Source organism: Periplaneta americana, chromosome 13 (genome assembly GCF_040183065.1).
Source record: "Periplaneta americana isolate PAMFEO1 chromosome 13, P.americana_PAMFEO1_priV1, whole genome shotgun sequence".
Lineage (NCBI taxonomy): Eukaryota > Metazoa > Arthropoda > Insecta > Blattodea > Blattidae > Periplaneta > Periplaneta americana.
Window position 1 is genome coordinate 36,232,807 of NC_091129.1, and position 288,358 is coordinate 36,521,164.

The following is a 288,358-nucleotide window of genomic DNA, read 5'->3' on the forward strand; positions in this document are numbered from 1 at the left end:
CCTTGTCATAAGCTTGCTTCTGTTTCAAAAAATTAATTGCTTTCGAAAGAGGTGGACTGCAACAGTATCATGTTTAAGGCAATCGGATATAACTATAAAAGAGTCACATTTCTCATTGTAATTGTTCCTATGATAATTAATTAACGGATGTACCGTTGCCTGATTGTTGTTCCAATAGAAACCAGGTATTTAATCTTGAATAACGAAAGCATAATTTTCAGAGACGTCATAGTATCACTAGGAATTCCCAGTGCTTTAAGTTCATTTTTGTTTCTTCATAAAACATTTTTTGTTGCCTTGCAATAGATGAATGTTTTTTGAGAGCATCTAACTTTCCAATTAACACATTTATAAATTCATCTCTAGATCTTTCCAGGCTTTCTAATGTTGTTTTGTCTGTAGCTACCCACTGTTTACATGAAATTGAGTCTATCAAAGCTTCATCAAAAATAGGCAGTGATTGTGTTTCTAAATCTAATGTTCCGGGACACTCAGCACACTTATCAAAATAACATGACGGTTGTGGTGGACTGCAAATGATTCTTAGTAGGATTTTATAGGTAGGCATATTTCTCCACTTTTGGTTAGCTCTCGAAGTTTTGCATCATCTATCATTCTGCTTCTCAGTCCACTTTTTCCTTCCCCTCACGCCCAAGGAGGTTTCACGAGATACCGAATGACCTATAAATACAGCCCTGTTATTTGTGTTGCCTGAAGTACTGTAATACTGTAGGTGCTTGGGAAAGCAGATGTACAGTCCAAACCCCTGATGAGTCGGCAACTTCTGTGCATTTGGTGTGCAGCGGAACGATCTAGTCTAAAGTCGAAGGGCCCTATTCATAGACATCACGCTAGCCCATGCTACGAGCGTTCTAAACTATCCCCGGTTATAGCCAGATTACTTTTACGGGATTTAGAGACACCGATTAATCAGTGGTTACGTTAGTCGGCGTATTACCTTTGGAAAATGTTACACGATGCTGAAAATCCTACTCCGCATGTGATTCTGGATCGTTTCTTTTTATTTGTGAGGTTATTGGCAATATTAAACTACAATAAACTATTTGTTTTTTCTTTCTTTGTTAATAAAAGCAAGAAATATACATGGAAGCGTGCGGATAATTCGAATACACAAGAAAAAATGTCCAAAATGTAAGTACAAATGTTATAATATTATACGTAATATTTTTTAGGTTAGGCCTAGACGTAAATATTTTGAAATATTGGATTTCAAAGAATGAATTATTCTAATCCAGTATGTATATATATATATATATATATATATTTTAGTTGAAGAAATAACTGAAAACAACTGGTGGAGGATGCCCCCGAAATTGATGACGTAGGCCTACGAAACGACATGGAATGTTAACATATGTGGTATGTGTTTTTGGTTCTTATGGCATGTTTTTATAAGTAAAATATTACTTCATGGTAAATGTTTAATGTGGCTCTGGCATGATTATGTCACCAAGGCTGCATTGAACACTTTGTAATTATAACACAACGTAAATAATATATCGTGTAGGAATACAGCTGATAATGCCGGTAGTAAGAAAATGCAAGTTAGGCCTTCGCTCAGCTACCATAAATGCAGTTTGGATTAATAGTTAATATATCTTTGTAAATACGCATAGGGAACCAGGCCACACAAACATCTGATGTCAACCCACACAATTTATTATCAGTCATACCTTAACACAATATCTCGTGCACAAGAATTATCAAAAGTGAGACCTTATTTTAAAGGGCAGTAGGAACGCCTACAAGTTTCTGAGATATTCTGTTCTCTACTTCGTTAGAAGAAATAGCATTAATTGAGGTTAGAATTGTCTCCATAAGCATAATAAATTTGTAGGATTCAAATTGATGATCAGCTATAAAATTTCATTATCTTGTTTGTTTACAGAACGCCAGTAAGTGATTTAGAAAATAAATATCAAACTCATATTTATTACAGCACTGAAAAGACTTAAGTAAAACCTCATACGCCTATGTAATCTGTAGTTGTGGTGATATAAACATAGATTATCTGTTATTGTGTTACAATAGAAAGCCCTAAGAATATTGACAGGAGTGCATGAAAGATTTTTACACAATTTAGAAATCTTGACCTTAGGCTTTCTTTGAGTAGCCTACGTGATGTTTCATGTCAGAAATCAAAACATCAATAATATAATAATATGATTTATTAAATACACTGTGAACATAATATAATACAAGACACAAATTCGATTTCCATTTAACCTCTCTTAGTCTCAACTGTTATAAAAAGTTCACTATTTATGTATCACAGTCTTCGATGCATTGTCTAATTATCTTGAAGCTTTGATGGATCAAGAGGACATGTTTAGAACAGAATTAACAAAATTTCTTTATCTTCATTTCTACAAAATGATATGCAGTTTATGTTTTAAATACTTACTGTGTATTAATGAACATATTTTGGCTATCTGTTTAATTTACTTGTTCCACATCTCTAAGCTGCAATCTGATGTAGGGTCTATATAATACAGTAAGTGTTATGTTTACGTTTTCATTTAATATTGATACATGTTTATTTCAGGATGTCAGTATTGCACCATCATCATCAATCCCACGTATGTCGGCAATAAATCCTGTCTCCACACTCCCTGGTGAATGGGCGTTAACAGTCTCTACAGCACGGTAATCAATAGCAGGTAAGTTTAAAATCTCATTCATACCTAAGAATATTGCTAGGCCTATTTATGATTATTATATTATCAATCAATCTTCTTAATATATCCAACTGTTTACTGACAACATAAAGTTCACTATAGTTCACTGTAGTCTTTTCAGTTCTGGAATATCAAGTGGGATACATTTGAATCATAGTAGGCCTACATTTTGCAGACAGTCCACATAACGTAACTTAAAAAATTAAATTTTCTTGCATGTTTGGATCAGTGGATAATTTCAAACAATGCGATAAACATTCAAACTTAGGCAATTAAAAATGATTCACAATTTTGATAAGAAGTAGTGTCTTTCGTGTACAATAGTATGCAAAGGATTAACATTTTATTCGTCTTTCCATAGGATTCTGCTACAAAGTCATCGAGAATGACAGAGTATGAAGAAGAGGTGTTTCTTCTAAGCACGAAGCCCAAAAATGAAACGTGACGAGGAGTTCCATCAATTGCAGAAAACAAATTTTTATTAGAAATAGAATAGTATTAAAGGCAAAGTTAAAATTATTTGGGGCAAATGAAAAAACTAGAAATGTAGTAGTAGTAGTGGTAATGGTGGTGGTCTTAATGGTAATAGTAGCAGTAGGAGTGAAATGTTCTGAGATTCTTGTCTACTTCATTTCCTTGCGAGCTTCCCAGCAGTATATAGGAACTTGGATTTCTTTTGTCCAATCATTTCCTGGAGTTTGGTGTAGAGTAGTAACTATTCCTTGTTCATTATTTGTGTTGTTGCATGCTACAGTGTGATGAGTGTAACAAGTTTATTCGATGGAGATATACTGCTGGACAGGTGTGGCCGTTTCTAAGCTGAATGAGGCAACTGCATCAGATTGAGTACTATTAGTATTACTGTATGTTGGGCTCTAGTAGTGTTTTCAACTTTTTATTTTTACATTGTTGTTTAGTGAATTCTGTAGATATGTGTGTGTGAATTTTTATTATTTTATTGTCGGTTAAGAGTTTTGCTGATTTGTAGGACAGGCTACTTTTTATTTATATTTTATTTTTTGCTGGATTCATCATTCACCGAACATGTAGTTCCTGACTTCAAACATGTTTTCCAGTGCAGGTTTAAGTACTTACCTACAGGAATTTAGTTACACTTATTTGCTGGCAGGAGTAGAGAAACAAGTGCCTCAAATGCCTGTAACTATTCAATTAAGACATTAATAGAAGAGAATTTTAGTACTGAGTCTTTAATTTAGGTTTGGGAGTCTTTAATGTGTTGGAAAACTCCTACATGGGACACATGTCTTAAAGCAGTGACCGGCTTGTTTCGTGCTCTGTGACGTCATACCACGAAGCCGCCAAGCTCTTTGCTCGGGAAACTCTGCATACTGAGCACAGCGAGGAGAGAAGGTTCAACTGAACAGTGGTGGTACGGCGCCTATGCAATGACAGAGCGCGATCCATTCATCTGAGGTAGTATGGGAACAGCACAATTACAATACATTTGTACGAAAACAAAACTGTACATCCGTGATAAATCAGTGTAACAATATATTTTGGTTTGTAATCAAATTTAATATACTTATAATAATATGAAATTCATAATACAGCCCGCTGCAGAAGCGTTCGCATTATGCAAATGAGGCTCCAAAACTGCTATAAATAGTATACAAATATAGAAATAAATAATTTAAGCAGTACTACAACACTTTGTCTACTCGGAAACTTGAAAACAGTTCAAGTGTTTTAACAGACATTTTCCTACACAATATACAGATTGAACTATCTAGGCCTAACTTGGTGAGTAGTATGCAAAGTATATTTCAACTTTTGAAACACACCATCAATTTGTGTTACTACCGTGTCCAAGCTAAATGCTTTGTCGAAATCAAACTGTGTTATGGAGTATGGAGGAATGGCGAAGTGTTTGATTTGTGGCAAGCTGTTTCAGCATGTAAAGAAGTACAATATACAACGCCATTATTCTGTGCGCCACACAAATGATTATGACAAATATGGGGGAGAAGATCGGCAAGTACTAGTGCAGCAATCGAAAGATAAATTGTTAAGTGAAGCTAGGGAACACACTCTCAGTGAATCAATGGTAAGCTTAAGGCTTAAGATATAGGATTTCACTAGCCATTGCAAAGAATATGCGTTCTTTTAACAACGGGGAATTTGCCAAGAATGTTGCCATCATGTCCGCAGAGTAGTTATTCCCTAGCAAAATACAGGAATGTGATTCCATCAATTTATCTCCAAGAACTGTCGTATCATTGCTGCACTGACGCCACTGCGCTGGTGCGTGTTAACAGTAATACGACTCAACTGCTCGCTCTTCCTAGCTCTTGAGGCCTGACTGGCTCTTACGTCATAACTGCAGCTTCTGCCGGCCACTGTCTTAAAGTCAGAGTCGTGCAGATTTGTCCAAATCCACGGGCTTCCCCTTCGCCGACCGCAACGGGCTGAGCAGTGTCACGCGGAATTAGCCTGTGCCGTCATCCTGCATCACCGCACGGGTCGCGGCGGACTGCTTGTGGAGCGGTTTAGTGCGGTGGACTTGTTTGTATCAAAGCATGAGCTCAAGCTTCCGCTATCAGTTACTTATGAATTGAGTTGATGCGGGTTTGTGCTTGTATGTACGGTTCGATCAACGATCAGCTACTGTTTCAAACATTTGATTTCTGTTTTTCAAAATGAGTTCAAATAATGGTGCATCGCAAAGAAAATACAGTCTCTGTGAGGCTGCTATTGCACTATCAAAATTATTTGACAAAGAATATTATGCCAAAATATTACATCAAAGGTCTTTGATAAAAGATAGGATTTGGGGTATATTACACTACATGAAATCTTTTCAGAATATTTTATCAAACATGACCTAAAATTAGGAACAAATCTCTCCTAACACGTCTTGTTCCACAACAATGAACACGATTGTTAATACTAATATTTACGCGTTAAGTTTACGATTTGTTTACACTGTTATTTACGCGTTAAGTTTATAACACCATGAATAAATATCTGGTCAGGACTTAAACCATGGATTGTAAGACGTGATAAGAGAGGTATACATCTAAACTTATTGAATGAGCTACAATGAGAGGACTTGAAAAGTTATACAAATTATTATAAAATATTATTTACTTACAAATGACTTTTAACGAACCCGCAGGTTCATTGCCGCCCTACATAACCCCGCCATCGGTCCCTATCCTGTCCAAGATTAATCCAGTCTCTATCATCATATCCCACTTTCCTCAAATCCATTTTAATATTATCCTCCCATCTACGTCTCGGCCTCGCCAAAGATCTTTTTGCCTCCGGCCTCCCAACTAACACTCTATATGCATTTCTGGATTCGCCCTAATAATATTAATATTATATTATAAAAATTATTTATTTACATTTCATTTGCTTCATACTCCGATATCAGAATTTTTGTGGTAGCAACAATCTAGTTATATTTGCGTTCCGCCATATTTGTTTCAAGGTATAGAAATATTTTATCAAAGATAACAAGGTGCACTTACATTTAATATAAGATCTTTTATCAAAGGAACTTTTACAAAAGAAAACCCATTACACTGTCATATATTGTATAATATATATTTTATAAAAAGATCTTTGCAAAAAATATGATAGTGTAATAGCAGCCCGGAAAAACTTCATCACAGACACCGGCCGTGAAAGCATACTTTCTAAAATACAATCTCTCTAGATAAAAGTAGTGAAGGAGAAAATCGCTGCTAGAAAGTTTAAAAATACAAAATCAGATGAAAATTTCAAAAAGTACCATAGGGACAGTTTTTAAATCTGTGTTCGACAGCAGTGGAAAATATTTTAATTTTGTACTGTGTCCTGTATACTTATGCCACACGCCAAGCGCAAGCAGGAAAGGAGAAGAATGCAGTAAACTGGTGGTATGACGTCACCGCACTGCTCAGTGCGGTGGGCTAAGCTGGGCTGCGTAACCCAGCGTGATGGGCTACGAAGCGGCCGCGCCAAGCAGTGTTGGTCTTGGGTGGGCTGGGCTGCTTAATCATTAGGACTGACCGTGCTGCGCTGAGGGCCAGTCTGCAGGACTCTACTTAGTCTCTCCTGGAAGACTTGCACTCCGGATTTTTGCATCCTGAAAAAGCCATCGACCCCAGCCGGGCTTGAACCCGTAATCCTTGTGCCTAGAGGAAAGCACTTTACACCTAGGTTACTGCGGATGACTGTTGTTGAATTAGCTTTCCTTTTTTGTCAGAATATCAACTTTCTCCTTATCCTATAGATCACAGCACAGTATGCTGGAATTCATTGTAAAGCAACATTTTTGTTTAGATTCTTTAATATTCTGAAATGGTATTACATTTCTATTATTCCCTTGTCTTGGAATAACTGATTGCGTGTTAGAGCAGCTATAGCAGAGAAAAGTAATTGTTATAGAGATGTATTGCCTGTAAATCAGCATTATTGTGTATGATTAGCTTTCCAAGAGAAATATGAAAGAAGAGTTTACAGATTATTTTCACTAACGACCCTTCTGTATAAACTGAAGCCAATTCTGTTCTGAGTACCAAGTGTAGATTTTTTAAAATTTTTTACAGTAATTTCTTTCATTACTTCTTGACTTGAATTTTATCACTATTTTCATATGTTAGATTAAATATAGAATAGTTTCAGTGGTCAGATTCCAGTGAATATGGTGGGATACAAGCTTTTCTGCCTACTGTGGTAGACTATATTTTTCTTTAAGTTGTAGGAAACTTTCTGTATATTATAGCCTACGAGTATATCCTTCCTGATTCTTTAGATTGCAGTTTTAGTTTAAGTAACTGTTCCAATAATTTTTTGTGCAATGTTATTCTCCTTTGTTTTTAATATCACATTGCATTGGCCTATTGTTTGTAAGAGTTTGCATTGTTATCTTGGAATAGTTTTAACATACCCATGTGATTATTCTTAGATCTTGGTTTTTGACTTTTTGTAAATTATTTATATAATTTTATGGTGCTGTAATTAAAATTTCAGAGCATAATGTAGAATTGGTTTCACGTAAGATTTGTATGTTGTATTTAGTGTTGATCTGTAGAAACAAGTCTTTGAATGAACATTAATCTGTTTTGTGCTGATACCCAGGTTTTGTTTACATGAGTTTTGTAAGTTAATTTCTGACCGAGATAAATTCCTAAGTATTTTGGCTCGTTGGTTGGTTGGTTAGATAGGTGTTTTATATAATGGTGTTTGGATTTGTGGTGGGTTGTGTCTTAGGGTAAATATCTGGTAGCAGGATTTCACTGGGTTTAGAGTCGTTAAATTTTCTTTATAACACAGGGATAAAATCTTCTAAAGCTTTATTCACTTCTTGTGATAATTTTACTAGTAACACTTCCTTTTGCATGACACTCAACCACATTTTGGTAATTTGCGTCACTTATAACCAGAGATGAATGCGGTACGATATGTATTAACGTAGGAACGAGGAGGAATATCAGGATCTATACTTATTCCCTTAATATTGTTAATGTGTGTATATATATATATATATATATATATATATATATATATATATATATATATACGATTTCCTTCCTTTTGTAATGATGTTTGCTCATTCATGTATTGATGTACTTTGTTTGACTTTTCTCTCTTTATCCTCTGAATGTACATTGTACTTTGAAATAATGATGTTGTGTTGTATATTACAAAATGTGAATAAAATTATTAAGCAAAATTTTAACCCATAGCCATATATGAGTTATAATTTCATTTACAGTACCCAAATATTTGAAGAATACTATCCCTTTCTGTTGATGTACACTTGTGAAAGTTCTCTCTCAGCATTTTATGGGTATGTATGCCAATAATCTAAAAAAATATCATAAATTTATATATAGTAAATGATTACTTCTTTTCAAATTTTCTTCAAACCAAGAATGTAAAACTAGCGACCACATGGGGCTGATGTAAACCTGTCCTTTTAAAATAATTAGTTATTGTTGTTTGAAGAAAGCAATATGTTGTGTGGTTCATGATTCTATGTCTTCATCATGTCTCTGGGCTCTGCTCCGCTTTAGTTTTTTTTTTTTTTTTTTTTTTTTGATAAAGTATTCGTAGCTCAGTAAGTCATTCATACCCATTGGAAATGCAAAGTTCTACATTATATTCAATATGGTTTATTGTTATCTGAGAAAACTGCCTCGTGTAGTTAATTTCCAGATCAAATGTATTTTTAAATCGTGTTCAGTTCTTAATTACACATGAACACTTTTCATGTGATCGTGTAATACATAAAATGTGTTGTGTAAATGGTGACTATTTAGTGAGTTCTTCAGCTGATCAGAAGTGGTGACTGCTAATACCAGCAAAGTTATAGAATGTAACAAAAGCCAGTGTAAAAAAATTGCATATTAAGAGCAAAGTTTTTAATGATGAGTGTCTTATAAAATTTAGAGAAATCGATAAGGTAAAAACATTTTCAGGAAAATGCGTAGACCTAATTATACCAGAACAATTATAAAACTTAGAAAATTCAGTACACTAAAAAATGCTTAATAAGAGGAAAACATTGAGGAAAACTTTCCGATATTACATTTTCACCACTACAAAATGTATTGGCCTAATCAAATCAGAAAAATTGTAGAATTTAGAAAAATCAGTACGCTAATAACACTGGTTAACAATGATTTTGTTAAATTAATAATTTCGGGTGTTTCTTATGTATTGCCATCTGCTGATTCCAAAAATGAAGTCAGAAATTTTCCATCACCCAATATTTTTTTTTAACTTTTGAAAATAAATTTGTTCCTGTTAATTGGCATTAGTGGTGCATAACATGCTGATTAGAAGGCGTATTTTACATTTATATTTCATTACATTGTGTCAACAATTGACTTGTAACGTTGGGGATTGTTGCCTGTGAATTCACGAATAACAACAATGACATTTCCCTCACAAAACTGTGATTTTAAGGTAAATTTCTCAGATGAATAGAAGCTTTCTTTAAAGAAAGAAGCTAATCCTGTGCTCTCTTTCGTTGTCAATTGAATAATGATAGAAGTATATAATATCGTACCTAATAGTGCATTGTAAGGAGTAGTGTATAATGTATAAGAAACATGTCTTGAAAGTGTCTTAACTTCTGTTAAATGTGTTGTGAGCTAACTTTAAAATGGCAGAGGCCAAATTTTACTCCTCTAGTTAGAAGAGCTTATGACTGTCATTTTAACAACAAAATAGACCAGAACAAGACATGGGCCCCGAAAATCTGTTGTGCCAAATGTGTAACACTACTAACTGGCTGGTTAAAAGGATCCCGTCATATGCCTTTTGTTAGTTCCTATGATATGGCGCGAACCTAAGGATCATTTGACAGACTGCTACTTCTGCTTAACAAATACATCTGGAATAAATTCGAAGTCCGAACACTGTTAAATATCGATCTTTAGTTTCTGCAATTCGGCCGGTGCTTCATAGGCCAGTACTTCCCATACCAACTCCACCAGATGACATAACATTGACTGAAGTAGTTCAAAGTGTTCCTGATCTTCAAACTGAATTACAAAATGATCCAGATTTTGTAGAAGATGATACTATAAATGAACCTCACTTTCTAACACAGGAGAATTTAAGTGATTTGGTTCAGGATCTTGGTTTAAGTAAAAGCAAGGCAGAATTACTCGCCTCAAGATTGAAAGGCTGGAAGCTGCTGCAGGTAACACCAAAGTAAGTTTCTTTCTCCAACGGCAAAAGAAATATGAGCATTTGTTTTCTAAAGAGGAGGATCTAGTTTTCTGCAATGATGCTGAGAATTTGTTCGAGTCACTGGGTGTTGAGCATAAACCTGAGGATTGGCGTTTGTTCATAGACTCCTCTAAAACTGAAATGAGTGTTACTACATAATGGAAAACAAATCCATCCATTCCTTTAGCCCATGCAGTTGGTATGGAGGGCAATTATGAGAAGATGAAGCTCTTACTAACCACTATCAAGTGTGACAATTTTTCTTGGCAGATATGTGGGGATTTGAAAGTAATAGCTATCTTCCTTGGGTTACAGCTTAGCTATACTAAATTTTGCTACATCTTGTGCAAGTTGGATAGCAGAGTTAAAAGTAATCTTTATATAAAAAGAATTGCCCAAAGAGAGAATCACTTCAATCCAGGACAAGATACTGTTCTTCACCAACCACTTATAAGTTCTGAAAAAATCTTATTGCCTCCACTGCATATCAAATTAGGCTTCATTAATAATTTTGTGAACGCAATAGATCGTGATGGTAATCCATTTATCTTTCAGAAAAATAAGTTCCCAAGAATCAGTGAAGCTAAACTAAAAGAAGGAATATTTTGTTGACCTCAAATAAGGAAACTGAGGAAATATATGCAATTTGAAAACCAGTTAAATATGCAAGAAGCAGCTCCATGGGTGCATTTCAAAAATGTTGTCACAAACTTTTTAGGAAACTTCAGTTCTGAGAACTACAGAGAACTTGTCAGTGAGATTATAGAGAACTACAAGATCATGAGATGTAATATATCTTAAAAATACACTTCCTGCATCCCATCTCGATTTCTTCCCTGAAAACCTAAGGCTGTGAGCGACGAACACGGGGAGCATTTTTACCAAGACATCGTGGAAGTGCAAAGGCGCTACCAGGGTAAATGTTGTCCAAATATGTTGGTAGACTATTGTTGGATACTGAAAAGAGATGTTCCTCAAGCAAAGTACAGCCGGAAATATGCTTCACATACATTTTAGGCCAATAAATGCAACTTCAGCTAAGATATCGTTAATACTATAAAGTATAGAGACGAAAAATATTTTTCATATGATTACTCTAAAACCCTGGGTGATGGATAAGTTCTGTAAAATGATTTGAAATCTGCACAAAAAAGTTACTTAGAATCACCGATTGTTTCCCATTTAACAGACAAACTTTAAATTTTGTTGACCAGTGTAATATGTACTTAATAAGAGAAAAACATTGAGGAGAACTTTCTGCTATTACATTTTCATCACAACATAATTTATAGGCCTAAATTATATCAGCACAATTACAAAACAATTTAAAAAATGCTTAATAAAAGGAAAATATTGAGGAGAACTTTCTGATATTTTCATCACGATATAATGTATAGGTCTAATTATATCACAAGAATTACAAAACTCAGAGAAATAGTAGGTTAAAAAAAGCTTAGTAAAAGCAAAATTTTGAGGAGAACCTTCCGATATTAAATTTTCATCACGACATAATGTATAGGCCTAATTATATCAGAACAATTACAAAACTCAGAGAAAACAGTAGGCCAAAAAATGCTTAATAAAAGGAAAAAATTGAGGAGAACCTTCCGATATTAAATTTTCATTATGACATAATGTGTAGGCCTAATTATATCAGAACAACTACAAAATTCAGACAAAACAGTACGCTAAAAAATAACTTTATGAGAGGGAAATAGAGAAAAACCTTCCGATATTAAATTTTTATCACTACATGTAGCGTAATAACGGATTGTAGTTAGAAATTGCGTCTCAATTGAAATTGGTATCTGTGATCATCGTTTTCATATAGGTTAGGAAGCAGCAACACTATCAATCTCGCATTTTCCGTAGTGAATCAGGTAAGTTTATAAATTGAACTTCGTGAGACGTTCTAAATACATCAATTTTGTAAGGTATATTTTCCTCCTTCGTCTCATTTAACGAATTCGACGAAGAAAAGCCACGTTATAAACTTCATAGCGAGCCATGTTGCAGTGTTAGCTCACCTTTAAACTACCCTACTGGCGGAGGTTAAAATTTAGCCGGCCAAATCCTGCTTAACACGCGTACTATCGCTAACATTGGTTTATGAACACAAAAAACGTTAGTTCGCTGATCATCCACCGGAAGTAGCAATTTATCCCGCTCTGAGAATGTCTATGAATAGGGCCCGAATGACCTATAAATACACCCCTGTTAGTTGTAAGTACTGTAATACTGTAGGTGCTTCGGGAAAGCAGATTTACAGTCCAAACCCCTGATGAGTCGGCAATTTCTCTGCTTTTGGTGTGCAGCGGAACGATCTAGTCTAAAGACGAAAGCTTCGAATCACGGCATATGGAAAAACGTAGGCTAAATAAATAAAGTTATTTATTTTTGTGATTCCGCCGACTTAGCTCTGTGATAACGCATTTGCCTCCAGACTAGCCGGCGCGGGTTCCATTTCCGGCGGGTCAGAAAATTTCCTCTAAAATTTGTACCTCCGTACTAGGGAAGATGACAGCGTACCACTTTTTACTCCTAGACCAGCCGTCGGCAAATTTTAACGTAGGTGATGTTATATGAAACGCAGCCCGTCTTGCAAGACAAGCTGTGGTAGAAAGCAGTAGGCTGGGGTTAGGAGAGGACTGAACCTCGGCCGTATAGTCTGGAAATAATTAACCGAACTACGGTGAAATCTGGTTCTCCATCATAAGTTGCAATTTGTAATTGCTCAAATAAATGTGGATCCGTCAATCGGAAGCGCGCTTTACATTTTAACGGGTTTCATTTTTAAAAAAATTGCTCACATATATATTTATGTCGAGCCGAACATTGAAATAAACCTAGCACAAAATGATCTAAGGAGTATATATTTTGAATTGTAGTGAATTTTCGCGAAATTTTTTAATCTGAGCAATTTTTCCCCTCATTTAGGCTTCTTTGCAAAGTTTCAAAATTTTATAATAACAAAACATATTCGGCAACGCTCTTTCTTAATCAGTATTAATATTATGGAAAAGTACAAGTGACAATGGAGTTTTGTATAATGCCTCTTTATGGTGCTAATATGAAACCCTTTAAACGTATTAAATTTTCTTCCTGTGCACAAGAAAATAATTTCTCTTCCTATTCTTCTACAATTATTCGTTTTGATGCACTCTTTACGTTTTAAACAGACATGCTGATCGCCAGTTACAACTACTTGTCTATCCTGCAAAAGTCTGACATAAACTGCCGCTTGCCGACCGCTGCACTAGACTGTGCACCAATAAGTCTGGCTTAAATCCTAAATCTCTCCGCAGCGCATACGACGAAAAGGCTACTGTTGATAGTAATTCGTCCGTCGCACGGGGACGTTAAGTCTGGCGACCTTGATGCTAATCAACAGGAGTAGGCTACGTGCCTACGTGCCGTGCTATCTTCATGAGATTTTAGGAAATGTTTTTGGAATTTTAGATACATCTGTAGTCGCCATATAGGCTTAGCTTTACTGATAGAAATCTTAGCTGTTTGAGGCGAAATTTTGTTGAGCATTAAGAGTTACATTTTATACTATTTTAAAAATTGTATTGCAATAGGAATTTTAAAAATATGAAGACAAGATGTGATAACAAAAAAGAAAACGGAGACGCAATGGGTTCAGTATAGCTTCTGTTTGATTTATTATCATGCTAAGTGTCAATTATAAGTGCTAGATGACTTGTAAGAATTGTGACAGAAGATGGAACATGGCTCCACCATTTTGGACCGGAGACAGAGGCAGACAATGGAGTGGCATCATGCAAATTCACCAAAAAAAAATAGAAATTCAAAAGTACACCTTCGACAGGAAACGTTATGGCTACTGTGTTTTTCGATTGAGAAGGTCTCTTGCATGTGGACATCATGCCACACGGAACCACCATTAATTCTGACGGGCATGTTGCAACTCTCAAGAAACTTCAAGTTCGACTGAGTCGTGTTCGACGACATCGGGAGAAGCAGGATGTTCTGCTATTGCACGACAACGCACAGCCATATGTCAGTCACAAGACCACAGACCAGATCAGAAAATTCGGATAGACAACACTGCAAGATCCGCCTTACAGTCCTGAACTGGCACCGTGCGATTACCATCTCTTTGGTAAACTGAAGGATCCCTTCGCGGAACGAGGTTAGAAGATGACTCCCTTGTGCACGCTGCTAAAGAGTGGCTCAGACGTGTTGGTCGAGACTTTTACCGCGCTGGCCTACAGGCCCTCGTTCCTAGGTTACGTAAGGCAGTTGAAAGGGACGGGGATTATGTGGAAAAGTGACATTTTGTTCCTTAAGGATGCATCTACATTCTGTGAAAATAGCAAAGCTGTAGGATAAAAATATAATTTTTAAACAAACGTTATGCATTACTTTTGGAGTTACAATAATATAGGCTATAGTAAAGTCCTCAATAAAAGTGCCCTTTCACGGCAAAGAAGATCCCTTTCCAATTTCAATTTTTACTTTGATTTCATTCTTATTATGTGTTGATATGTATTTCTATGTTTTCTTGCTATGAATATTAGACGGAATTACTATGTTTGAAGTCTTGTGACAATAAATGAGAATTTCATTTCACTTTAATGAATTTTTCCACAATTCTTCTACCTCTCACGAAATTATCAATGCAATATCACGAAATTATCAAGGTTATCACGAAATAACCAACCTTTCAGCTTAAGTTGTAAAAGTGGTTTCTGGCACATATTCAAGAACGTATCCAATATTTTATGTCTCCAGATTTGTACAGCAAGTTATCGTCCTTTAGATGAAAAAATCGGAATAAGGATATATTTACACATTTGCATTTTAAATTAGTTTTCATGAAATTATCACGAAATTACCAATGTTTACCATACACAATTATAGTAACAATTTCTCAATGTATTCCCTAACTTCAATTATGTCATTTGTATCTTTGACATCAGCTGATAAACTATTATAATACGAGTATATCTTTATACAAAAAACCTTGCAAGTTCTAATTCTATTAAGATGGCGCACCGGAATACTTAAACTATTATTGTTACGAGTTCAGGCAAAGGATTTACTAATAAAGCTAATATTAAATAATGTATTTTGCATTATCTTTATGTTTCACAAGTTGGAGAGTTTACTGCTACCGTGATCTGGTGATCAGCATGCTGATTTCCAGATCTGGAGGTCCTAGGTTCGCTTCCTGTGCTCGGCTCTCGGTGAATTTTTCTTGAAGAAAAATTGCTTGGGTGTCTACAGTCTGGAAATTCGTATGAGTGTGCCGGGTTAATATTAACTAGCCAATCTTCAAAAATATAAAATACAATATATCAGGACTGTTACTGGGCAGTAACCTGGACCCTAGATCATAATAAAACAGATAGCTGATCTCATGTTAAAATCGGTAGCACTTTAAAGAGAACAACAGCCAGGATCGCCACCTGTCCGCCGTAAACGAACACGAGATGGCAGTACAGTCGCTAATGCAATTCAAGTGGGAGTTATGACGTGACTTATTATTTATTTATTTTTTTATTTTATTGGATTATTTTACGACGCTGTATCAACATCTAGGTTATTTAGCGTCTGAATGACATGAAGGTGATAATGCCGGTGAAATGAGTCCGGGGTCCAGCACCGAAAGTTACCCAACATTTGCTCGCATTGGGTTGAGGGAAACCCCGGAAAAAACCTCAACCAGGTAACTTTCCCCGACCGGGATTCGAACCCGGGCCACATGGTTTCGCGGCCAGACGCGCTGACAGTTACTCCACGGGTGTGGACGACTTCTTATGTAATAACTAGATGGCAGCGTAGTAAACCTGAAAAAGTTGTTACTGTGAAAACCTATAAGGCCGAGCAATCTGGGTATGATCTAGGCCTGAACAGAAGTTTTATTTATTTCTTTATTTATCCGTCTATTTCTTTCTTTATCCATATCTATCTATCTATCTATCTATCTATCCATCCATCCATCCATCCATCCATCCATCCATCCATCCATCCATCCATCCATCCATCCATCCATCCATCCATCCATCCATCCATCCATCCATCCATCCATCCATCCATCCATCCATCCATCCATCCATCCATCTATCTATCTATCTATCTATCTATCTATCTATCTATCTATCTATATGTCTGTCTGTCTGTCTATGTATCTAATTTATTTATTTGGTGGTGTCAATAAAGACATGTCATCACAAGTTCCAGGTCACAAGGACCCTTGCCTTAACAAGAATTGCTTAGTATAATATGATACGTAAATGAAGTGTGACCAGCTTCTCCATCAGAAACGGAGACTGGTAAGCTGGATATGTAGGTAAACTTTCAGAGTCAATGATTTTTGCAGAAAAGTTAGCATTACTTGATTGTTCACTGAATGCTATGTGTAATTATGGTTTAATAAGTGGATTAGGATGTGTTTGTAGTTTCTGAAGATAATTTTTACGTAAGTGCTCCACGTAGTCACTGAATAAAATGATTTCCAAGTCACTGTATAATTGTGCGTTGTTAATGTAAAAATCAGCATTCATTCATTCTTTCATTTAATTTATTCCATAGATCTTACATTGGCAATGAAGCTTTAAGATGTGGAACAAGTCAAAATTTTACAATATTACAATTAAAATTTTTACAAATGTTTACAGTTTTATAATTTAGTAATTTTCTACAATTTTGTGAAATTTTTTTACAATATTTTGGCGAGACGTACTGAGATGAGGTGAAATCCGAGGATTCGCCCAAATATTAGCCGGCATTTGCCGTTTGGTTGGGAAAACCTCGGAAAAACCCAGGTAATCAGATCAAAGGGGGGGTAATCAAATCAAAGGGGTTGATGCCGAGGACTCGCCATAGAACATCCGGCTTCAGTCCCACGGCTGTGCAAAACCTCGGAAGAAACCAAAGACCAAAGGGGGATTCAACCCAAGCCCGAACGCAGCTCCGGATCAGCAGAACAGCGAGTCTGCCGACTGAGCTACATCGATGGCTCTACTATAAGTATACAATACATAGCCAATCAGATTATTAAATTTACAAACGCAAACGATCATTCATCAGTTGAGCTATATGTATATTACAAAACAAGTGGATTAATTAAATTTAAGGCATAAACAATTCAACCGATACAGAAATTGATAATACATATCATGCAAACTACTTCAAATTACAAACACAAACAATTTATCAATAGAGCTATATAGATTACTATTCAATTTAAAGCATATACAATTCATCGGCCAAAACTATACAAATATATACAGTACAAAGTAAGCAGATTAATTTAATTTACAACCATACTTTCATTAAGCTATACAAATTTGTGTAATTAATATCAAGTATATTAATTCAATTTATAGTCAAACAATTCATCAGTTGAGCTATACAGACTACTATACAATTTACAGCATATACAATTCATCTGCACACAGCTCTTTGGATGGCATAGGTTTCTTGATGTGGCGGGGATGGGTTTGAGCCCAAATTTCTGACGACACAAGTTTCAGCATCACACTGTTGACAAGTAACTCCAACGTTTAGCAGAACCGTAAAGCACTAATATTTGCTATAGTCGTTAACAACAACAGAAAAGAAAGTATAGGGTCTAGACTTGAAACAGACTACTTTATTTTCCATATTTCATTGTTTAGTATGTATTTTAATTAATTTCCATATGTAATATAAAAAGTCCATATTATTTTAACTTTACCAATAGAATAACATTCCATCAACTTTTAAAAATGCATCTCAACAATAGAGTTTTAAACATTTGCAGTAATTCCTTTAAAATCAGAGTTATTTGAAAATGAACAATCCTCTCAACGATGGGAAAGCAAGTTAAGAAATTGTATTTTTTAATTTTGAGGTTTTTAACAGAAAACAGATGTGCAGCTCCACAGTTACATGCCAGTCACAATGCACATTTGTTCAGTTCTATTAGTCATTCTATAAAGACGGTAAATACGCCAAAAGTACCACATTCAACCGCTCTAAAAATTAAGAAGTTACATTTCAGAATTTAAAGATGATGGTTTTTCAACTGACAATAAATTATTATTTTGTAAATTTTCTCAGTGTGCATTATCGTCTACACAAAAGTTCCTGGTGCAACAACATATTCAAACCAGTAAACATCAGGCTAACAAACAACAAAATTCCAAGCAGAAACAAATGTTTTAATACGAGGCGCATCCAGAAAGTAAGTTTCCCGATTTTTTCCCCTTGAAAGTAAACGTAATTAGCAGTGTCAATTGCGCATGCGTAACAGATCTCTGACGTATCAATCATATGCCAGCCGGACAGGTCCCGCCTGGTGCCAGTAGCGTGGCAGCAGTGGTCCAAAATGGAAGCTCTTATTCCTTCACCCGCCGCCTGTTCTTTAATGCACAAAGCATTGCGCCAATTGAAATTCATCGGCAGCTCTGTCAGATCTATGGGCCGAAAATCATGAGTAAGCAGATGGTGCGTCGCTGGTGTAGGCAGTTTTCCGAAGGCCGTCAAAGTGTTCATGATGAAGAGCGCAGTGGGCGACCGTTCCTCATCAATGATGATTGTGTTGAGCTGGTGCGGCAGTGCATTATGGAGAACGGTCGCTTCACGATTACGGAGCTGAGCAGCCATTTGCTGCAGATATCGCGATCCTTGTTGCATGAGATTGTCACTAAGCACCTGCTGTTCAAAAAAGTGTGTGCCAGGTGGGTGCCGAAAAACCTGATACCCGAACACAAAATGCAACGTTTAGGAGCAGCACTGACATTTCCGCAACGGTATCACGATGACGGCGACGAGTTCCTCGACAGGATAGTCACGGGCGATGAGACTTGGATTTCGCACTTCACCCCGGAAACAAAGCAGCAGTCAATGCATTGGCGGCATAGTGGATCTCCGGTCAGGACGAAATTCAAATAGACGCTGTCGGTACGGAAAGTGATGTGCACGGTGTTCTGGGACAGGAAGGGCATTCTGCTCATTGACTTCCTTCCAAGAGGTGAAAGAGTGAACGCTGATCGTTACTGTGAAGCACTGCGAAAATTGCGACGTGCCATTCAAAACAAGAGGCGGTGAAATGCTTACTGCAGGTGTTGTGCTCCTCCATGACAATGCTCGTCCACATACGGCTCGGCGCACAGCAGCTGTTTTGACGGGATTTGGCTACACCCTACAGTCCTGATTTTGCTCCCAGCGATTTTCACGTTTTCTTGCACCGGGCAGATCTGAGGCGCACAGTGGACGAAATGGCTCAGAACCTGAATATCAGTAATGAATCTGCAGATTCAATAATCCACAACTGATTTAAGTACCATAAACTGTGCGCAAAGTGGGTGCCAAAATGGCTTACAAGTGAGCAGAGACAGTACTGAAAGAGACTAAGTTTGCAACATCTGATGCATTATGAACAGAAAGTGGAGGCTTTCTTCGAACATATTGTGACCGTGGAATGTAACATGGTACAACTACGAACCGCAAAACAAGCGACACATCATGCAGTGGAAGCACGGCACATCACCATGCCCAAAAAGATTCAGAAATTTCACAACCGCAGGCAAGGTGATGCTCATGCTGTTCTTTGAATCAGTGTGTCTATTGCTCTGCCACTTTATGGAGAGAGGAGAATCTGTTACCTCTGCTCGATACTCCGAAATTCTCCGTACTGAATTGCGTCGTGTCGTCAAAAACAAGCGACCTGGACGTTTGCGTGAAGTTGTCATTTTGTTACACGACAATGCGCGACCATACACAGTTCGGCACACCATGGACACCATTTGAGACCTGCACTGAGATGTACTCGAACATACTCCTTACAGCCCGGACTTGCACCTTGCGCCTTCCAGATTTTCAGCAAGCTCAGAAGTGACCTGGAAGGGCGCCGGTTTGCTACTCTTGGTGACGTGATTGAGGTGTTGCAGCAGTGATGCCACCAGCAGCCAAAAGACTTTTATGAACAAAGTATAAAAAATCTGGTGAGCAAGTGGGAAAAATGTCTGAACACTGCTGGAGATTATCTTGAGAAATAGTAAAATTCTGCGGAGAAAAACATTATTTTTCGTTTTCATTTTACTGACCCTCGTACTTGGGCCTGGGATAGCACTGTCATTATCATCTCTGTCCTTGCAATTCTTGTAGCTTCATCTTCAATAATTACTATCTATCTTTCCCTTGAAGGACATGGTGGAGGCATAGTGAACCCTAAGCTAAATTAGGGACCTATAACAAAAACAAAGTATTCTAACTAAACATTCCTTGCAATTACCATAATAAAACGAAGTGATTTGAGTGAAAGTAGAGATTTTTTAATTTCAAGATGAAGAAGAAAAAAGTATTATTTTTTACTAAATCTCAATCTCAGAGTTACAAAAATATTCATGTGACAGGAACAAAATTAATGAAAACCACAATTATTAAAATTGTAATATGAAACACCGGCACAGATACAAAAAAATTAAATGTATTTTAATGGATATAGTAAAAGTTTAAAGACTTCAGACAGAATAATACAAGGAAAGAATTTGTTGAAACAGACGATTTAAAACTATTACTTGGGTGACAAAAAAAATTGTCAGCCTTATGAATAACATTTTTGAAACTGCTCTTATAGTTGACACCCCTGTCAGCTTTTGGTACAGAACTTCCTATGGCCAGTAGATTTAAATACCAGGTTCTTGTAACGTTTCTGGAATAATATGAACAAGAAACTCATTTAAATGTGTTTTTTTTTATTTCACGAAAGCCTGACACATTGTGTCAGACACTGGAGCATCTGTAAAATTAAGAGTACCAATGGCTGACACCCCTGTGGCAGGTTGTTCTAACTTCATTTTCAAACAATCCATATTCTTACTATCTTCTGAATACAATTTTACATATTCAATATTAATAACAATTTAAAATTCCACATAAAATGGCATTTATGATTAAAATAATTGTATGTGCACGCTTACCGTTTTGATTAACAATAATGGCGATTCCGTGCAAAATGATACAACAGTCTACTTTATGCAGCATCCATCATGTTGAAATCAGGTGTATTCCCAGGAGATTATTGTGCGATGTTGCCAAGATAACAGGAAGTTAGAACAACTTCAGAAATTCTGTTTCTGACTACATATAATCTTATTACGATATATTGTGACTGAAAGTGTCAGGCTTTGGGTCAGTGTCAGGTTTCGGTGCAGTTACCTTACGTGAATTATGTTCTTTATTTAGTTTGATTAAATTGTACTAACATTTAAAATAGATAATCATATTTGTCTTATCATTTACTTCCATTATATTTTTTGTTTAGTTTGCTTACACTATACTATTATTTAACGTAGTAATTTTTTATAATTTTAAGTCAGTACTTAATTCCATATTTCATACATATTTAGTCCATATAAATCCGTTCATTGTTCATAAGTATGAAAATCACTATATGATCAAAATGAATGAATAAATAAACAAATACTCGTAAATACGTAAATAAATAAATAAATAATTAAATAAATAAATAAGGAGTAGCTAGCAAGCAAGCAAGCAAGGTAGGTAGGTAGTAGATAGGTAAGTAGATAGATAGACAGACACGGACGGACGGACGGACGGACGGACGGACGGACGGACGGACGGACGGACGGACGGACGGACGGACGGACGGACAGACAGACAGACAGACAGACAGACAGACAGACAGACAGACAGACAGACAGACAGACAGACAGACAGACAGACAGACAGACAGACAGACAGAGAGATAGATAGATAGATAGATAGATAGATAGATAGATAGATAGATAGATAGATAGATAGATAGATAGATAGATAGATAGATAGATAGATAGATAGATAGATAGATAGATAGATAGATAGATAGATAGATAGATAGATAGATAGATAGATAGATAGATAGATAGATAGATAGATAGATAGATAGATAGATAGATAGATAGATAGATAGATAGATAGATAGATAGATAGATAGATAGATAGATAGATAGATAGATAGATAGATAGATAGATAGATAGATAGATAGATAGATAGATAGATAGATAGATAGATAGATAGATAGATAGATAGATAGATAGATAGATAGATAGATAGATAGATAGATAGATAGATAGATAGATAGATAGATAGATAGATAGATAGATAGATAGATAGATAGATAGATAGATAGATAGATAGATAGATAGATAGATAGATAGATAGATAGATAGATAGATAGATAGATAGATAGATAGATAGATAGATAGATAGATAGATAGATAGATAGATAGATAGATAGATAGATAGATAGATAGATAGATAGATAGATAGATAGATAGATAGATAGATAGATAGATAGATAGATAGATAGATAGATAGATAGATAGATAGATAGATAGATAGATAGATAGATAGATAGATAGATAGATAGATAGATAGATAGATAGATAGATAGATAGATAGATAGATAGATAGATAGATAGATAGATAGATAGATAGATAGATAGATAGATAGATAGATAGATAGATAGATAGATAGATAGATAGATAGATAGATAGATAGATAGATAGATAGATAGATAGATAGATAGATAGATAGATAGATAGATAGATAGATAGATAGATAGATAGATAGATAGATAGATAGATAGATAGATAGATAGATAGATAGATAGATAGATAGATAGATAGATAGATAGATAGATAGATAGATAGATAGATAGATAGATAGATAGATAGATAGATAGATAGATAGATAGATAGATAGATAGATAGATAGATAGATAGATAGATAGATAGATAGATAGATAGATAGATAGATAGATAGATAGATAGATAGATAGATAGATAGATAGATAGATAGATAGATAGATAGATAGATAGATAGATAAACTTTATTATCAAAGGCATGAAAAATGCATAGGCATGGTAAAAAAACAGACATTAAAATATAAAAAATAGTCAATAGAAAATTATTTCATTATTTAATTTTTAAAAGGTCCACACGTGCTTCTTCTAAACTGTAAGGACACAATTATATTAACATCTTCTTGATGTATTTCCTAACTTTAATAATGTTACTTGTATCTTTGACATCAGCCGGTAAACTGTTATGTTTATACCAAAAATCTGATAAGTTCTAATTTTATTGAGGTGGTGTACCGTAATGCTTAAACTATTTTTGTTACGAGTTTCATAAGTATGAAAGTCACTGTTTTGTTCAAAATTAATAAATATATAAATGAACAAAAAATAATTAAATACTTACCTGGTTGGTATTCGAACGTGGAAAGTGGAGTCGATAATGTTGCAAGTTGAGATTAGTTATCTATTAGCGAAGAATTTAATGAGGTCGTCACAACCAAGTGCACATTTTCAAGAGAGATATATTTTAAATTAGTCAAATATGTAGGACATGGCAATGTATGAAAGTATCATGTTCCGATTACACTTCTTATCCATTAGTTGTCCCACAAATGATAAAGATAATTATTATAATTATTTAAACTTATGAACCAGTTTACGGACAAAGACCTACCCACATTATCTGCTCTTTGACGCAATAACCTGGGCCTTGAGATACTTCCAGATTTATATAAATACCACGTGGAACATGTCAACTCAAAGTTTTCTGGAAGATCTATAGCTCAGACGTAGACTACAATAAGTCATGTTTGGTAAGAAAAGTTGATTTCAGTTTCTGAATTCACATATTCGAAGTTATGGTATACAAACTTTTTCAATCAGTTGTGTAGAACATCGAAGATAAAAAAAATATATTAGGGGACTTTGGTTGCAGGATTAACGTGAAATAATGTGAGGTATTAGATTTTGTGTAAAAACAGCCCTGACTTGGCACTAAACTTAAACCTTTATCAAAACATAATTATAAAATTATTAGGGGACTTTGGTTGCAGGATTAACGTGAATTAATGTGAGGTATTAGACTGTGTTAAAACAGCTTGACTTGGCATTAAACTTAAACCTTTATCAAAACATTATTATAAAATTATTAGGGGGCTTTGGTTGCAGGATTAACGTGAAATAATGTGAGGTATTAGATTTTGTGTAAAAACAGCCCTGACTTGGCACTAAACTTAAACCTTTATCAAAACATAATTATAAAATTATTAGGGGACTTTGGTTGCAGGATTAACGTGAATTAATGTGAGGTATTAGACTGTGTTAAAACAGCTTGACTTGGCATTAAACTTAAACCTTTATGAAAACATTATTATAAAATTATTAGGGGGCTTTGGTTGCAGGATTAACGTGAATTAATGTGAGGTATTAGATTTAGTGTAAAAACAGCCCTGACTTGGCACTAAACTTAAACCTTTATCAAAACATAATTATAAAATTATTAGGGGACTTTGGTTGCAGGATTAACGTGAATTAATGTGAGGTATTAGACTGTGTTAAAACAGCTTGACTTGGCATTAAACTTAAACCTTTATGAAAACATTATTATAAAATTATTAGGGGGCTTTGGTTGCAGGATTAACGTGAAATAATATGAGGTATTAGATTTTGTGTAAAAACAGCCCTGACTTGGCACTAAACTTAAACCTTTATCAAAACATAATTATAAAATTATTAGGGGACTTTGGTTGCAGGATTAACGTGAATTAATGTGAGGTATTAGACTGTGTTAAAACAGCTTGACTTGGCATTAAACTTAAACCTTTATCAAAACATTATTATAAAATTATTAGGGGACTTTGGTTGCAGGATTAACGTGAATTAATGTGAGGTATTAGACTGTGTTAAAACAGCTTGACTTGGCATTAAACTTAAAATTTATCAAAACATTATTATAAAATTATTAGGGGGCTTTGGTTGCAGGATTAACGTGAAATAATGTGAGGTATTAGATTTAGTGTAAAAACAGCCCTGACTTGGCACTAAACTTAAACCTTTATCAAAACATTATTATAAAATTATTAGGGGGCTTTGGTTGCAGGATTAACGTGAAATAATGTGAGGTATTAGATTTTGTGTAAAAACAGCCCTGACTTGGCACTAAACTTAAATCTTTATCAAAACATTATTATAAAATTATTAGGGGGCTTTGGTTGCAGGATTAACGTGAAATAATGTGAGGTATTAGATTTTGTGTAAAAACAGCCCTGACTTGGCACTAAACTTAAACCTTTATCAAAATATTATTATAAAATTATTAGGGGACTTTGGTTGCAGGATTAACGTGAAATAATGTGAGGTAATTAGATTTTGTGTAAAAACAGCCCCGACTTGGCACTAAACTTAAACCTTTATCAAAATATTATTATAAAATTGTTAGGGGACTTTGGTTGCAGGATTAACGTGAATTAATGTGAGGTATTAGACTGTGTTAAAACAGCTTGACTTGGCATTAAACTTAAACCTTTATCAAAACATTATTATAAAATTATTAGGGGGCTTTGGTTGCAGGATTAACGTGAAATAATGTGAGGTATTAGATTTTGTGTAAAAACAGCCCTGACTTGGCACTAAACTTAAGCCTTTATCAAAACATAATTATAAAATTATTAGGGGACTTTGGTTGCAGGATTAACGTGAAATAATGTGAGGTATTAGATTTTGTGTAAAAACAGCCCTGACTTGGCACTAAACTTAAACCTTTATCAAAACATAATTATAAAATTATTAGGGGACTTTGGTTGCAGGATTAACGTGAATTAATGTGAGGTATTAGACTGTGTTAAAACAGCTTGACTTGGCATTAAACTTAAACCTTTATCAAAACATTATTATAAAATTATTAGGGGGCTTTGGTTGCAGGATTAACGTGAAATAATGTGAGGTATTAGATTTTGTGTAAAAACAGCCCTGACTTGGCACTAAACTTAAACCTTTATCAAAATATTATTATAAAATTATTAGGGGACTTTGGTTGCAGGATTAACGTGAAATAATGTGAGGTAATTAGATTTTGTGTAAAAACAGCCCCGACTTGGCACTAAACTTAAACCTTTATCAAAATATTATTATAAAATTGTTAGGGGACTTTGGTTGCAGGATTAACGTGAATTAATGTGAGGTATTAGACTGTGTTAAAACAGCTTGACTTGGCATTAAACTTAAACCTTTATCAAAACATTATTATAAAATTATTAGGGGGCTTTGGTTGCAGGATTAACGTGAAATAATGTAAGGTATTAGATTTAGTGTAAAAACAGCCCTGACTTGGCACTAAACTTAAACCTTTATCAAAATATTATTATAAAATTATTAGGGGACTTTGGTTGCAGGATTAACGTGAAATAATGTGAGGTATTAGATTTTGTGTAAAAACAGCCCTGACTTGGCACTAAACTTAAACCTTTATCAAAACATAATTATAAAATTATTAGGGGACTTTGGTTGCAGGATTAACGTGAATTAATGTGAGGTATTAGAATGTGTTAAAACAGCTTGACTTGGCATTAAACTTAAACCTTTATCAAAACATTAATATAAAATTATTAGGGGGCTTTTGCTTGCAGGATTAACGTGAATTAATAATGTGATATATTAGATTTTGTAATAAAACAGCTTGACTTGGCATTAAAATTAGTCCTTTGTGAAAACTTTATTATTTATTTACATAATCTATAGTACAGGGACATCATTTTATTTTACTAACATTTCTAATATTAACCTGGTTATACCTTTGGATCAACGATTAAGAACCGGAAACACCGTTTGCTACCCCCTTCCACGACTGGAGTTAGATGATACTGGAGTAATATACAAACAAATCACTTTACTAGGTATAGGAGGGAAAAAAATAGTTCGTCCATTTACGTAAACTAGGAAATATCGCGATTTTGAGTTTGATAATTTTCATTAGGTTTTTGTTTAATCAAAATATAGTAGAGTATTAACAATGAGTGTCTTTACTCACGAACTGAGCTTTCCATGCGAAAGTATTCATTATGCTGTGTATATTATACTGTCTACAGCACATTAGCGTATACACTATAGAGATGAAGTTAAATAGAAAAATAATCATGATATGGATATATATACACATTTTTTAAAATGGTGGCCGTTCATTTCCATACAGGCTTCAGTTCTAATGTGCATATGTACCTAATTCCAATTACCAGGTCCGTACTTCGTATCAGTAACTCATGTTGAAATAATTCTGTACCTTCTCTATAAAAGAGACCTGACGTCCTGTAAATTCAATCTTCACTTCTGCCCGATCCGAAACGATAAAATTACTCAGACATGCTATCTACTGTCCATCCAAGTGGTTACGTCGCAGCGTCGTAGAAAGGGAGGAGATCACGTGACAGTCAATTACTTAACGAGGCCCTTTTATTTAACTTATTTTAAACAATTGTATGGGTATAATATTACGTAGACGTCCAATTCCTAACAGAAATTAATGATCTCAGAAAAGAGCTAAGACAGCCTAGCTCCTAGCATTTACAGAGAGGCGAACAGAAGCAGGTGGGTGAAACCGGGAAGCGACGTAGGCAAATAGAAAATGATGCAATATTGAAAGTTCTTTCGTCACTGGAAAACGCGAACATATTTTTGGAACGTACTGTTTACTATGACCGTAAGGCTACTATGACTGTATATGCGGTCTTGGATCTGTGTGGAGGACGATTGAACTTCATTAGTAGAAGGGGTGGGAGTGAAGTACATTCAAAAACTTAGGTACAATAAAAACTGAAGTAAAAATAAAATGATGTCCGTCTATTTATGTTTTTCATGAGTTAGGCTACTTCTGTGAGTTGAGGAGGAGTGTGAATTGCTTGTACTTAAGATGTTCGTATGGTAGCTGAAGTCCATACAGGATGTGTCCATATTACGACCAAATACCATGTCCATGCAAGAATTAGATCGAGTTGTTCCTTGGTCGAGATCTGAAAGGACTCAACTTCAAAGGTATCTTTTATGAACTGATCCGGTTCTGGACTGTAATAATAATACACATTACACTACACAAACACACTCCCACAGGAAACAAAAAAGAGGCGCCAAGACTAGCAACGACCAGTTCTGAAGAAGACTAATAACAGACCGCAACATGTAAACCAGGTACGATAGAATTTAACACATGAAAGTCATATAATACATATTCCGAAGTGATACAGTGTTAAAAATTGTGTAAACAAAATGTATAATAATAATAATAATAATAATAATAATAATAATAATAATAATAATAATAATATTTATTTCCAGAAAAAATACAATACAAAGAAATTGTGAATTAACAAAATTGTAGCATTTCTCTGAAAGATGGAGTTTTCATGCACATGGGAAGATTGGATACATAATAAATTTGCATACATGTATTACTCGTACAATAACATGAGATCTAGAAATGATTAATTACTCACAACAAATTGTTTACTTAGGTATATTTTCAAATTTCAAACTCTTGGAAGTAAAGAGATGTGGGTACGTCTTTATTAATTTGTTATAAATTCTAGGGCCAATATCAGTACTATGATTGAAAGCAGTGCTCGTTAAACACTAGAGTTCAAACAAACGTATTGTATCCATGCCTTTGGTTTTGTGTTTGTGAGTATACGATTGGAAATATGTGTGATTTTTATGTATAATATTTAATACTGCGTTGATATAAATTTGATGTATTTTCAAGACTTTAGATATTAAAAACAATTTTTCGGTTGGATAATCAATAGGTTTGTTTCAGACAAAACAATATATATATATATATATATATATATATATATATATATATATAATTCTTGTCAGTAAGGAATGTACTGGATTAAGGTTAGTTTTTAAGTACTACTCCATCCTAATATTTCGTATTGGGTTATAGACTGAAATAAGGCAAGATAAATTGTACGTAATACATCCATTAGAAAGTAATTTAGTAACTGAACGAAGTAATATATCCATTCATTCATTTAGTGTTCTGCCCAAGAGCAGGTCTTTCACTGCAAACCCAGCATTCTCCAATATTTCCTATTTTCTGCCTTTCACTTTGTTTCCTCATATGAACCATAATATATCTTAAAGTCGTCTATCATCTGATATCTTCTTCTGCCCCGAACTCTTCTCCCGTTCACCATTCCTTCTAGTGCGTCCTTCAGTAGGCAGTTTCTTCTCAGCCAGTGACCCAACCAATTCCTTTGCCTCTTTCTGATCAGTTTCAGCATCATTCTTTCTTCACTCACTCTTTCCAACACAGCTTCATTTCTTATTCTGTCTGTCCACTTCACACGTTTAATTCTTCTCCATATCGACATTTCAAACGCTTCTATTCGTTTCTTTTCACTTCGTCGTAATGTCCATGTTTCTGCCCTATACAATGCTACACTCCACACAAAGCACTTCACTAATCTCTTTCTTAGTTCTTTTTCCAGAGGTCCACATAATTCTACGTAATTTGTTACAAAGGCAGTAGATTTGTTTGTCCCATTTCAGATGTTCATCATCAATGTTTCCTAAATATTTAATCTCTGAAGATTAATTTATAATTGGACAATTACAGCAAATTGAGGAACAACCGATATTGTGTAGTATAATGTTCAGGGAAAAATTAGGCAATTTTTAACATTTACTATAGTTAATGAAAAAGGAGTAACTGTAGTTTTAACATTATTAAGAGAAACAATATTCAAATCAAAACAAGTTCTTATTAATTCTATACCATTATTTGCTTTAAAATAAGTGTAGCGTCAAGTTTTTTTCCCCGAGACAATAATTGTGTATCATTTGAATTGGAATACAATACACTTTTGTGGTACTGTAAAATCAATTTTTAATAAATAATTAATGTATATCAAAAATAAAATATAACCAAGAACTGTACCCTGAGGGACACCTATTAATATTGCAAGGTTCAATAAGAAAATCAGCATTTCTTGCGATATGAATTCTATCGATCAGATAAGATTTTAGTAATTCTGAAGCTTTTCCTCTAATATATAACATTTTTAATTCTTCTATTATTATCTTCCTTATCCACTTTAAAATCACCCGCCAGTATGACTGGCCTTATAATCTCTTCTCGTCGAGAACTTAAAACGTCTTGTATCTGGGTACAAAATTACTAGATGGGAATTATTATATAAAAAGGAAATGTGAAGAGAATGATATCTTCATATAGTCTATACGACTGCTTCCGGTAGAAATTTAAATTTTTATATTTCTATTTTTATTGCATTTTTATGAACAGAAAGAAAAAAATTGCATGTCTATTTTAAACTTATTCTTTAATGTGCATTTTGACAATTTCATCTTACAGAATTATTCATGCAATTATGTGAGAATATGCCCTCAAAAGTTTATTCAATTATCTCTATTATTATCCGAGATATTTCGTATTAAACCCTAATAATCAACGGAGAAGTTTGAACACAGAGTAAAGTGACTGGAGTACAGCGGCTATTTAAAACTGGCAATTATTTCCTTCTTAACGACACTGATATTTCACTCAAAATAAGTTGAATACTATGAAGTTTTTTAGGGAAAAATAAAGAAAATTGTTCATTTTGACACATATTTTGTCATTCCTGTAAGTCATTCCCTTTAATACTGTAAATGAAATTAACTCTGAAAAAATGTTTGCCATTGTGATATTTCGTCAACTGAAAAAGTTAAAGAAATATTATTTTTTATTCTTATTTACCGATTCATTATATAATACGTTAAGGGTATACATGCACATACTTCTAGCGGTAATCGGGTATAATATACTGAACCACATTATGTAAAGAATTTTAGACGTGAAAGAACACTATGTTTTTGGGTTACATAATATTTCTAGGCTAGTTACGAGGAAGTCCATGCTTGTGGTGGTTGTCTATCATCCAGGCTTACTATAAAGCTGTTTGTACTGTAATAGGTAATCAAATAATTAAATATGTATCCAATCACAAACACATTTTTTATATATTTTCATATTAACACATGGAATTAAATACCTTATTAATTTTGTACTGTAATACGTTCCAATTTCGAACACGGCTTACATTTTTGTTCTCATAAAGAAGGTGGACTGCAACCTAAAGTCATTCAAAGTAATGTTTTTTTTTTAATTGGTAATTTTACGATGCTTTACCAACCGCTAAGTTTATCTAGCTTCTAAATTAGATAAAGGTGATAATGAGAGCGAAATGAGTCCAGGGTGCATCGCCAAAAATTACCCAGCATTTGCTCTTAATGAGTTAAGGGAAACCTCGGAAAAAATCTCAGTCAGGTAACTTATCCCACCCAGGATTTGAATCCGGGCTCGCTCGTTTTACAGTCAGGCATGCTAACCGTTTCTCCACAGCGGTGAACACAAAATAATGTTATAAAAATTGTCAAAATAAAAATAATGTTTTATAAATTAATGATGCATTCACTTCAAAACATCACGAAAAAAAAAATAAAAAAACTCACATTAGAAATTGTTACTGAAATAAAAGAAACGTGAAAAATAAAATAATATCTCAACTATTAACACAAGTTTCAATTTTCTTGAGAAGTCACAAGCTTCGCCTTACGAAAGAAAAACGTCACGTTGCGGTGCACGATCTTCGATAGGAGAACGAAGAGATAATTTATTGCGGAGTCTTTAGTACACAACAACAAACATGAGACTATGTGCAATACCATGATTTGTAAAACGTAGCCAATAGAGCTCCCTTGCACCGTTTACAAATTATTTTGCTATTCGTCACATTAAAAGAATATCGGCTAATTCAGGGTCTGTGTATACTGTTAGATGTTGGCGAGTGGGCTTCGGATTTCCATTCATTATCAAGTCTTAAAACTTTCATGCCTTCATGTACTATCACAGACAAAACAAACACAACGAAGCGAAAATAATGTAATAACATGAATACCAAACTGAATTCTACATTATGTTACATTTTAATTTTATTTTCAACTAATGTACTACAACTAATTTCTCAAATTTTCTTCACCTACGCTCATGTGTTTATCTGGAGCACGTCCAAGAACACAGAAAATGATTTTTTACGTCACAAGAAATGAAGGCGCATACTTAAGTGAAGACATTTGGGAAGAAGTGAGGTCGAATTGTAAGTCTTCCACATTTCCTCATGATCAAGAATTTAACATTTTTAAATTATGGTTTATTTAACGACGCTCGCAACTGCAAGGTATTATCAGCGTCGCCAGTGTGCCGGAATTTTGTTCCGCAGAAGTTCTTTTACATGCCAGTAAATCTACTGACATTAGGACTGAATCTTGACACATATAATGCTTTTGACTTTATTCTCTCAGGTATAATTTTAAGTGAAATCGATTTGAGTACTCCGACCGCGTGTTTTCTGTTTTCATTTCTCTTCCTCGAAACAATTTGAAAACCATCATTATTGACACACTCAGTCGGAGCTGTGACCTCATTTTGTCAAATTTTGTCATGTTAATAATAATACTTACTTACAAATGACTTTTTAGGAACCCGGAGGTTCATTACCACCCTCACATAAGCCCGTCATCGGTCCCTATTCTGTGCAAGATTAATTCAGTCTCTATCATCATAAACCACCTCCTTCAAATACATTTTAATATTATCCTCCCATCTACGTCTCGGACTTTCCAAAGGTTTTTTTCCCTCCGGTCTCCCAACTAACACTCTATATGCATTTCTGGATTCGCCCATATGTGCTACATGCCCTGCCAGTTTCAAACGTCTGGATGTAATGTTCCGAATTATGTCAGGTGAAGAATACAAAGCATACAGTTCTGCTTTGTGTAACTTTTTCCATTCTCCTGTAACTTCATCCCGCTTAGCCCCAAATATTTTCCTAAGCACATTATTCTCAAACACCCTTAATCTCTGTTCCTCTCTCAAAGTGAGAGTCCAAGTTTCACAACCATACACAACAACCGGTAATAACTGTTTTATAAATTCTAACTTTCAGATTTTTTGACAGCAGTCTAGATGACAAAAGCTCCTCAACCGAATAATAACACGCATTTCTTATATTTATTCTGAGTTTAATTTCCTCCCGAGTGGCATTTATATTTGTTACTGTTGCTCCAATATATTTCAATTTTTCCACCTCTTCGAAGGATAAATCTCCAATTTTTATATTTCCATTTCGTACAATATTCTCGTCACGAGACATAAGCATATATTTTGTCTTTTCAGGATTTACTTCCAAACCTTTCACTTTACTTGCTTCAAGTAAAATTTACGCGCTCTCCCTAATCGTTTGTGGATTTTCTCCTAACATATTCACGTCATCCGCATAGACAAGAAGCTGATGTAACCCGCTCAATTCCAAACCCTCTGTGTTATCCTAAACTTTCCTAATGGCATATTCTAGAGCGGAGTTAAAAAGTAAAGGTGATAGTGCATCTCCTTTCTTTAGCCCGCAGTGAATTGGAAAAGCATGAAACAGAAGCTGCCTATACGGACTCTGCTGTAAGTTTCATTGAGACACATTTCAATTAATTGAACTGGTTTCCTGGGAATAACAAATTCAATTAAAATGTTATATAAATCTTCTATCTTAACTGAGTCATATGCTTTTTTTAAATCTATGAATAACTGGTGTAGCCTACTGTAAACTTATACTCCCAGTTTTCTCCAATATCTGTCGAATACAAAAAATCTGATGAATGGTCGATCTATCACTCCTAAAACCACACTGATGATCCCCAATAATTTCGTCTACATACGGAGTTAATCTTCTCAAAAGAATATTGGACAAAATTTTGTACGACGTCAACAAAAGTGATATTCCTCGAAAGTTACTACAGTTAGTCTTGTCCTCTTCTTAAGAATAGGTACAAATATGGACTCCTTCCATTGTTCTGGTATAATTTCCTTTTCCTATATAGCAAGTAGAAGCTTATAAATTTCGCTACATAACGCGCTTCCACCCATTTATATTAATTCTGCTGGAATTTGATCGATACCTGTAGACTTCTACTTTTTCAGAATTTCCATTGCAATTTCGACTTCTGAAAGTATGGGTTCGGGTATAAATGGCTCAGCAATTTGTATTTCAATTTCGTCCCGATCATTTCTATTTGTCCTATGTACATTTAGTAGTTGTCCAAACTAGTTTTTCCATCTTTTTAGGACTGAATGAGAGTCTACAAGCAAGTCATCATTCTCATTCTTGATCACGATTACCCTTGCCTGATATCCATTCTTAAATTCCTTAATACCCTTATTAAATCTCGAATGTTTTTATTCTTACTATTTGTTTCTACCTCATTCAGTTTTTCCTTCAAGTAATCTCTCTTTTTATTCCTAAGTGTACGATTTGCTTCTCGTCTTTCATTGAAATAATTATCTCTATTCGCCTCAACTGGATCCTGTAAGAATTTCAATTTTGCCTGTTTCCTTCTTTCTGCTACCGTGCAACAATCTTCATCAAACCACGGTTTCTTTTTCTTAGTTTCATAATAACCTATGCTCTGCTCAGGTGCAATTTTGACGTTATCTCTGATATTTTCCCACACGCTATTAATAGCTAACTCTTTCTCAACTTCGTCGGAGCTTTCTAAAGTGGCAAACCTATTTGAAATTTCGACCTGATAATGTTGCTTAGTTTCCTCGTACTTTAATTTCAGGATATTGTATCTACTAATATTAACTTCTTGCTCTACTCACTTGGCTACTGATAGTCCTTCTCTCAATTCTCCAATTACCAAATAATGGTCAGAATTACAGTCTGCCCCCCCTGAAAGTTCGAATGTCTGCTATATTAATATGTCTTCTTTTATCTATCAAGATGTGATCTATTTGGTTGTGTGTCAATCCATCTGGAGAAGTCCAAGTATATTTATGTATATCTTTATGGGGAAATGTTGTACTTTTGACTATTGAATTTTTTATGTCGCAAAGTTGACTAATCTAACTGCATTGTCATTACTAGTTGCGTGCAGGCTCTCTTTTCCAATAGTTGGTTTAAAAATATCCTCCCGTCCTACTTTAGCATTGAAAGCCCCCAATAAAATTTTCATGTGATATCTACTGTAGATAAATGATCAAGAGTGTGTTCCAATTCCTCATAGAAGCTATCCTTTATATAGTCGTCTTTCTCTTCTGTAGAGGCGTGAGCATTTATAACGATGATATCGCACCATCTACCCTTAAGTACTAAATACGATAACCTGTCACTGATAAATTCGACCTTTTTTACTGCTGATTTAATTTTTTTATGAACAAAGAATCCTGTTCCGAATTGGTGATTATTGTTACTTTCCCCATAATACAACAAGTAATCTCCTATGTGTGATATGCCATTCCCATCTAATCTAACCTTTTGTACTCCCAGGAATCTATTCTACCCATATATCTAGCTAGTTCTTTTGCTACTAATGTTACCCCTCCTGTTCTATAAAGGCTAGTTACGTTCCAAGTCCCAAATCTCATAACCTTATCCCTTTGCTGTGGTCGTGCCAGAGAATCAGTCCCATTCCGAGGCATATTGTAAGGTTTCGTAACAAACTGTTTTTACGGTGATGGGTTGTTAGCCCTTCTCCCAACCCCAAGCTGGAGGTCTGTCCGTTATCGACTGTCCACGACTGCTTATTCAATATATTCGCAGCTACCCTCCATATCCGCAACCGGAGGACGCGCCATGCCGTGGTAATAGGGACCCACAATACACAGGTTAATAATAATAATAATAATAATAATAATAATAATAATAATAATAATAATATTCTTCAAAATTTAATATGGAAATATCAACCGAAAAAACCAAGGACATGGCCTTTTAGGAAGGGATTCAGTTCCATCCAAAATCATTATAAATGGCACATTAATAGAACGTGTGAATTCATTCAACTATTTAGGTTATAATCTATCATACATCACTGATGATGATATAGAGAACAAAATATCAAAATTTCTAAAAATTACTGGAACCATCAACAGTGTTTTCAAATCTTCCCAAGTACAAAGACATGCAAGGCTGAAAATCTACAAAACTCTCACACGACCAGTTTTGGCTTATGGCAGTGAAGCATGGACACTAAGAAAATGCGACGAAAGACGGCTAACAACTGCCGAAATGAGATTCATGCGAAAAACTGCTGGATACTCTCTTCTCGACCATCATCGGAACGTAGATATTCTGAAAGAATTAAAAAAATTGACTAACCATTATCTGCAGCAATATAGGCTCCAGTGGCAGACACATGTCAAGAGGAAGGATCCTCTATATGGCCCAGGCAGATTTTGTCGTATGTCCCAAGTGAGCGAAGAAATTTAGGAAGACCTAGGAAACGCTGGCAAGAGATCGTAAGAGATCCACTGGGGTCTAACACTTGAAGGCTGATGATGATTATGATGATAATAATAATAATAATAATAATAATAATAATAATAATAATAAATAGTGGAAATAGTGAAATGATGAAATAAGAGGAAATAAATTAATGAGCGAAGAAACAATTAAACAATTTCACTATTTCCACTCTTGATTATTAATGCCCATTATGCCTTGTTTTTGGTGTTATTATTCTATATATTAGTTTAGTTAGAATCACGGAATTCTTTTTATTCTTCCTTTCATTCTCTATAATTCATGTTACAACAGTTATGACATCGTCTGTTCCGTATTTATATTTCGCACCGACCTGACGGTCTCGATCAGTCAGACAGGCTAGCTGTTTGTAACGATCCCACAGTAGGTTTTCACGACTCTCCACTCTTCGAAACGCTGCGCTACAATTTTTGAAAATTAAGCCTATATTGTTTCCTTCAGAGTCTGCATTACCGCAAAAAAATGGCAAGGACATCTGTTAAGGAATGTGGAGGCCATCTCATGAAAAAGAAATCCAGCGGAGACTATTTTGACAAGTTTTGTGCTACAAGAATATATTTGGGAAGCGAATTACACATGTATGTTCACTTGCTTAAATCCACAAGATTATCTACAAGAAGCATTGCAAATCCATTCTGTATATTTAATGAAGGCTATCTCATTGAAGTATGCGAATATTCGCCTTTTCTATAGGTGTAAAAAATTGTGGACAGTGCTGGTTCAATAAGAAATGTTGCAAACACTGCATTATTCAAAAGGCAGTAAAATTAGTGTCGTAGTAATATCAACGTTTGGATATAGCTTAATAATGCTAATTTGTAATTCAGTAAATTTTAATTTGTAATTCAGTAAATACAAAAATATTCTTTGTGCTTAACTTCCATGATAAAATGACTAGCTTTCATTAATCAGGTAATCTTGTCGTACTTTAATTTTTATTATAATTGTAATTGTAAATTTAATATTAATTGTAACTTTATTCTTCATATTATAGCTGTAATCCCCTGGTAGAGGGGCAGAGAAGGTCTGACGGCCTTATCTCTACCAGGTTAAATGAATAAATGAATGAATGAATAAATGAATGAATGAATGAATGAATGAATAAATAAGTAAATAAATAAATAAGTAAATAAGTAAGCAAGTAAATGAATAAATAAATATCAAATAAAATACTAATGCTTCTACTAATTCCTAGTTTCAGCCAATGTGCCTATATTAAGTTGAATTTTTTTAAATCCTACTCGCAATAAAGTATTATTTCAAGGATTTAAACTTCAATCAGATTTCTATTTTAATTAAGAAATCAATAGAGGTACACTCTATTACAATTATTACTCTAATGATTTCATATGCTTATAAGTTTTAAATACTGAAATGAAATAATTAATTACCACAAAAAATACATATTAAAATATGTAGCGGACGAGTGATTCTTTTTCTTAAATGTTAAAATCGTCGTTGATTTTATGAGACCCCCTATGTGGCAGTGCACAACATAATTTTTCAGAAGGAAGAAAAAATTAATTAAAATTCAATGGGCCTGCATGCAATATATGAAGTAATTCGGTACAAAACGTTGGTGAATATAGCGAACATAAATGATATCATCGAGGATCAGTGAAGGCCTACTGATATTTACAGTAATTTATTTTTACTTACTCCTCGAAAATAAATTATTTTCTGTACTGTCACATAGGAGCAGTGGCGATTCCTCTATGAAGGCTATGAGGATGATCGTGCCTCTGAGGACAGAAAACACTTTAATTACTGATTTTGATTTTCAGAGCGTCCCGACGTATTAATTTCCTATAAGCTTCCACTTTCTGTCGTGAGTTGTCGCCACTGCACATCTCAGAAATAATTTCCGAGGAACCATCCAAATACCTTACAGCAAACGGTATTGCTAGCAGTGAAGTAAGCGGACAGGGGAGGGTGCGGAGGGCGGGGTACGGCTTTAGTTTAACCGCGTTTGCGGATATGACCGTGTATCCTAATACTATGACCCTTCTTTCTGGGTGGTGGAGACCCTGTCAGAGACTACAATAAGAATTTTTAAGTACCCTTGCAGCCTCCGTAAATGCATTTCGTTGGTCATTTTAAAAGAATAGAATAAACAAAATAATAAATAATTTAAAATGATATAATATGAAAAACAAAATGAATAAAAAACAAAATTACATAAAAATATATAAAACAATCTATAATAAATACAAGAATTAACAGGACTTTCAGCCGAAAGAAAATCTGAAGTTGTATTTGATCATTTAGAAGAATTTAACTGTAGCAAGGAATTAATTGCGCAAACGTAGGGCGAAACATCGGTAAATATCGGGCAGTGCAAAGGCTTAGGAGCCATCTTCACAACTGCTGTAAAAAGGGGAGGACAATCGAACTTCACTACTAATAAATTGCCAGTTCCAAAATGGTGAGTCAAAGACTAACATCTAGGCCTTATTTGTAATGGTTTTGGATGCTCTATTATTATTATTATTATTATTATTATTATTATTATTATTATTATTATTATTATTATTATTATTAGTAGTAGTAGTAGTAATGGTAGTAGTAGTAGTAGTAGTAGTAGTAGTAATAGAAGTAGTAGTAGTAGTAGTATTAATATTATATTATTATTAACATTAGTTTCTGTTTTGGTCATCAGTCATCAATCCCATATCCCACATACAAAAAATATCACGAGTCGCCACTGCATAGAAGGTTTTATAAAATCAACGACGAAATGCTTTGGTTTCTTTCACCCAGTCTTATTAAATAGTTTGTGTATTTTTAAATCCTGGTTTCCTCTTAAAAACAATTTCTCTGTATTCAATCGCGCAGCAGAGTGGCGTGTAATCTGTACTCGCACATCTCTTCCTCCCTTCCGTCACCTGGCACGCTTCCCCTCCCCTCATCTTCATTCACCTATTGCGCCAACTCCATATTCTTACTCCCTCTACGACTTCCAATAGCGGCGACCGTTTGCTGTAACGACGAAAAAACACACTATCGTGCGAAAACACATATTAAAATACTAACCGTACCCGTGCGCTCCGCTGCACCTGTTAGAAATAAATATAAAGTAATTACATAATTAAAATAGGACGTTTGATCCAGGGAACATTCGTGTTTGATAGAAGGATAAATCGTTTAATATATTACTTAATTTAAATTGTATTTAAATAATTAAAATGTGGTCATTTTGGTCCAGAGAGCAATCATTTGGTGCAATTCTTTAACATGTTTCTTAATTGTTATTACATGCAACCATAGTTTAATGAAGATTGACATATCATTTAGTTATAATGTGTATACTTTATATTACTTGCTACATGTTTCAGAAGTTACTGTAACAACATTGTAGAATTATGTCCATCTAGAGAAACTACACTTTCCAATGGTGAAATAATAATTAAACAATTAATTAGCTTCCGATATTACTTCATACAAACACAGAAACATTATCTGTAGGCTATGTTTAATAGCGTTCGATTGTTTTTGTCCAAGGCCCCTTATAGACGAAGTCATTTTTTTTATTTCAGTACTGCGCCTTAGATGGCGTTGTTATTGTAATTTTAAAACTCATTTATCTAATTAAATATCAGTCCTATCAAAATTTGGTATACAATAAAACTTATCGGAAATTATTTTAAAGGAACTTTTGTTATGTAGCATTTTTCATGAAAATTAATAATAAGGCAGATATTTCGATTTATTTAATTCAAGCCCCCTTATAACCCCCTTTTAAATAAAGTTTTTTTTGAATGCCATATAGCCTAAAATCTAAGTTACAACGAACTTAATTTATATTCCAATTTTCATATAAATCGGTTCAGCCATTATCGCGTGAAAAGGTAACAAACATCCAGACAGACATACAGACAGATATACAAACAAAAATTTAAAAAAAGCGATTTTCGGTTTCAGGATGGTTAATTATACATGTTAACACCAATTATTTTTGGAAAATCGAAAATTACCAGAAAAATTTTGGCTACAGATTTATTATTAGTATAGATTTGCACTATACTCCTATCAGCTTGTATATACAGAGTGATTCAGACCACCCGTAACAGTAATTTATTTCGGAAACTAGTGCATTAAAATTTTCGAGACAAAAATATTTAAGACAAAAGCACATGTGAACTTTCACTTGAGCTTGATTTCATCAATCAATCTTAACAGGAAGTAGGGTCAGTGGCGTATCACTTTAATATTTCAAATGGGAATAGTGGTCAAATACGGTATCATTTGATAGAGCTCTTCAAAACAAACAACTTTCATAGGAAACGTTTTTATTGATTCCTAAGCTTTCAATGAGAAAACGTACGAAAAGATAATGCCATTAATTCTGAGAAATGTTACGAGAAGAAAATGTAAACTAGATAAGTATATTTAATGTTGACATAGTACATACGCACAAATATCTGGCTGAGTGTAGATCTGGTGGCTGGCAGCAGTGTCGAGGGGTGTATACAAGTAAACTACCCTTTTCGTACGTTTTCTCATTGAAATAGTAGGAACTGATAAAAACGTTTCCTATGAAAATTGTTTGTTTTGAAGAGCTCTATCAAATGATAGCCTATTTGACCCCGACTCCCATTTGAAATTTTAAAGTGATACGCCACTGACACTACTTCCTGTTAAGATTGATTGATGAAATCAAGCTCAAGTAAAAATTCACATGTGCTTTAGTAATAATTATTTTTGTCTCCAAAATTTTAATGCACTAGTTTCCGAAATAAATTACTGTTACGGGTGGTCTGAATCACCCTGTATTAGAGCGAAAATAAATTTTAGGCCTATACAGAATTAATTTTCTTGAGATTTCTATATACGCACTGAACCGAAAACTAAAAAAAAAATAATAATAAATAAATAAACAGGTTAGAAAAATACGAAACATATGTATAAAAATTCTAAAACACAAACATAACACAATCTCAACACTCAAATGAATTTTAAAACACACACCCTTTCCGACACAACACTATTAAGCATAAACACACCCCCACCACTACCTACACATTCTCTCCAACACGACACACAGCAAGAAGAAGTCGAAAGAAAGCGCTAAACTTCACCCGAATGTAAAGAAGATCTAGAAATTTATATGAATAAAAACGCAAGTTGGAATACACAGATCACACACATAGGCTATGTAAAACAATTTATATGAAAATTAACACATTGAAAAATATCAGTAATTTCCTTGGATTGGCTCTTGAGAAGAATCTAGTACAGTCGCTTTAGATGCCTCATTTTGATTATTATGATACTCTTTTTACTGATCTAAACATGAAACTGACAGAAAGGCTACAGAGTATTCATATTGCACGTATTCGATTTATTTGGAACATCCGTTGATCTGACCGTATCTCAACTTCACTTAATACGCTGCCTTGCGTCTTTCTCTTCAATATTTTTTAGAAATCTCATCCTAGGTATTAGCTTCTTATTTTCAGAATTTGTCCTCATATTATGAAATATATTCTCGTTCATAACACATTATCACAGTTATTCCTAAATTTAGAACGTCCTTATAGTCTATATTTCACCGTTTCTGCAGCTCATCTCTGGAACTCTCTACAACAGCATATCAGAGACTGTTGGACATTATCAAGTTACAATATACAGAGTCAACCAGAACTCTAAGGAAATTTTCACAGGTTGTTCAAGGATGTTGGCTTAGTGTTTTGTCATGAGGAACCTATGGTCTGCGGTGAATTATTACTGAGTAATGTATTACTGATCTGTTTACTTGTAGCATGTCGTTTGGATGGTGGTAAGAGGGATTGTGATAGATTACAAGGAAAAATTTAAACGTAATCAACTAAGTTCTGAATTAGGGACTGTAATATCATAAACTGAAATACAGAACAATACAATAATCACATGAGTAATGAAACAAACTTTAGAACAAAACACACACTTGTTTGTTAAACACTTCAGTGTGCAGTACACTATATACTCGCCACTTCGTATATAGCAGGTATTCAAAATGTCGACCGCCATGATCTCTACAAACTGTACAGCGACGCACCGTAGACTACCGCATACGCTCTAGAATCTAAGGTGATTGGCGCACCTCTTCAGCCCCTGCGAGAATCCTTGCAACCAGATCCATTTCAGTGTCGATTGGAATCTATAGGTAACTTTCTGCGGGAGTGAGTTCATAATCACGATATAAATCGAAGCAGGTAGATAACTTTCTGCGGAAGTGAGTTCATAAACATCACGAGACAGAAGTAGATTAATTTCTGCGGGAATGAGTTCCTAAACATCACGAAACAGATACGACGCAGGTAGATTTTTTTCTACGGGAGTGAGTTCATAAGCATTACGAGAGAGATCGAAGCAGGCAGATAATTTTCTGCGGAAGTGTGTTCATAAATATCACGAGTCAGATTGAAGTAGGTAGATAACTTCCTACGGGAGTGAGTTCATAAACATCACGAGACAGATCAAAGTAGGCAGATAACTTTCTGCGAGAGTATGTTCATAAATATGATGAGACAGATCGAAGCAGGCAGATAACTTTCTGCGGGAGTGAGTTCATAAATATGACGAGTCAGATCGAAACGGATGACTTTATGCGGGAGTGAGTTCATAAACATCACGAGACAGATCGAAGTAGGTAGATAACTTTCTGCGGGAGTGAGTTCATAAACATCACGAGTGGGATCGATAATTTTGTACGGGAGTGGGTTTATAAACAACAAGGAACTGACCTCATGGTTACAAACTTGGATATTACCCTCGTTAGGACATTATTATTAGTGAAAATATTTATTCACAAAAACCACTAAAGCCATATAGTCCAACACCAACAGTATGATGGAAATTTTCAGTTTTTTGTTATAAGCAAAAATAACATTCGGAAAGACAGGAATGTATTTAAATGTACAGTTATGGATATGGAGGCGACATTCAATAGAATTTAAATTTGATGTAGACTGCTCTATCGTGAGAAAGCTGATGTTTATTATCTCTGGGTTTATTTACAATTAGGCTACAGTGTTCCTATTTGATTTGAGGAAACAAGTACGAATCGCCAGCCACAATACACAACTGGCAATTTGCAATCGACGATGGCTCTGATTGGCTGAAATTCAACGGCATTTTACGCGCCATTGTCGAATTGATGGTTGCGCGAAATAGTCAGTGAAAGAATACTGTTTCCAGGAAAATCAATGTTTTTTACTTTCCCATATTATGGGAAGTTTTGTTTTCAGCATTGGCTAAGTCGTTCGAGGTTATATATTGCATGAATACTGTATCACAATTTCTTCACAGGTGCGAGAGTATCACTGCTGATTTTGTTCTTGTCAAGTTTCTATCAAGATTTGGAAACTAAAGATGTAAAATGTGACATTGGAGCGCCTGCCATGGAAGGCTTCACTTACTACGAAGTACGTAAAACGCCAATGTAATTAATTTATCTCATTTAATGAACCTGAAACAAACAGTTTTAAAAGTATCCTCGGCTCAGGTAACTTTTTCCTGTAGATAGGCTTTATGTCCCCTATTATAAATATCCTCTTGTGTTCTCCGCTCAAAGAAAATTCGTGTTAAAAATGTCGGCAGGAAATGTCCTCGCATCAGTTTTTTTTTCGAGACAAAGAAGGTATAATAGTGTAATACTAACGTAGAACATGATAGAACTGTGATGGGAGCCTATTATTCTTCATTATTAACCGAGCTTCCAGAAAAATTGTGTAGGAACTTCGTGATAAAATTTAAAAAAATAATAACCAGTTCACAAGTCCCTCACTGAATTGCAGACAATTTATGAAGCTGACTTTGAATTGATTGATCAACCGCCATATTCCCCTCATTTAACCAGCTCAGTCCATCATTTACAGTAGCGTGCAAATTAATGAGAACATCCTCTTAGGGATGATTTTACCAACATGTTGCTAATCCATAATTAACTAATTGTAATTTAACGTAAATACGGAAACATATTATACAAATATAATTCGTTTGCATTTCACGAAACTAATTGGCATTTAAAATGAAGTCAATGAATTTAATTATCAATTACGTGACCACAGCTTTCGGAATCATAGCAAAATAGTAATTTCGAAGGCAATATGCATTGTTAATGTAAACACGACGATTATAGTGAGTTCATTTGTTATATTACGAGTATAAAATGACGTCATAAACAAAAGTAAACTCAGTAGTTACTTCTGAAACAAGTTCGTAAAAGTTATCTTTTAAGCATGAGTGTGAAGTTTCACTTCATTTCACAAACTTTACACTCGTCCAAAAAGATAACTTTACGAACGTGTGTCCTACAATGCTTTTTCTACTAAACCACAAATTCACATTAAAAATATTTCAAGTTCGAGAGGTTGTAAGATCTCAATGTGATGGCCATCTAAACTCAGAACAATTAAAATTAAAAACGAAGTATCTATGGAATGGCAGCCTGTTTTATTCATGTTCACGTATTCATGGCCGTTTACACCGGCTATATAATCAACAAAGCGGTTAGGAACAGTTGAATAATAAATCTTGTTATAATGAGTAGCTACTAGATGTAACTTCAGAATAATAAGGGCTAAAATGTAGATGGGTCAGTACATGTCAAAGCAACACACTTCTGAAACTTTTTCAACCCGATCCTCTGGTTTCAATGAAATTTTTGTCAGATATTGTTAATGTGAAGGAAAGTAAAATTGCAAAATATCTAAAGTGTAATGTAAATATTTTTGGAGTTATCAGTCCTTAAAAATGAGAAAAAAAAAACAGTAACATTTGGCTTAAGATATAAGAAAATGTTTTATAGCTATTCAACAGCTGAAGTTAAAGAAATTAACTTTGTCTTAGCTTAAGGCTTAAGAAATGATCTTTGGTTTTATGTAAAACCAAACATATAATGACTCTGAATGATTTTCAAGATCTGCAATGAACTATTAGCGGAGTTATTTTACATGAAAGGCCTATTTAACCTTCAGTGTTGTTATACATGACAGACGAAATAAAATTGTTAGCTAATAAATTAACATGTGAGGTAAACATTAAACGCTGCAGCTAAGTAAAAAACAAAATAGAAGGAAACAGGCTCCATGAATCGCTGCCTGAAGCATTAAAAAAATTACGCAAAGAATTATTTAGTATTACGGAAAGTGGATAATATAATCAATAAAACGTGGGATCTTGGACTGAAGAACGTAATGTTTATTTATTTTATAACATTACTTGCCTTCTATACAATCACGTTCACTTTGGTGAAGAGTAATATTATTCATAATGTAATTAGGTAACATAAGTCGTAGAAATAAATACAAAGAAAATGTTGACTGTTGAGCTAACACAAATCCAATAGACACAAATAAAAAAATATAATGCACTTTTTTACCCTATTTCAATATTAATAAAAGACTCTAGTATACTAATAATAATAATAATAATAATAATAATAATAATAATAATAATAATAATAATAATAATACTTATAGCTTTTAAGGAACCCGGAGGTTCATTGCCGCCCTCATATAAAGGCGTCATTGGTCCCTATCCTGAGCAAGTTTAATTCAGTCTCTACAATCACATCCCAATTCCCTCAAATACATTTTAATATTATCCTCCTATCTATGCTTCGGCCTTCCCAAAGGTCTTATTCTCTCCGGCCTCCCAACTAACACTCTATATATGCATTTCTGGATTCGCCTATACGTGCTACATGCCCTGCCTATCTCAAACGTCTGGATTTAATGTTCCTAATTATATTAGGTGAAGAATAAAATGCATGCAGTTCTGCGTTATGTAACTTTCTCCATTGGGTAACTTCCTCCCTCTTAGCCTCAAATATTTTCCCAAGCATCTTATTCTCAAACTTCCCTAGCATCTTATTCTCAAACAACCTTAACCTCTGTTCCTCTCTCAAAGTAAGAGTCCAAGTTTCACAGCCATATAGAAGAATCGGTAATATAATTGTTTTATAAATTCTTTCAGCTTCTTTTGAGAGCAGACTGGATGATAAAGGCTTCTCAACCGAATAATAAAACGCATTTCCCTTATTTATTCTGCGTTTAATTTTCTCCTGAGTGTCATTTATATTTGTTACTGTTGCTCCAAGACATTTGAAAATTCCACCTCTTCAAAGGATAAACTTTCAACTTTTATATTTCCATTTCGTAGAATATTCTGGTCACGAAACATAATAATATACTTTGTGTTTTCGGGATTTACTTTCAAACCTATCTCTTTACTTGCTTCAAGTAAAGAACGGAATTTAATGAATGACCCCTCATTTTGAAGCTTGGAATCCAAGGATATGCGGAAAAACAATAGATTTCAGTGAAATGTCAATTTTCCTACATGACTTTCCAATTTTCCAAAATCCACCTGTCGTCATTTTTGAGAGCTAATAGCTTTTCAGAAAAGACAGGCACACACTACAATAAACATGCAGGATTGCTGACATATTTACAGCTCAGATTCTCTGACATCATAATGCCAATATGTCGATCTTCATTTGTGTAAGATGGACTAAGCATGTTGACATAACGAAACGCAAGTGCGGGGTAAAGAGTGCCTAAGTATTGAAATTGATCACTAAAGTGCCAGATATTCCTGCAGCAACAATGGAGCTCGTATATGGATCTGTGGTTAGGTCATCTATGTTGTATGGGGCGGAAATTTGGGGTTGGGAAAATGCAGGAAAACTAAATAAGGTACAAACGGACTTCCTGAAACGAATACTTGGAATTGGCAGAAGCTAACTGCGGGTGCTAAAGGAGTTTGGACTTCAAAACGAAGTAATTCATATGAAAGTCAGGGTGATAAAATACTGGTTAAAAATCATATTTGGGGATAAGTCGCTTCTACGGTCGATTTGCTACAAAGTTCAACAAAGAGAGGGCTGGGAAAAGGGGTGGGTTTATAAACTGCAGAGAGGGCTGCATCATATAGGAATGGGGTGGGTGTGGGAGAAAGGAGAGAATAACAGGAGGAATGTATGGCGTAATGTGATGATGCGTTTAATTGATATCGAGAGGCTGCAATGTTCGGAAAAGTCCTCACTACATTTACAATCAGATCTCATGCTTAACTGGGAGAGGTGTGACTACATAAATTCTTGTAACAAAGACAGCAGAGCAAGTTTAGCGTGGCTAACATTGGGGGAATGGAAGGGTAATAACATTTTCAACGAAGAAGGGGAGCGTCTTTGTCCGCTTTGCAAAGAAAAGGATTCCTATAAGCATATTTTATTACTGTGCGTCGAATTGGAACATGTACGGAGAAAATATTTACCACCCTCGATGCTAAGTCAGAATAGGAGTTCGCTTGCATGTCTTACGTAGAACCAAGGACCCGGGTTCGATCCCCGACGCCGGAGCGAATTTTTCTCCTCAATATTAATTGTCAATATTACAGATATTCTGTAGGACAAATTAATAAATATATAATATTCACTAGAATGACTTTTCTTCAGTTTATATGATTTCGGATTGCTGTTCGTAGCCATTTTCAACACAATCATTAGTCACACAAGTTAATCCAGTAATATTTGGAAAATCAGTATTGTCGGAAGGAAGTGCAAAGATTACAATTCCTAAGGAATAACCAAAAGGCATTGGGTACTTACTGATAAAATAAGAGGCCTATAAGATTTTGTAGTCTCCGGTCAGCAAGATCTTTTAGCATGAAAAATAGTGATACTATCCCCTAAATTTCAAGACAGTCTACGAAACATGCAGCAGGTATGCCAATATGCTATTGTCTACTGTTCAAAAGCATGGCAAACCTGAAATTTTCTTAATTATCACCTGCAATCCGCAATGACCTGAAATAGCTACTGCTTTACTCACATATGAAAAAACCACTGATTTTCCTGATATTGTTACTTGCATTTTCACATTGAAACTCAAAGAACTAAAGATAGATGTGCTGAAGAAAAAAATATTTGGCATAAAGAACCATTAAGAGGGAAGTTTCTTGAAAGAGCTATTTTTGACAGGTTACACTTCATTGAGATATTACGTTTCTTTGAATGTTACATCTTCATTATTATGAAAGCAAATAACTTTCAAAATGTCTCCTAATCTTTCTGGAAAATAAATCTGAAAAAAATTTTATTTGAACCTTTACCTAATGAACTTCGTTTGCAGCATTTGCTGCACAAGCCACTGGTAAATAATAAAACGGTACCGGTAAATAAAACAATATAATTTGGATTAGAAACAATATATGATGTCTGCTCTCAAAAAAGCTGAAAGTTAGAACTTAAAAACAGTTATATTACTAGTTGTTCAGCATGGTTGGGAAACTTGGACTCTCACTTTGGGAGAGGAACAGAGGTTAAGGGTGTTCGAGAATAAGTATTAAACAAATACGATAAAGTAAATACAAATGAAACCGTATATAACTACCATTCTTAAGTAAATGCAATTAAAAATAGAAGTTAATAATTTACAGCTTAGTTTATTTTTCTTGAGAATTTCTTTAATTTTAAGTTTAAATTTCACCATATTTTTATTTAAAAGATCAAGATATGAGAAATGAAATTATTATATAGCTTTAAGCCGTGTTTGATACCAGCAGTCATTAAACTTTTCGACTCCGTAATGATTCTTTGGTATTATAATTATGTCAGTATGTATTGAAATTTTATCTTTTTTATTAAAAGACGTAATAATGTATTTTTGTATAACTGTTTCAACTTAAAATATTAAATTTCGAGTAGAAAAATTTAGTAACGTAATCAACAGATTTGTAGACATAGGTTATTTTGATTATTCTCTTGTGAAGTAATTCCTGTAGGCTATCTTTCTTATGGATTTAGGAACACTGCACCAAGCGACAATACCATAACGTAATATCGATTGCACCAAGTATAAATAAATTAATAAGTTAAAAAAAAACTAAGCTCTAACGGGGACTTAGGAATATAGTGTAATAGGTGTATGTATGATTCTACGTAATATAGTGCAAATGTTTGTGAATTTTAATACTGTGATTATAGTCAAGATGTATGGCATTGTGTGATTAATATCTATATTTTTGTTTCAGTTCACAAAAACCGAAAAACCGTTTAGGTTTACTACGTTGACAAACTCGAAAATATTTACCGACGGTATCTGCTACTTCGCCGACAATTTTTACTCGGATACTTTTAAAGCTGCTACAAGACCGTAAGTCAATTATACAGTGATAAGTAGAACAAATCATTTCATATCCAACTCTTATTACCACCCACCGGCCGGAATCTTAGCACTATTCTTTGAAGTTAAGTGAGTACGCAGTTTGTGCAATGAGTAAGCTTCGTGTTTCAGCTAACTCTGAGTTGGAATGAAGTTATCAATAGTTATTAGAGGAGAAAAATTCGCTCCGGCGCCGGGGATGAAACCCAGGTCCTCGGTTCTACGCACCAAGCGCTCTAACCACTAAGCTACGCCGAAGTTCAATTCACAGCACAGGATCAAATCGCCGCCTCTGGTAATTTTCCCACTGTGGTCTTATTCCATGTTCGACATATAGTATGTTGACACATGTTAAGTCAACTGCCATTATACAAGAAGCGCATTCAATTGAGTGACTTTGTGGCCGGGATTCCACATTATATGCACCTTGGGCGAAGAATCTACATAAAGTTTAATTTTCGGTCTTACAGAATTTATCTGTTATGGTAACAATAATTGTTAGAGGAGAAAAATTCGCTCCGGCGTCGGGGATAGAACCCGGGTCCCTGCTTCTACGTACCAAGCGCTCTAACCACTTAATATATGTCAACATATATGTCGAACATGGAATAAGGCAACAAAGGGAAAAACACTAGAGGAAGGGTATTCGATCCAGTGCTGTGGATTGAACTTCGGCGTAGCTCAGTGGTTAGAGCGCTTGGTACGTAGAATGAAGTTGCCTAATTCGAAGTATATGTGACGTTACAGGTACGTTCATAGATACTGTAAAATATTACGCAGCCTCTACCCTTTCGTTATAGTAAGTCAAAGTCGGGACACAGTCATAGTGAGTTATCAGTGCTGTTCTGTTCCAAGTTTTATTATTTAAATAAGTATTTTGTACCTCATTGTAGGTCCATTGCAAAGGTGAAATGCCTTAGGTAAGACGCTCAAGCGTGTAATGTTGCAAGGTAGAGTTGAAGAATCACTGTTAATATTGACAACATTAACTACAAATTGTGTAAAATAAACGTAAAAATGACAAAGCAGTGCATTAAAAGCCACTGCAATATCAAAAGACACAAAAAAACATGTTGAACGTAATCCAAAAGAACCAATATAAAAAAAAATCTGAAAATTACCTTCGCATGGATTCGTGATACATCCCGATTACTAAATCAAATAATTGACATTTTATGGAATTTTCAGAAAAGTACACAGAAAAATAGGGAGTGACATACACAATAACCTGGTGAAACACGAATAAGTATCAGATAATAGGAATATCTTGTATTATTCTTATGCACCATATGATTCTGAAACAAGTTTCTCGCGATATAAAATAATTTTAAGTGATATCTGCAGTCGTAACTCAGTCGGCTAAGGCGCTTGTCTGCCGATCCGGAGATGCACTCAGGCCCGGGTTCGATCCCCGTATGGACTGATTACCTGGTTGGGTTCTTTCCGAGGTTTTCCCCAAGCATAAGGCAAATGTCAGGTAATCTAAGGCGAATCCTCGGCCTCATCTCACCAAATATCATCTCGCTAGCACCAACTCCATCGACGCTAAATAACGTCGTAGTTGATACAGCGTCGTTAAATAACCGAGTAAAAAAATTCTGCAGAAAGATCAAGTTCCATAATTTCATGAATGAACATTAGGCCTATTATTCACTGAAGCGATCACGGCGGAAATGGAAATCACGTCTCTAACATGCATTCAGGGCCTATGTGTAATGTACTTGCTATCTAGCTCCATATTTGCCACACCTCATTTCAGTAGTTGATTAGAACTTTTTCAACAGTGCTCCACTATGTCGGAAGATGGCTGTACTCCATGAACGCGAGGGATGACCTGTTTATTTATATCTTTATCCGTTGCATTACCTGTGATCGGAGTACTATATACCCAATGTGTCTTTAACTTCAGTCTTTAGGTAGCTGGAATACTAAGCCTAGCAATGAGACAAATGACTTGACGAAAAGTAGTGGTGCGTGGCATTGTACTATTTCCACATGGACAACAACCACAGTACACACATAAAAGAATCATTTCAAGAGTAGGGCTGTCTTGTTTATTACAAAAAAAAATGAACATAATCTTTGCTGTGAACTTTTAAATTAAAATGATACTGTTCCACAGACACTACTCTTAATGAAATATTTAAGCTATTTATAAACTTAGTTTAAATTTAACACAAGAAAGTGATCACCATAAATATATATTTCTAAATATTTATGCCTAAATTACAACAATCTTTGATGTAAAATTTCAACTTAAAATGTTCCTGTATCGGAGGCTCTACTCTCAATAACATGTTTAAGACTGTATTACAATAGTATTTGATGTAAAACTTTAACTTAAAATATTACAGTATCAAAGGTAACTCTCTTAATTAAATGTTAAATCCATATTGCGATGAACTGTGTTGCAAAATTTTAACTTAAGACACCGGTACAACTGTAGTACAGGTACTGCCCTTCTGTACTAGTGGACTTACCAACAAAACATTCAAAGTATTTGGCCTGCACTATCATTTCATACAGATCTCTGCTAAATTCTTCCGCTGGTACTGAATTACTAGTTGAAGGTAGATCGTCAGACTCACTTCTTTGTATCAATTTCAAATGGCTTATATGTTTTTTAATTACAGTGCTGCCGTCTTTTAGAACAGATTATGTCAGTCTTACATAAATTACACACAATTATGTCGCCACTTACACAGACATAGTGTCTTCCGAATTCCTCTACCGATTTCTGTATTTTCTCACTTGTTTTAGGAACCTTTATTTCAACTAATAGTGCATAATACCATAAAATTGCTAAATTGAAGTATGCTGTACTTGTTTAGGAGTAAGGAATCTGTTTTAGAATCACCCTGTAGTGCGCGTTACTTGCATTTGTGAGCAGTGTGCCTACTGAAAGACATGTGACATAATGCACACCCAGTGCACGCTTAAATTCATTCCATTGTTGCTGAACTAAGAAAACTGAAGAAATTGCAGAGGCGAAGACTGAGGTAGTTCACATCGTACCCTAAACGTCAGAGGGCTACTTCAATACTGAAATCCGATAAGAAAAATATTCAGGTAAACAAACATTTGATGCGAAATGCCGCTGTGATACGTAACGTGATTTGTCTTATTATTTCTGCGCGGGAGCTCTCCACTTGCGTTCGGTACAGTCTGTTAACATGGACATTAGTTTCAGTTACTATGAAACATGTATAGAATTTTGTAACGCATTTTTATAATACCTTGTTGATGATTAGTCCGATTTTTCCACGCAAGAACGACGTGGAGATAAACAAACATTTGATAATAATTATTGTATGCAAATTGTGACCTATTACGTGCCACCGGCGTAGCTCAGTCGGCTAAGGCGCTTGTCTGCCGATTCGGAGTTCCGCTCGGGCAAGGGTTCGATCCCGCTTGGGCTGATTACCTAGTTGAATTTTTTCCGAGGTTTTTTCCTAACCGTAAGGCAAATGTCACGTAATCTATTATAAATCTTCGTCCTAATCTCGTCAAATGCCACCTCGCTATCACCAATCCTTCGACGCTAAAGTGACCCTTTACTCGAGACAGCCTCATTAAATAGCCAACTAAAAAGAATAATTGTATTACGCTGTCGTCTTAATGCGGTTCCCCTTTGCATTGTCCACCACGCTCGTATCCCCATGAATCCCCCTAATTACTCTAAATTAATTAATTAATAATTACTCTCTCCACTCTCTTCGTAATTGAGTCACCATAAAGCCAAATGGCGGGTCTGTAAATTGAGACGATTCAAAAAGGCTTATGACAACAATCACCTCCTACCTAATAGCCAAATTGGCAAGTCTCTTATATGAGACAACTCATCCTGCCTAAGGTATTCCGTGGTTTTCCTAAGGCGTAAGACAAATGTCGGGATGAGCCCTAAAAGAAATGGGCCACGGACCTATATGCCCTTCCCCTATATATTCCCCCTTTTTTTGTAAACGACGTATGCCTTAGTTCAGAACCTATAAATTGTCTATTAAATGTACGAGGTCACTCAATTAGTCGCAATTTGAACGGGCAGGGAACCTCTCAAATTGCAGATTTAGATTTCACGGCGCTTCTTCTGACGGCCTTCACTTGCCTTGTCATCGAACAACAGATGACAGAGTCTTCACGACTCCACTTGCACTGCGAAATGGCTAAGCCTCTTTCAATGTGCAAGATAACACCTGCCATCCTAACGGCAAACACCAGCCATCTCCTCCTCGCCCCGTCCCGTGATCACTTGATCACATTTCCGTCCCCCTCGTGTATGTGGTACCTAAGAGGTTACGTCCATTTTCGGTTTTCCCCTTCAAAATTTTCTAGAGCTCCTTCAGTGGAGCAGCGTAACCCGGAGTGAGACTAGTGGCCAACAGGCTTGGAGCTCACATATTTAGTTTCGTACAGCCCCCAACCCCTTGCAAGGACGCGTTTTGCGTACCTTTTATATTTGTCCTCCCAATTCTCCTCTCTTTTTCGATTTTTCGATTTCCTTATCCAACAAATGCTCTGAAGATGACCACAACACAGCGGTCGAAACGTCAGCCAATAACACCAAGACAACGCGGTAGAAGCCCTGAAGCTTATCCACACACCATGTACACCAGCCGCGGAAGCCTACGCGAACACATAATGCTATAATGTTATTACAGTAACATCTGAGTGCTCTCTGGACCAAATCATCGCATTTCAATTAATCAAATATAATTTAAATTAAGTAACATATTAAACGATTTATCCTTCTATCAAACACGAATGTTCCCTGGATCAAACGTCCTATTTTAATTATGAAATTACTTTATATTTATTTCTAACGGGTGCAGCGGAGCGCACTGGTACAGCTAGTTTAAAATACATATTGCAGTCCAGAAACATTATCTGAGGGCATTAATTTGTCAATTTAAGCACAGAAACTTAATCATAAACAAAAGCAAGAAAAATATTTTGAATTCAATATTTTCTAAAGGTAATAATAGAAAAAAAGGATTTCAGACAAGTATGGATGGCAGTACTCCCCATAACACCGCCTATGCAGCCAATTGCTTGTCTTTACGTCAGGATTATATCAATAGCGTGAAGATTAGTCTATTCATGAAAATCTGGAAATTTATATTTTGAACTTTCACCATAATTTTTATACGAAATTAAAACGAGAAAAGAAGTTCGAATATAGACACTACATTTGTTTCATTTGTTATTTTACGACGCTTCATTAACTGCTATGTTATGAACTGGAGCTGATAATGCCAGAGAAATGAGTCTAGAGTCCAACGGCGAAAGTTATACTCTTATTCGGTTGAGGAAAAACCCCGGAATAAACCTCAACCAGGTAACTTGCCCCAACCAGGATTTGAACGCGGGCCCGTTCGTAGAGATTAGATCCTGAAACCTTACATATAGGCCCACTTATCTGTGCTGTAACCTACTGACTAAAGTACGAGTTCTTACCGTTGGAGGAAACAACTTTTGAGTTTTCCTTGATTTTATATGACTGCAAATATATGTCACAAAATGATTGGGCATTTCAATTGTTTTATGTTTGTTCAGGAATAGCTTCGGCGAAAAACGGCGTCAGGAAGTGCTTGTTGGATTCAGAAAGACTTACTTCAAGAATGGTAAACTGATTATGGATTACAAGCCTACTCCCAAGATAAGTAAGAATACCAAATTATTACGAACCAAAGTGCAAAGGTCACCTTTATTCAACTTCATTTCTCCATTTGGAATCAATTATTATTATTATTATTATTATTATTATTATTATTATTATTATCCTTACATAACTATCATATAAACAATATATTAACTAACAGAAGAGATTGTACAAAGTGAGCCAAAAGAACGGGCATATTCAGATTCGTGTCTTTTGGGCTGCTGTCGGGTATTTTAGCTGTTACATGTAACTATCTATTTTTCGTTCGATAGCATTCCTTTATAATGGATGGTTGGACGGTTGAACAACGTGCTTTTGTTATTAAAGCATATTACAAAAATGATAGTTTCATTGCTACACAACGGTTATTTCGACGTCATTACAACATCTATCGCAATGATTCGATACCATCAGCCCATGCAATAAAAATCTGGATTCTGAACTTTGCAGTACCTGATTCTGCGTTAAAGATAAGCAAAAATCTGTACGTACCAAGGTAAACATCAACGTCGTAAGAGTTGCTATGATCCGTTGTCCCAAACGTTATGCCAGTCGTCATGCAATTATTTCTCTTGCTTGTCAAACGAATAATTCTTCATAAGAACTTATACATGTATCCATAAAGAATTCAAGTAGTGCAGACATTAAAAGATGCTGATAAAGTAAACAGCATGACTTTTTTTCAACAATTCTCGGATCTAAATGTTAACGAAGACGTTGTTCACAATATGCTGATGAGTGATGAAGCTTATTCTCATCTCTCTGCATACGTGAATAAACAAAACTTTCGATACTTTTCTTTTACCAAGAGTGTCACTGGTCACCAACTAACCTTTATGAAATGCATGAGGAACCATTACACAATGTCAAAGTCACATTTTGGTGTGCAACAGTGTCATTTGGAATCATTGGTCCTTATTTCTTTGAGGACGATAATGGCACATGTGTTACTGTAATATCACAGCGATATATCCGAATGATTAAAAAAAATTTGTCTCCACAAATTGCCAATAACCCTCTCATCAATAGAGACACGTGGTTTCAACAGGATGGTGCGACCAGTCACATGGCTAGACTTAGACTTGAAGAATGTCTGAAAGGAAATGAGTCCCACCTGTGGGATGTAGTGTTCAGAAAATAATTTCGTGAGGTAGAGGTAAATGCTATTGTGTATACTTTAAATGTAAAGTGAAAGTTTCGTTTCAAAGTAATCAGTGCAATAATTATTAAAGTTTTAAAACAGCCCGTTTTATTGGCTCACCTAGTATAAGAGACCTTGGCGTATTAATCGGCAATAATTTAAATTTTCACAACCACACTGAATAAGCTAAACCAGGGGTCGTCAGTACAGAGCACGCTGGGGCTAGCCTCTCTTATCCGCAGAAAACGCAGTGCACTATATTGCTCTCGTAGCTGCTAGCGGGTATGTTCTCTATCTCTCCTGTTGCACGACGGTGCACATGGGACGACACCGCGTATGCATTGCACATTTCAGCGAGTGCCGACGACCACTGGGCTAAACCATGCAATAAGAATGTTAGGAATAATATGTCGATTACTTATTCTTTTTCTAAATCTGATTGTTTTAATGCTATACTATACATTAGTGAGATCGAAATTCGAATATGCATCTGTAGTTTGGAACTCTATTACAACTACTGATTCAGTTCAATTAGGAAATATGCTAAGGAAATTTATACAATTATGTTCGTACAGATTTCTGCCTAATAACTTACGGTATAACTATTAGCTAAAATGTGAGTACTTGAAATGTCGAAGCTTGTATGTCAGACGTCAAGAACTCGATTACTTATACTTATGTAAAGTCCTTTAAGGTGACATTAACTGTGAATATTTCTTAAGCAGTGTCAATTTTCGTATTCCACGAAGGACATGAAACCTCGCAAACTTTTCCATTTTAGAAATTTTAAATATCTCTCTCCAGTCTCCAGACGCATTAAAAATACTAACTTGCATGGATGTGATTTCGATCCATTCAATGTATTGAAGTATTAGATCATGGCAATGTCATTTGCTTTCATATTATTTGTAAAAGTTTTCTACACAAAATTGTAATATATTCTGTAATATTTAACTTCTTACTATAAATTTAACTATATTGTTTGTTTAAATTAACTATTGCAAAACATGTTCTTATACTTTTTCTTGTCACTGTTATATAGTTAATTTGTATCATTATTGTTCATTTTATTATTGTATTAATTGTAACACTATCCTGGACTTTCATTGGCCAGCACATAAAAATAACGTGTTCTTCACAGACTATACTGACGTGACGTCATGTTTGGCGCATGTCGCAGGTACTTGCATCTTGTTTGTGCTGCAGTTTATTTCATGATGAAAGAGTGATGGAACGGAGAAAAATTCTCTCCGGCGCCGGGATTTGAACCTGGGTTTTCAGCTCTACGTGCTGATGCTTTATCCACTTAAAAAAAAATAAAAAATAAAAAATAATAAAAAAAATAAAAATAAAATAAAAAAATAAATAAATAAATAAATATGCAGTTTATTTGTTTTTACTGGCAGAGTTAACGTCTCAAAGCCTTCTCTTTCACCCAACCAGTATAAAATACATATCAAAGGTAAATAACAGCAATACAGAGAACAAAATAATAATAATAATAATAATAATAATAATAACAATAATAATGTCCACATCTGTAGAGTAACGGTTACAGCGCTGGCCGCGAAACCAGGCGGCACGGGTTCGATTCCCGGTCGGGGCAAATTACCTGGTTGAGGTTTTTTCCGGGGCTTTCCCTCAACGCAATATGAGCAAATCTGGGTAACGTTCGGTGCTGGACCCCGGATTCATTTTACCGTAATTATCACCTTCATCTCATTCAGACGCTAATAACGTAAGATGTTGATAAAGCGTCGTAAAATAACCTACTAAAATAATGATGATGATAACAATAATAATAATACTAATAATAATAATAATAATAATAATAATAATAATAATAGAGTAACGGTTAGCGCGTCTGGCCGCGAAACCATGTGGCCCTGGTGCGAGCGTCGTTGAATATAACAATGTGCGAATCGTTGCGTACACTCATGACGAAAAGAGATGCTGCATACGGAAAGTATCAAAGAGGAAAATGTAGTTCTGATGACGATAGCTCCTACGCAATCGGAGAAACCAGTCAATCAGAAACGCAAGATTTCGCCACGCTCACTCACTCGTCCAACCTTCTGTTAGTACAAAAGACCTATGGAAAAATACATATTCCATGGGATTAAGAGATCAGAAGCAGCAAGTACAGACCATTGACATTTCACTTACTAATCTAAATGAACACTTCACCACCCCACTTCCCGAATCTTTACAAAAGGATCAAACAAAGGAAGACATTCTATCTAATGCCCCGGCTACAATAGAAAGTTATTTTACTTTACATACATTACTGAAATTGACGTCAGAAAATCATTAAGACGACTGAAAACTAACGCACAAGGCATAGACGGTATCAACATATCACTGTTAAATAAAATAATTAACGTGATCTTGCCGACAGTGACCCATATATTTAATGCATCTCTCATAACTAGTACCTTTCATAAAATTTGGAAAATGGTACTAGCAACACCTTTACACAAGACGAAAACTCCAACCTCACCAAACGACTACAGACCTCTTAATTGATATTCTCCCCGCTCTCCAAAGCACTGGAATACATCGTACACCGACAATTGACAGACCACTTAAACATGTACAAACTTATCAATGAACACAATCTGGTTTCAGAACAGGACACAGTGCTACAACTGGCCTAATCAAAGTGACTGAAGACATGCGAGAAGAATGGACAGAGGCGAGGTGACCATATTAACTCTACTTGACTTCAGTAAAGCTTTCGACTCAGTTGATCTTGACTTGCTAGTTGAAATACTAAGAACGTTATACTTATCTGACAACTGCATTAATTGGATGGACTCCTATCTTCGTAATCGTCAATAATGTGTCTCAGTACAAAATCGGTTTTCCTCTTGGCGATAGCTATACGAAAGCAGGAATATCTAAGGTACCGTTCTTGGACCACTGATTTTCTCCATTTATACTAATGACGTGACTACAAACTTACACTGCTGCAAGTATCACATTTAAGCAGGTGACTTACAACCGACAAGACGAAATTGATGCAACTACTGGCAAACTTAATCATGACTTGAATCGAGTTTCTTCATGGTGGAATAAGTTCGGACTTCGGTTAAATGCTAGTAAGCCACAAGTTGTAAAAATTGGACATAAGAGACTACTGAACATAATGAACAGACTTGTCTCAATCATTACTGTTAATAATGCCTCTATTCCGTACCATTCTGTCGTCAGAAACCTCGGTATTTACTTAGACGAAAATTTAAATTGGGAATCCCAAATGAAGGAAATATCCAAGAGAGTATGCTATACCATGCATTCTCTTAACCCATTTAGAAACTTTCTGCTGCCAAAATCAAAACAGACTTTAGTGCAAACTATCGTATTACCACTGTTTGTTTATTGTGACGTAATACTTATCGTAACTCAACTTTCGAATAAGCTGCAGCGTGTACACAATATGAGTGTCAGATTAATCAGAAATGCTTGAAAATTTAAGCATATTATACCTTCGTTCAAATATTTATCCTGGCTGCGACTCAATAACCGTAGAAAACTTCATTCGCTGTCTCTTCTGTTTCGAGTTCTCCACACTTCTACTCCAAATTATCTGGGTACCCAGTTTAACTACTTACCCTCCAATCACAATCTAAACACCAGGTCACAGGAGAGCCAAATCCTAGCACTTGCTCCCCATAGAACATCCCACTATTCATCCTTTTCTACTGTCTCATTCCCCCGTGAATGGAATTCTCTACCTCAGAAGATTAGGGGCTGCCAGATAATAACCACTTTCAAGAAAAGGCTCAACAATTTCTTACGGACGTAGTCAAATTGAAGTTATAATTATAATAATGATCGAGTTTAATAATGTAATTATATTTAGGTATGGGTATTATTATTACACTATTTTACTGGTGTGTTGGGAAGATAAAACGAATTTTTATTGTATATTAATTATATATTGTATTGTATTATATTAATTATGTTTTGTTTATAGCAATGTAGTAATTTGTATAATACTGGCTGAGTTTAAGGGAAGGCCAAATAGCCTCAACTCTGCTAGTTAAATAATCCATTATTATTATTATTATTATTATTATTATTATTATTATTATTATTATTATTATTATGTCTTTATCTTACTCATCGTTATGAACCAATTAAACACAATTAATTCTTCGTGAATTTACTTTCGCTCAGATAGGTCTAAATCGATAAATAATTGTGACAGTTATGAAATAATACAGAATTCAATGCAATGTAAGGCTCAGAATTACAGTGTTTTCAACTCGTCCCCGGACTACGTTCATGGATAATATGCCGCGTTATACAACGCTTAAGGCCACAGCAGACACGCATACAGGTCAATTGATTTCTAGTTTGCAGTCCGATAAATTGATAAATCTCATTTAAAACACAAATGTGTGTTTATGAATTTTTAAAATAGCTCAGGACGGTGGTGCTTTGATATACCACCCTACAAGTCACACTATCACTAGAAAAATTATATATAAACTTAGAAACAATTCCAGGGACAGAAACTGCAAGCATCACAACAAACAAAACTTTTGCGTGTGAATAACAATCTCAGGAAAACGTGTTGGGAATGTGTGACGGATACCGCTCTGAACAACGTCTTTAACAGAGGTAGTGTTCAGTACCGGTATGAAAGTATAATTGAAGATCTCCCCGAAAAAAAAATGTAGTGTCAAATTATTGGAGTGTGTGATTTTGGTAGAAGAGGTAATTTTGAAGCATTTGTTTATGACAATAAATTCCTGCACTCAATAGGTAAATAAACTTTTGTTCTTGATTAGTCAAATTATTGTGCTAACAAATATGGGGTCTAGTTAATTTTAAAATAACGTTTTATTTAACGACGCTCGCAACTGCCGAGGTTATATCAGCGTTACCGGTGTGCCGGAATTTTGTCCCGCACACTTAAATGCCATCGACGTGGGACGCGATCGAACTCGCTAACTCATCGGCAACAAAGACTAGCAACCTACTGACTGCACCACCGAGGGCGACATGTCTAATGAAATATGTTCCTGAAATTATTTTCCTTTCTCCTCAAACATGAATTATAGTTTTGTTGGTTACATTCTTATTTGGGGAGCTCTTCAATTATGTGTATCCTATTATTAATTCAAGTTATAAGATTAAAAATATGCGGGAGGTTACGAATCAAGCCAACAAGTTGAATGCTCTATATCGCCTGTCCCGAAATTCGTGCTCACAGACTATATCGTGTCACTCCTGAATGAAAATAGAGATGAAAATGTCGGCAACAAAATTTTGTGCAAGAAATTTTTAACTGCACAATTCGGCAACACTGGAAAACATAGAATGTCTAAAGGCCCGGTCAAACACAACGCGGACGGGAGGATCGCAGTCCGCCACGGACTGAGGAAGTCAAACAGAACGCGGACAGTGCAGGACGAACCAGTGTGGAAACAATTGTCGCCAAGTGCAGCACTCATCGTATTTTATCTATTTGTTTCTAAATTTGTTTGAAATTGTACTTTTACTTTCTTTTTTCTCCTGCATTAATTAACATGTCCAGCAGCTCCTCAGATGAAGAAGAATTACTTCTTTTGTTCGCTTTGAGCCGTCCATCAAAGCGGAAAAGGAAAAAGAAGTGAGTGCATGAAATAAATGATAAAGAGAGAACTAGGCGAATTTCACAGACTGTAATGAACTGAATTCGTTTGAAGACCGTTTTTACCACTATTATGGAATGTCTAAACAACAGTTTGAGGAATTACATAGCCTTATAGAACCAAAAATATTGAAAGTGACAACAAACTGGAGGAGATCGATTGGAACGAAGGAAAGACTAGCGATCTGCTTGAGGTAAATAAAAGATTTTCATTTGTATTTTAAACTGTATTTAATATTAATCAACTGAAAAATAAGTATGAATATAGAAAGGAAAACACGACTCAGAAAACAGTATTATTTCGTAGACAAAATTACTATTGAGAAGTACTGTTATTTCCCTCTTGTGGTTTATTTACGAGCTGCAGTACGTCTTCGTACAAATCTTTTGCAGAAGAAACAATACTGGCAAAAGACCTAATGATATCGGAGGTGTGGTAGCTACCTCCAGGTCAGTATAATTAATTTCATTGGAAGGATTATGTATAATTAGGATTATCTGACCACGATGAGTTGGTTGAAAAAAAAGGAGACGATGAAGGTGGAGTCTGGATGCCGTGTATCATATAAATGAGCTTATTCCCGCACAAATTCAATTAATTTTTCTGTTTCATCGGCCATTTTCTACGAGATCTCCGCCGCGAACGCTGTGGAAAAACACAACTCCCTATCTGTCCGCCGCGAACCAGACTAGACCGCGGCGTTGGGCCGCGCGCTGTTTGACTAGGATGATGCATTCTAACGTAATGCAGAGTTCGCGGCGGACGGTCCGCCAAGTCCGCGCGGACAGTCCGCGTTCTGTTTGACCGGCCTTTAGTAATCCACTCTAATGTAATGTTTTTACCGTGTTTATCGCTCTAGCTAAAAGCCAATTAAATGACAAGAAATTGATAAACAATAATTTATTATGATTTTTTTGAAGAAGCATAATGAAACAGAGAAATAGTTCGTTCATTACAGGAAGAGAATTAAAAAAAAATGTACAAAAGATGAAAGCAGAGTGAAGGTTTGAATCATGAACATTTAGTTCTAAAGCAAGGTATGGATGGCTTCAGTTAGATCGCAGGAGTAACATCCATTTGCACAATACACTGTCGCCAGTTTGTGCACATAAACGGACAGATTGGAGGTAAAAATAAATTTTGGATTTTTTTTTTCATTTTACATTTGGTATTTTTGATTTGTCGTCTGTCGATATGAGAAGGGATTCAATCTAATTCGATTTGTAAATGTGTTTAACAGTAGGTTTCTTAAATGTTTAACAAGTTTCTCCCCCAGACTCTTACAGCAAATTTCATAAAATCTTCTTGAAACTTTTATAGTTTATTAGTCTTATACACACAATGATTCCAATGCCAACTTTGTTTTCAAAGTTAGTAATATCAGATTTACGACTTTTTAAATTTAAAATTTCTTTAGCGTTAAGAATGTCAAAATTCAAAATTAGATACTTATTTGTAATGAATCTTAGTATATAAAAGAATACCTGGAACTATTTACGTGACTTTCCAACATGTCCAAAGCATATCATATTCAGTCAAAATTGTCTTTCGAAATTGGGGGTCAATGTAGTCCTGTGTATGCGAAGACTGAAATGTTTTGGATTAATTGCAAGCAGGTAGTATTTCCAGAAAATAACTAAAATAATTTAAAAATGTATTTGTTATATAACTTTGTTAGATTCCTATCTAATTGCAACTAATATAGATGTAAGTAGTGTACTACTTGGTAATTTGCCTATTTCATCTTCATTTCAGATATCTTTACAGTCTTGAGTGGTAACTACACTGTACTAGCAACGGATAATTCCTTCTATTTAATACTGGGTGCTTGCCTTGAAAGCTTCGAAAAACGTGAGTAAATGAAACACAATTCCAAAGATGTGTACAAATAAACATTTGAGGGAGAACATGAGCTAAAAGATTCTTTGATGTACCATGAACACAGAAAATTCAGGAAGAATAGTATAATTGTAAACTTTCAATTCATTCATACATAGTGTCATTCATAGTTTTCTGTCCAAAGGCAGGGATTTAACCGCAAACCCTGCATTCTCCAATATTTCCTATTTTCTGCCTTCCTCTCTGTCTCCTCATATGATCCAATATTTCTTAATTTCGTCTATCATCTGATATTTTCTGCCCCGAATTCTTCTCCTCATCACCATTCCTTCCAGTGCATCCTTCAGTAGGCAGTTTCTTCTCAGCCAGTGACCCAACCAATTCCTTTTCCTCTTCCTGATCAGTTTCAGCATCATTCTTTCTTCCCCCATTTCTTTCCAACAGAGCTTCATTTCTTACTCTGTCCGGTCACTTCACACGTTCCATTCTTCTCCATATACACAATTAAAATGCTTCTAGTCGCTTATCTTCAATTCGTCGTGATGATCACTTTCTTCCCCCATACAATGCTACACTCAACACAAAGCACTTCACTAGTCTCTTTCTTATTTATTTTTCCAGAGGTCAGCAGAAGACGTTCCTTTGTCTATTAAAAGCTTCCTTTGCCATAGCTACTTTTCTTTTGACTTCTTGGCAGCAGCTCATGTTGCTGCTTACAGTACACCCCAAGTATTTGAAGCTGTCCACTTGCTCTACTGTCTCATTTAGAATTAGCAAGTTTACCCTCTTTATTTTTCCTCTATAAGCATGGTCTTGGTCTTGTTTCCATTTATCTTCATCCCATACTGCTCACAGCTGTCATTTAGCTCCAGTAGCAAATCTCTTAGTATTGTAACTTTAAAATTCAAAGCAATAATGTAGTTTTATTCATACAACAATAACTCTTCACTTTCTACAATTTAATTCTACTCCCGTCAACAATGGGATTTCCACTCCACACAGTAACAAAGTATTCGTTATTGTACTCCATAGACGACAATGACAATTTACTTGGATTATTGAGAACAACAATGAACTGTTAATTTTAACTAATGTTCACAAAGCACTATTTACAAATCAGAACTGTCAGTTCTCAGTTCACAGTTCGTTTGCCTTGGCTAGTTCTTCTAGCTCAGTCACTCAAGTTCTCAAACCACAGACCTTCAGAGACAGTCCACTGAACCTCGAACTCAGGTCCCCCAACTGCGGTCCACTGCGCTCGAACTCAAGTCTTCCAACTGCGTTGCTTCCGCCTAGACCCTCGGACAGTTGCGGACACACACTCAAGTCGAACTCCGGTCTGGCTTCACTGCTACACAAGACTGGCTGGCTTCCTGACCAAAAACTGAAAACTCCTCTCGAAGGCTTGTTTCCTTTTATTTGCTAGGCAACACTTCGCGTGCCTTCGATTTCTGGTCGTTTCCATCACTAGACGATTCGGTTTCGAGAATAATCTGTCACGCTACTGCTCCCCCCTCAACTTCGCGCAGCCGTTTCCTTTCTTCCCCTCTCGGCAAGCACCAGATGCGCGCGCAACCTTCCCCCGCCGCGTCGCCCATCTCCCGCACGATCGACACCCAGCTGTTACAGTATCATCTCCTCTTCTGCTAAGAACGCCATAACATCAGCAAATCTTATACAGTTTATTCTTCCTCGTACTGTCACCTCGCCCATGTTCTGAAAACAGTTCTTCATTAAATCCACGAGGTAGATATTGAACAGAACAGTTGATAAAGGGCAACCTTGTAGTACTCCTCTTACTATTTCACTTCCTTCTGACATTTCTTCTCATATCCTGACTTTGACTCGTTATTTCATGTAGAGGTTACTGAACAGACTCCTATCTTTCTAATTCACACTTATTTTCTTCAGGTCCCTCATAAGTTTAGGAAATACTATTTAATTTGAGTTCATTGCTATAATATTAATGATTACTGGCTCCTTGTAAGGAATTTTATGAAATTTCGTAACTTCATTGAATTTTCAAGAAAAACGTTAACCTACAACATTCCAAGGACGAGGTAGTAGTATCTTTTTTTTCCTACATAGCTCCAAGTGTCGCTTAACGTCGCTTAACGATACCTGAAAAGATAAGGTTCGCATAGTTGCGACTAAAAAGAGTTTCCTGCCTTTTTGAGTTTCTTAGTGTTAAAACTCGCCATTGATGTTTAGTGAAAGTGCTTGGGAGACGTCGTATTAACTGTTTGAGACAGATTTTTTTAAATTTGCACACATATCACTTTGCATATAAAGAGCCTCTTTACACACTTTCATCTCATTTGGTCCAACATTATATGAATTAATATTTTTGTAAATTTAAATGATATAACTTTTTTTAAATATAAAAATTGGAAATTTATCCTCAGAAAAATTCAAATATCTTGGAGCAACACTAACAAATATAAATGACAGTCGTGAGGAAATTAAACGCAGAATAAATATGGGAAATACGTGTTATTATTCGATTTAGAAGATTTTGTCATCTAGTCTGCTTTGAAAAAAACCTGAAAATCAGAATTTATCACACAATCATATTACTGGTTGTTCTATATGGTTGTGAAACTTGGGCTCTCAATTTGAGGGAGAAACAGAGGCTAAGAGTGTTCGAGAATAAGGTTCTTAGGAATATATTTGGGGCTAAGAGGGAAGCAGTTACAGGAAAATGGAAGAAGTTACACAAAGCAGAACTGCATGCATTGTATTCTTCACTTGACATAATTAGGAACATTAAATCCAGACGTTTGAGATGGGCAGGGTATGTAGTACGTATGGGCGAAGCCAGAAATGCATACAGAGTGTGAGTCCGAAGACCGGAGGAAAAGATACATTTGGGGAGACCAAGACGTAGATGGAAGGATAATATTAAAATGGATTTGATGGTAGAGAATGGATTAATCTTGCTGAGAATAGGGACCGATGGCGGGCTTATGTGAGGGCGGCAATGAACCTCTGGGTCCTCTAAAAGACATTTGTAAGTTGTAACAATACTATTTTGAATAAAACACGAACCATATTTGTCGTACAATAATAAAATTTGCTCCAACCTACTTTTAAAAATCTCTGAAACATAAATCGCTATTTCATTTTTCATTTTATCCCAAGTACTAAATTTAGTGGTGAACTAAAGATAGAATATCATACAAAATAATCACATCGCTCATATGAGAAATATAGTTGATACGTACTGTTGTCTGATGTTCAAGTAAGATGAAAAAAAAAATTTTTATTCAAATGTTATAATTTTGTATAATATAAGTGTGTCACTAACTTTGTCAAATGATTCTGAAAAGTGTATCTGAATTACATCTTATGTTGAAAGGTAACGCTTCACTTTGTAAAATTTTAAATTTTGCGAAATTTTCTCCCCAAAATTCGATGTATAGTTCCATAAAACTACACGAATTGATCCATCTTGTTTTCTATTTTGTGGTAATTTCCGTATGTTATTGCAACATATGCATTTAGTGTATTCAATTGTTCTATAATTTAGTTATTCATATAGCTATTTAAGTCTTATTGGCTACTTCTTCCTTCAATAAATCGGTAATGTTGCAGTTTATTTATTTCATATTCTTGTTCACTTTTCAGCTTTTATTAGAGTTCTCACTCGCGGTCGACATTTAGATGAACACAGAGAAAAAGATTTAAGAAAAGAACTGAAGAGTTTGGGATTCGACGAAAGTAAATTCATGCGCATCAACCGCACGATTTGTCCGTCTGTAAGTCATGATTAAATAAGCAGTGTTATAATACGCCTTGTGAAATAAAACAATGTGTATGACTGGAATATCGTTTTAATTTAATTTTCGATGTTCAATCCTATCCAAATTAAAGCGTCCTTGAATAACTCCGACCGCTATCCTGTTTATCCCTTTCTGCTTGCAAAATCTGAAGGTAGTACTAATGACAGACTACAGTCACTAATCGCGATTATCGACATAATCGCGATCAATGTTGTAGTTCGTCCACGTCTCGTTCGCGATCAGGAGATTAATCCAGATTGTCTGTAACTGGATAATAGTGCTGAGACCTGCCCAGTGGACGAATGTTAGATTTTAGTAGGCTAATCTTTGGTTGAATGGACTTGATATTTTGACGTCTTCTCTTATTTAGGAAGTCGTGATAGCTGTCGGTGTGAAATTTTGTTACTCCTTCCATTGTATTATACAGCATATGGCTGAGAAAAAAAGACGAAGTGAATCGTCAGAAAAAGACATTTTGATTATTATTAAAAGTGTGGGAGAAATTTAATGCAAATATGAGCAAACTAAAAATTAAATCTATGAACAAATGGCGAACAAATTATTTATATGTGAAGGGCAATAGAAGGCTGTTGAAAGAAGTTCCATTTCAATTAATTTTCCATTAAATGATTCCATTTTAAGGGCTATTAGCAATAAGGGGGAATGTCCACGTTTGTCAAAAATTGAGGTATTAGCACCATCCGTTTCTTTATTCGATGTACTTTGTTTCACTAACGTTTCCAAGTAATAAAGTGCACGGTTACAAATATAACAGGTCTTGTTGTTTTTCTACTTTTTTAAAAGAAGGGGGAATGTCCAAAGGTTTATACTGAAGAAGGAGGAATGTCCATTGATATACGATATGTTGTAAATGTTGCAATCTTGTAATTATAATTAAGCTAATTATTCTTTCCAGATGCTTCAACAATGTACACATTATTTTGTTTCGTTTAAATGACCGTGGAGTTTGGCTTAATATTTAAATGTGAGTTAGTTACACAGTATTACAGAGCTATTAAAGTTCAACGTAGAAGTTTGTGAAAAATGTCTTCCAGTAGTGAGGAAAGCCAGGCAAAATCTACACAGGCCAAGAAACGACCTAGACTGGGTAGATTAACTGATGTTAAAAAAACTCCTGGCTCAGAGCAATGAGACTGGTGAGGATTGCTAATGTGTAAGTTATAAGTGCTTTCAAGTTATACCGAAAGTTAACAGAGACCAGATTATTAAAAATTTCAACAAGTTAACACACAATGAACAAAATTGTATCTTAGTGGACTTATTACAGTAAACTCAATAAAATGCAGAAGACTTAGGAAACTTGAGGAAGATGCTATATTTCACGACAGTTCTTATGGTTACAAGGTATGGGTTAAGAGGGAGGATGCAGTGACTGAAGTACCTGTATGCAGCAAAGCTTTTGTGTCGGTGCATGGAATTACCAAGAAGAGGCGAGAAGTAATTCAGAGGTCCTTGAAAGAAGGAGTCTCACCCAAAGATCGCCGAGGTAGCCACAAAAACAGAAAAAATCGTCTAAGTGAGGATACGTTGAAAGCTGTGTGTTATCATATTTCGTCATATGAAGGGAGACAGAGTCATTATAGTTACCACAGGATTCCAAACGCATATATCTTCCAGAGGATTTGAATGTCACTAAGATGCATAATCACTTCAGAGAGCGGTATCCAAATCTGAATGTTTTTTATCAGAAGTTTATTGCAATATTTAATGAAAAATTTAACATAAAGTTCGGTTATCACAGAACTGACACCTGTAATGAATGTGATGAGTTTGTAACAGAAGTTGAATCTCTGAAGAAACAATTACTTAATGTTCCAGTGTCTGATAATGAACATAAATTAGTTGAGAAGAAAATACAGGATCTTACCACAGCCAACAGAATCCATAAATTGAAGGCCGATGTTTTCTATACAAGGAAAAGAGCAGCTCGAATAAACAGTGAAAAATGTTCGGAACGGGATGCAATAGATATGGACTATCAACAAAATTTGAATCTACCTAATGTTACGTCGAATGATGCATATTATCGCAGATAGCTTGGATTTTACAGTTTTAACATTCACGTTCTATCAACTAAAGAGTCATTTTTTATGCTTATGACGAAACCATTGCTAATAAAGGTGCAAATGAAGTATGTTCATTTTTGCATCACTTCATTATGTGCCATATGAATCAAAATGTTCGATATCTTGAGATTTTTGTGATTCAGATTGTGGCCAGAACAAGAATTGGACTGTTTTTAGACTAATGCATTACATTGTGCATCACACTCACAGATTGCACTCAGTCAAAATAACTTTCCTAATACATGGTCACTCGTACTTAGAGTACGATAAAAATTTTTGGCTAGTTAATCAGCATAAAAGAGCTGAACTGCCAGACGACTGGATTCAGGTACTACAATCAGTAAGACAAAAACCTTGCCCTTTCACAGTAACACAGGTGGACCAAAGCCTTGTTCGAAACTGGTCAGGATTTCTAGAGACGAAATATCTTCGCAAGTGTCCCATTCCAACACGACCAGTGAAGGAAATTGTTGCAGACCGATCACATCCTAGATTTCTGAAGTATAGGACCACCTACAATGGAGCATGGGAGGAGAGTGTAGTGAACACCCCTGGATCGCTACCACAAGTTGCTTCTTCACATTGCAGAGAGTTCATCTTACCAGAAAAAACATACAAAGGTAAGTGAAAATTTTTTATTGAAATAAAAACGAGAATAGTTATTGCAAACATTTCATGCTCTTAATATTTCGTTCTGTTCTTCTCTTTTTTAGGTCCATTACCAGTTTCAAAGGAGAAGTACAAGGATCTTCAACAACTCAAACAATTCTGTGGAGAGGAAGCAAGAGGATTCTATGAGAAATTGCCGAGAAAGGATTTATCGGTGTGAAAATGTGATATTAATTCTGTAGTGCTCGGGAAAAGTGGCACAAGTCAAAAATGTTAATTTTGCTTTAGAAGGAAAAAAACTGTCTTCACACTGGTTAATGTCAATTTGATTTTTTTCTATATGAATTATTCTAATGGGAGAAATACTTATGTCTCCTTTCCCAAGCGATCAGATGTTCTGTAAGTTGTCAATAAACTAATAAAAAAATTGTGGAAATTGACTTATACCACTTTTCCCAAGCATTGCAGAATTGATAAGAAAATTAATTTCATTCCATGCTAAGTATATATAGTTAATCTGATTTCTAACAATTAAACAATATTCACTCTTCAATAATGCAGTATATACGCACATTCCCCATTTTTAAATTAACAAAATGTGACTTTCGGTTCTATTTTTTATTTAACTAATAAGGAATGTGTATCAAGGCTATAATATACTGTTCCAGATATGTATATTTGATAAAGGTATAAGCTGAAAATAAATTCAAAAATAAAAACTCATTTTATAAAAAAGTACAAAAGATTTAAACTATAAAACCTTAATATCTCAAAAGCAATAAAAATGGACATTCCCCCTTTTTGCTAATAGCCCTTCATTTGTAGATTTTTAATTTGAGCCTCTATTGGGATGATAATTTATCGTTGAGGTTAGAGTTCATTTTAAAAACATATTTTAACACAAAATAATATAATTGTAATGACATGTATGAATATAATCATCCATGGTCATGGTATGAACTATATAGGTTATAAACTCTCTTTACAAAATAATGTAACTACTAATGGTACGTACAAGGATGGAAGTAAGGATGGAAGTTCGGACACCGAACCTATGAACTTAACTAGTCGCGTTTATACCGTTGCTGACAAGATTATACAAGCTGGCGCATAGCGCTTGAAATATGGGTCTAAATTGGTTCCCGTATAACGCCAATTAATTCCGCCGCTCGGAGCGCTGTTCGGTTCTGGATATTCGTAGCAGAACACTTAAATGACTTTGAGATTTGGGACATTTTAAAGAACTGGCGTTGCTTATTAAATGCTTCATACAATATTTTATAGTCAATAGACGTAATTTCAAAACTCCTACGTCTCAATTATATTAAAATATGTGGTTATCATTCTTGATATTAATAAACTGAAAAGCGCACAAATGTGCATAGTTTCAACCTTAGTTTGCATTTGCGTAGTCGCGTATTGATCTCAGTCTTTTCGTGCATAGTTCTATGTGGTAGCGTTCACACTTTACTACACAATTCACACACGCATGCTTGGATTGGGTCGTGATACGTCTTGTTGGTACAGATTAGGTGATGGAAGCCGTGGATTGCCAGTTTTGTCACGACGTGCCGCAGTTCGAAATTTGGGCTCGTCCAAGTTCGGTCTGTCATGGCTCCGGTGCCGTAGAACTCAGGCCATACTTCTTCTCTTTTCCTCTCCATGATCTCCATTTGGCTTCCAAAAGCCTTGGTGTATTGCAACAAATACCGAAGTTTGATGTCTTCTATTAGGAAAGGTTCTCTTGCTAGGATATATACCAATCGTGATCTAGTTGTTTTTGATAGTCCAAGTGCTCTTTTTAGATAGGTTGATTTTACCTTTTCTAATGCATTTAAGTTACTTTCTGTCAGATGATTCCATATAACCTCAATTCCGTAGCATATTATCGGCATGATTTTGGCCTTGAATATGTTTAGGTCTGTTTCTAGGCTGAGTTGTCGTATATTTTTTATGTCGTGCATTGCCATTACTGTTTGGGCTGTCCTCTCTGTCGCGTGTTTTGTGAAGCATTTGGCGGTTGGCTGCAATGTCATTCCGAGGTATTTAAAGTCTGGTGAGATTTTGATTTTTTGCCCTCTGATGCTGATTTCAGCAGCTGCGGGTGCTTTGCCCCCATTTCTAAATATCATCATTTCCGTCTTTGGTATGTTTATGTGCAACTCGTGTTTAGTGCACCATTCGTCTATTTTCCCTATTGTTTCCTGGAGCTTCTGTATGTCAGTTGATCCGACGACTATATCATCTACATATGCATAAATGTGTACGTCTTCTTCTTTCTCTAGGATACGTAGGACTTCTTCAGTGGCGAGGATGTACAGCATGGGACTCATTGGGTCTCCTGTAGAACTCCGTTCGATTGCGTTATAGGGTTTGAGGTGGACAGATTATCTGATATTGTTATTACGTTATATTTGAGGATTGACCTGATTATTCTTGTCCAGACGTTTTCTTTCCCTACTGTTTCTTCCAGTTTTTGAATTACTAGGTCCCTTTGTAGCAGGTCGAAAGCCTTGTTAAAATCTATGAAGACTGTGTAGAACATCAGTTTTTCTGTAGGCCTTCGTCGATGTTATTTAGTAGTAATTGTACTGCTGTCATTGTTGATCTTCCGGATCTGAAGCCCATTTGCGGTTCTGGGAGGTGACTGTCTATGCAGTCTTTTATTTTGTCTGGTATTATTTTTGAAAACATCTTGAACTGTGTATTCTCTAGGGCTATGCCTCTGTATTTGTTTGTATCCTTAGGATCTCCTTTCCCTTTATAGAGTACCTTTATTACCGAGTGTCTCCATTGGGTTGGGATTCTTCCGACTTCTAGGCACTTGCATGTGTGTTGGAGAAAGGCTGTTGTGTCTTTTATGTGTTCATTGTGTATGTTATCAGGTCCAGCTGCTTTCTTTTTCTTTAAGGTTTTTATAGCTTTCTTTATGTCTTCTTCTTGCAGGTGCTTCTCTGCATTATCTCCAATGGTTGTTTGGGGCTGCGTCTCTTCTTTGGGAGGGGTTTGTAGTCCTTGTTTGTTGAGTATCTTGCTGAAGTGGTCTTCCCATTCCTCCATGCCTATATTCTGTGTTTGAGCCTGCCTTCTTGGTCGTAGGGCAATGAACGGATCTTTAGTTGCTTTGTCAGCGTCTCTTTTTGCTTCCCTCTCTAGATATTCCTTTTTCTTTTCTTTTCTTCTATGTATAGTTGCCTTGAATCCTCGTCCTGAGAAATCTCTTCTTAACCTATGAAGCGTGCTTAGTACGATGTTTCTTTTATTATAGCATTCTGAATCAAACCATCTCTTCGCCTTCCTTGTTTCTTGGTTTGTTTGTATTGTTGCACTTTTGAGGAGCTCTTCTATTGCTCCTGTTGCTTCTTCCAGTTTCCCCTTTTCTATTTGTGTTTCTATTTGTATTATTTGTTCCTGCTTATTTTTTTATTTCCTCTCTATCTATTTTTCTTTGTGCGCTTTGCATGGTCTTTCTTAGGGGTGGGAGGCGGGAAAGTGTCGTCTTTAGTGCTATCTTCATTGGAATGTGTTTTCGTATGGGGGTGATGGAGTCGTTCCATATAGGGAGGATGTTTCCTTTTATTTCTCCTCTGATTAATGCAATGTCGATCGTGCTTTTTTCATTATGGCATATGTGGGTATTTGCGGATTGTTGAGTAGGGTGAACCCCTCTTCTTCTAATGTCCTGATTACTAGTTTTGTTTTATAGTTCCCGACATCAAGTCTACAATTGAGGTCGCCTGCAATAATGGCGGGTTTGTTGTTGACACATTGTTTGATAAGGGGTCTATCTCGTCAATTATTTCTACTGCGTTTGCATGCGGTTGGAAGTAGGCTGCAATTATGTTGATGTTTGATGCTACTACTAGCATGCTATTTTCTTGTCTGATGACTTGCTTGGTGGGGGTCATCATTCTTGATATTAAAATATATTACATATTATAAACTAAGGCACTACTTTCCTATTATTCAATTCATACAGCATACCTTTTCGGAAATAATTAAAGAAACTTGATATATTTTACACAAACACTATAGTCTACCCTTTTCACGTGTTTATTATTATTATTATTATTATTATTATTATTATATTATCATCATCATCATTATTATTATTAAGTTTCAGTGATTTAAGATATGTATTATCTTCCATTTCCCTCAATTCATAATTTAATCATTTGTAAGTGGGCCTAACATTTCACTTTCTTTAAAAAAATATATTGACGTTGAATTGTTACGACTTTTACTAGTGAACATGCAGTCACAATGCATGACAGTATAATTGTGCGATATTTTGAACACCTTGTAATGGTAAAATAAATATCTAATAGGCCTGCTGATTAATCTGTAGTGGATATTAACTGCAAATGCTGTAATATTTTAATGCGTGTAAACAATTTTTAAATTAGAAGTAAAAATTAAATTAAATTAGGAAGTTAGTCTCCAATATATGTGATTAGAAATGGTTTCCGCATTTGATAATTTCCAAAAACATAAACAAATATTTCAGGATTCTCAGGGAGATTTTTTTTTTTTTTAAGAATTTTGTCGCCTATGGGCACATGCGTATCTGCTCTCCCCGATTCCCATTTATCTTTTAGTAATGTGTGCATCTCGGTCCCCTGAGGTGTTTCTTGTTGTCACTCATGACATGTCAATTTAATGAAAGCATAAAAAAATCTTCGGTACACCATACGGTGATAGTTGTACCATATCACAAAGAATAATTGTAGTAATTATTATTTATTTATTACTCGTAATGTCGTAATAATAATAATTTGGTTTGGAGGATGTGGGGAGTACGTTACACTAAACTCGGCATGCTCAACATTAAAATCGCATTGCTGCGTATGTTGTACCCTAAATAATGCAAATCGCATTTGTCAATAGTCAGCAGTAATAATTAACCACTGTCGTAGAATATTTCGCTATTAGAAATGATTTTTAATCATAGTCTTTTCCTCCAAAGTATTCAATAACACTACCGATTGTCTTAAGACAAGAAAAGCTAAGAACTATATAATTTTAATGATAATGTCTGAAAGTGCAAGACACCGGTAGTTCACTTTCAGCAATTAAAACGAATTAGAGGGAACTAAATCTAAAGGAAAAACACGGAACTGTAAACAATCAACTTGCCAAAGTTAATGAACCAGATGAAGAATGTAGTTTGAAAGTAAACTTTTTAATTTACCAAATCCAGGCTTTCGGGAAACAAAATTGTAAATGCCATTAAATCACACTGAAAATCTGCATACTGTTATTTAACATGCCATCAATAAATCTCAAATAAAACAGTAATACCTATGCTTGGCATGTTTACAATCTTCGTACTCAATCAATAATGCAAAATTTATCAAAGAATTTTCACCATACACAATGCTTCGTAATGGAACTATTAATCATTGAATAAACTGCGAGGCGAACCTGGCGGCAGCAATTGTAATGATGCTTTGAGACCCAATCTTGATCATCCTATGCACCAGCTTGTATAATCTCGTAAGCAACGGTTTATACACATCGTGTTGTTTACATCAACTCAAGGTGGTTCGGGGACTTGTACAGAGCACTGCAGTTGTTGAATCAAAACATTGTTTGGTGTACTTAGGTGACTAAAACAAATAGACTGTAACACACATTTAAAAAAGTGGCTTGCCTCATTCTCTTGTTCGCAGAAGACGGTTATACATTTTAAATAAAAACAAATGGTGTACTTTAAATGTCACTATAGTAGAGTCGCCGTAGTTTCAGGCATGGCTCCGCCTACCACACTGTCGTTACAGGCTGGCACCATGTGCTTACATGGTTGCCGACTTTGCACGGAAGCCGTCGCGTCTTTTGTTTGGAACTCGAAAGCTGTTTGCTGACCTTATAACAGTAAATGTGACAATGCTGCAACTCCCTCCAATAACATAAAGTCACCAATAGCGAATCTCACGCAAGCATCAAGTCAGCTGACTCGCATCGATTACTGATTGGGTGCCGGAAACTACGGCGACTTCAGTATAATTTTGTTGCAATGTACGAGTACAACTCTATACATTCGTAAATGTCAACTTATAAACATGTTCGATTGTCACTAAAACAATGTTTATACTATAACAATATTCTTTCGATATCACACGATGTTAGTGGTGCGAATTTGAAATAGTTTGTATTTATTATAATGTTATGTATTATCTTGTGCCTCTCCACTATTTAATTCATATTGCACTTCACAGAATTACGTATATGCTGAATTTTTTTCAAGAACACTCTTCAGATTTAGTTTAACCCTTTTATTGTTACCAACAGATCATGGTATAAAATTTGAAGTTCTTTAACAGCACGAAGTAAGTATTGCGTACGCATGGCTGTTGAAGTCGGCAATTTCATAGACTTATACTTTTCAATGCAACGTTTGAAATGTGGATTCTCAAGTTTATAGAACGGAACATTAGCACAAATCAACAGGCACAAGGCACAATAAAAAGTCAACTGGTTCGAAGTCCAATCACTAACAATTTCAGAAGTTCGATGTGTCTGTTAGTATCACAATGTTTTTGTAAATTACGAAGCTCTTTAACTTTTATATCTAACTTACACACTTCGCACGACAATACTACATTTTCGTCCTTGACTAAAAAATAGTAATCTCCGAACACTTTAACAATCACAGGCAAAGTTACAGATTTTATTGACGGCATTTTAATACATCTTCACAATACCTTCACTATATCACATCTGAACCCCAGACGAAAGGTTTGTTTTGTAAATATAAAATAGCTATGCTACCTCGAATCAACATATGACAATGCAGTAAAGCAGACCATTCAAACAGCGTTTGAGGGCTAGAGCGCCCTGACGCTGTCCTATATCTGCCGAGGGCGGATCCCCACTCTTCTCTGTCGCTGCGGCTGTGGTGATGTACGAATGCATACGGTCATCAACTCTTCTCGTCTGTTCGATGATATTCTGCAGGTATTGCTGGGTTATGCGTTCCATCAGTCATTCATTTGTGTTTAACCTTTTTGAATAGGAATGAAGCGAAGTACGTCGACAGTCTGTTCAGGATTTAACCCCTCTCGTATCTTGTATCTTGTCTAATCTGACGACAACAATGTTCAATATTAAATATGCCATACCACGGTCGACTCTAGTAGAAGGTCTGAAAGCGGAAACTTGGCAACATGTGCATCAGGCATCAGTGTTCCAACGAGCGTGTGGTGTTCTATCCGATTTAAGCCTTGCTTTTGCGTATTGCAGAGTATTTACAATTTATACTGAGTTTTTCTTTTTAAGTTTTGGCATGAAATCAGCCAATTTCTAAAATGGTCCTCGAAAACATTTGAAACAGCAACCGATACAGAACCAGAAAGAAACCAAATGGTAGATGTATCGGTAGCTCCATTTTTTAGAGTTATCCAAGACCCTGATCTTTTAACTTTGAAACTGATACATCCAGACTTCTGAACATATTAGCTTATGCCTCTTTCAAGGTATCTTCAAAGTTACATTCCTCACTTTGTATTGATTTCTTTGGTAGGGATAGAAACCAACAATCAAGATAGGTATATGTTTACACTTTGAACCGAGGAGGACTTTACTCTTCCTTTAGATTTTGTACTTTTCATTGCAACAATTGCCTACTACAATGTAAATACGTTGATTTCAAACAGTGTTAATGAAGAAAACTGTGCAGAGTATGAAAATCAAAAGAAGTTGTTGAAGTTACTCTCAAAAACAGTCTTGTGTAGTAATGTTGGTTTTGTAAACGATGTATTCTCACGTGTGACGGAATAATTTAAACTTGCTGATAAAATACTTTCAGCCATTATGAACGTAGTTAAATAAAATACTTTCAGTCATTATGAACGTAGTTAAATAATTATATTCAAAGACAAGCAATGATGCTATAGCTGTCAGTAAACCAGTGTATGATAAGAGAACATTGCAGACATTTTAGAAAAAGATGTGAAAATGGAGGCCTAAATAGGATAAAATATATTTAATACAGTGCAGACGTCTCCAAAAGCCTACTCGCGAAGCCAGTACGTAATGAGCGCGCTCCACCTCACCCATCCCCACCTGTACTGTACTCAATGTTCATGCGCAAACGAAGAGCAGTGGCGGACTGCCATTATCATTGTGTTGGTCGGAGTGTTTCACAATGTCTTCTAATCGTGGACGTAGTACATTCAAGGATGAAGAGGAAGAGAAATATTTTTGTGTTAGTGGGAAGAATGTGAAGTGCTTAATTTTTCGAAAAATTTTAAGGGTGTGTTAAAATTCAACATGCGACGACACTACTCGACTCTTTACAAAGAATATCATACAATTACAGGCATGTTGGACATGTGAAAAGAATTTATTTTGGGGCTATCTGCATAACTTTTGGTTATACATAATAACCAGTAGCCTATATTACAAAACGTTTACACTCAGTTCCGCATGATAAACATATACTTTTTCGTATAATTTTAGGTGAAGTGCGTAGGCCTTCAAATATTTATATAAATATAAAATAAGAAAATACATACACAAATCACACACGTGTCCTCAGTCTTAAACAATAAAAGCTTCTTGCTAGCTATGTTCTAGCTTGGAATATTGGAAAATCAATGAAGCCCCTTACAGGAGCATCATTTGTAAAATCGTGCATACAGGACGTTACTAAAGTACTGTGTCCAGAACAAAGTCAAAGTTTAAGAAAATTAAATTGTTTCCAATTACAGTTCAGAGAAGGAATTTCAAGATCGTAAATGTAATTAAATCTAAAGTCGAAACCATAATTAACCAGTTTGTAGCTTACTCACTTGCATTGGACGAAAGCACAGATAGAAATGACAAAGCTCACCTAGCCATTTTCATCCGAGTTAATGAACATTTTACTTTGTCTGAATGTCTTCCAGATGTAATTACAAAATACAACTGGAGAAGATCTTTTCCAGGCACTGAAAGGCACTATCGAACAGAAGAGCTTGAATTTACAATGGCTTGTGTCAAAAGCAAAAGAAGGGGCTCCAGCTTCATATATGTCAAAATAATATACAAACGTATGATATTTCTTATTATTTTGATGTTATTATTTGTAAACATAAGCACACCGTTGCCGCGATACCCCACTGACCGCTCCCATCTGTTGAGGTACGAGTCACTTCCCCTTCTCTAGCCTTACAGCACACTGTGTTCGGCGGGCAGCATCGAAAGCACGAATGACGATACGCTTTTTGGAGACCTCAGATATAGTGTATAGTCCTGGCCTTGTAGGCCTAGGAATTGTACAGTAATTTATGTGTTGAGTATTGTATGTAATGTAATGGAATAATACTTTCGTAAACAATATAGAACTGTCGTATAGATGTTCAAAATAAGATAAAAATATCTAATAATAAAGACACGACTTTTTTGAAGATATATTTATGGTGTCTTTTTATAAATTAATATTATTTGATTTTGAAAAAAGTGGCCTAGCCTAACTGGATAGGTCCATTAATTCTGGCTGAAAATCAACATAGACCTAGGACCTAAATAAATTACAATGTAACAAAATGTTTTAATAATCATGCCTATGAATTGCACTTGTTTGAGTTTTGTACTTAATGTAATGGAATATTTTTCATAAATAATATAGAACTGTAGCATGTGGGAAATAATGAAGACACGACATACTTCTTTCGAATTTTTGTATTAAATTACTGTAATTTTTTTCAGAGATAACATTATTCAAGATTTTGAAAATATATATGAGGATTACTTTACTTTGTTGCAAATGTATATTTATGTCTATCTATAATCTGTAATGTATTATACTGACTTCTTGTACAACGTATGATTGACTTTTTAACGGTTTTCTTTTGATATTGACATTAAAACACTTTGGTTCTGTTAGCTAAGTATGACAGCAATATGACTGACAACAGCAGACGACAGAGTGTTGCCAAGTTGAGCCTTCTGGCCTACTAGAGTCGACCTTGGCCATAGCCTATCAATGTACGGGTAAAAACGTACAACACTAAGCGTCATTTTGAAGTTAAACATCTGATACACACGCTATTATCGGCGAAGAGAGGAAGACATTAATAACGAAACTAAAGGACGAAATGCAGTCTTGTTACGACGAGGTAAATATCATTTCAACTAATTAAGAACTCTAATGGCAATATAATTAAATTAATGGCTACAGTAAGTTTATTTTGAACAGTTGTCAACAATATATGGCAATTATTATAAAAACGTTTGTTAAACTCATAAAGGATTTTCTGTCCGTTTGACTAGGTATGTATTCTTTGTATAGTGGCAATGTCATTAAAAATTCATTATTCCCTTTTTTTCGCAGCACATTGAGTGAGCCAAGTTCCGAAAGAGCTGTTCATGCAAGCTATATTGTTGCCCTAAATATCGCCAAAAGTAGCCGGCCTTTTACGGATGGAATGTTTATTAAAGAGTGCATGATTTCAACTTCAGAGATATTGTGTTCTTTCTGGTGTCGTTATTTGAGTCAATTAGTCTCTCTCCACAAACAATCTGTCGCCGCGTGTAGGAACTTAGTGAACATTTTTATGACGTCCTTTTCTGTAAATGTTGAGCAGGCTCCGTCAAATTCCAAAGAGAATTGATAAGGCTTCAGTGTCACACAATTTTGAAAGACAGATATTACAATATTCCAGACGGCCTCGTTGCGTTTTATAAAAACTTGGAACAAAGAGAGTTTCCGCTAATCCACGCATTGACATGCAAGTTAATATTTGAAGAGTTCGCGGGAAAAACGATGAATGTCACATTTCTGTTAAGGATTAGATAATGATCTAATTGAGTCTATAACTGCAAGATGTAGTGCTGTTTCTATAGAAAATAAAGGAAAGGATTACTGTACTCGTGGTGATAATTCTCCTTTTTTAAATTTTTCATAAGAACAACATTAAATTTCGCAGTGATCCATTGAATTAGGTAATGACATCAACTTTAAGAAAACTGTGACATTCATCGTTTTTCCCGGGAACTCTTCATTTGTGGTTGACTATAAATACCTTTGCGAACACATATTATCAGTCATGAACCTGAAGAAGAGTAAAAATAGGTCATGTTTCTTCGAAGTTGCGTTGGAAGTAGTGTTACGCAGTCATTCTGCTCAAACAATTTTCCCTGATATAGCTGAAAAGGAAAGAAATCAAAGAAATGCCATTTGTCTTCCTAACTACAGAAAAAAAAGGACAACTTTATTTTGTTGTATTATTTTGTAATAGCCAATTATAATTCTTGAATTCTTCCTATGTGTCACAAAATGTGCCATCCATATATGTACAGTTGTCAAAAGAAAAAGTGGCAGCTCTCTTGAAGCAAAGTTTCCTTCGGGTATCTTCGCTATAATTCGGATACAGGCGATGTTACATGTTGTTGGACCACATTGCCTGATATCTATAGTTATAATTAAATTATTTTGTGTGTTACTCGATACCTAGCGTATTAGTAGCATTCCGGCCTCTTATTCCTGAGGTCCTGCGTTCGAATACCACCTCGTGCTTTTTATGTCCTTTTTTGTTTTGATTTTAAGAGAGAGAGAGAGAGAGAGACAAAATATACATAATTGCTCCTTTCTATTTTACGATTATTTCAGTAATTAACACAAGGTTCATTAATGTATTATGCCATGTCTTTATCATTATGACATTGTGGCTGCAAATGGAAAGAAAAAAGTATTTATTCTCAACAAAAATATCTTTCGTGGCATAAACAAAACAAACTTACTGGCGTCTGCCTTAGAACATTCAAACAATTAAGCGTTCAAAAAACAAACAAACAAACAAAAAGCCACGATTCAATATTTAGTCTATCATCCCCACATCTCGATCACATCTTGCAGTCGAGTGGGCATGGAATCGACTAGTCTTTGCAAATAGCGACTGTTCTTAGACATGGCATTCCAGGCATCCTGAATATACATACATAAGTGTTTTGCCTATGGGCAGGCCTTTCATTGCAAACCCAGCATTCTCCAATCTTTCCTATTTTCTGCCTTCCTCTTAGTCTCCGTATATGATCCACATATCCTAATGTCGTCTATTATTCTTTTCAACCAGAGACCCAACCAATTCCTTTCTCTTTTCTAATCTTCTTTCTCCGCCCACTTTTTCCAACACAACTTCATTTCTTATTCTATCTGTCCACTTTACACGCTCCGTTTTTCTCCACATCCACATTTCACATGCTTATGTTCGTTCCCCATACAATGCCACACTCCACACAAAGCACTTCACTAGTCTCTTCCTTGTTCTTTTTTCAGATGTCCGCAGAAGATGCTCCTTTTTCCATTAAAAGCTTCTTTTGTTCATATTTGCAGTTTTTCTTGGGAAGGATAGGCCTAAATGCTATAACTTGCCGTTGCTTTCCGCACACTACTGTCTCTTTCGCATCTTATTAGATCCCAGGGGGCCCAAGCGTTGCGATGAGGAGAGTGAATTTGACTAATTGGGCCCTCCGGACTTCAACCAAAATTCACCGCAAGGGTTAAATATTAGTTCTATCAGGATGTTTGACCCAATCAGGGACCTGGAAATCCCAATTAGCCTTTGCCCCCCGCATCCTGGACTAGCTTCTACAAATCATCAGAAAATCTTGCAGGAGGATTGAGCCAATTTTTCCGCAAATGTTTCCACACTTGTGCCCTATAGGTCAGTGGAAGAACATCGGAATTTAGATGTCAACGTCTCAGGTTCAATTCCTCGTCACTCCTTTTCATTTTATTGTAGTTCAAGATGGTATAATGTAATAATATAAAAAGAAAAACTAACACCAGTATTATGCAACTGTATTATTCCAAACCTAATATTAAATTTATGTTATTTATATCGCTAAAGAACGATAACCGAATATAAATTATAATTTGAATATTATTTATGTCGCTAAAGAACGATAACAATATAAATAACTTGAATATTATTTACACAGTATCACTAAAGAACGATAACAGAATATAAATTATAAATATAGGTTTGTGTAATTAATATATTATCTAATATATATTTATTTGAATAAAATAATCTATTTTATAAAGAAAAATGGTTATTTGTATTATAATAATTACTTACATAAAATACAGATTATTTATATCGCGGAAGAACAATAACAGACTAAATATATAACTTGAATATTATTTATAACGCTAAAGAATGAAAACAGAATACAAATGATAATTTGAATATTATTTATATCTCTAAGAACGTTAACAGAATATAAAAAATTATAACTTGAATATTATTTATATCGCTAAAAGAACGACAACAAAATATAAATTACTTGATATCGATAAAGAACGATAACAGAATGTAAATGATAATTTGAATATTATTTACTTCGCTATATAACGATTAAAAAATAAAATGAAAACTTGAAGGCCCGAACCCACAACCTTCGAATTATTAAGCAAGCACTCTACCGCTAGTCTACGAGACGCAGAAGTGAAATGCTCCCATAGTTGCGGAACGGCTTTTACAAGCACATGCATCGTGTAGTATCGCCGTGACCCGAAGTGGACTTAGAAAATATTTGCTGTTCACGAGTGCGGCCACTTCTTTTTTTTTATTTATTTATTTTTTTTGACAACTGTACATGCAAAGCCGGCATTTACTTGACTTATGTAGCAGAGTAAGCAAATCTCGTGAGGCAACATTATTGCGTTTACTCCAGATCAACAGAGTTTCATAAATTGTATACAGTAGTTATATTATTTTATATTCAACTGTCACTATGTTTAGGAAAGAGAACCTACCCCTTCCTCAGGGTTATATTTAGACAAAGTTAATAACTTCTCTATGCGACAGATTTTCATAACAGTAATATAACGGATAATCTTGGTAATTAAGACAAGAGTGAATGTTAAGCGCGTGAGTTAAAGCGAGCGCACCAATTTTCACAAGTGTTCATAATGAATATTGTATACATGTTACATACAACTTTATACTATTTTAGCATTAAACGTGTAAAAGCTATAATAAATTTACAAAATGTAATGTTATGACGTAGTAGAGACATGAGTACCGGATATGACGTAACAGGCCTATATGTCATGTTTGCGAATTAACCATTTCTAAGACAATGTTATTTTGATGTTGTTTTGAAGCTCTTTCTTACAGGCACAGTACGTTGTATAAAATTGTGTTGTGTAGATAGTGATGACGTCACAGAATACTAGTTATTAGATAACCTTTTCTGGCACCAGTACCAGAATTAGGTCAATTGTGCGCGATTTATAACATTATCCCAAGGGTCTTTTAATGCTAGGAGTGCATAAAAGTTTGTTTAGAATAAAATTACACGTAGCATACTGTCTTATTTTTGTGTGTAAATTCTTATTTTGTTTGAGCAAGATAAACTATCCCCTCTTACATGGTGTAAATAAACATAATAAATAACGTCACGTATACGTAAGATACTACTTAATAACAACAAATTTCTACTCTTATAAATTCAATATAACAATTTTAAAGCTTACTACATTTAACGCGGCTCAATTCTTTTGTTTGCCAGAAATATTTCTAAGCACTATTTTGTTTGTTTGTTTCTTTTTTTTTTTAAGAAACCCTGTGGTTTATGTTTTTAAACACAATTTCAGCAGTAATGCATCTTCTCAAGTTAAGAGTTTGAAGTCCTGAAAATAGCATTTTTTCAGCCCCATTTTTTTTTTTAGTGCCGCACCACACACCGAAAATCTGTTGATTTTAATTTAACATGCGCTCTCCTCAAATTTAGTGAAGAAATATAAATTTCGCCCATTTCAGCACCACAGTAAGCCAAAGGGATTTACTAACTAAATGCCCATAACGCTCATAGAGGGCCTTGCGTGAAAAACGTAGGACCTGAATTTAAAAAAGATACCTATTAAATCATTTTTAATAACTTTATTATGAAATAAATATAAACTAATTAGAAAGTACACTATCTCATATGTATTTAATAATCTGGAAAACATTAATTAGTTTGAGAATAAATGGAAATAAATCTCTAAGCTTCCTCTACGGCAGGAACGGCAATAGGCGCGCGTATGAACAAGTTGCGCATAGGAGTCAGTCATATGCTCGTACGCGCTCCACTGATGCCAAGCGCACCTGACGAGCGGAAGACTATTAAGCAAGGGTGTACATGGAAGAAGAGAAGCGTAAGTCTTCTACGTATGATATGCAAGAAGCACGTGATGTGCATGAAACACAATTTAAAACAACACTACCGGTATGTAAATGTGCAGCCTATGTGCTGTCCACGTTTGGTAGAACATATACTTGAGTTCTCTACAATGTAGCGCAGTGGTCGTCAGCACTCGCTGAAATGGGTTTTGGGTATAGAGAGCAGGGAAGCCTGCACGTCCGTGCATGCTTCGTGGGAGGGAGTGGGAGGAATCTGGACTTAGCTGATGCGGACGATCAGTGGAGACTAGAGTAGTAAGTACTATACACTTGTGAATGGTTTGTGTACGTACACGATGGCAGAAAGTTCAAATAGTGATTTACGTAGGTCTTCCACCCCTACGTTGTTTAACCCTTCATGGGAGGAGGCATTTTTTTTTTTTACAGAGTTTGAAAATGCAGCAAGATGTTTAATTTGCAGTAAGGTACTCAATGTGATAAGAAAATATAATCTGCAGCGTCACTTTGACGACTATTATGCTGATGAATACGACAAATTAAAAGACGACGAAAGAATCGAAATGATGGAGCAGTTAAAAAACACCAATACAAGACAGGTATTATTATTGTTATTATTATTAGTATTATTATTATTATTGTTATTATTAATTCCGATACTGATGTGCAGTTAGAGAATGTTTCCCTAGGCCCGCAAAATACTGCATGGGACATCGTGTCTTGGACGAGACAAGTTTCGTCTCGGACCGTCTGATACTGAACAAGACTGTTTCGGTCTTTTTAGAACTGTCGACAGTCTCGAACAGTTCGCCACGACGTACGTAGTTTGTTTTCCATACATTGCTGTTCTCAATTGCGACCTGATAGCAACCGACAATAAAATCGTAATAATTATCGATTATTTTATGCGTTTAAAAGAAGAAGATCACATAAGTTGAAATTTGTTCGATTCATCTTCCAAACCCAAAAATGTATGTACTTGGTTTTATAAGTAGCTACATAAATTTCTTTCAAATCTTCTTCCCGTACTTTATATATTAGGTGAAATACAAGCATTTATGGCTTGTCTCCTCCTTTGACTGGACTCCACAATTTCAGAGGTGACTTTTTTTTTAAGTTATTTGGCATTAAAAAGGGAAATCTTGACTATTTATTAACTATGTAAAATATGCTTACTTAAATACACATGTGAACATTGGATGCTTCATTACATTATTAGTACTATTGAATTCCACTGAGTTACGTAATTTATGGTACTAACGAAAAGCCACCACTGAAATATTGCTTACCCGTCCGCTCCCATAAATGCACTAGAGGGCTCGAGGGTAAGAGACGCTAGCACGAGCGTGCACTCCGCTGACGACCGCTGATGTAGCGTATGAAGCCAAGACTGAGAGCAAACAAAGGATACAAGATTGAAAGCTGTTTTGAGGCTTGCAGCATTAGAATATATTAATCCAGATATTGCGAAAATAAATTGAAAACAAAGAAAGCCCATTCTTCCATAAAATAAGTTCTGATGATACACAGACCTTATTGTTATACTGTTCGAAGAGACAAAAATGGTTTTTAATATAGTACTTGTATTTGAAGTGTTCGTGAAATTGGAAATCAGTATGACACCTGCAAAAATGAAAAAAGAATATAAAAAATTTCAAGAATTATTTTAATTAAACAAATGTCTTACTTTTAATCCTATTTTTACTATGCCTACATTTCGATTTCAGCAGTGTGCAAACTATATTAAATGGTCGAATAAGAATTATTGATCTTGTTATATTCTATTGTTATATAAGTTCCTTTGACACCTACAGACAAGTTTATTTCTACCACTACGATACTGTAAATAAATGAGATGGGACATAATTTGTTTATTTATCGAGATTTTTCAATAATGAAGTTATTCTTGAACCCTCATACGTATTGCGCACCGCCACAATTGTTCAACCAATGCTCAGTATACTCGTTCCTCCATCATTCTCGGCACGAAATATACGTGAACAGTTCTTACGGGTAGCACGCTTCGCGATGTCGCTCGTGTCGCTCGTGTCTTTGCCGCTCCTCTTTTACAGAATCCATTTTTATTTCTTAAATAACTCGTCCAAATTCAATATGATAACCTCTATTCCATGACAGACTTTAAGAGACTGCAGATGAGTCCACACTTCCTTTATCAAATCGGAAGCTTGTCAAACTGCACAGCCCCCAAATTCACAGCAGGTGTCAAAATAAACATGTACCACAATGCATCAGACGTTTATAAATTACAAGGGTTATAAGTAAAGTAGTGGCAACATAGACATACGAACATATTATTGAATTTACATGGAAAATACATTTACATCCCTTCAATATAACCACCAGCGTTTTCCTATATCTTTTGCCAAATCCGTGGTAATCATTGAATGCCGTTAGCGAGGTTGTTTCTGCTGATCTCTCTGATGGACTGCCCTACTGCATGAAACACTGATGCAATATCTGGAAACCTCTTGCCTCTAAGTGATTCTTTCAACCGTGGAAACAAGTCATAGTCATTAGAACTCATGTCAGGGGAATACGGAGAATGTTCCAATACTTCCCAATGCCATCTATGTAGCAAGTCAGCCACTGCTCCTGTGACATGCAAAATGAAAGATGGATTGTCTCTAAGGAAACGAGCACGTTTGCGCCGCACAACTAGACCTAAGTTCTGATAGAGAAAATGTTGGTAGTACGTTGCATTGACATTTCGGTCTTGAGGTACGGCTTGGCTAATGATAACACCTTCACTGTTATATGCCACTATCAGCATGACTTCCAACATAGAGGGTTCATATCGCACTTAGTTTGCCATTTATTACACTGACGCTTTAGTTCAGGCGACCTGTGCGAGCCATATGTGCCGTCTCATTCCGACCCGTACGAAATGCAGAGACTCATCTTACAACCGTCCGATACGGTAGTGCATTGCTGCCACAAGCTTCAAGTAACCCTGATAACATTGGCGTGCATTTATACCACGAGCTACATCGATTTTCTTTTCCACGATCGCAGCTAAAATTTAGTAATCATGCTTCAGGGCAGTTAAAAATAGTGCTCCACATTTAACCAAGCACAACAACATCTGTCATCATAGCTATTGCTTTTATCATTCAATATCTCCAACTATGGTCACCAGTTGTCTCGAATCGCATGCGAATGAGCACGACACATTCCCGGCAGTATTGTCACCACTTTATTTACAATCCGTGTGTAGGCCTATCTAATATAAATCGGTTAGAAAAGGGGAAAAGTCAGTTTTTTTGTCCACCTACATTTGAAATTTTAACCCTAGACCAGTCAGTCGCATCATATTGAGAATCAGATTTTCGCAATGTTTTATGTATGTTTTTCTCACTGCAATAGAACAAAGTAGCATTACAAATAACATTAGTATTTTTCCACTTGTTAACTTACTTCCCATCAATAAACTCGTATCTCTAAACAGTTTCACAAATAAATTATTGTAAGACAATATGATCGTACTTTTGAGACACATGTGACCAGCAATGGTGTGGAGGTCACGATATGTTGAATCACAACACATAGTTGGCATGCATACTCGATAATTGCAGTGCACTCAAAGGTTGTGCTGGTGTGATGCAAGTTGCGATAAACGCCGGCTTCGCTAACATGTTTGAATGCATGCGAATGCAGCATTTGTATGCACTGGACAAGGCGTTGTCTGTCTAAAAGTCTATATTAACATACGCTTCAAGAACAAAATCCTTACCTGGTGGAGGTTTTATCCGGGGGTTTTCCCTCAACCCAATACGAGCAAATGCTGGGTAACTTTTGGTGCTGGACCCCGGACTCATTTCACCGGCATTATCACCTTCATATCATTCAGACGCTAAATAACCTAGGTGTTGATACAGCGTCGTAAAATAACGCAATAAAAAAAGAACGAAGTCATTTTAACACAACCTCGATACAGTGATCACTCATCGTCACATATCTGAGCAATATGTGACACTCTTAAAAACAAACAGCACAAGAATCATAAGTGGGCGAATGTTAATGTCACCACACATAACTTGCTCTTCGTTTTCATCTATTATGAAGTTTATTTACTTCAACATTACTTTTATTTGATGCATTAATTACGACGATTTTTTTAAAAGTTTCTACGTTCAAGATTTAATCACATTCAGTAAATATAACCAGCAATATACAGGTTGTAACCGAGGTGGTGTTACATACTTTCAGGGATGATGGCGAAGGACACATATATCAATTTGAGATAAGGAACCATTGTCCGGAAATGACTGAGTCGAAAGTTATAAGCAAAAATAGTTGTGTGGAAATGGAATTGTAATTTGGCACCACATGCCCTCAACCATTGGAACAGTCGTGGAAAGATGGTATGGGTCGGATGTCTCCTACGTAGGTACTTGTACCAATACAATCTGTGAGCTTGTCTACTGTTCCCATTGGCTCATCCGTATTCGAAAATCAGGTCTGCTTATTCCGCTCTCGTGTACTCCATTTCACTAGGACTAATCGACTGGACAATGCAACTTGTACACATACACTCCTGTCTACAGACGTGCATATCAGGACCAACCATGTTCGTTACACATTACGCTATCTGCATTGCTTTAGTGTAGTTCCCTGTCACCATCCGTCACACTACACGCTGAATGGAATACTGTAAGTAGACAACGTAAACAACGTCAGATGAATAGAGTATGTGTAAGATGTACAGATAAATACACATAAATAAGGTGTACAGAGGAATAAAATTATTTCATTTCCACACAACTATTTTTGCTTGTAACTTTCGACTCGGTCATTTCCGGACCAGGGTTCCTGGTCTCAAATTGATACATGTGCCATTCGCCATCATCCCTGAAAGTTTGTAACACCATCTCGGAAACACCTGTATAGCGTGGACCGTATTATTATATCCTTAGTTTTAAAGGATCACTCTTTGAGATATTTCAAACAAAAAAGCTTATGACAATTTTGTTTGTTTTCGCTTCCTTCTCAAGATAAAAATTGTTTCATAGTAGGAGGAGAAAAATAAAGTGCATAAGATTTGCTGATGATATGACGTTGTTAGCAGAAGAGATGATACTAAAGGATATGCTACTGGAGCTATATGACAGCTGTGAGCAGTATGGGATGAAGATAAATGCAAATAAGACGAAGACCATGGTTAGAGGAAGAAAAATAAAGAAGGTAAAATTGCGAATTCTAAATGAGGCAGTAGAGCAAATAGAGAGCTTCAGATACTTGGGCTGTAACATGAGCTGCTGCCAGAAAGACAAAAGGAGGATAGCATTGGCCAAGGAAGCTTTTAATAGAAACAGGAGCATCTTCTGCGGACCTCTGGAAAAATAACTAAAGAAGACACTGGTAAATGCTTTGTATGGAGTGTGACATTTTATGGGGTAGAAACATGGACATTGAGACGAAGTGAAAAGAAAGCATTTGAAATGTGGATATGGAGAAGAATGGAACTTGTTAAGTGGGCAGACAGAATAAGAAATGAAGCTGTGTTGGAAAGAGTGGGTGAAGAAAGAATGATGCTGAAACTGATCAGGAAGAGGAAAAGGAATTGGTTGGGTCACTAGCTGAGAAGAAACTAGATAATAAACTAAAGTATGCACTGGAAGAAATGGTGAACGGGGGAAGAGTTCGGGGCAGAAGAAGATATCAGATGATAGACGACATTAAGATATATAGATCATATGAGGAGACAAAGAGGAAGACAGAAAAGACGAAAGATTGGAGAAACCTGGGTTTGCAGTGAAAGACTTGACCTCGGGCAGGACACTGAATGAATGAATGAATGAATGAATGAATGAATGAATGAATGAATGAATGAATGAATGAATGAATGAATTAATGAAATATTTCTTAGCGTGTTTTGAAAAAGCCATTGACTTAATTTCCAATATACTTAGTCTGTTTAAGAGAGCAGTGTGTTATGATAATAGATGATAGAAAGAATTTTAGGTTCGTCCTTTAAATGTGCAGAAACTTGATACGAACAAATATAACCTTTCGTTCTGCAAGGGAATTTTTCAATGTCACAGTGCACTTCTAGCATTGCAGTGGTCTGTATGCAGATATTAATAGCAAGGAGAGATAGCCTTCACTGCATGGGTCGGCAGACTTGTTTATGCGAGCAGGAGGTCTCTCCGGCCATTGAGATATTCCTCTGGAGTCCAGGATTTAGGCGACGCGATGTCTGAAATAAGGACAAAGTCCTTGGTCTTCATAATCAGCTGTACCCGTCATCACATTTGTAAGGTGTTTAAGAGTTAACATTGTACAGGTTATCCAGAAGGATTTAACGGCACTTACGGAGCTTATTTCCGAAGACATTTTTGAGAGAAAAAAAGTCACATATACATGGGTACAGAGATCAATATTTTCAGAGTTACACTAATTTGGAGATGTCTGCAAAATGCTTTTTAATAATAATAATAATAATAATAATAATAATAATAATAATAATGGCTTTATTTAACCTGGCAGAGTTGAGGCAGCATGACCTTCTCTTACACTCAACCAGGATTGAAACTTACTTACAAAGTTGAACATACAATGGATCGGATTTAAGTAATTACATACATATACGATTAGGTACACAATGAGATCAAAAGAGACAGTTACATACAAATTTACCGCATAAAATAAAAATAAACACAGTGGAATACATATTTATGTTGTTAGAATCAAATACGAATCACACAGAATCAGACGCCTATAATTGAATAAAAGTAACTACACAATAAAAATGAAAATAAACACAATGAAATACACGTTAGTTTTAAATTATAAGTAGGATTCACATAATCAACCCAGAAATCGACAATTGAATAAAATGTACACAATAAAAAATAATAAAAAACACAGTGGAATGCATATTGGTGTTAAGTGATAAATAAACACCATTTACATGATTACACAATAAAAATAAGAAACAAAAAATAAAAATAAATATAGTGGCATACATTGCATGAAATATTTCAAAGCGTTAGGTCTGGCAACTCATCATAAGATATTTTTATAATTTTCATTTGAAAGAAATTAAAGTTCGGCAGTCCTTGACTTCAGGTGGTAGAGAATACCAATGACGAGGAGTAGCAACAGTGAAAGATGAAGAATACAGTGAAATGTAGAGTGGAATTTCTAGCGTATCATCATATTGTGACTGAGTATTTAAGTTATGATAGCGAGAAAGATTGTCGAATCGGACAAATAAGTAAGAGAGTGCACAGGTGTGCAAAATTCGGTATAAGTGAGAAAGAGAATGTAACTTTCTCCTCTAGTTTAACCTGAGCCACCATAATTCATCGAAGAAAGGTGAAATGTGATCGTAGTACGTACATTACAAATGAAACACACACACGCATTATCAACACGTTTCAGTTTCTGGGATAACTCCACCCTGAGATCACAGAATATAGCGTCACAATAATCAATGGGCATAATAAGAGTCTGTACAAGCGTCTGCTTTAATTTAGTTGGATAGTGGTACAATCTTTTTAAAGAGTAAAGGTTGGAAAATACTTTCTTGCATGTGTGTTTGATACGGGTGTCCCAGGTAAGATTAGATTCAATGAGGTTTTGGAGGGTAACAAATGAACCGTTTAGAGCAGAAGTGGCGTAAGTAAAAAATTGGTAATGAGGGTTAAAGTAAACATTCTGTAAAATACATCATAAACTAGCAATTAACATTCAATTTATTTAAACTATTAGTAGTCAGTGGATAGCACGAAGGAGATATTAATTACCACTTTACTCTGTATTTTACAAAATTTTTACTTTAAGCTTCATTGCCCAATTTTGAATTACACCACTTCTGCTCTCAACGGCTCAAATAGAGATTGAACTATCCAGAAGTATAATTTATTCTCAAGCTAAAAATGTATTGTGAATTACTTAGTTACTTCGTACAGAATTTCTTTTTCAATTTTTAACTACAAAATTACATTATCCTTCGCACTTATCACAAAAATTGTTACAAATCATTTCACTTCTAGTGATTCGATTCCTTAAAGTTCAATTTTGCATCCTAGTGTACTGTGTTAAAACGATTACAAGATTTACGTGATTTGTAACAATTGTTGTGATAAATGGGCCGAATCTTGGAAGTCATTTCATAGCGCGATTCACAATATAACATTCATGGGGATACTGGCTTGCCATTATTGAAGCGTCGGTTTTCGTTTTGTCTCAGTAATTCTCAGCTTCAATTACATTGAAAGAGAGAGAAATGGGTGGAGAAATTTTACTCGTGTAATTTTACTCTGCCACTCTAGTTCGAGTCCTCACGGGGGAAGAAATTTTCTAATGAAATTTCGGCCACCATATGGAACCGGTGCCCACAAAGCATCTTGATGCACTTGGAGAGTTACGATTGGTAGCGAAATCCGGTTGCGAAAGCTAGCTATAACGGATGGGGGGGGGGGGAATCATCGAACTAACCACACGATATCTCCATTCTGGTTGGGTAATCGTCCACGTCTGCTTCGGCAGGTGAACGTGAGGCCAGCAGCCGGCTGGTCGTTTTGAGCTCTTCAAGGGTTTGTTGTGCCGCGGAAAAAAAAATTAATCTGCTCTTAAAGAAAAACTGAATATTATTTTACAAACTGCACTGATAAGAATCGTGCTTTGCAGCATAATGGCTGGTGGCTTTTACATAAAGTTTCTTTAATCAGAAGGCGTCCTTTCGACTACATATGCAAGTAATTTATTCCAGCTTATCTTTAGAGTTTCAGTAGAAATTTTAGCCCAGCACGCTGCATTATAAATCGCGTGGGAGCACTAATTTGTAATTATTTGCAAAACGTTTAAATTTTTCGCCGTTTTCAATTCGACGAAGAACTTGAAGTTTTTGTTGCACGTTTAAAGACGTCCGCTTGACAGACATCTCTTAACGTCTGTAATGTGTCCAGTGTCAGTTTCTGAACTGAACGTCATCATCATTGTTCACTAAGCCACGGTACGCTTATAAGTAATTCGTTATCTAGTGAAAGCAAAAGACACGGCTACACGTAGTGCTGCAGTACAAAGTAGTGCTCAACCGTCGAACTGCGACGTGTGAACAACGGTGCAACCCGACAAGTAGCAGCTGCCGAACCAGTTGCCCGCAGCTTCAAAGTGCGACGTGTGAACAGGGTTCTCAGAATTGCAGCCGCAGCATTTTTGATATAGGTTTTGTTAAAACTTTTGCAGCGGTTGCGACCAGTGTTGCCACCCAAATGTGCTAATGATACTTTATAGTATATGGATATATTTTAATGTTTGATGTGATGGAAATAAATTATTTGTAGCATTTACTATATGTACATGCAGTCAGTCAGAGTGTATTTCCTCATAATATAATTTTATTATTCATTTTCTTTTTAATTCTGTGTAGTGTAGTTTCTAACAGGAGTGTTGCCAACTTTGCTTACGAGAATATGCTGTTTGTTATCATTGAACTATATAGGCGTTTTTCTAATAGATTTATAATTAGGGACGACACTTTGTCCCAGTTCGCCACGAAGTTCATTGGTACTGGTGTATAGAGTACCTGTGTTTACTAGTCGATAGGAGCAGTCCAGCGACAGCACGCGACTGTTTGCTGGTATAGATCGGCGGAACGAAAATGCAACGTTTCTAGAAGTTACCACCGCCGTATAGTATGTATGCGCGTAGCATATGCCTTGATTAGTTATATCTATACAATATTACTTACACATATTTACAACAACGACGAGTTAGTCAAATTACACACAAGTATTTGCAATCGATTTACGTACATTATTCTGATATAAACTGTAATCCGTTACAATGTGCATTTTTAAGTGTGAAAAAGAGAAATTCCTTCTGTTTAACTAAAAATATGCTTGTACTGCGAGAAAGTTCGCTCAACGACGCACGATGTTATACATGGGTGCATCTCAAAAGGATTAACAATAGTTACACTATTTACTTTCTCTAGTATTTCTGATGCCAACAAAAATTTCTTTCCTGTTTCATTGGAGAACATCACTCCTACAACAACGTGAGCTACTTATCGTCCCACACCATCCGATGTTTCATCTATAGATACAAGTATTTGGTTACTAGCTATAGCTGTTCGAATGGGTTCAGAGTTTTTTCATATACAGATGATAAATAGGTTGTACGCATTGATGTTATACTTGGCAGTTTTCTAGACGTGTATTTTTCCACAAACCGCTGAAAATGTGGATTACTGAGCTTGCGTATTGGACTATTCGCCGATACCATCATCTCGCACAAGTCATTATAAAACTCATAGTTTGTGAGAGAAATAACGGCAAACGTTCACTATGCTTTTTCGTTTCACAATGCTTTTGCAAATCTTTACGAACATTTACCTTTAGTTCTGTGTTGCACACTTTACAGCTTATATTATCGCCCTCCACACTAAAATACTCACTTCCAAACGCAGTTGCAATAGCATTCAGTTTAGAGCTCTTGCCTGACTACATTGTATTATGTTTACATTACTGCACACAGAGTCACGATCATAACCAACTTGTCTTTAACTGACAACGGCTCCAGTAGAACTGTAGGAACTGTAGGTAAGCCACTACAATGAAAAACAAGCAGGCAGCGGCAGAGAGCAGCATGGGTTCGAAACCTAAACAAATCAAACGAACGTACGTTCGTTCTCCGGTGCAGCACACACAAGCTGCCCTTTCCTTTCACAGTGCAGTACCTTCGAATCAATGGCCTCCGTGACGTCAATATAGGCAAGCAACCACCAACCTAAAACCTGTCCATGCTGGGACAAAGTGTCGTCCCTGTTTATAACCAAATAATGTCAATTTCTGAATAATATTTATGACGGAAAAACAAATAAGAGACCTACTTGAAACAAGGGAGTGCTTGTGGAATTTGCAAATGTCAATTCCCACAAAAAAGTAAAAGGCTTCAGCAGAAATTGTTAGTGCAATACAAATTTCAGAAGAGGAAGTTAAAAAAATCCACTCTCTTCGGGACCAATACAGAAAAGAAGGATTAAAAATAATAATATTCCCCGTTCTAACACTTACGAAAAGTTCTTATACCATAACACTAAGATCATCATAGTTCTCGAAGGATAGTATAACTTCACATTGTTCTCTATTTATATCCTTTCTTTGTCCCAGCACCGTCCAATTTTTGTAGTTTTATAATTAAAAATCTGATAAATAAGCTATCGCTTGAGCTTCATTGTCTGACTTAGTATGATGCACCGAAGTACATATTAGGAGTTCAGAACTAAAGTGAATCAATTCACAAATTTTCATAAATTGAGTTTAATTCATTTTCTGATTATCTAAAGTTGGATCTTTTCCGAGCAGTAATGGGTCAAGTCTTAATTCCACGCATTCACCGATAGGTAACACCAGTCACTTCGCTCAGATTATTTGTTCACGATGTTCTGAGCCATAGTGGATCAAGCCACCAAAGCGTTGCATCAATTAACATCACAATTGTTTACATTTTATAAATCTAGAATTTGAGAATGGAGCAATAAAATTATTGCTAGTGAAATTAGATAATCCACTATAGCAAGTTAACATTAATTCTTATTATCTCAAAACTACGTCTCATGGACTTGATCCACTTTAGTTCTGAACACCTCATATGATATTTTCGTGCAGCAATTCAACATTACCATATAGTGAAGAAAGATTCGATCCGGCATTGGAAATTCAATCCGGTGTGGCTTAGTGGATAACGCGTTAGCACGCAGAGCTGGAAACCCGGGTTCGAATTCCGGTGAGAATTTTTATCCGTTCTACCTTTTCTTCACCTTCATAGTGTGAAACTCTGATGCGAATGTAAGCACAAAATGTACTGAAGAATCAACACGGAGATGCAAAACTGCAACTAGATTGCGACTTGTGTGTTAACAGACTCGCAACCTCTAGTTGCAACTTTGCAGCGCTCGGGTTGCGCAGCACGAAAAGTAGAGTGCAGCGCGCTACTTTTGGCTTTCGTGTGAACACGACACGCAACTTTCACAGCTGCAGTACAAACGTTGCGCAGCAAAAATACCGATGTGTGATCGTACCTTTATGGTGGTTGTAAGCGACCTAAGCTATCTGCAAATGACATGTAGCGAGGGAGGGAACCTCCCCTGTCCACTTCTTTTCCCTTACGTGCAGATTGGTTTCACGAAATACCGAATGGTCTATACAACCCTTCACAGAATTGGAGTTGTTCTGTCTTATCAGCGTATTCCGAATCTCACCAGACCGGTGGACAACAATGACGTCACGCTGCAGCGAAATAGGAACAAAACTGCTGGAAGGATCGATGGCTGTCATGGCGACTGTATAAGTTGTTGTCTGTGCTACGCTAGCAAAATTTTTCGAAATTTCCGTACTGCCATCTCATTCAAAGAAAAGAGAGCATTAACAATTTATTTCTTGAACCAGTAGTAATAACTGATCCGTTGACATGTTCGCTCATAAGCCATTAACATATGGTTTTTACGTTGTGCTCATTACAAACAATACAGCAGAACCAAAGCAGAACACACTGCCATGACGCAACAGTGCACGATGTCATTCGTCTGCTAATTCCCGCCCTATACAAGAACCAATCAGATTCACTGATGGCGGCTGATGGAGACTGTCACCACCTCTGCAAGCTGATGGCACCGGTGCGACACCGGTGGAGCATCAGTGACGCCATCGGTGAAATTCGGAACACCGTGATGCCATCAGATTGCTCAGCGCTGAGATTCGGAATACGCTCTATATGACATGTTTTGTAATTTAATCTGTTAAATTTGTAACCAAATTTCTTCTGGCAATTTTCGCATTTCCAAAAATTATTGGTGTCAACATGTATAATGAACCATCCTGGGACCGAAAATCGCAGTTTTGAAACTTTTCTTTGTATGTCTGTCTGGATGTTTGTTAACTATTCACGCGATAATGGCTGAACTGATTTCTATGAAAATTGGAATATAAATTAAGTTTGTTCTGCTTTACATTTTAGGCTATATGGCATTCAAAATACCTTATTTAAAAGGGGACTAAAAGAAAGCCGGAATTAAATCGAAATATCTCGATATCGATAATCATAAAAAATGTTACATAACAAAGGTTTCTTTAAAAACGAAGCCCGATAAGTGTTATCCTATGCAAAATTTTGATAGGACCGATATTTAACGAGATACAAGAGTTTTAAAATAACAATACATTTTATCAAAACCGCCTCAGACTAATAGGCTACATTGAAATTAAAACAAATGATTCCGTCTATTTAAAGCGGCCTTGCACACAACAAACGGAGATTATTGTTCATTTAAAATTATTTTTATACGGATACAGGCTATTTTTATTCTGTGATGGAATGTACAAACGCTTAACAGTATTAATATACAGAGAATGTTTGTGTGAAGTAATCTCAGAAACTAATTAAACGATTTGGATGATTCCTTAATTATTTGAAATTGTAGTTTCTCTAGATGGATGTAATGCTATGTCAAGACTGAGGTGAGATTAAAATAAATCTTTACGTACACAAAACTTGATATTCTGTCGAAATATTGTATAACTTGATTATTTAAACTTTATTTTGTCCACTTCAGTTTTTTTTTTTTCTACAGAACATAATAGTAGACTATATTTGTAAGAGTTTTGTCGTAAAGATGAATATTTTTACGGGACCAAAAATACAGCACATATTGAGTGAAAATAAGTATGTATTTTACCATTGAGCTCACTGGAGCTGAGTTAATTTGAAAAGTGTCACGAAATGGCGTTCCAGGGAACATAATTTACCCATATTCGTTTCTTATTTTTCTTAAAATAATATTTATGTACCAGTACCATATTTATTTTCATTTTTTCTATTTACATAAATAATTTTTATTTAAATAAACAATGATGCACAACCAAGCGAGTTGAGTCAGACGGTTGAATTTGAGACTAGCATTCGGGAGGTCACAGGTTCAAACTCTGTGGCCGATCAATCTGACTGGAGTTTTCCATGGTTTCTTTTAGTGATAAAGGCAAATGTCAGATAGAGAATGAAGTATTCAGAAGTGTCATTTCTTTAATTGGCTAGTATTCTAAATAATTTCAAAGGCATGTTGGGTCCGATAAGTATAATGCAAGTATCAAATATGTATGGGTTTATTACCGTCAAAATTACTTATCAATAGTCTCACATTAAACCATTATGATATTACATGAAATGGTACATAAAAACTGACGAACGTTTTCGCCATGAACATGGCATCCTCAGGTCACATCAAAGCAATAACACATGATGAACACTTGAAATATTCCTATGTTTAAAACAATCGTTAAAATGTTTAAAAAAGTTGATGTGATAGGCAGTTTAAACATATTATGCCATTTAAAAACATACAAGTAGCATGAAATTTAACACCATACAAAGCATAGAAAAACAAGCAGTGTGCTAATAGATAAATGTACAAAGAAATAAAATAATAATTTGACAATCTTCAGATACAGGTGGGCACAATTCACAAAATAGCGGAACATACTACGGTATGAATTGTGCCCATCTGTATCTGAAGATTGTCAAATTATTATTTTATTTCTTTGTACACTTATTTATTAGCACACTGCTTGTTTTTTATGCTTTGTATGGTGTTAAATTTCATGCTACATATATGTTTTTAAATGGCATAATATGTTTAAACTGCCTATCACATCAACTTTTTTAAACATTTTAACGATTGTTTTAAACCAGAATATTTCAAGTGTTCATCATGTGTTATCGCTTTGATGTGACCTGAGGATGCCATGTTCATGGAGAAACGTTTGTCAGTTTTTATGTACCATTCCATGTAATATCATAATGGTTTAATGTGAGACTATTGACAAGTAATTTTGACGGTAATAAACCCATACATATGTGATACTTAGTATTCTAAAGCTAAAAATGTGTTGTTAATTGCTTTGTACAGATTTCGTTTTCCAATTCTTAACTAAAAATGACATCATTCTTGCTCTTACGCACTCAACATAAGAAATTCTCCTCAAAATACTGTATTTGACTGGTTCTCAGTCAATAAATTAGTATCAATTGTAACAAAACGAACATAATTCAATTTAAATCCTGTCCAAATTCAACCTCGCAAATTTCAAGCGCAATAATTAACAATAGATCCCTATTAGAAACAACAACCAAATTTTTCGGATTAAAATTCGATAATGTGATAAATTGGAAAAATCATATTAAATAAATTACCCACAAACTAAATTCAGCATGTTTTGCTATTAGATCTATGCAAAAGATAGTAAATATCAACACCTTAAAAACAATATACCTTGTATACTTCCATTCGGTAATGATTTTTAGAATAATATTCTGGGGAAATTCCACAGAAAGTAACAGTATATTCCCATTACAAAAAAAGAGTAATTAGAATAATAGTAGGTGCCAAATCTAGGGAATCGTGTAGGATTATTTAAAAAAAACTACTAATAATGCCGATGGCTTGTCTGTATATTTTATCGTTAATAATCTTCCTCGTATATAATCGTGAAAACTTTGTAACTAATTCAACAGTTCATAGCATAAATACACGTCAAAAAATGACTTTCATACTCCATCGGCAAGTCAATCGTGCTATCAAAAAGGAGTGCGTTATATGGCAGGAAAAAATTTTAATAGCCTCCCTATCTATATAAAAAATGAAACTCAAAACATAAGAATATTTAGGGCCAAATTAAAGAAGTACCTAATTTCTCAAGCTTTCTATTCTGTAGGTGAATTCATGACATTCAATAACGCTTCATGAAATTGATACTAAAACTTTGTGTGGTACTACCGTATTAGATTATATTGTAAACCTCGTCTGTATACATTTCATCTAGACTGTGACTATAAATTAAGACTTTATAATAGTATTAAGTTTTTTTGACTTGTTCCATATTCTAGTTGTGAAGCAATGTACGAATACCATGGAATGGTAATAAATACAACACAATACAATACTTATCACAAAAATTCTTACAAATCATACGACTTTAGGAAACTGATTCTTTACATTTTAATTATGTATGCTAATATATAGTCTTAAAGAATTTACAAGAGTGGAGGAATTTCTAACAATTGTTGTGATAAATGTCTAACACAGCACCTATGGAATTCGCAACATATTTTTAGCTTCAGAATATTAGCTAATAAAAGAAACGTTACTGCTGAATAGTTCATTCTCTATTTGTAATATTCTTTTACCCTTAAAACACAAGAATAATGGTATTCTACTAACAACTTCAAATTAGTGTAATATCGAAAATATTGAGATTAGGACAAATGTTTATATGACTTTTTTGCTCAGAATGTCTTCGGAAGTAAGCTCCGTAAGGAACGGTAAATCCTCGTGAATCACTCTGTATATTTCCACTATCGTGTTTTAAAATAACATGCGATAAAAGAATTGGCGTATATTCAATTTTGTGAGACATTATACAAACATGTTTCACAGATTTCATATTATAACACAGTCTGCAAGGAAACAAGTCAGTGAGAGCTGGGAACCACGGAGTGACGGACGTCTGCAAATCTGTGAGTTGAGCCCGAACTAGTTAACTACGAATTCATACCACATAACGTCATATAGGGTAGTCACTGTTAGTTCAACAGACAGCTGTTTTCTCTTCTTCTTAATGAGTATAACCTAATTCCAGAATGCAGTGGTATTTCGAAGCACATGTATTAATTTTATTAGGTCTTCCATACAACTGACTCAGTTAAAATCCTCACGTTTTTGGTTTCATTCTGACTTGATGAAGTAGTCTGAAACTAATGTACAAGTGAATGTTATAGAAGGAAAGGAACTAAAAGGAAATGGTGAGTAAATGGCATTATCTCGAAAAATAAACCTCTACCACCTATGTACATTATAACCGATGTCGTTATTCGTCGGAGTATAATTTAACCAGAGTCGTCGGCTTCAATGAAATACTTCAGTAGTTGGTAGCTGTTATATCATGGCGTTTTATGATGTATTGAATAAGAACAGAGCTTTGGCTTCTAGTCTTCATAATGCAAGAATGTAATGCTGAAGTGCGGCAATTTCACAGAAAATAATTATTTCCATGTTTGGAAGAAGGATGTTACAATTCAAAATTGAGCAGTTTTGAATTACTGCTATAGAAGGAATCATTTTGAGATGCACTTTTAACTGGTAAATTGTCATAACTCAGGTTCAAAAATTACCCGCTAGAGGATAGTTAAGATGTCGTTGCGCTCATAGAATTTTGTAATTAATTTAATAGCAACAATGGCATATTTCAATAGTACTTTAGATCTTGCCTTGTTATCACTGCACTTTTTGCACGAAGAACTCTACAGCTTGCGTTGAAAATGTATTGTCGAGAAGAGAGAACTAAGATTCGTTTTGTTTGTACCAAGAGAGTATTATTTTAGAATGTGACGTTAATTATGAAAAAGTAAGCATAACCAGATTCCCATAATATAAATTCAAGAGTTACATTTGGAAACATGACTCTTTGGATGAAAATTATTATAAGCCCAGAAAGTCATATTTTGAAATACGACGGTCTTAAAGAAGTACCCTATAATATCCAACCCCTGGAGTTATTATTTCTACTTATGTCGTTATTGCAATTAATCTTGAAGTAATTTTGAAAGAATCAATTAAAATTAAACTGACTTATGACACTCTTGCTGAAAATAAATTAGAGACATGCAAGAGTAGTTTGTAATATATAGATTTATAACGTTATTTTAGCAATTTATTATGACATTATTTCAACTTAAATCACAGATTTTTAGATTATAAATTTTCGTAGTTTCACCGTTTGAGTGTAATCGTGATATGTCTAGGAAAGCAAATGGTGAATGAAGCTAATCCTGGAATGGAATTTTAGTATGTGCTCGTGGCAGTAGACCATCCACAGCCTTCTATTTCTAACGCAGTAACCAAAAAAGTGTCCGAGTCTGCAAGTTATTCTTAATGAATTCATTATGTTAATAGTCGTCTCATATAAACGGCAGGTACTGGAGAAACAAGACTAGGCAGCGAATGTTCTTATCCTCTTCAATCCTATTGAAGAGGATACTATACATAATTTTGTTTTAATTTTTATGCAGTGTCAAGGATAATTTTGAAAAATTAAATATCGTAGAAATGAAGAGTATCACTTTTTCATAATTTCTATACCTGAATTATAAATTATAATTTAAAATTTGTGGCACCAAGAATCAAAATTGCCCCAAAATTTGATTTTCTGTGAAGACTTGATTTGGAATTTTTGGAACCCCAGAATGATTATGTGACCGATTTTTTTTTTCAATTAAAAAAAATATATATAAATTCGGGAATGAAGAGGTTATGGAAGGGGTTAAAAGAGGGAAGCACTGTAAGCAGCCAAGAAGCGATGCGAATATCATAGAAGGTATTAGACAGTTCACTGAATCTATACCAAAAATTCAGTCATTACAAGCTAGCAAATACTTCAAGACATTTATCTGATGGTAGTAAGACCAATTCAGAAATTTATGAAGATTACGTGGCACATTATCTGGAAAAGAATGTCGAGCTTGGGTACTACACTTTGTTTTCCTTTTGTTTACTACTGAATTTAACAAATAATTTGTCGTCCCGAAAAATATCAATGCGATCTCTGTACTTAATACGTTAATAACGAGGAGAAGAAAAGAAACGAATGGAAGAAAAATGCAATTACAATTTGATTGAAAACGAATGCTTGTATCCCGTACTGACACGAGAGGTGATACAGATTGCGGAAGACGTACTGTAGTTATTTCAGTTTACGATTTACAAGCAGCAATGCAACTGCTCAAAGGTGATGTATCAGTCTTCTATTAAAAATCAGAATTAAACATACTGAAGTTAAATGCCTATAATTTTACAATTTAATTTCTGCGAAAATAAATAATTATACATTACGTTTTATTTAACTACGCTCGCAACTGCCGAGGTTATATCAGCATCATCGGTGTGCTGAATTTTGTCCCGCAAGGGTTTTTTTACATGACAGTAAATATACTGATATGAGCTTGTCGCATTTAAGCACACCTAAATGCCATCGACCTGGGCCGGAATCGAACACGTAACCTCGGGCACAGAAGGCCAGGACTCTACTAACTGCACCATCCAGAGAGACAATTCCTTGAATGTTATGTCTGCGTTGAATACGTTACGCATATATGTGTGGACGAAATGCGAAGATGTAGCCTATACTTCTGAACTTGAAAGAGAAAGGTGGCAGAGATATTTCATATTTTACTCCGACATTTGCGCATGCCAGAAACAAAAATTAAATGTATGATAGCTGGGTATCTCTACGCAGTCCAGATCCTTAATGTAGGAAATATCACCCACAAATAGCTCATAACGGGGAACAGCAGAGGCATTTATTTCAGTGATTAGAACTTCGAGGAAGACCGGAGAATCATTTGGCGCAAATGAGATGTGTTACGAAGATTTCTATGACACGAAACAGCTGCAGATGGACGTAGGCCCTATTAATATGGGAGTTGTAAAGATTACTTACTTACTTACTTACTTACTTACTTACTTACTTACTTACTTACTAGCTTTTAAGGAACCCGGAGGTTTATTGCCGCCATCACATAAGTCCTCCATTGGTCCCTATCCTGAGCAAGATTAATCCATTCTCTATCATCATACCCCACCTCCCTCAAATCCATTTTAATATTATCTTCCCATCTACGTCTCGGCCTCCTTAAAGGTCTTTTTCCCTCCGGCCTCCCAACTAACACTCTATATGCATTTCTGGATTCGCGCATACGTGCTACATGCCCTGCCCATCTCAAAAGTCTGGATTTACATTGTCATTACTAGTTATGTGTAGGCTCTCTTTTCCAATAGTCGGTTTAAAAATATCCTCCCGTCCTACTTTAGCGTTGAAATCCCCCAATAAAATGTTCATGTGATATCTAGGTAACTGATAAAAAGTCTGTTCCAATTTCTCATAGAAGCTATCCTTTATATGGTCGTCTTTCTCTTCTGTAGGGGCATGAGCATTTATAACTACGATATCGCACCATCTACCCTTAAGTACTAAATACGATAACCTATCACTGATAAATTCGACCTTTTTTACTGCTGATTTTATTCTTTTATGAATAAAGAATCCTGTTCCTAATTGGTGATTATCGTTTCCTTCCCCATAATACAACAAATAATCTCCTATTTGTGTTATGCCGTTCCCATCTAACCTAACCTCCTGTACTCCCACAAAGTCTATTCTATATCTAGCTAGTTCTTTTGCTACTAATGTTACTCCTGTTCTATATAGACTTGTAACATTCCAAGTACCAAATCTCAAATCCTCATTCCTTTGCTGTGGTCGTGCCAGAGAATCAGTCCCATTCCGAGGCTTATTTGAAGGATTCGTAAAAAACTGTTTTTTTACGGTGATGGCTTGTTAGCCCTTCGCCCAACCCCCAAGCTGAAGGACCACTCCTCATCGGCTGTCCGCGACTGCTTATTCAATATATTCACAGCTACCCTCCATATCTACCTAGCTACCTAGAAGAGCACGTTGTCCTGTGGTTTGACTCTTACCTTAATGGCCGCCAACAAAGTGTGATAGCTGGAAATCGTTCTTCCCCTTGGCAGGCCGTGAGGTCAGGGATCCCACAGGGATCAGTTCTTGGCCCTTTACTATTTACAATTTATATCAACGACATATCAGAATCTCTAAAGTACTGCCGACACCATCTCTATGCAGACGACCTTCAAATATACATAAAAATTCCACACTGACGAAGTAAATGCTGCAATAACTAAAATTAATGACGATCTGGACTCAATCTGGACATGGACACGGAAATTCCGACTTGAACTAAATCCAGAAAAATCACAGTCAATCATTGTGAGCCATTCACGTTTGTTAAGCACTATTACCATACCAAATTTGTCCCCGATTAAAATACACGACACCGAAATTCCGTTCAGTGAATCAGTAAAGAATCTAGGTATTTATATGGATAAAAGTTTAAATTGGAACATTCAAGTTGCAGAAACTTGCAAAAAGGTATTCTCATTAATCCACTCGTTTAGACGATTGAAGAATTTTCTACCCTTTTCCATGAAAAAAATGTTAGTGCAAACACTCGTGATGCCCCACTTCGATTACTGTGATATTCTGCTTACTGACCTAAGCGTTACTTCGGCGCAGAGACTACAACGTGTTCATAATATGTGCGTCCGTTTCGTCTGCAATATTCGCCGGGCTGATCACGTAACACCATCCCTCGAAATGTTGTCCTGGCTCCGTCTAGAAGATCGTAGGAAAATCCACTGTCTTTCCCTTCTCTTTCACATATTGCATTTCTCCACTCCTGTCTATCTTGCGTCTCGTTTTCAAAATTTATCCACCCATCATAACCTAGACACACGATCACAACACTCCTCAATATTATCCATTCCCTCCCACCCAACATCCTCATATTCATCTTCTTTCACTGTGGCTGTTCCTCGACTTTGGAATTCCCTACCGAGTAACGTCAGGGACTGTCAGACATCAAATCAATTTAAGAATAGGCTAACGAGATATTTTTCTAACAATTATTGTCAACAATAATAGCTGTTTCAGGTTTCTCAATGTTTAATGGTTATATATATCACAGATATATATCTAAATTATCTCATTATTATTATTATTATCATTATTATTATTATTACCCTACTAATATTATTATTATTATTATTATTATTATTATTATTATTATCATTATTATTATAACTGTTTCTTACCAGGGTTTATTATTGTCACACTAACATTAGTTATCCAATTTTCATTATTCACTTTCATGTTGTTTTATGATCTAGATATTAATGTATTATGATCTAGATATTAATGTAATAATGTAATAACTATGTAATTAGAATTAGAGTCTGGCTGGGCGGAAGAGAAGGCCTACTGGCCTTAGCTCTACCAGATTAAATAAATAAATTATTATTTATTATTATTATTATTATTATTATTATTATTATTATTATATATCTGGAGGCCGTCTCCTCGACCCGCAACCTGAGGACGCGCCATGCCGTGGTGATAGGGACCCTCAGATTACAGACATAGAAGTACTGAAAGTTTTGAAAGGGTCTCCCAATTCACTTTCCTAAAAACTGGTTTATTTGGGTGCTAATTTTCAGGAAGCAATCGTCATCAAAAAGAAGAAGACAACTTCTATCAATGATGTAATGTTAGCTCCTGCAAAGCAAAGAATCTTCGAGAAGAAAAAGAACGATTTCATAGAGTTGATTATAAAGAATTCAATAGCTAAACACTATAGAAATTGCTACAGCAATTTGTTAATTGCAAGTAAATTTGATTATTTCACTATTAATATAGTAATAGTTATTTCATGGAAGCAGAATATTTATTAGAATAGTCTTGTACAGACTGATATAATATAAAGTTGGCTATCTTTCAGTGATTCAGAAGGTGATGAAAATAGTATGTTATGGAGATTCCAAAATTACTGAGTTATAGAATAAAGATTTACGAAACGTTATTTCTGAAATAAGAAGTTCAGTATACAATGACAAGTTTCAAAATGTTTTGTACACAGTGCTATTGTATTCATAGAAAAATAACTCGTTTTTTGTCCGTCCCATGTTAAAACAATTTACTTTTCACAAAACTTGAATAGAACCAATTTTGTTTATTGACAACAATGTCACATCTCAACATAATGCTATTGTATGAGGAATTTCGCAGCAAGAGGGTCATAGTTTTGTTCTTTAAATGTGCAGAAATTTAATCTCTATATAACGTTTCGTTCTGAAAAGTAATTTTAAAAATTTCTGCAGAAATCTAAAACGTAATATTTTTCCCGACATACTGTGAACATTAAGAAAGTAAAAGATAATAAGACAGGTTGTTTGCAGTGAACATTAATAATGAATGCATCAGGACTCAGGAGGCTACATTCTTCTCCATGTCAATTTCTGTTGCTTCATTTAAATATCTCAGAATTACAAAGCTATTATTCGTATTTATGTATGTTTCAACACGGATACAAAATATTGTATTAAGACATAATATTCTAATTTGTGTCGTGTTGACAACCACTGTAAATAGAGGAGTGTTAAAATAAATATTTTGGATTCAATGTTTTTGAACCAGCTACATTGAAAATAATATTTCCAAAATGAAAATAGGAGTATAGAAATGCATTTTAATTTGATAACTTCAGTGAAACATATGAGGAGTTATAATTTATTATTTTTGTGAAATTTGGTATGAAGTTAGACGAGTTGTAATTGTGATAATTAATGATAACGGTAGTAATAATAATAACTGCTGTTTTACTATTTTATTATTAGTAGTATTATTTTTGTTTTGAAGTTTCAAACTGTGCATAGTCATAGCACGAATGGCCGTACGGCAGAGATGAGACGATATTAGCTCCCAATCAAGGTAGAAGAGCTCGACCTTGATCACGAGCGCATAGCGCATCCACTACATAGCGTCGTAATGTAGACAAAGGGATGTATATGCACATGCAGCGAATAAAGTCAGCAATTATTACAATAACTTGCGTTACTAAATTTCTGGCTATGTAATAGGGCTAATTATTCAGTTGTTTAATATACATTTACATATATAAACAAATCGCAAGGGAAGGGTTTTTAGGAACAAAAAGAGAAATAGGAAAAGTTAATTGTATGTAAACCATTTTCTTGTTAACAGCAATTATTTACTATGTAAATGCCTCACTTCATTGGTTAGGAGAAACTAATAGGGTCTACCTGCTCGACGTGTGTGATCTCTAAGTACTTTTGAGTAATTGTTGAAAAAATAATGACAATATATGATTGAAATAGAATTTATTGATTCTGTGATTGTGAAAATGTAGTCCTTACTCTCCAGTCGTGATTATGTAATGAGTTTTTTAGAGTGGTTTGTGAGATGCACGTAAGACGAAAAAACAAATTGATTAAATTAAGATATTAAGAGCCATAATAATTTTTGGGGTCAATCAGTTAAGGGGATATGTATGATTTTTAAAACTTCCACAATTTTCGGCCAAAATTTGTGAAATTTAAACTATATAAACAGATCTATAATAATATCTGTACAAAATTTGGTGCAATTAAGTCTAATAGTTTTGAAATTATATTTTTAAGTATATTTTATATTGACGATACTGAAAAAGTTTCTTGCATCTAAGTTTTCAAAATGTTTAGTTCATATTTGCTCAAAATCTTGAAAATAGTTACAGGAATAGAAGTGAATTAGCTTTTTGAGCTTAGTAATAGTATAAGTTAAAGTGCAATCAAAGATAAAATATTATTTCTAAATTAAAGAAACACGTAGTCTAATATCCAGAAACAAGCAACAAATAAAACATCAACGATACAATTAAAATAAAGAAATAAAAGGAATCTAGATACAATCTACTGACCCAAATGTAAATTAATTTACCTACCATGTCAATTCCGAAATCAATTTATTTCTCTCTTCTCCTGAATAATGCCTATATTTTTTTTTCATGTTGCGTCTCATAATGCCGATTTATGTTACTCTTTTTTTGCAAATGATATGTTTTTTTTTTTTACACAACAAACACTGGACTTCATCACCATGATCGAAGCATAAATATTGTATCTTCCACTCTTCCTTGAAAGCTTTAAGCGCTTCCGTTCCGTCATGATGCGCTGTGTACATCCTTTAGCAATGTTTACAGGTAAAAGAGCTCCGCGTGCGAGCAGCGGGCATAAAAGAGCTCTCGCTCGAAATTACTAGTCACCATCGCAAGACTGTACGGGCTCGTGCGAAGGATTTTGTGTACATGAGTTTGTATAATTTATTATGCATCAATAAATGCACTTTACTTATCTATCTTATAATCCATTCAGAACAAATATAAGGATCCATATGTCACTTTTCTGTAAAACACAATTTTAAGACGGCACGTCAAGAAAACTATGTAAAATAATGTATCAGTTCCTTTACAGAAACGTTCATAAATTTAAATTAATATCGAAGTAATATCAATTTTATTACTTTGTATTATAGATTCTTTAGTTAGAAAGTATGAATATAAGCTAAGTTACCTTACTTATACCTCTTTATACGTCTTAGTTCCTTTCTCTTCAAACTTTATCTTATCCCCATACTAGGGACTGCAACCAGTACTACGAATTCCATATTAATTAATATTTACTTCAATTGTCCCCACGTGTTATATCATACAACGCTGCAAATCTCTAACAGAACAGATTTCCTTTCAACTCATTTTAGCTGCCATTGTTGACAATAAAATTGCGCGAAAATGTCAGCTCACCAATGATGTCAGGTTGCTTTGCCATGTGAATCCAGTAAGTTTCAGAAATCGCTTCCACAAGGATCAACGCAGCGGAAAATATTAGATTATTTTCATCTATGTTACAAAGCTCTCTTTGTTCCAAAAACCTCCATAGACTCAGAGGTATCTGACAAGCTATTTTAGACTGTGAAAGAGCGTTTTCTGAGAGAAACTGGTTTCACAGGTCGATTCAGCTCTACAGAAACAGAGGGAACCCGTTTGGAACAGCATTTCGTCTCCGGATGAGCTGAGCGCATTTTGATTCAACACTTCTCAATTATGTAATCAATACGTATCACAAAGCTACAAATTCAGAATGAATCATCATTTCCACTTCTTGAAGCTACAACATATTAAATATAAGCATTACATATTTATTAAGCAAACCAACGTTTATATATTTTTATTTCCAGACTACAAATTATAATGGCGAAAGAATTCCGAGCCCCGGGTAAAGACGTGGTACAAAAAATTTGGAAAGAATTGGGATTAAATGAAGAAAGAGTGAAGGAATCAGTAGAAGCTCTGAAGAAATGGCTAGCCATGGAACCCCATCTGCCTGAAGAATCTGGTAGGTAACAAATATACACATATGTATTACACGTTAATCAATATGTTTGTTCAGCTACATTACACTATTTTATTTGTGATAAGTCAGTTATGTTAGCGCGGCCGTTTCTAGGCCCTAAACGAGATAGAATATCAGAATCGCATGCAGGCACACGCTTAAATGATATTCTACGTCACTGTTGCTCCTTGTTTAAACGGTAGTAACACACATGGGTTAAATTTATGTAAAATCTTAACAACTCTACGCTTCTAAATCCAAGTCTTTATGTATAGGGGAAACTCGGCTAATTCCGCAGTAGTGCATACATGATTTTACTGCGACTTTACAATAGCGTGAACGTAAGTTTTGAGAGGCTGTCAACAGGAGGCATATCCTCTGCAGTGCTATAGAAAAACATCAAGGATATTGGTCGACACTTCTGTCGGCAATACAGTGAAACATCAAAAGCTGGGTGTTTTTCGTGTTTTGGTACACAGCTGTGAAGAAAGTGAGCATTGTTACATATAAATTGTTCCTTTTATGTTACTTTCATAATGTATTACATAATTATTTACTACTGCGGAATTAGCCAAGTCCTATTGCGGATTTATCCGCACTGTTACGGAATTACCCGAGTTGTTCTTCTTCAGCTGTAATGTATATATATTTTCATTTTAATAGGTCTCTTTATCTCATTTGGTAATGAAAGGTTTCGTCCATGTCTACATATCTTGATAATATTTTTCAATAAACACTTTGAGAAAATATGATACGGTAGATTTACTTCTTAATATTGCGGAATTAGCCGAGTATCCCCTATAAAATATCCAAATTTAATATGAGTTACATAACCAATTTCCAAAATGCGGAACATCTGAACGAAAACTTCGGCTGACCTCAAGGATCCAGAATATACATAAGAAACATAACAAAAATGTTCAATTAACAATTTGAAGCAAAAGACGAAATAGCCTACAATATACTGACAAAATATTATTGTGTGAAAGTAAAACTTAAAGTAATTCTTGTGTTCGCTTCGTCTGCGATGTTCCGTCGCGCTGACCACATTACCCCATCCTTCCAAACACTAAACTGGCTACGGCTTAACGAACGTAGAAATTTTCATTCTCTTGTTCTCCTTTTCCAAGTCCTTCACACTTCTACACCTACCTACCTAGCCTCCCGTTTCAGTTACCTGTCATCATAACATAATCTCTTCACACGCACGCAAAATAACCGCATATTAGCCATACCAACACATAAGACATAATCGTATTCATCATCATAGACAATCTCGCTCTCACGCTTGTGGAATACCCTACCCAGTGACATCAGAGACTGTCGGAATTTAGCAGCGTTCAAAAGCAAGCTTATTAAGCATTTTCTTACTGCGTAGAGTACGTTTAATTTTTACTTAATTAATAAAAAAATGTTTCTCTCTTCTTAACATTTACAATAAACTGTCTAGCTAATCTTTTAGTACTTTTATTTTTATTGTAATTGTAAATTTCATATTAATTGTAATTATAATTGTAATTGTATTCTTAATATTGTAGTCGTAATACCTTGGTAGAGGGGAAGAGAAGGCCTAATGGCCTTATCTCTACCAGGTTAAATAAATAAATAAATAAATAAATAATTTCTACATATATAAATTATGGTGCAGTGTGGATAACGCATTCCTCAGTATCACCACACAATTATTTCTACATCTTCACATGTGAAGTTTGGGACAATATGAGTGGATCTGTGAATTTAAATAATGTTTTTCTTGCACCAAAAAGGAGGTAATCCCATGTAGTGTTTGTAATGTTGTACCTCTCCCATAAGTGAGGAATGCATTGGCTGTAGAAGGACTCTTTTCGTCATTGATTTGAATGACCTGCTGCTACTGATCTTTTTCCAAACGTATCGTCGGATCTAAATAAGACTCCCTTGATTGCATCGATCGAATGCCACAATGTCTGTTCCTCTTGTTGCCTCATTCTCTGCTAAGCAATGAACCCCTTCGTACACTGTGTTTTACGAAGACTGGTTGCAATAAAATTTAGAAATCTGCAACGCATATTCCGCAATAATGCCTCTTCTGGACAGTAATACATATTATGATTAAGAAATTCGAATTTCTGAAAACCCGGCTGGCTGCATAGTTGGTCTGTCAACAAACTATCTGGCACGGATCGTACTGCTGATATGTTAGTTGACATCTTGAAGGTATTAGCACAGTCTAGTATATATAGTCACGAAGCTTGAGTTGTGAGGATGCTAGGAACAATATACTGTGGCAGTACTATATCGCATTGTCTGTAATGAGGCGACATTAGCGATATTGGTAGTGTTTAGCAACTATGATGCATATTAACTACGTACTGAGCTTCGTGACTGTCTATACTAGACTGTGGTATTAGTCCACTCTGAGGAGGATAATACTTTTCTGTGCTGATCCAAGAGTCAGATTTCGGATCTTCCGTGTAAGTTACCACCCTTGCCCATTTTGTGCGAGCCAACACCACTCATCAAATGATCTTCGCCACATTTCATCTCTTTAAACATCGTCCTGTAGCAGGATGGTTTTCATCGCTGCAAGAAAATTTAAGCTGAGAAGAGCTTCTCGTTTTTCAATCTCGAGAATGAAGACATTAATAATTCATTTTGAGAACACAACTAAAACTGTCGTTGTGCTACGCATGGTCTTCCCATTCAAACTTAACTATGCTAAAGTCCGAAGATTCTTCGAAGCATATAGCACAATGGTTGGACAGTCATGTGATAAACATGATATCCTTAACACTCGTATGAATAATTTGTCAATGTCATGTTGATTAAGTGTACTTTGAAGTAAATAAATGATCCTTGGCCAAATATGAAGAGTACAGGTATAATTCCATGTAAAGTTGATTTGAATTATTTCGAGGGAAAAATTGTTCGCGGTCGGGCTTGATTTGCATAATACACGTTACTGTACGTTACAGAAAATCACATTTTAAGTCACACAGAGTTAGTGTGCACTCAATATTGGTTGCTTGACGGTTGTCAGTCCACTTTGAGGTCTGTGAATATAGAGGGAAAAATTGGATCAGTGTCTGGTAGAGTTCCCGGGTAGCAAAGTTGGTAGAGCGTTGGTACGTTTAACCAAAGGTCCCGGGTTCGATGCCCGCCCCGGAACAATTTTTCCCTCGAAATTATTCAATTCTTCGTTAGTAAAAGCGTTCGTATGCTTACACATGATTGATTAATTAATATCTATTAAAAACTGTACTTTGTTTCATAAACTTACGTCAACATCCATGTTTAATATGTGTCTATGTGTCGCACTGTAAGTAACTGAATTTTAGTTACATCACAGCAAACCTGAGCTCCTAACAAATGATACGTACTTATACAACGGTTGCATTGCACTTCCTTGACCACTCTTACCCAGCGATGAATACACAACTAATAAAATAAGAGTTGTGTACATCACTGCGATGGCTGAATGGTCAGACCTTCAATCTGTCACGCAGGTGGTTCGAGTTCGAGTCCCGGGATTTTTTATTGAAAAAATTCACAGTGAATCTTGTGGCGGAAAAGACTGCATTTGAAGTTTTATCGCAGTTCTCCCGTTTCCCCATATTAGGCATCTACATCATTCAGTCAGCATTTCTGCAATTCGTCACTCGATAGGATTCTGCGGACGCCAGCATACGAAGCACGTAGTGGGATGGTCTAGGATCAAATTGGGTAGCTTGCTCAAAACCTGGGTACGCAGAGAACCTTAGTGTAGTCAGCCGGTGTGTGCTTGGATTGAGGGTTAGCACAATTGATCTTAAAAGACCGCAGTTCTGGTTCATATGCGACCTCCAGTTGATTACAATATCATGAAAGTTCGATGTACAAGGAGGAGTGATTCAGATCATTGTAATACTGTGTTTTATTTTCCTGTGATGATATTCACGCAGGAAATGAACTATTCTGCTCTTATTAGCACAACTTATGAAAGCATTTATTACAAAATATTATTTTAAAATATAAAAGGATGTATTTGACAATATTATTTCGAAAATTATTTAACACAAACCTGAAAATATTTAATTATTATGCAAATATTTAATTATTATGCACATCCTTCAACTCACATCTCATATATTCCACTTGCCCACACCTGTGGAGTAATGGTCAGCGCGTCTGGCCGCGAAACCAGGTGGCCCGGGTTCGAATCCCGGTTGAGGCAAGTTACTTGGTTGAGGTTTTTTCCGGGGTTTCCCTTCAACCCAATACTAGCAAATGCTGGGTAACTTTCGGTGCTGGACCCCGGACTCATCTCACCGGCATTATCACCTTCATTTCATTCAGACGCTAAATAACCTAGATGTTGATACAGCGTCGTAAAATAACCCCCAAAAAATATTCCACTTTGTGTAACAACAACAACAACAACAACATTAAGACAGTGTGATTCAATTACTCAGTTTCTCTGTCATCCTCTTTTTATATAAATGTATGTGTGTTTGAGTGTGTGTGTGTGTGTGTGTGTGTGTGTGTGTGTGTGTGTGTGTGTGTGTGTGTGTGTGTGTGTGTGTGTGTGTGTGTGTTAATTTGTTGAGTCTCACCTTTTTCTTCCTTGTTTCATCTAGAACTATATGTATAATAATATTCTCTCTCTAACTTGTTTTGATAGAATGATGAACAAAATCTTTTTTCGCTCTTAATTTCATGGGTTTGAAGCAGATACCAAGACATTTCATAATCTTCATGAATTTAAAACATTATTGTGGATTCCTTGCGTTGTTTTCCAACATTCCCGAGGTACTTTCTTCCTCCTTTTTCACTGATGCAAGAGCTACCACACTGTATGTAAATAACCAAATTAGGAAGCCTGTAATTTGTTTTGTTTCTTTGCCAGGCAGTTTACATGAGGCCCGATTAGAACGCTAGTTGATACGCTGCAAGAACAGCATGGAGAGAACCAAGCAGTCCATAGACTTGTATTACACACTGAAGTCTCTGTCTCCGGATTTGATGTGCGACTGGAATCCTAGAAGTAAACGATACCTGGACGCCGTTCAAACAATGTGAATATAAATTATTTTTTCTAGTTAATGTTTTCTATTTAATTTTCAAGTTAATTATTTATTGACTTATTTTTTAAAAAATGTCAATTTAATATTCTTAATTGATCTTTTCGATAACCTTATAATATCTACTTAATTTAGCTTATACTGTATGTATCTCTCCAAAAAAAAGCTTGAGTTCCTTTCATCCACTTTTTATCATATTATCTCAAGGAATATTTATGCGGAATTCGAACAGTTTTCCGCTACTTTTCACTGTATAATGGTTTTCATAATTACTTAAATCCAAAGTGACAGAGTGATTCAAATTCGTGAATCCTTTAAAGTACATTATGAAAACTTCATACAGATGATGATGATGGACATACAACTTGAGGATAAAGAGAAGCTTAACTTCTCAAGTGCTTCGTTTATTGGCTCGAGCCGAAAGGTGACTTCCATAAGAACCATGAGTGACGTGAAGCTGTTGAGTTTCAAGGTGGATTCTTTCCACCACCTTTATATAAAATCTAATAATATCATAAATATTCATTTTATGTCATTATAAGATTGGAAGCACGGGCTCATCGGAAAGTAACATTTGTTCTGTTCTTATACCTATAGAGTTAGTTAGTTTTTCTCAGACGACAAATAACGGAGACATTTTTGTTAGAAATAATGCAATTAATATTGCTTTGGGATGAAGGAGAAATAACTATTCCTGAATTCTAGCTTGTTATTTGTTAATCCTCTTGTTAAATGTATTTACCATCACTACTACTACCATCACTACTACCACTACCAACAATACCACTATTACAACTACTACCACCAATAATAATAATAATAATAATAATAATAATAATAATAATAATAATAATAATAATAATCTTGCCTATGCTGATGACGTGAATATGTTAGGAGAAAATACACAAACGATTAGGGAAAACACGGAAATTTTACTTGAAGCAAGTAAAGCGATCGGTTTGGAAGTAAATCCCGAAAAGACACAGTATATGATTATGTCTCGTGACCAGAATATTGTACGAAATGGAAATATAAAAATTGGAGATTTATCCTTCGAAGAGGTGGAAAAATTCAAATATCTTGGAGCAACAGTAACAAAATATAAATGACACTCGGGAGGAAATTAAACGCAGAATAAATATGGGAAATGCGTGTTATTATTCGGTTGAGAAGCTCTTATCATCCAGTCTGCTGTCCAAAAATCTGAAAGTTAAAATTTATAAAAACAGTTATATTACCGGTTCTTCTGTATGGTTGTGAAACTTGGACTCTCACTCTGAGAGAGGAACATAGGTTCAGGGTGTTTGAGAATAAGGTGCTTAGGAAAATATTTGGGGCTAAGCGGGATGAAGTTACAGGAGAATGGAGAAAGTTACAAAACACAGAACTGCACGCATTGTATTCTTCACCTAACATAATTAAGAACATAAAATCCAGACGTTTGAGATGGGCAGGGCATGTAGCACGTATGGGCGAATCCAGAAATGCATATAGAGTGTTAGTTGGGAGACCGGAGGGAAAAAGACCTTTAGGGAGGCCAAGACGTAGATGGGAGGATAATATTAAAATGGATTTGAGGAAGGTGGGGTGTGATGATAGAGACTGGATTAATCTTGCACAGGATAGGGACCGATGGCGGGCTTATGTGAGGGCGGCAATGAACCTTCGGGTTCCTTAAAAGCCATTTGTAAGTAAGTAAGTAATTAATAAGCTTATAAATTCATCAGGGCCATCATATTTCTGTTATAACTGTTGAAATTAAATTCTTATATTTTAGAAAACTGTGAAATAATTTTTTATTTCTTAGTAAAAAATTGAAAAGCTCAGTCGAAGAAAACTGCCTTCTTCTGTTTCTATAGTCAGTGGAGTAATTGTCTGTTTTATACGAAGGTAGTGAAGAAAAGTTTTTAACTACCCTACACCAAAGAATACACTTCAACTTTTGAACTTCCCCTGAAATAAAACTGATCGTTCTAACTAATCCCTCTGTCCTGAATCCGAATTTCAAACACAGCGTATCGTATCAACTTTTCCTGGGAAAATTAAATTGTAAGAAAATATAATTTTTCATATTTTTAAGCACGCAAAGGAAATTTTGCACTACCAAACATTCTACATGTTTTATTTTTACTACATACAGGACGCCCCTATCACGAATATGTTCCCTTCTTAAGGGGTTAGGTAGAGCTTATAGCAGTAAATTTTTTTTAAATACTCAACATTTTTATCTTCCATTACTATACCTTGTACAATAACGAAAATTGTTTATGTGTAAAACACTATCTTTCTGCAGTAAGAAAAAAATACTTTTACGATTTACAAAAAATTATTTATATTTCTTTTTCAAAATTCATAATGGTGGTAGTTCACTGTGCAGTGATCATAAACTTGTTATACTTTTCATGTTCTCTCTATTTTATTTTATTGCTGAAACTCATGTTTACAATATCATGCTCTTTCAACTACATTCCTTAATAAATACTGTAATATTTTATTTTATTTTGTGTTAGAAGAAAATATTGATATTCCACCATTTGTTTTAATGAATTTATTTTTTATCAGACAATCTATCAAAGATAGAGAAGTGATCTTGCACCATATTGTAGATATGACATGCATAAATACACATAAAAATTATATCACAGAATGTTGTATAATTTTTTATTTATGTGGGAAACGCTTCATCACTGCACAGTGAACTAAAGTTTGAAAAAAAAAACGTAAACAATTTTTTTTATTTAATTTTTTTTTTCATATAGCAGAAGGACAGTGTTTTACACATACTAATTTTCATTATTGTACAAGATACAGTAATGCAGGAAAATAATGTTGAATATTTCCAATATTTTACTGCTGTAAGCTGTACCTAACACCTTAAGTGAGACAGAAACCCATACACATTGCTACCATAAACAAATTTCTCTTTATTACAAAAAAATATGACCGCACCTAAGAAGAAATGTTTTTGAAAAGCCGATGTAATAGTGGCAGGCTCTAGAAGGCGCAATCATATAGTCGAAGATCTAATAGTTATCGTTACCTTCTTGTGAGGTGCAAGATTTTGAACTCCGAATGTGAATTTGAATGAGACTTTTCGGATAATTGTAATTAAAAAGATATTCTCCAGGCATAAGGGGAGAAGTTTATTATATTATGTGGAATACGAAAGATTTTGAATTTTAATTATATTTTTATCACATCTTTACAATTTGATGCAGTACTCCTCAGAGAAACTGAAAATAAGAAGCATGGGTGTAGAACACGCCAGTTAAGTAAAATGTGTCCACACTGATGGACAAACGGTTAGCGCGTCCGGCCGCGAAACCAGGTGGCCCGGATTCGAATCCTGGTCTGAGCAAGTTACCTGGTTGAGATTTTTTCCGGGGTTTTCCCTCAACCCAATTTGAACAAATCCTGGATAACTTTCGGTGCTGGAAACCGGACTCATTGCACCCGCATTATGACCTTCATATCATCCAGACGCTAAATAACCTGAGATGTTCATACAGCGTCGTATAATAACCTACTAAAGAATGTAAAATGCAATGACGTAATTTCACACTTTCATTGGTTGCGTGTTTTCAAGGATAATATTTCAATAATTCACTTTTATTAAGGATTAATAGTTGGACGGATACTTTTTCACAAGTGAAAGGAATGGAATTTAAAAATCATGAAACACAGTGGCATAATTATGATAAAGGTGCAGTACAGCAAGAGAAGACAAAATATAATTTATAAATTCATTATATATATATTTTTAATATTAGTTCACAATTTGAGCGCCTATTTCGGATGAATTAGTTCGTCTGTTTATTTTTAACATTTATAGTGTTTGCACTTCCGAACTCTAGTGATAAAAATGATAGCGTTACGCTATCATTTCTAACTCTGATGATCATAATAAATTAAATTTTTAGTTAACATGTTAGCGTTGAACTTCACACTGTAGGTAGGAATGGCGAAGTTGTGGTATTCGTGGTTATGAGGGTGGTATAATGAATACTGTAGGCCTACTGGAAGTTATTCGGACAGAGATAATACTACTCAAGGCTGAATTGTAGTCTTGAACATGATGGCGGTGACTTTAATAATGTGGTCCCAAACAGTAACGATCATTGTGCTGACATGGTTATAGTGGTTACTATGGTGGTATTGGTAATGCTACAGGTGGTTAATGTGACGTCTATGGTGATAAGGATGGCAAAATTGATGTTTATGGTGATGTTGGTGATGATCTATATGATATTTACACCGGTGAATACCCTGTTATTGTTGATTGTGACCATGGAGAAATAATTATCTAGTACTAAATATGCCATTTCTGTTGTTACAGTTGTTTCTTTCCAATGCCAGAACTAACACCTGAAGGAGACCGAGTTATTATGATTAAATATCTAACAAAGGATGCAATTAATTATACGCATGAAGATATAGCTAAGGTAGTTTTAATGGTAAATGAAGCCAGGTTGTGCGAAGAATATTGCTCCTCAGATATATATGTATTTGATTTGGAAAACTATACACTTGGACATGCTTCTAGAATAACGTTTACTACTGCGAAGAAAAGCATAGTCTGTCTGCTGGTAAGATATGTACTTTCTCTCTTCTCGGAATTTTTACCTACCATCTGTTTCGGCCATATTTCTCACGTTTGACTACTATTGGCAAACAGAACAGTCAATTAACAAAATAATTATTCAATAGATAACGCATTAGTCATTTCATTTATCTAAATGTTCACTTATAAGTTCCTAGTCGGGTTCTTCTCTTGTGTAACAAGTGATGCATGTGACTGTAAGTGAGTTGAGTTCTCTTTGTTAACAAGAAAGTGAGTTAATGGATGTACTAGCACAATAGATCACTTCATTCCTGTACATTATTTCCAACCCAATTCGTGTCTCACAATTTTTTCTACACTAGAACAGGTTATTTAAAATGGTTTTCGAACTGTTAATATAAAAGAGTCATATGTATGTGTATGTATGAGTCAAATTGAGAAACTTTCCTTAAGAGAGATAGCGAACTTGTAATTAAAGTCAATAAGGACACATTGATTTGTACATCACATTTGACGAATTAGCAAGCAGGCGAAATAGACTCTAGCTCATATTCTTATGAACTTGAAACTCTCCGAAATAGAATTTAATATTCAGCAAGATACTACCATCCTAATAAATGAAAGATCCACAATTTATGGAAAAAACAAATTAAAACTTATCAACAGTAATATAAATAGTTCTGATATTTTTCCGGTAATTTAATTCAGTTCACAGTATATTTCTTGTCGTGATAATTATTTGAAGGTCACAAGTCTCGAAATAATTATTCAATGGCAAGAAGCATTAACATCATATATTGTTCTGCACAAGAGCAGGTCTTTCACTGCAAATCCAGCATTCTCTAGTCTTTCCTATTTTCTGCCTTCCTCTTGGTCTACGGAAATGATCCATATATCTTATTATCCTCTATCATCTTATATATATATATATATATATATATATGTATATATACATACAGGGTGTTTCCGAGGTGATGCTACATACTTTCAGGGATAGGCTAATGGCGAAGGGACATGTATCAATTTGTGATCAGGGACCCTGGTCCGGAAATGACCGAGTCGAAAGTTACAAGCAAAAATAGTTGTGTGGAAATGAAATAATTTTATTCCTCTGTACACCTTATTTATGCGTATTTATCTGTACATCTTACACATACTCTATTCATCTGACGTTGTTTACGTTGCCTACTTACAGTATTCCATTCAGTGCGCTGTCTGAGGGATGGGGATAGGAAACTACACTAAAGCAATGCAGATAGCTTAATGTGTAAGGAACATGGTCGGTCCTGATATGCATGTCTGTAGACAGCAGTGTATGTGTACAAGTTGCAATGTCCAGTCGATCAGTAGTAGTGAAATGGAGGAGTACACGAGAGCGGAATAAGTAGACCTGATTTTCGAATACGGATGAGCCAATGGGAACAGTAGACAAGTTCACAGATTGTATTGGTACAAGTACCCACGTAGGAGACATCCGACCCATACCATCTTTCCACGACTGTTCCAAAGGTTAAGGGAAGGAGGGCACGTGCCAAATAACAATTCAATTTCCACACAACTATCTTTGCTTATAACTTTCTACTCAGTCATTTCCGGACCATGGTTCCTTATCTCAAATTGATACATGTGCCTTTCGCCATCACCCCTGAAAGTTTGTAACACCACCTCTGAAACTCCCTGTATATATTCTTCTGCCCCGAACTCTTCTCCTGTTCACAGTTCCTTCCAGTTCACCTTTCAGAACGCAGTTTCTTCTCAACCAATCATCCAGCCAATTCGTTTTCATCTCCCCGATCAATTTCAGCATCATTCTTTCTTCACCCATATTTCCAACACAGCTTCGTTTCTTACTCTGTCTGTTAATTCACACGCCCTATACTTCTCCATATCTACATTTCAAATGCTTCCAATCGCTTCTATTCCCTTCGTCGGAATGTCCATGTTTCTGTCCCATACAATGCTACACTCCACACAAAGCACTTCACTAGTCTCTTCTTTAGTTCTTTCTCCAAAAATGCCACACAGTTTGATGAATTAGTACAACCTCGATGGATAATTCTCGTACAGTCCAGCGATGGTCAACAGCAAGGAGACCTCGCACTAACTCCACTTGTTCGTCACCAATGGACGGACGACCTGTGCGAGTCTCATTCCGACCCGTACGAAATGTAGATTACAGCATTAGTAATCTTACTCTATATTGATAACTTACAATTTCGGTTTCAAACAAATTTCCTTATGTCCAAGTAATATAGAATATGTGACATAGAGCAAAATAAATAAAGATAATAATTATTCATGGGATTATAATGTTTCACAGTCTTACGTACTGTATGCTATATTATAAGCTTTTTGTTTACATGGTACTGTCATCTATCATTTAATAGGATTTTAGTATCAATCTTCCCTCCCCCCCCAAGGAAGAGTTGACTCCAAAATATTTCCATATTTTTGCCTTCAGAACCTCGAACCACAAATGATATACTACAGGGACATCATTTTATTTTTACTAGCATTTTTAATATTAACCTGGCTATAATTTAGAGAACCGGAAACACCGTTCGCTACCTCCTTCCACGACTGTAGTTCGATGATACTGGCGTAAAACACAAACAAATCTCTTTATTAGGTATAGGAGGGAAGAAAAGTACGTCATCCATTTACGTAAACTAGGAAATATCGCGCTTTTGAGTTAGATAATTTTCATTAGGTTTTTGTTTAATCAAAATGCAGTACTGTATTAAAAATAAGTGTTTTTACTCACGAACTGAGTTATCCATGCGAACGTATTCATTATGCAGTGCATATTATACTGTCTACAGCACATTAGCGTACAATATAGAGAATGAAATTAAATTGAAAAATAATCATAATATGGATATTTATACACTTTTTGAAAATGGTGGCCGTTCATTTCCATACAGGCTTCAGTTCTTTTATGCATATTATCGCACTATAGACAATTGCATCTAATTCAAATTACCAGTTTCGTCCTTCGTACTAGTAACTCATGTTGAAATAATTCTGTACCTACTCTATAAAAGAGTACCTTACGTACTGTAAATTCAATCTTCACTTATGCCCGACCCGCACAGATAAAATTACTCAGACATGCTATCTACTGTCCGTCCAAGTGGTTATGCCGCAGGATCGTAGAAAGGGTTGAAATCACGTGACAGTTAATTACTTAACGAGGCCTTCATTTAAGTTATTTTAAACAGTTGTATAATATTATGTAAACGTCCAATTCCTAACAGAAATTAATGTTTTCAGAAAAGAGCTAAGACAGCCCAGCTTTTACAGAGGAGCGAGCAGAAGCAGGTGGAGGAAATCGGGATGCGACGTAGGCAAACGGACAGTACCTATGCGAAAATATGATTCAATATTCAAAGCTCTCTCGTCACTGGAAAACGTGAACATATTTCTGGAACGTACTATACTCACTAACTCAGTGCTGTTTACTATATGCGACCTTGGTTCTGTGTGGAGGACAGTTGGAACTTCATTAGTAGAAGGGGTGGGAGTGAAGTACATTAAATAACTCAGGTACAATAAAAATTGAAGTAAAAATTAAATGATATCCCTGTATATAGGCGTTATATGCAGACGGCATTTTCTCTGTTTAGTTGAAGATGCTTCTTAAAATGATCATGTGTATTATTTACTAGTATAGCGACTGCTTGCTTACAGAACAAATACTAAGAGATTGATTTTATTAATGTGTTTTTTTTTTTCAGGATGCGTTTGGCACTCGATTAAAAGCATTTCACATCATAAATGCGCCTTCTTGTGCTGATGTTCTCATATGGATAATAAAAGCTATTTTAAACCCCAAACTCACTTCAAGCGTACGTATTTTCTTACTAAACGTAGGTGTTATAATTATGATTCTTTAATAAATATATCGCCTAAGATCCAATAAAAGCCAAATTCACTAAAATTACCAAACAATTAATTAATCATATAAGTCACTTTAATTCTCTACGTTTCATAATAGAAGTGAGAGTAGCTTGGAATGTATAGAATGGTACGTAAATCTTAGTAATACTGACAAGGGAAGTACCCCAGCTCGAACGGCTAGAACCGATTGTAAATGCGTTTAAAATACAGAGCTGTGCTTGTTCTAACACCCATCAAGGTTATTTATCTGTAAAACTCCGCAGTCGTGTACAATCAATGATTGAAGAATAACGAATCTAATGACTAGAGAAGCACAAATCGCTGAAGAAACAACACCGTGTAGCAGGCAGTTATGACAAGCAGATCTACAAAACACATAAATGAGGTATTATGTGGCAAGAAGCTACACGGCATTTGCTTTAAATAATATACGAGCAGGCCTATAGGGTATTAAAAAGTCAGTTCAAACATTAAACCGCTATAAATATTATAATATGAGATAGGGAAAAATCAAAAACAAAAACATCACAGTCTTTGGCAAACAACGGGGTTTACAAGACATTGGGAAGATTTCCGCCGTTCTCTTGTTCAACGTACAGCATTTTGCAGATAATGTCTTGGAATATTGACAGTTTCTTGCGAGATGGCATTTTTCAGTTGCAGTAGGGTTGATGAGTGAGGAAAACTCGTTCTTTAAGATAACCCCGCAACCAAAAGTCGGCAGGATTGAAATCTGGAGATTGCGGAGGCCACATGGTTGAAAAGTTCCTACTGATGACTTTGGTCGGAAAACGAACCATAATTGCGCTTGTTAACTCCACCATTAATTATTTTAATAGGTTATTTTACGACGCTTTATCAATATCTTAGGTTATTTAGCGTCTGAATGAGATGAAGGTGATAATGCCGGTGAAATGAGTCCGGGGTCCAGCACCGAAAGTTACGCAGCATTTGCTCATATTGAGTTGAAGGAAAACCCCGGAAAAAACCTCAACCAGGTAACTTGACCTAACCGGGAATCGAACCCGGGCCACCTGGTTTCCCGTCCAGACGCGCTAACCGTTACTCTAAAGGTGTGGACAATAATGGAATAATAAGACTGTTACAGTAAACGGAGAGTGCTACTACAGCATGTTACAGAACTTCGTTATCCCTAGACTGAGGAATCACGATATGGAAAACATAATCTTCATGAAAGATGGCGGTCCACACCACATCTTTATCCCTGAAAAACAATTCATTACGCAGATGTTTGACGATCGTATCATCAGTAGGCACTTTCCAACAATATGACCTCCGCGATTTCCAGATTTCAATCCGGCCGACTTTTGGTTGTGGGGTTTCCTTAATGAACGAGTTTTCCTCACACATCCAACAACCCTACTGCAACTGAAAGATACCATCTCGCAAGAAATTGCCAATGTTCCAAGACATTATATGCAAAATGCTGTGCATGTTGTAGCACACAGAATGCTGTACGTTGAACAAGAGAACGGCGGAAATCTTCCCAATGTTTTGTAAACCCCGTTGTTTGCCCAACACTGTGATGTTTTTGTTTTTTCCCTATCTCATATTATAATATTTATAGCGGTTTAATGTTTGAACTGACTTTTGAAATATCCTATACTCGTATATTATTTAAAGCAAATGCCGTGTAGCTTCTTGCCACATAATACCTCATTTATGTATTTTTTAGATCTGCTTGTCATAACTGTCTGTTACACGGTGTTGTTTCTTCAGCGATTTATGCTTCTCTAGTCATTAGGTTCGTTATTATTCAATCATTGATTGTACACGACTGCGGAGTTTTACAGATAAATAACCTTGAAGGGTGGTAGAACAAGCACAGCTCTGTATATTAAACGCATTTACACTCGGTTTTAGCCGTTCGAGCTGGGGTACTTCCCTTGTGAGAAACATTGATTGTTCTTTATAAATTCACATAATTAAGTACATAGTATTTTTTCCTAAGTTTTATATGATATTCTTATTGCATTTGGTATTCCAAAGAAACTTGTTCGATTAATTAAAATGTGTCTCAGTGAAACGTACAGCAAAGATCGTATAGGTCAATTTCTGTCAGATGCATTTCCAATTCACTGTGGGCTAAAGCAAGGAGATGCACTATCACATTTACTTTTTAACTTTGCTCTAGAGTATGCCATTAGGAAAGTCCAGGATAACAGAGAGGGTTTGGAATTGAACGGGTTACATCAGCTGCTTGTCTATGCGGCTGACGTCAATATGTTAGGAGAAAATCCACAAATGATTAGGGAAAACACGAGGATTTTACTGGAAGCAAGTAAAGAAATAGGTTTGGAAGTACATCCTGAAAAGACAAAGTATATGATTATGTCACGTGACGGAAATATTGTGCGAAATGGCAATATAAAAATTGTAAATTTATCTTTCGAAGAGGTGGAGAAGTTAAAATATCTTGGAGCAACAGTAACAAATATAAATGATACTCGGGAGGAAATTAAACGCAGAATAAATACGGGAAATGCCTGTTATTATTCGGTTGAGAAGCTTTTATCATCCAGTCTGCTGTCAAAAAATCTGAAAGTTAGAATTTATAAAACAGTTATATTACCGGTTGTTCTTTATGATTATGAAACTTGGACTCTCACGTTGAGAGAGGAACATAGGTTTAGGGTGGTTGAGAATAAGGTTCTCAGGAAAATATTTGGGGCTAAGAGGGATGAAGTTACAGGAGAATGGAGAAAATTACACAACACAGAACTGCACGCATTGTATTCTTCACCTGACATAATTAGGAACATTAAATCCAGAAGTTTGAGATGGGCAGGGCATGTAGCACGTATGGGCGAATCCAGAAATGCATATAGAGTGTTAGTTGGGAGGCTGGAGGGAAAAAGACCTCTAGGGAGGCCGAAACGTAGATGGGAAGATAATATAAAAATGGATTTGAGGGAGGTGGGATATGATGATAGAGAATGGATTAATCTTGCTCAGGATAGGGACCGATGGCGGGCTTATGTGAGGGTGGCAATGAACCTCCGGGTTCCTTAAAAACCAGTAAGTAAGTAAGTATTTTTTCCTCCATCAAAATCAACATTGAATTGTAATTAACCAATGAAGAGTCCACTGCAAGAATGATGGATGTCACTTTCTTGTCGAAAATGAACCAAGTCTGTCAATGCATAGCTTAAGACATATAGAATGTATATACGTATATAGAGAGTTATATGGCATTAACACTGATAGTCATTGTCCAGTAATGATCGGAAAATCACGGTTAAGCTTTGAGCGCTAAGCATTTCAAACTTTCAATTGCTTCTCCTGCATCCATCATTCTTGCAGTGGACTCTTCAACTGAATATAAGAAATTTCGAAATAGTGTAAATTATCCTACTCTAGCTTTCAGGTAAAGCTTTCTGTGAAGCAGACTTGTATAAATTCACGGGAAAATTTATTCCCGAGCCGGGTATCGACCGCGGGACTTTTGGCTTACCGCAGCAACACTCTACCGACTGAGCTACCCAGGAACTTCATCCGACAAAGTCTCAATTTTTTCCTTTTTATTCACATAACTCGACTGGGCCAACAAGACGCCAGAAATCCACATCGAGTGTACACAAATTCTGTATGACTTGAAATTCTTGTTTTCTGTTAACGTACCTATAGTAACGTACGTATTATGCAAATCTAGCTTTCAGATAAAGCTTCCTGTGAAGCAGACTTGAATAAATTCAAGTGAAAAATTCTTCCGTGGCCGGGTATCGATATCAGAATATTTGGCCTAGCGCACTAATGTTCTACCAACTGAGCTACCATGGATTTTCACTTCGGATTTCGTAACAATCTCCTTTTTTTTACGGCCATGGGTTGTTAGCCCTTAGCCCAAACTCCAAGCTGTAGGATCACACCTCATCGGCTGTACGCGACTGCTTATTCAATAAATTCACAGCTACCCTCCATATTGGAAGCCATCTCCTTTATCCGCTATGGCGCTATCTGAGGACGAGCCATGCCGTGGTAATAGAGACCACAATTCATACATAGGCTACACACACACACACACACACACACACACACACACACACACACACACACACACACACATTTTCTTTCAATTAAACACAAATTTTTGCGCTCTTCTATACTCGTCATTTATCTGCTACATAACATGTGAATCTTAATCGTGGAACCACAATGCAGAGACGTATGTTCAGAGAGAGAGAGAGTGAACTTAACCTGTAAAACAGCTGACCGATAAGTTTTGTGGAGACCCAGGATCAATTCACTTGCCCCACACTTAGTTTTACTTCTGTACTGACGAATATTATGAAAATAAATGCTGGCGCCTTTTTAAAATTCTTTGGTATTTGATTTAAGAAAACTAAAACGAACAGATTTCATATTAGCGATTGTTGAAACTGGCACCTTTAGTTAAAGCAGGCATTTTTAAAGTGTTTCTTTTTTTCTTCATTGATATCCATCCCTTTTCTCTCAGAATCCTCAGTACCACTGATTGTACATTCTAATAATTTCTTTTGTCCTGCTCATTCTATGTTACATATATCAGATGGGTACTCATATAACACACAAAATTATTTCCAGTTCGTTCTATGTAATCCTGTAGCACAGGGCCGGGCAGCAAGAGCAGATTCTACTCTCTCACGGGGAGCCATATGATTTCTCTTCACCTTCTTTCTTCCCCGCCGAATACCGCGCAGCGTTGATTCAGTAACGGATGAATATTAAGCGTCCTCCTTTAGAGTCTGGATTCGCTCTCGATGCCCAGTCCTGCTGTAGCATATATATTGCTAGGAGAGCGTGTCTTAATGTATATGTTAGGTCTTCGTTGAAACCTTTTCAAAAACAAGACAATTATATGAATTTCACTCCTCTCTTTAATTAAAATTAACTTCTTAGTCTCAGGGCTATTTACATGAAGTTAAAGCCCTTCTTCCCGAACTTGAAATATTTAAATTCAATTGATAATTTAATTGGTATAGTTTGACGAATTAATTATCGTTTGTCTAGGGTGTAGCTTCTTAACCACCTTATAATTAAATAAACCTGATTGCGAATAGCACTAAAAAGATATAACGCTTACTATTTCCAGGTTTATGTTCATGGAGAAGATCTCACAAACTTCAGTAAACAAGTACCGCGAATGTGCCTTCCCGATGATCTGGGTGGGACAGGAGGTTCATTGCAAGAGAACTGGAGTAAGTATTCTACAATCACAAAATCCTCAGAATACTATGCAGTTTTGAAACTGAGAACTGTAACATGAATACAGATAGGTTATACTGAGAAGTTCGGATGACATGGAAATATTATGAATCCACCATATTTAATGAAAGGATTAATTAATTAACGAGCGGCTGAGTGAAAGAATGAAATAATGAACGAAAGAATGAACGGAATAAAATTAAAACAAAATTCCAGGACAATCCTAAGGAATCCAATTTGAGTCGCAAAGAAAACAGCCGAAATCCTTCTTTAAGAAATTCACATTCTTCAGATGTTAGCTCTACTATGGCAGAGTGGCCTTCCACTGACAAGAAATAGCCCAAGTCCATGTCTTTATACATGTTTGTAACGTCTTCATCCTTCGTTTCCATGTAACAATATCGAAAGTTTATCGCGTCGGTCTCTCTGTCGTTGTCGACAGTGCCAACTTGGGGTTGTCTGCTGCTGGAAAGTCAGTGTGTTAACAAGTCGGAAAATGGATTGCACTCGCCAGCTGAAAGACGTTTCGAGTGAATCTCATTGTGAAATTCCTCTGAAAGTGATAAGCCTGGAGAAAGGAGACAAAATAAGAATAAGATAATAAAAATGTTTGGCGAGGAGCAAAAGTATATAAAGAAACATCCACCAAGAAGAATGCAGTTCAAAATCTTGAGTTAAGACAGCATGCAGCTTTGAATATTTTCGTTCTTTTCTTCTTCACAATACTTTTTATTATACTTTTCCTGTTCCAAAATTTTTTGTCTGTGGAGAATGCGAAGAGTCGAATGCTAAAATCTTGGTTGGAAAGGACACAGCACTTGAAGTCTTTAAATGGAAGAAAATTATTAATGAACGGAAGGCAAACGACTAGGTTCACAACAGTACTTTTATGATGTTATGGAATTTCCTTATAATCGATGTATAGATGTAGGCTAATTTGCTATTGTTGTCTCAAATATATTTTGCGTAGACACGTTTGTTTGTGTGAATTTTTGTTTATTTGATACATTTTTAATGAACCAACGTTTAAATTCACTATAGGAAAGAAGAGCTAAAACAAAACTTGATTTCATATGCAGTATGCCTATGTTCACTATAATGTAAAATTTGTTAACAAATCCAACCCAGAAATTAAAAACTAAATTGCTGTAAAATTTGGTTTTGTGGGCTTGGGCTGGTAATTTATTTCGAATCTCAATTTTAAAGTTATATTTTCCATTAATCATCGTACACTGTTCTATTATTTTAGTTTGTTTATTTTACGACGCTTTATCAACTACCATGATTATTTAGCGCGTGTGAGAAATGAAGGTGAGAATGCCAGCGAAATGTGTCCACGATCTAACGCCAACCACGTTACTTGTCCCAAACAGGCTTGAACCTGAGCCCGCTTATTTAACAGCCAAACCTGCTAACTTGTACACCTCAGCGATGGCATACACTACCGTTATTTCTTAAAGTATACAATCATCATTTCTTTGACATAAAGACTTGAGTCATTTGACTTCTTGGGGAAGACTTCTTAATTTGCTACAATTTTTTTCTGCTATTTTCGGTGCACAATTGCTATACTTTCTCTTTATCATTCTATTAGCGAAAAAAGTTCTGCTGTAATTCTGCTATTAAACACATTGTGATGATACTTTCGCCACTTGCCGTTTCTTTCTTTCCTCTTTCTGTCCGTTTTCTCTTGTCTATAATTCGATACATTGTTTCTTTCTAGTAAATTCTATTTAGTTTCTGGTTCCTATTTCAGGAGTCACTACTTGTTAGTAGTTTAGCATTCTCCGCTAGGTATAATTATTTCATTTTTATATGCTTACAGATAGGGATTAATAACGTGTTCACTTTAGAATCGAGACTGTGTTTATTGGATTTTTTAAATTGTAACGGTTTCCATCTTTACCTGATTGATGCCGTGTAATCCGAGACCCACACTCGCCCTGCCGCTCTTCCTGTTCACACCGACCTCGCCATGTAACGTCTTCGGTGTTGCATATCGCCAACTTACGTACCTACGAATTCTGGGCTAACGCCATTACTGGACTTGTCGTTAGTTGTGCACCCAAGTTTCTATCTGCTATGCTTCAGTGACCTATCTGTTTGGCTGGGACGAACGTCACGCCTTGCAGGCCGACAGTTAAGAATGGTGTTTTCAAATGAGAACGGAACGAGTGTTTCTAGACAGATTTATTGGTGCTATTCCTATTAAATTAGAACTGTTTCGTTGTGTACACGCTGGATTCTGCTTCTTCGCAGAAATGATTTATGAACCTTAAACAGAGCATTTGGTACTCGGCACGGGGGTTACTTGTGATTATTGTATTTGCTTATCTGGATGGCGAGTGATATGAAAAGGGGGGTGAGAGTCATTTTTTTTTTTTTTTGGAGGTTTATGAAGTTTTATAAAATACGGTTATCCTTGTTGCTGAGAGTACATTTGTACCGATTCTATTCATGTTCTCGAGAGAGATTCTCTATTCATGTACTACTATTTGTAGTGTGTATGTTTCTGAGTGCCATGATCTGGGGCGCTGCAAAGTTTCATGTACTGGGTATTATCATTTTTAGATTGTTTACTTAGTTGTAAACATTATGTAACTTGTTATTTAATTAAAATTTTGGTTTCCTGTTAATATTATTTATGTTACGTTTTCTCTCCACTTTTTCAAAAATACAACCGGAAAGATTATTCAATATTCACGGGAGCTTTAAAACATATGGTAGTTCAGTAGGTGTCACAACCACTATTAATTTTTTCCTTTTATTTTTAATAATAATAATAGTATTATTATTATATTATTATTATTATTATTATTATTATTATTATTATTATTAAATGTCTCTCCAAATTAACTGTGGGGAATTGAAAGCAGCTATATTTTTATCAAATAGTTTTCTGCAAACTCAAGTCTAAATGTAAGCAACCACTTAATGGCAATCATTTCAAGAATCCAGCAGAAAGAATCTGTTTTACAGTGAATTATGTCCTGAAGTTGTGGCAGCTAACATTCCATTCCCGAAACTTGAGAATCTAACATTCGAAGCATTTCTTGACAAATAATGCCACCAATCGTTCCTTTCTGAGTCAACAGTGCGCAAAAATTATGTACTTCGATTCAACCTAAAATGACGCAACGAACAGAAGCCAACAAGATATTGGAGATTCACATATCTGAATATAAGGTGACGAAACGACTGACGATCTTGATGGGAAATAGAACCCAGATTTGACATCCCGAGCTTACCTGATATGCACAAAACAAGTTCCTTAAACAAACCAGGAAACAAACGTACAATAATTTGTCAATAATGGACTGAAAGTACAATAGCCAACTATAGTTCAAGGAAACAAAATGCTGCTGCTGCTCGTCTATACAGATGCAACGGCATACATGGTTGCTACAATGGCGTCCGTTGGGATGTTCTATCCTTTTATGTTACACGCGACGTGTCCTGCCCAGGGTATAAACAGCGTAGCACAACAAGTCACAGTAAAATTTTCTAGGGCCAATAAATTAATCTTTATTGCGAAGAAAATTTTCATCAAGGCACTGCCAGGGATACAGGCTTTCAGAGAAGCGTATCTGATATTCCTCGGTCACCGTAAGGGGTTAGGTACTGCTTAAAGGATTAAAAGTTTGGAAATATTCAACATTTTTTCCTCCATTACTGTATCCTGTACAATAATGAAAATTGGTATGTATAGAAGACTGTCCTGCTATACGACAAAAATATCTTTACTATTAAAACAAATTATTTATATATATATATTTTTTTTCAAAATTCAAAATTCACTGTGCAGTGATGAAGCGTTTCCCACATAACTCAAAAAGTATCCAACATTCTGTGATTCAATTTTTTATGTATTTATGCATGTCATATCTAAAATATGATGCAAAATCACTTCTCTACCTCTGATAGATTGTCTGATAAAAATAAATTCATTTAAAAAATGGTCGAATATCAGCATTTTCTTTTAACACAAAATGAAAAAAAAAATATTATTTACTAAGGAATGTAGTTGAAAGAGCATGATATTATAAACATGAGTTTCAGAAATAAATTAAAAGAAATAGAACATGAAAAAGTTTACAAGTTTATGAGTCATGAGGAAAAAGCTTCATCACTACACAGTGAACTGCCACCGTTTTGAATTTGAAAAAAAAAAAAATATATATATATATATATATATATATATATATAAATATTTTTTTTATCGTAAAAATATTTTTTTCATATAGCAGAAGGACAGTGTTTTGCACATACCGATTTTTTATTATTGTATAAGATACAGTAATGGATGAAAAAAATGTTGAATATTTCCAAACATTTTACTGCTGTAAGCTGTATCTAATCCCTTAACCAGTTCTTAACTGATGGGGTACATGGTTAAAAGCAGCAGAGTTCTACAGTGAGCATTTCTTAAAGATCAAAAATGCCATAAAAGTCTACCCGAGGATGCTGCTTCTGTCACTTCGGCAGAACAGTTATACTTAAAGATACCACCATCCACCATCATTTGGCTTACATTAGGTGAATTCAAACAAAAAACCAAGGGACCGCCAGGAGATGTTGGAGAAAGCGTGTGTACAAAAATGGAAAGTGATTTACAAAGAACAAGAACCGGAATGAATTCTCAAATGCAACACCTGCAACAACTTCTACATAAGACAGACAGGCAGATCGTTTCAAACACGTTACAAAGAACACATCACAGCCATAACAAAAGTACAAAGTACCTCCACATATGAGTCATTCCATGTCAAATCGAACACCTACGAAACATGACAACTTAATATTTGCTCCAATTTTTTTTATATATTCTATTGATGAAATTAAATAACCCATGTGTAATTTTTTCGGGCTGACACAATTATTTAGTCATTTATTAAATGTTACATTTTCCGTAAATTTGGATGCAACGTATTATGAAAATGGTTATACTGAAGATTCTACAAATCGTAGAAATTTCGTATTCATATCATTTTAAAGTGCAATAATTGCAGTATTATATACTAATTTTTAGTGTTCAATCAAAATATAAAATGGGCCCCTTTTAGGGGGTTATATTTTTTAAATACGTTTTCGTATATCAGGAACTTACTTCTAAAAAGGGGGAAAAAATATCATTATATTCTTTGAAATGCTTTACGTAGAAATGCGTTGGTTTTAGAACGCTATTCGAATAAGAAGTCGCTGTGCAAATAATTTACGGATGGTGTGTTCGGGTCGGATTGAGTGAGACCGCGCGCCGGAGCATACAGCTGCGATAGCCGCAGCGGGAACGAGTAATACATTATAAGTGGTGCGGTGTTACTTTACGTAAATAAACAGATAACCTCTAGTTCTAAAAGCACGTAATGTCCCTTCAACACTTAGCAGTTTCCCTTTAATTTATCTAACAATAATTCCTAAGTCTTTCGAAGTAGGTATCGTGTTGTGTTGTGTGCATGTCATATCAAACACCTGTATACGAAACGTGACCATTTAGTATTTGCTTAAATCTTCTAAAACATGTTGTGCGTATCAAAATGAAAGGTCTGTAATTTTTTCTGGGATTATACTTTAAAATTTTACTATTTATACTCTTTTAATTATATGACAAATTCATCCACGACGCAGTATGAAAATGCTCATTGTTAAGATTCTATGCATCATAGACGTTGAGTGTTGGTGCCATCTGAAATGGGAAGAAATGAACTATTATATTAATTCTTTTAAGTATAAATTGAAATACAAATGGGGTTGTTTTAGAGGGTCGCTTTTTAAACATAACTTAATATTTTTTTTATAACAGCTTACCTTAAGAACGCAAGAAAATATACCTACAATCTATTATATTTTACACAGAACTACGTTGGTTTCAGATTCATTTTGAGTAAGAAATAACTTTAAAAATAATTTTTTGAAGATGTGTTCGCGGTGCGCCAGTGGTGCTACGCATACTGTATCGAGTGACAAGAATCTGACCTTGAACAAAAACATTAGAAAAACATTTTGAATATTGCTTTTAAATTTTTTAGCATTAGTGAACACAAAAAACATAGCAATATTTCCTACTCAAGGTACCAACAAGCAAAAGTGGTGCGAGGTACCTTACAACTTCATTCTTTTGTTCCACTGATAAAATCTCAGGCTATGATAAAGAGCTATTCCCTTCAAAGTGAGAGCAAAGTGGTGGACATTAAATAGAATTGATATTGGTTGTAGTTGATTAGTTTTAAAAGTCCAGTGTTGTGTAAACTGTAGTTATTTTCACAAGTGTATATTTTACAAAAACAATAGTGGAACAGTGTAAAGTGGTCACACGACTCTCATCCGGAGCTGCACCTGCACATCAGCTTGCAACAGTACTTATGCAGCCCGCGACCTCAAGACGCGCAGCTTGGTGAGTCATTTAATTATTCTTCAACGGCTCGAAGTAGAGTTCTGATTTTTTAAAGGGCGGTTAAAATAATTTCATGGTATTTAAGGATTTTTTTCTGTAATTTTAAAGTAAGTCGCTGCCATTAAAACATATTTTTATACATTTAAATGATTTTTTAAAACAAAATTAACAAACTTATATTTTTATATTATTATGCGAAGAATAAAGTGTGTACTGTCACCTTCAAATTGAGACAAAGAGCAAATCTCTGCGATGATTATTAGTGGAGATAATCACGTTTAACAATAATGATGCGCGACCTATTTCAGAATCTTTGATTACACATATGTACTACAATAATCGATATAGACAACAATAATAAAACCCGTATTTATTTTTTCAATCCATAGAATGTGTAAAATTTGTTTTATCTAAATCGGAGACATGAAAGTCAATTCCAAGCTAAATTTGTGCGATTTGACGTGGAAAGACTCATATGCAGAACACATCACAAATGCTAACCACACCCACAGAAACATCATCACAGACATGGAAATACTACACATCCAAAATAAAAGCCAGAAACTAAACACATTAGAACAATATTAAATATACAGACACACAAAAACACGCCCCAACGAAATTCTCAACACACAACTCAACTTCAAAACACACACACTCTTTGACTCTACACTATACCACAGGAACACACCCTCACAGGAAACAGAACAAGTGGCGCCAAGACCAACAACGACCAGTTCTGAAGATGACCCATAATTAGGTCGAAACATGTAAACGAGATACGTTGAAATTTAACACTATTCACTTTTCTTAATTCATACACTGTAAAAGTCAGAAAACCCCAATTCCAGCAGTGTTTATTTCAAATTGTAGCATCAGATAATGTAAACATTTAGGTTTTGAAGTATTTAATTCATAAAGAATGTAATATTACAAAATATTAATAGATAAATGTATAATATTTAAAGTCAGTAAGACAGATGATAAGTTTTTTTCTCTCTACTGTAAAATTTGGTGTATTGGAATTGCGGAGTTTTTGATTTCCCTGTCTCAATTTTTTGTGCGGATTTGAATGCATTTAGGAGTATACATATCATTTAAAGTGATAGTACCGATACCTTTGACAAAGTTTAATCATTACATATACACACTTTGGACAATCAAGTACAATTTCCTATAGTTTACAATTCTATTGTATGGGTCTTTGCTCTTTTTGGCCTTGTTCATACATTTCTCATTTGTTAATAATGTATTACTTCCTTAAATATCTATAGGTTTTCCTCTTCCCTTACTATTACAGACTATTTGATGTTTTATGAGCCTAAATGAGGTACTGAAAGAGTTTGTTTTAGGTATCTAAAACACATTTTTTTATTACCCACAAATCCGCGGTCTAGTCATAACATGTCTTTCCATTCAAAAGTCTTTATTACATTAAAACAACATAGCTAACAAAATGTGTCTTACATTGGTCCCACTTTCTATCTAAATTATTTCTATATCTTGCTGGGACTGTTTCAGATCTGTGGCTTAAGAAAGTAGACAGTTACCGCAACTGGTTTCTGCAACACGAGAACTTCAAGTCTGATGAGAGCAAAAGGCAAGGAGGTGCCTTAAACTCTGACGATGTCTTCGGCTTTGATGGCTCCTTCAAGAAGCTCAATGTTGACTAAAATGAAGTTAAATTTTGTAACATTCACGGTCAAGTAAATGAATTAACTCTATCTGCAAATGATAACAGAAATCTATTTTGTTTATTATATTAGTCTATGCAATAATTACATTAAAGCCTTATGGTCACATCTTCCTTTCGACCATGTATTCGTGTCAACTGACTGGTTGTGTACCATACGTGGAATCACGCTGATGTTCTGTATCAAAAGTCAGTGCTTTACTTCGTTTAAAATTGTTCTAAAACTTAATACAGTAAAATGGTAAAAGGTGAGTTCAGATGGAAGTGTCTAGGGTAACCAAGGGTAAATGGGGTCAAAAAGTAACAATCCTTAATTTTATTGTTAATTTCATAATATATTACACTCATATTAGTTACAGCCACATGTAAGTAATACTTCCCCAAAAATGTTGCTTTTTCACTCTAAGCTAACTGTCTTTACATGAATTGAAATATTTCACTGCAGTGACCCTTTTTACCCTTCTGTATAAGGATAAATGGGGTCAGTGTTTAGGGAAAATTGGGTCACAATTTTTCCCCTCTATGTACCTGCACGGAACGTTAAAATCAATATTGAATTGATTTAATTTAACACTGTACACCTTCCACAAACAAACACTGTTTTCTTTTCTGCACCAACGAACTGTGTTGCAGTGTAGTCCAAAACCACATGCGTACAGTTTCAAAATTCTAGACACAAGTTCATTTTCTTGTTCTGGAGTAAACGTAGTTGGACGGCCTTTACTTTTCAAGTCGTTCACGTCGTTGCAGACATGAATGAGGAACTCCTAACAACTCAGCAGCATGACGTTGGCTTCTTCCCTCGCGAAATGCTTTAATAGCCTTCTGCATGTCGTTCTCAGTCCACGAATTTGACGTTTTCCTCTTACATTTAACCATCCGTCACAAAGAATTGAAAATAAATACTTAATTTGAGCGGACTGATTTCAAACAAGTTGACCCTATTTGTCCGATATTACTGACCCTATTTAACCCAAATTTAGAACTTTTTTGCGCTAGAGGTTGGTAGTACTGAATACTGCTTCGACGAAGGCGTTAATAGCCACAATCTCTTCTAGTAAGCTTAAACTAAATATTGAAAGTTAATCGCAAAATTCTCTGCAATGGTTGTTGCAGAATAAGAAAGTAACCGTAAAGCATTATTTAAAATGTATAAAATACTCTTAACTCACCTTTATATTCTCTCCATTCTTTTATTGTCAACACAAAGAATACACACACCAGCTAGCATCAATGGCACTCAAAGTGTACAGGAAGTTCTCTTCCTGACCAGTATATGGTAGCACTTGCTTGAACTGGTTTACGCTTGAATATGGATACAGGGTTTTGAAATTGACCCGATTTAAGGGTACACTGATGTGAAATTTGACACTTCTAAACTATTCTATGGAGATCTCTGAAATTTTGTACAGTTGTCGTACTGTATACAAATAGTCTGTGTACAAAGTTTCATCTCATTTGATGCAGAAATATATGAATTATTAATAATTTTGTAATTTTAAATTGTGTAAATTTAGCTTTCCAAAAATTGCTACTCCTCTCACAAATTCAAATATTTTGGCCTGAAATTTTGTCTACATACTTGTCAGACCCTCGGAAATAAAACTTACTATACAATTTTTCCTTTTATTCTACAAAAAATAAAAAAAAAAATATTTTATGCACTAAAGTGTAAAAACGGGAAAAAAAAATCAACTCGAGCATAAAGAAAAATTAATATTGAATAAAATATGAATGTTGGGTATAATCCTGATAGTAAGTTTTGTTAAGAACACATTCAGAAACTGCTACAAAAAAATCATGCATGTAGTACAAAATTTGTAGGAAGAGTAGCATTTTTAGCAATGCAAAATGTACAAAAACTGAAAGTGGAGAAAATTGACTTCGAAGTTTGGGATGATAATAATAAATAAGAACTCAATCTTTTTTATTTTCTAGGCATTTTGAGATATATAGGCCTTGCTTATTATACGCAGAACTTACTCTTATATACACTACCATGCAGTGCACACCTAACTGCACTAGTAAATAAAGATGACTGAAAAAAAAACATGTAAACTTATGAAAACAAATCACTATAGACTGTAGACACTATTATACCACTAACAATAAAACTTTTAGAAACTTGCAAATATTTCTTGTATAACAAAACAAAAACCAAGCATGGAAAACACGTTGTTATGGCATGGAATCAAAGAGAGACTGGATATGCTCCTGGGGAATCTCCCTTCACGCAGTTTGTATGCGAATCCATAAAGAGTCAAGGGTCGGTGCTGGAGGACCATGACGAACAAATTGCCAACCAACTATTTCCCAGATATGTTCAATGAGCGACATGTCTGGCGAACGTGCAGGCCAGGGAAGAGGATACCCGTCTTTCTTCAAAGAAGGCTTGCACAATCCTCGCCACATGTTGCTGGCCATTGTCCTGCTGAAATATAGCATGTGGTGTTGCCTGAAGGAGGGGCAGTACTTCGGGCTCTAAAACCTCCCTAATGTAGCGATTGCTCTTCAGATTGCCCTGAATACATAGAAGGCGAGATCGCATATTTTATCCAATGGCGCCCCAAACTATCACACTAGCGTTTCTCCGCTATGCTGCTCAACAATGCAGGCTCTCAGATTGTGTTCACCACGGTAGGGTCTAACATGTATGCAACCATCATTGCAGGACAAGTAGGACTAGCATGACGTCCGAAAACACTACATTTTGCTACTCAGCACGCCAGTCACGGTGTTCACGTGCCCATTATAGTCTGAGGCGTTGGTAGTTTCTGGACAATGGAAGCCGACGCACCGGCATGCGAGCCACTAGTCCATTCCTCAAATGACGGCGACGAACGACGGCAGATAGATCAACACACGATGCAGTACTCCAACGTCGATTCAACAATGTGGATGAAGCTGTACGGTCCGTCACGGCCAAGATGATAAGATGGCGGTCATCCCGTGCTGTGGTCACATTACGTGGTCCAGTATCCGCTCGTCTCTGTGTACGACCCTCTTCTATCCACTGGTTCCACACACTCATCACTGTCATAGCAGCATGCCCTGTGCGAGCCGAAATATCACGGTATGACAAACCTGCTTACTGGAGAACAATCATTCCCCCCGAACTCATTCACGTGCTGATATTGCGGCCTTCCTCGTCGACGAGGCATACCTACACTAGATTCATGTTTCCACTTCCTTTGAAAGCTCTGCACTGACTGAGCAAGTCATAACATTGACCTTGCTGGTGAAACAAGAGACGTCACTGTTTGGCCTATGAGTACGCCATTTGATGAAGATTGTTGCATGGTAGTAGAAAGAAGGAAACAGGCAAAATTGAAATTCTTACAGGATCCAGTTGAGGAGAAGAGAGATAATTATTTCAATGAAAGAGGGGAAGCAAGTCGTACATTTAGGATTAAAAAGAGAGGTTACTTGAAGGAAAAACTTAATGAGGTAGAAACAAATAGTAAGAATAAAAACATTCTAGATTTATATAAGGATATAAAGAAATTTAAGAACGGATATCAGCCAAGGGTAAACGTGATCAAGGATGAGAATGGTGACTTGCTTGCAGACTCTCCATCAATCCTAAACAGATGGAAAAACTATTTTGCGCAACTACTAAATGTACATAGGCCAAATAGAAATGATCGGGACGAAATTGAAATACAAACTGCTGAGCCATTTATACCCGAACCCACGCTTTCATTAGTCGAAATTGCGATAGAAAATCTGAAAAAGTACAAGTCTCCAGGTATCGATCAAATTCCAGCAGAATTAATACAAGAAGGTGGGAGTCCATTATATAGCGAAATTTATAAACTTGTACTTGCTATTTGGGAAAAGGAAATTGTACCAGAACAATGGAAGGAGTCCATAATTGTACCTATTTTTAAAAGGGGGGACAAAACCAACTGTGGTAACTTTCGAGGAATATCACTTTTGTTGACGTCGTACAAAATTTTGTCCAATATTCTTTTGAGAAGATTAACTCCGTACGTAGATGAAATTATTGGGGATCATCAGTGCGGTTTTCGGCGTAATAGATCGACTATTGATCAGATTTTTTGTATTCGACAGATAATGGAGAAAAAATGGGAGTATAAGGGTACAGTACATCAGTTATTCATAGATTTCAAAAAGGCTTATGACTCGGTTAAGAGGGAAGTATTATATGATATTCTTATTGAATTTGGTATTCCCAAGAAACTAGTTCGATTAATTAAAATGTGTCTCAGTGAAACATACAGCAGAGTCCGTATAGGTCAGTTTCTATCTGATGCTTTTCCAATTCACTGCGGGCTAAAGCAGGGAGATGCACCATCACCTTTACTTTTTAACTTCGCTCTAGAATATGCCATTAGGAAAGTTCAGGATAACAGGCAGGGTTTGGAATTGAACGGGTTACATCAGCTTCTTGTCTATGCGGATGACGTGAATATGTTAGGAGAAAATACACAAACGATTGGGGAAAACACGGAAATTTTACTTGAAGCAAGTAGAGCGATCGGTTTGGAAGTAAATCCCGAAAAGACAAAGTATATGATTATGTTTCGTGACCAGAATATTGTACGAAATGGAAATATAAAAATTGGAGATTTATCCTTCGAAGAGGTGGAAAAATTCAAATATCTTGGAGCAACAGTAACAAATATAAATGACACTCGGGAGGAAATTAAACGCAGAATAAATATGGGAAATGCGTGTTATTATTCGGTTGAGAAGCTCTTATCATCCAGTCTGCTGTCCAAAAATCTGAAAGTTAGAATTTATAAAACAGTTATATTACCGGTTCTTCTGTATGGTTGTGAAACTTGGACTCTCACTCTGAGAGAGGAACATAGGTTCAGGGTGTTTGAGAATAAGGTGCTAAGGAAAATATTTGGGGCTAAGCGGGATGAAGTTACAGGAGAATGGAGAAAGTTACACAACACAGAACTGCACGCATTGTATTCTTCACCTGACATAATTAGGAACATAAAATCGAGACGTTTGAGATGGGCAGGGCATGTAGCACGTATGGGCGAATCCAGAAATGCATATAGAGTGTTAGTTGGGAGACCGGAGGGAAAAAGACCTTTAGGGAGGCCGAGACGTAGATGGGAGGATAATATTAATATGGATTTGAGGGAGGTGGGGTATGATGATAGAGACTGGATTAATCTTGCACAGGATAGGGACCGCTGGCGGGCTTATGTGAGGACGGCAATGAACCTTCGGGTTCCTTAAAAGCCATTTGTAAGTAAGTAAGTACGCCATTTCTATGGAAATGTAATCAATTATTGATGGTACACTGTTCTACACATCTCCAGAGATTGGAGTCGTTCGGGCCAATCTTTCTGGGTGTTGTCTTTTACACAAACAGTAGTGTAATAAATAATATATTAAATACAGCGTAATTTCCACAATCGTCGCAGAATTCAGAGTTGAGGGCGTGGACGGGGAATTTACATTACCTGTCAGAGCGCGCAACCTTTTCGAAATGTGGCCCTAACAGGTGATAGACCGATCGTATGGCCATGAAAATTCGCAGAGGACATCTCTACACCATGAACAATTTTTTAAAGATAAAAACAAAAAATCAATATTTTTGACCAAAAATGACAAAATTTCACATCAGTGTATTCTTAACCTCTGACCCGATTTAGAACGAGTTACCCTAAACAATAGAGAACGAGATCTGATCGGCACTAATAACAAGAATGCACGGAGCCGCACTATTTTACATTGCTAGTTTACCTGTAAGTTTTATTAATGTTTATACAAGTGCAGGCAAACACAACCGCGCATAATATGGAACGTATAGTGTTACATTTGGACTGCGAGATTTGTCTACAGCGTGCAGGAAAGGCTAGCAGAGACGGACTGTTCACTGACTTATCGCAATTGTGACTTATTTATGGATTTTTCGTTAATTTATTTAATGGCATATTTGCAAATGAAAATTAGTAGCTTTTCATTACAGTTTTCCAAAAACCGTTGTTTGTACATAGTTATGTCTATGCAGATCTGTAGAACCGTCAGTGAAAAAGTATAATGTAGCTCGTGCAGTATTTTGCCACCATACTCCACATCAGCAATCAATAACGAATGATGCTTTGTACAGATAGACTTCACTGCAGAAGTGCAGAACATCAGTGAAGGCAGATGTACCAGTAGTGTAACAATTGCTTCATTTTTATTGCGAGTAATCATAGCTGGGAGCATCATATTTAATACGAAGGTGAAATCCATTAAGGCCAAATCGGCCCAAAGTTGGGGTAGGTTAAGGCTCCCACCTAACAATCGACATTAATGGCAGTAGGGATGTCAGTCCTACGTTCCCGCCATTTTTACCCCCAAGGATTGCCCTGGTACTCATTTCTGTTAGAGAATGGTGGTACTCATTTCTGTTAGAGAATGGTGAAGTTCAGAGCCAAATTGCGGCCGAAAGGATTAGATAATTTACAAAAATTCATGACCCCATCGGGAACCTAACCCGCGACCTTACGAATTTGTAGAATTACGCTTTTATTTTTATGCAGTAAGCAATATTTTTTAAATGTGCAAAAAATTTAAATTACAGTTTATTTAACGACGCTCGCAAATGCCAAGGATATATCAACGTCGCCGGTGTGCCAGAATTTTATCCCGCAGGAATTCTTTTACATACCAGTAAATCTACTGACATGAGCCTGTCGCACTTAAGCACACTTACATGTCATCGACCTGGGCCGGGATCGAACCCACAACCTCGAGGACAGAAGGCCGGCGCTATACTGACTACGCTACCCAGGCCGACTTAAATGTGGAATTCAATGTTTAAATCGATAATTTAAAACAATTCTTCAATGTTCTTTAATATGATTAATACGAGTCGTTAGTAAATATTAAAAAAGGAAATGTTGTTATGTGAAATTTGGAGAATAAAAAAAAAGAACATGGCTGGGATATTTTCGAAGAACAATTTTTTTTTTATTTGATACTACAAAATTAAAATTCTCACTCCTATTATTGAAAGGATTAGAGGAAACTTGTTTTAGGATGAAAGTTGCCAAAACGAAATATTTTGTGCTTGCTCCTAATTTATATATTAATTATATTACCGTCGCAATTAATACAGATTAACAGTATAGAAAGAATAACTATTTATGATAATAATATAAAACAAGGCTTTAATGTCAGAGTACAAACTGACAGTAATGTTAATAATGCGTTGTCCGACATAATAAAGAGTAATGAAATAAATAAAAATAAAACAAAATTGTGGCGTCTCCTGCAATAAGAACTTAAGATACAATATGCCGTTTCTCCGTTTTCAGCAAGCAGGATAAACAGTAAGTAATATCATTTAATTTCAGGAAGTTATTCTTTGAGATATTTCAAATCGATGTGTTCAATACAATTTTATCTGTTCTTGCTTCCCTTCTGACAAAAATTATTTCATATGAAATATTTCATAGCGAATTTTGGGAAACCATTGACTTAATTTTCAATATGCTCCGTCATTTTAAGAGAGCAGTGTATTATGATAATAAATGGCTGAATTAATTTTAGTTTTGTCCTTTAACTATGCACAAATTTGATCCGTATAAATGTAAAATTTTAAAATTCCATTTCACAAATGAGCACTTGTAGGCCTACTGTTTGCAAAGTTCCAATACTTAGCACTTCGTACTCTGGAATGCTGTTGCATGTATGTATTAAAATATGATATGACTTGTATCAAAATGTTCAATATTGATTGTTTAGTCAAAATATGCAGAAAACCAACCACCACCACCACACACATACACAACACATCTAATCACCCCACACAACACAAACATGCTGCATTCAAGACAATGGTATACAGATTACTCAAAATACCCATGAGCCAACAACACTACAATGAAGAAGTGAACACAATCAAATACATAACACAAGAAAATGGTTACAACCCAAACACAATAGACAACATCATAAGAAAGACAAAACAAAAACTCAACAAACACAAAAACACACAAAACACAACACAAACACAAGAACACAAGAAATACATCACACTAACATACGAAAACAAAAACACACACAAGATCGCATCCTCATTCAGAAAACAGAAATACAACATAGTATACAGAACAGAAAACACACTACAAAGACAGCTCAACACACAAACAACACAAACAAATAAATACAACCACACAGGCGTAAACAAGCTCATATGCAATAGTTGCGACGGTTTCTACATTGAACAGACAGGCAGATCATTCCAAACTCGATACAAAGAACACATTAAAGCAATAACCAGAGGACACAATACATCTACATATGCCGAACACATAACTAATGCTAACCACACATACCATAACATAAATACAGACATGGAAATCCTACATACAACCCAAAAACCAAAACCTCAACACATTAGAACAATATGAAATATACAGACACACTAAAACACACCCCAATCAAATTCTCAACATACATATCAATTTCAGAACACACACACTATTTGATACAACTCTTCATCACATGAACGCACCCACACAACAGGCAGCGAAGTTGAGATAGCGCCGAGATCTAGTAGGCTCTGAGGATGGTGTCGAATAGCACCGAAACAGCTGTAAGCCGCACATTCTTACATAATTAACACGGTAAGATCGCCATTTCATCAATTATTTGTAATTATTTTGTTAATAAAACCAACAGAAAATTTACAATAATTATGAGAACTTCATCATTCTCCGTCAATAGATACTTTTTTATGCAAACATTGCTACCCTTGACTCATATTGCATTTTGTGAAAGTTATTTAAATACGAACATATTATGAAAGTAGGTTTACAATATAAAATTAAACTGTAATTTTTGAGTAGTAGAAAGGACATGCTGAACTAAATAGCTTTGCTAATTTTAAAACATTGTTTTTCGCTACTAGTTCTTAACTTATTAAAATTGATAATATCCATTACCGTTATATAGGCCTATGTTTTATACCACATTTATCCCAATATATCATGTGTTTTTCTGATTTTAGGACATACTAATTTCTGATTGATCTAAGAAACCTAGGCTTTGACTTAGTAACCATAATGTGCTTCTGTTTTATAAATTGAAGAGTACGGTGGGGATACAATCATAACCCTCATTTTTAATAGTCTTAGATACATGAATAACTAAACGTAGTGCTACAAAGAATTCGACATAACCTCAACAGTTGGCAGAAAATGTTTTGGTATTTCTATGATATTCCATATTATCAAATGAAGTGTTGAACATTTCCACTTGAATATCTCCATCCCTGCTCAATGTTCGTTACTCTTATGTTCCCCCATATCATGTAATTTCCAAAGCCTGTTAATTTCTAAACATAGTCCACTGAATAAGATATTTCTTCATTGTTTTCATACAGAGGTCGTTCATTTCCATGTTAATGCCCTATGTTCTGCACCAAAAAAAACGTAGTATGTTATAAATGTGGCATCTATATGTAGGGCTTGTAATGCATTGGTACAAACAGTAAATAATATACACGGCTTTCATTTCAAGACTTCCCAGTCTCAAAAATTATCTATTTCAATTAATTTAAATTAAAAACACTTGAGTTTAGGTATTAAGGGCGAAGCTGAAAACCATTGTTAAATGCAGTGTAAGTTCTACTCCTCATCCCACTTGGAATTTCAAATGGCACCTCTGTATTAAGATACGAGGATTGCTGAAAAGTAATGCCTCCTTTTTTTTCTCGCTGTGAATATAGTTAAAATATTAGTGATAGTACACTGATCTCAGTGAACTTTCTGCTTTGAGTGACGCAAGTTTTGTATGTTTGCCAGTAGAAAATTTTTAAATTATGGTTTATTTAACGACGCTCGCAACTGCAGAGGTTATAGTCGCCAGTGTGCTGAAATTTTGCCTCGCAGTTCTTTTACATGCCAGTAAATCTACTGTCATACGTAAACACATTTAAATGCCATCGATCTGGGCCGAGATCGAACCCGCAACCTCGAGCATAGAAGGCCAGAGCTATACCGACTACGCTACCCAGGCCGACTATTTCCCAGTAAAGAACTCTGAGTCATAGACGAAACATAGCGTTGTGTACCAGAACTATGTCGATGCGTCAGAAGCAGCGTGCTGTGATTGAGTTTTTAACAGCGGAAAATGTGCCCCTAATAAACATTCATCGGAGATTGAAGGCACTTTATCGTGATCAATGTGTCAAGATCAGTACTGTGCGATGTTGGTCTGCTCGTGCTCGTAATGAACCTGGTGCAACTCTCAACTTGTGTGACAAAGGACGCAGTGGAAGACCACGTACTGTAACTGATGATGCTTCAAGGGAACGTCTGCAGGTTATAATTGCATAACTGGGATTCCGGAAAGTTTGCGCACTATGAATGCCTCGAATGATCCTTCCTTCCATGAAACAGAAAAGATTGTACATTTTCCATCAATTGCTACAGTGCAACGAACGGAAAGGCGATGAATTCTTAAAGAACATTGTCACAGGCGACGAAAGCTGGGTACTCCACTTCTATCCAGAAAACAAGAGATCGTCAATGCACTTCCACCACAAAGGATCATTTGCACCCAAAAAGTTGAAAGATATGCCAGTGGGAATTTGTTCCACCTTTCTATCCCATGAGTCACTCGCTTATCACTAATGCTAGCATGTAGGTGTGCATATAACTGTCATTATTTCCTCTCAAATGAGATTTAGAGTAAAGCAATACTAGGCAAATTACAATAATATGGGCCTAACTAATTCATTATAACCCTGTATGGTGCTTTAGCTACTTATTATTCTACCTGGTAAGTGGTTACCGTTTAGGTCAAGTGTTAAGTAACTCTTCAAGTCCTAATATTTCATGTGTGAAGAAATTCTGAGTGTAATAAATGAGTTTATATATATATTTTTTTTTTATTCGGACTGTAAAGAAAACAACTACCGCAATGTCCATATTTAATGTTTTTTTTTAACAATTACTAAAATTCATAATTTTTCAGCCCATACTGACGACCTTTTTTTTTTTATCTTGCTCTCTGTGTTCTGACAACACTGATAAATTTTACAAGGGTCTGAAGGGACTACGTAGTCATACCGCCAAAGTCCATTCTAATGTCTCTCCCCTTTCTCAGCACCTGTCCGATACTTCTTCCGAAGACACTTTCTTTTCTACGCTCTCAAGCTGTAAGAATAATATCCCCATTTTACGTCGAATTCCTAAAGGTGCACGTTGTTTCGCGGCTGATAAATTAGCGCAACTTGTGGATAAATGTGTGTCTCTCAATTCTGCCCAATCTTGGCATCAATTATTCCTCTTTGCATATATTGCTCTCAAAGTTCCTGTGAAAGAAAATCGGAAGTCGGATAAATCTTTAATCTCAAAAATTAAAGCGAACATTTAGACATTCTCACTGGAATCTATGCCCTATAAACATAAATTTTCCCTCTCTACTTCTCGTATGGTTGAAACTAAGGTAGCTGACGGTGATATCCGTGGAGCTGTTCCAGTCCTTTCATCTGATTATGGCATAGTCAAAGCATGCAGTGCTACATGTACGAAGCCTTAAAATTGAAACATCCTCCACCTTCACGGCCTCTTTCTTTCCCCGTTCCGCCTTCTGGGTCACTGTCTCTCAAGACATGGTACTGGAACGGTAGGGCTTCTCTTCTGTTTACTTTGTATAGTAGATAAATAATATTAAGTAAACAAATACTCCGATAATAAAGTATCACCCTGCCGTAGAAAGCTATGATAGGGTCGACTGTCTCTTTGGTAAGGTGGTACAAAGAAAACACTTCAAGTAAATAATCAACTCACTCTGTTTACATTTATTAACAACACTGTGAAAAGAAAATAGGTATGAACCAAGGTCTCCCATAAGAATGCAACCAATTATAATTCCACACCACTCCAACTTTGTTTATGATTCCAGTTCACTGAACTGGCATTCGTCAATACATATACTAGTAATGCCATCTGTGCTTCCTAGTTGAAATCATGAGTAGCTAATTCGACAAGTCCTCGTTTGTCTGACATAATAGAAAACCCTATTACAAAAACCCAATATAACTAATGTAGCCCTGCTTGAGGAATACCGACTTATCATCTCATATTCCCTAGGGAATCAAACTCTTACTATTAATTACAACAAAACCAACTCTATCGCATTATAAAAACCTGTAACGATCCTTGCCGGACTGGTCTCGCATCCAACACAACAATGGCCTCTCTCTGCCACACTCAAACTTCCATCCTCACATAGCACACCACTCCGTAGACTGAGTACGCCTTTAGCCGTAATAAATCACCATCCCCGTTCGACTCCCGACTACTCTGCCGTCACATCACAGATAGTCGTTGGGTCCACAACACACACAGCTCCCTCACAGCTCTCCACCACTGTCATCCAACCGTATTCCACGAAGGTCTCCCCGGAACTGCACTCAAAACGAAATTCTCCCCAAAACTCAAACCGTATGATAATGCTCCCCAAAAACCGACGCCAAAAGAAAAATGGCCAATGAGGAACCAATCTCAAGTCACGTGATCACAAAGTTCGCTCCTTATACGTCCGGAATAATACAGTAAAAATGGAAGAAAAGAAACAAGCTATCTAAAGGAGAAAGAAAGACTAAAAATGGAGGAGAAGTAAAGCCATCTATGAAAAGGTGAGGTAGACTAATACTAAAAAGAAAATAATGAGAATAGAAAAGAAAGAAAGAAAGAAAGGAAAAAGAAAGAAATGAACCAAGTGTGCCGAAACAAAACGGCACAGTACTTAAAGCTATACATATTTTTCCCACTGGTTCTGCTTCTGGTATTGACGGCATCCGACCTCAACATTGTAAGGACCTCACATCTAAATCTGCAGGTGATTCTGGACGTCGTCTCCTTCAATCTATTACTCAATTAGTTAATTTCATGCTATCAGGCAATGTCAACAGACATATTTGCCCGCTTTTATACGGGGCCTCTCTGTTAGCCATTAATAAGAAGGATGGAGGAATACGACCCATTGCAATTGGGAACACTATTCGTCGACTAACTTCCAAAATCGCCTGCATTTCTGTCAAAGAATCAGCTAGTACTTTATTACTTCCTCACCAGCTTGGTTTTGGCGTTTCTAAAGGATGCGAATCTATTATCCACACTGTGCGAACTTTTCTAGACATAAATAAAAACAATAATCATGTTCTGTTAAAGCTTGATTTTAGAAACGCCTTTAACTGTATCGAACGCGATTCTATGCTTGAAATCGTTCACAATTGTGTTCCCTAATTATATGGTTTTGTATGGCAAGCATATCGGGAATATTCTAACCTGTATTATAATCTTGATGCAATCTCCACTCAAACAGGAATTCAACAAGGCGACCCTCTCGGTCCCCTTCTTTTCAGTCTTACTCTTCAATCCGTAGTATCTAAATTAAACAGTCCTTTGAATCTCTTCTATTTGGGCGATGGCATTTTAGGTGGTCCTCCGGATATTTTCTTATCTGACCATGCAACACTTACCTATTAATTCTTGTCAACCTATTGGTCTTGAGTTAAACCCAGATAAATGTGAGTTACATTTTTGCTCCTCACTTTTTCAACTTTTAATGCTCTCACTCCAGGAATTCGACTTTCAGCCCCTTTCACTTTGACACTCCTTGGTTCCCCAATATTACTGCCAGCTGTGGAAGTTGTTATGCGTGATAAATTAGATTATATGAAACATCTATTTATTGGTTTACAATCTTTTTGCACTCATACAGCGTATTTCCTTTTAAAAATTGCTTTCACATCCCTCGCCTAACATACTTCCTTCGCACTACCCCTTTCTGGTTATTTTCTTCTCTTCTTTTAGAGGCTGATTGTATTTTACGGGATTTTTTGGAATCTATTCTTAATAAACAGGAAAAGGTTTCTATTTGATATCGTGGACATCATCTGTAGTAATTTAATGGAGCCCAGACAACCTGTTACACAGAATGTTTAGGCCCTGGTTTTCTGTGACATGCTGGAATCATAGAAAACAATGTTGTGATGTTTCTTACATCCCTAATAAATAACACATATTATGTATTTAATTCTTTTGCATTTGTTTTCTTGCAGCGTATCAGTCATTTCACCTTACAAAAGCTCAGTGATAGTAGGCCTATGTTAAATCTACATCACAATAATTCTCGTTATGTTTAATATGGTATTCATAATTTCATTAAATACATTTCCATTTAGCCTATATAATCAGCAGTAAGTATGTATTAACTGCTTACCTGATATTTTGTTGAATAGCTTAAAAGAACACGTATAACACACATTAACACAAGACGTGAATAGTACCACAGTCTAGTATATATAGTCACGAAGTTCAATACTTACTAAATATGCAAACATAGATAGTTGCTCACCACCAGGATCGCTACTATCGCCTCATCACAGACTCTTTCCCAAGCAGACCATAAAATGTATTGTACTTTCGATACGGCGTTCTTTTGGAAAAATTAACACCTTCCTTCCACTATTGAAATATGAAATACATAAGGTTTATATATTATTTTCATAAAAAAAAAATATATATATATATTATATTCTATAAACTCACCTTACTGGATCTTTCGGAAGAAGGATAACTCTAACCTATTTTTCTTACAATTTATAGTAGCCTACTACAAACGTCTCCTTGTCAAATATTATTATTCTAATTATTGTATTTTAGCCATTTACAGTTATTACAACCGATAACGAACATTTCACAGTTTACATAGCTTTTCACAAAAATGCGAAATACGGCACAGTCAATGCTTTTTCGATCTAGACCAGGCCGTAATGTTTGTTCGGGTTTTCTATTTCAGTGTATGGAGCTCAGTGAAATATTATATTATAACTTTATTGCTTTTCATTGCTAAGCTTTATTTAGTGTAATGTGTCTATAAGTTCCCTTTACTTCTTGTTGCATAATATGTTGCAGAAATAATTACAAAACTGTGATATTTTAATGTGAAGAGAATTTTACATGTTAACATAATCTGTTTCTCGTCAACATTTCACGTTTAGAATGGGAGCTATTTTGAGGTTTAATAAAAAAAAAATTATATTGTGATTTCAATTTAGCACATTTACCTTCCTTAATTTTAGATAAAACATTTACCATACCAATCCTATGAAATTAGTGAACGTACAATTGTGTTACTTCGTCTCTTAAATAGTAGATAAATACATTAATTCAGTACTCAATTGTAGTATTAAAGTACAGACAAACTGAATGTGCGGGGTATCATACATGACATTATGCTTAATTATAATGTACAGTATAATTGCGAATTTAGGAATATAAGTTAAATATAGTAAATATAATCTATAATTTTCATATGAATGGCAAGGCATTGGAGATCACTAAATTTAGAGAGAAAGGGGCAACTGGTACAGTAAACATAACCTATAATTTCAACATATCTAAATATCCGTGCGGTGCAACTGAAAATTATTGAATAGTGCAAAAAATGAATGTACAAGAATTTCGCAATATTTAATCGAAATAAAGGCAGGTATTACACATACGAACAACGTAATTTTCACACCATAAATAATATTACACCTTAACTCTCAAGTGAATTTGTTTGAAGTGTCTTATAATCATCGTTTTAAATTATATTAATGGATTTACACTTCATTTCAGAGAAACATATGTTACTGTTTATGCATTCCAACTAATTTATATGGTTGAAACGTCGCCCTTCGTGATCGGGTTAAGCGAGTTACATGGTCTGCCTTACAGCCTGTTTTAGATCACGATGGCTGTGGCACAGTCTATTGTTCCTAGTACTCACACCGCTCCAAGCGGCTAGCAACTATCGCGAGAATTGCAAAAAAAATTATCCCAAGCTTCGTGACTGTATATAGTAGACTGAGGATAGTACTATATTCTGCTGGTACTGTGGTCAGTGAACTCGAACGTTAAAATTTGAATTTCAAATGAAAATACGGTCGCTCATGTTTGGAGCAGAATTCGATTTGTTTGCCACCTACTGAGAAATTATTGAAGAAACGATAAATTATTGAAGACAGACTCCGTTAGATGTCTCTCTATTTCATGTATGAAATCTTCCAATGCACCCCCCTGATTTGACTTGTCCCGTATGGTCTGCGCAGCTACTGGTGTAGGGGCTTGCTTCAAGGTACTGCTGTAGTGTCTCTTCATTGAAAGTCATCCGTCTACAACGTAGTCAACCTTACGAGCTGTGTGTGGCCCAGTGGTAAGATGTCTGACCGGAGGTTGTTAATTCGCCTCCCGGTACGGAATAATTATTTTTTTATTTTAGTTTTTAATTAATTTATTAGCTTAAATGTGAAATGGGATTTGTTCATAAACGTCGTTATGCCTGCCTTGTAAAAATATCATTGCCCATCACTTGCGGTCTATTAATAGGCGAGACCTGGCCTGTACGAACAAAAATACTTGTTTCATATCCTAAAAGAACCGGATGCATATCAAACATAAATAAATGATTAAATAAACACAAAGCAAAGAAAATCTGTTAATATATAATTAAAAAGGCCTGTGGTGGGGACTAGTATCTCATCCACAAACCACCTACGTCAACAATTGCCCTCATTCTGCGTGGCATGGAATCCACAAGGTTAAATTCATGATCACCTTCTCGCAAGCATTTAGAACTCTGTCCCACAATTCGTCAGCTGTCCGAACGGGTAGTGGTTCTGCCCAATTAGAGCGTAGGATCCGTTTGACTGTAGCCCACAAATTTCAATCGGATTTATATCTGGTGATTTTGGAGGCCAGTCGACCGCCTCCTCGTAAACCATCTTTGAATCCGGTTGGCGGTGTGTACCAAGTGATTATCCTCCTGGAAGAAAGTGTTCCTTCTGGATATCGTTCTCGGGCGGAAAGGATCATTAGGCCTACATTTGCCTAAATATGTTCGTAGACTTCTGCCGTAAACCGACCGTGGATGCGTTCCAGAATTCCTGCCCCATCGTACGACATCCACCCCAACACGCGACGCTCACGCGACTCGACCTGTTAAGTCGTCTCACGAAGCTTTCATCGTATCGATGGCAATCCATACAATAAACTAGGGCAGGATCATCGTTGCTACTGGAGACAATTACCTCGTCGGAGAAAATGACATTTCTACAATCGAAGTCTTGTCGGAGAGTAGCATACGCTAGAAGACCCACGGCATGCAATAAAGAAATCGTAAGTAAACATTGTTGAGACTTACATGTAGTTCTAATACTGTGGTCTTAGAAATTTCTATGACTATTCTATTATTTTTTGTATCTTCCAATACAGGTAGCCTATGTGAAAAAAAGGAAATCGCGACGAAGTGTGTTCTTTATATATACGGTGAAAGTAAATGGAGTTGAAACAACTGTATACAAAAACATTTGAGTCTTACGTGTAGTTCTAATACTGTGGTCTTAGAAATTTCTATGACTATTCTATTATTTTTTGTGTCTTCCAATACAGTACGTGAAGAAAAGAATATCGCGACGTAGTGTGTTCTTTATGTAAGTATACGGTGAAAGTAAATGGAGTTGAAACAATCGTATACAAACACATGGTCGCTTCTTCATAGACTACATCCAAGCTCTAGCAGACTAAAACTATCCAGAAACATTAAAGATGGCAGCACAGCTTCGCACAGTGACCAACGAAGCAAGCACAACAAGAGATACAACAAATATTGAACAGAATCTGTAGAAACTTTGATAGATCAACTACCATAAATATCAAAGCCACTACAGAAGGCAATAAATTTCACATACAGTTTATTTAGATTGTGATCTTACCATTAACCCTCTCTTCTGGGGACACTGTCGCAAGTGGTGTGAAGAAAAGAGAATTCCAACATTTTCCGGAAAATTTTTACCAAAAATTTTAATATTGGTTTTAATTGACCGAAGTCAGATAAATTTGTCACTTGCGAAAGATTTAATATTCATATAGGCCTACAAGGAATAACTCAGAGATGGATTGGTTCTATCTCCACTTTAGACACAAAGAAAAGTACGTCTACAAAAGGCAGCTACAGCCCGGAAGAAAATTAAGAAACTTTCACAAGAAGCTCTCCATACCTCTGAAAAATATCAAGTAATGAATTGATACTATTCCATTAATTTCTAACACTCAATGTAAATATTGCATAATATATTGTTTCAAAGTAAAAGTGTCTGTATAAGATCTCAACCAAATATCAAACCTCAACGTTGCTATAAGATCATCAGTCTTTTATTAATACCTCTTTTTTACTCCCTGACAGAATATGGTTCAAATGTAATAGTGGCAGTGGTGTAGGTAGTAGCGATAGTAGTACCAATATCAGTAATTTATTTATTACAGCGACACTTCTCTGTTGCAGAGGCTATTCAGTGTCCAAATTCAATGTATATGCCCAAAGCACTCCAACAGGTACAGAATTCTTTTACGTGTCGGATATCTTCTGCACAGACGTCCCAGCCTTACTTCCCTCTGAGAGGAAACCATGTTACAAGCTTCATCTACATCGGTCGGATCTGCATATTTTTCATTGGATTTAATTTATTGATTTCATGTATCTCACATTAGCATTGGAGCTTTAAGATGCGGAACAAGTCAAGATTTCACAAGTTTATAATTGTTTGGCGAGATGAAGTGAGCCAAGGATTCGCCGTAGATTACCTGGTATTTGCATGACTGGGTAAAACCTCGGAAAAAACCCAATCAGGTAATCAGCCCAAACGAGAAGCTAACCCAAGCCCTAGCGCAGCTCCGGATCAGCAGGGTAGCAAGTCTGCCGAATGAGCTACGTTAGTGGCAGTATATAACAAGCAGATGATTCAGTTTATAAACCTCAACAATTATTCATCAGCTGAGCTATAAAAGTATATATTAATGGGTAAACTTGAAGAGATTCAGTAGGTTATTTAAGGTATGTACTAGAGGCAGAATTAATTAAAGTGTAAAATGTGCTAATCTGCAAATATCAATTCAATCTTTACTTCCAACTTAAAATATTGCTCTCCATTCTTACAAAGATACTGAAAGCTATTTACATCCAAAGAAATTATTATATTTTCCCTATATGAAAAATTTCCTCGGACAACGAAAGGACGTCTCTAATATAAAAGGCTTATTCGCATCTCATGTGCTTCAGTTGAGTAAATTAATCACAAACCAGACGAAATATTAGAATTCCTGCACATCTGTAGCCTATTGTCTGTACCTATTCCCATATCATCATCAACACAAAGTTAAGGTGTGATCAAGTCACTGTCCTTTAATATTACATGTAGCTACACGGCATTTGGAATGAGGGGAGCACGCCTGTATCTTCTTAGTATATTATTTATTTGATGTGTTATTCAAACTGCAAATAGGCAAACATCCGGTGGCACTGGTAACATAACTACATACAATAATATAATTCATAATAGTAATAATAATAATAATAATAATAATAATAATAATAATAATAATATAAGTAACCTATTTGCATTTTATTTTATTGAGCTTCCTCAAATTAGAGGCTGCCATTAGACAAAGCATACAAAACAATATAAGAACAAATAGGTGATGAAAGATAACAGAGTAAGGAAAAAAGTAAACAAGTACACAAACAAACAAACAAACAAACAATGGCAATTTACAGGACAAAAAAGTTACAAGTAAAGAAGCAATGAAAGCTAATAAGAGAAAGAAAAAAGATAATGTTGCGTTAGTTTTTTCAGTACACTGAATTAGAGTCCATATAGGTGGTTTCGGAAAAGTTTGACTGACTCTAATTATGAGGAGGGCCAGTTCATTCAGAAACGATTTGTGCAGTCCTAGGGTCTTACAGAATAGAGAAGAGAAGTTAGGTATCGTTCCTCTTGCTCCAAACATCAATCCCATAACACTGATATCGTGAATTTGGTATTTATGCTTATAATACGGGCTGGTTGGAACATAGATTGCTCGTTTCTCCTCATGTACGTCTAATTTAATTTGAAATTACAGTTCATATAGGCCTATATATTTATTATATTATATTGTATTGTATTGTATTGTATTGTATTGTATTGTATTGTATTGTATTGTATTGTATTGTATTGTATTGTATTGTATTGTATTGTATTATATTATATTATATTATATTATATTATATTATATTATATTATATTATATTATATTATATTATATTATATTCATAATTTTCTGCAAACCCAGCTGTCTCTAATCTTTCCTATATGCTGCCTTCCTCTTATTTTTCCCATATGATCGTTTATCATCTGATTTCTTCTTCCCCGAACTCTTCTCCCGTTCACCATTCCTTTCAGTGCATCGTTCAGTAAGCAGTTTCTTCTCAGCCAGTGATCAAAACAATTCATTTTATTTCTCTTCCTGATCAGTTTCAGCATTATTCTTTCTTCACCCACTCTTTCCAACACAGCTTCATTTCATATTCTGTTTGTCCATTTCACACGTTCCATTCTCCTCCATATACATATAGTACATGATTATACATATATATGTTATATATTCATAAATGCAAATACATATTATTTTGGCACTAATCCTCTTTTACTATTTTCACTTCACTTTCATCTCACTCACTTCACTGGCACTATGACACATTTCACTGACATTATGATAGTAGAACACATTTCACGAACAATATAAACTTTTCACTGATCACTACCAGTATATAGGCCTACTCGGAACATTACAATCAATCTAATGATTACACACCAACTAACCGGATAAAAAGATTAGCCTACACAGTCGATTTTACGGCTGTATTTCAATATCTGTCAGATGGTAGTTTTATTCACAACTGAATGGGAAAATTTCAAACGAATTTTAATACCAGAATAACTACAAATATAGAAATAGCTTTTTTGAGGTACTACAACGGATAAATTGCAGCTCGATATACGAGATACGCCGTTCTATATAATACAAGTATAATAAGCTCAGACGCTGTTTTTCTGAATATTACGTGTTACGGTAATAAAATCATATGTCAACACTCATCTCATACGGTTAGTTTCTTCAATAAAAAAGGAAGACTTAAATATCCCATGATGATAGAGTATCTGGAAATACTTGTTTTAATTACTATGTTTATTGCTCTACAAACAGATTTTCCACACGGGCTACCCAGTGAATATTAAAAAAAAAAAAAACTTACCTTACAGTCGACGTCGACAGTTCTGGACAGATGGAGGGTCCCTTACCTACAACAAAACAAAAAATCATATATAAGCCTTAAACAATACATTATCACTGGATTATTATTATTATTATTATTATTATTATTATTATTATTATTATTATTATTATTACTATACTAAAGGAGGGATATGAAACAGTAGGCGGTTTTGAAATACCAGCAAATCATCACTATTTGGTTCTTTCATCTCGTGGATACTAACGTAACTTCTTCCTTATGTTTGAGTTAGCGTCATAACGTGGCAGGTGCGCTTTTGGAAAAATGGTCTTACAACAAAAGAAGAACATTTCTTTTGTGGCTGGAAAACTTTTTTGCAACAGCGTACTGTATAAATTATGCAGGGTTAGTTAAAAGTCCCGCACCACCTAAATAACTTTTGAAGCATATGGTTCAGTGACATGAAACTTGGTATGTGAGGATAATCATATACTAAGAACTCAATAATGGTATCACTGCGCTTTTCTACTTCCGGTTTAACCGGAGGTAACTCGAACTCTCTTATTTTAAATGGAACACCCGATATATATATATTTTTATTTTTGAATAGTGGTCATTAAGAGCTTTTCAAAAAGTACCCCCACTCGATACTTCTGTACAAATTGAATGTTGCTAATCAATAAAACAGAAAAGTGTATCGAATATTAAAATAATAAACACACCACCTAAATAACTTTCGAAGCATACGGTTCAGTAATATGAAACTTGGTATGTGAGGATAATCATATGCTAAGAACTCAATACTGGTATTACCGAGTTTTTTCTACTTCCAGTTTAACCGGAAGTAACTCCAACTCTCTTATTCTAAATGGAACACCAAATATATATATATATATATATTGAATAGTGCTCATAAAGAGCTTTTCAAAAAGTACCCACACTCGATACTTCTGTACAAATTCAGTGTTGCTAAGTCAAGAAAACAGAAAAGTGTATCGAATATTAAAATAATAAAATACTCCTTCCTTAACAAAAACAAAACAAAGCTAGCTCAGCTTCCAAATTGGTAGTCCTCAGCTGCTTCACGATATGTCACTCGATCACGGAAACCATTTAAGGAATGATTTAACCAGGCTTTAGGAATATCTTGCACCACTTCCATTTTTATTTAGCAACACTGAATTTGTACAGAAGTATCAAATGTGGGTACTTTTTGAAAAGCTCTTAATGAGCTTTATTCAAAAATAAAAATATATATTGGGTGTTCCATTTAAAATAAGAGAGTTGGAGTTACTTCCGGTTAAACCGGAAGTAGAAAACCTCGGTAATACCATTATTGAGTTCTTAGCATATGGTTATACTCACATACCAAGTTTCATATCACTGGACAGTATGCTTCAAAAGTTATTTAGGTGGTGCGTTTATTATTTTAATATTCAATACACTTTTCTGTTTTCTTGACTTAGCAACACTGAATTTGTACAGAAGTATCGGGTGTGGGTACTTTTTGAAAAGCTCTTAATGAGCACTATTCAAAAATAAAAAAAATATATATTGGGTGTTCCATTTAAAATAAGAGAGTTGGAGTTACTTCCGGTAAAACCGGAAGTAGAAAAAACTCGGTAGTACCATTATTGAGTTCTTAGTATATGGTTATCCTCACATACCAAGTTTCATGTCAATGAACCTATTGCTTCAAAAGTTATTTAGATGGTGCGGGACTTTTACCTAACTCTGTACAACAATTTCTGTTATGAATAGCCTGACTGTTCTTAGGTTGTCTTGAAGGTCTTCAAATGTGCTTTCAAATAATGCAGTTAAACTTTTTTGTGAATGCGGTATAAACTGTTCTCTTCTTGTGTGAATGAGATTATAAACTGATTTTTGTGAATGAGGTTAATGGTGGCGCGTATCCTAAGTCGTTACTCGTTGAGGCCGGTGTTACGCAATAGAGTCCTGCAAAACCGGTTGAGAATAATATAAATTGTACAACGATACTGAGCGTCTGGCTTATAGGCAATATGCAAAGCTCTTCCACCATGCGGATTGCCTTATTATTCGGTTTACCGAAGACTCGATTTGTTTCGCTCTCTTTGTGGGAGGACGGCTGCGGCTTTTGGATATAAATGGCAGAACACGGCATTGAGCCATCCAGATATTACAATTACCTATCTTCAATAGCAACAACATGAAATGTGAAACTACAGCCACCGAGAACCTGAAAGTACATTTTCTTTTGTTAAAGACTATATTGTTTCTCAAAACTTAAATTCTATCTTCTTAGAAATAATTTCTTAATCAAATAAAAATGTAAGTATGTGTACTTACAGTAGTTCCATAGATTTTCATTTTACTAATAAACTATGTACAGTATAAAGGTTATACAGGACTTATACACCTTTGGTACGTAAAACGTAACTAATAAACAGTGTATAAGCTATTCTATGTATAAGAGGTGTACAATTATACATGATAATCGTTACACAACCTATCCCCCTAGTGTAAGTCTTGTACAGAAGGCAAGATGGCCGACTCTGTAAACAGCTGACCGTTCGTTTCCTGACTTTTTTTTTTTTTTCGAAAACTGAGTTAAATATCTCCTGCAAAGAAAGTTATACAACCGAAATTGTATATTTAAACGATTATTTAATAAATCCAGGGGACATTGAAGGTATAAATAGGCCTAATTTTTGCTATAGAAAAATAGAGCAGCAGAAAAATCGTTTTTATCGATTTAAATTCAACGATGAGAATTTTAAAGCAAAATATAGATTCACCAAGTAATATATATTAATTGTTGCTGATATTGTAAAAGAAGATTTGAAGCAGGTGAATCTATAAGATCTGAACTGCAAATTTTAATATCACGTCGAAGTCTTCGAAATTGGGGAAGAAATGAAGTATTGACTTAATTTTAATTAGGCCTAGATCTATGAATATGGTGATTATATTATATATTCTGTGTTCTAATTCAGGAAAGTGAATGGGTTATGCCTTTTTTTATATATCCTTCCCTGATCCTTCCCTGATCCTTCCCTGTCCTGTTGGGGTATTGTATTTATTAACATTCCATGGTATTCATACATTGCTTTAGAGCTAGAATATGGAACAAGTCAAAAAACTTAATACTATTATAAAGTCTTAATTTATAGTCACAGTCTAGATCAAATATACACAGACGAGATTTACAAAATAGTCTACTAGTACAACACATAGTTTTAGTATCAATTTCATGAAGTGTTATTGAATGCCATGAATTCACCTACAGAATAGAAGGCGTGAGAAATTAGGTACTTCTTTAATTTGGTCCTAAATAATCTTATGTTTTGAGTTTCATTTTTTATATCGATAGGGAGGCTATTAAAAATTTTTACTGCCATATAACGTACTCCTTTTTGATAGCACGATAGACTTGCCGATGGAGTATGCAAGTCATTTTTGACGTGTATTTATGCTATGAACTGTTGAATTAGTTACAAAGTTTTCACGATTACATACTAGGAAGATTATTAGTGAAAAGATATACTGACAAGCCATGGGCATTATTTGTAGTTTTTTTTAAATAGTCCTACACGATTCCCTAGATTTGGCACCTACCATTATTCTTATTACTCTTTTTTGTAATAGAAATATACTGTTACTATCTGTGGAATTTCCCCAGAATATTATTCCAAAACTCATTACCGAGTGGAAGTATTCAAAGTATATTGTTTCTAAGGTATTGATATTTACTATCTTTTGCATAGATCTAACAGCAAAACAAGCTGAATTTAGTTTGGGGGTAATTTCTTTAATATGATTTTTCCAATTTAACACATTATCGATTTTTAAGCCAAGAAATTTGGTGGTTGTTGTTTCTAATAGGGATCTATTGTTTAATTATTGCGCTAGAAATTTGCGAGGTTGAATTTGGACAGGATTTAAATTGAATTATGTTAGTTTTGTTTGTAGAGAATGGATTAAAGCTCGCTTGACTTTTATTACTAAATGCACTTGTCTTTAAATTGAATAATTAAAAATAAAGGTCACAGATACTTTGAATCAATTTTTTTATAATTCTCTGCAAAAGATACACCAATGAAATCATAAAATTGTGCCAAGTGTTCATAAATATAAGAAAGCAGTGTTCTGACGTGAGTAGATATCTAAGTGCTTATAAATGTCAATTTAGGGGTTGAATATTGTAAGTGGTTAAATGGTGTTTTCTTTAGTATAAACTAAACATACTTTTTATTTGAAATAAATTAATGAGAGATAATTTGTCCTTTCAGCAACCATTATTTAGACATTTTAGCTTTATATGTGAAGTTTGACTTGTGTAATATCTAGCTAATCGGCAATGCTTGCAATGGAAGGGAAAAGAAACTGGCCACCGTACCCCATTATCTCCTGACCTAGTTGCCTTATTAGTGGTGCCTTCTTGGAATTACTTTTGAGGTTCAGACCCGTTTTTGTACAGTTGACCGAAGAATAATCTACAATATCTCTATTTTGTCCTTATAGCCAGAATAAGTGCCGCATATATCTCGTCCTGCTTACGATCCAAACATACGTTTATGGTAGTGTAAAATATTAGCTGAGTATTCTCATGGCCTATTAATATAATGCCTACCTAACATGAAAGACGTTTATTAATCTACACAATGACGTAGGCCTATATGGTTTTTAATTTTTCTGTATTGTCCCAATTTGGAGACCGTATTTTCTTGCCACTTCCCATTTCTTTCTGTTTGAGATTTGTGCTCTAAACCGTCCGCGATATCTTACATAAACAATAAACACTTACGTAATATCGATTATCGGATAATATAAATCGAACGGGATTCAGTCGATATGTGACGAGAAAGGGTTACGACCTAATAAAATGATGAAGTTATGACGTATATTGTTTAACACTGGTATAGAAAAACGCCAGCTATAGCCTATAGCGTTTATTAGTAAAAAATATATATATTATTACTTATGTACTGCAGTGGCGTATACTGGTTAAAGGGTTTGGGCTACCGCTGACCCTATTATTACACAAAATATATCTAACAATTACTTTAATTTTAATTACTATTGTAAAACTAATAATACAAAATTATTACATTATGTTATATTATAAACTTTTTCTTTTGTAATTTCCTTCGGTAGCCCCGGTAGCCCGCAAAATACGCCCCTGATGTACTGTACGTCTTGTTTTATAACCAACTTCTATTAGTGAGACTCTAAAAGTGTAAAATACATATAAACTATACTTATGAAGTTAGTGCAAATTCAAAATAATAAAAGTGTAGCCTATGTGTTATAGTGTCGAATCAACTGTAGGAGTACTTGCAAACACTTTTCTTCAATAAGACAAAGTAAATTTTCTTCAATTTTTACCCCGGTTATGTACTCAAAAAATGTCGCTTTCATGTATGATTAAGTGCGTCTACTGTTATGTCTAGTCTACAATACAGTCAGGGGTAACCGCTTAAAAATAGAATAGTCGATCGGATGTTCAACCTAGCCGGTTGTATCTCTGACCGGTCGAATCTAAACCCCAATCTGCAGTATTCTATTATGGAATACATCAGGAAGCAGAAAACTACGGACCCTCGGCAACAAATTTAAACCATCGTGAAGTAAAGTTGAAAGAATCGTGTGACGAAAATTTTGGAAGTCTGAATTCCAAACCACAAGATAGCAATGCAGACTGTACATAAATTTTGTGGAAGTCATTTTTTTAAGACCCCAGTGGAAACTTTTGGGTAATGTGTATTCAATGTGAGATGTGGCCCCATAAAGAGTCCGCAGAATATGAATAATATCCATAGATTTGTAATTTTGTAATACTATTTCTCAGAGGCGATTTCTCCGGGCATGTTATGCATGCTGCGCAAGCCCAATATTTTCGTAAAAATATGTGTATTTCTCAAAATGGTGTTACATACATTAAAATTTATTTTGATTTTTGAAATGCTGTTTAGGCGCATTACCATCCGCGGATTGCACACCGCAAATATCGCAACGCTTGTTCGTTTCTCGGAGCTACAGGCAAGACGTAGAAATAGCGAGAATATGTTGCGCACGCAAGTGCCTTCCTCCTTGGTCCGTTCTAGGCGCACATGCTTCTGCTATGTGTTGTTTGAAGCTTTGGTCCGAGAGCTACACCAACGACTATTTAACGTAACACAGATCAGTATTGACAGCGGGAATGTGCTGTGATTTGTGAGTGCAATGTAATTGTATGAGCGGAATGCATGTGTTAGCTGCTGCATGTATTATTAATTCTTAAACATTAATTTGAAGTATTGCAATGAGTTCGGAATTGTGTGTTAATGAAACCTCATTATTAAATCCATTTTCCCGAAGGACTATTCAAGAGAAGACAGACATAGAGAATATGTGCGCTCGTTCAGTGCAGCTCAATACAACAATGTGCATTTGTTGGCAGGGTCGAAAAAAACTAAATAAACTGTTTTGTTGGCCATGTTTGTTATATTATATCGAACTTTTACATCTGATAAGCGAATATGATCAATGACTCATTATTATTTCATAATTATAAAATAAATTTTTTATGTGGGTCTGATTATTTTTATTAATTATGAATTATTATATCCTCCCATCTTCCCCTATGAATAAAAGAGCAAGCGTAACTTTCGTGACTAGCATTCGCCCCTGCTATTTCTTTTCTTCATTCTTGAATAAACTCTTTTAACACTTGTAGAATCACCGATTAACGTTATAACTTCTTTACTATAGGCCTATTAACATTATAAAAAATATTTGGCTGACTTGTTTCGATGTGGTGTCCGTCATTATCCGAAGCCTAGTGACGGACACCACTTCGAAAACCAGTCAAGTTATAACGTTAATCAATGATATTATTTTCAATGGTTTTCTTATGGGTATTCCAAACATCCCTCTCCATTCCATAAACCCATCCTTTTTTCTTAGTCTTTTAAAATTTTCCTTATTGCATGCATCATTTGTTTTCTATATTTACAATGTAGTCAAGCCTAATATACAGGGACATCATTTTATTTTTACTTCAATTTTTATTGTACCTGAGTTTTGAATGTACTTCACTCCCACCCCTTCTACTAAGGAAGTTCCAACTCCACACAGAACCAAGACCGCAGATAGTAAGCAGTACTGAGTTACTGAGTATAGTACGTTCCAGAAATATGTTCGAGTTTTCCAGTGACGAAAGAGCTTTCAATATTGAATCATATTTTCGCACAGGTACTGTCCGTTTGCCTACGTCGCATCCCGATTTCCCCCACCTGCTTCTGCTCGCCCCTCTGTAATAGCTGGGCTGTCTTAGCTCTTTTCTGAAAACATTAATTTCTCTTAGGAATTGGAAGTTTACGTGATATTATACAGCTGTTTAATTTAACTTAAATAAAAGTGCCTCGTTAAGTAATTAAATGTCACGTGATTTCCTCCCTTTCTACAATCCTGCGGCGTAACCACTTGGACGGACAATAGATAGCATGTCTGAGTAATTTTATATTTTCGGGTAGGGCAGAAGTGAAGATTGAATTTACAGTACGTAGAGTAGGTATAAAATTATTACAACATGAGTTACTAGTACGAAGGACGAAACTGGCAATTGGAATTAGATGCAATAGTCTATAGTGCGATAATATGCACAAAAGAACTGAAGCCTGTATCGAAATGAACGGCCACCATTTTCAAAATTGTGTTTAAATAATCATATTATGATTATTTTTCAATTTAACTTCTTTCTCTATATCGTACGCTAATGTGCTGTAGACAGTATAATATGCACTGCATAATGAATACGTTCGCATGGATAACTCAGTTCGTGAGTAAAAACACTTATTCTTAATACAGTACTGTACTTTGATTAAAGAAAAACCTAATGAAAATGATCAAACTCAAAATAGCGATATTTCCTAGTTTACGTAAATGGATGAACTACTTTTCTTCCTTCCTATGCCTAGTAGAGTGATTTGTGTTTTACGCCAGTATCATCGAACTCCAGTCTTGGAGGGGAGAGCAAGCGGTGTTTCCGGTTCTCTAAAGGTATAGACAGGTTAATATTAAAAATGTTAGTAAAATAAAATGATGTCCCTGTATGTACTACAGTAGCGTGCAAATTAATCCGAACAACGTAATTACTTATGCAAAAACACTCAAACGGGATAAAAAAAAAGGATCTAAGATATACCTCAGTAATCTATGTGGCTCTGAGACGATTTGACATGGATTCCACTAATTTCCCACAAATATTCTTCATTTCTTCATCGCGAAACCATACACCAATGAGGGTAGAAATCATCTTCTCCTTTGTAGAACAATCCATTTTTTGCATTCTTCTTTTGCAAATTGACCATAAGTTCTCAATGGGGTTGATGTCGGGTGAGTTGCCTGGCCAGGGGAGTACCTGAATATTCTTCTTGTTGAAGAATTCTATAGTTTTTCGAGACGTATGTCATGGTGCCATGTCTTGTTGGAACACACCTCTGCCATCCGGAAATGATTTTTGCAGCTGAGGTACGATTCTGGTTTCCAATAAGTGAATATATTTGTCAGAATTCATCATTCCCTCGATATGTATTAATGCTCCAAACCCTTCATGTGTAAAACAACCCCAAAACAATACTTTAGGGGGTATTTGGGTGCTTGTTGGAGATGAGCTGCTGTTACTTTTTCGGATCCTTTCCGTACGTAAGAAACACGGTGGCCGTGGACCTCGAAATGAGACTCATCGGAAAAAGTACATTCTTCCAGTCATTCACTGTCCAGTGTTGATGTAATTTTGCCCACATTAAGCGTTTTTTGCACATAACATGGGTTAGCAGTTGCTTCTTAATAGGCTTACGAGCCCTTCGTCCAGCTTCCAAAAGCCTACGCCGCACTGTTGTGACGTGAATATTCGCCCCAGTGGTAGCCATTAACTCGCGGGTTAAGTCGACAGCAGTTAGTCTAGGATTTAATTTACTTTTCCTGACAATTAAACGATCATCTGCAGGTGAAGTCTTCCTTTTCCGGCCACAGTTTCCTTTTTTCTGGGGTGTGATGGATCCAGTCTCCCTGTATCGTTTTATGATCGAATTAACAGTAGCCAAACCGATATGACATTCTGCAGCAATTTGCCTCTGTGTCATAGAAGAATTTTCTGCAAATTTTATAATTTTAGACCGTTTTCGTGGAGTTGTATGCATTTGTGAAGACGACAGAATGTACATAGGATTGCAGTATTAAGACTTCAACACAACTGAAATGCTTATAAGTACAAAACGACAGGCAAAATGTCACATATTATAAAAAAAAAATAATGACAGACCTTCAACAATGGAATTACACGTACTACAGATGTCAATTAAAGCGGTATGAGCAGCTGTGAGGCCAACAATGACAGAAAATGTAAAAATATGTCGTGTTCGGTTAATTTGCACGCTACTGTATGTATTGCCACAAAAAAACTGTATTTTAATACGAATATTTCAGACGATAGGATTAGAAAACAAAATGATATTCCATATCGCTCTCATTTCCTCTAATATTATTATTATTATCATCATCATCATCATCATCATCATCATCATCAACACCACCATCATTTTTTGTAAGTTAATAAAACCTTGACTGCTATCCTAACAATGCAGTTCCAAGTAGCTTTGTTTCGAAAAACCTTGCAAGCCGAAGGTGAACATCGATTCTAATTACTATGCTTAAGAGTATCTTGAGACAGGGACAATATGAGACTTAGGAGGAGAATGAACCGTAAGTAATATCATTGATTTCAGTGTATTAATCTTTGAGATATTTCAAGGAAAAACATTTAATACAATTTTTTTTGTTTCCTTTTAGAGACAAAAATTGTTTTATATGAAACATTTCATTGGGAAAGCCATTGATTTAATTCTCAATATGCTCACTCAATTTAAGAGAACAGTGTATTATGATAATAAATGGTTGGAATAATTTTTGTTTCGTCCTTCAAATGTACAGAAATTTGATCCGAACAAATGTAGCACTGAAAAATTCCTTTGCTATTAATAATACAAGGAGACGAAGACGCCATCGATACATTTTCAGTTTCCTAAGTTATCGATATGTTTTAATATTCATTGTGCAATAGTTACTGTATTTACGTAACTAGGACAGAAAGTGATAGTTTTGTGGACGAGTGAGACGTTTACTTCACTTGCGTTGGCAGCATTCTTACTTACAGATAGAAGTAAGTAATAGCCTCTTTGATAGCTACCATTGTTGGCACGATTGTTGTATCTCAATATTTCATTGACACAGATTATGTTGGTTCGTTACAATACAAATTTAACTGCAAGTTCTGGCATGACACAGAAGTAACACAGTTTGTAAAAATTCGTAACAATTTTAACTTGTTTTGTTCTCTAAATCAATATTTTGTGAGATGTTTAGAAGCTGACTTCGCGTCTAGCGTCAGACTGTTACTCTGTTGTCATTGTTCCAGTTAAATTTCCTCACTTCCACTGGATACGTACTGCAATGTAATTTTTTTAATTTGTAATATATACAGAGTTACATGTAAAAAGGGCTTCAGTCCTGGACTGAGGCCATTTCTTCACATGTCACTTAAAACAAGCAATTCGTATTTTTGTATAGGCATAAACGACTGATGACCTTTCATCACAGATCGATGTAACCCTGGGTAACACACCAATTTTCAACAATAATTAATAATAATAATAATAATAATAATAATAATAATAATAATAATAATAATGATTTATTTTAGCTGGCAGAGTTAAGGCCGTAAGGCCTTCTCTTCCACTCAACCAGCAAAAAGTATACATACATCTGTATCAACTTACAAAGAATTCAACAATTTGATTTAGATAAGAGCTACATGTATACAAGAGTTATTTACGAATTAAACAACAAAATACTATGAACTATTAATTAAACACTGAAATACAAACTATGTAGCAGAATTAAGCTAAAATACATAGAATGTTAATATATTTCAAATAATGTTAGCGTCTTATTAGAAATCTTATGGGAAAACACAGTAAATCCGAGGTCAAGTCCAGTGTCTGTCTGGAATTTTAACAAAACCGATGTCCATGAATTACAAACGTTTCTACGACAAAAGCATGATGACTTTCTAAGGACTGAAGGAAATATGGAAAATGTGTGGCATAAATTTAAGTGTATAATTTTCGAGGCATTAGTAAAATGTGTACCTTCTAAAATAATTAAGAAAAATCCGGACCCAGAATATTACACTAATTATATTCGCTACTTAAAGAAAAAGACAAGGCGCGCATTTAGCAAACGTAAACGGAGCCATGAGCATTGGGAAAAATATGTTGAATTAATTAAGAAACTTGAGTGTGAAAAAAGGTTAGCTCAGGAAAATTTTCTAAAAACTATTTTAAAAGAAGATGAAAGTAACAATTGGAGACACTTTTATAATTATGTACGCAGGAGAAAAGGGAAAAATGAAGGAGTAGTGCTTTTACGAAATCAGAACGGAGAAAGTATAACTGATGACAAAGAAAAGGCCGACTTATTAAATTCCTATTTCATTTCGGTTTTCAATAATAATAATAATAATAATAATAATAATAATAATAATAATAATAATAATAATAATAATAATAATAATAATAATCCCGCTGATAGGAGTGGTTGTGTCACAGACCGTGAATGTGAACCAAATTCTACTTTCAAAATAACTTCCAAAGGGGTTAGAGAGAGAATAACGAAATTAAAAAATCGGAAGTCTCGAGGACCAGATAGTATTGCTACAGAGATTCTTAAATTAGGTTCCGAGGCCATAATTCCATACTTAATGCGTATATTTCATGTTTCCATAAACAATGCAGCTATTCCATGTGACTGGAAATCAGCTATAGTGGTACCCATACATAAAGGTGGAAATAAATTAGATGTCGGAAACTACAGACCGATTAGCCTTACATCTGTCGTATGTAAAGTCATGGAGCATTTGATATCGGATTATATTCGTCATGTTCTAAATGCGAAAGACTGGTTTTACAACCGCCAGCATGGTTTTAGGGAAGGCTTCTCATGTGATAGTCAAATTACGTCGCTGGTTCAGGATCTAGCTGAAGAGGTAGATAGAGGCGGAAGAATCGATGCAGTTGTGATTGACTTTTCGAAAGCATTTGATTTGGTGCCACATGACATATTAATAGATAAGTTAAGTAGGCTAGGAATAGATAAAAGAGTGGTGCTATGGATCCAAGAATTCTTAAAAGGTAGAACCCAGAGAGTTAGAGTAGGTCATGAAATATCGGAAATTGGAAATATAAGTTCAGGGGTGCCACAGGGCAGCGTTCTGGGTCCATTACTCTTTATAATATACGTAAATGACCTATGCCAGGATATTACATCAAATGTGAGGCTATTTGCAGACGACTGCATTATCTATAGAAAGATTAGAAATAATTCAGATGTAGATGCTATTCAAACAGACTTGAATAACATTTACAACTGGGCGTTAAAGCATAGGATTAAAAATAAATGGTTCTAAAAGTAAATCTATAACATTTTGTAAAACCCGAGAGGAAACTAGTCTTAATTACGAATTCAGTGGTGTTGTAATTCCGCAAGAACAATGTTGTAAATACCTAGGAGTGTATTTAAACTCCAAACTTTCTTGGGGAGAGCATGTTGATAATGTTACAGGCAAAGCATGGAGGGCACTTCACTTTATTATGAGAATCTTGAGAAAGGCTAGCCCCAAATCGAGGGAAATAGCATATCTAACATTAGTGCGACCGTTAATGGAATACGGAACTACATGTTGGGATCCCTATAGAATATATCAGATAAATTCCTTAGAAAGAATCCAGTATAGGGCAGCTAAATTTGTTAAAGGTAAAAGAGAAGATGGGAACGATACGATAAAAGAACTTAAATGGGAAACTTTGGAAAACAGACGTAGGAAAACTAGAATAACATCATTGTATAGAGCACATCTAGGTCAGAAAGCATGGGTAGACATAACGGCTCGGTTAGAAAAGCCAACGTACTATGGTAGGAACGATCATGATTTTAAAATCAAATGTAGGAAACAGAAAACGGATGTAGGTAAATTCTCATTTTTAAATAGAACTATAAATGATTGGAATGACCTACCTGCAGCGGTCTTTGAGGGCTGTCCTTCCTTAAGGAGATTCAAGAATAATTTAAAGAGTTGTGTATAAAGTGAAAATTAAAATTAAGGTGACATTCAACATTTAATTTTTTAAGGTGGCATGTATTTATCTAGCCTGACGAGTTTACTTCCTTGGTTTGAATTGTAAATTATTTAAAAATAGCGTGTAAGAGGGCCTTAGACTAGAAATGTTTAGTTTAAATGTAGTTCTGTTTATAAGTATGCATAAGAATGCGATTATTTGACTTATTTGAACTGTTGTATCAGTGAAGCGAGGTGAGTCAGTGAAGTTATGGTTTTACAGTGCAGTGAACAGTTCCGATCAGTGATAATTTATAGCGTCAATGAAATGTGTTCTATAGTGTCAGTGAAATGTGTTACAGAGTGTCAGTGAAATGTGTGCTAAAGTGTCAGTGAAATGCGTCATAGTGCCACTACAGGGAATGAGATGAGAGTAAAGTGAAAGACTATTGAAAATTATGTAGGACCTATACATAATTATGTAGGTTGTGTTGTAAAATTAGGTGTTTTATTTTATGTTTTATTATTATTGTGTTAAATTGTATTGTGTATTCTTATTGTATTGTGTATAAAATTGTATATGTGTTGTAAATTTTATTATGTATTGTAAATTTTATTGTGTATTGCTTATCATTTTAACTGTGTATTGTTAATATTGTATATACCACTGCCACCGGGTGCTTGCCCACTTGCAGTGTAAATAAATACATACATACAATAGAAAGAGTTTATTATGAGACAATTTTGAAAATACAGCACTATCAGGATGCATGTCTAAAGGAAGGAGTAACAATGTAGACAATGATAGTTTAAATCAGTATGATTGGAGTGAAATGCTAATAAGGTTATCTTTTAAGCTGTTTTTAAAAGTGTTTATTGTCTTGCAGCCCCTAATACTTTGTGTAAGGGAATTACATTGTCGCAAGGTGGATACTGTAAAAGATGATGAATAACGAGATGTTCTATGAAGAGGTATACTTAACGCGCCACAGATAAGTGATCTGGTATTTACGTCGTGGTTAGAGTACAGATAAGAGAAACGAGACGAAAGGTAATTTGGTGTTGAAGTGTGCAGAATTCGAAAGAGCAATGACAATGAGTGTAAAGTTCTGCGTTCTTTAAGTCGGAGCCACGAAGGACTTGCGAAGGACAGTGATATGTGATCGTATCGTCGGATGTTGCATACTTATCTGACGCACATATTCTGAACTTGCTGTAACTTGACTGACAGTTCAGAACTTAGGTCACTTAACAAAACGTCACAATAATCGAAATGCGACATTACTAGGGTTTATACTAGGGTAAGTTTTAGTTGCTGGTGCAAGAAGTTTCTTAAGCGACTCAAACAGTGAATGGAGGAACAGATTTTTTTTATCGTTGCTTTAACTTGAAAATTTCAATTTAGATTATTATCGAAAAAGAAGCCAACACTTTTACGACAGATGAATAAGGGATTAGCGTGTTCACATTCGATAAAATATGGTCTGAAGCCCTTTTTGCATAGAAGGATTCATTTACTGTCACATTTTCCACTGTAAATTCTACATAGTAATCAATGCCATAGAGAGAGAGAGAGAAAAAAAACGTACTTAGAAGTAGCTCCTTGCAATGGTAAACTTTAGCGGTCCCTGCTTAGGTAGTTCTTGCACGCATGCAAGTACAATGGCATTCAAAATCACTGCCATAATAAAAGAAGGCTGACGGTTTTATGTATGCAGTCTGTCGTACTGTATAATATTTGTGTGGTAATCTTCCGTTCGAAAGATTTGACAATTATTTTCAGACATAGCCATGTATTTCTTATAATAATAAACATGACACTAACCTCTCAACTCGCGAAGAGATTCTTGGCAGTCCTGTATTATCCAATTTTTCACCATACGCATATTACGATATATTTGTATAACTTAACACTTCACCATTCACTGAAAATCACCCACTTTGGGTCCGCGCTTTTAATCCGTTTTAATCACACAAGGAGACGAGGACGCTCAGTAGTACCAAAATATCATGATGTCCAGTAAAGTCAGTCCATTTCCTTAAAGTATGTATACTGTATGTACATGAAGCAAAAATAACTGATATAAACAACACAGTACTTTTCATTTACCTATATGTTTTTTCTATTTATTTCTTTATTTACATTTATACAAATGTCAACGGAAAACAGAATCACCCGAGTTTACTTTTTCGGCCTTGTGAAGTTGGCTATCCATTACCACCTCTCTCAACGCATCATGCAGTCAGGATTATTTGATACTCATTGTTGCTATATCTTTTTAATTCGAAACATATTGATCGTAGGCAATATTTTATGTAAAAGTTGGTATGTTATTAACTGTAAATATCCAACTTTTATATGAATATCTATTAGTTGGACATCAGTTATTTATTAAATTCTATATCGTAAGGCTGAACGCTACAAAATTGTATAGAGATAGTAATGTGTACGCTACGAATGCTGCAGCCGAACTATTTCGAACGGCTGTCATGGCATGGGGGGAGATGTGATGTACAATCAGCCATAACGGTTTATAGTGCCTATTTCACTTGTTGAGAATAATATGAAACTGCAGCGTCTGATGTAGACAGACCAATAAACAATGTATAATTTATAGTAATACGATAAGTTACATTTTCTAAGTTATTCTATTTTATTTTACAACAAAAAATATAAAAGACGTGCAAATTTGTTGATCATTAATCTACGTATATGGGCAATATAACTTACTGCTTTTTTTTACGTAAATATTAAGAAATTGATTATCAGAGATACCCACGCATAATAAATTAGGGTGACCCAGATATAAAGAATGAAAAAAAAAGGACACTGATTCCGGAGAAAGCACAGAAATGTCAATTTTTATTTACATGTTAAAACATTAAGTAGTTAAGTTATACTTATTTATCAGTTAAAGCAGCTCATATTTTTTATACATTCCGCAAAAAAATGATTTCTCAGATGCACGCGTAACATCCTTCGGATCGAATCGAAACGTACAAATAGTACATAACTAATGGTTCTGAATCAAAGTGTAGTCGGCAACTTCCTATGCAGTGACAATATAATGTATTACAACATTTTGTAAACTTAATATCACATCAACTGAAATAATTCCCCAAGCGCACAACAAAAAAATAAACATTTCTTCCTTCCAAGGCATGTATCAATAGAAAATCAATAATTGAAGAATTATATACATTTTCTAATAATTATTTAACATCGATAATTATTCATTTGGGTTGCTATCTTAAATAAGAAGCAATTAATTGCAATCATTCTAACTCTGTTGAGTGCTCCATCAAATTCCAGAAATAATGTAATATTTACGTTAGTAATATGATTAAAAACATGGAGAATAATATTGTCAGTGAATAAAATATCTTCCCTCACTCGCATATGTACAGAGAGTTCCTATGCAGACCAGTCCACAGTGCAGTGTGCCAGATGCTCAATCTAGCAGGAAAAATCTCGATTTACCGATCCTCACAAAATCAAACATTTCTATGTTTATAGTTTGCATAAACATCTATAAGGTAATTCGGGGGAAGATGCCAATTGGGGGAAGACGCAACTTTCTTTGCAGTTCTTTTATGTGTCAGCAATTGACAGCGCGGATCCTCTAGTTTGAAGAGTGTTGACGGGGTGGACACGTAGCGTGTGCATTTGTCTTACTTTATCGTCTTTCATTGCCGTTTTTTTTGGATCTTGTGAGCATATAGTCTGGTTAGTACACACTTTATAATATTTCGTTGCTTATATTTAAGGTTCATAGACTGATGTTTTATTTTAAATGGAATATCTGCTATGCACGTGAGTTGTGCATTTTGTTACGCACACTAGACATGCAGCTACGGCAACAACCTTGCGGCAGTAGGCAAGTAAGTGTGGGTGGCGTCTTCCCCCCTGTAACTGGGAGAAGACGCAACATGGTTAAGACATACATTATTTAACCCGTAAATTATGTTTTGGGAAGGTTATTATTTGATAATATTTTACATTATATTATTTTACATGTTCTCTGATACTTTACAAAAGGTATCAATGATTAAAAATGTAATTCACATTTCATTTTTATGCAGACGATGACTTGAGACTGCAAAATAAAAACAGATTGGACATCTTAGTCAAAATAAAATTTAATTCGAGCTGCTGAAGATTTAAAGTATGGACAAAAATCGTCCTACGCTGCGGCGAGGTTGTGTGGCATCCATACAGAACTCTCAAATGACGCATGGAATCTTCAAACATTACTACATGTTCACGAGGTCCTTCCACTAGCGGAGCATGTGGCAGTAGACCTACATCAATAGTTGCTTCCATCAGAACGGATAACGGGATTTCAATTCTGGAAACAATCAGCCCTATTCCTAAGTAAGGAAATCTAAATTCTTTGCCCGTAAAAAACAAACAGCGTAGATCTCAACTACACTACAGAGAAGATAAACTATGCCGAGAAAGGCCAGAAAAAAAGAAACCTTCCCAACCAAGAAAGAAAAAGAGACTTGTAAGTTCTTCTTCTTCTTCTTCTTCTTCTGTTGACGAAATTAGTCACGATGACAGTGGTAATAGTTTTGATGAGGAAGATGATTTTTGTTGCTTGTTCCGGACACTTTTACGCTAAGACAGGTTCCAAGTGTGACTGGATTCAGTGCACCACATGCAAGAAATCCTTGCACGAAGATTGCAGTGGTGATAATTTGCAGTGTATGAAATGTGGTGCAGGCTCGTACTAACATTCAGAATTGTGTCCTAATTAATAAATTTTTGCAAAATAATCATGAAACAAGTTTATAATTAAATTCATAGATGTTTCTCTGTAGTTGTAATAAAATACACATAAAATATTCCAATGTTTATTTTATGTATGCCATTTACTATGTTGTTGCATCTTACCCCATACCAAGTGACATCTTCCCCGTATATATGGGGGAAGATGCCACCCTGACGCGAGTTTTTTTTAACATGAAAAATTGTTAACAATATACGCACTTGCAAAGGAACCAATCATTATACAGAGCAAATTATAATTGAAAAATACGATAAATTTGTTTGTATTGGCTTATCACTTCAGATTTGAGTTGTATAGCCAAGAAATACCTTAGTTGTGGCGTCTTCCCCCGAATTACCTTATGGCAATATCCTTCAAGGAAAGAGTGAGAGGAACTGGTCATCCTATCCCATTATCTCCTGGCCTAGTTGCCTTGTTGATATTACTTGTAAGGTTCAGACCTGTCTTCGGACAGTTGACTAAACAACAACTTCAAAGAAATTAAGATTGCAGTAAGATTCAGCGGCCTGGAGAGACGTCGAAGTGGGCTTACAGATGAGGATGCGATACATTGGATACATTGCGAAAACTATTCAAGTTCTATATTCTATTACTTTGAAATGGACCATTTTTTCCCTGCCATTTTACTGATCACATTGAAGTTATGATTAAACTGGATCTTCTCAGCGAAATCAAATGGGAGACGCCTAATATCATTGATGGTTAGGCCAAGGAACATTTTTTCTAACTGCAATAAATAGTTTTCTAAATCATTTCCCATGTATTTTGTAAGAACTAGACCTCTGCCCATCACTTTCACATTCTCGTTTGCATAAGCATTTTTTGAAAGGAGGTGTCGCTGCAGCAATCGTTAAGTTCGAAATCTCCATTTCTGAAAGCTGCCATATCTCTCTCCAGTCATTTTGACTCCTCTATCCGTAAGTCTTCTTTTCAGCCATCTATAATAATGAATTAAAATAGTACATTATGCAACGAGCCTGTAACGGTGGTAATTAAGATGCGAGTATGTTGTTTATGAAACAAGCGCAAGCGAGTTACATAATTTTCATACGAGCGTCTTAATTACCATTATAGGCAAGTTTCATTCGACTTTTTATGCTCGACCATATTTCTAACTTCAAATTATTCATAAGTATTCATGTTATGGTTATCTAAGTGAAGAGCGGAACTGACCTTCTAAATTGTGAGATGTGCGCAGACGCGAAAGTATTGATTTTTTCCGAGGGACGAATGTCATTGACCTTGATATAATCTAGAGAATAACATTAACATTAATATTGATATAACCTGGAAATTGATTTAGAATTCAAACCAGGTGACAAATTGAATTTATTTGAATATTATTCACAATTAACGCTAATTATTATAGTAACAGAACACAACCTTTTGCGACAGTATTGGATTTCCAGCATCCGTGACGTTTCGCTAATTGTCTTTCGATTGCATATCCGAGAATAATCGATACTTGCGGTTTTATAATGGTACAATAGTGATTTCTCATTGGCTGAACAACTGAATTATAATGAATGGGTGTACTTTAATGAGGTGCATTAAAAGGCTACTACCAGGTGTATAATTACTACATTTCGGCATGGTCGAGCATAAAGAAATATTAGTGACCGATTCCTATATTGTAATGGTACAAGTTAGCAACCTATTGGTGGTACAACATAGGCAACTACGCCATTTTCCATATAACCAAACTTTTCACTTTATTTATACAAGCATGCGAAAAATACGTGGTAGCATTACTTTATGTAATTACTACTAAAATCGATAAAATACATAGCTATGCTCACAACATTACATTTTAGCCATAAAATGCTTACGAAAATTAAAAAAATATTACTTAGATGAGTACAGTTTTCTATGGATTCTTCTTTTTACTACAGCGCAGTTGGAAACATGCCGATTCTTTCTTCTATAAACTATAAAACGTCTTTGGTCTGAAGAACCTGCATGGATCGCGGGGAGGCGTAGGGGCTTTCATAGCGGGCTGCGTCAGACCTTGTGTAGCAGAATCGACAGATTGCACGATGGTGAATCACGATATCTACGGTAATTCGATCTTCAGGTCAATATAGGATGAAGCAGAAATAGTACGTAATTTGTGAACAGATGGCATCGATCTGAGGAGGCTGCAGAATACAGAATGTGTCAAAATTCAGGAACAATAGTGTTATTCATTCAGCAGGTCAAGATGACCCCTGACTTTGCAACGTAAATTCTATTCACTAACGAGGCGTACTTTTATGTGAACAGTGAGGTCAACACGCAGAACTGACAATTGTGGAGGGACTGAACAGATGCTACCGTCCAAGATGCAGGGTGAGAATAATATAATGGTGTGGCGTGGAATATGGGTGGGAGGATCATTGGTTCGTTTTTATCAAAAGTACCCTGACCAACGAGGAGTACAAGACTGACTCTCTTATAGGAGTGTGTCCTGCCATCAGTTCTGAAAGACGACGGCGAGTTCCCTACAATGTTTCTGCAGGGTGGTGTTCCACCACATTATGGTTTAATCGTACGTCAGTGGCTTGATGACCAGTTTCCAAAGATGTGGATAGGTCGGCAAGGTGACGTTGAGTGGGCCGGTATGTCCCCTAACCCCACACCAAAGGATTGCTGTCTATGAAGGCAATGGTATAATCCATCAATCTTCGCGACCTATACCATCTCAAAGGCAAAATAAATACCGCCTGCTATAGTCCTCCTTGTTCTCAAGAACTGGAAGCGTCGTCTGAACATGTGTCTTGCTGAAGAGGATCATTATACTGAACATAATATTGCAGACTTTATTTTATTTAAGTTATCTTACGACGTTTATCAACAACGTAGGTTATTTAGCGTCTGAATGAGATGAAGGTGATAATGCCGGGGTTCAGCACCAAAAGTTACCCAGCATTTGCTCATATTGGGTTGAGGGAAACCCCCGGAAAAAACCTCAACCAGGTAACTTGCCCCGACCGGAAATCGAACCCGGGCCACATGGTTTCGCGGCCAGACGCGCTAGCCGTTATTCCACAGGTGTGGACCAATCATATATACTATTTCCAATTAATGATTGAAGTAGACGTAAACAAAACCGACATGACCACATCTGTGGTGTAGGGGTCAGCATGTTGGTCTCTTACGCAGAGGGCCCGGATTCGATTCCCGGTCGGGTTGAATTTCCTGGTTCAGGTTTTTCAGGGTTTTTCCCCAACCGTAAGGCAAATGCCAGAAAATTCGGGCCACAACATCCCTGAATATCACTGAAATCATATTCATAACAAATCAGTAATAGATACACAGTCGCCATCTAGTTCACAACAACAGAACCAGTCTCAACAATAGTACACAAGGCTTCGGATTTCAACCAAAAGATTAACTCGCGATATGACCAAAGCGAGTATAAATAACAGCGAGGAAAAAAAACGAAATGTATTACTCCGCAATTGCAAGCTAGCTACCAAAGTAGCTACGAGGGCCCATTATTTTCAGCAAGTGAGCAAGCAGGGCAGCCACCATCTGATATATTGCAGACAATATTTCAACACATTCATTAAACTAACCCGTGAAATGTCACAGTGGGTTAATAACAAGACTTACATGATTTTAATAGAGTTACAATATTATTAATATAATAATTAGATTCTACTTATGTCAGTGCGTGAACTCTTATACCATTAATCGGAACTTTATAGCTATCCCCTCCATATCCGACACAACCACAACACTATAACACACGCTTCGTGTACTGATTGCTTAAAAATAAGCTACTACAATACAAAAATCACTGTCGTCGGCCACGAACAAACTATTGCGACTGAGACATTGACCTCGACCTCAGATGGTGCAAGAAAAACGAAGTCGGGGATTCACAAAGGCATCTTTCACGTGATCAAGCCATGCATCTCTCACGTGATCATTCTCGAAACGCACACGCGCTAGAGGCAGAGGGGAGACGAATTTTGTGCCGACAGACGGTGATTCAATAACACAGGAATACAGGGATATCGAAGAATTTTCATTATAGTCGCGACGCTGTTATTCCCGACGTGACTCCTCCTCTTTGCTTACGTCTTAGGAAGTGAAGGCTCTATAAAGTCTAGGTAAGTAGTATCGTTCGCCATGTTTGTTCTTTCGTTGCCGAGCTACCACACGAGGAATCTATTTGCCACACCGTTAAACATTATCATGTCGTAGCTCCTATGATAATAAATCAAACGCACTGTAATTCAGCAAATAATTGAGCGGCAAATAACGTCTTCGTGTGCTTTCTGCGAACGCCAACGAAAGAGCCAAAATGGCGGGCGATTATATTAAGTATTTATCGAGCCTTAAGAAATAAATCATGTCTTCATCAGCGAATCACAAGACGCACACGTTTAAATGTAGCCGACCTGCAACGCGAGTGGCTGCCGGAAATTAGAGCGACGGGACTATAGTTTCATGTATGCGCATTGATATCGGAGAGTTTATTATTTCTCTACTGGGAATAGTGGATTTTCTTATTCTGTAGATTCGTGATTAAATGTTATTCTTTGAAGAGCGGAAAATTTCTTTAATTCTACAGAAATTTCTTTGAGGTTGGCAACACTGTATTAACAGCAGTGCTGATGTGCTCTGTGAAGCTGCAGGTCACCTTGCGAGGAACTTAATGCCTATTACGCATACGCGGTGCCATAATACACGTTACAATGATTTATCATGCAATGTCTAAAACTACTAATAAAAACATTGTTTAAATCGTAACAAAGTGTTCTTATATGCATGTTTAATTCACCCATATTCCACGTATATTAACACATTTTATTATTTTAGAAGGAACTATTTTAACGTGAGGAACAATCTTCAGCTTGGAGGCGTTGTGCGTTCAATAGTCAATCGGGAACCATCATGCCACGTGCATTTATTTACATTTACTTAAATCTTTAGCTGGAAAGAGAGTAGACAATAGACCCACAAGCTTAAGTTAACAACATTAAAGTTCCTGACATTTGCGTCGCTATATCTTGACAGGGAGGCGGAGAGGCGTTCCTGTTCACGGTAAATCCATAGTCCCCTTCGCAGCTTAGGTTTACACGTTATGGAATATCTTATGCAAGACTCCGCTATGTTTTTCATTTGCTTTTGTTTGTTCTATTTTTTTCTTTTTTTCTTTTTTCTTTTTTTTTTTTCTTTTTTTTTTTTTTTTTTTGTAAATCTAGGATTATAAGTAATGTATACTAATAATAAATCTGTAGCCGAAATTTTTCTGGTAATTTTCGATTTTCCAAAAATAATTGGTCCTAACATATATAATTAACCGCCCTGAAACCGAAAATCGCTTTTTTGACATTTTTGTTTGTATGTCTGTCTGTCTGGATGTTTGTTACCTTTTCACGCGATAATGGCTGAACTGATTTATATGAAAATTGGAATATAAATTAAGTTCGTTGTAACTTAGAATTTAGGCTATATGGCATTCAAAATATTTTTAAAAGGGGCGTTATAAGGGGGCTTGGATTAAATAAATCGAAATATCTCCCTTATTATTAATTTTCATGAAAAATATTACATAACAAACGTTTCTTTAAAAATAATTTCCGATAAGTTTTATTCTATGCAAAATTTTGATAGGACTGATATTTAATGAGATAAATGAGTTTCAAAATTACAATAACGCCATCTAAGGCGGTGTAATGAAATAAAAAAACAAATGACTTCGTCTATAAGGGGCCTTGGACAACAACAATCGAAAGCTATGAAACATAGCCTACAGAGAATGTTTTTGTGTTTGTATGAAGTAATATCGGAAGCTAAATTAACCGATTTGTATAATTAATTATTAATTCACCTTTGGAAAATGTAGTTTCTCTAGACGGACATAATGCTGTAATGTTATTATAGTAACTTCTGAGTGAATCGAAGACAGGTAAGATTAAAATAGCTTCTTATGCACAGAAAACTTGACAGGCTATTCTGTACATTCGTTTCCTGTATTTCCTAAAATAATTTTTATGACCAAATGAGTGGTCTCTGGATCAAAATGATCGCATTTTATTTTTTTAAATACAATTTAAATTAAGTAACATAATAAACGATTTATCCTGCTATCAAACACGAATGTTCCCTGGATCAAATGTCCTATTTTAATTACGTAATTACTTTATATTTATTTCTAACGGGTACGGCTAGTTTATAATAAAGGTATATACAAGGGGTAAATTAGGTGCAAAATAACATATTTCCCTTAGTCGTGTGGATCAGGCGCTGCCCACAGTGGACTTCGACAAATTCACGCTATAGGAGATCGAATTTTTGTGTCAAACGCTTCACATGACTTAAGAAAAATAATTTTAAAAGATTTAAAATAAATTTGAATACTAAAAGGCACTCGAAAATCTTCCACTATCAACGTTGACTTGCACTATTTTATTAATTTTTGTGTGTTCGTTTTGTAGTAATTACCGATTTTAGTTGGTTAAAATTTTATTCGGTAATTTTAAAGGTACAGTGGAAAGGTATGATTGCTGAAACTAGGGCTGAAATATTTCCGGTGATTTCGGAAGTGAAAATCGTTGAATTTGTCATTTCTTTTTTGTGGAGTTGCAATTGATCATATATGCACGGTATAACATTAGCCTAAACAAGGCATGTTAGAAATCAGACACTGAAAGTGCAGTGTATGTGCGCGGAACGCCGGTCTGTGCAGATTGCGTCATTCACGTGTTGCTCTTTCCAGTTCTTAGCGGGAGGGATGTACAGTTTCCCTAGAAAAGGATGAGACGATTGAATATTCCTAAGTCTCAGATGTAAGACACTGCGCATGATCAGAGACCAGAGCACTGATACACAAGATAACGAATATTGAGTTACTTAAATTCAGGCTATTTGGTTTCTTACTAGCATCGTTCCGAAATTCACTTCAAAAACTGCAAAAATATGATAATATTACGTAAATAAAAGATAAATATATACATAAATCGTGTAGTTAAATCGACCATGGACCTTCATGACTAGATCGACACTCCGCACAGAAAGGAAAGCTTTCGTGTCGTTTCCATAGCTCAGAATCTAAGACTTCTGCGTCTCGTGTAAAAGAGTGCGAGTTCGATTCCTACTCTACACAACGATTTTTTTTTTGTTTAAGTAACTTTGAAGTAGAGTTTTACAAGTTTTAAGTGTTAATGATCACAGACAATACAAAATTACAAGTTATAATATTGTAAACGTTAATCTAATGAATGCATTTATACATACACACATATAATGTAAATGCATATACATTAAAAACTAACAATTAAAATGAAATTAAAAAATATTCCTAAGCCACACAGACAAACTTTTACAAAGGTTTAGAGTCCTTAGGCTATGTCATTTGTTGAGTAGTTATTACAATATTTTATTAGTAGCTTTCCCATATGTGTAAGAAATGCACTCGCACAAAACAATTTTTGTTAAAACTGTGGCTTTGGATTATTTCATTCTCACCACTTCAGTTGATTTTAACTATTTTATCTACGTGTTTGCAATAGTGTTTAATTTAATGTTCATTCAATTTTATTCATGTTATGATTGAATGCAAAAGCACTGTTGCAGTTATTGACTAATTAGATATATTAATACTAATTATTAAATGCATCTCTTAAATAACCAATTGCAGTATCTTTTGCAAAATCTTGAATGTTTAAGTTGTCAATAATATTTCTGTACTATATACTATAAGACATTAAAAGAATTTGCAATAGATTTGGGGTCCTCTAGTTTATAATCACTGGTTTTAATGAAAAAATATTTTCTTTCTTAGAATATCTACAAGTTTAACTTCAATAATATTCCGAATAGCCTTAATTGCATTATCTGAATGTTGTACTTTTCTATTCGAATGTACTGTATTTCCCTCTTTCATAATTTTTTATAAATTACACCGTACTTCTTGTAGTATTTAAGAACATGAGGATCATTACATTGCAACTCATTACATATGGATTCTTCTTTTTAATACATGAGATTTTTAAGTCCCTGCGTTATCTACATGTTTTTACTTTTGAATTTTTTCACAACATTGAGTGGAGAACATCCACTAAAGTGATTCTGAAATTAAAGTGAAAAATACAATACATTTACTCTTAATATCAGTAGTACCAGTATCATATACGTTTTTCCAAGATTCATTTTGTATACATAAATGTGAATAGTCACTAGATACAGCATTTACGACCCTTTTTTAGTTTTTAAATTAATATTTTGAAATTGTTTAGTGACATTGGAAACACTTAGGATTTATTTATCATGTTCAGATAAGCCATTGATTATAGGTTCTGTCGAATAGGAATTCAGTCTAATTCTGTGTACAAAACTTTTATCAATGGCTGTGCTACTTCAGCTTGTATACTGGTGGGAAAATGGCTGTACGACTAAGGTTTCCAGTTTCAAGGAGTAAATTTAATTTACTTTTACGGAAAAGTTCCGAGAGATAATCCATGTTTATGTCACTACAGATCACAAATTCCATATGAGATTTCTAAAGTCTTTTCTTTACAAATTCAATGTTGGCTATAAATATTAATAAATAATGTAAGAAATATGAATGATTGTAGTTAGAAGTCTGATTTACATTATAAAAAGCAAGAAGTTACATTCCGCGGCAACATTCGAACTTTCGATGTTTGGTTTTGTCGTCCAACTCATAAGCACGGCTTATGTTAATAACATAGAATTTAGCTGTAGCAATGTGGTGTCATAACTTGGGATTTGTTTAATTAACGTAATCAGATTTATTTTGATTAGTTTCGCAACAATAATTGGACTTCCTGTTATATCCTGTTATTTAAATATTTAATTTAGGGTTGATTCATTAACTCTTACTGTACAAAATGCCCCTTATTTCAATAATTCTTATCACGCTAAATAGTCATTGTCTACAATAAAGTATTATCGTCATCCCTCATTTCTCCATATTTTTCGACAAATTATACAGTCGAGGAACTCTGAACAAATTAATTACACCTCAATAAAAAAAGAGTTTTACCTGGGATCGAACACGAAACATTTCGGTTATACGGTGGAACCGGCACGCTACTATATGAGCTACCGAGACAAGACACAGACAGCAGCAGTCCAGAATGTAGATCCGATAGCAGGCATTTGCCATTCGGTACAGAGAAGCAATGATATTTTGTTACCCGAGCTATGTTGTGAAATCCTGGCCTTAAATGGCTGTCTTCTTCGTTATCCTTATTCTGATCCTTGTCCTTGTTGTGGTCCTTGTAACAATTCTTGTTCTATTTGTCATGGTACTTATCGTTATACGTCGATATCGAGTGAACCGCGCTGTAGAACTTTAACTTCCGACAACCAAGAATCGTCTCATTCTTTTTAAGGGTAACTGTACAAGAATCTATTCTGCACTTCCAGTGTTCAATTAAATTAACATTTAGACATTATAAACACAATTAGCAGCAGGAAAAAACACAATTATTGTCAGTGTTTATATTTGACAATAATTGTAACACAGGAAACAATAGACTTACTCAGTTACAATTCACAAAGCAGTCGTTTGTAAAGAATCATTTATTTACACGATTTGTATACAGTATTTGAAGAAAATATAAATATTGCAGTAATTTCGAAACAACAAAAAACGAACATACATAGTAGGTATTGATTATTTGAAAGTGATACTCTTTCATTGTTTCTCAAGCATTATTGGGACCATTGGTGCACAAATGTTAAAGAAAATATTTTACTTTCAATTACATGCAATAGGACATTGTGAGGCTTTTACACTGGAATCATTTCCTTGCTGTATATTAATATAAATTCACATTATTATTAATAAATTGGATAAATTAAGCTTGAATTTAAATTTATACGTTGAGCAAGTATCAGCAAGTTGGGAGCGTTACTGAATTGAGTTAAAAGAGTACTTCACAAGCTGTGAAGCGAAGACATTTTCTTTATGTAAGGTTTAAAGATTTATTAACGTAAGTATATTAAGATAATATAGTAACGTGAGATGGAAAATTCGCCCTTATGTATTATTTTTCGAGAAAATTTGTTCGCTTTACAAATAGTTGCTTTCTTCCTTCCCTTACAACCTCAAGACCCTCATACGTATTTTTCACTCAATATTCTCATCACTTATCAGCTTATCAAATAAAAGTTGTAAGTCGTCTAACCATTCATGGCTGTATTAGTACAGACTCCAAAACAACATCATTGTCATGTTTGTCTTGCCGTGAGAGTACTAATTAAGAAATAAGAGCTGGTGAACTTTACTAATCTGATTTAAATTCTCACATCACTATTAGGTCCACATGATATGATGAAAGCTTTTCATTTTAAAATAATTACTGTTGGCTGAGGAAAACATCATAACAGTTACGTTATATGATTCGTGATTTCTCTTCTTCGTTATATTTGTGGACTCCTCACCTTATTTTCATAACGCATTCAAAATCACAGCTCAATGAGCACACCCGTACTGATGTGTGTTACTGAAACCAAAGCTGTTCTGCTACTGCAGGTAATGTACAGCCCTGTCGCGTTCCCCTTCAAGCCGATTCACTCCCTCCAGGTAGGGGAAAAGGAACTGCACATTGCACAGAGACCAGTGCACAATGTGCGCGACTGCACAATGTGCAGGGTTTTGACATGCCTCGCCTAACTAACCAAACCTAACCTGTTACAGATTCGTATATCCAATGTGTTTCCACCATATCTTTAAAATTATATTTTATTCTTGTTAATATTTATTTTTATATTATATAAAGAGTTTACTAAAAACGTAAAAATGGAATTATGCAAACATACAGATGGGTAATTATCACAAAAGATAATTTATTCAATAATAATAAGGTGAAGTTCAATAGGTATGTATAATCACAAACGCGGCACATGGGAAATGTCACGTAATCACTCCAACAAACTATGAAAGGCACTGTGGGACCCGTGTTCACCTTTCCGACCAAAGTCTGTCCTTTCTTATAATTAAATGAAGAATAGACCAGCAGGAGGATTGTTATATGGTAATAAAATAAAACATTCGGGCATACTGGATTGTCTTTCCACAGCTGTAAATCTGTAAAAAGCATATTCCACAATGCGATTACGTTTTGCGTAATAATTCATGGCCGCAATTTAGACAAAGCTAGCGAACATGTCACTATGGACACGAAATAGTAATATACGTTACAAGAGCGGTATGTTGACGTTTTCATGGTCGAGGAAAAGATTGAAAAAGCGAAACGTAGTTGAGCTTTTTTAATTTCCGAGAACATGAAAACAAACATACCGCTCGTGTATCATACATTATTTTGTGCGAAGATCGTTTATTACATACCGTAAAGACGAATTTGTAATTAGTTGCAATGAAATCTCCATGTTCGTTTCTGTTTAATGACGGCAGCTTCGAAAAACTTAATATCTTTCTTCAACATTGTTGCTATAAAATGTTTTCTGTGTTTGCTATACTCCAGCAGGCCGTGATATACGTCTGTCTTTTTTTTCCCCTAGTCTATAAAAGCGAACTTAAAACAAACGGTAAGGTTATGTAATGGTTTATTTTTCATTTTAATATTTTAACAATATTATTTAAATAACATATTGCAGTAATAACATCCGCATCTGGAATTTTGTTGATTTTTTCACGGCTTCCTTAATGTTACTTGTATCAGGAATGCAATAAGTTTCGTGGAGTAGTAGACTTTACTTAATTGTTGCAAATATTTAAAAACAATAATTAACATTGCAATTTAGGTGAAATTGCAGTGGTAAGTTTCCAATTTATAATTATTACTATGTTAAATGTCTCTAAAAATAATATGTTAAAAGCCTAAAGCAGTAAAATGAATGTCGCGCTTAAGCGGTAAGAAGAGGGAAATTGTTATGTGTGTTACGTTGGGAATACTGAATGTGGTATTTCACACTTACCGCGTATTGGTTCTGTGCGGAAAACAAGCAAATACACACGATCTCGCACAAAAGACTTTTCTATAGCACGCAACACTCAAACTTCCAACTTGGATATTTTTAAGTTCTCCGTTGCAGGAATCTGTGACAGGTTACGTTAGGCCTACATTAGCTTAGTTTAGAATTTTCATATGCCCTTGTGTATACAAATCTGTAACAGGTTAGGTTGGTTAGTTTAGGCCTTTTGTATGCCTTGCATATAAGTTACTAAGTGAAGTATAATGTGCGTTTCATGTGTATTTTGAAGTGCTCTTCCTCTTCATTTCACGTGTTAAGTAATCACTTTTAGGTTAACGGTAACGATAAATTATTTCCACTGTTTACCTACTTTCTACTTTTTCAATTCAACTGACGTCCTACACGAATTCTTCACATTCCAAACTACCTCCCCACTGAAGATTAGGCTATTTGTTTAACTTTTTTTCGTCAACATAACCTTCAGTGTCGCGTGATAAAGAAAACTCCTCAGAAAATATTAAGAGGAAACTCCTCTACATATAGGCCCAACAAAAAATCTGTGATTCCAAGGCAAATATGATGGATGAATTTTTGGCGAAAATCAAATTTTGGTGTATGCTGTGCAACCTAATGTTATCTTTATTGTGGAAAAATATGACATGCATATTGTATTTCTATAATTTTCTCTCTAATCAATTGTTATGAAGTATGATACTATGATTTTATACAGTCGTTCAAACTTTAAATTCTCGCTCCTGAAAGAATGAAAAAATGACATCATATTTTGTCTTGCAGCAACAGGATTCGTCTCTAAGAAAATGCATTTGTAACGTATTATATTCCCAAGCTGATATAAGAAGATTGTAGCTGTTATTTAACGACGTTGTATCTGCTACAAGATTATTTAATGTCGATGAGATTAGTCATAATGACATGTCTTTTGAAGACTATGAGGTCGAAGATTCGCCATGTGATTATCTGACATTCTGCTTACAGTTCGGGAAAACTTGTGAAAACAAAGCCAGTTGATCAGCAGAAGCGGGAATCGAAACCACGCTCAAGCGCAGCTCCACATCAGTAGGGAAGGGAACGTGTGATTGAAGCAGTGTTATAGTAGTCTCTAAGAATGGATGTAATATTCCTCCAGATCACAATGATGCTGTTCTACAATAAGGGTGTAACCATCGAACCAAGAACCCTAGCTAATGAAGTCAAAGATACCTAGACCTACAGGAACAACCGTGTTAAGCAAGACGCGCAGTTGCAGTACGAGTATGTAACTTACACTAAATAGCTACAAAACAAACACTCAACATTTACTTTGGCACATAATTTTTAAAGAAGAATTCTCTGCAATAGTCCGAATTCACGTTAGAAATATGAACTAAATCAGTTACGTGTAACGCATGAAACGTGTACATACAATACATATTTCTTCCGAAATGTGTTGTAAATAAAAAATAGACATAGGTCTGCTGATAACACATTTTTTTAAATAAATATACATAATACACAGAAAGCTTCAGATTGTAACTTGAACGTATAGTACGTATTACAATGATAAACTTAAAATAAAAAGGTGTTTTATTTTATTTGGAGGTTAAACGTGATAAAATACAAAACTTATTTTACATAACTATTTTAAATATCTAAACTGCCTGTGCTGCAAATCATCAGTAAGTAACTTACCGTTATGTTGCATCGTTCCCTTCGCAATCTGTTCCTATATATTCAGGTTAACACTGAACTTTAATTAAACTCAGTCCACAGAAACTATTTACGTGCACACAAAGATTCCAACGAACGAATACAGTCAAGGAAAACTACGCACTACACAATAATACTGGTGAACTCAATCTTCAAGAGGGATGGTCTTGATTTTAGCGCATCAGAGTAACTATATAAAGAAATTTAAAACTCTTCCTAGTCTTGAAATAAACTCAGAATCATAATATACGGTAATAATATTTACATTACGGCAGATTCTTCAATCGAACGGAAAGAAACCACTCACAAGTTGTGTGACAGGATAAATACTATAAGCTAGGAGGTCGCTGTGTACAGATGGCGTTGACATCAGTTTACCAATAGACATACGAATTCACAGCCTGTTTAAAAATTCATTAAACTCAAAATTTTAAAAACTGAAATTTTATATTATATCAATTGCCATCATTTGATCACCACTGATCACAATAACGTCAATATTGTTTTACTATCTGTGCGGATATCAGCGTATATAGAGAAGCAGCGAGTACGTGCCTGGTAATTAACAACCCGACTTATGACTCACTGGCAGAATTATCTTAGCGGCAATTTAAAATTGATCATGAGTTGTCTAGCCCAATCACTTGTACTTGCTTATCACGGAATTCTATTACGCCACAGGAGTAATTCGCCTGCCTACCAAGCACACCCAAGTAACTGTGGACTTAAACAGCTTACTGCGCACAATAAAAATCAAACAATGAAGTAATAGTTAACTTAACATCGTACAGTAAACAACTTTTGACGTTAATTCGTCTATAATTTTAGTCCACTACTAGGATGCCATCCCTGAAAGTCGACCAACACATTTTCAGGTCAGCTTTGTCGCGCCTATATTTCCTAAACTACAAGACATATTCCAATGAGGTAAACGGCGATCGATAGCCGAAGAATCAAGTATCCAACGTGACCTTGAGTTTGAGAGGATGACGTTATCTAGTAATACGCGGAAGGAACGAAATTCAGGCATGAATTGGCGGATCACACGGCTACCGATGCAGTGTAACTAGAGAATGCGAAGTGGTAGGACATTCGCAGTGATGTCAAACCAATCGTAACGAAGCAGGTAAGAATAACAATTCAGCCATCGACGTAGCTCAGTCGGCTAAGGTGATTGCCTGCCGATCAAGAATTGAACTCGCGAACGGGTTCGATTCCCGCTTGGGCTGGTTACCTGATTGTTTTTTCGAAGTTTTTACCAACCGTAAAGTAAATGTCAGGTAATATATGATAAATCCTCGGCATCACCTCACTATCACCAATTCCATCGACGTTAAATGATCTCCTAGTTGATACAGCGTCGTTAAATAACAAAGTAAAAAAATAACAACAATTCTTGAACAATCAACAGTCGCAAGGTTAAATTGGAAAAATCGCGAGTGAATTGAAGAAAAGAGAGACAATTTCAAGGCACATGCATCGCAAATGGAAGCAGGCGTATAAGCACGAAGTAGTAAAAGATAGAGCACGGTGGTTACTATAGCAACCGACGACGTTTACTCTCAATCCGCATAAGATGGCTACTCCCAGGAGTCGCAGCATAGCGAAGATATACCTTGTTTTTAGGGTATCTGGAAAGAAGAGATGTTGAATGTCACTGCTGGCGTGCTTCCCTCCTGTGAGGTCTGGCCAAAACACGTCTTTCAAAAATACCTGAAGATCTTGTTTAGACATGTTTGCTGACTTGACGGGATAGGCTTTGATGTTCGGCAGATTAGGAGTTATTCCAGAAATAACACCAGTTGACCCAAAGATGCGTTTCATTCCTTTCACAGCAAGGGACATCCTTCTCGAAGCTCGACTGGTCAGCGTTAAGCACATCCTAATCCCGAATCTGGGGCGTTGCTTTAAACCAGGTCTGCACAAACGGCGCTCGTTGAGCGCGGCCGCTCCTTCGGAGCGGGAGAGCCGTCCAAAGAGCTCGCTGGAAAGTTACGTCGGAATGACGTATGCATGCTATAGGTAGAGGATAGTGCACGCAGCTATTTGGTATACAGTGTATTATCAGTAGCTATTTCACTTTGCCTATCTACGGCTACATAATGAAGGAATCTAAAAGACGGAAAAGTGATCATCTGGCAATTTCTTTCAATGTTGCATGGGAAAATGCTTATTTTTTCATGGCAGCTGGAGTCATTACTTATCTGCCACAAAAGTTTGAAAGAAAGAGGAAAACATAATATAATGCGTCATTACTAGTCCACACATAGAGATACGATGATTTTGTTGGTGAAGATCGCAGTGAAAAGGTTCAGGAGTTGAAAGTTACATTATTACATGAGGTAGGGTACGTTAGAATTTATTAATCTTCAACAATTTAAATATCTCTCTTCAGGGTAAAGGCCAGCTCATTGTTGATATGTTGAATAAATTACGCGATTTCAGTTGTAAACTTACATTTTTCGTAAGTCAGTTTCAGGAAGGTAATATGGCTCACTTTCGAACGATAGAAACTGCTTGTGATGAAGCCATGGTAAAAGATTATGTGCAAATATTAATTGAAAATCAAAATGAATTTAATTCTAGGTTACAAGATCTTTTCTTAATTTGAAAGAAGTTTAAATTTATCAACAGTAATCTCACTAGACGTTTTGATTTATCTAGAGAAAATCAAAACTCGAGTGGGATTTAATTGACTATTACACGATTAGAAGAAAGTATATAAAGATTAGAAGTAACGAAGTACTCCAATACAATAAAATATTAATTGACTTACGAAAATACAACTGTCTTCAAATGTACTGTATTATTGTACCATCTCAACATTACAAATATTACGCTAGATGCATGCTAGATGGCAGTAGTGAGCAATGCCTTCTCACGATGGCAATGTTACTAGTCAAGAAGGCTTTGTTGATTCAGTTTCATTTTTATTAAGAGAGTTGCATTCCACTTCAATTATCCGAATCCCAGTAATCAACGTCACTTGACAGATGATTTCAATAAATCTTAATATTAAACAATCTCTGATACGTGACTATCCATAATACCATACAGCAGAAGCTACCCTAACATAACCTAACTAATATACACAAGTGTTAGAAAAGTTTTAATTAACGACGATGACATAAAAAATAAGCATGAATAATTTTAAAAGGAATAATTATTGAATGTACAATTTTCAAATTTAAATGTGGTTGGTGGTTCAATTGATGTTACTTGGACGTGTGCGTAATAGAAGTGGAATTCGTTGATTTAGGCCTACATGGTGTATTCAACTTATTCAGGATTTCCGAATGAATAATTTTAAAAGGAATAATTATTGAATATACAATTTTCAAATTTGAATGTGGTTGGTGGTTCAATTGATGTTATATTGGACGTGTGCGTAATAGAAGTGGAACTCGTTGATTTAGGCCTACATGGTGTATTCGACTTATTCAGGATTTCCGAATGGTGCTCTTCATTTATTTGTAAATCGGATTTCAGAAGATGCATAGGAATGATCAGTGATTTTTATTAATTCTTGTTCTTGAATGCCAATGCGAGTCATATTTGAAACTGCTGTGCATCGACTGGAGTGGTTTGTAATTATATACATATACACACACACACACACACACACACACACACACACACACACACATATATATATATATATATATTTGACGTCCAGACCAGCGCAGTTTCAAATGTTGGCAAACAAAGAAACAAATGCTAGGGACGCGATAAAATTAAACAAATGCTAGGGACGCGATAAAATTTTGCGACAAGCAGCCATGATTGGTTGAAATACGTCCTTTCGTACCGTTTTATTGGTCAAAAGTAGTATGACGTAGTAAGAGTGTAATAGTCATAATAAATTCCTTCAACACCAGTTGAAACAGTGTCATGCATAACATTTAATTGTGCTTAAATGCGACAGGCTCAAAATTCCGGCACACGGGCGACGCTGATATAACTTCGGCAGTTGCGAACGTCGTTAAATAAAACATAACATTTAACGATTTACAGCTTGAACTTTTTTTATCTTCAATGTGACCTAAGGGCTGAAGACTACTAGTCTGGTTGAGTTTTACAAGACTAAACCTTAGTAATAATATCCACGACTACACAGGCTGGCGGTGAAAATGATTGCTATGTTTGGCTCAACATTTATACTTGTGAGCAACTGTTTTCTATAATCAACTTTAATAAAGGCAGGCATCGAACATCTGTAACTGATGTTTCATTACGATCAGTAGGCCTACTGTTTCTTTCAGCTGCCAACAGCATAAAACCCCGTTTTGATGTAGTGATAAATAAAAATATAACAAAATTGTATGGTACATTTAAGTAGCTATAGAATTTCTATTATTTCTGTAAAATAAATATTTCTTTATTAACACTTTGTAACACTGAACGGGAATTCATTTCATGAACACCTTTTTGTGTACATTTTGTAAGAGATCACCCTTCGTCCAGTCCACCCTTATACAGAGCGCAGCTAATATCTGCATTCCGCTGCAGGCCTGCTTTAAACGTTCGCACAATACCGACAAAATTTTTCCCCTTTCGCCCCCAACATCGTAGATTCCTAGGAAAATGCTTTTTCAACTTTGTGAGTTAATTTGCGCGAAACAATCTTGTTATGCTTCTTGAACTTTGTGATCGAGGTTTCGGAAGCCTAAACTACAATCGATTGTTGATATCAACGTGCTTCTTTATTTGGATTGGCCGGTCATGGATAATAGTATGCTGTCCACACATTTGGATAAAATATTCAAACACTTCGCTGTTTAACTGTCATATGAGACATGTTTTAGTCACAGAGGGGGTGGGCCTTCAGACTTTGTTCAAACTTTCGGAGGACTGTTTTGTTCTTTATTCTTCGCGTTAGGGTCATAACCAAACTGCGGCCTAGGGTCATCGATTCACGAGACTGAAGTTTGAAACTCACGGAGTATACATGACGTCATGACTCAAGGGGTGGGATGGTACTGTGAGAGTACAGTTGATTTCGTGAGAAATTACATTAGCACCTTTCTAATTCTGTTTGGGTGGGTCCTTGTAATCACCATACGTACTTGAGATCCTGTGAGTAAACAAGTATATTTTATTTATTTTCATTTATTTATTTGATTTATACATGAATATTTGTGTTAGTGTTAATTTTGCTGTTTTATAATTCACACTACTGAGGAACATGTAGAAAATTAAGAGCACCAAGAGTTTCCTTAAAGACGAACTTAAAGAGAACTTCGGAACAGAATATTCCCTTATAGAGGGAAAATAAAAACACTGAAGTTTGCAAATTGTTAAAAAAGTATAAGGACAGATAGAATTTGATTAATCAAAAGCAGTGCAATAGCAAAATATAAATAGAAAATATTTAATTATACAGTCAAAACTGGTCTTCAACACCAAAATCAGACATAAAACGTGAGAAGGAATTTCATCGAGATTTGTATAATAATGTAATAATTTAAATGAGGTTAAGTAAGCAACCAAATATACGTGGCTCACTTAACCCGAAAACATGTGGCTCACTTAACCCCAGATGTACTTATGAAATACAGTTGGTCATAAGATAACCTTAAACTGAACAAATGTAACTGAGGCATGAAATGAAAGCTTAAATGATACTATTTTCGACAACTTAATATCATACTTAATTGACAACTCTAAATTAATAATACAGCATAAATAAAAGATGAAAAAAACCTTCATCCACAACATTTATAAAATAACTAATAACTCCGTAATTATCTGCATCAACCGCCAAATAATAGCAGAGAAAGTACTGCGTTCCCAACCTAAGATGGCCAAATCCTTTAAGACCAAGATTTCCTTACCTTGTATATTATACGTGGAATGCTTACTTAACATCCATGGGCAGTTAACCTAACTATATCCTATCCTAGCACATTGCCACTATATTGTCTTTCTCACAGTTACATGACTGAACTGTTCCATCTCATATCACAATGGACAGTTCTCCTTATAGCCTGGAACACTGTTTGGCTGTGAATGGTTCTCATTTTGAGCATCTGTGGTAAGGTTGGCTAGGAATAGTGTTTTGTTTAGTTTTATGGCCTACCCAACATGATTTTACACACTCATTTGTCTCAAGTATGAAGTTAACGAAACAAGTTTAATAAATAGTTAAAAGATATGAAACGAGTGAAAGGGTAATACATTCATACGTAAAATTTAATGGAGATTCGGAATATGTAAATTTTAATACTGGTTGCCATTTAAAAAAAATTAAGTTTCCTGCAATTCTCTGTATGCCTGAATAAGTTTTTTCGAATATTGTATGGTTTATATATAAAACTTTTTTGTACACTTAAAATTTAAGAAGTTATGAGTAATTTTCCATATTTTTTTTTAACAATTTGTATATGGATCACATCAGGAGACAAAGAGGATGGCAGAAAATTGGAAATATTGGAGAAAGCTGGGTTTGCAGTGAAACTCCTGCCCTTGGGCAGAACACTGAATGAATGAATGAATGAATGAATGAATGAATGAATGAATGAATGAATGGATACACCGAGGCACGACACCCTATGAAGGACCATAACCAACCAACCGGCTGCTGGCCTCACTCCACATGCCGAAACAGTGGTGGACGATCATCCAATCAGACTGGAGGTATCGTATGGTTAGCGACATGATCCACCCAGCCGTTATAGCTGCCTTTAGAATAAACAAAGGAAGAACAAATGATAAAAAAGAAGGAAAAAAACTGTTATTAATGGAGTGAAAACTTCTCAGCTACGAGTACTGTAATAGAAAATGACCATGTACTGCACTTATACATCTTTTCTTTGTATTTTTACGAATCTCGAAGAAAATAAAAGGTCCGAACGCAATGAGGTATATTATCACTTAATGTACAGGCTGTAAAGGGTATAAGTGCCGTCCTTTTCACAGTCGCAGTCGTCGAGGACGGTCTACAGCAGGCATGTCAATTGATGCCCACAGGAGCAAGCGTGCGCTTTAGAGCCCAGGAGAGCCTGAGCGCTTTACAGCGGAAAGGAAAGAGACAGACGAAAGAGGTGGTATATGCCGCTTAGTCGAGCTGAAATCCACTAGTCTTTTCAAATAGCGAGTGTTGTCAGCCACGACATTCCAAGCATCCTGGACATACATAAGGGTTCTGCCCATGGACAGGTCTTTCACTGCAAACCCAGCTTTCTTCAATCTTTCCTATTTTCTGCCTTCCTCTTAGTCTCCGCACATGATCCACATATCTTAATGTCGTATATTATTTGATATGTTCTTCTGCTCCGAACTCTTTTCCCGTTCACCATTCCTTCCAGTGCATCCTTCAGTAGGCAATTTGTTCTCAATCAGTGATCCAACAAATTCCTTTTTCTCTTTCTAATTAGTTTCAGAGTCAATCTTTCTTCATCCACTTTTTCCAACACAACTACATTTCTTATTCTGTCTGTCCACTTCACACATTCCATTCTTCTTCACATCCACATTTCAAATGCTTCTATTCGTTTCTCTTCATTTCGTCCTAATGTCCATGTTTCTTCCCTATACAGTACCACACTCCACACAAACAACTTCACTAGTGTCTTCCTTAATTCTTTCTCCAGAGGTCCGCAGAAGATGTGGAAGATCCTTTTTGATTAAAAGCTTCCTTTTCTTACGTTTGCAGTTTTTCTTGGGAAGGATAAATGCGGTAACTTCCCATTGCTTTCCGCACACCACTTTCTCTTTCGCATCTTAATAGATTCCAAGGGGTCCAAGTGTGGAGGTGAAGAGAGTGGATTTGACTAACAGGGTCCTCCGGACTTCACCGAAGTTCACCGCAAGGATTAAATATTAGTTATATCAGGATTTTTGACCCGATCAGATATCGGGAAATCCCTATTAGCCTTTGCCCCCCGCATCCAGGACTAGCTTCTAAAAATCAACAGAAAATCTTGGAGGGGGATTGGGCCAATTTTTCCGCAAATATTTCTACACTTGTTCCTTCGTAGCTCAGCGGAAGAACGTCGGAATTTAGATGTAAATGTCTCAGGTTCAATTTCTCGTCACTCCTTTTCATTTTATTGTGGTTCAAGATAGTAAAATATAATAAAATAAAAAGGAAAAACTAACACCATTATTATACAACTGTATTGTTCTAAACTTAATATTAAAATTGTTATTTATATCACTAAGGAACGATAACTGAATATAAATTATAACTTGAATAGTATTTATGTCGCTAAAGAATGATAACAATATAAATAACTTGAATATTATTTATACAGCATCACTAAAGAACGATAACAGAATATAAATAATAAATATCGGTTTCTATAATTAATTTAATTAAAATGTGTCTCAGTGAAACATACAGCAGAGTCCGTATAGGTCAGTTTCTATCTGATGTTTTTCCAATTCACTGCGGGCTAAAGCAGGGAGATGCACTATCACCTTTACTTGTTAACTTCGCTCTAGAATATGCCATTAGGAAAGTTCAGTATAACAGGCAGGGTTTGGAATTGAACGGGCTACATCAGCTGCTTGTCTATGCGGATGACGTGAATATGTTAGGAGAAAATCCACAAACGATTAGGAAAAACACGGAAATTTTACTTGAAGCAAGTAAAGCGATTGGTTTGGAAGTAAATCCCGAAAAGACTAAATATATGATTATGTCTCGTGACCAGAATATTGTACGAAATGGAAATATAAAAATTGGAGATTTATCCTTCGAAGAGGTGGAAAAATTCAAATATCTTGGAGCAACAGTAACAAATATAAATGGCACTCGGGAGGAAATTAAACGCAAAATAAATATGGGAAATGCGTGTTATTATTCGGTTGAGAAGCTCTTATCATCCAGTCTGCTGTCCAAAAATCTGAAAATTAGAATTTATAAAACAATTATATTACCGGTTGTTTTGTATGGTTGTGAAACTTGGACTCTCACTCTGAGAGAGGAACATAGGTTAAGAGTGTTTGAGAGTAAGGTGCTTAGGAAAATATTTGGGGCTAAGCGGGATGAAGTTACAGGAGAATGGAGAAAGTTACACAACACAGAACTGCACGCATTGTATTCTTCACCTGACATAATTAGGAACATTAAATCCAGACGTTTGAGATGGGCAGGGCATATAGCACGTATGGGCGAATCCAGAAATGCATATAGAGTGTTAGTTGGGAGACCGGAGGGAAAAAGACCTTTAGGGAGGCCGAGCCGTAGATGGGAAGATAATATTAAAATGGATTTGAGGGAGGTGGGGTATGATGATAGAGACTGGATTAATCTTGCACAGGATAGGGACCGATGGCGGGCTTATGTGAGGGCGGCAATGAACCTTCGGGTTCCTTAAAAGCCATTTGTAAACAAGTAAGTAAGTATAATTAATATAAGATATTATATAATATATTTAATTAAATAATTAAGTAAAATTACATGTTTCACAAAGAAAAATTGTTATTTGTATTATAATAATTACTTACATAAAATACAGATTATTTATATCTCGAAAGAACAAGAACAGAATATAAATAAATTGAACATTATTTATAACGCTAAAGAACGAAAACAGAATACAAATTATAACTTGAATATTATTTATATTGCTAAAGAACTATAACAGAATATAAAAAGCGTGAATATTATTCATATCGTTTAAGAAAGATAACAGAATACAAATGATGACTTGAATATTACTTATATCTCTAAAGAACGATAACAGAATACAAAAAATTATAACTTGAATATTATTTATATTTCCTAAAGAACGACAACAAAATATAAATATCTTGATATCGATAAAGATCAATAACAGAATATAAATGATAATTTTAATAATATTTATATGGCTAAAGAACGATTAAAAATAAAATGAAAACTTGAAGAATGTCCAAACCCACACTCTTTGAATCATTAAGCAAGCACTCTATCGCTGGTCTATGAGACGCAGATATGGAATACTTCCATAGTTCCGGAATTGCTTCTACAAGCACATGCTTCGTGTAACATCGCCGTGACCCGAAGTGGACTTAGAAAATATTCGCTGTTCACGAGTGCGGCCACTTTTCTTTTGACAACTGTACAGCTGATCTGGCAAACTATAAAAAGTTCAAGATTCGCTGTTGTCAACTGATGCTCATTGTCAAGATTTGCCAATTCAACACGAATGATTTTCTAATGTTTTTCAGATAAGTTTTCTATTGCTTTTCTTTTGCAAGTAATGCTTATTTCTTGTCGATTTATTTTTACATCGGCTATGCTCGTATGATTATGAGTAAAGTCTCACTTACCCATGTCACATATTTCTTCACTGAACCCTGTTGTGTAAACCTTCGCTCTGCAGCTTCTTTGGACACACCGCCACGTATGTTTGTTACATTTAGATATATAATGAACATAACATTTAAAATTGTTGATCACTAAATGAAGTTTACTTTTTTCACTGTAAGTCAAATGCCATCACTAAACAGGGTAGAATAGACACTGAGAGGAAACATAAGCAACTTGATCGACACAGGTACCAGCCACAGAATTTACCGCAAGTAGTTTTGTGGCAATTAACATATCTCGCAGATACCAACTCTAAAATTGATCGCAGGTAATTTTGTGACAATTAACATATCTCCATCTTATAACTATCTTTACCTGTTCGGGTTTTGTGGCAATTCACCCGGACCCAATGCGTTTACACGAGTGAACCACGCGATAGAACTTCGCATTTTTATCGACCAAGAATCGACCCATTCTTTTTGCCGTGAAGTGTACCTACGGAGACACGCGAATACGTCCTGAGGGTACGTATAAATAAAACCATATATCACATCACGATAAAACCAGAGGAATCATCGTCGGATTTAGAGTTAACCACAAGAAAGGGGGACCCAATAATATATGATTGTGCAGCATGATTTTTCTCCGGTTTCCTTCCACCCTTCACTATGCTATCTAAGCGGCTACATTTATGTAATCCACATAATATGAGTTGTGACGTGACTAACACTACTGAGCAGGATTTACGTTTTCCTTAGATTTACCTCTATTTCTTTTAACCATGCAATGAACTACCTACTGCATAATAGAATTAATTGTTTCGCCTTGCTCTGTGATAATTGTCGCTTCCGCCAGCAGACAAGACACATCATAAGCGATTGCTGATTTTATGATGCAATAATACCAAAAGTATTATTCTGAATAAAGACCGAAATACGTACTTAGGTTAGTCAGTAGGCCTAAGTTACAAATTGAAAATTTTTAGTTTGTTATTTTACGATGTTTTATCAACTGCTATGGTTATCTAGCGTCTTAATGAGCTCAAGGAGATAATACTAGCGAGATGAGTCCAGAGTCCAGCACCGAATATTACCCAGCATTTGTTCTTAATTGGGTGAGAAAAAACCATGGAGAAAACCTCAATCATGTAATTTGCACCAACTAGGATTTGAAGTCGGGCCCGCTAGTTCACGGTCAGAGATGCTAAAGCCAACCGTTACTCCATGGCGGCCAACTACAAATCAAAGTAGCGGCTTAAAGTGGAGGAGGAGGCTGAAGTTATCACCGCTACATGGAAATTACGTTAAGGTGGTAGATTTACTCACAAGAGGCACAACCGAAGCAAAGAGCAGCAGTTACAAAATGGCGGATCATGTGCAGAAGTGTGCCATGTTGATCGTCGCAGTACGTTTTGCAATTTTTCTGGGTGAAAGATCCGACATCTGAGAGAAAAGATGTTTGTAAAGAAATGTTATCCGTGTATGTGATTATTGCCAGTCGCGTCGAGCTCTATACTGTACAATATTGGATGTAGAAGTTCTCCGAAGGATGAAACTGTAGGCCAGTGGAGATTTTTTAAGGAGGCATCAGTTTGGCAATTCGATCTGAACAGTTACGATGAAGGGGACAAACCCAGCTTTTATCCTGATCACACTCATGCTTTCAAAAACAACAAGTTCACAACAGTCTTGTAATTTTATCTATTAATGCATGGCACTGAGATTTTATTGTGTAATGTCTGTAAGTCTAGAATGACCAGTTACGATAACTGGCACAAACACGAACAGTGTCCTTCACATACCGGTTTTTAATATTCCTAGACTCTCGGAATCAATAAAAGCAGCAATATGGAATGGAAGGCATATCGTTTGTAATAATCACATTGCACAACTCACCTAGCACTTTCTGTATTTCTTAACTCACAGTAATATCCTGACCGTATTGCCATAATATTAAGATTATAAACGGCTGACTTACTTGTAAAAGTACAGCAAAATGTCGCTAATTCGAACTCCTCTGACTCGGAATTCGCGCTAATTCGGACAGGTCTTCTTTTTATACAAGACACTTGGAGATTAACATTCCTCACATTGAAGTTAGAAGTGAATGCAAAGAGTGGAAAATGTAGTAATAAATTCCAATTATGCAATATGAGATTAATTCAGAAATTTAGTAATTGAATTTCTGAACTTTAATCGGAACTATCAGGCATTTTATCTATTAACAATAATTAAAAATCAACCGCAGTCTTCCGAAGTGGATCTAGCACAGCATAGCCTGTCATTTTTTGTATAAAATGATAAAGAACAGCAGCGCTAACAGGCGCAGATGCACTTACCTCTTTCTTAAATCAAAGTTTTAAAATTTCAAATCTTCTACTTCCTGTGCAGTAATTAACTCGAACTAAAGAACTTCAAACTAGTTTCTTAATTCATATTTTGTGTTTACCACATGTTTGTAAACGCTAGTTACAGTATGTACTTCCTGTGCAATAATTATCTTGGACAAAAGAATTTAGAGTCATTCCTTTTTCACGAATATTTTTTGTTCCATATATGTATAAAAAATAAATTTAAAAAATATACATTTTATTACAAGAAGAGTCCGTTAACATGTCACAGATATACGAGATTAGATACATATCCAAGTAAATGAAAACTGTATAATAATCATCTTTCCAAATCATTGCATTATTTTAGAAGTAAATTTTCTTCCCTTGAAAAGTTAAAAAATATCGTTAATATTTTCTGAAAGTATATATAATTATACTTTCTAATAATACTAACAGTTTCAATGCTGAACCTTATAGAAGTTTTATATACAAATTCATGATAATGAAGTTTATAATCATATTTAAAATTAAAAGTTAAATTAAAAATTGTTAAAGTTAACAAGTAGGTCTATCTAAAACATTATCGTGTAACATAAGTTGGTTTAGAACTCGGGAGGATATATACATAGGTCCTATAGAACAACTGTTTCTAAAATAATTGAAAGCTACTTATTAATCAAAATTATAAATACTATGGAAAGCACCGTATTATAATTTGTATATACTGTAACTTCTGAAATGTTGAGCCACTTTACATTAATTATTTTTAAATTAACTAATGAGAACTATCACATCAGATATTCAAATAAAGACAATTTCATCCAGAAAATTTGAGTCTGGAAAAGTTCCCAAGATGCTGGTTGCGTTTCGACGTTGGATGGCTATTCCTATTCGTTGCCGTAGACAATTTGTGCAGCGAGAGTCTCCAGTAACAGATCAAACTTCTACCAACCTCAGAAACCAGGTCTTTTGCTTCTTTACACCAGGAGTCTGACAGCAAAGACGATGAAGATGTAATTGTCTGCTAGATGTACGTATTTATGACTTTTTACTACGTACGGCAGATTCTACTGCTGAGCTTGCGATGTTAAAAGTTGACGGCAAGTGGGATGAAGCTAATGTATCCACGCATGTCGTATCCCACATTAGCAATTTTCCTCTGCTCCACGGTACCAAAGTTAATCCATCGCTTTCCATTCGTGCGACTAATCCCAGTGGGACATAAAATAGCAGGGATATCAGAATATGTTAAATCTCTCTTGACTATGTCGTTAATTGTTTAATGCCTAAAAAAAGTCCCTTACTCTTGACACAACTCAGAGTGTGATGACTGTGTCGACAACTTCCCCACATACACGTTTATGTGGTTGTTATCCATCAACATTCTAATATTTGGAGAAGGTAGAGCTTGTAGCCAGGAACCTGCTTCTTTTCCTTGTAGAGCCAAAAGTCAAACTTGGTCTGTTTCTGATGTACAAATTGTTACAAGAGAATCTAGGATGTCCCTAATAATTATATCATCCCAACAATTCGGGACGTCTGGAGGAGCTGGCAGACTAGAGTTTCTGGATATACCATTCCGCCTATCCAAAGCCTTCGGCAAATAGCAGATTTCGACTTCATCACTGAATGAAGGAAAAATAAATTTGTTGATAACGAAAACTCCATATGCAGAACCCAAGAATGTCGGTGTACAGATGTCACCGAGTTTTCTAATACCAAGACCTCCAACTCTGATAAGAAGACAAGCTTGTGTCCAACTTCTGTCCTCAAGTGTAATATTGAGAATAGTTTCTAAACATTTTCGCATCGTATCGTCTGAGTGTTGGAGGAATAATGGTAATAGCTACAATGGAGTTGTCCTCATGAAATAGGTCAGTTCAGGAATTACTAAACAATTTTTAAGAAAAAAATATGATATATGAGGATTAAGAGGCAATAGACGATTAAACAATGTTTTCAAAGTCAATTTCTGTTCAGCAATAGTTTCGACTCCTTCCAAGAAAACAGAGGAACAAAGGGTGATTAGATCAGACTTGGAAATGGTCTTAATACCTGGTGCAAGTGCCTGAAAAGCAGATACTATAACCTCATTTCTTTAGGACTAGAAATAAAGTTCGCATTTATTTGACTTGATTTTCAATCCAATATTAGAACAAAGATCAAATATATTCTGAAGGTCAGCAAGAACAACATTAGGATCTCCATCTAAAGTTCCATCATCCAAATAAAAGAGGTTAAGTACACTGTTCAGATTTGTTGTGACTGGATGTACCGCAAGATTGAAATTCATTGGATCAATGAGATCTCCTTGTTGACAGCCAGTTTGAGATGACATAGTTTCAGAACCGAAAAACAAATGTGAAGGATGTTTTTACGACGGCCAAATGAAAGCAGAAAGCTGAGGAAGCTTACCTTTGATAGCATGCAACATAATATCTCGCTTAATACAATTAAACGCACTTTTGAAGTCTTATTACTGTCTGTTGAAAAATATACGCACCGAATGAATAATAGTCTCACAGCCTTGTGAAGTGCCGAAGTGGACGAAAATATTCACCAATTTCCTCTTTTACACTGATGCAAGCTAATTTAGTTACTAATCTTCGAAAGGTGTTGCCAATGGCTATGGGACGCACCCCACCATCCTTTTCGTCAATCGCCAACAATGAAGATCCATACAAATATGGACAAATTCCTGGATTAATTTCCCACTCAACATGAAATTGCATAAATTAGTTAAAGATGTAAGTAATCTCTTTCCGGAATCTCTAGCTGACACAGACACAAGATCTTTAAGGTGCTGTGGACATATGCCATCTATTCCAAACGCAGAACAGTGTGGGAAGCTTTTCAGTCCTGCCTTGACAGTGTCTTCAGATATAGACAAATACTGACCATTAGGGTCTGGAGGATCAGGGAATGACGACGGTCTCGAAGGAAGCGGGTGTTTTTCTAATAAAGCTTGATACATAGCATGGGTATAGTCCGCTACTCCTATATCAGATGAAAGAATCCGAACCACTCCACGTAGGATATCTCCTTCAGTCACTTTTCTGGGAGGATTTTGTATTTATTTTATTGGTAGGATAGATCAATTGAAAATTATCTTTAATCTTGGATACAAGATATTTCTTTCCATGCTTCTCTGGGATCCTAAGGGCAATATAGGCGAAAAAACATCAAATTTTGCCAACTTTCTTCAGTATTCTGAGAAATACTTTTGTTAATTATTGTAGATAGCCGATCTACGGCGAATATTCTTGCACCTTTAGGAATTCTCTTGAAAACATTTATGTTTTTCTTGCAATTACTTAGCTTCGAACGGAAGTCATCTTGTAAGGTATGCAAGGAGTTAAAGTCGTTAACAAAGGGGACATTGGGATGGGCTCTGAACCAATGGATTCGCACATCTCTAAAATCTTTGAAATATCTGACGACTTCATCAGGATGAAATCGGCATGAAACAGATTCAACAGCAGTAATGGAAAGATTGTGATTATCGACTTGTAAATTGCAGGAAGAAAATAACCACTGAGAATTAGCTTCACCAAACGCTATGATATCATCGTTACATACGCCAACACATTCACCGTGAAACCAAAACTTACATCCATTGCAAAATATTAATAATCTGTCTTTTAGATCGTCGGAGTTATAGGAGAAATGACAGGGAAGACTTTATCTTTCGCCATCAAATAAAACTGTAAAATCCGTTGTTAGTTGATATTAATATAAATTAATGTAGAAATACTTGGTTACTATGCTGGATGTAAACAGCCACGATAAACTCCAAATAAATACATTCGAAATTAACATAGAAAGATGTGATACTTCTGGTCACTAACACTTCTAGAAAGGAGATAAGTTATTTTCCAAATGTGAAAGCAGTAAGAACATAGTTTCCAATTTTTTCCCTTATAATATGCGTATTTAAATCGACAGACAATATTTAAATATGATATCTCAAATCACGGCCTTCTATTCTATATAGAATTATTAAAGACTAAATCTGTAACTAAACTACTATACAACATCATTGGTTATTTTAATTTAGGTTTTAATCCTGTTCCAGTAAATTCTCTGTAAATACGACGATGACTAATTCAGAATGGAATTAGTCTGAATAAGTGAGGTTCTACTGTATTATACAAATTTCATATCCCTTTAACATAATGAAATATCTCATATTTTCTAATTTACGCATAATACCATCTATTGTTTCTCTGTTGCTTTTTTATTTCACCTTCGCAACTTAGCAGCTTTATGAATTCACATTGCTTATCTGGGGTCTTTTTGAACCTAAGAATATTTGTTGTTAATAATTAGAATATTTTATGGCTTAATGCATTTTTATAATCAATATAAGCAAATTGAAAGTTTATTTGTAGATACCTAGAATTATTCACTACTATTAAACAATGAATTAATAATTAATTAATTTAGTTATTTTAATGGCTGACTATTCTGTATCTGTGTTTTTATTTTTTTAAATATCAGAGAACTCATTCATGTTCCTTGAAATGTAAGACGAAAAGGAAATTGTTATTGCTTCAAGTGTTCATTATTATGTTTACACAATTAATTAATTAATTAATTTATTGTCATCGCCTGCTGCAGTAGGAAGGACAAGAAACTGATTTAGAAACACCAATAATAATTACACTTGAACCTACAACATTTTACTCCTAGCCTACATGGCAGTTTGTGGTGTTTTGTTTCATTTGTTCACTTTTCAAAGGAAGTACATTTTCACTTTGTTTACAATGAAACACTATCATTCCGAAATAATTATAACAAGAAAATAAAGACGTGTTCCATAGCTCGAGCCATACACGAATCCAAGCAATAAAAAAGAAAAAAAAGTAACTAATACATAATTACGAAATAATAATTTTAATTTAAATGAAATAAAAATAACCAAGGGTAGCATATCTAGGTTACTGGAACGTTTCGGACTACATGGATGTAGGTAGCAACAATATGGTATGGAGTCAGAAAAGAAGCCAGGTAAGTTTCGAAGGTCAATGGTTTCCAAGAAAATAATCAGCACTTGCACATAGTAAATCACATGTACTGCCTGTTATGATTCATGGAACAAATTCTTGTTAAGCAGGGAAATAGTTGCTTTGACACAAATATTTTGTTCAGATACTGTTTATTCTGTTTCATGTGTCAATTTGGATTACTCAAAAGAATAGTTTACTTCCGTAGAACAATTTGTCTTCCAGTACATTACTGTCGAATATGAAATGTTTAAGAGAAAACGTTGCATTCAGAAATGCTAGTACTTCAATCTCTGTGCATCATAGGAGCAGAAGCATAGTGTAATTCTGTGGAAGAATAGGACTTTTGTTCACTTTATAACCTTTTATTTACCTGCTTATTTATTTCTGACGTATCTTTAAAGAGGATTTTATAAAATAATGCGTCATACTGTATTTCACGTGAGAATTCCTAACAAAAGAATAAATAAATGAATTATAAATAAGTAAATACATATGAACATGTGTCCTAATCTCAATATTATCAAAGTTACACTATTTTGAAGTTGTTTGAGAAATACCATTATTTTTAAATTTTAACATTAAAAGAATATTACAGATAAAGAATGAACTATTCAAGATGATCATTTCTTTAATTAGCTACCGTAGTATTCTGATGCTAAAAATGCATCGTACATCTTTTTTTTTTCGATTTTTAACCACAAAATTCCATTTTTCTTATTCATTTATCGCATTCCAGTGTTACAATAACGCCACTTTTGTAAATTCTTTAACACTGTACATTAGGATGCATAATTAAAGTGTAGAGATTCAAGTTCCTAAAGTTGTATGATTTGTAACAATTGTTGTGACAAGTGCGTAAGAATAATGTAACTTTGAGTCAAAAATGGAAAGACGAAATCTTTACAAAGGAATTAAGAATATATTTTTAGCTTCAGAACACTAGCCAATTAAGGAAATAATATTTCTGAATAGTTCATTCTCTATTTGTACTAGTAATATTCTTTTAGACTTAAAATTAAAGGCAAAAAGTATTACACTAACAAAATTAATATAAATTACTGTAACTCTGTAAATATTGAGATTAGGACACATGTTTATAGCACATTTGCTCAGAATATCTTCGGAAATGAGCTTCGTAAGTGGCGGTAAATTCTCGTGAATCACTCTGTATATATCGACCATGAAGTGGGATACTGAAGGAACGTATCAAAGGTATAAGATTCGTACCGTGCTGTGGATTGAGCCTCGGCGGTGAACTGCTCTGCGCAATGGTGGTTCCAGTTTCGATCCCCGGCACGGTAGCGAAATTTTCTCCATTAATAACTTAAGAGCCATCCAACTCATTGGAAATGAGTCTCGAAATAGGTAACAAGTTGAGAAGGTTGATTTATTAGATACTGAGCGGTAAAAAATGCGTCTGTAAGCAGGAAAACAGTGTAACTACAATTCTGTATAAAATCTTTCACAGAAGGAGCACACCTCTTTTGGTCCACCAAAGTTGCAGTGATGCAGACACATCAGAAAAAGACTCATAATCATGATACTACAATAAATAGGTACGCAGTGTTATAGAATGCAACATTTCGATTAACAGCTACTTCGTGTATCAATAAAATTAACACAATAAGTTTTCAATTAATTCCAGCTAAAGAAATATTCCCGAAACTTTTGCAAACACATCTTCGGTCAAGGCATGGATACAAATTTCGCAAGAAGAGATTTATATGTTCTCTTATGTCAGACATTTGTTACTTATCAAGATATACTGTAAATGTTTCTTCGCTATCCTGTAAAACTGAATTTTTTCTTATACGAACATACGAGGTTGTTGTTAAAGATCATTGATTTTCTTTAATATTAATCACAAATTACATCGTCATAAATCAAATACACAATTCTTCTTTTTCCTTTATGAGCTGTAATATTTTTAAGACTGAAAGAGTAACTCACAAACTTACTCGTATAATTTTACTCCACTTTAAAGAAAAACTGAATGTTAATTTACAAACGGCTCTGATAATGGTGGATAAGGACCATAATGATTGGTGGATTTTACATGAGGTATCTTTATTCAGAATTCGCCTTTTCGAATTCATATGTAAGTAATTTATTCCAGCTTGGCTTTAGAGTTTCACTGCAAATTTTAACCCAGTAGGCAGCGACATTATTAATCGAATGAGAGCACTAATTTTGTACTTACTTGTGACACTTTAAAGTTTCCGTTGTTTCCAATTCGACGAATAACTTGCAGTTTTTGATGCAAGTTTAAAGACAGACATCTCTTACTCTTTGTAGTATATTCGGTACTAGTTCCTGAACTGTTTTTACATTAATTTAAATTTTTCAAATAAATGTATGGATATTTTATTTTATTATTTTCATTAGAAATGATCTAAGAAACTAATCATTTATTCAAATAACATACAATAAAAAATTGGCGTATGTTCAATGTTGAGAAATATCGTACAAACCTGTTCCACCATTTCATAATATGTCGTAACAGTCTGCAAGGGAACAAGTCAGTGAGAGCAGGAAATCACGGAGTGACGGACGTCTGCAAATCTGTGAGTTGAGCCGGAACTACTTAAGTACGAATTTATAATTACCACATGACGCTAAATAGTTCAACACACAAAGAAACCTGCTTTCCCTTCTTCTTAATGAGTGCAACCTAATTCCATAATATAGTGGTATTTCGAAGTGCATGTGTTAATTAGGTCTTCCATGAAACTAATTCCGTTTTAATCCTCAAGTTGTTTGTTTCATTCTGACTTGTTACAGTAATTTGCCTTTGATTTACACGTGGAAGTTACGGAAGGAAAGGAACTGAAAGGAAATGGTGAATAATGGCATTATCTAAAAAAATAAACTTGTAGCAGCAATGAACTTTATACTCTAACTTGTTTAATCATCTCAGTATAACTTAACCAGAGTCTTTGGCGTCAGAAAATTATTTCAGTAGTTGGTAGATGTTGTATCTTTGGACTTAATCATGTATTAAATGAGAAGAGAGCTTTAAGTTGTAGTCTTTATAATGCAAAAATGTAATTATGAAGTGCAGCAATTTCACAGACAGTAATTATTTCAATGAATTATTGCGTATATTTCTATAAATCTTCATTCTTAAGAGCTAACAGTTGTGCCTTCAGTTTTGAGAGGAATGTGTTGATTGTGGCGCCAAGCTCCACGGAGGCGTAGGAGAGGAGGTCACACTGCTTTCTTTTCCTGAAACTGTACTGATTAATTGCAAATAATTTTTTATTTATTTACAAGTAACAATTACGTCCGTATATCAGTAATAATAATGGCATGTAGATATATACACAGGATGAACCGTAAGTAATTTCATTAATTTCAGGGGGTTATTCTTTGAGATATTTGAAACAGATAATTTTAATAAGATTTTGAATATTTTTTTCTTCCTTTTCGAAACAAAAACAGATTATTTTTTCGGAATTTGCATGATAATAACTTTCTTATGTTAAATATTATTAATGTACCTTGTTAACATGTTTCGACCTATTTTCGGTCATCTTCGGAACTGGTCGTTGTTGGTCTTGGCACCTCTTGTTTCCTGTCTGGGTGCGTTTTGTAGTGTAGAGTCAAAGAGTGTATGTGTTTTGAAATTGAGTTGTGTGTTGAGTATATCGTTGGGTTGTGTTTTCGTGTGTCTGTATATTTCGTATTGTTCTAGTGTGTTGAGTTTCTGGCTTTTTGGTTGGATGTGCAGTATTTCCATGTCTGTGTTGATGTCTCTGTAGGTGTGGTTGGCATTTGTGATGTTTTCTGCATATGTGGAGGTGTTTTGTAATTTTGTTATGGCTGTGATGTGTTCTTTGTAACGTGTTTGAAATGATCTGCCTGTCTGTCCTATGTAGAAGTTGTTGCAGGTGTTGCATTTGAGTTTGTATACGCCTGTGCGGTGTATTTGTTTGTTTGTGTTGTTTGTGTGTTGAGATGTTTTTGTAGAGTGTTATTTGTTCTGTATGCGATGTTGTAGTTTAATTTCTTGATCGTATACAGAACAAATATTACTCTACAAAAACATCTCAACACACACAAACAACACAAACAAACAAATACAACCACACAGGCGTATACAAACTCAAATGCACACCTGCAACAACTTCTACATAGGACAGACAGGCAGATCATTTCAAACACGTTACAAAGAACACATCACAGCTATAAGAAAATTGCAAAACTCCTCCACTTATGCAGAACACATCACAAATGCCAACCACACCTACAGAGACATCAACGCAGACATGGAAATACTGCACATCCAACCAAAAAGCCAGAAACTCAACACACTAGAACAATACCAACTATACAGACACACGAAAGCACAACCCAACGATATACTCAACACACAGCTCAACTTCAAAACACATACACTCTTTGACGCTACACTACAAAAAGCACCCATATAGGAAACAAGAGGCGCCAAGACCAACAACGACCAGTTCCGAAGATGACCGAAAAATAGGCCGAAACATTTTAACAAGGTACGTTAATAATATTTAACAAAAGGAAATTATTATCATGCAAATTCCGAAGTGATACAGTGTTAAAAGGTGTGTAATCAAGATGTATGATTATTTTTATTGAGTGTTTTGGGTAAGCCATAGATTTCATTCCTCAAATGCGGAATAAATTTAAAAGAGAGCAGTCTATTATGTTAATAAATGGTTGAAATAATTTCAGTTTAGTCATGTATTGTGCATAAATTTGATTTAAATGTGACTTTTTGTTCTTAAAAGGAATTTTAAAATATTGTTCATAAATATAAAAAATAACGTTTTTTTTTCCGACATACTGTGGAGATTAACAAGTATAAAGATAACAAGAAATGCAAGGATGGATGGATGAATGAAAAAATGAATGAATAAACGAAAGAACGAAAAAATCAATAAATGAATGAATGGACGAATGAATGAATGAATGAATGTATGAATGAATGAATGGAATATTTCCATATAAATATATGAATTAAAGTGTACATGAGATAATTATACATTGCTGATCTGAGACATTCTGAAATACAATATTTTCGAAAACATAGCGATTTATATATTAAAATAATGAATTTCATAATTATCTTTACTTTATTTTTATCGTAATCTCCATTTATTTTATTTTAACTATATATAGATTATGATGCAAATCGTTCATCAATCTTTGATTATGCTTATTATAGCCTCACTAACCCCATAATGAAGTGCGGGAAACCTGCTAGAATTTCTAAATGTGATCATGTTAATTTTGAAACTCCTCCCCTGCTGACAAATAAATTGAAAGTAAATGATATTTCGTCTGTTTACTGGCACGTTATATCGTTGGGAAGTAGATGGGAGACAAGGATCGTAAATTAAGCTCGTCAGTCCTGAGAGTATAGTATACTATACCATACTTTATACAAGATTATGAAATAAGATGTATGTGCTGAGACTCGAAGTATAGTGTAATATACATGTATTTGTGCCCTAATTGTATCGTGCAAAATATTAAGTAATAGTATTCTATTCTGTACGTAACCCACAGCAAGGAATTTAGTATGGACCAATTTTTCCACACATTAAAGCTACAACATTTTAAACATACGCATTACACATTTATTAACAAACTAATTATTATTTATTTTTATTTCCAGACTGCGAATTATAATGGCGAAAGAATTCCGTGCCCCGGGTAAAGACGTGGTACAAAAAGTCTGGCAAGAATTTGGATTAAATGAACAAAGGGTGAAGGAATCAGTAGAAGCTCTGAAGAAATGGCTAGCCATGGAGCCTCATCTGCCTGAAGAATCTGGTACGTAACAAATATACACGTTTGTGTTGCACTACGTTTGTTCAGTTACATAGTCAATTTATTTCTGTTAAGTCACGTATGTTGATAGCACAAGCATTTCTACTCCCTAAACAAGGTGGAACAATGACGTAGATTATCAGAATCGCATGCAAGCACACGCTTAAAAGATATCCTAGGTCAGAAATGCAGAACTGTAGCTCCTCAACTTGTTTACTGATTAATGTTGTGTCATCAGGGAAGCTAATGTAGATAAAGACGGTAGATTTCCTGATAATAACTTATACCCATTCTGCTCACTTATTTCATAATTATTGACGTTTTTCAGTACGTAGTTTATAGCCAATTTAAATAGCAATGGTTTTAACGGTGGGCCTTGTGCTACTCCATATTTAATATGTATGGCTTTCGTTGTCTTCCAATTAGCCTGTACTGGTATTGTATTATAGGTCAGTAATGATTCACTAAGCCCATAGGCCTGTACATTTTTCTGTTCTCCAGAATGATGAAGTGAAATTTTTAAATGCTCTCTCCCAATGGACTCAAATGTATTACATACATCTTAAAAATAATGCAACAACCTCTTTTATTAGCTCTCACACGATGGAGATACTCGTTTACAAGAGAAGCATTTATATGGGTTGCAGACAGAGATATCAGTTCTCGTGGATGTGGACTGAGGAACAATGAAATTACGTAAGTTAGATTATAGAACGTTTCCATATCATCCCTCTTTATTATGAAAGAAATTGTTATGGACCTCCATTTGTCATGTTATTTATGTCTCCGCAGTTACATATATTTATTAATATGATTCTTCCCTTTCTAGATTGATTGAATAGAGTACAAGTGAAAAATGCAGCAATGTTCTAGTAAACAATAAGAAATTGTGAGGTTTCCAAGCGTGTTAGGACACGAATAGAAACTCTGTCTGGACTAGGTGGCATACAAACCTTGATGTCGCGTACATCTATGTGACCTTCTTCAGAAACTATACCCTCAGGAAGTGACTCAACATTTGTAGCCGTATGAGGAAGTGGAGAATTTTTTTTTTTCAGTGTGTAGAAAAATACTTCCAAAATTGTCACTAATTGGTGTTATTGGAAGTTCACAATGTTGGAATTTATTTTTCTCTAGAACTTTATGAGCGACTTTACTTCTTTGGATATAAAAACTATACTGGACAAGCTCATTTTCGTAGCGTTGTCGAGTTTTTTCTCTGCGTTATAATAACGGGTTAGATTTTTAATAGATTCTATCTGCAGTAATTTTTTTAGTTTGCGGGTTTTATAATACTTAGTAGCGGGAGTTGGAGCCCAGGAAATTATCGCCTATAAATGGAGCAAAATGAGCCAAAGCGTCCCTAAGTGTATGAGCACGTTCCTGATCCACTCTTCCTAACGTTATGTGATTATAATTTTGACAATTAGGACTCGAAAAAATCCAAACTGTTCAAATATTGGATTTAAAAGATATGTTTCTAGAAATGACTCTATCTTCCGTTCTATGCATCGCCAATCAAGTAAGGAATGATGCCGTGTTGTCTGATTATACCACAACACAGTTCACACTCCAATGGTGTTGAATGGCCACGTGACAAAGCTAACACGGGATTTTGTGTTACCCAGATGTGCACTAAGTACTATGGTTGAGACTAGTGAAATGATTTGTGTGAAGTGTGGCATTGCATGGGGAGAAACCTGGACATTAGGACGAAGTGAGAGAAACGACTAGAAGCATTTATTAAATATGGGTATGGAGAAGAATGGAGCGTGTAAAATGAATAGATATAATAACAAACGAAGATAAGCTAGAAAAAGTAGATGAAGAAAGAATTATGCTGAAACTGATCAGGGAGAGAGAAGGGAATTAGCTGGGTCACTGGCTGGGAAAAAATGGCATACTGAAGGATCCACTAGGAGGAATGGTGAACGAGAGAAAAGTTGGGGCAGAAGAAGATATCAGTTGACAGACAACATTAAGATATATAGATCGTATGCGGACACTAAAAGTAAGGCAGAAAATAGCAAAGATGGAAGAATCCTAAGTTTCATTCAAAGACTTACCCTTGGGTGGAAACCTATGAATCAACGAAATGTACATTTCTCCAATAGACCTGGACATGTGCATGATTTGTGAACATGGCTTCATTCGTAAACAATACTGTACTCTTTCCAAGAAATAATTTCCTTGCTGAAAAGAGAAAATAATGTAGTGAGACGTGGAACGGGTGGTATTTATGCGTATGAAGAATTTGGAGCACATTTCTTTAAGTGATACTAATTTCTCTTCCTTCTTGACGAGAACAGATGTGCGATTTTTTGTAACTGCTGGAACAACAGCTACTTCCGCTACTTTATTTCTTACACTCTTACTTCGATTCCGTATCCTCGGGACACAAGAATTCAGTCTCGCGAAGACTTTGGACAGTGTTGAATTTTGGAGAAGTTGGATGGCGACTATCAGCAAACGTTTCTGTATATAGCTCTTGGGTATTGATGTATTTTGATGATATTCTGCATTTATTAATACCACATCAAACAATTTTTCGTTTCTAAACGCCTTCTTACGCTTACTCATGATCAGATAGTTTATGCGGGATAACTTAAGGAAAAGTGAAGTTGTTTCGTATCAGAGCATGTGACACGTGCCGCGTCGTCCGTCTTTTGTGTACCTGGCGAGTACAGCAGCGTACAAAACGAGTCCTTGGAATCAACCCCTTTGATTTGATTACCCCTCTTTGATTTGATTACCTGGTTGGGGTTTTCCGAGGTTTTCCCCAACCAAAAGGCAAATGCCAGGTAATATTTTGACGAATCCTCGGACCTCACCTCATCTCACTACATCTCGCCAAAATATTGTAAAAAATTGCACAAAATTGTAAAAATTGTAGAAAATTTCTAAATTGTAAAACTATAAAAATTGTAAAAATTGTAATTACAATGTTGTAAAATTCTGACTTGTTCCACATCTTAAAGCTTCATTGCTCATGTAAGATCTATGGAATAAAATAAATGAATGAATGGATGAAGGAATCCCGGTCCGTTCATAGTAACATTGCAACGCAATGTGTGCAGTTGTGTTATCCTGCTCAAGTATTTAGTACGCGTTCTATAGTGTAGTGCTGATCCATTCATAATGTAGAAGGCAAAACGTTAAATTCGCTCAGAGATACGAAATGCAGTTAAGAAATATGAGAGTGACATTTTATGTATTAACGAAGACAGTATCGTGTGTAATGTATGTAAAATTGAAATAAAAACCAGAACAACTCAGGTTATAGAGAAACATTGCAACAGTACATCGCACAGGAAGTGCGTTGAAATGAAATCTGAGGAGCCATCATCATCATCATCATCATCATCATTTACTTGTGCGGGTCTAAACGACACGTGAAACATGATGCTCTCAGTTCAAATATTCCTCTAAAGAAATTGAGTGATTCCCATTTTAGAGGTTTTCTTCAGAATTTCTCTCGATACAAAAACTGTTCAAGCGATAAGCGAAGACGATTCAGCTTCGATAACTTACGAGAATATATCGTCGTTTACTGCAACGCTGGTAATTGCATCAATGATGACGAGGACTGAACCTTGCAAGGTATGTACTACAGTTCATTATTTTTCTTTTCCTTCTGAATGTACGGAGACACAGTAGCATGTTGGCGTCGTCTGTTTACGTTTAAAAACTGTTGAGCCAATGGTCTGAATGAAAAAAAAATGTAACATACAGTAAATGTGCACCTAAATTCAACGGTAAGTCATTTCGCATCCACTGTCTACTCATGATTCATGTATGAATGACGATTTCAAACTGCACATTGCTTTATAAGCTTACGTAAATAACAATGTTTAATATATGGCGTACAGTAGGTAACTGAAACTCAGCTTACCTCACAGAAAATCTGAGGCGCGGTAAATTGTACGTACGTAAATAACGGCTGAAGTTCTTTGACTATTCTTAAACCAGCGATAAGTACACAACTAATGAAGTAAGAGTTGTGTATATCCCTGCGAAGGCTGAATGGTCAGACCTTCAGTATGACACGCATGAGGTCCGAGTTCGATTTCCGGGGTTTTTCATTGAAAAATTCATAGTGACAATTATAGCAGACAAATTCGCAGATGCAGTTTTCTTGTGGTTCTCCCGTTTCGCCATACATCATTCCATCAACATTTCTCCATTTCGTCATAATTCCATAGCATTCCCCGAACGCCGGCTGGCGACTGGTCTAGGAACAAGTAATTTGGCTTACTCGAAACCTGGGTACATAGCGAACTTTAGTGTAGTCAGCCGATGTGTTTTTGGGAATGTGCTTGGCTTCAAGGTTAGCGCAAATGATCGTGAGATGTCATAGTGCCTTCCTGCCGAAAATTCTATTCCTATTGATTTGTGATGTCAATATTATGTAAGTTTGATGTACAGGAAGGGATGTTCTTATTAGCATAGCTGATGCAACGCATTATGTACAAAAACTTATTTTAAAACATAAAAGTATGAACTTGATATTGAAATTTGCAAAATATTTCACATAGGACTACAAAGATTTCATTATGTGCATCCGATGTCCCCATTGGAATTCTTCAACTACATTCCATGAAATCTACTCTATATAGCAACATCAGTAAAGCGACAGTGTGAGTGAATTATTCAGTGTCTCTGTTATCCTTTTTTAGTTATTTATTGTTAATTCTGTTGATTCTCATCTTTTTGTTACTTGCTTCTTCTGTAACTATAAGTATAATAATGTTTTCTAACTTCTTTTGCTAAAGTGATGAACAAAATCGTTTTTTCACTCTTAATTTCGCGAGTTTGAAGCAGACTGCAAGACATTTCGTAATCTTCATGAATTAGAAATATGACGGTATGCTGAAAAGTAATGCTTCCGTTTTTAGTCGCTGTGATTATAGTTAAAACAATTAGTGATAGTACATTGTATTCAGTGAACTTTCTGCTTTCAGTGACTTAAGTTTCATATCTCTGCCATTAGAGAGCTCTGTGTCATAGCCTGAAATATGACGGAATATATCTGCATTATGTAGGTGCGTGTGACGCAGTGTGCTGAGATCGAGTTTTTAACAGCAGAAAATGTGCCCCCGATAGACATTCATCGGAGATTGGAGGCTGTTTATCGTGATCAATATGTAGACATCAGTATTGTGTGGCTTTGGTTTGCTCATGCTCGTAATCAATCTGGTGCAACTCTCAACTTGTGTGACGAAGGACGCAGTGGAATACCACGTACGACAACTGATGACGCTCATCGGAATCGTGTCAATGAACTTATTACAGTGAATCGTCGCATAACGCAGGAACTCCTGTCAATCCAGTGTGGCATATCAAGGGAGCGTGTGCAGGCGATAATTGCAGAACTGGGATTCTGGAAAATTTGCTCACGACGAGATGCCTCGAATACTTCTTCCTCACATGAAACACAAGAGATTGGACATTTTCAAACAATTTATTTTGCGCTACGAACAGGAAGCCAATAAATCCTTAAAGAATACTGTCACAGGTAACGAAAGCTGGGTTCACCACTTCGATCCCCAAAACAAGAGATCATCAATACAGTTCCGGTACAAAGGATCACCTGCACCCAAAAGTTCAAGGCTGTAACATCAGCAGGCAAACTCATCCTTAACAGTATTTAGGAATATTCAAGATTTGGTGCATATGGAATTCATGCCTAAAGGCACTACCATTACTTCTCTAAGGTATTGTGAAACCCTAAAAAAAAATGAAAGCACGAATTTGAAGGGTTCGTCCAGATAACAGAACACATTCAGCTTATTGGTTCCGCTGTTGTTGATCATCCTCCAAATAGCTCTAATCTAGAGCCATCAGATTTTCATCTGTTCCCAAAACTTAAAGAACACCTCATAAGATATTTCTTTGATACTGGATGTAATGCAGACAGAAGTGAGGCTGTGGTTTCGCCATCAGAGTGAATCATTCTAAAATGACGGTATCAAGAAACTGGTCACGTGTTGGGAGAAGAGTATTCATCGCATGGGCGATTATGTGGGGGAAAAACTACAAGACTACAAGTAAGAACAGTAAGTTTGTAGCAAGTTACCAGGTTTATTTCACTCAAATAACTATAAAACATTTCACATAAAAATTAGGAGGCATTACTTTCCAATACACCCTCGTATTATTGTACATTTATTTTGTGGTTTGTCTTCCTCCTTTGTCATTGACACACTAGCTACCTCACTGTATCTAAGTAACCAAATTAGCAAGTCTGTAATTTGTTTTGTTTCTTTATCAGGCAGTTTACATGAAGCCCGATTAGAACGCTGGTTGATACGCTGCAAGAACAGCATGGAGAGAACCAAGCAGTCCATAGACTTGTATTACACACTGAAGTCTCTGTCTCTAGACATTATGTGCGACTGGAATCCTAGAAGTAAATGGTACCAGGACGCCGTCCAAAGAACGTAAATATAAAAAAAATTCTAGTTAAATTTTAATGTTAAATTTTCATATTAATTATTTACTGACATATTTTTAATTCACGTCGATATAGTATTTTTAATTGTTATTTTTTATGAACTTATAATATCTATTTAATTTATATGTCTCTCTCCATAAGAAAGCGTGAGTTCCTTTCATCAACTTTTCTCATTTTATCTTAAGGAATGGTATGCAGAACTCGAACTGTTTTCCGCTACTTTTCAATGTATAATGGTCGTTTATAATACTCAAAATATTAACGACAGATGATTCAAAATCCTCAATTCATGAAAGTATAATTATGAAAATATAATTCAAATGATGATGATGATTAGACTTCGTTGAATTGCCACACGCAGCATGCAATCAGGTTGCCGATGTACGGTAGTATAGAGGAGGTGAGCGACCGCCCGGTCTCGTAGTATAAGCAGTTCATATTAAGAGATGTGACCGGTCCAAATAGATAGAGCAGCTACAGTTAATGTATACCTATGTGAGCACTTGTTTTTGCATTACTGTGGTTGGAATAGTCAAAGCTTAACATTTGTTCAGTGCAGACAAGAATTCAATGAAACATACTACAATGAGAGTTCCAAATAAATGCCCCTGGAATACCCTTACCCCCGCAGCCAGTTTTGACGCGTTGGGGAACGTGGTTGGATGCTGTTAATTATTATGCAGAACTTTACGGCAAAATAATGGAGGTAATTTATGCATTGGATAGCACAGAAGTTCCGCTGTTGCAGCTGTAAAATCATTGCCTTCTGAACAGCTATTGGAAGATATTCTGTTCATTGATTCTAATTTTAAAATCTTGTCCAAAAGCATCATCCTGTTAGAATCGTCTAAACTACACTCTCAGAAGCCCTTAATATGGTGGATAAAGTATCACAAACCGTTATCCAAAATAACAATTCACTAATTTCAGAAAACGTGAAGTGTAAGTTGCGAAACATTATTGCTAAAAATTCTGCCTATTCACAACTTCGTATTATAAATGATGTACTATCAGATCACGACAAGACATCTGAAGTTGGTGTACTAAAAAGTAGTGACTTTCCGTTCTTCAAATATGCACGTACTACATCGTGTGATGTTGAACGTACATTTTCCCATATAAAAACTGTTTAAGTGACCATCGGAGGAGGTTACTTTGCAGTCGCTCAAAATGTACGTAACTCTTCACTGCAATGCACATATTCAAGAATGATGTGAGTATCTTACATTAAATTTTAAGAGTTAATATATATCACTACAAAATAATTGTGTATTTACATGTTTAGACATTTCCTACTTCAATGATGATTCATTATATTTGTTGAATGCAGGATACAGGTTTTATTGTAACCGCAGTATACTGCTCAGTGTTTACATCAGAGGTATACTCCATTCTTTGCACGCTCCCTTGTCATACAGTCTATACCGCGTAGTAAACCTTACGATTCTCGTGGCAATTCCACGAAGTCTAATGATGATAATGGAGGGGATAATAGCTATTTATACAACTTGAGGCTAAAGCGAATCTTAACTTCACAAGTGCTTCGTTATTGGCTCTAGCCAAATGGTGACATCCACAAGAACCATGAGTGACGTGAAGCTGTTAATTTCAAGTTGCATACAGGATATTTTCGAGTACATTTATATTAATTCTAATAATATCATTCATATTAAGTATACGGCATTATAACATTGTAAGCGCTGGCCTATAGCTACCGATTCTGCATTGTTTGTTTTACTCAGGCGATTAGAACAATTATTATTAATTTTACGTTGGGATGAAAGAGAAATAACTGTTCCTGAAGTCTATTTTGTTATTTTTTAATTATGTAGTTAAACAGAACCACAACCATTATATAATCTGAGTCATTACATTTCTGTTATAACAGTGAAATAAAATGATTATAATTGAAAAAACTGTGAAATAAAATTTCATTTCTCAGTAAATAATAATTGAGTAGCTCAGTCAAAGAATAATGCTTTCTTATGTCTCTATAGTCAGGTGAGTAATTATTTGTTTTATACGAAAATAGTGAAAAAGAAATTTAACAACACTAAAGAATAAATTTAACTTTTCACCTTCCTTTGAAATAAAACTGATCGTTCTCACTAATTCGTCTGCACTCAATCCGAATTTGAAATCCAATGCATCGTATCATAATTTCCTAGGGGAAATCAGACTGCACTGTTTTTTGGGCATTATGTGTTTGTTTTACTTTATTGTATACTTTACTATTTTGTGATATTGTGTTGGGGTGACATTTTTTAGTTGTTTGATGTTGTTGTCTATGAAGGACGTCTCGATTTTGTTGTCTATGTCCTGTTTGTTCATAATTATTGTGCAATTTTCTTTTTCGGCATTGACAAAAGTCAGGTTATGTTGATCTTACTTAGATTTCAGAGTGTTTATTGTTTTGTATTCTTGCTTTCTTATTATTGGTTTGTGTTCTTGTTTATGTTTCTTATTATTTCTTGTGTTATGTATTCTTAGTGTTGATTTTCTCTGCTTTGTATTGCTGTTCCTGTGTTTATAATACTTGTGTTACATCTGACGATCATAAATATCTATATTTTTATTTAATATGATAGCATTGAATTTCACACTGTAGGTGGAAATAGCAATGGTGGTGGTATTGGAGTTTATGATGATGGTAGGCCTATAAAGAATGCTGTATTGGAAGTTATTGGACACAGTTAATACTAATATTGTCTGTATTGTATTATTGAACATGATGGTAGTGACTTTAATAATGTAGTGACAAACAGGAGCGACCATTGTGCTGGCATGGTTATAGTGGTTACTGTGATGGTATTGGCAATGTTAGTGGTGGTTAATGTGACTTCTACGTTAGTAAGGATGGTGATTGTGATATGTATGGTGATGTTGGTGTTGATCTTATTTTTAGAGTTAATAGCATAGAACTTTAATTCTGTTAACCATTGAAACTATATGGTATATTTTGACTCTGAAGATGAATTAGATTGAAAAGACCAAGCGATGAAGTTAACTGAGGTTATTGACGATAAGTTTTGAAAGAATTATACTCTCAGATTGCGTTGGTCATCTAGAATAGCAATGTAGTATGCTCTTGCAATACAGTTTAGGAATGTAAAAAATAATTCTGAACTTGTAGGAATTCAGTTTCACATAATGTGTTGCGTGGCGAAATTTTAAGATCACTTTTTGAAACTGTTTCAGTTTACATGATGTTTGAGATAATGTTGTAAGAAAGATAAAATATTATTGATATTATGTTTAGTGTCAAATTTCTGATCTTTCTAAAACGATTAGATATGTAAAATTGAGTTTGAAGAGAGAACATTGATTTACTGATGTCTCGGGTTCACTTTGGAATGCTGTGTTGAGAATTTTTTACAAGGTATTTAAGATCAAAAATTTAATTTTCAGAATGCTTGTTACCATAATGCTTTTTGTAGAATTGTTTTGTAGAATGACATCTTTATTTGGGTTTAAGTTACCTCTGAAATAATTTTATGGAGCCTTTGTTCTGTATCTGTTTTAATAATAAAAAAAAACTGTTACAATAAAATAAAATTGTAAAAAAAATGAGGGTGCTAGGAACAATACACTATGCAGGTACTATTTCGCATTGTCTGTGATGAGGCAATAGTAGCGATCCTAATTGTTAGCAACTATCTGTAGATGCATATTCCTACGTATTGAGCGTCGTGACTATATATACTAGACTGTGATATGATTTCATATTAGACTCTTACATTACTTAAAACAATTAATTTTTAGGTTAAATTTACCGTCCAAGAAATCCAATATTAGAAGATTCTTTATACTGGTATTTCTTAAACCGTGACGGACTGCAAAGAAAACAATTAACGCTGTGCTCTTAATATTATAATATTTTGTTGTGTATTATTCTGTAATTTACTACCTTAAATCTATTACAGTATTTTCCTACCAATTTCTTTTATGTTAGACTGTTACATTACAATTATAAAATTATAGCATGGATTAAAATGTTATCCAATATTTAAGGGTTGAAAAAAAAATTTAAATGATATGTAGACTTGTGACGATCTTGTTGTTGCTGACTGAGATCATAGTGAAATTATTATCAAGTAATAAACAAATAATTTTTGTTGTTACAGTTGTTGCTTTCCAATGCCAGAGCTAACACCTGAAGAAGACCGAGTTACTGTGATTAAATATCTAACTAAGGATGCAATTAATAATCTGCATGAAGATCTATTTAGATTGTGTTTAATGACAACTGAAGTCAGAATGAGCGAAGATTACTCCTTCACAGATATAGTTATACTTGATCTGGAAAATTATACACTTGAACATGCTTCTAAAGTAAAGTTGACTACATTGAAGAAAGGTGAAGTCTGTCTTATGGTAAGATACTTTTTGCCTACTCAGCAATTAGATCTACAATCTGTGTTCGAGCATATTTCTCATGTTCAAATACTGTTAGCAAACAGAAAAGTATAATTACTCTGAGCACCAAGAACTTTGCTCTGACTTAAAACATGTGTCCCTTGTGGTTCGTTGTGCAATGAATCCGAAAATGCGTATCTTTTCTTCCTATCACTTAAGGTTTTTAGGGTATACTATGATTTCACTTTTCGATAAGAGCTTTCCCAGGAAACATCTGGCGCGGGTTGGGGGTTGTAAACCAAAACAAAATCTTATGCATTTTATGAGTTTATAACTTATTTCCGGTTTCTTATGGTTGTAGGCATGTTCTTTTGTACTTGTAATAAACAGGCAAATATTGGTTCCTTCTATTCAGTTAATTTCATAACAGTTCAAAGTGAGGTCTACGCAATTAAAAAACAAGCGTGTAGTTTTCAGTATGTAAAAGAAAAGTTTACCAGTTTGAGTGAAGGCAATTTAAAAGAGAACATTTTCATCGGTCCACAATTTCACAAAGTTATGACTGACTCTTTGTTTGAGGAAAAACTTTCCGTTACAGAAAAATGGCATGTCGCGCTTTCAAAGATGTTTGCTCAAATTTCCTTGGAAATTCTAGGGCAGACAACTACATAGAACTTGTTGTGGAAACCATGTCAAGTACATAAGAGAAAATGGGGTGTAATATGTCTCTCAAAAAACACTTTTTACATTTTCATTTGGATTTCTTTTCTCCTAACCTTGGAGCGATACGCGACGAGCATGGGAAAAGATTTCATCAAGAATTATCTGAAATGCAAAGGCGATATGAAGAAAGATCAGTATCCAGCATGCTTGCAGTCTATTGTTGGCTCCTTGTAAAATACAGCCCCGGGTCTAGTTATAAACAGAAGTAATCCAGAAAATTCTTTTAAATGTAAGTTCATATTCCGAGATTTTTCTCATTTTACGCATGAAATATTTTTATTGTTGTTGTGTTTTAAACTATTTAACATAATTCTTGTATCCAGTACACGTTTTTCAAGTATTATGAGGCATTTTTAATCTCTAGTGTGTTGTAATTTTACAAGTAGCAGTGAAAAATTAAAAAAAAAAACAAGAAGTTTTTTATATAAAAAATTAAATTCATTTTCCCCGGAAATTGTTACGTGATGGGGCAATTTGGATTTTTAATTCAGATTTATGGCACACATATTAATAATATTCACCTATTTTTATTTCGCAGCAAGACAAAAAGTAAAAATTTGTTGTTCAGTGTTATCAGAATAATTGATTACGCATTCCTCATTATCATAATGGATGATTTATTTAAATTTTGACCTGCATAGACATTATTATGACGTTAGGCGAGAAAACGGCTGGGATTCATGGCCCATGTTAACGAGGTTTTCGGCGAGCGCGTATCCATTTCTCCGGAACTTCTACAGTACATAACAGTACTAACACTAAATGTTCAATCATTTGGACTTACCATGTTCTCAGTCTTTGCTGAAAATGGCCCTCCTTTTCCGCCATACATAACTAACATCTTTTGATAAACAAATGAAAAACACTCTGAGTTCCACATCATTGATAGCCTCGATTTCTTCTCGTATATAATCTTTTAGTTCATTTATAGAATGACAATTTTTGCTAAAATCCCTATCTTGGAAAGTTTATTCGAAATTTACGTCTTGTTTTCACACACGACCTTCTGCCTTTTATGCATGTATTGTACATACACTCACGTTCACGCAATGAGAAATTGTTGATAGGCATTATCTAAATACACAATAATCACTAAATTTTATATACTATCTTTGTACACCTAAAGAATCAATACTTTTGTAACATGACTTGTGACTACAGCGAATGCCATATGGCGAATTAATGTCTAATACGGCGCAGCATTAATAGTCCACGCATAGGCTAGTAGACCGAGCTGCTAGTAATTCGCCGTTTTCTCGCCTCACGTCATAATAACGTCTCTGTAAAAGTTTCTAGTCGGGTTCTTCTCTTGTGTAAAGAATGATGCATGTGACTTCTCTTTGTTAACGAAGAACAGAGCCACTACAAGTAATATCAAAACAAAAAGGTTCATTCGAGTGCATTATTTACAACCTAATTTATTTCTCAATTTTTTGCTATACATCTTGGAGAACAAATATTAGAATACTTACACGTGGACACATCTCTAAAAGAGGTTTTCGAAATTTTCGTATAAAATATTCATAATGTACAGTATGTGTACTCATTTCTTAATATACATTTCATTCAACTTGAGAAACTTTCCTTGGTAGAGATAGGGCAGTTATAACTGAAGTCAGTTCAGGAAATATTGATTTGTGCGTACGACGTTACATTTGACGAATTAGCAAGCAGACAAAAGAGAATATAGCTCATATTCTTCTGAATTGTGAAGCTCACCTGAAAATAAATTTAATATTCAGGGAGATACAGCCATACTAATAAATGAAATATCCCAAACATTCAAAATTATATCAGTAATATCACAAGTCCTGATAGTTTTCCGATAATTTAATTGAGCTCAACGAATATTTATAGCGATATTTATTTGAAGGTCACAAGTCTTGAAATAATTATTTCATGATAAGAAAAACAGGTTAAACATTAATTTAAATTACCGATGAAAACTATTTTGCATGTGTGAATTTCGGCTAAATATTTCGTACGGAACGTAGAGCTACTGCAAGAGTCCATCGAAATAATTTCCTGTTAAAGCTGAGATTGTAAGTATATACCAGCCTCCTGAAAATATGAAATTCATAGGTAAACATTTTGGCTTATAATAACAGTACAATATATTGTAGAAGAAATTTAATTTATTTATATTTAAAAATATTAATTCTATTGTGAATTTATTTTCGACAAAAGAGTGCACATAAGCTCCATTCTCCTTTACCATCACCATTTAATTGTCTCTTTCTCTCGCCTCAAGCGGCAATCAGATTGCCTTATTCCACCAGAATACTCTCTTTGTCATGATCGCATATATCTCGAAATATCCTGCGTTTGCTGTAGGTTGACTCCTGTAGCAGTCCATAGGAGTACATTAAAGCTTTTACCCTCATTTATTTATTCAACAGTTCATTGGTTGTAAATTCTATATAGTTTCATTTATTCTTTCTACAATTTCACATCCAGTCGAAATCAGACATGAGAGGAACAGAAAGCTCCTTGAAAGGAAACAGTTGCACGTGGAATAAAGTAAACTACTACCAAATATCATATTTAGCACGTTAGCACTATGATTTTGATTATTATCAGTGTAGTGCGGTTATATTTCGTCAGTTGAGTATCCTTCCTTCTGCCTTCCTTCTCGCTAGATGCACGCGCAACTCCCTGACGCGACCAGAACATTCCAGACGGGTGCCACAGTATTATAATAAGCAACACGCGTGAAAATAAAATTATCAAGAATTTGTATTTTTGAGTTCACTGTTTGCCAGAAGTCACAACATACTAAATATGTAAAAAATGGTATTATCATAAGCTACCCATGTGGTCGTAAGTTAATCAAGAAATTGTGTTCAATGGTTCATGCTAACATAATACTCTGTGACGCCATATTTGGAGGTTATCATAATGTCCATAGTTGGTATTGGTTTGGTTTATCGACGTATGACATGTGAACCAATCGACGGTAGTCTACTGTCTGCCGAACACACTGCTCCCCGATTCCCCATCACGTTCGACACGCCCAGCGCGTGGTGTACAAAATTTTGTGTGATTGTTGTTGAGTGTATTTTCGTGAGACAAAGCTATTTCATACTAGTAAAAACAGTGTTTGTGTGCAAGACATATTATAAGTATGAATCGGCTCGTCGGGTCTGCACTGAGTTTATCGCGAAATTTCCGAAAACTCGTCCGTCTGCGATGCAGGTAAAATATAAGTTAGTGAATAAATTTGAGAATATGGGGTCGGTGTTGTATAAAACACCCTACAAACACACAAGTTTTAACACAGAGGCTACGTTTTGAAAACACAGCAGTGCTATTCTCGTACATTCGTTAGAAAATTCGCTAAAAAAATAGTTAGCAGACTGATGTGTCTGTATCATATGCAAGAAACAGAACCTTACCAATAGAGTCCAATCTTTCGTCGCATTGAACTACAATTTCAGCGAACACATACCTATGCTCTCCACTGTTTTGAGTAACGAACGATGCGGCAAGGACGCAAATACTGATACTGGTTATGTATAAACATGTACAGTCAGCTCACGAAAAAATTCGTGTATTAGTCAGAAAATTACTGATTTAGGAAATTATCATTATTCTTTAAATAAAACATTCATGATTGTTTATAATTTTAAAAGAAAGTAAGTCCATATAGTAAATTGTAATTGTAACACAGACACTGCAAAATTCCACAATAATAAATTTCCATAATCTCTTTTGAATTATGAAAAACAATAAATTTTACGATTACGACAGTCATCATTTTTCTGTTTAAATCCATTACAATGAATGATTAAGTACATTTTAAAAATTTCGAACAAAAATATTCTCCTTCTTTAGGATATTCAATGTTTGTAGTTCGGCAAACATTTTTCAGTTTCACGAGAAGTACATAAAATGTATGTATAGGCATGATCCTCGTCCACTGAAACATGCAAAGCTTTACTAATATTGCAATCGAATCGAGTGAAGCGAAATGAGTTCTGTGTTTATGTAGTTGCATGTTTCAATTTCTTATACAGGTCGACAAAGAAAAGTAACTTTCTATCAGATAACAATCGACACCTAATCATGTTACTTTGTGTAATCTTCTACTATATCTGCGCTGACAATAACGAACATGTGAATGTACTATCATTTATGCACCATAGCACAGCTAACCTGCTTTCTTCATTCAGTGACCAAACGCTGGCCTGTACTTATCACTATGCACCAATTCATGTAATAGAAAAGGCGATCCGCATTTTCGAGCGCGTAGTGCAATTTGTTTGAAGATCTGAACGATAATATTGAGTTCTACAGTATATTACACGAACTTCAATTGAAGAACTCGCAAGAGTGAAGGAGAACATAATTATGCACTACAAGATATGCAAATATTGATGAGCAATGGAGAGTCTTTATTAATGACTGGTGATTACGAACCGGGCATTATTGGATTCGCGACAACAACAAATTAAAATTTTGCACTTCTACAGGGTGCAACAGAAAGAATGGATAGATTTCAGAGGGCAACAAAATTGTAAGGATTCATCAAATCAAAAATTTATTATTATCAACGGACTCACCAATACATGCAGTTTGTTTATGAAATACAACATCATCCATATGATATCCTTGGCTTTCGATACAGGCATTGAGGCGTTTTCTGAAGTTCGCCATCACTTTCACAGTCATAGCTGGTGGGATTGCCGCGATTTCTTTACGAATCTCCGTCTTCAATTCGTCCAGTGTATGTGGTCGATGTTTATAAGCTTCCACCTTCCAATGGCCCCAAAGAAAGAAGTCGCAGGGCGCGAGATCTGGCGAACGTGCAGGCCAAGAAATGTCGCCATTGTTTGACGCGCGATGTGAGGAGTAGCTGCATCTTGTTGAAACCAAATGTCCTCAGCATCAACAGTAAGCTTGTTCAAACTTGATTGCAGGAAAATTTTTGACGTAACGAGCACCTGTAATGGTTAATGTACGGCCGTCGTCATCCTAAAAAAAAGTAAGGCCCCCAAACACCAAATTCTGCTACAGCACACCAAACCGTAACTCTCTCACTGTGAAGAGATTTCTCGTGCAATTCATTAGTATTGGTTCCTGCCCAGTAACGGAAATTATGTTTATTAACACAGCCGGACGGGTGAAAATGGGCTTCGTCACTGGTCAACAGAACGATGGTAGGAGTCACGTTCGTGATAATACGCCAACAATAATCAACACGGGTCTCCCAATCTCCTGCATTAAGTTGTTGCACAGTTGTCAACTTAAAAATTGTGAAAATTAAGGTCTAAATACAAAATGCGTCTTACCGTAGCCTCGGACAATCTCAGTGCAGTGGCATGTTTGCGGGCTGATCGTTGAGGTGTCCGGACAACCGATTGTCTTACTCTCTCCACGTTTGCAGGTGTACACGCGCTCCGTGGTCGTCCAGGTGATTTATTCTTTAATGTTGAACCTGTAGTACGAAATGAAGCCACTCACTGCAAAATTGTATTCCGACTTGGAATCCTAGCGTGATGTCCGATCTCGAAATGAGTCTTGAATGGCGATCACAGACTCTTCATTTTTTTAAAATGTCTCTGCAATGAACGCACGTCGTACGCCAGACCACTCTTGTTCTCAACTGAAACTGCATTCTCTCGCTGACTTAACAGTCGCGGTCCCGTCCACTCTATCCCTCCCCTTGCTGAGTATCGATAGTTTGAAATCCATCCGTTCTTTCTGACGCACCCTTTATTTTAACTTGATCAATCTCGTCAAATTTAAATATTTTAAAGCACCTTTGAGAATACAAAATTATATGATAACCTGAAGGTTCGAGAACTGGGCTGTGAGAGGAATGCTGCATGATCTCCCAGTCTAAAAGTCAAAAACATTGCACTATTAGACGCTGGTACGGGCGTAGTGAGAACGAAGGCTATATTGAAGAGGACGAATCTCTCTTCTTTGCATTCGACGTCGTCTGACTTCGTGTGTGTTCCTAGAAAGTAAGCTTCATACTTGCTATTCACAATACCTCGACTGTATTCTAAATATCACTCGACTAATGCCCCCAAACAAAACAGTCATTATTTCTTCGTCTGCACATACTTAAATGTTTAATTATGTCCCAGATATGAATGAAAACCTTCACTCAATACACTGTCCCCTGGTTACTGACGTCTCATCACAGTTCACAATCACCTTCGGAAACTCATCCCTCCAACGGAATACAAATTCTTGAACCACTGCATATTCTAGACCTCATTTTTATGTTTCCATTTGTAAGTTGTTTCGGGACAGTCACATCACATTTTCTATAGTTCATAAAATTATGAATAGTTGATATGGTTATTGCAAAGTTCTGCTTCCAAATCCGTTTTATCTTCGATGCCAGTGAAGTAAGCTGTATTGTAGGAAAATATTAAATACTTTTCCGTTCCGAAATTGAAAACAAAAGATTGTAGTATATCTAGCTCTATGCGGCATATAATAGGTTGCGTTTCATTTATGAATCCAATATTTTAATTTATTGGTACGGTATGTGTACACTTGTCAATAATTTTATTTTATTGAATATTTTAATTTTCATATTATTTGTTATGAATTTTCGATCTGTTTATTTACTTACTTATTTATCTATTTATTTTGGTTTATTTACTTCCTCATTAATTTTTATTCTTATTATTATTACTGTTATATTATTATTATTATTATTATTATTATTATTTATTCAGTTTAATGTCACACATTCCATATTACTTGGATGTAAGGAAATATGTTGCAAATCAGAATTTGTAAGATACTTAGATTAGAGTAAGATTGTTAATGTTTCAAAGTCTTACGTACGAAACATTATAAGCTTCTCGTTTACATACTATTGTTCATGCATCTTGTATAAGGATTTTAGTATCACTTTTCCTTCATTTTCAAGGAAGAAGTCCACACCTGTGGAGTAACGGTCAGCGCGTCTGGCTGCGAAACCAGGTGGCCCGGGTTCGAATCCCGGTCGGGAAAAGTTATCTGGTTGAGGTTTATTCCGGAGTTTTCCCTCAACCCAATACGAGCAAATGCTGCGTAACTTACGATGCTGGACCCCGGACTCATTTCACCGGCATTATCACCTTCAATTCATTCAGACGCTAAATAACCTAGATGTTGATACAGCGTCGCAAAATAACCCAATCAAAAAAATAAAAAATCAAGGAAGAATAGGCTCTAAAAGGATATCATGATTTTGCCTTCGGAAACTAGAAACTCAAATGACATACTATGTAGGCGTATATGTAGGCCTACTGTAGATGGAATTTTCCCTGTATGAACTGAATGGAATTGGAATTTAACTGAGGGGGAGCACGGATGGCCCAGCACTGCGACCTATTTAGATCTATTGCGCTAACCCTCGATATGAGTTGAAAGGCACAGATCCTGTAAGCGCACCGTCCTAACCACATGACTCCCTTAACGACCGGTCCCTACAGGCGACAGAATTCATATACCATTCCTGCTTCGCGAAAATTCTCCCAAGACCCCCTTCGGCCCGAGACGAAACTCTTCCCCGACTAGGTCCGCCTCAGATGCCATTGCGGAAGCCATCCAACAATGCAGAACTACATTCCACGGAGGCCGGTCGAGAGGCCGCCGGTAGAATGATCTGAAAAATCAGAAACGGGATGATGAGAAAGGACGATGGGGGAGGAAAGGAAGTGGCGAAAATGAGTGGGGTTCCAATCGCCTGATAAAGTTACCGGATATATTCATCCATAGGAGTGAGGGAAAAACGCCGAAAAAACCTCACCCAAGCAACTCGTCCTCACTGGGAATCGAACATGGAACCGCTGGCTTCGCAGTTAGACACATTAACCCCGTAATTACTAGTATAGTGACTGCTTGCTTACACAACAAATACAAACGACTTGATTTTAATAATGCGTTTTTTTTTCCAGAAAGCGTTTAACAGTCGATTGAAAGCAGTTCACATCATCAATGCGCCTTCTTGTGCTGAAATCCTCATAGCGTTAATAAAAGCTGTTTTAAGCTCCAAACTCACTTCAAGGGTACGTATTTTCTTACTAAATGTGTTATAATTACGATTCCTTAATAAATGCATCGCCTAGGATGCAGTAAAGCCAAATGAACATGAAATTACCAAACAATTGACATATAAGTCATTTTAATTCTCTACTCTTCATATTAGAAATGAGAGAAGCTTGGACTGTACACAAAGATACGTAAATCTTAGTAATATTGAGAAACACAGATTGCTTTTTGTAAAATCCCATTATTAAGTACATAGTTTTCCTTCGTCAAAATCGACGTTGGATTTTAATTAACAAATGAATATATGACATTTCGAAGTAGTGTAAATGATATTCTGAAAGACAACCGCAGAATAAGGAAATCTCATCACAGGTAGAGATAGTAGTATTTAACAACTTATTAAAAATAAAATTTACCATTTTATAGCACTTTTAATGTTATAATTTAGCATTCTGTAGCGTTCTGGGATGGTAATTTTTGTAGAAACTTTTATGGTACCGTAGTGAAAAGGTGCATTTTCTACATTTTTCAGTTTAAGTTGTTTCAAATAATAAGTAAGCAAAGAAACAGACCTGAAATGAATTTGTGAACATTAAGAAGCAGTTCTTAAGGCATGAACCAGCTAAACAAGAGAGATCGTGGCTTCAATATAGTCATTTTTTTTCAACATGTTTCATTGCTTTATTTTAGAGTTCCAAGAACGTAGCCAAGTTATTCTTCTGTGGTTTATAAATTGAAGTTTTCTTTCTGTCATATGTGCTTATTGCTCTTTATAACTTCCTGTAATATGTCTTTTTTCCCAAAGCGAACCTTTTATTACACAATTTTCACGTGAAAATATTGCAATCAGTGGCATAAAAATGCCAACACCTATAATTACCCAACCTTTGTTAATGATGGCTTTATTGCGATTCATCTTATCCTGTTACTAAATCACAATCATCCTCTATCACATACAACTTGTTTGTCAATGAACACTGGATCTAAGGAGATCGAATAGGCATCCAATATCCAATCATCAGCACCGGACATACTGTACTAGTTGAAAACTCGATGTAAGGTTACAGATAGCAAAAATAAGATTATCAGGTACGTCACATTTCTCTGTTATTCCTACTGTAAAAGTTAATGTAGAGGAGTGATCAAAGTATTTGAAAAAATGTAAGAACGTTACGTACAGGTATATCCTGATCCATAAAATATGTCATAAATTGTAATCATGCTCATATTTCGCAGAAGCACATACAATTGGCATTTTGTGCTCAATTTTATATTTTACCGCGGATTAAAGAAATAAAATAATAGGTACATATAACATGCTCTGAAGCATACAATTACTAATTTTGAATGCATTTGGGCACATTTCACTTTTATTGTGATTGCGAAAATCTACTAGCTCTAAACATAGGTTAGGTCTAACTATAATCACTGAACACCAAATTAATTTCAAATAAGTGAGGTAAAAAGAGATTAATTGGATGACATACAAAATTCTAAAATAATTAATTGCTGCATGGCTGCTAAGCTGCAGACAGAAGCACGCAAGAACGCAAAAGAGAGAAAAGAGAATTAGAACGAATAAAGTTATATTTATTGTATCAGATATTATGATTAAATACTTAAGATTTTGTGATTGTGTGATTCACAATTTTAAATGTATTACATATTTCATTTATAACTTTAATACGATTTTATTCACCAATACATCTAATTCGAGCAAGTGAACTAGTCTGATCGGATATGTAAATGATGATAATGCAATAACATTGTGTTCTATATTATAGAAAGAGATTTCCAATATCAGTTAATATTAACATGTCAGCTTATCTTTCTAATAGTAACTAATACATAGTACTATCGTTTAATTGGGTAGTTCCGTAAGAAATAATGTATATCGTGACATAAGAGAAAAGAAGATAGTTCTCTAAGACAGTCGCATTATTATGTTAAGTCAGAATTCCACTGACTCACTCACCCTTACTACAAACATTGGCTTAACTTTGTCAGGGTCAGACCCGGACGAATATTTGCACTTAGGCTTGTTTTGGACCATTGTGTGCAATGATTGTCCAAGTCGGAGAGACTGCACTCGATCCACAGACATATGCATGCATCCATCCATCTCCCTTCAGTTCTGTGTATCCAGCATTTCTTTATTTTATCTCGTTTACGTAAGTTCAGTTTTTTATTCATTTCTGACATAACTTACAAACAGTGTAACTTCCCTGCCAAGGTTAAACTTGAAGCAGTAACTAAATCTATACTATACATGAAATTATATTAACGAGAGAACTATGTCAGATTCACACAGCGTAGAGTTGTAAATCTATCTGAACTGTGGTGCAGCCTACTTCACAAATATTTCTCTGTTCTCGATGTTTTGACCCGTTCTCGAAAGTCTACTACATACCACACCTGTTACCAGAGCCTTTCACTGCTTATTTAGGCCTGTACGTAGACAAGAAATACACTTCGTGGTTTTCTAATGCTGAGGAATTTACATTAAAGTCAATAACTATTTCTCAATTATCAGTACTTACTTGATATGCAATATCAATTTGTAAAAACTCATACTTTTTTCCACTTTATTACAAGTCTCCATAGTTTTCATCGTGATGGAATATATGAAGCTCACAAAAACGAGGAGGCAGAATCCTTTACTCGCAGTGCACAGGGCAACATGTTACTTTCCTATCCGAATAAAGCCACATTTGTAGAATTTTCCAAACTAAAAATTCGTGTCTCGACACAGATTAAGAATACCGGACACTTCATTAAATGGGTAAGCATTTTAATGGATCATCATTGAGAACATTAATATCAAAGGGCTCACCTCCATCATAAGTAAATTAAATTTCTAATATATATATATATATATATATATATATATATATATATATATATATATAAGTGTATTATTTTGTAATAGATATCCCTTGAACACTGAGGCAATTTAAGGTCCACTGTGTGCTACTATACAGAGTGTAAGGGGTATAAGTGCCGTCCTTTTCACAGTCTTCGGGGACGGTCTATTTTTTTAGTTGATTATTTAACGACACTGTATAAACTACGAGGTTATTTAGCGTCGATGAGATTGGTGGTAACGAGATGGTATTTGGCGAGATGAGACCGAGGATTCGCCATAGATTACCTGGTATTCACCTTACGGTTGGGAAAAACCTCGGAAAAAACCCAACCAGGTAATCAGCCCAAGCGAGGATCGAACCTGCGCCCGAGAGCAACTTCAGACCGGCAGGCAAGCGCCTTAACAGACTGAGCCACGCCGGTGGCTGGGGGACGGCCTACAGTATCAAAAAATATTCATACAACATAGGGTCAAAACTTAATAGTTTTTCCAGAAAAAAATTTCTTTCCTTATTTGATTTGTGTTATACTGCTTATATCGTTAGTAAAATTACGAAAACAATTGCATCAGTAGGTATAGTTAGCAAAGAGTTAATATTAGTTTAAATAAATATTTGTGTGTTCTATTAGGTTTTCGTGAAATTAAATTATAATACAGTATAATTATATTTGTTAATAATGTAGCGTGAGAGACGTGGCAACATGTGCAGCAGGATTCATGCTGCTGACAGCAGTCTGCACAGACGTACTGATCAGCTGAGTTTAAGCTCTCTGTCCATAGGTCTCCTGCCGAGCGGATGGCAGTTTTTTTTAACCTATTACAGCCTCTCTTTAAGGATGTAGTCGTCAATCTCCTAAGTTACAAAACTACCAGTTGGTTGTCAGTATGTGAAAATATACATATATTTATTATACAAGTTCACACCTAAAGTTGTCACTGTTTCTAGACCAAAGTCTTTGAACCAAGCAACTTTACCATATATGTTAACACTTCTCCATCACACCACAGATACGAACCGAATCCTGTACTCCTAGACATCACCCAAATGAGTAATAAATACTTGATCATTTCCTTTTCTTGTCAGACAAGACCTTACTTATTCAATCACCCCATGTATAGACTTACACTAAAAGGAACGAAAATAATAGGAACAACGTATGATACACTCATGCAACAGTTCATAACATATATACATATTTTAAAGGTGCAATAATTGTAGTTCTTGACAATTCTGGGAATATCTGCCGCTGCACTTTTGCTCAAAATTTTTTCGTTCTGTTGTTAATATTTTCACAAATTCCTCCATCGTATGGGATGAAGCCGTGAGTTGGTAATGCAAAAAACCTGCGGCAAGCCAAGCTTTTACGAATACCGCATTGTCTGTTGGAGGATCCATTAAAAATAAGGTTTGATGCCGGTCATTCAGTTCTGACATAGGCCATATTTGCTCCAATAGGTTTTTTGCTCCGTCTTAAGTCGTTTTTGCAGTTTCACAATTAGTTATGCGGTGTTTCAATGTGTCTAAGAAACCGCATGTTTTACATGTAGGCGAGTCCGTCAGATGGTGTAGGTGTTTCCTTTCTTCCGTCGGTATAATTTGATTGATATAGCAATAAACTGTTGTCTGCCATGCCGTAGGAATATTGGCCAGATGTATATTGTGCCAGATTTTATGCCAGCGTTGATTCGGAAATTGTTCCACAATACGTGGAGAATGAAGACTGTTCTTCATGATGTATTTATAAATCAGTTTTGTTTGTTGTTTTGTGTCCGATGTAATGAGTCTGGAGGATATGATTCTATTATCTGCCATAAACGTTGTATCGCTTGTGGTAGCGGGGATTTTCTGCTACACAATAGCGGAATGTGTCGTTTCTAGAATTCGTTATCCATGGGATCACTTTCTCCTCGTTGTCCACGTATAATGTTCCGTGTTATCAGTGCTTGACATTTTTCCTTCACTGCTATCAATTGCAGTCCTCCTTTACCTTTCGGCAATACCAGTTGTGCTTCACTTAATTTATAAAAGTAACCTTTTCAAATATAAAAGCTGACTGCTCGTTCAAGACTGTAGAATATTTAATTGGAAGTGGAAGAATTTGTGCTAAGTACCACAGTTTGGACAAACAAAAAATATTAACATGCCACACCCTTTCAAAAAGATTTAGATTTCTGTGTATCTGTTGGAACAGTATCACTCTTGTGAAGGCAGTTGTCTTTGTCCAGTTGATTTCAACCATCTCCTCGAAGGAATTCCAAACTGTCATTCCTAGAATCTTCGCTTGCCGTACAGTAGTGATCTCATTAAAGGTAAGAACGTCAGGCCAGCTACCCAAGGGTATCAAGAAAGACTTCTGTGTGTTCAATTGTGCACAGGAGTTTGCACTGTATGTTTCCAAAATATGTGGCAATGTCACACAATCATCTATATCGCGAAGAAGAAAGAGTACTTCATCTGCGTACACTCGTCAATAATGGATACGTTATTCGTTGTCCCGAATTTAAATTCTGATGTGCCATGTGAATAAGTAGTTCCACACTAAGTGCAAACAGGAACATCGACAACGAACATCCTTGGCGTACGGACGCTTGAATGGGGATTCGTTGCGTAAAGAATCCATTAACTTGAATCCTGGAATGCGCAGTTCTGTATATGTTTTTGATAACGCTAATAATTTTGTCTGGTATGCAGAAACATTCCATGACACGTTGTAAGTACAGATGATTAACCCATCAAACGCCTTATTGAAGTCCACTGAGAGTAATGCTCCCTTATCGTCATGATGTTCTTCAAAATGCAGCACTGTGTCGCGAATTGTGGAAAGATTATGGATCATGGATTTTTGTGGAACACCGCATGTCTGACCAATTTCAAATATATCCCGAAATGCCGGATTCAATCTATTAGCTAGTACCTTCATGAATAGCTTGTAATCTATGTTGAGCAAGGTAATAGGTCGATACTCCGACACTGTAGTTGGGTTAGTCGTTTTCGGAATTAGAGTCACTACACCATCACTGAAACCATCGATAACTGAACCAGTATCTAAAATATAATTCATCAGCTCTATCAAATATTCCTTAATTAAGCGCCAATGGTTCTTGTATACTTGATAGGTTAATCCATCAGGACCAGGCGCAGTGTTCTTGGGCGCACCTTCTAATGCTGAACGAATTTCTTCTTCAGTTATTGGCGACTGGAGATCCTGTTGTTGTTGTAGACTTAGATGTCTGCTCACACTTTTCATAATGTCTTCAGTTTCGTTCTGTGATGTTGGAGACGCAGCATAGAGTGAGGTAAAAAATTCTTCAGCTTCTTTGATGCACTCTTTCGAAGTATTCATAATCTTCCCTTCGGCAGTGCGAAGCTGTTCTATATATTTGGTTCTACTCTTCCGTTTTTCTTTTATCAGGTGGTATAGCGCACAGCGCTCTTCTTCGTGTATCGTCGGTACACGGGCCCTAACCATCACGCCATGCATCAGTTTTTTGTGCATCTCACAGATTTTCAACTTAGTTTCCACGATGTCTTTCCATTTATTTCCCTCCTTTTTGTTGTGTCTCATACAGTTCCGCTAACATCTGGTAGTAAAAATTCCAAGTTTCTCTCATTTCCTGAGCTCGCTGAATCCCTGCAGCATGATAAAAGGATTTCAAACCTGGCTTTATTATTTTCATCAATTTTTCCATTATATTTAATTTTGAATTTCTGAACCTTCTGTTTAAATTTTCGAAATGTTGAACAAATTGGTCTCTGTACTCCTGTATAAACAATAAAGAGTCATTAAATTTTCCAGTAACTTTTCCCATAGAGGGGAAGTTGTGTATCTGTCTGCATGGAAAGACAGACACAATCATGATCCGGAAAAGGTGTAGGTATCACTTGTATTCTGTATACATCTGTTGAATGCGGTCGCGTGATATAAAATCGATCTAATCTGGACGAAACATTATGTCGACAGAAAGTATACTCTACATCATTACCATGAAGGAGTTCCCAAGTATCCATTAACTGTAGTTCTCTTGTTAAATTTTATAATGCTGGCGATGGATTATATTTGCCTGTCTGGTCTTTTGCGTGTAATACACAATTCCAATCTCCACCTATAAGTAATCGATTGTATCGGTGACACGGGTAGAACGGAATTTCTTTACTAATAAAATTTTCTCTCTCCTGACGAAAGTTGGTTCCCGAAGGCAGATGAACGTTTATAAATTGTGTATTATTGAGACTCATGGATATAACTCTGCCGCTAGGATGTGTTTCCACTTGCTCAATATTCATCCCCGCACGATAAATAATTGTAGTACCACGATTGTTCTCACTGGTGTTTGCAAAATATTCATATTGAGGACCCAAAAAATAAAAATTATCATTGTTTACTTCTTACAATAAAAGCACGTCGATATCATTTTGCCTAATGAATGCATTAAGTAACTGTTGTTTGTGCTTCCCTTGTATAGAATTAACATTTAAAGTGGCATATTTGCGTAATATTACCATCGAATAGAAAAGCAAAAAGGCTGTAAGAATAAACAAACAAGACCGCGGACGTACATACATCCTACACATTTAACATGTCCAAGTATGTAATAACCTCAACATTGGTGGTAAAGTTTATATGTCCTTTCTGAGTTGATTTTGCTTAAACACCGTCTTTCTTGTTGCTGTCTTTGAGTAACCGTTGTTTGTGTTTCCATTGTATACAATTGACATTTAAAGTAGCGTATTTGCGTAATATCACCATCGAATAGAAAAACCAGAAGGCTGTAATAATAAACAAACAAGACTGCAGACGTACATACATCCTACACCTTTAACATGTCCAAGTCTGTAATTACGTCAACAATGGTAATAAAGTTTATATGTCGTTTCTGCGTCGATTTTGCTTCATCACCCTCTTTCTTGTTGCTCTCTTTGAGTAACTGTTGTTTGTGTTTCCCTTGTAAACAGTTGACATTTAAGTTAGCGTATTTATGTAATATTACCATCGAATGGAAAAGCCAGAAAGCTGTAGACATAAACAAAAGACCACGGACGTACATACATCCTACACATTTATCATGTCCAAGTCTGTAATAATCTCAACAGGTGTGGTAATGTTTATATGTCTTTTGTGAGTCGATTTTGCTTTAACACCGTCTTTCTTGTTTCTCTCTTTGAGTAACTGTTGTTTGTGTTTCCCTTGCATAAATTGACTTTTAAAATAGCGTATTTGCGTAATATTACTATCGAATGAAGGATCCAGAACCTGTAGACATAAACAATCAAGACCGCGGACGTCCATACATCCTACACATTTAAACATGTCCAAGTCTGTAATAACCTCAACAGTGGTGGTAATGTTTATAAGTTATGTCCTTTATGGGTCGATTTTGCTTCAACACCGTCTTTCTTGTTGTTCTCTTTGAGTAACTGTTGTTTGTGTTTCCCTTGTATAGAATTGACATTTAAAGTAGCGTATTTTCGTAATATTACCATCGAATGGAAAATCTAAAAGCTGTAAACATTAACGAACAAGACCGGAGACATACACACATCCTACACATCTAACATGTATAAATCAGTGATACCCTCGACAGTGGTGGTAGTGTTTATATTCCCTTTCTGAGTCGATTTCCCTTCACCACCCTCTTTCTTGTTGCTCTCTTTGGTACGTCCATATATTGCATATGGATGTGGTCTTGTTGGACTATTCTTTGTTTTACTACTCGGATTTATATGTGGCGAGTTTTTATCTGTGGCTGCATTACTGGGCCCCACTTCTCGACTTCGCAGTCGTGGGTCCCTTGAATTTTCCTGTTGTGTTGTAGGTTTTAGTTTTTTCGATGGAGTTTCCGTTGGTTCTTCTAATTGTGAAGTACCTCGAGTGATGTATCTCCAAACTGCGAGGGTGACTTCGATTCTGGCGGGATTACTGTTGTTTCCATTAACTCCGGAGCTGCATTTCGTCCATCTGTGTTGACCTCCTCTGCTGTTGTATCCTCTGTCCGGTCTGTCTCCAACATAGGATACTCCGTCCTCTCGGTCACTACGTTTGTGACCTCTGCTGTCTCGGAAGAAGTATCTGTGTCGTCCTCCACCGTTGCGTCGCGCTCCACGGGCCGTGTCATCGTCCGCTCTTCTTTTGATGTAGATGGTCCTTGTGAAGATCTCCCCATAACAATATCACTCAATAACATTTTCTGTGACTGAACACTCACTGATAAAGTTGTCTTCCTTCTTGGGCAGTCTTCTTTTTTGTGATAAGGTTCATGGCACACAAAACATAAAATTGGTTGACTAATATATATATTTTGTTTCACTTCCATCTTTAAAGCACGGATAATGTTATTTACAGGAAATGGGAATGCTGTACTACATTGTTCGTTTCTCACTGAATGAATAACACCATACCTAGTCAAAGCTGTCGTTACCATCGAGTTCGGCACCTCGGGAGGAAGGTTAAATACTCTGACTGTTATAGCCGGATAATCAGCTTGACTAATTTTAATTTGTGTTTGTTCATCGTTGCCGTATTTAAACTTTGTTTCACCTTCATGTTTTTGCACTATCTTCTCATACACAGTTGGCGATATCACTTTTAAATACAACGACTTTTCTTGCATGTTCAGCTGCAACATGTCTACTTGATCTGTGTTTATGTTCAGAGTTTGTTGTATCCACACATGTAATTCCATCGCCGTAGGGCGCGGGGCACTTGCTTCAAATTGCACTTTTATCGTGTTGACACGACGTATAGTAACCATGTTCTGTTCAAATTGTTCGTTGCACTGTCTATATGTCACTCGAAAAAAAAACTTATAAAATAAATATATGAACGCAAAAGCACTATATATGTAAGAAATTATATGCCCTGTTGTTTATTATGCGACCAAACGACTCGACACTGTACTCAATCTCCGACGCTCGCGTACACCAGACAACCTTGCTCTGCCATGGTCAAAGCCACACTGTGTCAGTTCAGTACAGATATTTGATAAACAACTTACAATGTCATTCACACTTCAGGAATATCATGATATGATATTAATTTATGGAGAATGTCGTCGTAATTCAAGTGTGTAAAGGAGATTGTACCGTCAATGTTTTCCGCAAAGAAGGTTACCTAATCGGCGAACGCTTGTAACAGTTTCTCAACGAATATTAGAAATGGGAGTTTCTTACCCCTTTTCGAAAATCACACAACCAGAAATTTCTTTAAAAATGATACTGCTTTACGGAAGCGGGAGAGATTAAAATTTTGTATTAGTAAAAAAAAGCTGGTGTGATTCTGTGCAGTAAACCATTATTGTTTATATTTTAGACTTGCAGTAAAAGAATGGAACAATATTGTTAAATAAAACAGAAATTTACCTTAATGTTCTATTAATGAGATTGAAAGTTTCTATTTGCTGCTCGTTTTATGTAAACAACAGTTGTCTTGGTCCGCCCCTGCATTAGAACAGAGCATCTGTTTTGTACCAGTATGTCTGTACCCGCTTGAGCTGTACTGTGTACTTGTAAATCCGCTTCTCCCCATCCAACGTTGCCAAAGGTCCAATAATGTAAACTTTAATAATAATTAGTTAAATAATGCAAATAGAAAAAAATTGTGAGGACATTTTTCTTCCATATGACATGAATAATCATCACTTAAAATAATGACACATATACACCTTGCACCCTGTATACACTCCCCTTACTTACAAATGTCTGTTAGAGAATCCGGAGGTTCATTGCCGCCTTCACATAAGCCGGCCATCGGACCCTATCCTGAGCAAGATTAATCCAGTCTCTACTATCATACTCCAACTCCCTCAAATCCATTTTAATATTGTCCTCCTATTTACGTCTCGGCTTCCCAAAAGGTCTTTTTCCCTCCGGCCTCGCAACTAACACATTTCTGGATTGCTCATCTCAAACGTCTGGAGTTAATGTTCCTAATTGCGTTAGGCGAATAATACAATGGATGGAGTTCTGCGTTGTGTAACTTTCTCCAATAACCTGTAACTTGATCCCTCTTAGCCACAAATATATTCCTAAGCACTTTAGTCTCGAACACTCTTAATCTCTGTTCGTCTCTGAATGTGAGAGTGCAAGTTTCACAACCATACAGAATAACCGGTAATATAGTTTTTTTTATAAATTCTGAAAGCACACTAGATCACATAAGCTTGTCAACCGAGTAATAGCAGAGTTTTCCCATTTTTATTCTGTATTTAATTTCCTTTCGAGTGCCATCTATATTTCTTACTGTTGCGACAAAAAAAAATTGAAATTTTTCACCTCTTCAAGGAATAAACTTCCAGTTTTTATATTTCCATTTCGTACTATATTCCGTTCAGGAGACGTAATCATACACCACGCCACAGAATCAGTCCCATTCCGAGGTATATTTTGGGGTTTCGTAACAATCCCCTTTTATATGATGATAGATTGTTAGCCTTTCGCCTAACCTTGAGGACTCGCCATGCCGTGGTGATAGGGGCCCTCAATACAAAGATTTACATCCTACATTTCTTTTAAAGAGAAATTTCTGCGTTCTTCTATACTTGCCATTGTGTATGTACTGTATCTGTGAATCTTAATCGCGGAAGCAAAAGGCAGAGAGTGTGTTCACAGATAGGGAGAAGTTAGCCAGGTAAACAGCTGACCTATAAGTTTTGTGGAGAGCCAGGATGAATGAATCTGCTCGACACTTAGTATAACTTCACTGCTGAAGTAATTATAAAAATAAATGCTAGCTCCTTATTAAAAATCCTTGGGATTCTATTTAATAAAACTAAAACGAATTGTTTTCACATTAGTGATTGTTCAACTGGTATCTGTAATTGTAGGTACTTTTAAAGTGTCCCTTTTTTCGTCATTGATGTCCATCCTTTTCTCTCAGAATCCTCATCAACTCTGATTCAACTCTTTATTTAACTCGTTTATAGTTCTGCTGATTCGATGTTACATCAATCAGACGGTACCTGATATAACACATAAAATTATGCTTTGTTCGTTATGTGGAATCCTGTAGCATATAATGTTAGTGGTGAGTGTCCTTATGTATAATATGTTAGGTCCTCGTTAAAACTTTTTCCTCAGCCACTCTTCTCTTGAATAATAATTAACTTCTATGTATCTGGACTTCATGTAATGAAGTTAAAATCCTTCCTCCCTAACTAGTTATATTTTAGTTTGATTGATAATTTTCTGTGTGCAGCTTTTGAAGAATTAATTGTCGTTTTTCTTGGCTGTAGTTCCTTAACCACCTTAGAATTAAATAAAACTGATTGCGAATAATACTAAAAGAGATAACGCTTACAATTTCCAGATTCATGTTTATGGAAAAGATCTCACAAACTTCACTAAACAAGTACCGCAAATGTGCCTTCCCGATGATCTGGGTGGGACAGGAGGTTCATTGCAAGAGAACTGGAGTAAGTATTCTACAATCACAAAATCGTCAGAGTAGGCTTACTAAGCAGAGTTGTAGCATGAATGTAGATATACTGAGAAGATCGGATGACATGGTAATAGTATGAATTGATGAGATTTAATAAATGAAATAATTAACTAATTAGAGAATGAAAGAATGTATGAGTAGAAGAGTGGAAAAATGATCAAATAAACGAATGAATGGAATAAAATTAAAATAGAAGTACACAAGAAACCGAAAGAATCCAATTGAGGTCGCAAATAAAACAACAGCCCAAATCGCTTTCTTTAAGAAATTTATATTTCTTCGGATGCTACTCCTGCTAAGGCCGAGTGACCTTCCAACGACAAGAAATAGCCCAAGTCCATGACCTTATACAAGTTTGTGACGTTTTTATCCTACGTTTCCATGTAACAATATCCTAGGCTTACATTTCGGTCTTTGTTTCGTTGTTCGCAGTGCCGACTTGGGATCGTGTGTTGCTGCAAAGTCACTGAGTTGACAAGTTTGCAAATGGAAGGCACTCGCCAGCTGAACGAATTTTCGAGTGATTCTGATAGTAAATTAATTCTGAAAGTGTTAAGCCTACAGAATGAGACAAAGCAAGCGTTAGATAATGAATAAGTGTGGTGAGGAGGAAAACTATACCAAACAATGTCCACCAAGGAGCATTCAGAACAAAATCTTGAGTAAAGAACAATTTGCAGGTTTGACTATTTTCTTTTTTTTTTTTTTTTTTTACAATAACTTTCATTATACTTATCCTCGTCCAAAACCTTTTATCTGTGAAGGATGCAAAGAATCGGACACAAAAATCTGGTTTGGAAACAACACAGGTCTTATCTTGAAAGCAGGAAATTTTTTCATATACGCAGGGGAAACGACCAAGATCACTGGAGTATTTTTATGTTGTTAAGAAATTTCTCTATAATTAATGTTTAGATGTAAGTTAATTTGCTATTTTTGTATGAAATATATTTTGTCCAGTCAGTTTTGTTTGTTTGTGTGAATTTTTGTTCATTTAATTTATTTTATTGAACCAAAGCTTAATTCACTATAGCAAAGAAGAGCTAAAATAAAACAACGTGCCAAGTCAAGCTTAAATAAGCTTTCATTACTCTGTAACCATCAAGCACACAAACATTACAACTCAATGCTATATGCAGTCTGACTAGGTACAATAATTATAATCTAAAACGTGTTAATGAAACGCAAACCAGAAAATGATAATTGAAATATAGCCTTCTCCTGTAACATTTGGTTTTCCAGACAAGAACGGGTGTTTTATTTCGAATCTCAGACAGTGATTTATAACATGCAACTGTGGCAGCTAACGTTCCGTTTCTGAAAATAGAACATCTAACATTAAAAGTGTTTCTTGAAAAAAATACTGTTACCAATCAATCCTTCCAGAGTGAACGATGCGCAAAAATTAATTGAATTCAACCTACTGTACAACAACGTAATGAATAGAATCCGACAAGATATTGGAGACTCGCATATCTGGATATCAGCTAATGGAACGACTGACGATCTTGATCGACTCACTACGAATTTAGATATCGATAAATTGAATCCAGTTGTGCTACTCCGACCTTACCGTAGCTGAACAAAGCAACCTCCTTACACAAACCAGGAAACAATGGCACAATTTGTCAACAATAGACAGAAAGTGCTATATCCTACACTTGCGTCTAGAGCCCAACTATCAAAAGCTTCCACTTGAGTAAGTAGTTAGAATTTCACTCACCAGGTGGCAGTGGTGTTACAGTTTTCGTATTAATAGAATCTTTTGGCGCTAGATGGCGGTAACACTAAAGCCGAAAATAGTGACTGTTTTTTTCAGACGTATTCATGCTATATACAGAGAAAAGTATCCCTAACTATCACTGGTGCAGACTATAGAACCACCAATAAACAACTACAAGACATGCTTGAAATAGAATCATTCTACAACATTATACAGAAATTTACAGAAAACTTCCATAAGGACTTGCTGTACCACCCCAATCCTCTGATAAGAGCCCTGGCAACAGGAGTATAAAGTAACAACTACCGTCAAGATCGGTCACCTCAATTAAAAATAAAATGTTCCTGCTTGTTAACCATCTCTGTTAAAGTAAAAGCCTTTTAAGGCTGACACGTATGTACCATACATGTTCCTGTTAAAAGAAAAAATAAAAAAAATAAATAATAATAAAAAAGTGACTGTTTTTGTTCAAGTTAAAAGTTATTGTATTCGTGTTAGAATGAGGTGTTAACAGTTAAATAATGGGGAAAAAAAATTGTTTGCAAGCTGTGCGACATGGAGTATGATTATTATAACCTTAGGAAGAATGTAAATAGATCTCATCCTGGGACAGTAGACGAAATTGCTCCTAAACTGAGACAAACTGACTTGAGTAAATACAAGTTTAAATGTTCTTATTGTGACAAAATGTTTTTTTCAAAAATATCATGCTGCATTTCATGAGCGGAAAATTCATGGATTGCCCTCTAACTCAGCTCTTCATGAAAGTAAAAAGTGCCCTTTATGTAATTTTACTTGTGGATCAACAGAAGAATTATGTAATCATTTGCATTTACATTCTATTACAGTTGATAGAGAGACTGTAGAATTTCAAAATAGGGACCAGTATGATAAATGGAAGTGTAATATTGAAAAGGAGTCATTTTCCAAATATACTAATGTTAAAAGTTACTCAAATTTGAAAGGGTATACCTATGAATATACTTTTTACTTTCATGAAGAGCTGAGTTAGAGGGCAATCCATTAATTTTCCGCTCATGAAATGTAGCATGATATTTTTGAATAAATATTTTGTCACAATAAGAACATTTAAACTTGTATTTACTCAAGTCAGTTTGTCTCAGTTTAGGAGCAATTTCGTCTACTGTCTCAGGATGAGATCTATTTATACGCTTCTTAAGGTTATTATAATAATCATACTCCCTGTCGTACAGCTTGCAAACAAATTTTTTCCCCATTATTTAACTGTTAACACCTCATTTTAACACGAATACAATAACTTTTAACTTGAACAAAAACACAGTCACAATTTTCGGCTTTAGTGTTACCGCCATCTAGCGCCAAAAGATTCTATTAATACGAAAACTGTAACACCACTGCCACCTGGTGAGTGAAATTCTAACTACTTACTCAAGTGGAAGCTTTTGATGGTTGGGCTCTAGACGCAAGTATATCCTACTGATGTTGACGAAAACGAAGTGCTGCTCGGCTACACAGATGTCGCGGCATGCAGTGTTTCTATTATGACATTGTCTGGTATGTTCTATCCACCGCCGTCTGGATTGTAATATACTGCCTGCTCTATGACGTCCATTTTGCGTATACAGTCTGCTGAAAAATCTCCGCTAGATGGCAGGTCATACAACACCATACGTAACATTAGTTATAATTAGAGTCGGGCAAACAGCCTCTTACTCCCTCTCGTTCTCGTAGGCGAGACTAGCTGGCCGATAATGTCAGTTCCGAAAATCGTATTCTCGAGATTGGCACTCTCGGGAACGAGGAATACCGGGTCCCGGCCTGTTATCGCACGGCCGACTTATCGTTATGAAATGCGTACACTGACTGCCGGCTTAATTGCCGCTCATCACTGCAATTCGTGACTCTTTCTGAAATATTAATGCTCATAAAGTAATTTAAGAAGGCACAGCAGTGTGGTATGCAATAAATAATACAGCACATTATGATTGTCGACATTCTTACAGAAGTCACACTATTTTAATGAACTATTTATTGCCTTTCCGGAGAACCAAAATAATGCAGCACTTTCAGCCGTTACCTAATCCTAAGCTAGTCTAAAACAATAACAAGTTATGGTTGGAGCTATGATATACTTTCTCGCTATCAGCATTTTGTTGACATTCCATATTTAATCATTCGATAGTGTTTTGTATACGCTATAGTAATGGATATCACACGACTGTATTATTATTATTATATTGCGCGTTCACATCTGGATGTTTCGTTGTAATGCAAGGGCATCTTCATCAGCATGGGTAATTATTGCGCTGTGTAAGGACGAAATAAAATAATGCTTATTTATATTATTATAAAGGACCAAAGGCTCTGACAAAAGATATTTTTGTTTTCCAACTGATAAACTGCTGAATGTGAAATGGAAACACTTTTGCAAGGGGAAGGACAGAATTACGAAATAGAGTAGATCCTTTCACAAATTGATCATAATTACTTACAAATGCGTTTTAAGGAACCCGGAGGTTCGTTGCCGCTCTCACATAAGCCCGCCATCGGTCTCTATCCTGAGCAAGATTAATTCAGTCTCTACCATCATATCCATTTTTATATTAGCTTCCCATCTACGTCTCTGCCTCTCCAAACGTCCTTTCCCTCCGGCCATCCAACTAACACTCTATATCCATTTCTGGATTCGCCCATACATGCTAGATGTTCTGCCCATTTCAAACCTCTGAATTTAATATTCCTAATTATGTCAGGTGAAGAGTACAATGCGTGCAGTTCTACGTTGTGCAACTTCCTCCATTCTCCATCCCTCTTAGCCCCAAATATCTTCCTAAGAATCTTATTCTCGAACACCCTTAACCTCTGTTCCTCAAAGTGAGAGTCCAAATTTCACAACCATACAGAACAATCGGTAATATAACTGTTTTATAAATTCTAACTTTCTAGTTTTTTGAGAGCAGGCTGGATGACAAAAGCTTCTCAACCGAATAATAACAGGCATTTCCCCCCCCCCATATTTATTCTGCGTTTCTTCCTGAGTGTCATTTATATTTGCTTTATCATAACAACAGAGAATAAAAGAGGGTTATTATTATTATTATTATTATTATTATTATTATTATTATTATTATTAAATTACCTAGTTACTTTACAACGCTTTATCAACTGCTATAGCTATATAGCGTCTGAATGAGATGATAATGCCAGCGAAATGAGTCCAGGGTCCAGCGCCGAAAGTTACCCAGCATTTGCTCTCAATGGGTTGAGGCGAGAAACCCCAGCCAGATAAAGGCTGGTTCACAATAAACCGGGAACGGAAACGACAACGAGAAATAATGTTAAAATAAATATATTTAAATGTGAACATTCACAATTAACGAGAAGATTGCCGGAGCCCGGAAACGGGAATGTGAAAGTTAATTGTGAATGCTCACATTTAAATGTATTTATTTTAACAATATTTCCGTTATCGTTGTCGTTTCCGTTCTCGGTTTATTGTGAACCAGTCTTAACTTGTCCCAAGCAAGATTCGAACCGGAAGCCGATCGTTTCACAGTCAGGTGTGCTAACCGTTACTCTACAGCGATTATTATTATTATTATTATTATTATTATTATTATTATTATTATCATTATTATTATTAGCACTGCTATCATCATCATTATCGTAATCATTAGGATGATTAAGATTATGATTATCAGGATTATTATGATGGTTATTATTTATTACTGTCTTGTAAGTTATCATTAGGTACCGGTACAAGTATTAGAAATCTGATTAATTCTTAATTTGTTATTCTCGTTCCTATAACATATAGGATAATTATTATAAACCATATAGGCCTATATAATTTTATATTGTAACATGGCTAGAATACAATAATGATTGTTCTGTAACAATAATTTATAACGTGCACACCAATAGGAAGTGTAGTTTTCTATAGTATAGGCTGGTTCACAATAAACCGGGAACGGAAACGAGAACGGAAATAATGTTAAAATAAATGTACAGTATTTAAATGTGAGCATTCAGAATAGTTAATTGTGAATGCTTATCTTTAAATACATTTATTTTAACAATATTTCCGTTCTAGTTCTCGTTGCCGTTTCCGTTCTCGGTTTATTGTGAACCAGCTTTTAATATTTTCATGTTTCATATCATTGTGTTACAAACTATTTTTTTATTTAGTTGTTATAAAAAATAGCTTAATTACTGTAAAGTGTAAACCATCTTGGACTATACGAGTATAGCCTCATTTTCAACTACCTGTATTAAAATACCATTTAATACCATCCGTACAATAACGAGTTTTCAAGCGTTGAAGGGTTCCGTACAAATTCTACGGAACAAACGTTTGAGTCATGAGTCCCGCGCTAACAGGTTAACTCGCCGTTATTCGAGAACCAGTAAAAATTTTGAGTTGCCATCACTTTTAAAAGTAATTTCCATCCTTTCTCAACATTTCTCTCGCTTTGACCCCCCATCTAACGTGAAAAACAAAAAAGTTTGCCTCTTACCAGCGGTGAAGTCTGAACAGATCAATCTCCATCGAAGTTAATTTTTTTTTTTTTTCACTTTCCAAAAAAGATTTTCAGTTCGATTTGTTTTTCTATGCTTTCCTCAGACATTGAGCTATCAATCCAAAAAATTACAGCGCGATTGATTAAGTATTATAGGAGCTACGACATTTAAAGAACCGGGAAGTGTATAAGCCAATGCTTCCTATAGGAGCACGGCCCGAGCGATACTGCTTTCTTATCATTACTACAGTCCCGCATAGACGTCCGAGACTGTCGGGAGTGATCTAGTATCGGTAATCTCGGGACCAAGAGAATCTCGTGTTCTCTATCAATGAGTCATTTGGCTACGTTAGGTACTCGCGCACTGGGCGAGACTGCGGTGATTACGCAACCGAGAACGGGCGATAATATGAGGCAGTCTGCCCGACTCTAGTTATAATGGAAATTTAAACGCACTCTGCTTAATAAACACAATTATTCTCAAGTTTTCCTTTAATTAAACTAGATAATATGTGTAAATGTATACCAGAGATAAAAGCTTACCTGGCAAAAATGATGTCCACCCCTTAAAGTCACAACTTCAGAATTTTCCTGGACTGAGGCTTTGAATAGCACACCGGTCGAAATGCACGCTGTGTTTCTTTCCTTCCAATATTTGCTAGTAGTGGTAGTACAAACTTTGTTATTATAATGTGGCTAACCATCTGTTGATGATTTGGCATACTGCAATTCAATAATGTGCATTCTGAAAGAGGAGAATGCGCAAATGTGCGAATTGTTTTTGTTAATTGAGAAGACTTAGTACAATATGGTACTGCGGCTTCAACGAACTCCTGCAAATGTTTTATCAAGGCAACAAAAGTCGATTTTGGATATCTAAGCCCTCCTCTGTCTTGGTGATGGATAATTTCATTTAATGGCGTCGACGTTTTAGGGATAGATATATTCCTAATATAACAATCACAACTTACTTTCTCCTCGATTACGCGTATTAAATATCCGCAAATCAAAGCTTGGGAGACAGTTTCTAAATTAATGTCTACTCTGTCATTTGGTACTGTAAGTTTGTCCAAAAGAATCAAAACATGATCAGGAAGAACAAGGTCATTTTCGGTACCGTTATCAGTGATACTATTGCCACCAGTTGGAAAGGTTTCTCCACAATATGCATTATCTCCAGTGACATTGGCTGCTTTGGAAGGTATCATAAGACCAGACTTCAATATTCTTTTGATAGCATATGCCGCTGTACGTGCATCTGTTACATCGTTACTACCACCTCCCATTCTAACGGTGCTAAAAAGAGCCTCTACTGGATCTCCAGAAAATCTTCTTGTGAGGACGTAGAAAAATCCATTTTTCAAAAGATGTATAATACAATGAACTGTAGAGTTCACAGTGAACAGAATGCCTCTGTCGTCTCTTTGGTTAGCCCTTTCAATTTAGCCCGTTTCGATTCAGCCTGAATCCTTGTTATATATCCAACGAAGTATTCCTGTAGCCACTGCAGTCTTTCATTAGCTACAGAATAAAACTGCATGGAATTCGGGTTGCATTGCCTCATATGCTGTGTTCTGTCACTTACGTCATGCACAGTGAAAAATTTATATATACACTTCATGAAATGTACAGATGGGCCAGCTTCTGAGAAGTCTACATTGGTATTGATACGGACATTGTTATTCTTCATGAATTCAACTGTGGCAGTGACTGCAGGAGAGAAAACTTGTACAGCCGTTAATACATTCATTTTTTCGAAGTTTGTAGGTTCAATGTTTTTTTTTGGTTAAGTATCGAACGGGCTTCACTGTCAACTTCGCTTGCAGACGATATATTTCCTTCAAATATTTGGAACTTATTAGTCCATCACCGTCAGCCATATCCCTGTCTAGGAATTGAGACCTAATGTTCTCAATGAAATGACAGTAATCAAAACTTAGAAACAGCAGACGTTGAGGATCACAAGGGTGTGGAACACATAAATTTCAGATCTCCATTTCCAAACTGTCGAAACATTGAGACATTTGTTTTATGGTTGTCTGTCACAATTCTCAGTACATAGAATCCACAGTCTTCTACTGCTTTGATTACTTGATTAAACAATTGATACAACTCTTGACCCTGTAAACCTTTAACAAGATAATAAGCTGCTGGTATTGTGAATCTTTTTGAGAGGCCATTCACCACAAAACAAAGTAATTTGTTTGCCAACGTTGGATATTTTCCTACGCATTCATCATATATACCCTCTGCATTAACTATTTCGAAGAACTTGTCACTTGTTCTATCGTAAAGAAGCCGTTCCTTTATTGCCATTTCGTCGGCGATAATTGAAACTATCTTTTCCATGGGTTCCAGGTTTTCACATTCTATTTGGAGTCTGCTCTTTACCAATGGAGAAATCCCAACATCACAATCAACATTCCCTATGTATCTGTCCAATGTGCTTCGGGAAGGGGCTGATATTAATTTGGACACTCTCGCATGATCATAATCCTTGGGTGATATTAGTCTCCATGCTAGACAGTAACGGATACTTAATTCTGACCATTCAGGCCCTTTCTTGCCAAAATTATTTATTTGGTCAAGTAAATATACACCTTTTTTATTTTTTTATTCAGCTAATTCTTTTATAACCGTTAGTTGATCTAATTCCAGATGATGCATTTTTTTTTCAATTCAATTTTCATAGCTGCCATGTTTTTCTCTAGTTTATAAATTTTTGATCGGAGCCTATTAATTTCCCTTCTTGAGCATGCAGAACTGTTATCATCTTTGAGATTAACTTGAACTCCTATCTCACACTTGTATTCAATTTCATCACAAGTTTCTGTGTGGAATTTATTTGACCCATCTGAAAAAAAAAAAAAGAACTTTCTTCTAGCAACAATACTAAGATAAAAAAATTCAAGCAAATATTAAAAATTTGTTCTTAATTAAGTACTTTCCAGAATTCCCGCAAAGTTCTACCTCACTTTCCTTTTTCACTGAAGTGGTTCTTTCCTTACGAGGTGTAATCTTCCGAGATTGCAGATAACTGGGGTAAGCTGGGAAAATGCTTGGTATAACACCAGGCTTTAAATTTTTTTTTTCTTGCAGTTCTCTCCATAGTCTTCTGAACGAAAATGGAGACTACACACACGTGAGTAATCAGTTGGAACCCACCTGCTACCTTTACAGGCACCTTGTCTGGATATAGACGCCAGCCACTTTTCTCTAAGTTCTTTTGTTGAGGGAATTTCATGATATTTTATTCCTTTTGAATGTGAACTTCCATGTCTAGATTTACAAAGGGGAACACAACAATTCACCATTTTAAACATGAACACAGCACCTAATTCATGTCGAAAATTAATATCACGTTTCGCAATAATTTATGACTTTGCACAAACTTTATATACACATATTAGAGCACAGACAATCAATATTTTCATCATTACTGACTTAAACGAGTATTTAGCTTAGTTAGATGTAATAATTAATCATACAATCACTAACAATCGCCTCAACACTTTAACACCTGCAGATTAGAAATGATGCGGTATGGTGCAGTCACAGTCGCGCTCTAGCGGCAAATTCTAGAAACATAGCTATACGGCGTTTCCCATGTTAAATTTTACCATAGAGCAGGCAGTATATTACAATCCAGACGGCGGTGGTTCTATCCTTCTACGTTACACGTGACGTGTCTTGCCCAGGGTATGAACCGCGTAGCAGAACAAGTAAGTGTAGAATCTCCGAGAGTCAATAAATTAATCTCTACGGTGAAGGAAATATTCATTACAGGCTTTCAGAGAAGAGCTATCAGTTATTCCTCAGCCTTCTTAGCTGATGCGATTCATGGTTAAAAGGAGCAGAGTACTATAGTCAGCATTTCTTAAAGATCCAGAGAGTTATAAAACATCTACACGAGAATATGCTTGTGTCACTTCAGCAAAACAGTTATGTACTCGAAGATCCCTTCATCTCCGGTGGCTTACATTAGGAGAAGTTCAAACAAAAATTCAAGGAACCGCCAAGAGATATGGGAAATGGAATGTGTTTTGCAAAGAACAAGAACTTGAATGAACTTTCAGCAGCAGCAGATATTCTTATGGGGAAAGCCGTTGTAATTGAATGCAAAATTCCAGTTGAACATGTGACGAAATTCAAGTATGTCCCCGTCAATTCCGTTGATGTAGAAGGTTCTTTCTCTGTTTATAAACTATTTTCACAGACAAGCAACAAACTTCTTCTCTAGAACACTTAGAAAAGGTTTTAGTCATTTATTGTGAAGCCAACTATGGTTTAAACAGTAGAAACAATTTTTGTGGAGTTTTAAATGTATTTAGAAGTATAGACCTACTTAGCCTATAATTTTAACCCCTTACCGCATGGGACAGTCTTGCACACACCGGTTTAATATTCAAATAACTTAAGTAGTTCTTTCTTACTCAACTGATGCCACATATGGTCAAATGCAATTCTTGACCGTGTGCCATATCTGTCCCAGTATACAGTTTGAAATATTATATGCTTAAAGTATAAATTATATGAATATAAAACCGGTATGTCCCATATCTGTCCCAGAATGCGGAAAGGGGATAAGTGGCAGTACCGGTATCTTTAACAAAGTTTAACTTTTACAAAAAAAAAAAACTACAATTTCCTATATGTTACAACTCTATTGCATAGGTCTAATGTTGCGTTTTTGGTCTTAGTCAATATATTTGCTAAATTGTTAATATTATATTGATTCTTTAAGTTCTATAGTGTTTTCCTATACTATACTTTTAGAGTGTATGTGATGTTTTTAAAGCCTAAATGAGGTACTGGAAGAGCTTTTTTTAGGTACCTAAAACACATTTTTATTACTTACAAATCCATAATTTAGACATTCAAACGCCTTTATTACATTAAAAGTACATAGCCAACAAAATGTGTCATACATTGGCCCCACTTTGCATCTAAATTATGTTTACATTTTGTATGATATCTTGCTGGGACTGTTTCAGATCTGTGGCTTAAGAAACTAGACAGTTACCACGACTGGTTCCTGCAACACGATAACTTCAAGTCTGACGAGAGCAAAAGGCAAGGAGGTAACTTCAACTTTGGTGATCTCTTCGGCTTTGATGGCTCCTTCAGGAAGCTGAATGTTGACTAAATTGAAGTTACATTTTATAATATTCACGGACAAGTAAATGAGTCAATTGTTACAACAAATGATAGCAGAATATCTAATTTCTTTGTTATACACTCTATGTAATAAAAACATTGAAACTTTATGACCATATTTTTATTTCGACTCTGTATTCGTCTCAACAGCCTTGTTATGTAAGATAAGTTAAGTTACGATTATGGCCTAGATTCAAGTAACTGTTTAACTTATTTTAAAGTTTTTCCAAAATGCAATACAGTAAAATGGAAAAAGGTGGGTTCATATGGAAACGTCCCCAAAACTATTGAAAACGAGACGTTATTGGCAAACTCAACAGCACATAATATAGAACGTATAGCGTTTTTACATTACGGATTGCTAGAAAGAGAAACGAATTTTGTCTACAGCGTGCAGGAAAGGTCTGCAGAGATTAACTGTTCATTGAATGTATCACATTTGGTACTTATTTGTGCATTTTTGGTCATTTTAACGGTATATTCGCTAATGAAAATTAATAGCTTTTCATTCAAGTTTTCCAACAACCGTTGTTCGCACATCGTTATACGAGGCGCATCCATAAAGTAAGTTTCCCGATTTTTTCCCTTCAAAGTAAACGTAATTAGCCGTGTCAATTGCGCATGAGTAACAGATCTATGACGTATGAATCATACGCCAGCCGGACAGGTCCCGCCTGGTGCCAGTAGCGTGGCAGCAGTGGCCCGAAATGGAAGCTCTTATTCCTTCTCCCGCCACCTGCGAGGTTCGGTCGGTGATGAAGTTCTTTAATGCACAAAGCATTGCGCCAATTGAAATTCATCGGCAGCTCTGTCAGGTCTATGGGCCGAACATCATGAGTAAGCAGATGGTGCGTCGCTGGTATAGGCAGTTTTCCGAAGGTCGTCAAAGTGCCCATGATGAAGAGCGCAGTGGGCGACCGTCCCTCATCAATGATGATTGTGTTGAGCTGGTGCGGCAGTGCATCATGGAGAACCGCCGCTTCACGATTACGGAGCTGAGCAGCCATTTTCCGCAGATATCGCGATCCTTGTTGCATGAGATTGTCACTAAGCACCTGCTGTTCAAAAAGTGTGTGCCAGGTGGGTGCCGAAAAACCTGACACCCGAACACAAAATGCAACGTTTAGGAGCAGCACTGACATTTCTGCGACGGTATCACGATGACGGCGACAGGATCGTCACGGGCGATGAGACTTGGATTTCGCACTTCATCCCGGAAACAAAGCAGCAGTCAATGCATTGGCGGCATAGTGGATCTCCGGTCAGGACGAAATTCAAAGAAACGCTGTCGGTACGGAAAGTGATGTGCACGGTGTACTGGGACAGGAAGGGCATTCTGCTCATTGACTTCCTTCCAAGAGGTGAAACAGTGAACGCTGACCGTTACTGTGAAACACTGCAAAAATTGCGACGTGTCATTCAAAACAAGAGGCGTGGAATGCTTACTGCAGGTGTTGTGCTCCTCCATGACAATGCTTGTCCACATACGGCTCGGCGCATAGCAGCTGTTTTGACGGAATTTGGCTGGGAGTTGTTTGATCAGCCACCCTACAGTCCTGATCTTGATCCCAGCGATTTTCACGTTTTCTTGCGCCTCAAGAAATTCCTGTCCTCCGGTGAGCGTTTTGGCAACGACGAAGAGCTGAAGACGTTTGTCACACGCTGGTTCCATTCACAGGCGGCAGAGTTCTACGACAGAGGGGTACAAAAGTTGATCCCACGATACAAGTGACTCAATTCTGATGGTGGTTATGTTGAAAAATAGCTGAAACATTGCTATACCTGTTGCCAATAAATGTTTTCCTGAAAGTGTGTGTTCTTTTTTTTTAATAGGGAAACTTACTTTCTGGATGTGCCTCGTATTTATGCAGGCCTGTTGAACCTTATGTCAAAGAGTATAATGTGGCTCGCGCAGTATTTTGCCACCCTACTACACATCAGCAATCAATGACGAAGTAGACTTCGTACAGATAGTGCAGAAGTGCAGTGTCAATGGAAAGAACAACATTGAAGGAAAATGCACCAGTAGCGTAATTGTTTCTTTAGTGCGAATAATCATAAGTGTGAGCATTAAATTTAATACGAAATTCAAGCACATTACAGGTCAAATCGACCTAATGTTTACGGGAAATTAATGCTCTCATCTTTGCTCTCGGCATTAATGGTAACAGGGATGTCAATCATTCGTGCCCGGCATTTTTACCCCCAAGGAAATGCCCCTGGTACTCATTTCTATTAGAGACTGAGTAAACCCTAGGGCCTTAGTGCTGCTGAAAGAATTAGATCGTTGGACAAAATCCATAACCCTTCGGGAATCTAACCCGCGAATTTTTGCGGCATTGTAGAGTTACACTTTTATATTTAATGTAGTGAACAATACTTTTTTTTCTAAATGTGGATGTCCAATGTTTAAATCGAAAGTTTAAAACATTTCTTCAAGGTTCTTTAACATAAGATTACATTCATAAAAATTTGAAGAGGAACTGTTGTTATATGCAAGTTGGAGAATTTTACTGTAAAGAATAAAGAATACAGTCGTAACGTTGCTTGTGACACTCCTTCCTTAAAACCAGCAGCTGCAAAACTTTTCTGGGTAGACAGTTCCGAGATCTTCTCAAAAGATTTCCCGGAAAATGATTTTAGTATTGCTGTAAATGCGTACTCAAAATTGGACAGGGCTCGCCTCAAAACAGAACTTGAAGTGCTGTATTCGCGGAGTGATTTGCGTAGTGCTACAGGAGCTGCTTCACTTCTGCAAATGTTTCTACGTAACAACATGCAAAATACGTTTTCAATGTGCGTTCAACTACTGAGTGTTTATTGTGACTCTTCCAATGAGCACTGTTGAGAGCGAAAGATGTTTTTAAACATTGGCTCGCATCAAGACCTTCCTAAGGAACACTATGTGAAAACAGACTAACTGCGTTGGCAATGCTCTCAATTGAGAGAAAGATTGTGCATTCTATTCCGAACTTCAACCATAGAGTTATAGAGTTTTTTCTCGCACAAAGAACTGAAAAATTGAGCTCATCTACAAAAATTAGAAAGGTTAGTACACATTAATCGGTTTTATATGTTTTTAATTTTCAGTGTACATTATTAAGTTTGTGCCCCACTTGGTAGAATGGCCTTCGGTCTCCACTGGTTAGATGTTAAGGAAAACTGGCAAATAGACTTTCACAATGCATAAACTAATACAAGAGCATGCGCATACATTGGTAAACTATGTCAGTGCGATAAATTTAGACGAGTTAACTTAGGATAATTTAATCTAGGATGGATAACAGTAGGCACTAGATATAGTGGAAAACTCAGATTTTCACAACAAAATAATAAACCAACATACACCAAGAGAGTGACAGAAACGATTCATAATGTATTATATTGTAAAGATACAGCTAGCAAGACATGTAGTATTACCTTTATTGTAATGGGACATACTGTCAACTAATACTAAAAAATTGCATACAACAAAAATTATGGAATTAACCCAATCCAAGTGGATAATACACTTTGGTTGGGTTAAAGGACATTTCGGTATAAAGGGCAACGAAATAACAGACAGATTGGCGAAAACAGCGGCATTAGAGGATAGCGAAGTCGTCTACAACAAAACACCAAGAGAAGTTATTCTGACACGAGAGAAGGAGAGGGGGCTCGTCATGTGGCAGCAACAATGGTCCATTTCGACGAAAGGAAGTATAAGCAAAGCCTTTTTTCCCTCAGTGAAGAGGCGATTGAGCCGAAAGGTACCCATAATCCCCGGAATTCACAGCGATGACAACAGGACACGGGAAGCTGAGGGCATATCTCCACAGATTTAGAATAATAGAGTCTCCCATATGCCCATGCGGACAGCAGGAACAAACAGTCAATCACGTAATATTTGATTGTAGCATAGTGACCAGACAAAGGAACGACGTGATAAGAAAAGTACAAGAAGCAGGAGGCTAGTGGCCTACAACGTGTGAAGCACTGGCCTCCAACTACCTACAAATATTTTCGACCTTCGTCCTTCGACCTTCGGTATAGACTTCACAATTCTGTGAAACATCAAGCTTAAAGTGACAGTGAAATTGCAAAACTTGTAAATAGGTTAAACTTTGACACGATACAAATTACAAAGTAGATCAAGCTCAAAGTAACAATGAAAGTAGCAAATTCTATATTACAAGTTATAAACTACAAAGTGATACCAAACAAGAGTGATCTAGGGAGAAAAACTCAAAGCACTTTGTAAACTTGGAAATAGGCTTCATTCATGCATGTAGTATTACATTCGTAATGGGGCATGCAGATATACAGCACTTCATTAAAAAAATACATACATACATACATACATACATACATACATACATACATACATACATACATACATACATACATACATCACAATACCAAGACAGCTCCGCTTGAATGCCTCCAATTTGGCTAGGACAGAGGGCCCTCCAAGAACAAAATATTCAAGAAATGCGCTCCCCTCCCCTAGTGCCATGTGTCATTTGACCTCGCAATAAAGACACTAAAATAACATCTCTCACACATGGAAACAGTGTGCCAACAATGTTGGACTAAAAACAGACTGAAAGTAGTGATACGCAAATGTACCAACCCTGAACATACAATATATTCAGACAAAATAACTTACGCTCATAGTAAAGTTTGTATTGCTTTGAAAGTAATGTCTATATTTGTCTGCAATGTTCTAAAATAGTATTAAAATTGACTGAATGTATTGTTTATAAAACCATGCCATAGGACATTTCTCTAAACTTTTTTCTATGTAGTAGTATTGATACCAAGTGCCTTCATGGCATGTTACGGGGATACCTTTACCTTTACCTTTAGTAGTATTGATACACACTATACCTTATAGAGAATTGCATTAAACAATACCTGTATATGTAGTTGAAATATTGTGTTAAAGAGAGAGCCTGCAATATTAAAAGTAACAAAGATTAAAATGTGGATAAATAAACCAACGTGAATATATAACATATTGCTCCTTCTTTCAACAAAACCCAAAGAGACTAATAGTTGAGTTAGTGGAGTTTAAATAGGGCGCGTCAGCTACTATGGCTATTTGAGCCCTTATCTAAAATTCGTCACAAAACAAAGACACAAACAATACAATAAGCAGAATGAAAAAAAAAAACTGAAAAACATTGTCACTGTAAAAACGAAGTACACAAATGCAGTATAAACAAGGGGATTCTAACAATTCATAAAAGTGACCAGTTCTCAGACCCTAGATAGTATTTAAAACGAACTAATAAAATAATAAAACAAATGCCACCAGATACAAATTATATAGAATGTTTTCAAAACAATAAACTTTTATGAAATATTCTGATGTGAAAGGTCCAAAATATCAGGTACGTAAAAACAAATACAAAACAAATGTAACCTCCGGATGTAAAGAGTCCGGAGCATAATCAGAAAGTGTCAATAAAAACTAAATCACATTATCATGTCCTGTATCCGATGAAAGTCTCAGAACTGCATTTGCACAATTAAAGTCATTTTCAAAAGCGTCACGTAGAGTCGGTCGAATTATATATTGTCGACGGTGACCGTCATATTTCCTGTAGTGCAATGAAATATGCTCGCCTTAATTTGTACTTACTTACAAATGGCTTTTAAGGAACCCGAAGGTTCATTGCCGCCCTCACATAAGCCCGCCATCGGTCCCTATCCTGTGCAAGATTAAGCCAGTCTCTATCATCATATCCCACCTCCCTCAAATCCATTTTAATATTATCCTCCCATCTACGTCTCGGCCTCCCTAAAGGTCTTTTTCCCTCCGGTCTCCCAACTAACACTCTATATGCATTTCTGGATTCGCCCATACGTGCTACATGCCCTGCCCATCTCAAACGTCTGGATTTCAAGTTCCTAATTATGTCAGGTGAAGAATACAATGTGTGCAGTTCTGTGTTGTGTAACTTTCTCCATTCTCCTGTAACTTCATCCCGCTTAGCCCCAAATATTTTCCTAAGCACCTTATTCTCAACCACCCTTAACCTATGTTCCTCTCTCAGAGTGAGAGTCCAAGTTTCACAGCCATATAGAAGAACCGGTAATATAACTGTTTTATAAATTCTAACTTTCAAATTTTTGGAGAGCAGACTGGATGATAAGAGCTTCTCAACCGAATAATAACACGCATTTCCCATATTTATTCTGCGTTTAATTTCCTCCCGAGTGTCATTTATATTTGTTACTGTTGCTCCAAGATATTTGAATTTTTCCACCTCTTCGAAGGATAAATCTCCAATATTTATATTTCCATTTCGTACAATATTCCCGTCACGAGACATAATCATATACTTTGTCTTTTCGGGATTTACTTCCAAACCGATCGCTTTACTTGCTTCAAGTAAAATTTCCGTGTTTTCCCTAACCGTTTGTGTATTTTCTCCTAACATATTCACGTCATTCGCATAGACAAGAAGCTGATGTAGCCCGTTCAATTCCAAACCCTGCCTGTTATCCTGAACTTTCCTAATGGCATATTCTATAGCGAAGTTAAAAAGTAAAGGTGATAGTGCATCTCCCTGCTTTAGCCCGCAGTGAATTGGAAAAGGATCAGATAGAAACTGACCTATACGGACTCTGCTGTATGTTTCACTGAGACACATTTTAATTAATCGAACTAGTTTCTTGGGAATACCAAATTCAATAAGAATATCATATAATACTTCCCTCTTAACCGAGTCATATGCCTTTTTGAAATCTATGAATAACTGATGTACTGTACCCTTATACTCCCATTTTTTCTCCATTATCTGCCGAATACAAAAAATCTGATCAATAGTCGATCTATTACGCCGAAAACCGCACTGATGATCCCCAATAATTTCATCTACGTACGGAGTTAATCTCCTCAAAAGAATATTGGACAAAATTTTGTACGACGTCAACAGAAGTGATATTCCTCGAAAGTTACCACAGTTGGTTTTGTCCCCCTTTTTAAAAATAGGTAGAATTATGGACTCCTTCCATTGATCTGGTACAATTTCCTTTTCCCAAATAGCAAGTACAAGTTTATAAATTTCGCTATATAATGCACTTCCACCCTCTTGTATTGATTCTGCTGGAATCTGATCGATACCTGGAGACTTGTACTTTTTCAGATTTTCTATCGCAATTTCGACTTCTGAAAGCGTGGGTTCGGGTATAAATGGCTCAGCAGTTTGTATTTCAATTTCGTCCCGATCATTTCTATTTGGCCTATGTACATTTAGTAGTTGCGCAAAATAGTTTTTCCATCTGTTTAGGATTGATGGAGAGTCTGCAAGCAAGTCACCATTCTCATCCTTGATCACGTTTACCCTTGGCTGATATCCGTTCTTAAATTCCTTTATACCCTTATATAAATCTCGAATGTTTTTATTCTTACTATTTGTTTCTACCTCATTCAGTTTTTCCTTCAAGTAACCTCTCTTTTTATTCCTAAGTGTACGACTTGCTTCCCGTCTTTCATTGAAATAATTATCTCTCTTCTCCTCAACTGGATCCTGTAAGAATTTCAATTTTGCCTGTTTCCTTCTTTCTACTACCATGCAACAATCTTCATCAAACCACGGTTTCTTTTTCTTAGTTTCATAATAACCTATGCTCTGCTCAGCTGCAATTTTGATACTATCTCTGATATTTTCCCACACGCTATTAACATCTAATTCTTTCTCAACTTCGTCGGAACTTTCTAAAGTGGCAAACCTATTCGAAATTTCGACCTGATAATTTTGCTTAGCTTCCTCGTCCTTTAATTTCAAAATATTGAATTTAGTAATATTAACTTGTTGCTCTACTCGCTTGGCTACTGATAATCTTTCTCTTAATTCTCCAATCACCAAATAATGGTCAGAATTACAGTCTGCACCCCTGAAAGTTCGAATATCTACTATACTAGTATGTCTCCGTTTATCTATCAAGATGTGATCAATTTGGTTGTGTGTCAATCCATCTGGAGAAGTCCAAGTATATTTATGTATATCCTTATGGGGGAATGTTGTACTTTTGACAATTAAATTTTTCGATGTGGCAAAGTTGACTAATCTAACTCCATTGTCACTACTAATTGCGTGTAGGCTCTCTTTTCCAATAGTTGGTCTAAAAACCTCCTCCCGTCCTACTTTAGCGTTGAAATCCCCCAATAAAATTTTCATGTGATATCTAGGTAACTGATCAAAAGTATGTTCCAATTCTTCATAGAAGCTATCCTTTATATAGTCGTCTTTCTCTTCTGTAGGGGCGTGAGCATTTATAACCATGATGTCGCACCATCTACCCTTAAGTACTAAATATGATAACCTGTCACTGATAAATTCGACCTTTTTTACTGCTGATTTTATTCTTTTATGTACAAAGAATCCTGTTCCTAATTGGTGATTATTGTTTCCTTCCCCATAATACAACAAGTAATCTCCTATTTGTGATATGCCATTCCCATCTAACCTAACCTCCTGTACTCCCACGAAGTCTGTTCTACATCTAGCTAGTTCTTTTGCTACTAATGTTACCCCTCCTGTTCTATTAAGACTAGTTACGTTCCAAGTGCCAAATCTCAAAACCTTATTCCTTTGCTGTGGTCGTGCCAGAGAATCAGTCCTATTCCGAGGCTTACTGTAGGAATTCGTAACAAGCTGTTTTTTACGGTGATGGGTTGTTAGCCCTTCACCCAACCCCCAAGCTGGAGGACCACCCCTTATCGGCTGTCCACGACTGCTTATTCAATATATTCGCAGCTACCCTCCATATCTGGAGGCCGTCTCCTCTATCCGCAACCTGAGGACGCGCCATGCCGTGGTGATAGGGACCCACCATACAGAGCGCCTTAATTTGTATATTCCATATCTCACACTCCGGATGAGGGTCTTCCATAGGAGACGGCATTCTGTCAGACGACAGTGGCCAATCCTCAACCGGAGGAGTAAAACTTCTTCGTGTCTTGACCCTCTTGTTGGCGAATCCCAAAATCGAACGCTATTCTTTATACTTCGTAATTTATTGTAGAGAACATTCTCCTTCTAATTGTCACCATATTCTGTATTTCATGTAATTTTGTATGTCCTGCTACCTCTCGCGCCAATATACCAGCCTTGGCTGCATCATCCGCGGCCTTAATACCTGGAATTGCTACATGACCAGGAGTCCACACTATCTCACAATCAGAGCTAAGCGTGTGGAAGAGCTCCTGGGTTCTCAACACAAGCGGATCATCAGAATTAGAAGACTGTAGGGGCTGAATAGCGCATAATAATTCGGAGCAGAAAAGGAATCCGCCTACTGGTTGTCTGAATAAAAACAATAATGCTCTGTAAAAAGCAAACAGTTTAACGGAAAAATTATTAGTATATTGGTTCAGTTAATATATAATATTCTCCATATGTAACAAAGGCAGAACCAACACAACCATTTACCCGGGATCCATCAATAAAAACTGATGAATAATTTACAAACTGTCATAAAAGTTCATTACAACGACGTGGCAAATCTGTACAGCAGGGATGGAAAGATGAAATTGACTGTGATGATATGGTGGGCGTTCCACGTGCAATGGTAGCTGACAGAGAGAGAAGTAGAGATGAACAAAGGAGAGAGAACGAAAAGGGCTGGATGGCAATAATACGATAAATATACGGAAAGTAATGCACGAGAGCCACATTGCAATCTCCGGTCACCAACTTGGCGGAACGCACCTCGACCGGTAATTGTTGAGTATATAAAGAAAAGTATAATTATTATATAAAAACTGCAAATATCATTAACATACCTCAACAAATGAAATTTTAATATAAGGTACTGTGGGACACCAATGTGACTATTAGTGTCACAAAATTAGCGCGCCTACGTAAGGGTTACCGGTATATAGCAGCAAGAATAAAACGGTAGCTTGCGTCAATTGTTCAGTTTCTGGCATTCATTTTTTTCTTATTTGTTAATTTGTTATTCTCATCTCTTTCTTCCTTATTTCTGCTCTAAATTGGTAAATAGCAGTAAGTGACGGAAACACTATTTTTAGTAGCTATGTTTCGAAGTAGCTGTTACAAATAGATACCGGTAGCTAATTTTCTGTTTAAAAATATTGTATTGCGTTGAAGAACTGCTGTATTACGTGAGAAATTGACTGTTTCCATTTTCCTGCTTTTATATTGAAACTATAAATAATTAAAAATTTAAATGTTAATTACTGCCTTATACCATCATTTATACCAACATAAATTGTGAAAGTATGTTTCAGCGGTCATGTGATTTTTGTTGATATTTGAAGAGTAAGTATTTAGTAAATCCATGTATTTTAAATTATTATTTTATTTATTTAGTAAATATACTTGACCAATGTAATAATCTAATCAATATACAATACACTTACTTTCACGAAACCAAGATTATTAGTGTGAACTTCCACATGTCCATATCATTATATGTATTGTGAATACGTATTTGCCAAATTTTGCACACAGGAAGTCAGTATTAAAACAAAATTGTTAATTTAGATATCTAATCAATATTATTAATTAAATCCGTCACAATTTCTTTGTGCAAGTTATACTGAAATTCACATCTGTTGGACTGCATGTGTTTTTGAAATAATATCTTTCTTTTTGTCAGCACTAATTCCTCTTGGGTTCTCCCTCATTTTTCCAGGAATTTTCAATTTTAACTCAGACTTGAGGAAGTTGACTCCTTCAAAAGTTGAATCATAAATTTGTTTTTAAAGAAAGTGGAACAAGATGCTCTTCTGAACTGAACAACAGACACTTAACGAAGTAGTTACTTTTGTACTTCATTAGATTTGGTGTCCCCAGTAACCAACGATAAAACTTCTTCATTTGGAAGCCCAGCACGTTCATTTAACCAGAATTTACGAAATCATGATAATCATTATGTTTCAACTATTCTAAGTTTTCATGGACTTTTCTACACTATAGTGTACAGAGTCAGCACTCATGAATGTATGACCTGTTTCGAAGTATTTTGATTGTAATATCTTCAGCAGCAATCTCGCCTGAATTAACTATTATTGTAAACACGGTAAACAAGCACCAGTTTTTATTTTGGGCCGAGCAGTTTTCAGCCCAATACAAATCATGAAGAGCACCTCTTTTTATTTCAGCAGAGCTCGATAATATGCTGAAGCTATTTCTTCAGCTCGCCTCCCTGCTAGGGCTTCATTCCATAACAATGATATGTGCTTCTTTCTGCTGTGTGTCTAAGACTTAATATCTCCTGTTTATATCTGCCTTAACGCTACATGGTTAACGACAGTAGCTTGACTATACTCTCAGATACTCCTGTTTATCTTGCTACATTCATTCAAACTAATTTTTAAAAAGTATAAAGTAAATGGCAGTAACCAACTATAATGACACGTACTGCTGTTTGACATAGTAATTTTAACTAAAATTGTTAGCAAATTGTAAGAACTAAATAGAGCATCTGTATACAATTTAGATACTGCTGATTACCCATGTTCACAGATGTTCAGATTCATGTCTAATTGAATCAGGAATTTTCAAAAGGGACCAAGTCCGAAAAAGTAAATTTTAAGAAAACAACAAAAAACTTTTTGTATGGATCTGGATGTATTACATTCCAAACATGTTGATACACAATTTAAATGTGTATATTCTATAGGACATGGTTCCATGAGAAGTAATCCAGTAAGAGTGTATGGAGAGCCAGAAATGAGTATAATCTCAATTTTGCAAAAAATATGGACTTGGGCCCTTTTGCAAATTCCTGATTCAATTAGATGTGTAAATGTCATCACCTGATCATAAAGCGTGTGTGTGTGTGTGTCTAATGCCTACCCACTTCATTTTGCGTGATTCGGCTTCCGCCTACTGCGGATCTGATCATAAAGTCAGATATTGCTGTTTGCCATTACAAAATGCAACAGTATATGTAGCTACTGCTATTTACCTTAACGCAGCTTAACAAAATGCATTGCTCCTAGCTATATGAATTTTACGTTGTTACGAGGTCGATTACATTAAAAAATCATAATTTATACTATCACTTACTGCTCTTTGCGAAATGAAATAAAATCCATTTCTAAAACAAATGTTACATACTGTTATTTACCATTTCACGACAGATTTCTTCTATAACTGTAGGCTATGTATAACCTATAACTTGTTTTGCTAAAATGGTGAACAAAGTCGCTTTTTCACTCTTTATGGTATGGGTTGGAAGAAGATTTCGTAATCTTCATGAATTTAAAATTCTATTGTGGAGCCCTTGCGTGGTTTTCCAACACTTTCCAGGGTACGTTCTTCCTCCTTTTTCATTGATGCGCGAGCTACCTCACAGTATCTAAATAACCAAACTAGGAAGACTGTAATTTGTTTTGTTTCTTTATCAGGCAGTTTATATTATGAGGCCCGATTAGAACGCTGGTTGATACGCTGCAAGAACAGCATGAAGAGAACCAAGCAATCCGTAGACATGTAATACACACTAAAGTCTCTATCTCTAGACATCATGTGCGACTGGAATCCTAGAAGTAAATGGTACCAGGACGCTGTTCAAGCAACATGAATGTAAACAATTTTCTAGTTAAATGTTTCTGTTTATCAAGCTAATTAACATATTTTTTAATTAATGTCAATGCAATATTCTTAATTGTTGTTTTCTATGATTAAAATATCTATTTAATTGATAGACTCTCTACTAAAGAAAGCGTGAGTTCCTTTTATCCACTTTTCTCATATTATCTTAAGGAATGGTTATGCGGAATTCGAACAGTTTTACGCTACTTTTCAATGTATAATGGTCGTTTATAATTCTTGAAATATTAAAGACGAGTGATCTAAATTCCTCAATCCATGAGAGTATATTATGAAAATTTGATAATGATGTTGTTGTTGATGATGATGATGATGATGATGATGATGATGATAGAGTAGATAATAGTTATACAATGTTTAAAAAATACGGGGCATAATTTCAGATATGTATTTCCCACATGTAGACAATCAAAATAGTTAATTACAACATGTGTCCGGAAATGCTTCATTTCCGAGTTATGGCCTTCACAACATTGAAAATCACCGGAAAGTTTTTTCTTTCCGCAGGTCGTTGTCATTACAGAAGATGTTCAAAATGTCCACTCCTGCTTGAATAAAGACCTCACATCGATGTCTCATTGACCTGCGAACACGATCCCAAACTCCAGGAGTATTGCGTATGTCCTCAGAACATGCCACAATTCGATTCCGAAGGGATTCCAAATCAGGCACCGGAGACGAATAAACCAATTATTTTAAGTGGCCCCACAAGTAGAAATCGAGAGAGTTCAGATCAGGTGAGCGTGGAGGCCAAGCAATTGGGCCACCTCTACCTATCCATCGATCAGGAAACCTTCGATCCAAGTACCGGCGAGCCGTACGACTGAAGTGTGCAGGAGCGCCATCATGCAAGAAGTGAATGTGTTGACGATTGATCGTGGAGTGTCTTCTAAAACATGAGGTATGCTGTTTTCCAGGAAGTTTGTGTACGCCTGCCCCGTAAGTCTGTTTACAAGTACATGAGATCCAACTAATCGATCACCAATGATACCGGCCCACATGTTGAGGGAGAACCGCACCTGGTGATGAGATGGTACAGTTGCACGTGGGTTTTCATACTCCCATACATGCTGATTGTGGAAATTTGTTATGCCATCTCGTGTGAACTGTGCTTCATCTTTAAATAATACTAAGGCAGGAAAGTTCGGATTTACACCACACTTCTGCAAGAACCACTGCCAGAACCTAACTCGTGCAGGGTAATCTGCTGGTGACAGGGCCTGTACATGTTGCAAATGATAAGGATACAATTGATACTCTTTCAACAGTCTCCAGACAGTCGTATGAGGAACATTGACTTGCAACGCTATCCTTCGTGTGCTGATAGAAGGAGTCATGTTCACAGCCTCCACAATCTCCTCCTGTTCTTCTGGAGTTGTAGATCTTGGTCGTCCCCTTCCCAAACCAGGAGAGTTAAATTTTCCATAATCGCACAGACGGTAATGGAGACGTACAAATCTGGATCTGGACATTGTCGCTGTGGGTACCTCTCCTGATACAAACGACGAGCCAGCGCAGCATTGCCGTCCGCCTTACCGTACATGAAGTGTATCTCTCCCAGCTCTTGATTTGAATACATGTCGCACAGTCTAACGCCTACACAACACTGAATGTAACCTTCGCCTCGGAATTAACTGTCAGAGTGCCCTCTTAATGTCTCCTTTGACGGCAACGACCTGTGGAAGAAAAACGTTCCGGTGAATTTCAATGTTGTGAAGGCCATAACTCGGGAATGAAGCATTTCCGGACACATGTTGTAATGAACTATTTTGATTGTCTACATGTGGGAAATACATACCTGAAATTATGCCCCGTATTTTTGAAACGTCCTGTATATACAACTTGAGTCCAAAGTGAAGCTTAACTTCTTGAGTGCTTCGTCTATTGGCAGGATCCGAAAGCTGCCTTTCTAAAGAACCATGTATGACGTGAAGTTGATTAGTACCAAGGTGTATAGGCGTTGCAAGATTTTTCTAGTATCTTTATATTGCATCTAATAATATCAGAAATATTAATCTTACGTCATTAAAACATTGGAATCAGGGCTGACTGGGAAATAATATTTGTTCTGTTTCTATGCATAGCTATCGAGTGTGAATTGTTTATTTTTCACCCACGATATATAACAGAGACATATTGATTAGAACTAGTACAATTCATATTACTTTGGTATAAAAAGAGAAATAATGGTTGCTTATTTCTGTTTTGTTGTTTGTTAATTCTGTACCACCACCACCACCACCACCACTACTACCGCTACACCACCACCACTACCGCTACTACTACTACTACTACTACTACTACTACTGCTACTGTTACTGATATTACTTAAGAAAATAATAATAATAATAATAATAATAATAATAATAATAATAATAATAATAATAATAATAATAAGCTCAATATTTCAACGGGACCATCATCTTTCTCTTAAAACTGCGAAATAAAATTCTTACATTTCAGAAAACTGTAAATTAAAACCTTATTTTTCAGTAAACAAATGAATAGCTCATTAAAGAAAAATGTTTTTTTTTTTTTTTTGCTTCTGTATTCAGTTGAGTAATTGCCTATTTTATACAAAGGTAGTGAAAAAAGTTTTTCTTAGCTACACTAAAGAATAAATTTTAACTTTTCATCTTCCCCTGAAATAAAATTGATCGTTGTCAATAATTCGTCTTCACTTAATCCGAATTTGAAATTTAACACAACGTAACATTTCCTGGGGAAATCAGATTGCATATTTTCCTAAGATAAAGTAATTACTCATATTTTCAAACACGCAAAGGAAATTTTGTGACATCAAACATTCAACATTGCGAGTTTTAAATACTTACAGGAGTCTATGAAGGGACTCCCGTCATCAGGAATATGCTCCCTACTTAAATGAGTCAGGAACCTATTGCTACAATAAAAAAATAATGTATTTATTATAATAGAAATGACCACACCTAATAAGACATATTTTTGAAACGCCGATATTTTAGTGGCCGGCTGTAGAAGGTGTTATCTTAAAGTCGTAAACGTAATATGTAAATTTGATTAGCTTCCTTTGTTGAGATTTAGATCTTTTGCAGGATTGTAAACTCTCATTGTGAATTATTTAAATGGAACTTTCGAATAACTGAAATTCAAAACAGATTCTGCAGGTTTTATGGGAGCAGGGAAATGGAATGGTAGTAATACGAAGAAGGGATTGAATGATGCTGAATTTGATTTTGATTTTTTATTACATCTTTTCAATTTAAACCTATGGACTCACAAGGGAACCGTCTTAGGTCGTGTAGCTTGAATTTAACAAAAATGCATATTTAAGCTAATTTTCGTTCGTTAAGAAACGTGGTGACTGTTGTTCATTTCGCTTTTTCCTCGTTTACAGAATATACTGACTTTAAAATCGTTGCTACTTATACCGCTTCTTGCGCGCACTCGGATCCTTATAACTCCGCGACTCTGTATCACAGTTCTGGTATTAATGCTGTAGTCAATTTGTCTTTTCTTAACTCACATTAATAAAGTAGTAGTGGAATCCATGGCATTTTCCACTCATTCGTACACCGTCCAAATCCATAGGTATGCAGCTGGAACTCTAAGAACAAGACTGTACATACTATGCTTTCAAGAACCGAAAGGGGAATTTGGACATGAAGTAAAATAATATGTAGACAATTATAAGACATTTAGGCCCAATTGTATAAACCATTTAATCTTAGATCAGAGGTTAAATTGATCCTTGTTTCAGCTGAACTTGGAATTTTGTGGTGTATAAAGCCTAATCTGAGATTAATTTGTCTCAAACTAAAGTCAACTTTGACTGAAGAAATTTCTCCGATTAAGTTAGTTGATCCAAGTTCAGTTATTTCTTTTCTGTTTGAAATGTACGAGTGACAGATTGTGCAAATAAAATATCCATTATTATTAATATTAATAGATATGATAGGTACATTTATATATATATATATATATATATATATATATATATATATATATATATATATATATTTCTTTCAATTTCTTGCCTTAATACACAAACAATCTTATATTTTATAAGGCTCTATCGTGTTCAGCCGTATCAAATAACATAACCTATAATTATATTATGTTTATAACAACCATTAATTATTAATGGATATGATAGGTACATTCATAAATTTTCAATTAACTGTATTACTAAACGAAAATTGTCGTTTTATAAAGCTTTATTATGTTTAGCAGTATCAAACATCATAACATGATAACAACTCGGAGAACAGTCAACCTTCTTCTTATTATCCGCCATTATTTACATTGCACAAAAAACCAGTGTCTCCAACAGAGTGTACGGAAAGTCGCCAAAAAGTAGTTGTAAAGTCGCTAGATTTCTCATTATCAACAAAGAAAGATTAAATTTTGTCACTTTGGGGTGCTAAAAAGGTCACTAAATCCCTATTTAAGCAATATAAAAGTTAAAATAAATTGTTGTTGAAAAAGAGTTAAAGTCGCTAGATTGGCAACACTGAACAAATCTGTCCGCGCATCACGTATTTCACCTGTTTATGCGATGTTGCCAAATCCTTTTCACGTGAACTTAAATTGCATTTGAACCAAGGTAATTTGATCGCAGAAAAGTTTTATACAATAGAAGAAGTGTCTGAACTCGGTTCACTTTTCGATCTTCGATCAAAGTTGATCTTTAGTCAGGGAGTTTTATACAATTGGGCCTTAATGTCGTGACCAATGTAAGGATTTCCGATGAACTGACAAGAAATAACGTGGCAACATGGTTAAGAGATGTATTTCTTCCAGATGTTGAGAAAGACACACTATTACCTCTGTATTCCTAGAGTGGCCAGAAAGGTGACACTATAATATTTACTTTTGAAGGAGTAAACATTACTTTACATGTTATGATAATTAAAACAAAAAAACTACAAGATGTTTGCCAACCTTGGATGTGTGTGTTATTAAGCGAAATAAAATTTTAATTCAAAGGCCAGAAGAGTATTTTGGACATGAAATTATCTCTTAAATCATTCCGGACACATTGCAAGATAGGGGCTTCATAATGACATTTCATTCCCTTATGTTTCAACAGCTCCATTTACCTGTTCTCGAAGACATGCTAATATAGCCTATGCGTGGTAGAGGTGTGAATATGTGACGGAGAAATATGTGAGAAAGTTTGACGACATTCTTGCAACAATGTTGCACATTGGAAACGGTGTGTATGTTATAGAAGAGTGTGAAAAACCAGTCTATATAAAGTTTTTGTACCGTTCAGTGGCTCTTTGTTCTGACCACTTCATTTCTAATCCCACTATCATACTTCAGGTGAGTCACAAAGTTAATACATATGTTAAACTCAAATTGAATTTGTATTTCAGCAACAGTACTCTATTAATTTGAGTTAAGATAAAAATAAAACAGAGTAAAGCATTAATGCGGGAGCTGTGATACGATGATACTATGAGGATTGCAATGAGCGCAAGAAGCAACAGCATAAGTAGCATCAATTTTCAAGTAATTATATTTTTTGTAAAGTAGGAAAAAGCGAAACGAACGACTATCACTACGTTCCTTAACGAACGAAAATTAGCTTAAATATCCATTTTCATTAAATTCAAGCTACACGACCTGGGACGGTTTCCTTGTCAGGGAAAGTTAAAATAAGGAACACGGCTGCAGAACACGCCAGTTAAATAAAATTAACGTCAAATTTAGTGCTTTTATTGGTTTGAAGGAAGTAAGTTTAATAATTCATTTTATTAAGGATTATTAGTTGGACGGATAGTGACCTTATTTTTTCACACGTGATATGTTGAAAGGAATGGGATTTAAAACATCATAAAACACTGTAGCATACATATGTTAGAAATGCAGTAAACTAATATGTTCAGTGCAAATTAATTTCTGTCTAATAGTTCTTGCTAATAGTGTCTACACTATTGTCTCTTAGATTTCTTGCTGTTCTCATAAAACACTTTCCTAAGACGTTTCTGTGCTGGAACCACGTGTCAATTCAAAACAAAATATTAGTGTTTCAGAATTTCTAATTATTATTAAATTTAACATATTTCCGAGAAAATTAGTTCAATTCAACCACTGACTATACTTAACTAAAACCTTTGTAAGAGTTCGATTACATTCAATCTATTTTGAAAACAGTCTAGATAAATTACAAATAGGGGAGACCCGGGCAAATCGAATAACCCGGGCAAGGGGAATAATGCATATTTCTTAGAAACGCCTACAGGTAGCGCTTTCTGCTATGTTGGGGAAGAATCCCTACCAGATTTTGCTGCTGGAACTGACTTGTAGTCATTCTAGCTAGTGAGAGAAGAAGTCAGCGTGTGTTTGAAGAAAATTGACTGTTTTCTTAAAATATTTCAAGGTAAGAGAAACAAATGTACAACACACAATACTGCAGTAACTTTTTGTTATGTGATAGTAATATATAGGCGGTACGATTACTTCTAAAGTGCCGTACTTACGAAGAAGATTATTGACGTTTATGTTTGTATAAACTTAAATAATGAAAAGCGAAATGGCGTCTGCGGGCAAAGTGGATAACTTACCCGCTTTGCCCTGCCACCTTTATTTGACTATATAAGTGTTAGCTGTATTTTTGTATGTGTTTGTCTATTGTAATAAACCGTGTTAGATAATTTTACATAGTGGAGGCATTAAGTCACACTAATTAAATTATAAATCAGTAGCACTGATCTTAATTTTTACTTAAAAAGGTCGTAATGTGTTTTCAGATGGTTTAATTTTTCAAGAGGAAGACGGAACAAGCCAAATGGTCTGAAGAGGCCATGAAGAAAGCACTTGAAGAGATAAAATCTTCCAGTCATTGATTCTGCTATCTGGCCATACAACCATAACGTGTTTGTTGATGAAGATTTTGCTCCAGATGAACTTACAGATCGCCCACTTGAGACAGAAATCAGCGAAACGACAGCTGGCTCAGATTTAACAAATTCTGCGGTGCCAGCTTCTTCAGCGGCTGAAGAAACAGTTAATGCTCACTCAGAATCAACCACCTCTGTGATGTCGTTATCTTCAGAGATTAAAGGAATATTGAATACATCAATTACACTCAGATTTTCAGTTCCGGTTACACCAAAACCCTCAACATCGTTAGCAAGAGAATCCAAGTCAGTTCTTTTGATTTAGACCAGTGCCAGAAGTGGATGCTCGAAAGATACGAGTTCAACGAAGAAAATGTCAGCGCTCTGAAGTTCTTACATCTATACCGATTAAAAACATTGAAAGAGAAGTAACTTATGGGCAGGAGCAAAAGCAGAGGAATTCCAAGTCTTCAGTGATAGTGAAACTTCGACTTGTTCAAATTTGTATTTTGTACTAATCTAACGTGCTGTAATAGGCTGCAAATAACATATCCTATCGTCTAATAAAACTCATTAACATCGTGTTTATGTGTTGATTTAATTTTATTATCAGTGAATAAAAATTAAATATAAATGTGAAAATATTTTAGGGATATTCACTTTGCCCGGGTTAATTATTCGCTTTGCCCGTGTACCCGGGCAAAGCGAATAATTAACTATATTTTCTTTCTAAAATGATATCACTGTCCGTAGGTACGAGAAACAAATTGCTGTTCTTTATATATATGGGCAACGTGTGTCACAACCAATGTCATGAAGATTTTGTTTCGGGAGAACCAAAATATAGCCTGTGGCATTGTTTCTTCTTAGCTTATCCGCTTTGCCCGGGTTTCCCCTATAATTACTGCCATTAATATTCCTTGCAATGACCAAATGAATGGGTTGTTTATGAAAGGGCCTAAGTCATTATTCTGTGAAAATGAATTTGTAATGTAATAACTGCTCTTTCGGTGTAGATACATCAATTTAGATATGAAGAGGACTAAGTTTCACACTCTAATGCTTTGCAGAATTTATGATACAATTTTTATTTTAGCCATAATTTCAAAATTTCGGCCTGTAAGCAGTTTTTCTTAAGTTGCTAACAATTTAGTATTCAAGACTTAGCCCCTTTCATAAATAACCCATTCAAATATCATCTCGCTATCACCAATTCCTTCGACTCTAAATAACCCAGTAGGTGATACAGCTTCGTTAAATAACCAAGTAAAAAAGTGAAAACATGGATGATATACGATATGGCCGTGAATAAAATAAAATTTTGGAACTATAGATCGGTACCCATGCAACATTCCTATTTGAGAAGAAAAGTAGTGATTTTATTTAATTCATTGAAACTTAGTTATAGTTACAGTCGATGCTTTTCTAAATAAACTAGGAATAATTTCTCGTTTATTTAGTCATTGTAGACCTAATGTTGAATTAGAAGTACCCTATAGGCATTTTAAAATTGAGGAAGAAACTTTTGTACCCCGAGGCTCAATATCGCCTCGAGACAACATGGAAACGATTTTGGATATAGGATCAGTTATGGAATATGGTGTGAAAATGATCATTTTCATTTATTTAATTAAATTGTACTTGGCTATTGAGACCATTAGCTGTTTCTCACAGCTACAGCGACAAGTTGGTTCGAAGTCAGTTATCAGAGACATTGCCATAAAGTCTGCATTTGACGCCGGAAGTTCTCTGGTCAGCAATTGTTCATTTAAATTTCCTGTCTCACATTCGTGTACATACACGTATTCAAAGGTGGTGTTAATGTGCGTTTTGTGAATCTAATTAGATGAATTAAAAACACATTAATGCATATATTACAACCGCATAATCGAGTCTTGTTTGTAACTCTTAAGACAGTTATCCTCTCAAATCGTCCTAACGCGCACACAATTGTCGAAAAGACTCCTGAAACATTTTGTCAAAGCAAAACTGGTTTAATCGTCATTTGCTGGATCCGTAGGATTGTCAAGTCATCAATTTCTCTGTGTCCGTTCACACCGCAGAAACGGTGAAGCGTGTCAAGCGACGCGGCATTCCGACTTAGTTTGGAAGGTGAATCGTTGCTGACAAGATGTCATGAAGTCGACGAGAGGGCTTATGCTTCTAGTCAAGAAGCAACTCAGACTTTGCATCAGACGGCTTCATGACATCAACCGAGACTCCCTTACAAAACGGTAACATGAAGCGTGCCATTCATTATAGGTAATTCCATTGTAATATTTGCATTAAAATATATATTTCATTTGTATAAATCTTTCTTAGATACAAGTTAATAAATACTACTTTAAATAGTTTTGAATAACCATGAATAATCTAAGTGATATTTCTAAGTAAGAATTCCCGTTTATAATTCCTTTCAATTCTGTCGTACTACGACAGTGGTGTCAGATCCTGATAGTGTAACATAGTAGAATAATTGGGAGGCGGCAAGCGTAGTTGATCCTCAGCTCGACCTATCCGTCATCCTTGTCTAATAGTAAACAAGGTCGTGAAGTTGCATGACCGACAATTGATGTGTTGAAACTGATAGACTGCAAGTCAATTTTAAGGTCTAATTTGTAATTTACAGCTGTCATAAAAGGCCACAACGGATCACGGTGATGTTACACGATGCATGCGCTTGTAGATGCGCAATTGAAACAGTTTCGGAACGATTGTGTTTAAGCAGGAGCCATTCGGCGTCTGCTTCTCGTAGAGCAGCGGTAGAGTGCTCACTTAATGATTCGAAGGTTGTGAGTTCGAGTCTTGTTCAAGTTATCATTTTATTTGTTATCTTTCGTTATCGATATAAATAATATTCAAGTTCATCATTTATATTGTTATCGTTATTTAGCAATAGTTTTATAAATAATATTAAAGTTATCTCTCATAAAGTATTTTGTTATCGTTCTGTAGCGATATTTATATAAATTTAGTGATCGGACTGGAACAGCTGCATAATACTAGTGTTAGATTTTTCTTCTTATATTATTACATTATACTGTCATGTAACACAATAACATTAGAAGGAGTGACAAAGATTTGAATCTGAGACGTTGACATCTAAATTCCGACGTTCTTTCGACTGAGCTACGGCATTTATTTGGTACTGTTGTAATGCAACGCATTTTGAGAAACATTAAGATTCATTTCTGAATATTTAATAATGATGTAAAAAGGTTACGTTTATGACAATATTTGTAGTTGTAGTAGCAGCTGCAGCAGCAGTAGTATTTGTAACTATAACCGAAGCAATGATTAACCCTCCTACTACCGTGGTGACCCCAGGCATTAAACAAATTGTTCGTATCTCCTTAAAAAAATATTTCCCCCCCCTTTTTGACTTTTGTTTATTTTAGGTTAATGACACTCCTGTAAAATATTTCTCGTCTAGCATTTTCAGTTTCTGAAATATTGATTTAATTACATCTAGTACAGCGGGGTCAACATTGACCCCAATACCACATTTTGTTGTGGTTTATAATTTATTGCGGACAAACCACTCGTAATTAATTCTTATGCTACCTAGTGGCAGATTATGACAAACTTTACAACGGATCTTATTTTTTCGGCAAGATTTCCCTAATGTTTCAGCAATGAACTGCTTTTGTTTTGCGGTCTGAGCGACTACATTACGGCTGCTGTAGGTCTAAATATGTCCGATCATGTAGTATGAAAATTTTGTTAGAACAAAATGATGCGATTGTGATGTTACGTTGTTGACGAACGATGACAGAACCTTTCTGATGACGATGGGGAGGCTCACGCCATCGAAAGTCTTGCAGACGGTGATGCTTCGAGTAGTTATTGTGCATTAAGTATCGAGTCCTCGTCTGACGGTGAGGATGAAAATTTTGTCTTCTGCTGTCCAACGCATTTTCAAGTCATGGTCACTGGCGTAGTTCAGGCGGTAGCCCGTTTGCCTGTTGATCCGGAGTTGCGCTCGGGCGTCGGTTCGATTCCTGCTTGCGCTAATAACCTGGTTGGTTCTTTCCGAGGTTTTCCCCAACCCTAAGGCGAATTCCAGGTATTCTACGCCGAATCCTCTGTCCCATCTCGCCAAATATCATATCGCTATCACCAGTTCCATCGACGCTAGGTAACCCAGTAGTTGAATAATTTCAACAAAAAAAATTGTTCCGGGGCCGGATATCGAACCCGGGACCTTTGGCTAAACGCACTAACATTCTACCAATTCACTCATTCCGGGGGAAAACCAGATAAATCAAATTTTTCGAATTCTTTTTACTTCATAGTACTTATTGTTTGCTGTTTCTCCGTCGTTTGATGGTAACAAGATAAGTAAATTCTTAATAATATTGGTAATATAAGCAAATTTCACTTTAAGATAATTCAGAGAGGATATAAGATCCCCGGTAAGAAACAGATGTGTCTACTTATCTTCTGATTCCCATCTTTAACTTTTATGACAGTCTTGGTAATAAACAGATGCCAAGTTGTCTTGTTTTTACAACCTTTGACATTTATCTCACGTATGGTAATAAGCAGTTAAATGAATTTACCGCTTCTTTTGTATTAGGGTTTCTTTATGCATTTTACACAATAATATTAGTATTATGTTACCAATTTGAGTTTTGATTAATGGTTTAATGTAATTTGTTGTTTGATGATTTCATGAAATTATTAAATTATTATTCATTCGCTATAATCCTAACAAGAATTAGTTATATTTTACACCAGTTTTGTTTTTAATAATGCAGCTGCATCAACGATAACCATTCTTTACTTGCAAAGCAATAATCCACTTCTTTTTGTTGATAACTTTTAGTTTAGAAACATGTCTCACAGAGCTTTGAAAATACTTCAGATTTTGCGAACCAGGATTACAACATTGATCCAATAAAGGTATGCAGTAATTGAATCGGTCATTGCAGAGAGGGGATAAGTCATGAAAAACGCGAAAATGAGTTAAGAGTGTCATTGCTTTCTCCAGACCTAGACACACATTTCCATACAGAAATGGGACAAATTTGCTCATTCTCAACGCAAAGCAGAGTACCATAAGCAGCGCAGTCATTGCAGAAAGGGGACAAGTCAGCGACTTACCTTCTTTCTGCACTGACTGACGACGTGACGCAACTGAGTACCGCGGATCTAATAAATTACGCGCCCATCAGCTGATAAGGAAAATGGCAGATAAGCTAGAAGTAGTAAGTGACTCAGGGGAAGAAAACTGTGTTATTAGTGGTAAACGTAAACGCAATGAAATTAACTACCGCAGAAATGTAAATAAGAAAAATAAACTGAATGGATTGGAACATCAATTCCATTGGGAAGTCTATAGCAACCCGTACGACAGGAGAACAATGTTGGTAAGAAACTACTCATTGTTTGCTTAGACACAACTTTGGGTCATCAATTTTCAACATTCAAAATTTAAAGACCATACGGCGCACTTCTATTCCTATCATGAAGGTATAGGTCATAAATCTCCAAATGAAGTGTGTTCCGTCTGAACTACATTGAAAATAATGTCCCTTCTTCAGTCAAAGAATTGTATCTTTTCTCTGATAATTGTGGAGGGCAAAATAAAAATCATACTGTAATTCGATTGTTGCTTGCACTGACCCAAATGCGGAGATTTAGCAAAATCATTCATTATTTTCCACAACAAGGCCATTCATTTCTTCCATGTGACCTTGACTTTGATATAGTGAAGCACAAACTAAGGAAGACAGACAGGGTTTATGGGCCAGACCAATACAATACCTTGATCCACCAGGCAAACACAAACAACAGATTTTCTGTATTATCAGTTACTGCTGATATTTTGAATTTTAAATACTTGTGGCCAGAGTATGAGAAGAAAACCACCTGCTCATTAGACACACTGAGGAAGAAAGTGAAAGATAAGAATATATTTTCTTCAGCACAATTCAGTGAATTTGTTTACTCTGAAGATGTTCCAGGATGTGAGACTGCCAGTTTGTTCATTGGTAGTGACATGAGAAAACACAGATTCTGTATGAAAAAACAGGTTCTGGACGCATAGTAATGCCTACACAAAAGCATACAAACGGCAAATTCCCATTAAAACAAAAGAAACTTGGAGACATATCGAAAGTGATGCAATACATTCCGATGGAACAAAATTTCTTTTACGAAGAGATCCTGAACTGGCCATCTTGTGACAAGGAATCTACAGACGACGTGGCATCCAGCGTCTAACAATATACTCTGTAACAATTGAAACAAATGATTTTGTGTAGTACTTTATTATATTTTTTATTGTGCTCTCCTATATGCAGTTTTTGAGTATTAGTTTAAAAGTAGAGTTTTGATTTAAAACTGTGATATAAAATCACATATTGGTACATTTCTGTAGTAGGACTAATGATTAAAATGCAGAAATATTTATATAAATGGTGACAGTAATGTAGTAATTACACACAAAAACATCGTAATCATTGTAATTATTAACAATTAGTTTGTTTTCAAGTATTACATTAGCTCAAAATTGTAAATTATATATATATATATATATATATATATATATATTTTATATTTAACAATTCCTTGCAGAAAGGGGATAAGTCATGGTTCGATTAAACAACTTTAAACAAAAGTGTTTGAGATGTCAGATGTCTAACATGATGTATTATACTTCACTATTCATAAACATAGTAAGAAAAAATATTTATAATGATTGCTCCAGTATTGGAAGAAGAAAAAAGTTTTTATTGATTATCTCAAAAGTAAGATTTTATGACTTAGTCCCTTTCTGCAATGACCGATTCAATTGTATAGATATACGTAAAATTATTTATATCTATGTTAAAAGTAAGGAGCTAGAAAATCTCAACCACTGAGAGATTGTAGAATGAAATGCAAGGACAAACTCATAGATTTTGAAAGACAGTGGTTATTTATTGAAGACTGGTCGATAGGAAATCGTGATAGGAAATTGTCACGGCTCTATACACATGGCTTATTAGAAGACAAACGCGACATGCAGATTAAGAAATGTTGAGGAATTGGGGAAAAATAGTTTTCTTACTCATGCGTACACTTTGAATGTATATGATGAAAATTTTGAGGTATGGAAAGGCTACTTTTTAAAAGAATCAGGTGAAACTACTACATACCTTGAAGCGATATTAGCTAAGAAGCTAGGGAAAACATCAATAATTATACCAGACACAGGCAAGAGAGGGGTTAAACCACCATAAACAATGTAGTCGGAAGAAGATAAGACTGAAGTTCGAAATAATGTTATGTCTTCCCCAATGCATAAAATTTATTACTACTCCAAAGAAAGCAACAAATAAAATTTTACTTGCATATTTAAATATTATCGGTAATGTACAAATCGTACTGTGAAAAGTGATTCAACCAGTAAACAGAACAATCTATGAAACAATATTTCATTCATTTATTCTCTCCTTCAAAAAACCAAAAACTGATACTTATCATAAGAGTGACTATGATGAGACTAAACATTCTTCATAATGATAGGATTGACACTATGGATGTACAGAATGCGTATACGAAGCACAAAGAAGAAACAGGAAAGGCATATAATACAAAACTGGATGATAAAAACACCTCAAAGAATGAACACTTTATGAGAATCATAGCAGCAATGTCTTCCAATACCTAATTTAAAAACGAACATTGCTTTCTGTAAAAAAAAAACAATTGTGGACTTGCATTTTGACCATTCATGACTGCACAACTCAAAAAGTAACTTGCTACATGTGGCACGAGGCTATTGCTGCGAGGTATGGAAATGAGATAGCATCATGTATTTATAAAATCTTCCTAAACTTCCTTCTATTGTAAAACATGTAATATTTTATAGTGATACTTGTGGAGGCGAGAATAGGAATAATCAAATCGTCGCTTAAGAACCAATATCGCGTAACTGACAAAATGTAAATTTTACAGGAGAAGGAAAAAACTGAATAAAAACCATAAAAATAACGCAATAGTCTTGAAAAGTGGTGTATGGCTATGAAATAGCATAACTAATTTTTAACTAAGTGAAAATGGATAATCATGGCCGTAGACATTTGGCCATGTCACTTACGCGGTATTGGAACTCTGCCGTTGACTACATTTTGTTAGTTACGTGGTATTGTGAGACAACTTTAGCAGCTTCAGGACACATGCTGACAAGCGTTTTCTTTGCGTGAAAACTGCCTTCTGGAAATATTATTCGTGCTCTTCTATATGTCAATGTGTTATCTGAATTGTTGTCCTACCATCTGACTTGAGGTCAAGGTCGGTAGGCTGTAGCTTGAATCAGCCTTAGATTACTTTCCAGACAATGATTGCTGGATTCTTAGTCAATCAAATGCTGAAACTATGGGAAAGGAAAAGAAGACACAGTTCAATGTTTATTGTTACCGGTATAATAATAACAATAATAAAATAATAATAATAATAATAATAATAATAATAATAATGATACTCTGATACCAGGTACTTTATTTTCACACTACGTATTTGAATAGATAAGTAGAATTGTTACTAAAACGTTGCTGACAAATATAATTTTATAATAAAATAATTAATAATAATAATAATAATAATTTATTATTATTATTATTATTATTGACAATGGACTTGACTGACTTGCGAATAATGAAAAGAAAATTATTAAAAAATATAATAATGATGATAATTTTTCAGGCACAATATTCGTTAAACACAATAAAGAAATAATTATAGGCCTATGCTGAAATCACAAAAAGTAATCCTTGAGTAACCCTAGTGTGGAATACTATCATAAAAACTATGGCACAATCGGTTCTATATACAATAATGTGACGGTAATTTAGGCAGGCTACTAATGCTTTTTTTTCCTGTGCTTTTGCACGAGAACATGACTTTTTTTTTACTGAAGGGACGCTATCAGTACTATTAGCTAACCAATATCGCACAGTTCATTCTTTAATTCCCAATGTACACAGAAACATCTTTTTCCAAACCTGAATTTTTTTCTCATCAACTTTTAGGTTGTAGACAAATGTTCTCTTTCTTCTCGATTAGGAATTTGTACTGCCAGGTCTTTTCATAGGAGTGAAATCCACAAGATTCGATACGTAAACAGTCCTCTGTTCCCAAGTCATAGTTTTCCAGAATGCCTGAAAAATGTGTCTTCTCTCATTAGAAATTAAATTACAGCCTCTTACTTTCGAATCTTGGCACATTTTATAGCTATACTCTGGCCCCAAATTCCTTGCATCTCTTTCCGTATCATGTGTCACTTTGCCAGCTTTCGATCTCTTGTAGCTAAGATAAGCTTCCTCTTCCATTCTAAGTTTTCTATTTTTCATTTTCTTCCACTTACTCTTGTGTGGCTTTGAACTTCTTTTTCTCTTGTCTGTCAAATTTCCATGAAACGCTTGTAGATTCTTCTCTTTACCTTTTGCTGACGAATGTAAAGATGTAGAATAAGTAGTACTCACGAAATCTTCGGGGTCGTCTATATTTGAAGACGCATTCGAAATTTGGTGTAGATCCTTCATTGACAGGGTATTGTCTTCAGTTTCTGTCCTATCCTATTTCTAGCTGTATTATTTTAATAGTATTGCTTTAAATCATACCAGCCTGCATAATACGATCATAACCTTACCGGTAACACTGGACGGATAATCCCTGATCTGCAGCAGCCCATTTTCAGAAGGACGGTTTTCTTTTGCATTTGAATTATCAGGCAGTACACCTACGAATAAGATGAGATTATTAGTGTTTATAAATGTGATATAAATGGATTAAAAAACATGTGTAGTAATATTATCGTCAATTTAGATCTTCCTCCTACCGGAGGAAATGGAAGGAACCAAGCTCAGCAAATTATTTTAGCGGCCCAGTCATGATTATTTATATTACTTAAATTAAGTTTGCTGTTATGATTCCGTAACTGAATAAAAATAAACGCTTAATAACTGTGATACTTCTTATGCCACACCTTCGTTAATGTTCACAGAAGTTTCTCCCGTCTTGAATGCAGAACATAGCACAGATAGGATTTCGTTCTCGCTAAACTGACTGTCGTCTGATATATTATCCATTTCTTTTCTTGTATCTGTAGGCCTATATAATGATAAAATATTAAATGCACTATATTTCAGTTAATGAACTTGCAGCAAGATTCTGCAGGAATTCAGCTCAACTAACATTCAATTGATATTAGTGAAATAATTATATTATATTTACCTTTTAAATAATTGAAACTGAACACTTCTTTAACCTTCTCAGAATATTACACACTGTTGATACAATTTTACAAGACAGTAACGAGAACCAGCTTCCCAACTGAGGACGCAGGCATAATATCTGTTGTCAGATACGCGGTATTTCCTACAGACCTCTCGTGACTTCAGATACGCGGTATTGTACCCCCCTCCTTCGCACGCAGGCCATTCATGCAATCAAATTCCCGCGCTTGTCAATGCATGCAGATGACAGCGGAGGTACCATCTGTGCAAAAAAACAGTTTTGACCAAAAATGTCAGTTACGCGGTATTGTTTCTTAAGCGACGAAATATTATTTTCATGTTGACTACAACTTTCCAGAAAATTGATCATAAATGCATAATATCGGGTTATTCACAATTTTGTCATTTTGTATTGTTCCCTTTTAGAGGTTTTAGTCTTCAAGCAGAGATAACATCTTCCCCGTGAATACGACGTAGCAGAAGGAACAATGGAACTAGTACTGGATAGCGTTTTCCCTAGAACACTTTCCATTGCAGAGAGGATAGGCTTTTGCAAACCTAAAATATTCTTGGCTCTCTCTTCAACAAATGGTCTAACTAGTTGTTGATTCGACTATAGAGCCTTTTTACATTATACTTCTTCTTATTCCAGTCGGGGTTGCTTTTCATGAAAATTGTTCCACCATTGAGACATGCAATATCTACAGTATAAAGGTGAAAAATATAGATGGCGGCCACCTTATAGTCCCCCGCTTCACAGTGTGATTGTCGCGACATTTGATCAATGCTGTCTATACACCTTTGGTTTCATTATAGTAGAGATCGATGTCTGTTTTCTTTTTCTCTGTGAGTTATCCACTTAACAATCACTATGTTGCGTGGATAGAAGTAGGGGATTCTTAGTGGGCTTGAGCCTGGTGATGTATGAAACCAAGATAACTAGTGCCTTGCCTCTTTCGGATCTGAGAATAAGAACCTAAAGGAATATAGCTCTCGACTCTGCTTCCTCTTTAGCTCTTCCGGTATGTGCTTTCTGTTACTCTTTAATGTCCTCACCAATGTCAGCTTGTCATCATTGTAAAGTTCCTCCGCTAGCACAATGGATGTATAATAACGATTCGTTTTTACATTTCGTCCGATTCTTTCCAGCAGCTTCACTAGGCGTCTAACAACTGCTTTTGCACTCCGTTCCTCTTCGGGTCACTCATCCTTTTCTGC

General features: G+C 35.6%; 3 protein-coding genes across 8 annotated transcripts; all 3 read left to right on the forward strand.

The window, feature by feature from the left end:
* The first annotated feature begins 23,887 nt into the window (after positions 1-23,887).
* Positions 23,888-67,839, forward strand: LOC138711794 (uncharacterized). Its single transcript, XM_069843023.1, has 6 exons — positions 23,888-24,026; positions 43,869-43,984; positions 49,599-49,720; positions 55,283-55,389; positions 63,930-64,025; positions 67,641-67,839. Exons 1-6 carry the CDS (start codon positions 24,020-24,022, stop codon positions 67,784-67,786), a joined length of 594 nt encoding a protein of 197 aa, XP_069699124.1. The 5' UTR covers positions 23,888-24,019; the 3' UTR covers positions 67,787-67,839.
* A 12,734-nt stretch (positions 67,840-80,573) lies between these two features.
* Positions 80,574-138,293, forward strand: LOC138711795 (alpha-tocopherol transfer protein-like). Of its 4 annotated transcripts, none has more exons than XM_069843027.1 (7): positions 80,574-80,591; positions 111,329-111,486; positions 116,348-116,516; positions 120,859-121,108; positions 124,821-124,931; positions 130,076-130,181; positions 138,101-138,293. In XM_069843027.1, exons 3-7 carry the CDS (start codon positions 116,401-116,403, stop codon positions 138,250-138,252), a joined length of 735 nt encoding a protein of 244 aa, XP_069699128.1. In that variant the 5' UTR covers positions 80,574-80,591; positions 111,329-111,486; positions 116,348-116,400; the 3' UTR covers positions 138,253-138,293. The 4 variants fall into 4 exon arrangements, with proteins under 4 accessions (XP_069699128.1, XP_069699127.1, XP_069699125.1 ...); XM_069843026.1 differs by lacking the exon at positions 80,574-80,591 and adding an exon at positions 85,811-85,901; XM_069843024.1 differs by lacking the exon at positions 80,574-80,591 and adding an exon at positions 102,061-102,143.
* Positions 138,294-210,985: 72,692 nt separating this feature from the next.
* Positions 210,986-257,619, forward strand: LOC138711796 (alpha-tocopherol transfer protein-like). 3 transcript variants are annotated; one of them, XR_011335459.1, is made up of 8 exons: positions 211,320-211,450; positions 214,139-214,296; positions 220,565-220,733; positions 224,872-225,121; positions 233,734-233,844; positions 245,996-246,101; positions 246,560-246,807; positions 257,347-257,478. XR_011335459.1 is itself a non-coding variant. In XM_069843029.1 (7 exons), exons 2-7 carry the CDS (start codon positions 214,152-214,154, stop codon positions 257,496-257,498), a joined length of 933 nt encoding a protein of 310 aa, XP_069699130.1. In that variant the 5' UTR covers positions 210,986-211,049; positions 214,139-214,151; the 3' UTR covers positions 257,499-257,619. The 3 variants fall into 3 exon arrangements, 2 of the variants coding, with proteins under 2 accessions (XP_069699130.1, XP_069699129.1); XM_069843029.1 differs by lacking the exons at positions 211,320-211,450; positions 246,560-246,807 and adding an exon at positions 210,986-211,049 and having other exon boundaries at positions 257,347-257,619; XM_069843028.1 differs by lacking the exon at positions 246,560-246,807 and having other exon boundaries at positions 257,347-257,619.
* Positions 257,620-288,358: the final 30,739 nt, after the last annotated feature.

Excerpts from the sequence above, each read along its gene's own strand:
- LOC138711794 (XM_069843023.1), top strand. Across the intron at positions 43,985-49,598 it reads AAGGCTTCACTTACTACGAA|TTCACAAAAACCGAAAAACC; the intron begins GTACGTAAAACG and ends TTTTTGTTTCAG. Across the intron at positions 64,026-67,640 it reads CCTTGAAAGCTTCGAAAAAC|CTTTTATTAGAGTTCTCACT; the intron begins GTGAGTAAATGA and ends TTCACTTTTCAG.
- LOC138711795 (XM_069843027.1), top strand. The coding sequence starts at position 116,401 with ATGGAGAGAACCAAGCAGTCCATAGACTTGTATTACACACTGAAGTCT. Across the intron at positions 124,932-130,075 it reads ACCCCAAACTCACTTCAAGC|GTTTATGTTCATGGAGAAGA; the intron begins GTACGTATTTTC and ends TACTATTTCCAG. Across the intron at positions 130,182-138,100 it reads TTCATTGCAAGAGAACTGGA|ATCTGTGGCTTAAGAAAGTA; the intron begins GTAAGTATTCTA and ends GGACTGTTTCAG.
- LOC138711796 (XM_069843029.1), top strand. The coding sequence starts at position 214,152 with ATGGCGAAAGAATTCCGTGCCCCGGGTAAAGACGTGGTACAAAAAGTC. Across the intron at positions 214,297-220,564 it reads TCATCTGCCTGAAGAATCTG|GCAGTTTACATGAAGCCCGA; the intron begins GTACGTAACAAA and ends TTTCTTTATCAG. Across the intron at positions 246,102-257,346 it reads TTCATTGCAAGAGAACTGGA|ATCTGTGGCTTAAGAAACTA; the intron begins GTAAGTATTCTA and ends GGACTGTTTCAG.